The sequence below is a fragment of the Oncorhynchus clarkii genome, chromosome 26 (assembly GCF_045791955.1).
Source record: "Oncorhynchus clarkii lewisi isolate Uvic-CL-2024 chromosome 26, UVic_Ocla_1.0, whole genome shotgun sequence".
Taxonomy (NCBI): Eukaryota; Metazoa; Chordata; class Actinopteri; order Salmoniformes; family Salmonidae; genus Oncorhynchus; species Oncorhynchus clarkii.
The window spans coordinates 6,490,097-6,752,993 of record NC_092172.1 but is presented as its reverse complement, the minus strand read 5'-3'; the positions used below and the strand labels follow the sequence as shown (position 1 = coordinate 6,752,993).

At 43.2% G+C, this 262,897-nt stretch overlaps 4 protein-coding genes and 1 pseudogene across 6 annotated transcripts; 3 read left to right on the top strand and 2 right to left on the bottom strand.

Annotated features, from left to right (window-relative positions):
- Window positions 1-49,742: 49,742 nt before the first annotated feature.
- LOC139384920 (CD151 antigen-like) lies at window positions 49,743-101,532 on the bottom strand. Its single transcript, XM_071129826.1, has 8 exons — window positions 101,321-101,532; window positions 91,869-91,965; window positions 79,022-79,213; window positions 60,764-60,838; window positions 59,542-59,646; window positions 58,989-59,147; window positions 53,272-53,358; window positions 49,743-51,425 (listed from the first exon to the last, which is right to left on the bottom strand). The coding sequence occupies exons 2-8, from the start codon at window positions 91,962-91,964 to the stop codon at window positions 51,366-51,368; spliced, it is 774 nt and encodes a 257-aa protein (XP_070985927.1). The 5' UTR covers window position 91,965; window positions 101,321-101,532; the 3' UTR covers window positions 49,743-51,365.
- A 5,769-nt stretch (window positions 101,533-107,301) lies between these two features.
- Window positions 107,302-116,955, top strand: LOC139385128 (transmembrane protein 138-like). 3 transcript variants are annotated; one of them, XM_071130200.1, is made up of 5 exons: window positions 107,302-107,387; window positions 113,866-114,537; window positions 114,785-114,956; window positions 115,887-115,962; window positions 116,348-116,955. In XM_071130200.1, exons 2-5 carry the CDS (start codon window positions 114,344-114,346, stop codon window positions 116,464-116,466), a joined length of 561 nt encoding a protein of 186 aa, XP_070986301.1. In that variant the 5' UTR covers window positions 107,302-107,387; window positions 113,866-114,343; the 3' UTR covers window positions 116,467-116,955. The 3 variants fall into 3 exon arrangements, with proteins under 3 accessions (XP_070986301.1, XP_070986303.1, XP_070986302.1); XM_071130202.1 differs by lacking the exon at window positions 107,302-107,387 and adding an exon at window positions 112,291-112,532; XM_071130201.1 differs by lacking the exon at window positions 107,302-107,387 and having other exon boundaries at window positions 112,746-114,537.
- A 1,419-nt stretch (window positions 116,956-118,374) lies between these two features.
- LOC139384499 (DNA damage-binding protein 1) lies at window positions 118,375-153,622 on the top strand. The gene is made up of 26 exons (XM_071129311.1): window positions 118,375-118,562; window positions 119,502-119,650; window positions 119,938-120,054; window positions 120,211-120,432; window positions 120,739-120,853; window positions 121,095-121,192; window positions 121,374-121,532; window positions 121,996-122,079; window positions 126,034-126,253; window positions 130,195-130,270; window positions 133,477-133,585; window positions 136,172-136,350; window positions 143,609-143,769; window positions 144,675-144,782; window positions 145,442-145,649; window positions 145,941-146,036; window positions 146,222-146,333; window positions 146,846-146,969; window positions 147,149-147,313; window positions 147,815-147,909; window positions 148,563-148,733; window positions 149,111-149,220; window positions 149,921-150,090; window positions 150,940-151,042; window positions 152,790-152,913; window positions 153,139-153,622. Exons 1-26 carry the CDS (start codon window positions 118,502-118,504, stop codon window positions 153,220-153,222), a joined length of 3,420 nt encoding a protein of 1,139 aa, XP_070985412.1. The 5' UTR covers window positions 118,375-118,501; the 3' UTR covers window positions 153,223-153,622.
- LOC139385304 (5S ribosomal RNA) lies at window positions 152,040-152,148 on the top strand (annotated as a pseudogene).
- Window positions 153,623-173,800: 20,178 nt separating the features above from the next.
- LOC139385117 (tetraspanin-4-like) lies at window positions 173,801-260,740 on the bottom strand. The gene is made up of 7 exons (XM_071130182.1): window positions 260,349-260,740; window positions 213,563-213,754; window positions 200,748-200,822; window positions 188,054-188,155; window positions 179,970-180,101; window positions 177,619-177,702; window positions 173,801-174,069 (listed from the first exon to the last, which is right to left on the bottom strand). The coding sequence occupies exons 1-7, from the start codon at window positions 260,673-260,675 to the stop codon at window positions 174,001-174,003; spliced, it is 981 nt and encodes a 326-aa protein (XP_070986283.1). The 5' UTR covers window positions 260,676-260,740; the 3' UTR covers window positions 173,801-174,000.
- Window positions 260,741-262,897: the final 2,157 nt, after the last annotated feature.

Sequence of the window (262,897 nt, the reverse complement as noted above, 5' to 3'; positions counted from 1 at the left end):
GAAATGAGCTGAAGAGGGGTCGAACCACGTCAAACCACTCAAATGCCTTGCTTGGGCAGAGCTCCAAAGGTTCTCACCAGATGAGTGCTGTGAGGACTAAAGATGTATACAATACAAGCACTGGTGACAAAACATTTTAGAATGTTTGAGGCACGCTGGTTTTCACGACATTTCTACTTTATTTCGAGATGAGCTAAGGCTGCAGCACGGGATAAATGGTCTACGATGCTGGCTATATCAATAATATAATAATAATATATTAATAATAATATGTTTATGGAGTGATATTTGGCTGTGCAGGCTAGCATGAGGGACAGGAAGTAGCTAGCCACAATGAGGTTCATTTTGAGTAACGTCAGCTAACCTTGTACCGTGAGCTACTAGCTAGTTCAATTTTGGTCATGATTAGAAATCCATTTAAAAAATAAAAAATAAAGAATGTTATTGACCTCAAAGGTTAGCTGTGAGCCCAGTATCTAGCTTATCCAGGGTCAGTGATAGGACTACATAGAGCAACCATGTACTGTCTATCTCCCTCAAACCTCAAAGCCTTTTTTTCTTTGTCCCTAAATTACAAGGGTTGGATTTGCACTAAACATATTTATATGTCAGCACTTAAAAGCCATGTGCAACATCTGGTATATGGTTTGCCTCAGATACACTGTCTGCTGGTATCATTTTAAATTGAGAACATGTAACGTTTAGCTATTCTCTGTTTCCGATGACAGATCCCCATAAGGCCAGTAATGCCACCATGCTGTAGGCCTATGGTTGTATTGATGATGCATGCCATATGATAAGCTGCTAAATGGATTCAGATAGCTGATATACTGAGACAGTGACAATCAAACAAAACAGATCTTACAACTAGACAAAAAGGAAATGTTCATTTGAGAATACAACAGAGAAACACAGACAAGAAAATTACTTTAAACCTATACAATTCTCTCCACCAACAAGGGGTGTGTGAACAGTTTGTGTCATGAACAGTGCTTGTGCCCATTGAAATAGACTTGGCGCAGGATGTTCCCCAATACTGGAAGGTGGGCCCCGAGTGAAAACGTTTGGGAACCCCTGGTCTAAAAAATAATAGATCATTGAGTAGTAACAAGTAGGTTATTATTACTAAAGCATAATTTCAGGTGAACAAAAAAAACTCCATCCCAGTGGTGGCCAACCTCGCTCCACTGATCCCTGGTCTACTGGGTGTTCCGGCCCAGCAATAGCACATTTGATTATCAACTCATTAGGTTGGATAAGTTTAATCAGGTGTGTTATTGCTGGGCTGAAACAAAACCCTGCACACCCAGCAGACCTCCAGCAGGATTGGCCTGCTCCAATTGTCATTGGTTGAAACATTATGTATGATGTTTAACTATATTTCTGTATACAACATGTGCTTACATTAGGTAGGAATACACATATAACCCATAGCATATACACTCAGTGTCCAGTTTATTAGGTACACCCATCTAGTACCGGGTCAGAATCCCCTTTGCCCCCAGAACAGTCTGAATTCTTTGGGGCATGGAAACGTTGATCGATTGGTATCAAGGGACCTAACGTGTGCCAGGAAAACATTCCCCACACCATTACACTACCACCACCACCAGCCTGTACTGTTAACACCAGGCAGAATGGGGCCGTGGACTCATGCTGTTTACGCCAAATCCTGACTGCCATAGACATGACGCAACAGAAACAGGGATTTGTCGGATCAGGCGATGTTCTCAATTGTCCAGTGTTGGTGATCGCGTACCCACTGGAGCCACTTCTTCTTGTTTCTAGGTGATAGGAGTGGAACCCATTGTGGTTGTCTGCTGCAATAGTCCATCAGTGACAAGGACCGATGAGTTCTGCCTTCCGAGATGCTGTTCTGCACACCACTGTTGTACTGTGCCTTTATTTTCCTGTTTGTGGCCTGCCTGTTAGCTTTCACGATTCTTGCCATTCTTCTTCGACCTCTCATCAACAATCTGGATGTTTTTTGTTTGTCCCACCATTCTCGGTAAACCCTAGACACTGTCGTGCTCGAAAAGCCCAGGAGGTCGGCCGTTTCTGAGATTCTGCAACTGGTGCGCCTTGCACCGACGATCATACCACGCTCAAAGTCGCTTAGGTCACTCGTTTTACCCATTCTAACATTCAATCGAACAGTAACTGAATGCCTTGTCTGCCTGCTTTATATAGCAAGCCACAGCTATGTGGAGCAAATCCTTTTCGTGAACAGGGTGGTGTATCAAATAAACTAGTAGACCTACATATGTTAGCAAATGTTGCTTACAAAAAATACCGCTGGTATGCACAGTTGCTTTGTGTGAATGTGTTAAAGTTCACACTTAGCCATTGTTATGTATGTAATTCACTTCACACTGTAATTCACTAAACAGTGTGTAAAGTTAGTTAGCTAGCTAGCAGCTTATTTGAGTTAGCCTACAAAGTGGCCTATTACTAGTACTGTAATACATTATTTAACATTTTCTTAATGTATTTACTTACTTGAATAGGTTCTCCCACTGCCTCCGTTTTTTGGATCCTTAAAAAAACAAACTAATAGTTTTCAAGATTTTTCCAGTGATAGCAAAGTGCAGCCAGCAGCCATATGGATGAATGGAATTGTCACCAGAGCTGTTTAGAATGTGTTGTGATGTTTGACTTTACCAGCATAATACACCTTCAGTTTCTAGAAACATAAATCACAGACTATCGGCCACACTTGAGAACTTCAAAGCGAGCACTTGAAACTAGCAACTCCTCCCTACAAAATGTGTCCTACGGGATGGAAAACAGTGATGCACATAACACACAGCACCCCTTCTATAGGCGTGTGGGGGGAGGGTTCTTGAAATGTAACATCCAATCAACATTCAAACCATTTTTGCGATAAAAAATTCTCCAGACCGCCAAGGGAGGCGTGACAACGATGTGATTTTGAAGGTATGGCATCGCGAGACTACAACCAGTGTCATCTCTTAAACTCCCATCAAAATCGTCAACTACTTCAGCAAGTTAACCATCCAACTGTTGCTGGTTGGAATGTCCCTTTGGTTACCTAATAATGTATTTATTACAAAAGCAGAGTGTTAATGTCATGGAACATTTGACGCCAACGTGGAAGTAGTGGTTCGCTGGCTCTGAGTCTTTCCCTCAGTTACTGTTCAGTTAGATAAAAGGATCCAGCATGTTTTTTTTTAATGACTGGCCCCTTTCGTCTCTCACTCAGTGTCAGCTCACCTCCGTCACTTGAAATTGAGGATCACAAAAACAGGACGTTTTCTTCCACAGGCGTCTTTAGGTTGTTCCTTTTGAAACCTGATGCTCGAGTCGTTCATGTTTGGCACTGTTTTAAATATTTTAAATGGGTCTGTCGTGCTGCAATTGCTTGACTCTTGGACAAGCGCCAGCCGCATCAGTCAAGCCCTCGACAAAGGCATTGAGCTGTACCTGCTCTCTGTGCTTCTCACAAATTAGCTCCACAGGGACACGTCCACAGCAGCAGCCACTGCTTCGCAGAAGCCAAACCACAAACGTCACCAAAGGGACATTTAACCCAGTTGTTTTTAGACAAATACCACTGAAGCCAAAAATCTTACAAATACCTAGTATTTGAAATGTTGATGAGTTCATTATTACTTCATTACGTTTTTTAAAGGGGACACGACATTTGAAATACACCTGGAGCAAGGGTACCAAAATAATTGTCCCCTTGACGATTCTGGATTCTTATCATACTGATCATCAAGGAGTCAATTATTTTGTTACCCTGGCTTCAGGTGTATCTGAAGTGTCCTCTCCCCTTTACGAAAGGGAATGAGGAAATAATGCACTTGTCATTGTGTGTGATAGTGTTCTCTCTCAAAGGTCAATGTGTGACACTGGGGCAAGACCACGGGTGCGTAAATTAGACCTATGTGGAGTTATATATAGCCGGGCGCCCATCACAGCTGTCCTCTGAAACTGGGTGAACCTGCAGAGGGGGATACAAAAGGTTCTGGCCACATACACTTGCAGCGCACACAAGCACATGCCGGGACACATATGCGCAACACATACAGAAACAACCCCAAACCGCATATAGAGTAATGTTTGTTGTTGGTTCCATCGCTTTTGTTAGCGCCTACCACCATCTTCCAGGAATAGGCTCCATCATTCAAAGGCGTAACACAAGACTTGACAGGGAACAATATCCCTGCACCTGGTAGGCCCAGCGCTACGTTCCCATGCCAGCAAATGTGACGTTCATCTTTTCTGCCTCCTTCCACTCTGGGAAACAAAATGCCTCTGTACGGTACCGGCCCCTGAAATGGGACACCCCGAAACCCCAATGGTACCGGTCTACTACTCTACACACCACCGTTCCTTCCCATCCCTCCCTCCTACGAGCTATCTTACCATTTGCAATAGTGGTCTGTACAATTGGACAGCAGGTTGTCAGAGACATGAAGATGACGTATGTATGTGTCCTACAAAATCACCCCTCGTGTCAACAGGTGACAAAAAACATGTCATGTTGATGGATAAGGCTGATGGATAAGATGTCCTTGTACTGGTTTGAAAACGCTAATAGTCAAAGACAACCGTGCTATGACTCAAGCACCAACCTTCCCTAAGGGTGTGTTTACAAAAGCATTGCAGACAGCGTGACTGGCCCTGACCTTGGCTGCTGAGCGATAGCATTTTTCTTGCTCTCTCAACTCATCAAACGTAGTGATTTAAAACATGTGAAACGGCTAAGGTGAGCACATTAAAGGGCTTCACCTGAATAATGTAAACAAGAGGTTTTGAGATGCACTAGTGTTTGCGGTGAGGTGTTAATTTCTGCAAAAGACTAAATAGAAGTTTGTTTACCTAACCTAAGGGTGAATTTAATCACACCTGCATTAGCAATGTTCAAGCATTATCTTTGTTGACATGACTGCTAACCCTGCACATGTCCAAATTCTGAGAACGGGAAGCATTTCCCCATGTTTACGTACTGTACTGTGAATACCGAAAAGCAAACTTGAGAGAAGATGAGAAGTGCCACAAAATGTAATAAGAAGACTTGTATTTGAGTGGGGGGGGGGAAAAAATCGATGAAAATACAAATAGGCTTTTTCAGTCATTGTTCACTTGTCAACTGGCCGTCATCTCACAAAACAAATACAATCTAAATGTAAGCAGAAATTGCTTTATGTTGGGACTGGCTAACTTGGTAGAGGTGGTACCCAAGATAACAGAAAATAATGTGCTCCCACCTTGTGGCACTGAAATCATGCATTTACAGGGTAGTTATATAAACCAGTACATTGTAATTACATTGTAAGTATACATTGTTAATTGGCATTTTGCTAGTACTTACAAATTGTGATCCTTCATATAAAGTTGGAACAAACTGGTACTATGGGGTGAACAGGTAGACAGTTAAGCCCAGTAATGTGCAATATGTACAATGTCTGTGGTTGAACCCCTAACACTGAATTCCTAACATCTGTAATCAACTCACAACAGTACATTCATCATGTCACCTCTGTGTGTTTGGGGTTAGGTGGTCACAGGTCAACTGCCAAAGGGAGGTCAAGTTCCAATGATGAGGTCTTGACCTATTGTGTTGATTTGCCAACCAGAGCTTCGGAGCATGTTGTTATGTCTTTACTGTTGTAACGGTCTTCTTTATGAGAAGGAGAGTCGGACCAAAATGCAGCGTGTGGTTTACGATCCATGTTTATTAATAATACGAAACACGAATCTCCAATACAATACTACAAAACAAAACGTAACGAAAACCTAAACAGCCTATCTGGTGAAAAACACATAGACAGGAACAATCACCCACAAACACACAGTGAAACCCAGGCTACCTAAATATGGTTCCCAATCAGAGACAATGACGAACACCTGCCTCTGACTGAGAACCATATCAGGCTGAACATAGAAATAGACAAACAAGACATGAAACATAGAATGCCCACTCAGATCACACCCTGACCAATCAAAACATAGAAAATACAAAGTAAACTATGGTCAGGGCGTGACAGTACCCCCCCCCCAAGGTGCGGACTCCGGCCGCAAAACCTGAACCTATAGGGGAGGGTCTGGGTGGGCATCTGTCCGCGGTGGCGGCTCTGGCGCTGGACGTGGACCCCACTCCATGACAGTTTTAATCCCCCTCCTAAACGTCCCTAAATAGGTTACCCACCACAATGATAACATGGGACAGAGGGACAGCTCGGGACAGAGGTAACTCGGGACCGATAGGTAGCTCAGCACTGAGAGGAAGCTCAGCACTGAGAAGAAGCTCAGCACTGAGAGGAAGCCCAGGCAGGTAGTAGAAACTACCAGAACCTGGCTGGCTGGCGGTTTCAGCAGATCCTGGTCGACTAGCAGATCTGGGAGAATCTGGTCGACTGGCGGATCTGGGAGAATCTGGTCGACTGGCGGATCTGGGAGAATCTGGTCGACTGGCGGATCTGGGAGAATCTGGTCGACTGGCGGATCTAGGAGAATCTGGTCGACTGGCGGATCTAGGAGAATCTGGTCGACTGGCGGATCTGGGAGAATCTGGTCGACTGGCAGATCTGGGAGAATCTGGACGACTGGCAGATCTGAGAGAGTCTGGACGACTGGCAGATCTGGAAGAGTCTGGACGACTGGCAGATCTGGAAGAGTCTGGACGACTGGCAGATCTGGAAGAGTCTGGTCGACTGGCAGATCTGGAAGAGTCTGGTCGACTGGCAGATCTGGAAGAGTCTGGACGACTGGCAGATCTGGAAGAGTCTGGACGACTGGCAGATCTGGAAGAGTCTGGACGACTGGCAGATCTGGAAGAGTCTGGACGACTGGCAGATCTGGAAGAGTCTGGACGACTGGCAGATCTGGAAGAGTCTGGACGACTGGCAGATCTGGAAGAGTCTGGACGACTGGCAGATCTGGAAGAGTCTGGTCGACTGGCAGATCTGTCTGCTCCATGCTGACTGGCTGCTCCATGCTGACTGGCAGCTCTGGCTGCTCCATGCTGACTGGCTGCTCTGGCTGCTCCATGCTGACTGGCTGCTCTGGCTGCTCCATGCTGACTGGCTGCTCCATGCTGACTGGCTGCTCCATGCTGACTGGCGGCCCTGGCTGCTCCATGCTGACTGGCGGCCCTGGCTGCTCCATGCTGACTGGCGGCCCTGGCTGCTCCATGCTGACTGGCGGCCCTGGCTGCTCCATACTGACTGGCGGCCCTGGCTGCTCCATGCTAACTGGCAGCTCTGGCGGCTCCTTGCAGACTGGCAGCTCTGGCGGCTCCTTGCAGACTGGCAGCTTTGGCGGCTCCTTGCAGACTGGCAGCTCTGGCGGCTCCTTGCAGACTGGCAGCTCCTTGCAGACTGGCAGCTCTATGCAGACTGGCAGCTCCTTGCAGACTGGCAGCTCCTTGCAGACTGGCAGCTCCTTGCAGACTGGCAGCTCCTTGCAGACCGGCAGCTCCTTGCAGACTGGCAGCTCCTTGCAGACTGGCAGCTCTATGCAGACTGGCAGCTCTATGCAGACTGGCAGCTCTAAGCTAACTGGCAGCTCTATGCTAACTGGCAGCTCTATGCTAACTGGCAGTTCTGAACAGGCGGGAGACTCCGGCAGCGCTGTAGAGGCGGAAAGCTCTGACAGCGCTAAACAGGCGGGAGACTCCGACAGCGCTGGAGAGGAGGAAGGCTCTGGCAGCGCTGGACAGGCGAGGCGCACTGTAGGCCTGATGCGTGGTGCTGGCACTGGTGGTACTGGGCCAAGGACACGCACAGGAAGCCTGGTGCGGGGAGCTGCTACCGGAGGGCTGGGGTGTGGAGGTGGTACTGGAAAAACCGGACCGTGCAGGCGCACTGGAGCTCTTGAGCACCGAGCCTGCCCAACCTTACCTGGTTGAATGCTCACGGTCGCCCTGCCAGTGCGGCGAGGTGGAATAGCCCGCACTGGGCTATGCAGGCGAACCGGAGACACCGAGCGCAAGGCTGGTGCCATGTAAGCCGGCCCAAGGAGACGCACTGGGGACCAGCTGCGTAGAGCCGGCTTCATGGCATTAGGCTCGACGCTCAATCTACCCCGGCAGACACGCGGAGCTGGAATATACCGCACCGGGCTATGCACCCGCACTGGAGACACCGTGCGCACCACTGCATAACACGGTGCCTGTCCGGTCTCTCTAGCCCCCCGGTAAGCACAGGGAGTCTGCTCAGGTCTCCTACCTGGCATAGCCATACTCCCTGTTAGCCCCCCCCCAAGAAATTTTTGGGGCTGCCTCTCAGGCTTCCATCCGCTACGTCGTGCTGCCTCCTCATATCTACGCCTCTCAGCTTTCGCCGCCTCCAGTTCTTCTTTGGGGCGGCGATATTCTCCTGGCTGAGCCCAGGGTCCTCTTCCTTCTAATTCGTCCTCCCATGTCCATACCTCCTCTTTGGGCTGCTCCTGTTGCCTCTTCTCCTGCTGCACCTTTGGGCGGCTACACTCCCCTGGTTTAGCCCAGGGTCCTCTCCCGTCGAGGATTTCCTCCCATGTCCAGAAATCCTTATTGCGCGTCTCCTCGCGCTGCTCCTGCCTGTTGACACGCTGCTTGGTCCTTTTGTGGTGGGTGATTCTGTAACGGTCTTCTTTATGAGAAGGAGAGTCGGACCAAAATGCAGCGTGTGGTTTACGATCCATGTTTATTAATAATACGAAACACGAATCTCCAATACAATACTACAAAACAAAACGTAACGAAAACCTAAACAGCCTATCTGGTGAAAAACACATAGACAGGAACAATCACCCACAAACACACAGTGAAACCCAGGCTACCTAAATATGGTTCCCAATCAGAGACAATGACGAACACCTGCCTCTGACTGAGAACCATATCAGGCTGAACATAGAAATAGACAAACAAGACATGAAACATAGAATGCCCACTCAGATCACACCCTGACCAATCAAAACATAGAAAATACAAAGTAAACTATGGTCAGGGCGTGACAACTGTTCCATAATCCCACCAGATCCAAGATAACCACAAGGTTGTGGAGAATTATATTCTTGGATGGATTAAAAATATGTTTTGTTAGGTAATGTGAGGAGTGCTTATGATGAGGTAGCTTCACTGCTTCAACCCCCTGTCTACCATTGCAAAATAAAAGAAGGAGTAAAAAAGGATGTTTGGGAAGATCTTTTTAAATTTTTTTATGGCGGCTTGAATAAGGCAAAATAAATTAACTTTGCTGAACTATATACCTGACTTTTTATGAAAGCAAATCATTAAAGATCTATGGTAAAGACAAGCATATTCAATACACACGTCGTGATACATTACACTCTGATCACCTTGCTGAGCTAGTTTTAGGTTTAGCAGTTACCTACAGAATGAGCCTGTGTATGACCTAGTGTAGTTGATCCAAATGGTTTAGCCATTCATGTGTGCACTTTCCCCATGACTATGTAATGTTCCGGGCTCGTCATAGCCTATCAATGAAAGGGCTGCAAATAAGACATCAGTTTGATAGTAGGCGTTATGTAACGCGTGATGTTTTGCTCCAATTGTCTGCAGGAGCTCTGTCTGAGCTTATCCCCTTGTCTCTTGAGGACGCTGCCAGGAATGAAGCCGTTTGTACGCAGAGAGAGGGCGCTGTGTTGCTCTGGCTGCGAAATGCGTTTGGGTGAGGTGTGAAGGGAAAATTCTGTTTGTTGTCATGGTAACTGCCGGCATGGTTTGTCTGGAGCAAAAAAACATACCCTGGCAAGGGGCTAGTCTGATTCCAGCACTGATTCAGAGGAGAGCTCTCATCCATATCCTCCATTTTGAAAGAGAGGTTGATCTTATTGAAAAGGCTAAACGTTTTATTGTGCACAGAATTTGAAGAACTAAAGGCTAAGACCCTGTTCAATCAAAACATGGAACTGGATTTTCAGGTAAAGTGCATACCCAGCAAACAGGGGATTTCCTGAGGACATGCAGTGACATTCCCATTAGGTCCCTTAAAGGTTTCGGCTGACATTCTAAGAACCTTGAGTGATGGTCCCAAGGGAACATTCTCTGGGGGACCTTTGTCTAGTTCCCTGCAAGTTCCCAGGACGTCACTGAGGACCATGTCAGGACGTTCATTTTTACTAGTCCCGAGGATGCTGTGAGATGCTGCTATGGGAACATTCTCTAGGGAACCTTTGTCTAGTTCCCTGTAAGTTCCAACGTCCTAAGAACTAGTAAAATGAACATCCTGAGAACGTCCTGATTCCAGCACTCTGGTGGAAATTTTCTGGGGACCTTTGTCTAGTACCCTCCTAAGTTCCCTGGACATCCCTGAGGACCTTATTAGGACATTTTTAGGATGTTAATTTTACTAGTCCTTAGGACGTCGCATGATGGTCCCAAGGGAACGTTCTCTGGGAGACCTTTGTCTAGTTCCCTGTAAGTTCCCGGGGACATCACTGAGGACCATGTCAGGACCTTTATATAACGTTCTCAGGAGGTTCATTTGACTAGTCTTTAGGGCGTCGTGTGATGATCACAAGGGAACGTTCTCCAGGGGACCTTTTTCTAGTTCCCGGTTTGATCTGGGGACGTCCCCGGGACAAACCGGGAACTAGACAAAACCTCCACACGTTCATAACACAACGTCCTGATGACTTTTGGCGACCATTTCGCGACGTCCTAACTACTCATTATTGTTAGCCGGGCAACAATAAAAATCCTCCTGTGTAGCAAGTTGTCACCGTCTATGGCAGGGTTCCCTGACTGACGGCCCACAGGTGATTTGGTTTGGCCCCCCAAGTTTTCTGACATAAAAGACTGTAAAAACACCAGAAAATCAGATCCAAATGATTTACATTTTGGAAATCTGTTCCAAAGTCTTTATTCGCATAATAGAGAGATGCTGTATATGTGATTGTACACAAATGTAAGCAAGGTCTGAAATGGTTATGTTTTAGTCTAACATTATATCTGTTTGGGCTTCTTGCAGTCAATTTGCAGTCTACAAATTATTTGCAATTATGTTCCAGCCCCTGACCATCCGCTCATGCCCTTTACAGGGGACCAGGACAGTAAAATAATCATCAGAAAAGTCCTTCTAAATAGATACATTATCTGTGGATATATCAATAAATCTACGTCCTTAATGTGGATAACTTGGGAATTGTAATTGGCAATCTGTGAAAAAGAGAGAGTTGAATGGCCGTTGAGTGGCACCCTGACTGAAGAGAGTGATAGCAGTCTGCGCTAGTCTTGGCTAAGCTGAGACACAGTTGTTTGCTGTCACTGCTTGTTTTGAGATACATTTCAGGCTGACATCTTCCAGTCTTCCCTGACGAGGAGAAGAGGAGGAGAGAAAGAGAGAATCAGAACACTTCTTCTTCAGGTCACACGCACTAGAGGAATATAAATGCATTCATCAAAGACCTCACACACACACACACACACACACACACAACTGAAGCATGCGGCATGTGCAGATGTAACGTTCGCCTAATTCACTCATACTCAACTGTAATCCGCTGCACAACTGTAACATGATTGAGGTCTGCTTTGATTGTTTGCACGAGTGTGAACCAAAAGTCTTACACAATCCTCCTCCAAGAACCATACTAAAATTAGCATGACCTTTTTAAATCTTGTTTTTCTCACAGACCAAAATAGAAACTAAATGTCTCGAAGGGAAACAAAAAGCATCCTCTGGTTCTGAGAAATTTCTGAGCGCAGGCTTTACATAAAATGAGCATTGATACATTTTAGCGTGGACTCACGTAACCACGCTCGATTTGAAACATACTGAAGAAGCAGGGAAAAATGTGAAACGTATTTCATTTCTCAGAGTTGCTCGGCTAATGAATTTGCAGTAAAGCTGCAGACGTGACACACGGCGTTGACAGCGACGCGCTTGACAGGGAGCTGGCATTGGGGAGCAGCTAAACTGATAGACTCATGCTGTTACGGTAATGTTGCCTTCGGCGTTGTTGGCCTTCTCAGCATCTGTTCTGAAAGCTCCTAAATCCGGGGAGAAGGTGCCGACCTAAACAGGTACGTATGCACGTAGCACTGGGATAGGATCTATGTTTGCCCACCTGAACCTAACTTTGACCAAAGTAAGTTACCAGACGGATCCAGCGCCAGTTTCTGAGGACAGATTTATTTTCTCCATCTTTACATCCAGAGGCTATATAGGCTACAAATCATTGATGCATGACTGGAAAAAGGCATGCATCCAAGACCAAATTAACCCGGGGGGCCCAGAAACTGTCTTCAGCAACTCAGTTATTCATCCCAAATACGATGTCCAAATCTTCATCTTAACCTTTAACAGAGGTTTGATGATTAATACAGACATAGACATTCTATGTTTGTAGACCCGCCATTCAGGGCAGAGTGTAACGATGTGCGCTGAGAGTCGGGAAGTAAGTTCAGGGAGTGAATGTTTTAATAAAATAAACAGAACAGAACATAATACAAAACAAGAACCTCGAACAACGTACACACATGAAACAGAAACAATGACGCCTGGGGAAGGAACCAAAGGGGGTGACAAAATTAAGGCAGGTAATCAAGGAAGTGATGGAGTCCAGGTGCGTCTGTAGACGCGCAGCTGCACGTAACGATGGTAACAGGTGTGCGCCATAACGAGCAGCCGTTAGAGGCCGGAGAGGGAGTACACATGACACAGAGCCACCTGTTTAAAATAAATACAATTTAGCCTGTTTTGCATGTAATTCTGTCATTAATTTGTGTCACATAATTGCAAACAATGTAAAGAAAGAAATCCTTGAGTTAATAAAGCAGTATACAAATTTGGTCTCTTTAGCCCCCCCGCACCTCTCTGATTCAGAGGGGTTGGGTTAAATGCGGAAGACACATTTCAGTTGAATGCATTAAAAGTTGTGCAACTGACTAGGTATGACCTTTTCCTTTCCCTTTCCTTCTTGAGTAAGGCAGCTCCAAGATGCAGCTATTTCAAACTATCTCAGTGCTTTCTGTGGTGGAGGGGCAGCCAGCGAAAGCACAGAGTGTAGGCGTTGTTGATCTTCTCTGGTTGCGCTGTGATTGGCTCATGGTTCTGTCACTCATGGGGACACTACATCACCGCAGAATCTACGGGTAGAGCTAGGCAGTTCAAGACCCCTTTGGGTACTGCCATAGATTTACAGTAGAAGTGCCCGTCCAAGAAAGCTCAAGGTCATTGGCCACAGATAAAATGACGTCAAATCACACTGTATCTCCTTGTAGCTGATTAAACTGATCATGTCAACATAATACTTTCTAAATCTTAGCTAACAAGCTAGCTAGCTAGATAAGTAGTCATCATCATGAATCATGTCAACAATCTACTAGCAAATCATTTTTGATCCTTGTAATATGAAGAGAAATTAAAGATCGGCCATTGGACATAAACATTACACAACAAGACGGAAATTTGTAATTCAACATTGAGTGGTTTGGAAGGAAGCAGTGCGAGCGTCTCAAAGCAATCACCATTTTGCTTCCCCTTCCTTCTATTCAGTGGAGAGGGTGTGTGATCCAAGTAGGTTAAGGATTTAAAATGTGTCTGAAAGTGTCTCAAAACATGAGAACTGTGCATCACATGTAGACGCCGCTGTTAAACTTAGATTACTGGGGAAATCAAACATTGACCTTCACAACCAAGAATGGAGGATAATAGGTACATGCTTGCCAGAATTATAACATGCATTCAATTGTGTGGAAATTGTGAGGCAGCACTGCGGGGCAATGACGAGTCGGTCAATACCTGCCCAGGCATTTTCAGGGGAATTTTTTAGACCATTCGTGAAGGTGATTACAGACTACAAAGGCATTATGACGACCAACCCCTTTAAAAACATTCACACGCAACACCGGCCAGAAAACATCGTCCAGAAAATATTAAATGTATTAGCCATGCTGTCAAACTAGCATGACTTCACTCAGAGAATGCCAGACTTTGAATGACAAAGTAATTGAGAAGTTTGCCCACAAGAAGGACTGTCGCACCACCTTCTTGTTCAAGCAAAGCACAACAACGGTGAGTCCAGAAATATGTCCACTGCTGCAGAAGTGATGCATTATGCCAGGGAGATACATGTGTATAGTGTAGCTAAGAAAGTAACACTAAGTGTACAGTGCATTCGGAAAGGATTCAGACCGCTTGACTTTTTCCACATTGTTACGTTACTGCCTTATTCTAAAATATATTAAATCATTTTTCCCCCTCATCAATCTACACACAATAACCCATAATGACAAAGCAAAAAAAGATATACAAAAATGTACTGAAATATTACATTTACATAAGTATTCAGACCCTTTACTCAGTACTTTGTTGAAGCACCTTTGGCAGCGATTACAGCCTCGAATCTTCATTGGTATGACGCTACAAGAATGGCACACCTGTGTTTTGGGAGTTTCTCCCATTCTTCTCTGTAGATCCTCTCAAGCGCTGTGTCAGGTTGTATGGTGAGCTTCACTGCATAGCTATTTTCAGGTCTCTCCAGAGATGTTCGATAGGGTTCAAGTCCCTGGGCCACTCAAGGACATTCGTAGGGTCATGAACTTCCGCCCCAGTCTGAGGTCCTGAGCAGGTTTTCATCAAGGATCTCTCTGCACTTTTCTCCGTTCATCTTTCCCTCAATCCTGACCAGTCTCCCAGTACCCTGCCACTGCAAAACATTCCCGCAGCATGATGGTGTCACCACCATGCCCTACCGTAGGGATGATATTGGCAGAGGTGATGAGTGGTGCCTGGTTTCCGCCAGGTGTGACGCTTGTCATTCAGGCAAAAGAGTTCAATCTTGGTTTCATCAGACCAGATAATATTGTTTCTCATGGTCTGAGACATACGTTAGGTGCCTTTTTGGCAAACTCCAAGCAGACTGTCATGTGCCTTTTACTGAGTAGTGGATTCTGTCTGGACACTACCTTAAAGGCCTGATTGGTGGAGTGCTGCAGAGATGGTTGTCCTTCTAGAAGGTTCTCCCATCTCCACAGAGGAACTTGAGCTCTGTCAGAGTGACCATCGGGTTCTTTGTCATCTCTCTGACTAAGGTCGTTCTCCCCCGATTGCTCAGATTGGCCGGGCAGCCAGCTCTAGGAAGAGTCTTGGTGGTTCCAAACATCTTCCATTTAAGAATGATGGAGGCCACTGTGTTTTTGGGGACCTTCAATGCTGCAGAAATATTTTGGTACCCTTCCCAGCTCTCTACCTTGACACAATCCTGTCTCGGAGCTCTACAGACAATTCCTTCGACCTCCTGGCTTGGTTTTTGCTCTGACACGCACTGTCAACTGTGGGACCTTATATAGACAGGTGTGTGGTTCTCCAAATCATGTCCAATCAATTGAATTTACCACAGGTGGACGCCAATCAAGTTGTAGAAACATCTCAAGGATGATCAATGGAAACAGGATGCACCTGATCTCAATTTCAAGTCTCATAGCAAAGGGTCTGAATACTTATGTAAATAAGGTATTTCTGTTTTTTATTTGTAATAAATTAGTTAACATTTCTAAAAACCTGTTTTCGCTTTGTCATTATGTGGTATTGTGTGTAGATTGATAAGAAAAGGTTTTTATTTCATCCATTTTAGAATAAGGCTGTAACGTAACAAAATGTGGAAAAAGTGAAGGGGTCTGAATACTTTCCGAATGTTGTGTCTCACCCAAAGACTTAAGTCCCTCTCCCCCTCAGAAATATTGTTTTGACTTGGTGGTGCACATGTATCCTTTAGCCTGTTTTAGAGAAATCAAATCATCAAATATTGCAAGAGATTTCATTGTCTGCTTATGTGTACCCGTTATTTAGCCTACTGACTTGGTGTACAGGGAGAATACTTTAAGAACGGCCCATGTTCAGAATTCTCCCGCTGTCCATTTCAAAATTGCTGAACAAATAGTCATATAGGCTATATCCGTCTCAGCTAACTCATATCTTAATCGGAATTACAGCTTGTCTCTTATCCGCTCATCGTTCCCTTATGCCATAGTTTGTACATCTCCTTTTTTATATTGCGTATATACACTGGATGTACAAAACATTAGGAATCCCTGCACTTTCAATGACATAGATTGACCAGGTGAATCAAGGAGAAAGCTATTATCTCTTATTGATATCACCTGTTATATCCACTTCGATCAGTGTAGATGAATTATTTTTAAGCCTTGAGGAAACTGAGGCATGGATGCCATTCAGAGGGTGAAGGGGCAAGACAAAAGATTTAAGTACCTTTGAACAGGGTATGGTACTAGATGCAAGGCGCACTGGTTTGAGTGTCAAGAACTGCAACGCTGCTGGGTTTTTCTAGCTCAACATGGGCCAGCATCCCTGTGGAAAGCTTTCGATACCTTGAAGAGTCCATGCCCCTTACTTTGTGTATTATAATTAGCTCATGTGCTTTTCTTCACAAGGAGGGGATACTATATAATGTAGTTGGGTCATGGGTATCCATGTTTGCCAGTGACAGTCTCTTCCCATTCAAATATTTGTGTTTAACAAAATGTTCAGTTAATAGACCCATGTAATTCCAGTTCATATTGCGAGGGTTTCTTTTTTCTTTGCATAATGCGACGTCTGTGCGTCAGCATTGTCTATAAAAGTCCTCTTGATGGTATTTTCCTTCCTTTCAAATGGTAGGTTAACCGCTGAGTCTGCGTCTCTCTCTCTCTCTCTCTCTCGACGCAGCTCTTTTGCTTGTAGTTGCTTATAAATTAGAGTTGTGTTAAGGATATAAGAGCAAACACTATGAATTGTCTGAACATACATGTAATAACGTTTTGTGTATGGTTCAAAACAGGTCAAAACTCACGTCAGCATTCGTTATTATTGTAGGAGAATGCGGTTCTTATCGAGTTACACAAATCCACAAGGAGTCAGTAGAAAGCATATTTATTCCTGCAAGTCTGCCATATCAGCTATGATTTTTTTTAAATGCAGGAAATCAAGCTGAATGAACTGTTTTACTGCCAGACGAGGCTCCGCTGATAGCCAGGTGTGGCGGTGGTAATGATTCACTCCATGGTGCTGAAAGGAAAGCACAGCTGTCAGGACAGCTTTATATAGGCCCTAACAGTTTGTGGACACCGTTTGTCACCGTTATACTGCATTTAATGTATTGTTAAGTGTTGTGTTGTGTAGTGGCTTCGCTGGCATGAATCTACAAAAGAATTGGTTGAGTTTGCCCCACCAAAAATATACATGCTGAAGTCGCAACTGCCTATCAGATCAAAGGAAGAATGAATACAATGTCAATAGAAGAGCGGAACAGTTGCTTTGTGTCTGCGCTTGATGGAAAATGACCAGAAGGTTTGAAACAGAATGGCCACCAAGTAAATGTCAGCCTTCCAATAAACATATTCAAATGACCTCTCGCTCACATGTCACCTTGCTGTTCAACTGATCCTCCCTACCATCCCCATCTTGACTAAGAAACATGCAGTAGGTTCCCCTGGCAAAATGACCACCCCCCCTTATCAAATTTGGACCGGGAAAGGGGGCGGAGGAATGAGTAGAGCAGAAGTCAAATGAGTTGTGGATTATACAGGGCTACTTATGAGGCAGGAACTTTAAAAATATATATTATTTTGTGATGTCCAATTGGTAGTTACAGTCTTGTTCCATCGCTGCAACTCCCGTACGGACTTGGGAGAGGCGAAGGTCGAGAGCCGTGCGTCCCCCGAAACACGACCCCGCCAAGCCACACTGCTTCTTGACACAATGCTCGCTTAACCCGGAAGCCAGCTGCCAATGTGTCGGAGGAAACACCGTACACCTGGCGACTGTGTCAGCGTGCATTGCGCCCGGCACGCCAACAGGAGTCGCTAGAGAGCGATGGGACAAGGAAAACCCGGCCGGCCAAACCCTCCCCTAACCTGGACGACACTGGGCTAATTGTCCGCCGCCTCATAGGTCTCCTGGTAGCGGCCGGCTGTAACACAGCCTGGGATCGAACCAGGATCTGTAGTGACGCAGCTAGTACTGCGGTGCAGTTGCTTAAACCACTGTGTCACTCGGGGCATGAACTTAACGGAAATAGAAACAAAGGATGCTTGTTTTCATATGAGTCTCTTGGTAGATATTTTTATTACAAGTGGAAAGTGATCTGAGTGTCTGTGTGTTTGTGTTTAGGGATATCCGGTTGTGAACCCCCCTATATTGAGTACTGAGCGGTGATACCGAGAGGCTGTGGCTCGAAGTCTTGGCAAGACTTAACGAGACTCATGTGAGGTTTGGCATTATGCAGCAGATGGCAAGTCGTCTCATACCCAGTGGCCCAGCCTCGGGCCTCTGCCAGGAAACAGAGCGGAGGCTTCCTTAATGATTCTCTTAGAGATGCCAACTGCGCCACTGTGGCCGCAGCAACTTGGGATACATTTTCTTTTTAAATGTTTTTATTTTACGTTTATTTAACTAGTCAAGTCAGTTAAGAACAATTTCTTATAGACAACGATGGCCAACACCGGCCAAACCCGGACGATGCTGGGCCAATTGTGCGCCGCCCTGTGGGACTCCCAATCACAGCCGGTTGTGATACAGCCTGGATTCGAACCAGGGTGTCTGTAGTGACGCCTCTAGCACTAAAATGCAGTGCCTTAGCCACAGCGCCAAATGTTGAAGAATGGGAATTGTAACTGGGGCAAATCATAGGCATTTGGACATATGGGACTTCCATAGCCAAGGCCCTTATCATCCATCGCCTATTGTTCAGCAATTCTATAGCCCTGTAAGAAAATTGTAGAGGATGGAGATAAGATTCAAGCAAGGGTGAATCAACCAAGCATGATGCTTTATTTTGGAGTCACTTGTACATGGTTCGACATACGCCATATGTTATCACACCTTGCTACACATTTGAATGATTTTGTTTCTCAGAATTTCCCCAAGTTTGAAGCTTGTAGAATGCTACTGTGAGTCATTAAAGCGCATCTAAAACACAGACACTTGAACTGGTATTCCAGGCTTTCCCACATGCAAGAACAGGCTCAAATGTTGGGGTAAATTAAGCAAAAAGAAAGATTTTTTTTAAATCGAACGATTCAACCGAATTTTCACATTCCTGTCATTAAATTCACTTCATCCTGTTGGCCAAGACCCTTTTAATAGTAGGATGATGGATGGATGTAATAAACCTTTTGGCAACAGCAAAGTCAAAATGGTGACAAAAAAAACATATCGCTTTAGAATGTCCACTGCTTCAATGAATGTCCACAACATCAAATGACACTCAGGCGGAAATGATGACACCACAATGTTCTAACTCACCTTTGAAGTTTTTTCCAACACAGTCCAAGTGCCAGATGAACTCAACTCAAACGTTAGTACAGCACTGTAGCGACAGCCCGTGTCTTTGCCACTCCAAGCGGTCTGATGCATTTTCAAGGACACGGTATGTCAAATTGATTCAGACAGATGGAAAAGTTTTCCCAAAAGCCACACTTTCGTAATGAGTTTCTAATTACATGTGATGGGGAAATGTCTTTCCTTTTTGTTTCTCACCACATGTTTGGGTACATAAGCCTCATGACCTCTGGCTTCAGCAGATGCTGCTTCCAAATGACATTAAGTGGACCTGTCGCATACTGTTTGCTATTCGTGTTGAAATAGTCAAATGCAAGTTAACACTTTATATTAACTGCCATGCATGTAATGCAATATGAATTCACTATGTAAGGTATAATCAACGAGGGGCTATGCATTCTATGGAAAATAATGAAAGATGTGGAAGGTGTGTTACACAAGGTGCTAACCTTCCACAGAGTTGCATTATTTCCCAGAGAACGCATAGAGTCCTGAGTTGATTATACCATGGCTACAATTTAACACATTTGCCATAAAAATAAATGTGTTCATTTGCAGGTAGAAATGTGTTCAACATCCACTGAAGTAGGTAGTTTACTAGATAGCGACAGTAGTTGCCTTGGTAACCAAACAAACAGACTTGCTAGTTTATCTAACCAAACCATCAACAATCCAATTCAACTTTTGCTTTCAAAAGCAGCTTAAGAATTAATGGAACTATTGTAATTGAATTACACCGTGCTGATATACTTTGCGCTATAGGGAATTATACAACAGGTGGGTCTAATCCAGCTAACATAATCACTTCAAACTGAAGCTGGAAAGACTAAAAACTAGCTGCATTTTGTTTCGTTTGACCTTTTTTCAATTGACATTTCATTGTATATATCCATAAAAATGATGCCTGCTGAGAAACGCTGCCTGCCTGTTTGTCTTGTCCCGACATGTTCATTACTATGGGATAGCTGGAGATCGAATTTCAATATTGAAACAATGTTGCAAATGGAGAGACAGACAAGGTTTTTACAAATCTTCGCTGTTGAAAACGAAATATTAGTTTAAAAGAAATGTGAGATAATGTCTAGATGCTTTTTAAAGTGGAGATCAAGTTTATAAATTGCTTGGCTGGGCTGATGAGACAGTGGATTGCACAATCAAATGGAACAGAGTAAATAGGAATTTTAACGTCATAGATTTAGCCAGTGGTAACTTGTGGAATAGACACCGGCTGGAATCTGGTTTTAATCAGCATTCAGGATTAGACCCACCCGTTGAATAAGCACAGATAGAACAATGAGACAGATATTACCCCCGGATGTATAAATGTCTAGCATCAGCTTGGCATTTCCACTAACTACTTCATTTGTTGGTGAAAGGAAGCCCAGTGGCCGGAAGTGGGAGAAGATGGAACGAGATGATTTTGGCCAATATTCTGCAAATGTTCTCATCGATGAAACATTTGATCTCAATGTTTTCTGCTCCCAAAACTAGAATCTGTTAAGAACAGATTAGACTAAGTTTTGTATACTTTAATCTTTGCCACAGTTTCAAAAAATTGCATTGTTTAGAATGAGAGCAAGAGTGAAGTGAGTTATTGCACACTCACACTTCACATAGTAGGCGTTCTCTAACGGAAAAATGCAAATACATGCTAGAACGGGCCAATAGGATCTCACTAGCTCGTGCTTGGCTCTGCCCCATCCTTTCTTGTTCTGCCCACTATGACTAATTTGTTTCTATTGGAAATGAAAGAGTGTGGTCTATCTTGGGTTAGTTATAAATATCTTTGGTACAAGTAAAGGATAAACAACGACGTGGAAGCTGTGTGCTCTTTTGTATGGAAGAGTAGGCCTACGTAAAAACAAAGCAAGGAGAAGATTTTAGTGCTCTGGTTTCCTTTTTATGTGAAGTCACATACTCTTTCTTGTCAAGATATTCAAAGCCATTTTGCTTTTATGCACCCCTACAGTTATTCCCCATTTCTTTCAACATATGCTACTTTCTCTTAATACAAATGCATGCAAATATTCATGAAGACATACAGGCAATGAGGAACCCGAAGTTCTGAGAGTTTGTTTATAAATGATCTGCGGCAAACTGAATAACTAAATCGAAAGGAATAAAGGAGACCTGGTAGACAATGTGAAGTGGAGAATACTGTAAGCCTAAGGGTGAACATAACACTCATCAAATGACAAGTAACCTTACCTAAAAACCTGGGCTCAATAGCCAGTCGGTCACACATGTAAATGGGTAAGATTACAAAAAGACACTTGAAACCTCCATGGGGATTAAAAAATGTGATCTGTGAGACTGTGTTGTCCTGATGAACTCTCAGTCACTAGACGTGATCTGTGATAGTCTAAAAATGTTATCTGGGGGGGGGGGGGGGGTCCAAGAATGTTATCTGGTCATTCCCCCTAGTGGTCTGAAAAAACACGTGCTGTGTTAAAGTAAGTGGTCTGAGTACTATGTTCCCTAAACCAATAATTACTGTTGGACACTAACCTGCTACGTTAACTTCTGTGTTCTCCTTCATCAAAACAAAGGATGTTAGAATTTTCCACAACAACAAAACATGGGTGAACAAAGAATTAAAACAATGTCCTAATTTCAAGAGAATAACCTTTGCTCAGGGTGACACAGGGAAATTGAAAGGACATCAGATGCAAGATAAGAACTGCTTAAATTTACTTCAAAAACAAGGTTGAGGAGAAATTCAGTGTGGGCAATGCAAGAGAGGCTTGGAGAGGACTGAACTCGATGATGGGCAGGCCACAGAAAACAAGCATTCATTGTGAAGACCCCCTTAATTTGGCAAAAGACCAGAACATTTTATTTCAGATATGAGCATGATATAAGCATGATTACAAAATATCCCTTTGAGCATGGTGAATATATTCATTAGACTTTGGATGGTGTATTAATACATCCAGTCATTACAAAGACACAGGTGTCCTTCCGAACTCAGTTGCCGGAGAGGAAGGAAACCGCTCAGGGATTTCACCATGAGGCCAATGGTGACTTTAAAACACTTACAAAATACTTAAGGAAACCTGGTTCAGTCTGCTTTCCAACAGACACTGGTAGACAAATTCACCTTACAGCAGGACAATAGCCTAAATCAAGGTCAAATATACAATGGAGTTGCATAGAATGTTCCTGAGTGGCCTAGTTACAGGTTTGACTAAAATCGTCTTGAAATTCTATGGCAAGACTTGAAAATGGCTGTCTTGTGACGATCAACAACCGACTTGACAGAGATTGAAGAATTTAAAAAATGATATATTGTGTAAATATTGTACAATCCAGGTATGCAAAGACTTTAGAGACCTCATGTCACCCCATTGTATCCAAGATGCCGTAGCAGTCAGACATCTTTGTCTTTGTATTGTCTCTTCCAATGTGTATATATCTTTTTCTTCACGTTCTTTTTAATATTTTTCCTTAACCTCAACTTCAAAATACTCTCCTGCAACCCGCCTCACCCAATGTGGTGTGGATCTGTTTTTTTTCCTAAAGAATTTCTATTTACCTCCGAACTGGAATACCTCAACTGAAGCTAGCGGTCATCAGCTTACCTTTAGCTCAAAAAGCTCTCGCTAGTTCGTACAACGCGGTTCAAACCAGAGCATACCGGACATATTTTTCTCTCCATATCCCCGAATTCCTACCACAAACTCTGAACCTTTTCATCTGGATCATCACAGCTAGCTAAGCGCAACCCGGGTTGACTATTCCTGGCTAACGTTTCCGTCCCGGAGCTAGCACCAACTAGCCTGGGGCTAGCCCATGCTAGACCCATCTCCCGGCTCACTCCTGGGCTACAATATCCGGACCCCTTCTACTGCCGGTACGGGGCAAGGAACCCCACCGATCCTCTACGACTGGAATACCAACATAATCTGCCCGAGGATTCCAGCAGGCCCCTCGGGCGCGACGCCCGCTGAAGGCCCATTCTGCTAACCTGCTAGGCCTGCTAGCTACCTAGAGCTACTTGGAACCCTACTAACTCCACGACTGGTCTATCGACGTCACCGCACAAAGAGGAAAAAACAGACTTACCCCGATCGCAACATCCCCCAAAAGCTAACTTGCTAGCCCCGGTCTACTAACTGCTAGCTTGCCTGCCCCGGTCTGCTAACTGCTAGCCCCTGCTAACTGCTTGCTTGCTAACCCGGTCTGCTAACTGCTAGCTTGTTTAGCCCTGACCTACTAACTGTTAGCGTGTTAGCATCGGCCTGCTAACTGTCTGAATCGCCGTGTCCCCCAGTCCAACCACTCACTGGACCCATATCTTCACTTGGCTACGCATGCCTCTCTCTAATATCAATATGCCTCGTCCATTACTGTCCTGGTTAGTGATTACTGTCTTATTTCACTGTAGAGCCTCTAGCCCTGCTCAATATGCCTTAACCAACCATCTGGTCCCACCTCCTACATATGCGATGACATCACCTGGTTTAAATGTCTCAAGAGACTATATCTCTCTCATCATTACTCAATGCCTAGGTTTACCTCCAATGTACTCACATCCTACCTTACCTTTGTCTGTACACTATGCCTTGAATCTATGCTATCGTGCCCTGAAACCTGCTCCTTTTACTCTGTGGAAGGTGTGTTTTACTCGTGCTAGATGGCCAGTTCTGAAAGCATTTAGCCGTACCCTTATCCAACTTCTCCTCTGTTCCTCTGGTGATGTAGAGGTTAATCCAGGTCCTGCGGTGCCTAGCTCCACTCCCACTCCCCAGGTGCTCTCATTTGTTGACTTCTGTAACCGTAAAAGCCTTGGTTTCATACATGCTAACATTAGAAGCCTACTCCCTAAGTTTGTCTTACTTACTGGTTTAGCACACTCTGCTAACCCGGATGTCTTAGCCGTGTCTGAATCCTGGCTTAGGAAAACCACCAAAAACCCTGAAATCTCCATCGCTAACTATAACATTTTCTGCCAAGATAGAACTGCCAAAGGGGGCGTTGCTGCAATCTACTGCAAATATAGCCTGCAGAGGTCTGTATTACTATCTAAGTCTGTACCCAAACAATACGAGCTTCTACTTCTAAAAATTCACCTTTCCAGAAACAAGTCTCTCACTGTTGCCGCTTGCTATAGACCTCCCTCTGCCCCCAGCTGTGCCCTCGATACCATATGTGAATTGATTGCCCCCCATCTATATTCTGAGCTCGTGCTACTAGGTGACCTAAACTGGGACATGCTTAACACCCCGGCCATCCTACAATCCAAGCTTGATGCCCTCAATCTCACAAAAATTATCAATGAACCTACCAGGTACAACTCCAAATCAGTAAACACGGGCATCCTCATAGATGTCATCCTAACTAACTCACCCTCCAAATAAACCTCTGCTGTTTTCAATCAAGATCTCAGTGATCACTGCCTCATTGCCTGCATCCGTAATGGGTCTGCGACCAAACGACCACCCCTCATCACTGTCAAACACTCCCTAAAACACTTCTGCGAGCAGGCCTTTCTAATCGACCTGGCCGGGGTATCCTGGAATGACATTGACCTCATCCCGTCAGTAGATGATGCCTGGCTATTCTTTAAAAGTGCCTTCCTCACGATCTTAAATAAGCATGCCCCATTCAAAAAGTTAAAACTAGGAATAGATATAGTCCTTGGTTCACTCCAGACCTGTCTGCCCTTGACCAGCACAAAAACATCCTGTGGCGTTCTGCATTAGCATCGAACAGCCCCCGTGATATGCAACTTTTCAGGGAAGTTAGGAACAAATATACACAGGCAGTTAGGAAAGCTAAGGCTAGCTTTTTCAAACAGACATTTGCATCCTGTAGTACTAACTCAAAAAAGTTCTGGAACACTGTAAAGTCCATGGAGAATAAGAGCACCTCCTCCCAGCTGCCCACTGCTCTGAGGCTAGGAAACACTGTCACCCCTGATAAATCCACTATAATTGAGAATTTCAATAAGCATTTCTCTACGGCTGGCCATGCTTTCCACCTGGCTACCCCTACCCCGGTCAACTGCCCGGCATCCTCCACAGCAACCCGCCAAAGCCCCCACCATTTCTCCTTTATCCAAATCCAGATAGATGATGTTCTGAAAGAGCTGCAAAATCTGGACCCCTACAAATCAGCCGGGCTAGACAACCTGGACCCTCTCTTTCTAAAATTATCTGCCGAAATTGTTGCAACCCCTATTACTAGCCTGTTCAACCTCTCTTTCGTATCGTCTGAGATTCCCAAAGATTGGAAAGCTGCCGCAGTCATCCTCCTCTTCAAAGGGGGAAACACTCTAGACCCAAACTGCTACAGACTTATATCTATCCTACCCTGTCTTTCTAAGGGATTCGAAAGCCAAATTAACAAACAGATTACCGACCATTTCGAATCCCACCGTACCTTCTCCGCTATGCAATCTGGTTTCAGAGCTGGTCATGGGTGCACCTCAGCCACGTTCAAGGTCCTAAACGACATCATAACCGCCATCGATAAGAGACATTACTGTGCAGCCATATTCATCGACCTGGCCAAGGCTTTCGACTCTGTTAATCACCACATTCTTATTGGCAGACTCGACAGCCTTGGTTTCTCAAATTATTGCCTCGCTTGGTTTACCAACTCTTCTCTGATAGAGTTCAGTGTGTCAAATCGGAGGGCCTGTTATCCGGAACTCTGGCAGTCTCTATGCGGGTGCCACAGGGTTCAATCCTCGGGTCGACTCTCTTCTCTGTATACATCAATGATGTTGCTCTTGCTGCTGGTGATTCTCTGATACATCTCTACGCAGACGACACCATTCTGTATACTTCTGGCCCCTCTTTGGACACTGTGTTAACTAACCTCCAGACGAGCTTCAATGCCATACAACTCTCCTTCCGTGGCCTCCAACTGCTCTTAAATGCAAGTAAAACGAAATGCATGCTATTCAACCGATCGCTGCCAGCACCTGCCCGCCCATTCAGCATCACTACTCTGGACGGTTCTGACTTAGAATATGTGGACAACTACAAATACCTAGGTGTCTGGTTAGACTGTAAATTCTCCTTCCAGACTCACATTAAGCATCTCTGATCCAAAATTAAATCTAGAATCGGCTTCCTATATCGCAACGAAGCATCCTTCACTCATGCTGCCAAACATACCCTTGTAAAACTGACCATCCTACCGATCCACGACTTCGGTGATGTCATCTGTAAAATTGCCTCCAACGCTCTACTCAACAAACTGGATGCAGTCTATCACAGTGGCATTCGTTTTGTCACCAAAGCCCCATACACTACACACCATTGAACCTGTACGCTCTCGTTGGTTGGCCCTCTCGTCATACTCGTCGCCAAACCCACTGGCTACAGGTTATCTCCAAGTCTCTGCTAGGTAAAGCCCCACCATATCTCACCTCACTGGTCACCATAGCAGCACCCACTCGTAGCACGTGCTCCAGCAGGTACAGTGCCTTGCGAAAGTATTCGGCCCCCTTGAACTTTGCGACCTTTTGCCACATTTCAGGCTTCAAACATAAAGATATAAAACTGTATTTTTTTGTGAAGAATCAACAACAAGTGGGACACAATCATGAAGTGGAACGACATTTATTGGATATTTCAAACTTTTTAACAAATCAAAAACTGAAAAATTGGGCGTGCAAAATTATTCAGCCCCCTTAAGTTAATACTTTGTAGCGCCACCTTTTGCTGCGATTACAGCTGTAAGTCGCTTGGGGTATGTCTCCATCAGTTTTGCACATCGAGAGACTGAAATTTTTTCCCATTCCTCCTTGCAAAACAGCTCGAGCTCAGTGAGGTTGGATGGAGAGCATTTGTGAACAGCAGTTTTCAGTTCTTTCCACAGATTCTCGATTGGATTCAGGTCTGGACTTTGACTTGGCCATTCTAACACCTGGATATGTTTATTTTTGAACCATTCCATTGTAGATTTTGCTTTATGTTTTGGATCATTGTCTTGTTGGAAGACAAATCTCCGTCCCAGTCTCAGGTCTTTTGCAGACTCCATCAGGTTTTCTTCCAGAATGGTCCTGTATTTGGCTCCATCCATCTTCCCATCAATTTTAACCATCTTCCCTGTCCCTGCTGAAGAAAAGCAGGCCCAAACCATGATGCTGCCACCACCATGTTTGACAGTGGGGATGGTGTGTTCAGCTGTGTTGCTTTTACGCCAAACATAACGTTTTGCATTGTTGCCAAAAAGTTCAATTTTGGTTTCATCTGACCAGAGCACCTTCTTCCACATGTTTGGTGTGTCTCCCAGGTGGCTTGTGGCAAACTTTAAACAACACTTTTTATGGATATCTTTAAGAAATGGCTTTCTTCTTGCCACTCTTCCATAAAGGCCAGATTTGTGCAATATATGACTGATTGTTGTCCTATGGACAGAGTCTCCCACCTCAGCTGTAGATCTCTGCAGTTCATCCAGAGTGATCATGGGCCTCTTGGCTGCATCTCTGATCAGTCTTCTCCTTGTATGAGCTGAAGGTTTAGAGGGACGGCCAGGTCTTGGTAGATTTGCAGTGGTCTGATACTCCTTCCATTTCAATATTATCGCTTGCACAGTGCTCCTTGGGATGTTTAAAGCTTGTGAAATCTTTTTGTATCCAAATCCGGCTTTAAACTTCTTCACAACAGTATCTCGGACCTGCCTGGTGTGTTCCTTGTTCTTCATGATGCTCTCTGCGCTTTTAACGGACCTCTGAGACTATCACAGTGCAGGTGCATTTATACGGAGACTTGATTACACACAGGTGGATTGTATTTATCATCATTAGTCATTTAGGTCAACATTGGATCATTCAGAGATCCTCATTGAACTTCTGGAGAGAGTTTGCTGCACTGAAAGTAAAGGGGCTGAATAATTTTGCAGGCCCAATTTTTCAGTTTTTGATTTGTTAAAAAAGTTTGAAATATCCAATAAATGTCGTTCCACTTCATGATTGTGTCCCACTTGTTGTTGATTCTTCACAAAAAAATACAGTTTTATATCTTTATGTTTGAAGCCTGAAATGTGGCAAAAGGTCGCAAAGTTCAAGGGGGCCGAATACTTTCGCAAGGCACTGTATATCTCACTGGTCACCCCCAAAGCCAATTCCTCCTTTGGTCGTCTTTCCTTCCAGTTCTCTGCTGCCAATGACTGGAACGTACTGCAAACATCTCTGAAGCTGGAGACTCATATCTCCCTCACTAGCTTTAAGCACCAGCTGTCAGAGCAGCTCACAGATCTCTGCACCTGTAAACAGTCCATCTATCTACCTACCTCATCCCCATACTGTATTTATTTATTTATCTTGCTCCTTTGCACCCCAGTATCTCTACTTGCACATTCATCTTCTGCACATCTACCATTCCAGTGTTTTAATTGCTATATTGTAATTACTTCGCCACCATGGCCTATGTATTGCCTTAACTCCCTTATCTTACCTCATTTGTACTCACTATATGTAGACTTTTTGTTTTCTTTTGTTCTACTGTATTATTGACTATGTTTTGTTTATTCCATGTGTAACTCTGTGTTGTTGTATGTGTTGAATTGCTACGCTTTATCTTGGCCAGGTCGCAGTTGCAAATGAGAACTTGTGCTCAATTAGCCTACCTGTTTAAATAAAGGTGAAATAAATAAATAAAAAACATCTCCTGTTCTCCATATACACAAATGAAATGGCATGCATCAAATACGCGAACGACATGGCTCTGGTTGAGTGCCTGGTGGGCAAATCCAGTTTAAGCTACTCCCAGTTCATTGACAGCCCCATTACATGGTTTGACAATAGCTTCCTTGACCCCAATGTCAAAGACTAAAGAACAGCATCTCTTCCTACTTGGGAAGCTTAATGCAAGCAAACTTGCACTGTCCATGTTCTCACTTTCAACATCTTCTCCTGGTATGGGAACCTCTTTATCAGGAACAGGAGTAAACTGGCACAAGTTGTCAATCAGGCCAGCAGTACATACCATCCAAAAGTGTAATTATCCTAAGTTATGTATCTAGGAATAGGACCTTTGGACGTTTGCCTAGGATGTCTTGGATTGTCTCTCAAAACATACAAACTACAATATTTGGCCTATTAAATAAGTCAAAGAGTCTAATATAAAGTGATCCAGTTCAATTTCAATTTCAAGACCTAAAATTAAGTTACTTATTGGAATTTTCAAATTTATTCCAAACCAATAAGTGGTCAATTGGAATTGAAAATTCTTCAAATCTGACCACATCATTCAACAACAGAACTCTCCCTCTCTTGGAAAATACTGTTGCAGAGTTGGTGTCGATTCCACTTGAACCAATGTCAGTTTAGAAAATGAATCTAAATTCAATTCCCAAATTCAAAAGCTGTTCATTTTTAGCCCTGCTGCCAATAAAGGGGAATGTATTCACATAGGACGACAAGTGTTAGTTCGTAGTGACAATTTCACGTCACATCCTTTTAATCAATCAACTCTTCAAAGCTGGGCCAGGACATCCTGCGGATTTCCGTCTCTTCCCACAAAGTGGCTATCAAACGAGCACACAAACCAAAGCCAAAACAAATCATAAAAAAATGTATGTTGTCTTTTGTTGTTCAGCCCTGCAATCCGAGTATAAATGTGTGCTTGTTTTCATTGCTGAAGAATAGTGTTATAGCAAGGGCCAGGCAGATAAGTCAGCAATAAATAAAAATACCCAACGAAATGAGTTGGCACCCTATCAAAGTGGGTGAGTGCACGCATCTTGCCATATGCTCACAGCTATGTATTACAAGGCAGGACAGGTTAATGGCAGCAGCGCCTCACCGTGTCCAAGTCCAGCTCAATTCCCCTCTGGCTAGTCTTGCATGAGGATTAATGCGCCTGCTGCTTATGTGCTTAGCCTGGTTAAACAAGACTGAGTGCTGTGCTCACAGTGGTAAGTTTAGTCTAGTTTAACCAGGCTTCATTCATATGCATAGCCCATCTAATGAGATGTGGCCTTGTTCAGGTTCATTATGTTCTCTCTCTTGACTGAGTGCTTCTCTTCTGGTGTTTCTTTACCTGGTATGCACCCTGTGTGTTCTCACTAGGTGCACTTTCTGTGGTAACAATTTCTGTGAATCAAACCATCTGTGTAATCATGTATTGTGAATGCATTTAATAGCATCTTCTGGCACACCGTCATGCATTATTAGGCTTGCTATAAGCAATCGTAATTGCTTGCTGTTGTTTAAACGGCATTTATAAACACACAGCTATATATGCATGGCCCCTAGGTGGTGAAGACCATTATAAGCCTTGCTATAAACATTCATAACAGCTCATGACTGTTGTGTTGATAATGCAACACTGTTGTGTTGATTATGTGATTAATAGTGACTGTTACTTCTGCACATTTGTAGATGGGGGAAAAAAATCTTCATTATGCAACATTGTTGGAAGAAAGAGAGAGGGCTGTATGGACGGACGTTGCGAGTCGCAGTTAGCTGCGAATGTGTCCTCCTACGAAGCACACTCACCCAGCGCTCTCCACTCCTACTCCGTGGACCCTGGCAGTACTTGAGCGGGCCCGTAAAGCAGGAGAGAGGTAAACACCACCTGTCAATGACTACTGTGTGTGGAGGAGACTAGAGACAATGTCAGGTACTGACTCTCAAATGAACGTCAATGGCAGGAACTACATACAGTATATGACTCGCTAAACACTAAACATTACTAGGGAAAACAAGCATATTCCTTTGAATAGATCAAACTGAATAGGTGATTTCCTAAATGTAATGTGAGAGATTGCGAGACCAGATTGATGGGTTGCTGCTTGGCCTAAGGAAATATAAAGTCCTGTAAAGTATTGGTGGGAGGAGGAGGAGGAGGAGGAGGAGGGGAGGAAGTAGATTTACCTGCTGAGGGAGTCCTTTCTATACCATGTACCAAATGTATAACAACTTACTGTAGAACAATGCAAAATATGTTAGGATAATGTTTTTAAGTCCACATACAAAGGTAATGAGTCATGTCGAATAGGAGGGGTGGAGGCGAGCTATTGTCTGCTGGGCTGTAAAATTCCTGCCAAAATCTGCCCATATGTTCTTAGGGTTTTCAAGCATCCATTAATAAAACACCACATGCCACAGATTGACGTGCATTATATCTCCAATCAATGTTTGTTATGTTTGTTTACAGATGTTGGGTTTGGGATTTTTAGAATGCATTATATTGTTCACGGTCCGTTGATTTCAAGATGGGTGTTGGCTCGAGGGCGAAACGACCAGCACGATATTCTCCATGCTTACATCTGCTTAGTCTAAGCCTTAGAGCTTACCTGTCCTCCGGAATGTTATTTCTACAAGTACACACATACATTCAAGTGGCGTGAATCAGAATCGGTCTAACAAGAAAATCTGCGTTTTCTCCACAGTGTACTTTGGCCGGTAATTTGCGGGGGGATTTTAGGCTCTGTTTTTGTCAATACTTTTGTATAGAGTCAGTAGTAGTGCTGTTGAAATGAGGGATAATCTGTGGTCTTTGTTTTGCGCCTTTAGGTACTTAGTGTCTTTGTTACCCCAGACACAAAAGACGTATTAGTTTCATTTCACCAAAGCCACACTTGGCAATGGGGGAAAACGTCACAAACTTACTAATAGGCTTTTAAACACGGGGGGTTTGGCTAGTTCTGCAGCTGCTTGGCTTTCCCACAATTCCCAGGCGTGCTTACCATAATTGAATAGGACAGGCCTGAAATATTCAAATGAAACTTTACAATGAGGTTAATGTTAAAAAAATGTCTATTTCATTTTATTATGGCCTCAATTAACAACACATGTCCAACTACATTCCCTGTCCAGTGTCCATTGAGGCACACTCCCAAAATCTGCCTTCTGTCAAGGGTGTAGTGCATGAGCTAAACCTGTGTACACAATGTGCTAGTTGGAAGCTTAGTCAAGCTGTAACGTTGATGCATTTCGCTACACTCGCAATAACATCTGCTAACCATGTGTATGTGACCAATAAAATTAGATTTGACTCAGGAGTCAGGAAGCCGGTGCAGTTAGTGAGTTTAATAATAATGAACGTCGAACGATGCGAAACAAGAGAAACGGCTGACAAGGAAACATAACCAATACTGCCTGAAGAGTGATGCTAGGGAGTGCTAGATAAAGGGGTAGTTATCTCGGTAGTTATGGAGTCCAGGAGTGCCTCATGATGGAGCGCAGGTGTGCGTAATGAGGGTTGCCAGGTGTGCATAATGATGGGTTGCCAGGACCGGTGGTTAGTAGACCGGCGACATCGAGTGCTGGAGAGGGGGCGCGGGAGTAGATGTGACACAAGCATTATTCCTCAATGCAGACTGTGTATTGCCATGTGTGGTTCTCTCACTCAGCTCCGAGTGTAGGGGCTTGTATCATGTTCTTAAATTATGAATAAACTGGGTCAGGCTTTACTGTGTACTTTTTACTGTGTAATTATTCTTGGAAAGTGTAAAAAGTATCGTAATCACTCGTTACACTTCACTTGCCTTACACTAGGTAGGGTAAGGGTTAGAGCTCAGGTTATGGTTACAGCTGTATGTGAAAACGAGTAATTACAGTAGTTGTTGCACAGTACTTACGAGAGTAATTACACAGTTATAAGAACACTGAATTGTTACCCGACATGTGTTATTGTAATTAAGCATGGCCACTGTGTACATTATGACCGTTTTTTACCACACAAGAACAGGTAAAGAACACAAAATCCAAAGCTGCATTCATTTTAGCGCCACAAATGTCAAATACTGTACATCCTCAAATGCATCTGCGGGGCTGCTTATATTGGTCAAACTAAACTTCGCATTGAAACTTCGCATTGCAGAACATAAGGCTGCTATTTCAAACAAATACACAGACTATGCTATTGTGTGCCACTTCATCAAAGTCGACCAAGGCCCACCTTTCTCCCATGCGCTTTGTAGCCATAGAACACGTCCAAATTTCACCAAGAGGTGATATTGTACGTAAACTAAAACAAAGAGAGGCATTCTGGCAGTACTCAGACACTGTGGACCCAAAAGGGCTAAGCAATGATTTGTCACTGTCCTCGTTTCTATAATGTTGTTGCCTTGATTTTTTGGGGTCCCAAATATCAGCTGTGTATATTTTCACATGGCCTACAAGACACGTTATTTATATTTTTTTATTTTGTGCCATAATTTGCCATTTAACCTTGAAACATATTATCATTATAAATGTTTTGAAACAGATGATGATTATTTTCTTCCATTGTTGTGTCTCAATGAGCCACTAGGTGATAAATAGGAGCTAAGTGCAATGGTCAGGTCACTCTGAGGAGGTTACGCCTGCTCCTGCTCCCTCCCGCCGGCACCGGTCCACTAACCACCAGTCCTGACAACTTTTATTATGCACAGCCGCTCCCCATCGTTATGCATACTTGGTCATACTTGGTCATTATTTACTCTGTGATCACATCAGTCATTAGAGAGTATTGTTTTCTCTCATGTTCTGTCCGCTTCTCATGTTTCTTCATTGGTATCATTTCTTTACTAAACTCACCTTCTGCACCTGCTTCCTGACAGCATATAGGTTACACAATACTACCTCTAAAAAAATGGAAGCATCTTCCAGACGGTCAAGGAACATGGTAATCTACTCCACCAACACTACGCCCAGCTGGCGCAACTGGGTAAGGCCATGGAGGAGGTCCTCCGCGTTCTCCACTGCCTCGACACCACCAGCAAGGCTCTCCATACCTGTAACAGAGTGCCTCCTACCACGGGTAGTCACAGTGAGCCAGTCCTCCACCCTGCCCAGCCGTCCGTCCAGGTCAGCGATGCCCGAGTGTCCCTTCCGGAGAAGTATGAAGGTACTCCATCGAAATGCTGTACACCAGTGCTCTCTCTACTTCGCCTATCAGACGGGAGCCCCCACCACAGAAGGTCTAGGATTGCCATGGTCATTCCTCTACTGACCAGTTGGGCGTTGGAGTGGGCTATGGCTGTCTGGGAGAGAGGAGGAGGAGGAGCTGGGTTCCTATTGGAGGTTCATGGCTCTATTCACGGCGGTCTTCGACCATCCTTCAGAGGGCAGAGAGGGAGGTGAGTGACTTCTCCAACTCCTGAGGAATACGCCCTCACCTATCGGACTGTGAAAGTCTCCACACGGATGGAATGAGCCGGCGCTCCACACTCTATTCCGGAGAGGACTGCGCGAAGAGGTCCAGTCGGTGTAGGCAAGTCGGGATGACAACCTATTGTTGGCCATCTGTCTGGATAATCTTCTTCGGGGAGCGCCGGTGCCCACCTCACCACACGCCTCCCTCATTTGGCTGTCCGGATACTGAACCCATGGAGGTAGGGGCCACACACACCTCTCCACGGCAGAGCAGCGTCGCCGGAGACAGCTGGGGCTCTGTCCCTATTGTGTCCAGAAGGGGCACCAGCTTCAACAGTGTCCAGTGCGTCCTAACCGAGGGTCCACTAGAGCAGAGGGGCGGCCCCGTGATCTTCCGTCTCCCAGGGCAGGCCTGAGTATTTCATCAACATCATTTTCCGCCAAACCCTTTCTGGTTCCCATTTCACTGCTGGCTGTCCCTCAGGTGTTGTTTCTACAGCTCTAGTGGACTCCAGTGCTGCCGGGAATTTCATCAACCAGGCCCTCGCCTCCTCCATGAACATAACTTCATACCCTCTCTCCTCTCCTTTTCCTGTCCAAGCCCTGGATTAGCGATCATTGGGATCCGGCACATCACACCTCCACTCACCCTCAATGTAGGACTCATGCACCAGGAAAGCCTTCCCTTCCTCATCATCACCACACCCGTACAAATCATCCTCAGCCTCCCGTGGCTTCAACTTCATAACCCCACTATCACCTGGTCAAGGATGAGAATCACCGCCTGTGGACCAGGATGCCGGAGGACTTGCTTTCCCACACCCTGTGGTTCCACGTTGGTGGAGGGTCCTGTGAGTGTCCTCCAGCTCATCAATCTGTCCTCCTGTATAGTTGGCCCCGTGTTTTGGGACGTAGATGTGAACATCCGTCAGGGTCTGGAGAGGGATCCCGCTCCTACCCTCCAGAGCGCATCTACGTCTCCATGGGGTGAGAGATCGGCTGTTGACCTGGGCACACACATCCCTCACCCCTGGACACCCAGGTATCATCGGCACCATCCAATCCCTCTCCGACAAATACTGTTGGCCCACCTTGGCGCAGGACGTTGCGCACTATGTCAACTCATGCTCCGTATATTCCCAATCAAAGTCTCCCCTGAACGCTCCAGCAGGAAAACTAATCCCCCTTCCCGTGCATCAGTGGCCTTGGTCACATCTGTCCATAGACTTTGTAATTGATCTTCCTCTTTGGTTTTCCACTATTATGGTTGTTGCTGACATAATCTCTAAATCCTGCTGTTTTATCCCTCTCTCTGGTCTACCTACCGCTCTCCAGGTCACTGAGGCACAATTCCAGCAGGTCGTCCGGCACTATGGCCTTCCGAAGGACATAATTTCCGACCATGGTCCCCAATTTAACGTCACGGGTCTGGAAAGCCTTTATGGAGAAGCTGGGGTCCACGGTCAGCCTCACATCCGGGTATCGGCCTCAGTCCAACAGGCAGGGGGACGGGACCAACCAGGAGGTGGAGAGGACCAACCAGGAGCCTAAGGAGTCACTGCCAGGACTGGCAGGGGAAGTGGGCCTGATTCCTTCCCTTGGCGGAATACGCCCAGAGCGCACTCCATCATTCCTCCACCAAGCTGACTCCCTTCCAGTGCAGAAGGATCAGGTGGACCACCACTGCAGTGAGGCGCCTGTGTTCCATCCTGGTGATCGCGTCTGGCTCTCCACCAGGAACCCCCTGCTCCGCCTGCCCTGCCGGAAGCTGAGCCCCTGGTTTGCGGGGCCCTTCAAGGTCCTTTGGATGGTCAATGAGGTAACCTATCGCCTAAAATTCCCCACAAACTATCGGATCTCACTCTCCTTTCATGTTTCCCTCCTCAGGCCGGTGGTTCCTGTTCCCCTGTCTGATGGCGTCCCCCGCGACACCCTTCTGCCTCCCCTGGCGGGTACTGTCATGCTTGCTCCTGCTCCCTCCCTCCCTCCGCCACTCGACGTCATTGGTCTACTAACCACCGGTCCTGGCAACTATTAATATGCACACTTGTTCCCCATCATTACACACACCTGGTCATCATTTACTCCGCAATTACTCCCCCTTTATTTAGCCCTCAGTTGACATCAGTCATTAGAACTGTTATCTCTCACGTTCTGCCCGCTTCTCATGTTTGTTTATTGATGTCGTTTCTTTATTAAAAATTCACCTTCTGCACCTGCTTCCTGACTTCCAGAGGAAGACGTCGAAACGTCAGTCACCTGTCCACATCCTATACAATGGATTAAAGTGAGCAATAAGAAATCAATCTCTGACTTTTTTTTGTGTTGAGTGCTCCAACTCCATTTTACCTCGAATTTGTCCTTTTGGAAGTCTTGGTAAGCCCTTCTCATGATTTTTGTCATTGTTGTTGAGCACCCCTCCTTTCCTTTGTTTGCTGAAGCGCGAAGGCCCACCTGAACTCTGTGATATTGTAATGTTATTCACATATTGGTCACAAGGAATACATTTAGGTTAGAATTATACAAATCAATTCTTGGGAGTGCCTTAAAAATATTGGACTGTACCAATATTGATTTTCAGGACTTATCTCTAGTTGGCCCGCTAGAGATTGGCACTTGAAATAATTTTACTATTCAAATAATTTCAGGGCATTTAAAAAATATATAAATATGTAGCTACTGACTCTCGAGCAATCAGAATAATGTACTGTAAATGCACACGGCAAAGGTAAACAGTAGACATAATGCCTCCAGACAAACTAAACACCTTCTTTGCCCGCTTTGAGGATAACACAGTGCCACCGTTGTGGCCCGCTAACAAGGACTGCGACCCCCCCCCCCCCTCTTCTCCTTCTCCGTGGCCGACGTGAGTAAGACATTTAAACTATGCAAGGCTGCTGGCCCAGACGACATCCCTAGCCACATCCTCAGAGCATGCGCAGACCAGCTGGCTGGCGTGTTTACGGATATATTCAATCGATCCCTAATCCTGCTGTCCCCACATGCTTCAAGATGGCCATCGTTGTTCCTGTAGCCAAAAAGGCAAAGATAACTGAACTAAATTACCACCGCACCGTGGCACTCACTTGTCATCATGAAGTGCTTTGAGAGACTAGTCAAGGATCACATCGCCTCCACATCACCTCCACCTCCACCTTTAATGGGCCGCCCCCAGGTGGTGAAGGTAGGAAACAATATTTCAACTTCGCTGATCCTCAACACTGGGGCCCCACAAGCGTGCGTGCTCAGCCCCCTCCTGTACTCCCTGTTCACCCATGACTGCGTGGCCATGCACACCTCGATCGGGAGCATTCTGTCGGGCTGTATCACCGTCTGGTACGGCAACTGCACTTTCCTCAACCGCGAGGCTCTGCAGAGGGTGGTGCAGTCTGCACAACGCATCACCGGGGGCAAACTACCTGCCCTCCGAGACACCTACAGCACCCGATGTCACAGGAAGGCCAAAAATATCATCAAGGACAATAACCACCCGAGCCACTGCCTGTTCACCCCACAACCATCCAGAAGGCGAGGTCAGCACAGGTGCATCAAAGCTGGGACCGAGAGACTGAAAAACAGCTTCTATCTCAAGGCCATCAGACTGCTAAACAGCAATCACTAACTCAGAGAGACTGCTGCCTACATAGAGACTCATCTCACTGGCCACTTTAATAAATGGATCACTAGTCACTTTAAACAATGCCACTTTAATAATGTTAACATATCTTACATTACTCATCTCATATGTATATACTGTACCTTATACCATCTATTGCACCTTGCCTATGCCTCTCGGCTATCCATATATTTATATGTACATATTCTTATTCCATCCCTTTAGATTTGTGTGTATTAGGTAGTTGTTGGGGAATTGTTAGATTACTTATTAGATATTACTGCACTGTCGGAACTAGAAGCACAAGCATTTCGCTACACTAACATCTGCTAACCATGTGTGTGTGACCAATAAAATTAGATTTTTTATTTATTTTTATTTTTTACGGTAGTTTGAAAAGCAACAGCGAAAGAGAAGTCAGATTTTCGCCATGATATAACTGACTCTGTTACAAAAATGTTTTCTGGTGAGTGTTTTGCATTGTTTCAAGTTTTGTGGAAACTCTGTTAGGTGAGCATCCTGTGATTGCTACTGGAAGTGGGGGAAATAGCATACTGATGTCAGGGCAGCCTGGAGGGAATGTAGTATGACAAATATTATGGTATGTCATTGTCAGTAAAAATGTCACAAGGATCATTCTTTATGAACACTCACTCAAGTAATTGAGTACTAACGTCCGTTCGGATATCCGGATATTCGATTAACCATGCCCCTCCCTATTGGCCACTGCCAAGTTAAATGGGAGTGCCATTCAAATCTTGGAGCAAAGAGATGCAACTTCCACTTCAGGGGACTGCCAACACCCCAAGGGAGCCGGCCAGCAGATGCGATCATCAGTCTTTCTGATACAATCAACCAATATTGGTCATTGCCATTATAAACTGGGTGGTTCGACCCCTGAATGCTGATTGGCTGACAACCAATTGGCTGTATACCAAGGTTATGACAAAACTTTTCTTTTTACTGCTTTCATTACGTTGGTAAGCTGTTTATAATAGCAATAAGGCACCTCAGGGGTTTGTGGTATATGGCCAATATCCCACGGCTAATGGCTGTATCCAGGCACTTCGCGTTGCTTCATGCAGAAGTGCAGCCGTTAGCTGTGGTATATTGGCCATATACCACACCCCCTCTGGCCTTATTGCTTAAATATATCAGTTGCTGTCTAACCTAACAGCAGCAGAAGGTGATGGATGGCCCCACTCTCCTTCCTCCCCATTCTTACTGATGCCAGCCCTTCTTTAACTAATGTGTCTGATAGGTGTTTTTTTAATAACACAAGATGTAATTTAATGTATACAATATGTTGACTGTAGAATGTATTGGCAGAGAAGGACTATGTCACACAGGCTTTCAGATTTGACAGATTCAAGGCGGTCCTTTTGGCTCAACGGTCCCTCTCACGAAGAGTAGAGTACAAACTGAATAAATGTTTTCAGGTTACTTTTCAAAGCATGTTCAGAGACATTTATACAGTAAGCCATCTCTCAAGTCTCCAGGCTGCTTGTTGGATGAGATCGGTTTTATTTGCGGTATGCAGCTTTGTACGGTGTGACCAAAATCCGTTTGTCATCCACAGCATCACAATAAGAGCATTAGGAGACGACTGTGTGTTGTTGTTTTTCATGAGACCAAAGGACACAGAGACACACAACAATGCTGCTGTTTGGTTAAAGTTCGATGATCCCTTCGGGGGGGGGGGTCAAGGCTTGTGTAACAGTTTTGGGATCGGAGCCCTCAGTGCGTGACATGACCAAACCCTTGAAATAACAACTGTCACAAAGCCTGTCCTTCAAACATCCCATGAGCTGGATACAGTACACAAAGGGACAGGGGTCACTCTGGAAAGGAGAGCGATAAGTGTTAGAGGTCATAGGCTGAGAGGGATATTGAGTAGTGCAGGTCGGCTCAGTGTCAGAGGGGATGCTTAAAATGAGCTCAGTGGAAAGGATCAGGTTAAAGGTCATAGAGATGCACATACAGTACCTGTGTGTGTGTGTGTGTGTGTGTGTGTGTGTGTGTGCATGGGTGCGTTCGGCATGCATGCCTGTGTGAGTGAGTGAGAAAGAAAAAAGTAAGTAAAGCCCCCTTCTCCTTTACTTAACAAAAAAAATGAGGCCCTTCACCTAGATTTACAAAATTCTAAATAAATTATATTAACACTGAATGATCTGCATCCATTCCCCAAAAAAAGAAAAACAACATTTAACATGATTGACAAATACACCACATCCCCTAGAATCAACATGACAAGCTATTAATCACAGCCTGTCATTTTCCTGGAATACTTCACCTTAGTTTCAGGAAAGAATGTGCACTCCCAGAACACATTCAAAGTCAAACAGATACTAACCTCTGGCTGTCTATGCCCTAAAAGCAAATGTACAAACACTAGGTCATCCACAAAGCAAAGGCGTTCAGAGTCATCCCTTGTACTTTGCACGACGATGTCATCTCTGTATTTTGGGGGACGAAACAATGCCTACACGCCGAATTGATTTGATGGACCCTGACAGGGGTGTTCATAGAATAGTCTGCAGACGGGGCAAGGGCCCCTAAAATACAGAGATGACGTGTAAAAAAAAACACAGACAATGATGTTTTTCAGTGAGAGGAATGCATTGGTTGAACCACACCCCGCCCCCCTAGACAAACTCAGCGGACAACCGTGCATCAGCACACTCGTACACATGTTGGTTCCCATGGCCAATAACATCCGATAGCACAAAGGAAAAGGGGCATGAATTCAAATTTCACCAAAGTACTGTATAATCTAGCAGCCCCATAGACAATCGTCTGGATCTATTTAAACCTGCACTGCAGTTATCCTGTGCCTCCAGAAATCATTTAGCACATCCCCAACTGCTCCTTTTTGTCATATCAAAACACGGTTTGTTGTGGTTAAACCAGTCAACACTGTCAACCTAATCACATTACTTGCCCATTAACAATGTTGAACCCTATACATAAACTCAGTGAGTCAGTAGCCTTTAGTAAAAGGTCTGGTCAAAAATAGAGCTTTCATCGTGATCATGATGCAAATTATTACTCGGAACCTACAAATCACACAATACGTCTTGCAAATGAACAGAAGGTCAAAGGTGGGGTGAGTTATAGCGGGGTTGTTGCGGAACCACACTCGGTGATGAGTAACCTTGTCTGGGACCTAAAAACATACCTACTGTAGCTCAGCAGGCTAACACAGTCTTGCGGCAAGCAGGAGAACCAGGTTAGAATCCTGATCAAACACACATGAACAACCACATTGCAGTATTGCACCGGCATAGCACAATGTCAATGCATCTAAATATCTCCCACTGAATTAGCCATAAAACCATAATGACGTGAGTCATGTGTCTGCCTAGGCAGTTATACTGTCAATGCAGATAGGATGCACCACACTACGTGATGGATGGATGGAGGCAGAGTTCAATGAGCTGGGGACGGACGAAAGGATGGCAGTCAGGCTGCTCCGTCAGAGTCAGCCCTCACATGTCTGGCAGTTTCCATATAGTCAGCCAGAGAGATTTTGTTTTGCAAGGCTGATTCCTGTATGAATCAGCCTGACCTACATTAGATATCATTAGTGCCTGCTCTCTTCCACTTGTTCAAAATTACAGCCATCTAATTTGGCTTCTCCAGGGAGACGCCAGGGGCTGATTCCATGAGTCTGTTCTGGAACAAACCAACACAGCAGGCCAACAGATCCTCCATCACCAGGGTCGCATTCAGTGTAAAAGCGCATGCAATGGAAAAGCGCAAGTAATGGAAAAGCGCATGCAATGGAAAAGCGCAAGTAATGGAAAAGCGCATGTAATGGAAAAGCGCATGTAATGGAAAAGCGCATTCAGTGTAAAAGCGCATTCAGTGTAAAAGCGCATGTAATGGAAAAGCGCATTCAGTGTAAAAGCGCATTCAGTGTAAAAGCGCATGTAATGGAAAAGCGCTTTGAAACGCAATCCAGCCCTGTTTCAGTCCGTTCTCTTCCAATGCAAGTTATAAATCTGACTTATTGTCGGAATGTATATATTTTTTATTACAAAAACGAATCAACTCAAAATGTAAGATAGCATGTGAGAAGACCTTGTTTTCAAACGCAATTAACATTTAGAGGCAGTCTCGACAATATCACTCCTGGAGGTCTAAAATCTAACTTGAGATCCGCTCACTCACTCCAAACTTAAATATGGTAATGCATCAAATGTCAATTGGTGCATATTTCAAGTAAGCAAGGATTTGACCCTCTATGAAATACTGTACCTTAAATGCCGAAGAGTTGGAAAATATCAAAATCAGCAAAAATCTGCATACGATGCTGTGTGTCTTTCTTTGCGTGAGTGTGTTTCATCGTTGACTGATTGACATCACAGTATGCTCACTCTACTAGAGTGAATAAAAAAAAAATAGGCACTCACAACAGGCATCCCCCCCCCACCCCCCATTATGAAATAGGTCTCCAAAACGACAGAAGGGTATGACTGTGTTGGAAACAGCGCGGTTGTTTGAAAAGAAAAATTAGTTTGAACCAAGCATGAGTAGAGTGCTGGAGGCCACATGACCGAGTGAAATGAAATCTGGGGGAACTGTTGTCGTGTTTTCCATTGTGCATCTCGTCGTATTATACTGTATTATATTCTGACACACACACACACACACGCCCACCCGCCCGGGCGCACACACACTCAGTTAGAGCAGTGACAGCTTCCAGCTTCCCCCCCCCAGAGCCAGGAAAGCTACAAAGGGTGCAAACGACAACACATCTGTACAAGGCATGGGCCTTGCATTCACTGCAGACAGACTCCCTACCACAGCAACCAAGCTGGGGACATGAGCACGTGATAAACGGTTTGTGGTCTGTCTAACATGTCTCATCATCACTATCGAGTTGGCGTTAATCCAATGAATATCATGTTTTTATATGTTGTCTGCTTTCCAAGCAGAAAGTGACACGAACAGTTACGGCTCCGTTTTCTAATGCTGTTATTTGGAGTATGTCTAGATAGTTTTGTGCGCAACACAAAGACAACAGCATTTTTCTAGCTTGCCATTCTTTCCAGTTACCATAGGAATGAATTCAGACCATGGAACAGTTTGGGAGTTTGATTGTACTGAATTTCCTTCCAAATCATACGTTTCCAATGTATGAACAGAAAATGGCCCTCTTTCATCTTTCAAATGCACTCTGCTGCTCTATTAAAAAAATATGGTCTGTTTACATATAATATCACACATTTAATATATACACTACCATCTTGAAAAAACACAAACTTTAAAAAATTACTTTAATGAAACAATTCAATTACCAACACTAATATCCCATTTATGTCGCTTCCTGCCTCCTCCTCTGATCTTGTTCTTTGAAACCCTCCAATGGGCATGCTAGTATCGGAGCGTAACCATAAAGGCTTACCCTACGCCTCCTACACACAGTCGGGTCGCCCTCCATCTCCCACTGCCTCAATTATATAACCTTAATGCAAGAGACAGCTTGACTAAGACATCACGGGCCCATCTTGTGATTGCAGTTTAATTCAGCATGCTTTGGAATTCATTCATTACCATGTTGAGGGAGCCGATGACCTGTGTGTTCGGGAGTGACTCATGTGGAAGGGGAGGAACTGGCCTAAGGGGGAGGCAGGCAGGCGGGCTCTCTCCCTCCCTCCCGCCTGCCATCCCTCCTTGCCAGCCTGCCCTGCTTGACTACATTAACCTCCAACCCCCTCCTCCCTCCTTTCCTCATTTACCCTCACCACCTTCTTTGTGCCCATGTACCATGCGGGGGGTGGGCATGTGTGTGTGAAAAGGGGGGAGAGGGTTAGGGTTGTGGGGTTCATGGTGCAACAGGTCAGCCCAGCCCGGGTTCTGTGTGGCAGATACACAATGGTGGAGGTGCGGGCTCCCAGAAACCCTTGGTATAGCGGGGCGGACGCAAGTCGTCTCACTGCAGGCCACGGGAGTCGGCGGTGACAAATAGAAGCGGACGGGTTCTGCCCCAGCGGCGTTCCCGCTCTCCCCTCCGCTTTCTCCCTCAATGACACAGAGAAGGGAAGCACTATAGTCAGATCTCAGCAGCTCTCTGCTACCCAGGGCAAAAAGAAACATCTGAAATATTGTTCTCAAAATAAATAGTATGTCAATTCGAAAAGTGAGTCACGTTTGAAACATCTTGAAGTACATCTAATGAAGGCTTCATTAAACACACTATACTGAACTAGTATTGTCTCTGGGAGTGCTCTTGAAAAACTCTGAAATGGACACAAATATTGTCTGTAAATTACCTCATTGGACAGAAAGGGCCAGACCGCCCCACTCATGAGCAAAATATTTCACAAAATCATAACATTTTACAATATAATTACATATCATATATATAGGTGACATAAACGTTATGCCACATTTGGCTAGGGCACACTAGACAAAAATACCTCGTGTCACCCTATCCTCTTTGTAGCAGTGTTTTGGCTAGTCTGCAGGGAGCTTGAGGGCTGCCATCATGGCTCAACCTCGAACACTTAGCAGAGCCAGTCACTCTCCAATTGGTGAAATGTAAATAAGTTACATAATCAGCAGCAAAATGTGAAGTCAGCGCTTCACAACACCCTTGATAACAGCGTAAAAATAGCCAAAAATATAATAAGTAGTCCTAATGTTGATGCAGTCAACTGAAGTTGGACCAGACAGAGTGGAAGGAAACTGATAATTGATGGATCTTCTTTCAGGGATAATGAAGCTTGTCCTCTTCCCCGGTCTCATGTTCATCATCCACTTTGTGTTGCGGACCCCTTACTGGGATTGTTTTAGTCTGTGTGTTTATGTGTTCGTTTTTAAATGTGTGTGAATGCATTTGGTATGTTTTTAAGTATAGGACATTGAGAAATGATGGATAGTGTGTCTCTGTATAATAAACACGTGTATGTGGGCCTGTGTGTGTGTGTGTGTGTCTATTAATAGCAATGGCAACGTCTCTTTGGGTGAATGTATGTGTGCAATGTGAATGTAGTTTATGAGGCTAGACAGGCTGAGCCTTGCAGATATGTAGATTTATTTCACGACTAAGGATGAAATAGATTTTCTTCACGCTAGATATTTCAATTAAATTTCAATTTCAAGTCTGCAGCTCGACAGCCAAAACAAGAGCATCCTTTTTTCCCCCATTTTATAGACTGAAGGCTGCCATCTACAGGGCACAAGATAAACATACACAAGTCTCCTCTGAATTATGCAAACGTACTGTATCTTAAACAGTAGGCCTCAACTCCGTAAATCCTAAATAAATTAACACATGGCCAGCTTTTTCATAACGGTCTTTTCGTGAAGCTGTATAAAAAAAAAATACATTCAAAAAATACAACTCTTAGAATTTTGAATAAGATGGAAGATGTGCTTAGGTGACACACACCTCTGTGTCGACCCTCTTGCACACCATGACCCAAGACCCCTCCCCCTGGCTGGTGAGTTACCCTGAGGGGGAATGCCTGCGGTGACAACGAGTCTCCGTCCCCGTTACCAACCCCTGACCACAACTCCAGGACAAATTATACAAGCACGTTATCGACCACTGTCGCTATGGAAACAAAAACACCTTCCAATAAAGGTCAAAGGTGAGGAGTAAAGAAAGGGAGCCCCACCAAAAAATAATTTCCAAACACGTTTGACCTACAGGTCAATACACTATACACTGTTTGGCGTGGTGGGTGCAAATTACTGGACAACTGCCCCGTGAGGTATGCTTCTGTCCGGATGAAATATTTGCGAATTGTCATGCATGGCATTTCTAGCGTGCTGATGGTGCTTGATTTAGGGCTTCGGAGTGTTGGACAAGTAACCAGCATTCTACTGGCAGCAGGGCTTTCATCCAGAGAAACTGCAGAATGGCAATATAATCAGTACATTTAAACTCAGATGTTCACGATTCCTGACATTTCATCCTAGTAAAAATTCCCTGTCTTAGGTCAGTTAGGATCACCACTTTACTTTAAGAATGGGAAATGTCAGAATAATAGTAGAGAGAATGATTTATTTCAGCTTTTATTTCTTTCATCACATTCCCAGTGGGTCAGAAGTTTACATACACTCAATTAGTATTTGGTAGCATTGCCTTTAAATTGTTAAACTTGAGTCAAACATTTTGGGTAGCCTTCCATAAGCTTCCCACAATAAGTTGGGTGAATTTTGGCCCATTCCTCCTGACAGAGCTGTTGTAACTGAGTCAGGTTTGTAGGCCTCCTTGTTCGCACACACTTTTTCAGTTCTACCCACACATTTTCTGTTGGATTGAGGTCAGGGCTTTGTGATGGCCACTCCAATACCTTGACTTTGTTGTCCTTAAGCCATTTTGCCACAACTTTGGAAGTATGCTTGGGGTCATTGTCCATTTGGAAGACCCCCTTGCGACCAATCTTTAACTTCCTGACTGATGTCTTGAGATGTTGCTTCAATATATACATATTATTTTCCAGCTTCATGATGCCATCTATTTTGTGAAGTGCACCAGTCCCTCCTGCAGCAAAGCACCCCCACAACATGATGCTGCCACCCCCGTGCTTCACGGTTGGGATGGTGTTCTTCGGCTTGCAAGCCTCCCCCTTTTTCCTCCAAACGTTATGTTGACGTTATGTTGATGGTCATTATGGCCAAACAGTACTATTTTTGTTTCATCAGACCAGAGGACATTTCTCCAAAAAGTATGATCTTTGTCCTCATGTGCAGTTGCAAACCGTAGTCTGGCTTTTTTATGGTGGTTTTGGAGCAGTGGTTTCTTCCTTGCTGAGCGGCCTTTCAGGTTATGTCGATATAGAACTTGTTTTACTGTGGATGTAGATACTTTTGTACCTGTTTCCTCCAGCATCTTCACAAGGTCCTTTGCTGTTGTTCTGGGATTGATTTGAACTTTTCGCACCAAAGTACGCTCATCTATAGCAGACAGAACGCGTCTCCTTCCTGAGCGGTATGACGGCTGCGTGGTCCCATGGTGCTTATACTTGTATACTATTGTTTGTACACATGAACGTGGGACCTTCAGCCATTTGGAAATTGCTCCCAAGGATGAACCAGACTTGTGGTCTGCAAATGTTTTTCTGAGGTCTTGGCTGATTTCTTTTGATTTTCCCATGATGTCAAGCAAAGACGCACTGAGTTTGAAGGTAGACCTTGAAATACATCCACAGGTACACCTCCAATTGACTCAAATGATGTCAATTAGCCTATCAGAAGCTTCTAATGCCTTGACATTTACTGGAATTTTCCAGGCTGTATAAAAGGTACAGTTAACTTACTGTATGTAAACTTGACCTACTGGAATTGTGATACAGTGAATTATAAGTTAAATAATCTGTCTGTAAACATTTGTTGGAAAAATTGCAGTTCAACCCCAACCCAACTAGGGGTCGCAACTCCACCTTTGAATACCACTAATTTAGTATGGTGTGTTAGGTCACATTATGAATTGAATAGGGGTCTTACAATATCATACGAATTAGAGGTATAGTATCATACATCTTACCTGGTCGTACAGTAGCATATACATTGGTGACGTATAGTATTATGGTATAATTTATGTAGCAGGTTAGGTGAAAAGGGTTAGCTAAAATGCTACAGTTGTCCCCAATGTGACCCAAACACGCAACCTTTGGATTGCTAGTCGTTTGCTTTATGTAGGTGATCAGAAATACTGTATGTATAGTATATTCCGCAGGGGCGCAACTTTCACTGAAATTGTATTTTTGTCCCCCCAAAAGCTTTATCATTAGACTGTGATACAAAACGAGGCAACGGTATGGTTTAGGACCATGCGGACGCCTCCGAGTTTGTGGAGTGTTTATCAGACTTAATAAAATGTTATGTCCCCCCCACTTCTAAAACCAAAGTTGCACCCCTGATATTTCGTATGGCTCGGAGTCTAGGCTGGTTATACAGATGGTCAGCCTCAGAAGGCATCCTACATTGGTCCATGTGCTGCATTACTTTTTATCCAATGAAAATTTTAAACAATTTTTTCCCCCCTTTACACGCTTTGCCTCTAAGAAACTATTATAGTCATGATTAGCAAACAATGACTCACCTTGCGGTGTTCACATGAATGTGTGCTATTCAAAAGACCTCGATTCATAATTGGCTTATTGTCTATAATGGACGGATGTTGTTATTTTTTCTGGACATTAGCAGAGTAATAATTAGCGCAGTGTAATTTGACCTTTACTTAAAAGGTTTTGTCATATTACGCAGGGGTATGTTCTTTAGCGTGTTACGTAGGTTCAACAGAGGAAATCCTTGTTCACCTACAGAATTCATATTGAAGATTTGGAGGCACTCTTTCCAGTTGTTTTCATCAGACTGTGTCACAAGGGACAAAGCTCGAGAATAATAATACTGTACATTCCAAGATAATTATCTGGCAAGTGCTGCCTCCTGGTGTTTGGAAAGAGTGATTGCTTTTTGGGCAGCTGCTGCTGAGTTCATTACAGAGACCCACAGGCTGTGTTTACACTGGCAGCCCAACTCTGATATTTTCTGTAACTAACTATTTTGACCAACCAGATAAGCTCTGAAAAATATCTGATCTTATTGGTCAAAAGACCAATTAGTGGAATAAATGTCAGAATTGGGCTGCTTGTGTAAACGCATCCACAGTAACACAGTTATGAATTATGAGTCGTATAAGTAAATCGCATGGCCTGAAAGTCAACAACTTGTAATACAGCGTCTCAACGTCGGCTTACATGTCAGTTCTCCTCTTGTCAGAGGAGACAAGAGGGACATGGCCTAAATGGCAAATAATTCACAAGCACAATGCAGTTAGATGAGCTTATTGATATTGGGGCTATAGGCTAATGTAAACTGGTTCAACTACAAGAAGGCTGCTATGCCAAGGGGGGTCCGGAACTCAGCACCTTTAATTTAAAAAAAAAAGACTAATAAATACATTTTCAGTCAACTTATCATCGCATACTAGGCTTGGGCGGTATACCGTGGTATTTGGAAATCGCCACAGTATGGTTTTTCCAATAGTGTCAATACTGTTGTAACTATTTAAAAAAAACTCAAAAAAAGGTTCCTCTACATTTAATATTTGTAGCTACTTTTTAAGTAAATACCTGCAATCAACTTGTGCAATATGTTAGAAGATGAAGCAGATTGCGTTTTTCAATTCACTGGTCACATTATTATACATTATGAAGTTGACCATAGTTCCCCAGAAGAGTTGAGTCAGTCACGTCTGTTTGTAAGTTTCACAACTGGAGAAAGCAGGAGCAGGTGAATCCAGCTGTGAATTGACAGGGGTCCCGTTGTATATTGACAGACCATTTTTTTGTTGTTGTTGCTTCAATCGAGTGATCAGGGACGTGCAACTACAGTTTTCCTTCACAGAAAATACATTAGTGCAACACATTGGAGAGAAAATATCTTCAGTTATCAGATGACAACAGAAGTGCAACGCTATTTGTCTGGCAGCCACACAAGTAGGCTAAATCAGATTACAATAAAAAAGTATTGAAAAAATATTCTTTCTTCCTGCATGAAAAATGAAGAATTCTGAAAGTTAAACTAAGTTATCTAAGTGGCTGAATTAATAAGGTGACGGGGGAATCATATTGTGTTGGTTTTCCGCCATGTTTGAGAAGTCAAAGCTCTTTGGATGAGTTATCTGTTCAGCTGCCACTGCTATCTTTTCAGCCTGTCTGCACCCCCCCTCGATCTGGGGCTCCACGCAAGAAAATTACAGGCCTCTCTCATCTTTTTAAGTGGGAGAACTTGCACAATTGGTGGCTGACTAAATACTTGTTTGCCCCACTGTAGACCTTGTTAATTTACCTGAAAACATAGTCAAACAGGTTAAATTGTGTTTATTTCAGCTAAATACTTCCATGTATAGAGGAAAACCGACAGAAATACAGCAGTTTATTCGTTTGTGGCGTCTTTGAGGCACACTTATAATAGAATCCTCCTATTGGTCTGTTAAATACACAATAAAATAACATTCATGGTTTGAATAAAAGCAAAACTTAATAAAAAAATATATCTTCAAAGGCACACAAAGACAATCAGAATATATACTGAACAAATATAAAAATGCAACATGTAAAGTGTTGGTCCCGTGTTTCATGAGCTGAAATAAAAGAGCCCAGAAATGGTTTAAATTCCTTTTTGTGAGCATTTCTCCTTTGCCAAGATAATCCATCCACCTGACAGGTGTGGCATATCAAGAAGCTGATTAAACAGCATGATCATTACACAGGTGCTGGGGACAATAAAAGGCCACTTTTAAATGTGCAGTTTTGTCACACAACGCAATGCCACAGATGTCTCCAGTTTTGAGGGAGAATGCAATTGTCATGCTGACTGCAGGAATGTCCACCAGAGCTGTTGCCAGATAATTACATGTTCATTTCTCTACCATAAGACATCGTTTTAGAGAATTTGGCAGTACGTCCAACCGGCCTCACAACCGCAGACCACGCCAGCAAAGGACCTCCACATCTGGCTTCTTCACCTGCGGGATCGTCTGAGGGGGGAGGGGTGGAGTATTTCTGTCTGTCATAAAGCCCTTTTGTGCGGAAAAACACATTCTTATTAGCTGGACCTGGCTCCAGTGGTGCTGGAGGGGGTGCAGGCCCACCCTTGGCTGCACCCCTGCCCAGTCAAGTGAAATCCAAAGATTAGGGCCTGTTGAATTTACCTCAATTGACTGATTTCCTTCTATTACACAGTAAAATCTTTGAAATTGTTGCATTTATATATTTGTTCAGTATACATGAAAAAGACATGCAGGAGTAGTCAGTTTGATATGATGTTACACAAAGTCAGTGTTGACGACAACTTTGGCATAAGTGTAGAAATCCCTTGTGTTAAAACATACATTTAAAAAAATTGAAATAAACTAACAATTAAAAAGTTGAGAGAAACAGTGTGAAAGGCGTGTGTAGATGTATAAATAGCTACTTGATGAAAAAGAACGTGTTGCTATGGTAATCGGCCCCAGAGGTCAGTTCTCGCTCATTAAGCCACAGTCATGAATATTGCAATGTTAAGGCAAGCTGTTCTCATGCACGGGCCATTTTGGTCCACTGATCTTTACATCACACTCGGTTACACCAACTGCTCTGTTGTTGCACACTACCAAAATATAGAGCATTGTGGATCCGATAGCATGTAACGGCTTGCATAAATCTGATTCTCCATTTTATGGGGGGGGGGGGGGGCCCTTGATTTGTTGAATCAGGGGAGTTAGTGCTAGGCTAGAACCAAAATGGTCCCCCAAAGGAATGGATTAAGAGACACTATCATAATTGCATCCTTGACCATTACACACATCGTCATATCATCATATCATGTCATCTTCTGTTTGCGTGGCACAGTGGTAGACCCCATGACTAAACGGGTCGCTGGAATATGATGGCACTGGGTGGCAAAGACTAGACCCCTCCCTTTTCCTTCTCTTCGTGTTCTACTCTCAGTAAGGCTCTGCCTTCAAACTCCGATATAGACAGCAAGTAAACACCATCCCCACAATCTGAGAGAGAGAAGAGAGAGAGGAGACAAATACTCACACACACACACAGTTGAAGTAGGAAGTTTACATACACTTAGGTTGGAGTCATTAAAACTCATTTTTTCAACCACTCCACACATTTCTCCACAACAATTGTTTACAGACAGATTATTTCACTTACAATTCACTGTATCACAATTGCTGTGGGTCAGAAGTTTACATTCACTAAGCTGACTGTGCCTTTAAACAGCCTGGAAAATTCCAGGCTTTAGATGCCATGGCTTTAGAAGCTTCTGATAGGCTAATTGACATAATTTGAGTCAATTGGAGGTGTACCTGTGGATGTATTTCAAGGCCTACCTTCAAACTCAGTGCCTCTTTGCTTGACATCATGGGAAAATCAAAATAAATCAGGCAAGACCTCAGAAAAAAATTGTAGACCTCCACAAGTCTGGTACATCCTTGGGAGCAATTTCCGAATGCCCGAAGGTACCACGTTCATCTGTACGAACAATAGTACGCAGGTATAAACACCACGGGACCAAGCAGCCATCATACCGCTCAGGAAGGAGACGGGTTCTGTCTCCTAGAGATGAACTTACTTTGTTGCGAACAACAGCAAAGGACCTTGTGAAGATGCTGGAGGAAACAGGTACAAAAGTATCTATATCCACAATAAAACAAGTCCTATATCGACATAACCTGACAGGCCGCTCAGCAAGGAAGAAGCCACTGCTCCAAAACCGGCATAAAAAAGCCAGACTATGGTTTGCAACTGCACATGGGGACAAATACCATACTTTTTTGGAGAAATGTCCCCTGGTCTGATGAAACAAAAGTGGAACTATTTGGCCATAATGACCATCGTTATGTTTGGAGGAAAAAGAGGGAGGCTTGCAAGCTGAAGAACACCATCCTAACCGTGAAGCACAGGGGTGGCAGCATCATGTTGTGGGGGTGCTTTGCTGCAGGAGGGACTGGTGCACTTCACAAAATAGATGGCATCATGAAGCCGGAAAAATATGTGGATATATTGAAGCAACATCTCAAGACATCAGTCAGGAAGTTAAAGCTTGGTCGCAAATGGGTCTTCCAAATGGACAATGACCCCAAGCATACTTCCAAAGTTGTGGCAAAATGGCTTAAGGACAACAAAGTCAAGGTATTGGAGTGCCCATCACAAAGTCCTGACCTCAATCCCATAGAAAATTTGTGGGCAGAACTGAAAAAGCATGTGCGAGCAAGGAGGCCTACAAACCTGACTCAGTTACACCAGCTCTGTCAGGAGGAATGGGCCAAAATTCCCCCAACTTATTGTGGGAAGCTTGTGGAAGGCTACCCAAAAAGTTTGACACAAAGTTAAACAATTTAAAGGCAGTGCTACCAAATACTAATTGAGTGCATGTAAACTTCTGACCCACTGGGAATGTGATGAAAGAAATAAAAGCTGAAATAAATCATTCTCTCTACTATTATTCTGACATTTCACATTCCTAAAATAAAGTGGTGATCCTAACTGACCTAAGACAGGGAACATTTACTAGGATTTAAATGTCAGGAATTGTGAAAAACTGAGTTTAAATGTATTTGGCTAAGGTGTATTTAAACTTCTGACTTCAACTGTACATGTTTCAGTTGGTGCCAGCACATTTCAACATATATGCCTGAGGCCACATAAGAATACACGCTTAAGTGTTTCAGTGTCCACATAATTCAGAATGAAACTGAAAAATGACTTTTGGTTGCTTTACACTTCTACCATTACTCCTGAATTTCCAGAGACCAGGGCAAGGATTCTGATGTTTACGGTGGCCATCTTGGGTCATCTCTGTGCTGTCAAACAGTGAAATGGCTTATTTTTGCTTACCTGTACACAGGCGATGCCCACGCCCACCGCTCCAATGATCTTCAGGTGGTCCAAAATGAAGTTTTCCAGTTTAGTGATACAACCCCCCTGGAGAGAGAGGAAAGGTGCGTGTGACTTAAGGTGACTTTCAATCTTGATGTTAGCCACGGGAAGTAAGGGGGCTGAGGGTGCTGCAGCACCCCCTGAAAAATCTGAATTAAAAAGATATATTAACAAATAAAAAAATATATACTAGTACTGTAGAATTGCTTTGTTTTACTAAAGTAGTGCACTGGGCCTTTACTAGTATCAGAGGACCGATATAGACGTCCGTAGCGCGGGCAAAAACCTATTTTCAGCATCTGGGCTTTGTAGAAAAAAGGTAGTTGTATAATTAAGAACAGTATCTTGTGGGCTTCAATAGTTGGAATTGTAATAGTCGTTGCCCTGTCTTTTCCTCAGTGATTGTCATTCTAATGGAATCCAGAAAGAAGAAAACCCTGTCCTCAAACATTTACGTCAAAAGGTGCAAAGTTACGAACAAAGACACAAAACATCCACGTCAAATGAAATATTTTTCTGGATCAAATAACATGGAAAACAACCACGTTTTATGCAGTATTCATTTACCATCCTTACAAACCACTTAAAGTAAATGACTGTATTTCACATAGGCTGGTCATCTCGGTGTGTACCTGTATCGCCATGAACAATGCACAATAGAGAAATTGAGTACAATGAGACATCAAGTGGTTTGTGATGATGTGGCTCAGTTGGTAGAGCATGGCACTTGCAATGCTAGGATTGTGTGTTCGATCCCACATTTATGTACTCACTACTGTAGGTTGCTCTCGATGGGAGCATCTACTAAAAGTTCAAAAGGACTGAATAGACCATTTCAGTTTACAAGTAGAAATAAGCTGCTTTTGCAAGAAACTGGAAAACAGGCAAGTATTTTTATATTCCACAAGTATTATCAGATTATAGTGGTGTAAAGTACTTAAGTAAAAATACTTAAAAGTACTACTTAAGGTAGTTTTTTGGGGGTATCTGTACTTTACTATTAATATTTTTGACAACTTTTACTCCACTACATTCCTTCTGAAAATCATTTTTACTCCATACATTTTCCCTGACACCCAAAAGTACTTGTTACATTTCGAATGCTTACAGTGCCTTGCGAAAGTATTCGGCCCTGTAACGGTTTTCTTGATGAGAAGGAGAGTCGGACCAAAATGCGGCGTGTAGATTGCGATCCATGTTTATTGTGACTATAGCAACACGAATCTAAATACAAACAGTGCAAAATAATAAACGTAATGAAAACCGAAACAGCCTAAACTGGTGCAAACTAACACTAAGGACAATCACCCACAAACACACAGTGAAACCCAGGCTACCTAAATATGGTTCCCAATCAGAGACAATGACTAACACCTGCCTCTGATTGAGAACCATATCAGGCCAGACATAGAAATAGACAAACAAGACATCCAACATAGAATGCCCACCCAGTTCACGTCCTGACCAACACTAAAACAAGGAAAACACACACGAACGATGGTCAGAACGTGACAGTACCCCCCCTCCAAGGTGCGGACTCCGGACGCACAACTTAAACCTATGGGGGAGGGTGTGGGTGGGCATCTGTCCGCGGTGGCGGCTCTGGCGCTGGATTGAGCGTCGAGCCTAATGCCATGAAGCCGGCTCTACGCATCTGGTCCCCAGTGCGTCTCCTTGGGCCGGCTTACATGGCACCAGCCTTGCGCTCGGTGTCTCCGGTTCGCCTGCATAGCCCAGTGCGGGCTATTCCACCTCGCCGCACTGGCAGGGCGACCGTGAGCATTCAACCAGGTAAGGTTGGGCAGGCTCGGTGCTCAAGAGCTCCAGTACGCCTGCACGGTCCGGTCTTTCCAGTACCACCTCCACACCTCAGCCCTCCGGTAGCAGCTCCCCGCACCAGGCTTCCTGTGCGTGTCCTCGGCCCAGTACCACCAGTGCCAGCACCACGCATCAGGCCTACAGTGCGCCTCGCCTCTCCAGCGCTGTCGGAGTCTCCCGCCTGTTTAGCGCTGTTAGAGCCTTCCTTCTCTACAGCGCTGCCGGAGTCTCCCGCCTGTTCAGAACTGCCAGTCTGCAAGGAGCCGCCAGAGCTGCCAGTCTGCAGGATGCCGCCAAAGCTGCCAGTCTGCAAGGAGCCGCCAGAGCTGCCAGTCTGCAAGGAGCCGCCAGAGCTGCCAGTCAGCATGGAGCAGCCAGAGCCGCCAGTCAGCATGGAGCAGCCAGGGCCGCTAGTCAGCATGGAGCAGCCAGGGCCGCCAGTCAGCATGGAGCAGCCAGGGCCGCCAGTCAGCATGGAGCAGCCAGGCAGCATGGAGCAGCCAGAGCAGCCAGTCAGCATGGAGCAGCCAGTCAGCATGGAGCAGCCAGAGCAGCCAGTCAGCATGGAGCAGCCAGAGCTGCCAGTCAGCATGGAGCAGCCAGTCAGCATGGAGCAGCCAGAGCTGCCAGTCAGCATGGAGCAGCCAGTCAGCATGGAGCAGCCAGAGCTGCCAGTCGACCAGACTCTTCCAGATCTGCCAGTCGACCAGACTCTTCCAGATCTGCCAGTCGACCAGACTCTTCCAGATCTGCCAGTCGACCAGACTCTTCCAGATCTGCCAGTCGACCAGACTCTTCCAGATCTGCCAGTCGACCAGACTCTTCCAGATCTGCCAGTCGACCAGACTCTGCCAGATCTGCCAGTCAGCCAGACTCTGCCAGATCTGCCAGTCAGCCAGGATCTGCCAGATCTGCCAGTCAGCCAGGATCTGCCAGATCTGCCAGTATCTGCCAGATCTGCCAGTCAGCCAGGATCTGCCAGATCTGCCAGTCAGCCAGGATCTGCCAGATCTGCCAGTCAGCCAGGATCTGCCAGATCTGCCAGTCAGCCAGGATCTGCCAGATCTGCCAGTCAGCCAGGATCTGCCAGAACCGCCAGCCAGCCAGGATCTGCCGGATCCAACTACCTGCCTGAGCTTCCTCTCAGTGCTGAGCTTCCTCTCAGTGCTGAGCTTCCTCTCAGTGCTGAGCTTCCTCTCAGTGCTGAGCTACCCATCAGTCCCGAGCTACCCATCAGTCCCGAGCTACCTCTGTCCCGAGCTGTCCTTCTGTTCCGAGCTGCCCCTCTGTCCCGAGCTGTCATTTAGGAGGGTAACCTATCTAGGGACGCTAAGGAGGTGGACTAAGACTATTATGGAGTGGGGTCCACGTCCAGCGCCAGAGCCGCCACCGCGGACAGATGCCCACCCAGACCCTCCCCTATAGGTTCAGGTTTTGCGGCCGGAGTCCGCACCTTGGGGGGGGGGGGTACTGTCACACCCTGACCATTGTTTACTTTGTATATTTCTATGTTGTGGTTGGTCAGGGTGTGATCTGAGTGGGCATTCTATGTTACATGTCTAGTTTGTCTAGTTCTATGTTCGGCCTGATATGGTTCTCAATCAGAGGCAGGTGTTCGTCATTGTCTCTGATTGGGAACTATATTTAGGTAGCCTGGGTTTCACTGTGTGTTTGTGGGTGATTGTTCCTGTCTATGTGTTTTCACCAGATAGGCTGTTTAGGTTTTCGTTACGTTCATTACGTTCTTTATTTTGTAGTGTTTGTATTGATTCGTGTTTTACGTTTGTTTATTAAAACATGGATCGCAATCTACACGCTGCATTTTGGTCCGACTCTCCTTCTCATACAGAAAACCGTTACAGGCCCCCTTGAAATTTGCGACCTTTTGCCACATTTCAGGCTTCAAACATAAAGATATAAAACTGTATTTTTTTGTGAGGAATCAACAACAAGTGGGACACAATCATGAAGTGGAACGACATTTATTGGATATTTCAAACTTTTTTAACAAATCAAAAACTGAAAAATTGGGCGTGCAAAATTATTCAGCCCCTTTACTTTCAGTGCAGCAAACTCTCTCCAGAAGTTCAGTGAGGATCTCTGAATGATCCAATGTTGACCTAAATGACTAATGATGATAAATACAATCCACCTGTGTGTAATCAAGTCTCCGTATAAATGCACCTGCACTGTGATAGTCTCAGAGGTCCGTTAAAAGCGCAGAGAGCATCATGAAGAACAAGGAACACACCAGGCAGGTCCGAGATACTGTTGTGAAGAAGTTTAAAGTCGGATTTGGATACAAAAAGATTTCCCAAGCTTTAAATATCCCAAGGAGCACTGTGCAAGCGATAATATTGAAATGGAAGGAGTATCAGACCACTGCAAATCTACCAAGACCTGGCCGTCCCTCTAAACTTTCAGCTCATACAAGGAGAAGACTGATCAGAGATGCAGCCAAGAGGCCCATGATCACTCTGGATGAACTGCAGAGATTTACAGCTGAGGTGGGAGACTCTGTCCATAGGACAACAATCAGTCGTATATTGCACAAATCTGGCCTTTATGGAAGAGTGGCAAGAAGAAAGCCATTTCTTAAAGATATCCATAAAAAGTGTCGTTTAAAGTTTGCCACAAGCCACCTGGGAGACACACCAAACATGTGGAAGAAGGTGCTCTGGTCAGATGAAACCAAAATGTAACTTTTTGGCAACAATGCAAAACGTTATGTTTGGCGTAAAAGCAACACAGCTGAACACACCATCCCCACTGTCAAACATGGTGGTGGCAGCATCATGGTTTGGGCCTGCTTTTCTTCAGCAGGGACAGGGAAGATGGTTAAAATTGATGGGAAGATGGATGGAGCCAAATATAGGACCATTCTGGAAGAAAACCTGATGGAGTCTGCAAAAGACCTGAGACTGGGACGGAGATTTGTCTTCCAACAAGACAATGATCCAAAATATAAAGCAAAATCTACAATGGAATGGTTCAAAAATAAACATATCCAGGTGTTAGAATGGCCAAGTCAAAGTCCAGACCTGAATCCAATCGAGAATCTGTGGAAAGAACTGAAAACTGCTGTTCACAAATGCTCTCCATCCAACCTCACTGAGCTCGAGCTGTTTTGCAAGGAGGAATGGGAAAACATTTCAGTCTCTCGATGTGCAAAACTGATAGAGACATACCCCAAGCGACTTACAGCTGTAATCGCAGCAAAAGGTGGCGCTACAAAGTATTAACTTAAGGGGGCTGAATAATTTTGCACGCCCAATTTTTCAGTTTTTGATTTGTTAAAAAAGTTTGAAATATCCAATAAATGTCGTTCCACTTCATGATTGTGTCCCACTTGTTGTTGATTCTTCACAAAAAAATACAGTTTTATATCTTTATGTTTGAAGCCTGAAATGTGGCAAAAGGTCGCAAAGTTCAAGGGGGCCGAATACTTTCGCAAGGCACTGTAGCAGGACAGGAAAATGGTCCAATTCACGCACTTATCAAGCGAACATCCCTGGTCATCTGTACTGCCTCAGATCTGGCGGACTCACTGAACACAAATGCTTCGTTAGTAAATGATTGTCTAAGTGTTGAAGTGTGCCCCTGGCTATCCGTAAAAATACAAATAAATTGTGCCGTCTGGTTTGCTAAATATAAGGAATATGAAATGATTTATACCTTTTCCCTTACTTTTGATATTTAACCCCCCCACGAAAAAAATGCCAGCACACCAACCCCCAAAGTACTTCCCGCAGCTATGATCTTGATACACAAACCTGAACTCAAGCAGAATTTGCACTATGAATTGCAAGCACTCTAACACTCAACAACACCAGCTGCTCCCTGTATCGGACGCTCACCTCCACTTTGTAGATGTTTGATGGGTGGTCCCTGTGGCCGCAGCCCAGCGTCTGGGTCTTACAGCAGCTGTCCGGCACCAACCTGCCATCCGCCTCGTTGGTGCGGATCCACACGCTCTCGCCCCAGTCCGACGAGCTGTTGCTGCCACAGCACTTAAACTGGCGGGAGAGGGAGAGGGAGAGGGAGAGGAGAGGAGAGGGCATTTCACAAACAGGGTGGTGCATGCTTTCCCAGTTGTCTTGCAGTTGTTTCAGAAGAGGAGCTGAATGATACTCAGTTCAGGAACCAAATCCTTATACAAAACAACAGGCTCTCTTTCAAATCAGAAGGTTTCATAATGACGGGTTACACGTAGGGCTAATAACATACTGCAAACATGCATAATGAAAACACATATCAGTGCCAGTGTAAATAATAGTAGATTCAATGAAAGTAAACATACAAAAGCTGAATATTAATGCACATTGGAGAAAAATCGACAAATTCCCGCATGAATATTCCCAAAAACTTCCAACCAAACTCCTCAAGTCTGCTTATGGTGCCTTCTCTTACCTCCTGCTGCAGCTTGTCCACTGCTTTGGTGATGTGCTCCTGCTCTGGCTGCCTGTACTTCTGCACCATGGTCTCCCGCAGGTTCTGTTTCAGCTCCTCATTGAGCTGCAGAGGAAGACGGGACACAGGAGATATGAGAGAACGGACACAGTAAACATGACCTTGGTCAGACTACAACACAGCTATCCAGCAGACGGTAGAAACAGAAGCATATACAATACCGAGGAAGGGGAAACTACGGTATTTGAGCGCAGGCTTTTGTTCTAGCCTAACTCTAACACACCCTGTTGATGACTTCAATCAGGTATGTTAGCACTAAGCTGGAACAAAAAGGGACATTTGTCTTTCTGAATAGGACTAAGTGGAAGTATGCACATTGAGAATAAGGTAGTGGGAGAAGCAGACATAAGCTCACCAATGACTGTGAATCTTCCATCAGTAAAATAATACTTGAAGGAATGTAATGCATCTCATTGTCGATTTAATAGAATGGAATGATCCACTGTATCAAAAGGTCCAGAATAGCTAAAACTGTATTTACAGAAGGAACTCCTCTTGAAAGAGGAAATTATATATTATATAAATTATATATACATTTTCATTCATTTATAACAGTAGCGCAAAACTTAGGCAAGAGCATAGGCCTACGTCTAGCTGGTCCACAGTTTCTATGGCAACCACAGAATGTAGAGCCAAGTCCGAACGTAAAAGGAGAGATAAAGGGAATAAATGAACGAGGGAGGGAGGGGAAGAGAGAGAAATATAATAGGATTCTATTTGACCTGTCGACAGCGTGGGAAACATTGCAGCAGTTCACAGAGAGAGAGAGACACAGAGAGAGTTCAAATGACACACAACAAGCTTGGTAGGATAACATTCCTTCAGGTCTAACATCGACACAGCAGGGGTGTGTGGTAGTGACAAGGACAGTAGTGGGAATCACATCTTAGTGCTATTATCACACCACAGAAATGCTACAACAAGATGTGGCAGGCATGGGCTTGGGGGGCGGGGTGGGGGGGGGGGGGAGGGGAGAGAGAGAGAGAGAGAGAGAGAGAGAAAAGCAACAGATGGAGAAAGAGAATGGGGAATTATCCGTGAACCTTCCCTTGTTTGGGTTTCAGTTTGTACAAGGAGACACTCTTCTGTCTCTGTACAGGCTCTGGGAATAGATAGGTGTTCCTGGCAGTGGAATCAGGTGGTGAATCAAGTCATTCATTACCTGCTGGTAATAGATGTAGGCCAGGACACCGGCGAGGATCTCCAGGAGGAAGATACACAGCAGCAGGACAAAGTACTGTGGGGAGACAATGAAAGGTAGGGGATTAGGTTGAAATGGATATCCCCTGGCCCTATGTTTATGGACTTCACAGGTAAAACAGACAAATCTAATTTAGACGCGCTGGAGTTAAATTTAGCAGAGCAGTCGATTGGTGGTAGTGGGGGTCACCGTTGTCGTTTTGTTATTTTGAGAAAATGGACTAAGAATGTCCGCCAATCGTAGTTTTAATTTGTGGCGTATTGATTATGTGGTGAAATGTCAACGGAGCTGTACAAACAGTATGTCGCCCTTAAAGGGATGCTTCAGGATTTTGGCAATGAAGATCCAAAGCCAGATGAACTCGTGGATACAATTTTTAAGTCCCTGCGTGCAGTTTGAAGTTACTGACTGGCGTTAGCGCAACTGCTAACTAGCGTTAGCGCAATGACTGGAAGTCAATGGTAACATTTATAGCGCAATGACTGGAAATCAATGGATGGTAACAGCTAGCATGCTAACTGTTATCTTAGACTTCCGGTCATTGCCTTAACGCTAGTTAGCATTGGGTCGCAAAACTAACTCCAACTTCCTTCACACTGGATGCAGAGACATACTGTAAAAATGTTATCCATGAGTTCATCTTCATTGCCAACATCCCTGAACAACTGGCCCAGACAGTTTGCCCTTCGATGATAATGGTTAGCTAAGTTTAACAAGTTGGTAGGGAGATGATCCAAAATCAGTTATGAAAAGGCATAAAGTTATCACAACCCCTCTGGGTCCAAGCTATGGTTAGAATCATGGGAAACATCTGTCTATCGGGCTGGAAGTGCACAGGGTTACTACGCAAAGGAGTGTGTGAGCGAACACTCCTTTGCCTGAATGGGCGTGTATTTGTTCCCAAGACATCTCCTTTAAAAAGGTTCAATATTGTTAATTCAAATAGCTCTAAATGGCCATAATAGAGTGGCAAGGATTAGAGGATAAAATGCTTTTAAGATAACATGATATCTTTAGACCACAGATCAAGACAGTCATGGCCAACAAGCATGGACGACATTAGCTATTGAGAGCACGGAAAAAAAAGTTTAACCAAGGACTATCATGTCAACATCAGACAGACATTTACATTTTAGTCATTTAGCAAAGCAATTAGGGTTAAGTACCTTGCTCAATGGCACAGACAGATTTTATAACCTAGTCGGCTCTGAGATTCGAACCAGCAACCTTTTCGTCACTGGCCCAACGCTCTTAATCATAGGCTACCTGCCACTTCAGACAGCAATAATCTGCTAAAAAATAAGTTTGGTCATCCAAAAGGTAGTTTGATGAAGGTTGTGGAAAGACCAGGGTGTGATCGGATGGAGTGGATAGCTACTTCGGTCGGGAACTGATGGACCGTAACATTAGTGCACTAATGTTAGCTTACTAGCTATTCCTCTCTTGTTATAAATCATACCTACACTGAGTACACAAAACATTAAGAACACCTGCTCTTTCCATGACAAAGACTGACCAGGTGAATCCAGGTGAAAGCCATGATCCCTTATTGACGTCACTTGTTAAACCGGCTTCAATCAGTGTAGATGAAGGGGAGGAGACAGGTTAAAGAAGTATTTTTAAAGTCAATTGAGACATTGATTGTGTATGTGTGCCAGAGAGTGAATGGGCAAGACAAAAGACTCAAGTTCCTTTGAGCGGGGAATGGTAGTAGGTGCCAGGCACACCAGGTTGTGTCAAGAAATGCAACATTGCTGTGTTTTTCACACTCAACAATTTCCCATGTATATCAAAAATGGGGGGGGGGGGGGGTGTAAACTCAATAATAGGAAGGTGCTCCTAATGTTTGGTACACTCTGTGTAGATGTTGAGCTAGCCGGCTAACATCTGACCAGGGGATGCCAAGAAGAAGCCTAGAAGAGGCCAAACCTATGCCAAGGACAGGAGAACTATTGCCACATTGAACAACATAAATAGGACGGGAAGACTAAATGTTACTGCTAGCGCAAAACATTCCTAAATAGTCAGAAATACTGGGATGTTGAGTTGTGGGTGGTGGAGGGTCGACGATCTATTGTTGTGTATCTGTATACTGTATACTAAAAACTAAACAATGGATTTGCTCATCTTCTTTATACAACCTCTTTTTCATGCAATATAGGCCCATACGGCTAATGATGACCACTTGTAATTTGAAAAAAGTTAAATCATTGCTAAAGTACGAACATATTTGGTATTAGCTTGGGCTCATATTAAAGAGGTCTTCACGGGTCAAACAGACCCAAAATTCCAAGATCCGACCCAGGAGCCGAGCGGGTCCGGGTTCTAAATGATGACTTTTGTTTCAGACCTAAGTCGGGCCCGTCCTCTGTTAACTTAATGTGTGAGGTGATGAGAACTGCGCGAGCTTGTCGTCTGTGTCAGCCAATTGCAACTCAATAAAACGCATAGCTTATGTCCAGCTTAAACTGGTTCCCGGCTGCTCACCTCACATGCGCCTGCTGCTGAGGAGAGATTGAGAGAAAGCGAGTGAAAGGCGCCTTGGCCTAGGTTACTGTTGATTGTTAAGATGGACTCCTTTTTCACTTTCTCACTGAAGTAGAACGAAAGTTAGAGGAGCCAGACTATAGTGAAAAGAAGCAGACAAGGGGCCTGTCCTCTGTAAGGGACAAGTTTTAATATTGCAGTGGACAATCAAATCCAAGTTTATTTGTCACGTGCCCCAAATAGAACAGGTGTAGTAGACCTTACAGTGAAATGCTTACTTACAGGCCCTAACCAACAGTGCAATTTTTAAGTAAAAAATAGGTATTAGGTGAACAATAGATAAGTAAAGAAATAAAAACAACAGTAAAAAGAGTGAAAAATAACAGTGGCGAGGCTATTTACATGCACCGGTTAGTCGTGCTAATTGAGGTAGTATGTACAGGTAAGTATGGTTAAAGTGGCTATGCATATATGATAAAAAGAGAGTGGCAGTAGAGTAAAAGAGGGGTTGGCGGGACACAATGCAGATAGTCCGGGTAGCCAATGTGCAGGGCCACTGGTTAGTCAGGTAGCATGTACATGAATGTATAGTTAAAGTGACTATAGTTAAAGTGACTATGCGAATATGATGAACGAAGACGAGAAGAATGTTGGCGAGGTCAAATGGATTGTGTGCAACTCGCTATTCAGCTTTGATGCAATTTAACTCTATATTATTCTATGTTATTACTATCAATTATCATTATTATAGGCCTATTTAAGAGCTCTAGAGTTCCTCTGTGGAGATGGGACAACCATCTCTGCAGCACTCCACCAATCAGGCCTTTATGGTAGAATGGCAAGACAGAAGCCACTCTTCAGTAAAAGGCACATGGCAGCCTGCAAGATTCTCTGGTCTGATGAAACCAAGATTGAACCCTTTGGCCTGAATGCCAAGCCTGTCTGGAAAAAACCTTCCGCCATCCCTACTGTGAGACATGGTGGTGGCAGCATCACGCTGTGGGGATATTTTTCAGTGGCAGGGACTGGGAGACTAGTCAGGATCGAGGGAAAGATGAATGGAGCAAAGTACAGAGAGACCCTTGATGAAAACCTGCTCCAAAGCGCCCAAGACCTGCGACTGTGGCGAAGATTCACCTTCCAACAGGACAACGACCCTAAGCACACAGCCAAGACCACACAGGAGTGGCTTCAGGTCAAGTCTCTGAATGTCCTGCGGTGGCCCAGCCAGAGCCCGGACTTAAACCTCATTGAATATCTCTGGAGAGACCTGAAAATAGCTTTGCAGCAACACTCCCCACCCAACCTGACAGAGCTTGAGAGGATCTGTAGAGAATGGGAGAAACTGTTACATTCCCCAGTTTCTGTGTTGTAGTTTATGTATTTGCATGTGTGTATTTCAGGAAATTGCTTCCTGAAATCCCTCAAGCAGCTGATTGGTCGACTCCATGGCTAATTGGTGAGCTGACCCCGCCCCCTCGTCAAGACACATCTGTCTCCAATGACCCATTCCTTCTGAAGCTATACAAAAGCCAGTGTTCTGTTCAGAAGGGAACTCATTGCAGAGATATAGATTGCAGAAAGATCATTGCTGAGAGAGGAGGCTGATGGCGATATACTGTGTTGGTTGTTCTCATAGGGAGATGATTAGTGTGTCCTGTATTGGTTGATTGAGAGAGCTGATTGGTTATGTCTGTGTGTCAATAGGACGCAGTGTTTTGGTTATTGAAATTGTTTGTGTTATTCTGTTTCATTTGTTCCCAGGGGGAAGGCACTTAGGGAGTGCTTAGCCAAGAGGCCCGCGGGCATACATATACCCATAGTATTTTCACTGTCTAGGCACACTAGGTAAGACCTGGGCGGACCACCCCCTTGTATTTTGGTTAGCGCACCAGGTGGTGCTAAGTTAGATAGGTAGGGAGTAGGCAGGTTAGATTAGGAGAGGGGGGGGCTTTGATATTTACTTTCTTTGCTTCAGTCCAGCCCCTTTTCCACATATTACCGTGTGACGGAATACATTCCTTGTAAACGGTACCACATTCTGCCTTTTGTCATCCTTACTCGCAGTCCATACCTCTTTCACTTCACGGGGAGTTGAGTTGTAGCAGAGTGTTGCGTTCCCGCTTCACAGAGGCGTAACATAATGGGGGCTCATGTTGGCACAACCTTGTTGTTCGATTTCAGAATGGGTCCAACTTTCTGGACCTCTAGTTCACATCTACATTGATAGATATATTTTGTTACAAATGCAGGTTGACGTTCGTTCTTTAGTTTAGCCAATGTTGTAACGACAGCCCCTCCAGGTATTCTTCATGTAATATTTTTCTAACGATTTTTCTACTGTGCCTTCAGAAAGTATTCACCCCCATTTACTTTTTCCACATTTTGTTGTCAGACTGCATTTAAAAATGTATAACATTGTCATTTTGTGTCACTGATCTACACACAATACCCCATAATGTCAAAGTGGAATAATTTGTTGAATTTTTTATTATTATTAATTGTTCTGGCAAGCTTAATAAGCACTTAACGAATCAGATAAGTTGCATGGACAAATTAAGTTCAATAAGTGGTTAACATTATTTTTTAATAACTATCCCATCTCTGCACCCCACACAATGATCTATAAGGTACCTCAATCGAGTAGTGGATTTAAATAACATTCAACCACAAAGACCAAAAAGGTTTTTCAATGCCTCTCAAAGAAGGGCACGGCGTAGTGAAGTTAATTAGGTTTTAGATCAGATTAGATTAGTCACTACAGGCATCCTTCCTAACTCAGTTGCCAGAGAGGAAGGAAACTGTTCAGGGATTTCACCATGAGGCCAATCGTGACTTTAAAACAGTTAGAGTTTAATGGTTGTGATATGAAAACTGAGGATGGATAAACAACATTGTAGTTACTCCACAATATTAAGATAAATGACAGAGTGAAAAGGAACCCTGTACAGAATAAAAAAGATTCCAAAACATGCATCCTGTTTGCAATAATGCATAAAATGTTGCAAATATATTTTTGTATGGACACAAGGCATTATGGTTGGGACAAATCAAACATCACTGAGTATCACTCATATTTTCAAGCATGGTGGCTGCATCATGTTATGGGTATGCTTGTAATTGGCAAGGACTACAGAGTTTCTTTGGTTGAAAATAAACAGAACAGAGCTATGAGCACAGACAAAATCTTAGAGGAAAACCTGGACCAGTCTGCTTTCCAACAGACACTGGGAGACAAATTCACCTTTCAGCAGGACAATACCAAGACGTCATTGTGGCCAAGTTACAGTTTCAAATTACATTGCCTTGAAAATGTCTGTCTAGCAATGATCATCAATCAATTTGATGGTGCTTGAAACTTTAAGAACAAATGGGCAAATATTGTACAATTCGGGTGTGCAAAACTCTAGACTCCTAACTCCTACTTACCCCAAAAGACTCACAGCTGTAATCGCTACCAAAGGTGCTTCTACAAAGTATCGACTCACGGGTGAGAATACTTTCAAAAGACATGTTTCATTGTCATTACATGGTATTGTGTGCAGATGGGTTAAAAAAAAAATCTATATTTAATCCATTTTGAATTTAGTCTGGAACAACAAAATGTGGAATAAGTCTAGGGGTGTGAATATTTTCTGAAGGCACAGTAGCAATAACTGATTGCCCTCTTAATATGGGAATACAAAAATGTATCTATTCAAATCCCCAGTCCCTTTTAAGAAAGAAGCACAGTACTCGTCTGTTCATTTCGGGATGTAGCGGTCCAATTCCATTTTAAATCCTTAGTGCTTAACGTAAGATACAAAAATATCCCATCAACTCGTGTGTAGCTCTGGAAAGATTGATTAGGTACTAGCAATATGTTTATAGCTCTACCTTGCCCTCTAACAAGCTAGGTGGAATTTTCACTTGATACCCATCAAATCCTTACAAATCTACACAAGAGCCAAGATGGTAAAGGGTAAGATCCTAGGGGGGTCTGTGGCAGAATATTGTATGTGGTCCTTCAATGTGTGCTCTGTATTTGCCCTGCAAATGGACTACATTTAAATTGTACGGATGCCTTGTACTTTAAGGGAGGCCATTTCCTTTCAGTCAGAGAGTTAGATTAGAGTTTTATCTCCCATCTGATTTAAGCAGACACAGAGGTAGGGCATGGGTCTGCATTCACCGCCAAGTTCCTTTAGCATTAGACAGACGGGGCGATAAAATCGAGGAAAACCTTGACCCAAATCTCCTGGCTCACCGCTGATCTTTGGTGTTAAGTGGAGTTGGTCTTTGTCTATTCTCAAAGTGGCTCTGATCTTGAATGCTGAGTAAGCAGACTGATCAATGCCTATTGACGCGGTCACAAAGGTGTTGAAGAAACACACACAAAACACACTAGGGTTGGGCGATATCACGATAGCGTAGGCTAAACCCTCGTCTGTCATCTCACGACGTCGTCACCGTCGACAATGGCCGTCAATCATCGTCGATGGCAACGACATCGTGATATGACAGACGATGGCTGGCGCCCTGCAGTAAAGAACGGTCTCTCGCAGTGCAAAGCAGGGCAGCACACAAGTATAGTCAAATTCTGAGTAATTTGACTATTCCTACTTGCTATTACCTTTTTAATATGTGACACAGAATGCTAGCGAGCAATGTAGGCCAGACAGAGCGGAGAATTCCGCCAAAGAAGCGCAAAATGTCCAGTCAGAAAACATCTTTCTGTTGGATGCATGGGCTTGACTGTAGCCTAAACTTTTTTTTTTATGTATAAATGTACACTCCTTAACCATCTTGTGTTAAGCCGTTGAAAAATAAACAAAACAAAGCCTCTCCATTCGATAGGCAAAATGAATATGACTGAAGGCTACGCTTCATCGTTTTATGCACGGCTTTCTCCCCAGAAGTTATTTGAATAGCCTAAAAACGTAATGCAGACAGGGGACTAATAATGATAGAGAACAAACAATATCAATAGCCTATAGTAAAATCTAATCAAGTTGCGAGCTGGGAAAATCCCTCCAAGTGTGGTTGATAACCAAATGGCCAATAACCTATCATAAAAGCTTTAATTCAAGTTAAAGTTATGAACAGTTGGCTTGGGCGGTATACCATATATACCTTATACCAAGGGATAGTTTTTCAAAACCATCAAGACAACTTATTTGAAGTTTTTCAATCAATTTGAATAGAAGGACAGAAGGACAGTATGACGATATGAAAATCTGGATATCGCCCAAGCTTAATGAGCAGTTGTGTATTTCCCAAATATTCTAGCCTATAGTTGTCCTAAAGTTGTGACTTTCAAAAATAACAATGAAAGTCTATAGCTTAGGCTATTCTCAATAAAAGCTTTATGATAGAACAAACTAAATTATTTGTCAAAGAAAATAAGGAAAGTGCTGCTATGGTACACAATAATAAGTCTTCGGAGATAGAAGGTGCTCTTTGGTAAAAGGGGTCAATTTGTCATCAAAAAGAAAGAAGAATCAAGGCACTCTTCATATAATTCATTAAAATACCTTTATTTGTATGGCATGTTCAATGGAACAAAGATTTTCACACTCCAGCGCGGTTCAGCTGCATGGCCGAAGATACAATGAAACAAAGTCTTCTTTTGAACAAAGCATTTTCCACCCCTGATTGAGGAGGGAGTGGTCACAGAACAGCCAACATTCATTACACAACACCTAGTGAACAATGTACATTCAAAAGTGAAAAAAGGTATGTTATCAAAATGCACATCAAAATCAGAAGCATTAGAACCACTAGAAGAAAATAAATAGTTCTAGCCTTGAATTGAAGTGGGCCAAATAGTGAGAAAAGGTGAGCCATACATTTCATACACTGAACAAAGACAAACGCAACGGAAAGTGTTGTTCCCATGTTTCAAATAAAAGATACCAGAAATGTGGTTATTTTCTTTTAGAAAACAATATTTTATTTTTTATTCTTTTATGAGGCAAATAGCAATAAATATTCAGTTCTGAAGACGGTAGACCAGCCATATATACAGTTGAAGTCGGAAGCTTACATACACCTCAGCCAAATACATTTAAACTCAGTTTTTCACAATTCCTGACATTTAATCCTAGTAAAAATCCCCTGTTTTAGGTCAGTTAGGATCACCACTTTATTGTAAGAATGTGAAATGTCAGAATAATAGTAGAGAGAATTATTTATTCCAGCTATAATTTCTATCATCACATTCCCAGTGGGTCAGAAGTTTACATACACTCAGTCAGTATTTGGTAGCATTGCCTTTAAATTGTTTGACTTGGGTCAAACGTTTCGGGTAGCCTTCCACAAGCTTCCCACAATAAGTTGGGTGAATTTTGTCCAGTTCCTCCTGACAGAGCTGGTGTAACTGAGGCTTCCTTGCTCTCACACGCTTTTTCAGTTCTGCCCACACATTTTCTATAGGATTGAGGTCAGGGCTTTGTGATGGGCATTCCAATACCTTGACTTTGTTGTCCTTAAGCCATTTTGCCACAACTTTGGAAGTATGCTTGGGGTCATTGTCCATTTGGAAGACCCATTTGCGACCAAGCTTTAACTTCCTGACTGATGTCTTGAGATGTTGCTTCAATATAGCCACATCATTTTCTTTCCTTGTGATGCCATCTATTTTGTGAAGTGCACCAGTCCCTCCTGCAGCAAAGCATCCCCACAACAAGATGCTGCCAAACATAACGATGGCCATTATGGCCAAACAGTTACATTTTTGTTTCATCAGACCAGAGGACATTTCTCCAAAAAGTATGATTGTTGTCCCCATGTGCAGTTGCAAACCGTAGTCTGGCTTTTTATGGCGGTTTTGGAGCAGTGGCTCTTCCTTGCGGAGCGGGCTTTCAGGTTATGTCGATATAGGACTAGTTTTACTGTGGATATAGATACTTTTGTACCGGTTTCCTCCAGCATCTTCACAAGGTCCTATGCTGTTGTTCTGGGATTGATTTGCACTATTTTTTTTCCTGAGGTCTTGGCTGATTTCTTTTGATTTTCCCATGATGTCAAGCATATGGGCACTGAGCTTGAAGGTAGGCCTTAAAATACATCCACAGGTACACCTCCAATTGACGTCAATTAGCCTATCAGAAGGTTCTAAAGCCATTACATCATTTTCGGGAATTTTCCAAGCTGTTTAAAAGTCACAGTCAACTTAGTGTATGTAAACTTCTGACCCACTGGAATTGTGACACAGTGAATTGTAAGTGAAATAATCTGTCTGTAAACAATTGTTGGAAAAATTACTTATGTCATGGACAAAGTACATGTCCTTTCCAACTTGCCAAAACTATAGTTTGTTAACCTGTTGATCCTACTTGAGACGCAGAAGGAGCGGGGAACACTCTCAGCCTAAGCATGGACCAATTTATGTTTAGGTGAGTGGTCTCGTTAGTATATTGTCTCATACATCTCCCAGAACCTAATCGAGTATCTGACACAATTAACTTCTTGACCATACTTGAGACGCAGACGTCTCAAGTATGCCCCCGGAAATGCAAATGCGCTACGCTAAATGCTAAATGTACTCGTTAAAACTCAAACGTTCATTAAAACACACATACAGGGTATTGAATTAACGCTACACTCGTTGTAAATCTAGCCAACAAGTCAGATTTTTAAAGTGCTTTTCGGCGAAAGCATGAGAAGCTATTATCTGATAGCATGCAACACCCCAAAATGCCTGAAGGCGACGTAAACAAAAGAATTAGCGTAGCCGGCGCTACACAAATAGCAGAAATAAAATATAAAACATTCATTACCTTTGACGAGCTTCTTTCTTGGCACTCCTATATGCCCCATAAACATCACTATTGGGTATTTTTTTTCGATTAAATCGGTCCATGTATACCCAAAATAGCCATCTATGGAAACTGTGTAATTCAGAAAAAAACATTGTTTCAAAACGCTGCGTCATTTTTAAAATTAAACAAGTCGACGATAAACTTTCACAAAACACTTCGAAATACTTTTGTAATCCAACTTTAGGTATTAGTAAACGTTTATAATCTATCAAAATGATCACGGGGCGATGTGTATTCAATAGCTCCACGTCTTCAAATCATGGTCGAAAATCTCTCCTCCAAAACATCCTGTCGGAGACCGGAAGAAATGGAATCTCTTTCCTTTGTTTGACCAAGAAATAACTCTCAGGAAAATGACGACAATGGCGACATTGTGTGGAATCTGTAGGAATTGCATCCTTGGCCGTATTTAATTTGGTGTCCTTTAAACAATACATGCAAGTGGCGCATGGATATTATTTTCAGCTTTCAGTGAACAGTTTTTCTTGCGCTTTTCGATGAAACACACGCTCTGTTATAGTCACAGCCGTGATTTAACCAGTTTTAGAAACTTCAGAGTGTTTTCTATCCACACATACTAATCATATGCATATACTATATTCCTGGCATGAGTAGCAGGACGCTGAAATGTTGCGCGATTTTTAACAGAATGTTCGAAAAAGGAGAGGGTAGACTTAAGAGGTTTTAACAAGACATTTGTGGAGTGGTTGAAAAACAAGTTAATGACTCCAACCTAAGTGTATGTAAACTTCCGACTTCAACTGTATACTGCAGATATGGGTCTGCGGTAGATTGCTTCCATCCAGCCCACGTCACTACGGTAACACAGCCCATTCCTCATCAGACAGTCACTACTCCATCACAGCGCGCCACACTTACACACAGACGCTCCATGCTAACACTCATCCACCAGAAAGCAATATTAGAAAAGATGTTCCTGCACTTAGCCTCTGCCCAGGCTTTCAACAACATTATCTTTCGTTCAGTTGCATTTGATTTCCTCACTGTGGCCCTACTTTAACTTTAGCTGTTTTTTTCATACTTAGAAATATATAATTTGGGGAGGTTGGCCAATAGGGGGCGATAGCATCGTATATCACAATGTTTTACTGGTACATGATCATGATAGGAAAAGACTGATATTGCCCAACCCTAACACGCACACAGAGAGACACACACACACACACCTGTGATATACATGGAGTTTGACAGAAAGCCGATATAGCTGCTGAGTCAAACATCGGAGGTAGTTCACACAGATTCGACAGCAGTCTTCTCGCCTCTCGTTGCCAGGGTTAAGTTACACACACACACACCTCTTCTCCTTCCTCACCATCTCTCCCCTCCCTCCTGACAAGTTAATTCCTTCAGCATGATTCATCGGCCTAATCTTAACTCCTTGGGATGCACTCTGCATTCCAACACACGCACTTGCACACAAAAGCCACAGCATATGTTTGGGATCAAAAGTGGACATACAGCAAAGGCCCATCTAGAACAGGAGCAGATAACACAATAGTTTGAGAAGCCTTACCCAAAGTGAATGAAAAATACTGGATTAGGCCGTTTCAACTACTCCTCCCTTGTCCCTTCACTAAGGAATATAATGCACAGAAGGACTGAGGACTGGATAGAGATCCTATCATTACTAAATAACTAAACTCATTGAGGTTTTAGTATTGGTTTCCTCAAAATTCCATGTTCAATTTGATATGGGAAAACAAATTGTCCTATGTGAATACCTAGATATCACATTTTTGCATGCAGGTCATCGCATGCCAAAACGACACACACCATACAGGCTCCGTTTACCTAGTGTCGTGTCTCTGACTGATTCAATTATACGACATGCTATTTTATCAAATCGATTACCTAACGTTTGATTGATCACGTGATTGAATTAAACCATGCAACAATTAACTCGTTAATAACCTAGGGCACCACGGTGGCATTAGTTTATATAAAGCGGCTATCTCCCGAATCCACTCTAAGATCTTTTTATATCAATAGCAGTCAATTATTTATCGTCACCTTATTCAGTCTCATCTGAACGTCGTAAAATTCTTGGTTATCATCACGAACCATGTCTAACGAGTTGAATCAGCAATTCAGAAATTGGCTTAATTATTTATTTACTAACTACCTGATGGATCACACATCGATTACTAATCATGTCATAAAATAAAAAGTCCCTGGCGGACGAAACCGATATGAAGGCTGGTTACACAAAGAAAGGGTGTTGGGTTTGAATGAAAGAGCGGGAAGACTGGGGTACAAAGGAGTTTGGGTCTCTATCGGACCTTGAAAAGCTATGCTGACGTAAATACAGAATCTTATGCTTTATAATAACCGCCCATGCGGAAAAGGAAAATGCAAGATATATATTTACACTGAGCTGCGCTTCGATAGATGGGTCGAAGATGGAAGACTGGTTTGCCCAGCGGAGATCGCCTTTGTCCTTTGTAGAATCTGTCTGGGCTTAGCGGATACGTTGTACCCTGTCTTCTCAGGAGATTGTCTGTCTTTTCCTAGGCCATGTACATTTACAGCTGCAGCTGATAACTCAACTTCTAGGATGTATCAAATCTTCATTAGTGAATAAGAGTTCAAAGTTCATACCATTTTGCCATACTCAGCTAGTGCTGTATTCCGGCTGGTCTTGTCAAAATTCATCCTTCCAGCATGGTGATCGTCATCTCCACAATGGAATTAGCCCTTTTAAACGTATGGGACACCAGTCCTCACGTCGTCGGTAACTAAGGTTTGACTCCCATCAACGGCTTTTGTATCGGGGGAGAGAAGGGCAGGCTTCATAGTTCTCAATCAATGTCTGTTCACTTGGGCATGGCCACTGAGTGAGCATAGTTTACTTTATGAAAACAATTTTCTCATTTAGAAGCTAAAAATACATTTAATCTTTTCACAAATAGTTTCATATTTAAACATTTAAATTGCAAAATAATTCCATGTGAATCTGATAACTAGAATGTGTAGACTTTCCAAGATACAATTTATGTCGTCCTATCATCAGATATGTCCAAGACACCAACTGATCGGACATCATATTTTTTAAGTACCAAGGACACTTTCAACTGGTTGGATTACAGAAATATTGTACCTTTCCCCAACCTTTTGATGTCACCATACTCTCTCTATGTTAACAAAGGGATTTTCAAGAAACCATTCTGTAGAGAAGGGGGAAAGGTATTTATGGGGGTCATAAACCTCCCCAACAGGATAACGTCATAACACTAGTTATGTTCCTCACCGAATTAAAAATTACTTGGCAACATGTTGTCAGCAGGCATTGGTGTAGACATAATTTACACCATGTTTAAATAAAGAAGAAAAAAAGTCTGCAGGGTGTTCTTCTCCTTCTGAGACAACCTTACCAACTATTACTTTAGAGTAATCAATGTGAATGTTAGCCATGGCCACCACAGGCTAAGTAATGAAAGTGTTATTGTAAATTACAGTCATTCATATTGAATTACTTCAAAAGATGAGGAAAAGAAGAACAAATGTAATTTGGGTGCACTACCCCTTTAAGTTTGGCTCAGCTTCCACCACAGTTCAGCTGCGTCTATGACAGCCTTGTAGGGCTCTGGTCAGTGAGAGTGTGCAGTCAGTTTCTCCACTCATTGCCTCTGGGGTTTTATGACTCAGCCGTGGTATAAATTGTGTCTGCTTGGAAGGGAAACAGGTTCCCTCCACTCTCTGTGCCACCTCCCTTTCAATTCTGCCCCAGAACAATGGACAGTGCTCATACCAAACCCCTCTCTCTCCTTCTGCGAGCTCTCTCCTTCCATGCTCTACTTCTGTGCTCTCGCTCTCTCTTCTCCTGCGCTCTCCTTCTGCGAGCTCTCTCCTTTTGTGCTCACCTATGAGCTTGAGCTCCTTCTGCGCTCTCCTTCTGCGAGCTCGCTCTCTCTCCTTCTGTGATCTCCTTCTGCGAGCTCTCACTCTCCTGTGCTCTCCTTCTGCGAGCTCTCACTCTCCTGCGCTCTCCTGCTCTCCTTGTGCTCTCCTTCTGCAAGCTCTCTCTCCTTCTGTGATCTCCTTCTGCGAGCTCGCTCTCCTTCTGTGCTCTCCTTCTGCGAGCTCTCTCTAGGCATAGGCTAAGATGCAATAGATAGTGTAGAATACAGTATAAACACAACAGTTCAAAAGTTTGGGGTCACTTAGAAATGGCCTTGTTTTTGAAAGAAAAGCACATTTTTTGTCCATTAAAATAACATCAAGTTGATCAGAAGGCCAGAATCCCGGAGTCGCCTCTTCACTGTTGACATTATTTTGTATCTCTGACAGAGTAGAGATATTCTTCCAATTTGTATTCTCTTTTGAGCAATTTAGTTTATTCTGTGTTTTTGTTACATTTTTCAAATTTGTCAAATAGGAGGTCATCACTTTGGTTCTGGTTGTTTTTTAATTGTGTGTTCTAATGAGCTGAGTTTTTCTTGCAGACTTTTTTGGTTTAAAGTAAAGTCTTCTGATGGAATTATTCCATAGAGACTTTCAAAGTGATCTTCCCAAATGTTGCCATTTTGAAATGGCTAGGTCGTTTCTCTATGTTCCATTTACACCATTCCATTTATCCCAGAACTGGTTTGCATCAATCTTCAAACCTAGTCTTCAAACCTCTTTCAGAGTGTTCTCAAAATATCTTCAGTTTCTTACATCTTAGGTTGTTTGTATTCTTTCGATGTGTCACAATATTGTTGCCGAACGTCTCCATCTTGTAGCAGGTGATGTTTTCTATTTGACAAAGATCTCAATAAATAGATGCACTAACGCCTTTCCATTGTTGTTCACTACCTGGTCAGGGCTATTTCTATTACTAGGGATGGGAATCGGGTATAAGGAGGAATGTCCGAATATTCAGCATGTCTATTACCCTCAGGGTCTACACATTCAGGTTCAGAACCTGGTCTAGCATTAATTAAAATCCCCATACAAAAGCACATTTCCCTCCGCTTCAAAACTGGTTGGTCTCTTTCTGGCGAATATCATCAGGGAGAAGCATACACCACAACTATATATAAATAATTGTCACTAAGGATTGTTCCTTTGTTGTGGGTGTTACCCTTTTGTATTTGGCTCCGTGAAAGGTCCTGTTTCACCATATGATAATTCCTCCAGAGTCCGTGCCCTGTTTGATGTTTTCATGTTTTAATGATGAAGTAGAGTTTCCCTATAGCCTGAAGGACACTGAGTATCTATAATCTCCAAGAAATTATTATAGAAGAAGTATTAGCCACCCTTTGCCTTGATGACAGTTTTGCACTCTCTTGGCATTTTCTCAACCAGCTTCACTTGGAATCCATTTCAATTAACATGCGTGCCTCGTTAAAGTCAATTTGTGGAATTTCATCCCTCAACGCGTTTGAGCCAATCAGCTGTGATGTGACAAGGTAGGGGTGGTATACAGAAGATAGCCCTACTTGGTAAAATACCAAGTCCATATTATGGCAAGAACAGCTCAAATAAGCAAAGAGAAACAACAGTCCAACGTTACTTTAAGACATGGTCAGTCAATACGGAAGATTTCAAAACTTTGAAAGTTTCTTCAAGTGCAGTCACAAAAACCATCAAGTGCTATGACGAAACATGCTCTCATGAGGACCGCCACAGGAAAGGAAAACCCAGAGTTACCTCTGCTGCAGTGTGACGACCCTCCCACTCTGTCTGTCGTATTCTTTCTCTTTGCTCTCGTTTCCCTTATTAGGATGTCGGTGGGCGGAGCCGGGAGGGTCGCCCACCGACATCCTAATACGGAAAACAAGAACAAAGAGAAAGAATACGACAGACAGAGTGGGAGGGTCATCACAAGAGGACATGTTAGAGTTACCAGCCTCAGAAATTGCAGCCCAAATAAATGCTTCAGAGATCAAGTAACAGACACATCTCAACATGAACTGTTCAGAGACTGAGTGAATCAGGCCTTCATGGTCGAATTGCTGCTAAGAAACCACTACTAAAGGACACCAATAAGAAGAAGAGACTTGCTTGAGCCAAGAAACACGAGAAATGGATATTAGACTGGTGGAAATCTGTCCTTTGGTCTGATGAGTCCAAACATGAGATTTTCGATTCCAAACGCTGTGTCTTGTGAGACGCAGAGTAGGTGAACGGATGATTTCCAAATGTGTGGTTCCCATCGTGAAGCATGGAGGTGGTGTGATGGTTCCACTAAGCGCAGCAAAGCACCATTTGTTTTTCAACAGGACAATGACCCAACACACCTCCAGGCTGTGTAAGGGCTATTTGACCAAGAAGGAGAGTGATGGAGTGCTGTATCAGATGACCTGGCCTCCACAATCACCCAACCTAAACCCAATTAGGATTGTTTGGGATTAGTTGGACTGCCGAGTGAAGGAAAAGCAGCCAACAAGTGCTCAGCATATGTGGGAACGTCAAGACTGTTGGAAAAGCATTCCAGCTGAAGTTAATGGAGAGAATATGCCAAGAGTGTGCAAAGCTGTCATCAAGGCAAAGGGTGGCTACTTTGAAGAATCTCAAATATTTTTTTGACTTTCTTGGTTACTACTTGATTCCATGTGTGTTATTTAATAGTTTTGATGTCTTCACTACTATTCTACAATGAAGAAATTAGTACAAATAAATAATCATTGAATGAGTAAGTGTGTCAACTTTTTACTGGTACTGGAAGTATGAAGACCCTTTACTCCCCTTTACTCCGTATTTTGTTGAAACACCTTTGGCAGCGATTAAAGCCTCAAGTCTTCTTGGATATGATGTTACAAGCTTTGCACACCAGTATTTGGGGAGTTTCTCACAATCTTCCCTGCAGCTCTGTCAGGTTGGATGGGGGGGGGGGGGGGGGGGGGGGGGCGTCATTGCACAGCTATTTTCATGTCTCTTCAGAGATGTTAGATCGGGTTCAAGTCCGACGCCCTTCTGCAAAGGGACCAGGACGACTGATCCGTGTAAAGGAAAGAATGAATGGGGCCATGTATCGTGAGATTTTGAGTGAAAACCTCCTTCCATCAGCAAGGGCATTGAAAATGAAGTGTGGCTGGGTCTTTCAGCATGACAATGATCCCAAACACACTGCCCGGGCAACGAAGGAGTGGCTTCGTAAGAAGCATTTCAAGGTCCTGGAGTGGCCTAGCCAGTCTCTAGATCTCAACCCCATAGAAAGTCCGTGTTGCCCAGCAACAGCTCCAAAACATGGAGGAATGGGCCAAAATACCAGCAACCGTGTGTGAAAACCTTGAAGACTTACAGAAAACGTTTGACCTCTGTCATTGCCAACAAAGGGTATATAACAAAGTATTGAGAAACTTTTGTTATTGACCAAATACTTATTTTCCACCATAATTTGCAAATAAATTCATTAAAAATCCTACAATGTGTTTTTCTGGATTTTTTTAATTCTCATTTTGTCTGTCATAGTTGAAGTGTACCTATGATGAAAATTACAGGCCTCTCATATTTTTAAGTGGGAGAACTTGCACAATTGGTGGCTGACTAAATACTTTTTTGCCCCACTGTATGTATATCCTACTACCAGTCACTTTTATGTATAAACCTACCTCAACCACCCCAGTCTCCCTGTACATTGAATAAGGTACTGGCTCTGACATGTATATACTTGCATTCTTATGTTTCTTTGAGTTTCTTACGTGTTTATTATATTCTCGATTATTATCTATATCATTCTTATCACTACATTGTTGGGAAAGAGCTCTCAAGGTAAGAATTTTACACCGGTTGTATCCTGTGCATGCCGCAAATAAACTTTTATATGTCTTATGGTGTGGAGGATTGGAAGTTTGAATCCCGGTTGGGACAGAATTTCCACTTGTGTCACACGTGTGTGTGTGTGTGTGTGTGTGTGTGTGTGTGTGTGTGTGTGTGTGTGTGTGTGCGCATGCAAATGTCTGCATAATTGAGGGTGACCACTCACCACTCTCAGCAGCCTCCTCTGCTCCTTGAAGGTGGCGCAGCAGCCCAGCACTCCAGTCACCATGACGATGGCCCCGGCTAGGATAAGGATGTAGGCGGAGGCAGCGTAGGTCACGGAGGAGAGCAGGCTGATGTAGTCGCTCTTCTCCACCAGCGTCCAGATGCCCACTGCCATCACCACGCCCCCTGCCAGCTGGGAGAACAAAGATATCACATTGTAAAACTGCATAAGTGTTGCTCTCCACTTTCTGGAGGACTGAGTTATGAAATCAGTGCAAATCAAAATTCTGGCGTTTGATTGCAAATATGCAGACGGTGTCGAAAAGAGAACACACAGAAGACTGTTGTATAAAACACCTGTCTCCGGATTGAGTTTCAAATACTAAAATGTTTACATGCACACTAATCATTTGATATTAAACTGATTATGGCATTAGTCATGTAGACACCTTACTCTGCTTAAATCACATAAGGTCATGATCGAAGTAAGCATATGCTGATTAAAACCTGCTTTTCTGAGCAATCTTTTGAATTATTAGGACATGTAAACACCTAAATCAGAGTTACAGTGGCTTGTGAAAGTAGTCACCCCCCTTTGGAATTTTTCCTATTTTGTGACTTACAACCTGGACTTTTTGGGGGGTTTGTATCATTTGATTTACAGAACATGCCTACCAACATGCTGGTGTACATCAATATTTAAGTCATACCACAGATTCTCAATTGGATTGAGGTCTGGGCTTTGACAAGGCCATTCCAAGACATTTAAATGTTTCCCCTTAAACAAATCGAATGTTACTTTAGAAGTATTCTTAGGGTCATTGTCCTGCTGGAAGGTGAACTTCCGTCCCAGTCTCAAATCTCTGGAAGACAGAAACAGGTTTCACTCAAGAATTTCACTGTATTTAGAGCCATCAATCATTCCTTCCATTCTGACTAGTTTCCCAGTCCCTGCCGATGAAAAACATCCCCACAGCATGGTGGTGGCAGCATGGGGATCTCAGGGTGATGAGAGGTGTTGGGTTTGCGCCAGACATAGCATTTTCCTTGATAGTCAAAAAGCCCAATTATAATCTCATCTAATCAGAGTACCTTCTTCCATATGTTTGGGGAGTCTCCCACATGTCTTCTGGCGAACACCAAATGTGTTTGCTTATTTTTTTCTTTAAGCAATGGCTTTTTTTGTCCACTCTTTCGTAAAGCCCAGCTCTTTGGAATGTACGGCTTAAAGTGGTCCTATGGACAGCTACTCCAATCTCTGCTGTGGAGCTTTGCAGATCCTTCAGGGTTATCTTTGGTCTCTTTGTTGCCTCTCTGATTAATGTCCTCCCTGCCTGGTCCGTGAGTTTTGCTAGGCGGCCATCTCTTGGCAGGTTTGTTGTGGTGCCATATTCTTTCCATTTTTTAATAAATGGATTTAACGGTGCTCCATGGGATGTTCAATGTTTCGGATATTTTTTTATAACCCCACCCTGATCTGTACTTCTCCACAACTTTGTCCCTGACCTGTTTGGAGAGTTCCTTGGTCTTCGTAGTGCTGCTTGCTTGGTGGTGCCCCTTGCTTTGTGGTGTTGCAGACTCTAGGGCCTTTCAGAACAGGTGTATCCGTTATATTGGGTTTATGACAGTAGGACTGGTGAGGTTAATATGTAGAGTCGTGGCCAAAAGTTTTGAGAACGACACAAATATTAATTTCCAAAGTTTGCTGCTTCAATTACTTGATATTTTTGTCAGATGTTACTATGGAATACTGAAGTATAATTACAAGCATTTCATCAATGTTAAAGGCTTTTCTTGACAATTACATGAAGTTGATGCAAAGGAGTCAATATTTGCAGTGTTGACCCTTCTTTTTCAAGACCTCTGCAATCTGCTCTGGCATGCTGTTAATTAACTTCTGGGCCACATCCTGACTGATGGCAGCCCATTCTTACATAATCAATGCTTGGAGTTTGTCAGAATTTGTGGGTTTTTGTTTGTCCACCCGCCTCTTGAGGATTGACCATAAGTTCTCAATGGAATTAAGGTCTGGGGAGTTTCCTGACCATGGACCCAAAATATATATGTTTTGTTCCCCGAGCCACTTAGTTATCACTTTTGCCTTATGGCAAGGTGTTCCATCACTGTGCGTGCAGATGCACTCACACCTGCCTGCTGCCATTCCTAAACAAGCGCTGTACTGGTGGTGCCCCGATCCCGCAGCTGAATCAACTTTAGGAGACGGTCCTGGCGCTTGCTGGACTTTCTTGGGCGCCCTGAAGCCTTCTTCGCAACAATTGAACCGCTCTCCTTGAAGTTCTTGATGAGCCGATAAATGGTTGATTTAGGTGCAATCTTACTGGCAACAATATCCTTGCCTGTGAAGCCCTTTTTGTGCAAAGCAATGATGACAGCACGTGTTTCCTTGCAGGTAACCATGGTTGACAGAGGAAGAACAATGATTCCAAGCACAACCCTCCTTTGAAGCTTCCAGTCTGTTATTCGAACTCGATCAGCGTGATCTCCAGCCCGGTCCTCGTCAACACTCACACCTGTGTTAATGAGAGTATCACAGTCATGTCAGCTGGTCCTTTCGTGGCAGGGCTGAAATGCGATCATCACTCTTCATAACATTCTGGAGTATATGCAAATTGCCATCATACAAACTGAGGCAGCAGACTTTGTGGAAAATTTATATTTGTGTCATTCTCAAAACTTATGGCCACGACTGTAGAGCAAGGGACTAGAGCGCAAGTGATCTTGCGAGAGCACTCGGCTTGGTGAAGTTCAAATTATAACGTGTAATGTTTTGATAAATGAGGTAAACAGGTATACCTTGGGTTACTATTGTGAGGTGTTATTGTGAGTGTTTTGATATTCCTGGTACTTAGAAAATACGAGGTAAGATTGGGTTTTTGGGATCGTGTTACATAGTTAGATAGGAGACATGGGTACTCCGTAGGTAGTTTTGCACATTTAGATAGATGTAAGAATCTATACCACAGTTATCGCAGCAGGCGATATCCCAGTGTGGATACAACACCCCGTTTTAGTCAATATTTTGATAATGGTATGGGTTTCCCTGATCATATAGACAGGGTTTGATATCTGAAAACAACGCTAACTGGTTTTTCCTCTTGTCCGTCTCATTATTCCCATGAACGGCCGGGCAGCGTCCGGGAAACTAATGTTTTTTTGGGTTCCACTGGGAGTATGGCGATGGAGATTCATTGAAAACGCACATGGAATGGTTCATGTGAGTACCTAAGATTTACTACGTTATACATGGACTCTGTACCCGAACCAATTCAACTATAAACGCTTATGGGATTTTCTCTGTCCGGGTAATACATTTAAATAAAATAGCCCATACAGTTTTAATTTTTTTTCGGGGCAATGATAAGATTACCGGAAAGGGTATCTCCGATTGTTTACTTTAGATGTCTATTCCACTTAATAGAACACCATTATCTGATGTGTTTTGAGTAGGATTATTTCTTCCAGGATTGATGGAAGTCCACTACAGTATGTATGTTAAGGTAGCTCCCACATTTAATAAGGCCTGGCAAATTTGGGGTTTTACCCTATATTATGAATATTTGTTATTGTTTTTAATGCCATATCTGCCTTATTGTGAGGGGTCCATTTCATTTGGTTTTAGTGGGTTTTTCACATATTACAGCCGAGGCATCTAAAAGGGGCACACAAATTGAATTTTATGACGTTTTTATTTTTTGTGTGTTAATTGAACACGTGAATTCTTTGATAAGAAATGTACTGAAGAAATTACTGTAACCTGGGATACGAAATGTATGAAATGTTTGACTGTTTTTAAATAATTTGACTAATAGGGAAAGAAACGCTTATTTGAAGGGTTTGAATGACCTCTGACGTGACTTTCTAGTGTGGTTTGATCGCCCTCACTGGAAAGCCAAGAGACATTGGTTGATGATTTAAAGGTCATATTTAATACTGATTTTGAAGGTAATTTGTAATACTCATAATTACGGAGTTTATAATTAATATTGTGTGATTCAGACCACGAAAAGGATAGTCTATTTTTCTATTTCTTGAATCAAGTTATGGGTTTAAAAAAATATATATTTATGGAGTTAAATGGTACTAATTCTAATTTGATTTGCAGTGTTGGTTTTTAAACATTAATCACGTTGTGATTCATGTGTCAAAATGGGGGAATTACCAGTCCTTCGAGGTTTTTGGATTGAAGTTGACACCTCGAGTGAAATATAGAAGTGTATCGAGTGATATATGAAGGAGTGTATTGTTTGTTTGCTTTGTTTAGACAAACAAATCTCACCAGATTGCAGCTGCTGGATGATCAGGATTTCTCCCTAAGGATTAGGCCTCTAACTCCCTGACCCCGTGACTCCGCTCTTAGGTCGACAGTGTGATAGGGGAGTATAAGCCCATTTGAGAAGGAAAATTCAACAGTGTTGTTATTTTCTTTGACATTGGTCTTAGAAATTTGCACGGAGAAAATTGGTAGTAGTAATAATTTGTCATACAGTAAATCATTTGTTTGGATTTCTTGAAACGGAAATGCCTAAACTAAAATTGTTGTTCTGATCTGTCCTCTTTCGAGATTATGGCGAAGGTAACTACAGATGGTATGCATGGAAGGGACCATTTGACCAAACCGTGTGGACCTCAAAACCGGCTGAGGAAATGGTGTTCAATACGTCCACGTCCTGCACCACTTCTATCGAGAGACACGAGTCCAAGCCAGCATGCAGTCGAAGCCATCAACTGCCTTTTCTCTCGCTCTTTTCTCCCAGGAGTGCGACAGTAGTCCACGTGGAGTGAGCATGGAGAGAGATCCGTTCCAAAACTTATCTTGTCGCTGGTATACTGGTTGGCAAATGGACAAGACATAAATGGGTAGTGAAGGTGGTGGCGGCTCAGGTGAGACATTGAAATTGGGACATTATCACCATGGTCCATCCACTTTTGAACTGTGAAGCTATATGAAGAAGACAATGAAGAGACGCCAGAAGACTGAGTGCCCGGGGAAAGTGGGGGTTGGTCAACTGTGCCTGTAATTGATTTAGACTTGTCCAAAATTGTTATTTAGGGGGTATCAGGTTGATTTTGGAAGTCTACACACTGCTAAATTTATAGAAATTTAGACTAAGAAAACATTGAGATACTGATCTGTAATTATAGTCGTGATGAGAAAGTTAAATAGTAGAATTATAAGATTAATATATTGTATGTTAATATAAATGTACATTCTGTCAGCATGGATGTGTGTTAAATTGAGGGTTTTAACTTCGGTTCTACCACTCAATGTGAATCACTGAGCAAATGTCATCCTAAAAATGTACATTGGATAATTGTGTTTTGATTATGATTTGGAAACTGAATGACTTTTAAAACTGACTAATTGATTTGAGTAAGTTGTTAGTATGGTAATAACTAAATTCAGCAAAAAAAGAAATGTCATCTCCCTGTCAACTGCGTTAATTTTCAGGAAGCTTAACATGTGTAAATATTTGTTTGAACATAAGATTCAACAACTGAGACATGAACTAAACTAGTTCCACAGACAAACTGAATATGTTGCACAGACGTGACTAACAGAAATGTAATAATGTGTCCCTTAACAAAGAGGGGGGACAAAATCAAAAGTAACAGTCAGTATCTGGTGTGGCCAACAGCTGCATTAATGATGATGCTGTGACATACCACCCCAGACCATGATGGACCCTCCACCTCCAAATTGATCCCGCTCCAGAATACAGGCCTCGGTGTAACTCTCATACCTTCGACGATAAATGCAAATCCAGGCCTCCCGGGTGGCGCAGTGGTTAAGGGCGCTGTACTGCAGCGCCAGCTGTGCCATCAGAGACGCTGGGTTCGCGCGCAGGCTCTGTCGTAACCGGCCACGACCGGCCACGTCCGTGGGGCGACGCACAATTGGCCTAGCGTTGTCCAGGTTAGGGAGGGCTTGGTCGGTAGGGATGTCCTTGTCTCATCGCCCACCAGCGACTACTGTGTTTGAATAATTGTCCAAGTGTCTCTCAGTATACATGAATTTTCACAACAATATATAGTACTTGTCAAAAGTTTGGACACCTACTCATTCCAGGGTTTTTCTTAATTTTTACTATTTTCTACATTGTAGAATAATAGTGAAGACATCAAAAGTGTGAAATAACACATATCATGTAGTAAGCAAAAGTGTTAAATCAAAATATACTTTATATTTGAGATTATTCAAAGTAGCTATCCTTTGCCTTGGCATTCTCTCAACCAGCTTCATGAGGTAGTCACCTGGAATGCATTTCAATTAACAGCTGTGCCTTCTTAAAAGTTAATTTGTGGAATTTATTTCCTTAATGCATTTGAGCCAATCAGTTGTGTTGTGACAAGGTAGGGGTCGTATACAGAAGATGGCCCTATTTAGTAAAAGACCCAAGTCCATATTATGGCAAAAACAGCTCAAATAAGCAAAGGGAAACGACAGTCCATCATTACTTTAAGACGAAGGTCAGTCAATGCAGAAATATCAAGAACTTCGAAAATTTCTTCCAGGGTTCAGGCACAAAAATCAAACGCTATAATTAAACTTGCTCTCATGAGGACCGCCACAGGAAAGGAAGACCCAGAGTTACAGTGGCAAGAAAAAGTATGCGAACCCTTTGGAAATACCTGGACTTCTGCATACATTTGATCTGATCTTCATCTAAGTCACAACAATAGACAAACACAGTCTGCTTAAACTAATAAACACACAAACAATTACACGTTTTCATGTCTTTATTCTACACATCATGTAAACACTCACAGTGCAGGGTGGGAAAAGTATGTGTACCCTTGGATTAGTAACTGGTTGACCCTCCTTTGGCAGAAATAACCTCAAACAAATGTTTTCTGTAGTTGTGGATCAGACCTGCATAACGGTCAGGAGGAATTTTGGACCATTCCTCTTTACAATACTGGTTCAGTTCAGCAATATTCTTGGGATGTCTAGTGTGAACTGCTCTCGAGGTCGTGCCACAGCATCTCAAATCGGGTTGAGGTCAGAACTTTGACTGGGCCACTATTTTCTTCTGTTGAAGCCATTCCGTTGTTGATTTACTTGTGTTTTGGGTCGTTGTCCTGTTACATCACCCAATGTCTGTTGAGCTTCATTTTGGCGGACAGATAGCCTAACATTCTCCTGCAAAATGTCTTGATACACTTGGAAATTAATTTTTCCGGCTGTCCAGGCCCGAGGCAGCAAAGCAGCCCCAAACCATGATGCTCCCTCCTCAATACTTTACAGTTGGGATGAGTTTATGATGTTGGTGTGCGTACCGTTTTTTCTCCACACATGGTGTTGTGTGTTCCTTCCATACAACTGAACTGTAGATTCATCTGTCCACAGAATATTTTGCCAGTAGCGCTGTGGAACATCCAGGTGCACTTTTGCAAACTTCAGATGTGCAGCAATGTTTTTTTTGGACAGCAGTGGCTTCTTCCGTGGTGTCCTCCCATGAAAACCATTCTTGTTTAGTGTTTTACGTATCGAAAACTCATCAACAGAGTTGTTAGCCTGTTCCAGAGATTTCTGTAAGTCTTCAGCTGACACTAGGATTCTTCTTAACCTCATTGAGCATTCTGAGCTGTGCTCTTGTAGTCATCTTTGCAGGACAGCCACTCCTAGGGAGAGTAGCAACAGTGCTGAACTTTCTCCATTTATAGACAATGTGTCTTACCATGGACTGATGAACATCAAGGCTTTTAGAGAGACTTTTGTAACCCATTCCAGCTTTATGCAAGGCAACAATTCTTAATCTTAGGTCTTCTGAGATCTCTTCAGTTTGAGGCATGGTTCATATCAGGCAATGCCTCTTCTGAATAGCAAATTCAAATTTTGTGAGTGTTTTTTATAGGGCAAGGCAGCTCTAACCTACATCTCCAATCTCGTCTCATTGATTGGACTCCAGGTTAGCTGACACCTGACTCCAATGAGCTTTTGGTCATTAGCCTAGGGGTTCACATACTTTTTCCAACCTACACTGTGAATGTTTAAATGATGTAGTCAATATAGACAAGAAAAATACAATAATTTGTGTGTTATTAGTTTAAGCACACTATGTTGGTCTATTGTTGTGAAGATCAGATCAAATTTGATGTCCAATGATTGCAGAAATCCAGGTAATTCAAAGGGGTTCACATACTTATTGCCACTGTAGCAACATGGTCGAGGAAAAGGCGCCAATTCAACAGCGACCACTATCCATTGCGGGAGAAAGTGCATTTGTTATTTAAAAAAAACCTTTTTGGGATAGGGGGCAGTATTTCACTTTTTGATGAATAGCGTGCCCAGAGTGAACTGCCTCCTACTCTGTCCCAGATGCTAATATATGCATATTATTATTAGTATTGGATAGAAAACATTTGGAAGTTTCTAAAACTGTTTGAATGATGTCTGTGAATATAACAGAACTCATATGGCAGGCTAAAACCTGATAAGAAATCCAAACAGGAAGTGACAAATCTGAGGTTGGTCAATTGTCAACCCAGTCCCTATTGAATTCACAGTGAGATATGGATGAAGTTGCACTTCCTAGGGCTTCCACTAGATGTCAACCGTCTTTAGAAACTGGTTTGAGGATTCTACTATAAAGGAGAGCTCTTTGAGTCAGTGGTCTGGCAGGGTGTCTCAGGCCTGTGACGCACTCTCCCGACAGAGTTTGCTCTCGTTCCAGAGCTTTTCTTCAGACAATGAAATTCTCCGGTTGGAACCTTATTGATGATTTATGTTAAAAACATCCTAAAGATTGATTCCATACATCATTTGTTTTGCTTCTACAACCTGTAACGGAACCTTTCGAGTTTTTGTCTGGATGAAGTGCTCGCGCCTCATGAAGATGGATTACTGGGCTGAACACACGGCTAAATGATGGACTTTATGGAACTTTATGGAACAAATCAGTAATTTATTGTCGAACTGGGATTCCTGGGAGTGCCTTCTGATGAAGATCATCAAAGCTACGTGAATATTTCGTGTTTTCTCTTACTTCTGTTGACTCCAAAATGGCGGATATTTCTCTGGCTGAATTGGGCTCTGAGTGCCGTTCTCAGATTATGCTTTTTCCATAAAATGTTTTACAAATCTGACACAGCGGTTGCATTAAGGAGAAGTCTCTTTAATTCTTTGAATAACAGTTGTATCTTTTATCAATGTTTATTATGAGTATTTCTACAAAATGACCGGATGTTTTGGAATCAAAACATTACTGCACGTAACACGCCAATGTAAACAGATTTTTGGATACAAATATGCACATTATCGAACAAAACATACATGTATTGTGTAACATGATGTCCTATGAGTGTCATCTGATGAAGATCATCAAAGGTTAGTGATTCATTTTATCTATATTTCTGCTTTTTGTGACTCCGATCTTTGGCTGGAAAAATGGCTGTGTTTTTTTTGACTTGGCTATGGCCTAACATAATCATATGTTGTGCTTTCGCTGTAAAGCATTTTTGAAATTGGACATGATGGTAGATTAACAAGAAGTTTCTTTCATTTGCTGTATTGGATTTGTTAATGTGTAAAGGTTACTGCGCACTGCCTTTTCAGCGGAATGTTGTCGAGGGGTTCCGCTAGCGGAATGCCTGCCCTAGAAAAGGTTAACAAGGCAAGTCATTCTTATTCACAATGACGGCCTAACGGGGAACAATGGGTTAACTGCCTTGTTCAGGGGCAGAATGACAGATTTTTACCTTGTCAGTTTGGGGATTCAATCCAGCAACCTTTCGGTTACAGGCCCAAGGCTACCTGACGCCCCATTTTCATATGCACATTTTCGTGGAACACTTTCATTTATTTCATAATAAAGTCTTCATATCGCAAAATCAATTTCATGTGGTTAATCAAAATCCTATCTAAATGAAAACGATTCAAATCTTGTAAAAAAATATATTTAACTAGGCACGACAGTTAAGAACAAATTCTTATTTTACAATGACGGCCTATCCCAGCCAAACCATCCCCTAACCTGGGCGACGCTGGGCCAATTGTGCCACCCTGTGGGTCTCCCGATCACGGCCGGTTGTGATACAGCCCGGGATCGAACTAGGGTCTGAAGTGACGCCTCGAGCACTGACATGCAGTGCCTTAGACCGCTACGCCACTCGGGAGCAAATTGCCCATATGTAAAAATAGCCTACATAAAGCCAACAAATAAAAACATTGCAGCCTGCAGGTAGATGATATCCTGATAAAAAAAAAAATCCTATAAATCACATTGGCTACGCATGGCCTGTCTTCAAGGAACTTGAAACATAGTACAAAATATTCTGGGCCCTCAGAGAGTTTCCTGCACCAGTGAGTTCCAGACAGAAAGACACAGTAGTAGACTATTTGCGCAAGGGATAAGAAGTACTCAGCTAGGCCTATTTTATGAGGTTTCCAACTGTTCAGAGCATTACATTTCTTTCCGCTTTCATGCTGAGTGGTTATCGAAAAGGAGAGAGCTGGAAAGATGGTTCAAATAGGCTACATTCAGGAACTATGGTCATTCTCAATGGATGTAAAAACAGACTTTGTTAACTTGCTGTTTGAGGCCCTATTTGGTAAAAGACCAAGTCCATATGGCAAAAACAGCTCAAATAAGCAAAGAGAAATGACAGTCCATCATTACTTTAAGACACAAAGGTCAGTCAACGCAGAAAATGTCAAAGTTTCTTGAAGTGCAGTCACAAAAACCATCAAGCTCTATGATGAAACTTTCTCTCATGAGGACCGCCACAGGAATGGAAGACCCAGTTACCTCTGCTGTTCAAGTAACAGACACATCTCAACAACTGTTCAGAAGAGACTGAGCGAAGCAGGCCTTCATGGTCAAATTGCTGCAAAAGAAACCACTACTAAAGGACACCAATAAGAAGAAGAGACTTGCTTATGCCAAGAAACACGAGCAATCTTGAGATTTTAGATTTTTGGTTCCAACCGCCATGTCTTTGTGAGAAGCAGAGTAGGTGAATGGATGATCTCCACATTTGTGGTTCCCACCATATATTTTCAAGTAGATTTAAATCAAAACTGTAACTAGGCCATTCCGGAACATTCAATGCTGTCTTGGTAAGCAACTCCAGTGTATATTTGGCCTTGTGGTTAAAGTCCTGCTGAAAGGTGAATTCGTCTCCCATTATCTGTTGGCTAGGAGACAACCAGGTTTCCTTAAGAATTTTTCCTGTGTTTAGCTCTATACCGTTTCTCTTTATCCCCCAAAAAACTCCCTTGTCCTTGCCGATGACAAGCATGAACATAACATGAAGCAGCCAACACCCTGCTTGAAAACATGAAGGGTGGTCCTCAGTGATGTGTTGTATGGAATTTGCACCAAACATAACGCTTTGTATTCAGGACAAAGTTTCATTTCTTAGCAAACATTTTTTGCAGTTTTACTTTAGTGCCTCGCAAATAGGATGCATGTTATTATGTACAGGCTTACTTCTTTTCAAGCTGTCATTTAGGATGGTATTGTGGAGTAACTACAATGTTGTTGATCTATGCTCAGTTTTCTCCTATCACGGTGATGGGTTCTGTCAGAATATGTTATTGTTAGACATCAGGGATCCTATGGGAAGGAGAATGGCAACAGACTGGTACAAGTCAACAGGACAGCTGTGAGTTGGGGAGTAGTGCGGAACTTGGGCAGAGGTCAGGTCAGATGAAGTGAGGGAGTTCTGTCAAGCAACAGAGGTGTATTGCTGTTCAGATGTGTAAGGAGACTCAGCAGAGGAGAAAGGGTTAAATACCAGCACTTGTGTAAATAAACTTGGTCTGAGCTTTTCATAGTTGTCCGTGAGTTTTTTAACTCTGTTTAATTAGAACCTAAAAGCCATTAAAACGCAGTAACTGTTTTAAAAGTCACCATTGGCCTCATGGTGAAATCCCTGAGCGGTTTCCTTCCTCTCTGACAACTGAGTTAGGAAGGACGCCTGTATCTATCTAGTGACTGGGTGAACTGATACACCATCCAAACAGTAATTAATAACTTCAACATGCTCAAAGGGATATTCAATGTCTGCTTTTTATATTTTTACCCATCTACCAATAGGTGCCCTTCTTTGCGGGTCATTGGAAAACCTCCCTGGTCTTTGTTTGAAATTCACTGCTCGACTGAGGGAACTTACAGATAATTGTATGTGTGGGGTACAGAGATGGGGACGTTATTCACAAGTCATGATAAACACTATAATTGCACACAGAGTCCATGCAACATGTTAAGCACATTTTTATTTCTTAACTTATTTAGGCTTGTCATAACAATGGGGTAGAATACTTAACTCAAGACATTACAGCTTTTCATTTTTAATACATTTGTAAAAAATGTCCAATATCATAATTCCACTTTGACATTATGGAGTATTGGGTGTAGGCCAGCGACACAATCTAGATTTAATCCATTTTAAATTCAGGCTGTAACAATGAAATGTGTGTGTGTGGGGGGGAGGGGGGGGGGGGGGGGTCAAGGAGTGTGAATACTGTCTAATACTGCATTAGATATATTAAATAAGATTTCACAGAGGAAATACAGTAGCTGCTGCTAACTTAAATATCTCCCCGACATAATGTTATCTGGACACTGACAACATTGTAAAGGAACAGAATCGTAATTGTAGTAGAATTTGAGATTTCCCTGGTGGATTCCCCCAGTGTGGCTGACTAGCTGTTCAGTCTAGTGGGCTGGGTAGCACAGTTGTGTGATAGGGAACGTGGGATGGAATGCCTGGTGGTGTTGTGTTGGTCTGTGGACACCGGAAAGATTACAAAAGACCATATTTCTCAGAGGGGTTGTCTTCCCCAGCATGAAAGTCACATGCAGGCACACAGACAGACTCACCCAGAAAAGGAAGTTGAATGTGAATAGGAGGTACTTCAGACAGACGGTCCCACATGTTTCCTTCTTCTCGTCGTACGCTGTTGGTGGTGCCCCCATGCTGCAGGAGAAAGAGAGAGGTGGATTTGAAAATGTTCAAACAGTTAACCTTGAATCTGTTGGGTTTTTTGGGCCAGTTTCCCCAGACACAGAGTAATCCTATTTTTTGCTATCACAGATCGTTCTGGCAATTCTCAAATAAAAACTTTATTGGAGTAAGGATGTTTAACATGCTTTTTACATTCGTATCACAAACCATTATTGAGAAAATCATTTTTTTTGACATAGGGCCTTAAAGGAGGCTTGTATATGATCCGTGAGCCATACATGGTAGGAACAACATCTTGGTGTCATTATATTCCTTATAGTGTGCTCTAAAATATGGAGTATGTTTATACTATGAAATAAAACATGTTAAATAAGATTTATTCAATGTAAAAAAGATTATTAATAGCTCAAAAGTGAACTTTTTGATTTATGTCTTAAAATATTTTTAACATACTGCCCTAATTATTATTAAATATACATTTTTCATGGGAAGTTGTGACTTTATTTAAGAAGCCATACACCAAGACCATAACACACACACACACACACACACACACACACACACACACACACACACACACACACACACACACACACACACACACACACACACACACTTCTATGAATTAACTGAGAGCTCATTCACATTTGCTGCACTGCTATTTTAGTTAATTAGTTCAACTTGACTTCCCTAAAGCCTGTCTGAAGAAAGTTTCAAATCTCCCTCTGAACTGTTGTATTACAAAGGAATAAAAACAGAAACACCTGGGTGAATGATGACAATATGACAATGCCCCCAACCAAAGGTGCACGCGCAGTCACACAATAGTCATCTTCTTGTCCCTCGTTTGTTTGCCTTTTTCTCCACCACTTGTCGGTCTTCTATCCCTGAACCCTGATCGAATTCTTCTCTCTCTGCATCAACTACTACCTGTCCACTCCAAACGTCATGGAGTACAGAATTTTCTAGAAGTTCCTAATTGTTCCTAATCTTGGCGGATGGCTAGATGCATACTTAAATCTTAACAAAAATAAATGTATGCTTGTGTTCATTAAAATATTAGGGATATCAACACACTCTCCCAATGTTTCAATGCAAACTGGGCTTAAAGGGTAAGTTGCCCCAAACACACTTCTGGGCCCTTTATAAACACTTGCCTGGACATTTGTCAGTAACGCTACCCCAGACAGTTTTTAGGTTTCTGTATTTTTTAAATGCGTGACAAACAACGTCTATTTATCGTAACATAAACAACCACTGGTGTCTCTGCATTGAACTGCCAAATAAATTTGCTTAATGTTAAATGTCAAAAATAAAAGACATACTTCGTTCGAACGCAAAGCTCTTCCATATTGTCTGTAATCCATTGATACGCTGCTTCGTGGTTCTAAGATTGATGATTAGAAGAGGCGGGACGAAAGAGCGTCTTACTATTGGACTTCAAGAAAGGAAGCCAAGACAACAGGAAGTAAACAAAGTAACTAATAGCTAGGGTAGTGGTTTCCGATCTCTGAAGTAAAGTAATAGGGGAATAGTAGTCGAGTGAGTCACTTTAGGGAAGTAAGTAAGCAGAATAATAGCAGAATGGGCCAAAATTCACCCAACTTATTGTGGGAAGCTTGTGAAAAGCTACCTGAAACATTTGACCCAAGTTAAACAAAAAACGTGGTTCGAGGCTCCGTATGGAGGGTGTGACGCAATTGCGGAGCCTCCGGAGGCATGCAAAGGCCAAATTGAGCTCCGTACCACATCGCCGTGCGCCTCCCAAATTTTGTAACAATGCGGAGGGCTCTGTATTGACATGATTGTTTGACGGTAGGTGGGGGCGGGAGGTCCTGTATAAACACAAACTCACCTTCTTGACAACTTCCTTCACAACATCTCTGCACTGCTCCAAAGCGCAAGAAGTATGAATACCGTGACATCTGCCTAGGACGCATCACCGTAAATGCTGCACGGCCAAAGCAGACGTTGGATTGACCATACAGCACCTTTAACTCATCGGTCAAGTCTAGACCTGCCCTATCCCCCTCCTCCGTCTGTCTCTCCCACACACACAGGTCGTACCAGAGTTTACTAGTCTAAGCTTTCCGTAATACAAATATAAGAGCCTTCTCTACTGTAATTTCACTGCCTTCTCTACACCACTCGTGCGCACACACACACACACACACAGACACAAATGCAGACAGCCTTCTCAGAGCCTAATGTAACAGGCTACTGGCGGCCAGCATAGGGAAGAGGTTACAAAGCAAACAACAGCTGTGGAATGAAGACGCATTTGCATTGTGCTGTACTGAGCTGTTTGAATGGGTTTACATTCACTATAACACTGAGCACAGCAGCATCATGCGTTCTCATGCTGCATGATCCGACCATTACCGTCTTTTACTGTGAGAGTGCATACTTAATTAATGTGACCAATAATTGATTTGGATTTATTTGATAAAAGGTCATATCTATAACATTATCTCTCTATATATGAGATCAAAAGTTGGCCTGAACATATATAGTCAACACCCCAATGAGTTACACGCTTAGTCATTGAGTTCATTCGTGTCTGTGGATGCCCTTTCAGGTGGGTTGAGGAGCATAAAACCAGTGAGATCATACAGAGTTTATATCCACAGGCAAAAGGAGGGCATGGTCACCAAAGAATACGTAAACGTTTTTAAAAAATAGTCACACATGGCCCACAAAAATGATGCGGGCATGAATAGGACTTGCTGACATTAACATCCCTATCACACTTGTGTGTCTCCAAAACCAAAATGTTAAACATACAGTAGCCAAAGCTATTTCTGGTGGAATAACTTTTCTGGCATCTAATATAGAGAACTCCATATCCAGCAACTTAAGCACACCATGCGTACATTTGGCATTTGCAGACAATGTAGATTACATCCTCAAGCATTCATGGTTTTACAGTGTGTGTAGGCCTGTATTTGTGTGGGGGTCAGTTGACTGAACCTTCCCTGTGTCTGTTAACCATCTGTTAGGGTGGACCCCTTTAGTGTGTCCCTGTCGATTCAATTCAAACAAACCTTTGACAGGAACTCATTCTTGTATTATGTACATAAATAGTGCAGCTGAGTAAAGAAAATGAATGTATACAGGAGGAGGACAATGCACTAAAGAGGTCCAACTTAAAATTCCAAATCTGAGACATACAAAAATCAAAAGGCTCTTTCAATACACAGGGTTCAAAACACTGAGAACGTACATGAATGTTCAAATTTTGAACACTGAAATCCCCCTTTTTCCTTCAAATCTTAATTGAGTCGCCTACCGCTCAATACAAGACAGCTGACAAGCAGAAATACCCCCAGACACACCACACCTGTATGAGTAATCACTGACTTCTCTCCTGTGCATGACAGATCATTCAAGTATTTGAAGGCATTGAACCCTTCCAGTTCCAGACATGTTTAGGACTTGACAGAAGAAAACCATGTTCCTTCACATTCGCATACTTTTATATTGGCTAAAGGCCTATACGTGCATAGTCAAACTATTATTAATTAGATTAATGATAAATAAAAGACATTCAAATAATTCATATATAGGTTTTGGGGTATTTTGCAAACGACTTGCATATTAAGAAATGGCGCTGAAGGAGATGACTGACGTTTTACAATCCCATAACCAATTGTGCATGTTTTTTTGCGTTATATGCGACTTATTTTGTACATAATGTTTCTGCCAACGTGTCTTATGACCGAAAAGAGCTTCTAGAAATCAGAACAGCGAGCAACATTCACAAGGCCGCAGGGCCATATGGATTATCATGCACTGACCAACTGGCAAGTGTCTTCAGTGACATTTTCAACCTCTCCCTGTCGGAGTCTGTAATACCAACATGCTTGAAGCAGACCACCATAGTGTTCTTGGGCACAGGGACTAAGGTAACATGCCTAAATGACTAGCACTCACGTCTGTAGCTATGAAGTGCTTTGAAAGGATGGTAATGGCTCACAACAACATTATCCCAGAAACCCGAGACCCACTCCAATTTGCATATCGCCCCAACAGATACACAGATGATGCAATCTCTATTGCACTCCACACTGCCCTTTCACACCTGGACAAAAGGAACACCTATGTGAGAATACTATTCATTGGCTACAGCTCAGCATTCAACACCATAGTGTCCTCAAAGCTCATCACTAAATCAAGGACCCTGGGACTAAACACCTCCCTTTGCCACTGGATCCTGGACTTCCTGACGGGCCGCTCCCACGTGGTAAGGTTAGTTAACAACGCATCCGCCACACTGATCCTCAACACAGGAGCCCCACAGGGGTGTGTGCTCAGTCCCGTCCTGTACTCCCTGTTAACTCATGAATGCACGGCCAGGCACGACTCCAACACCATCATTAAGTTTGCCGATGACACAACAACATCAATGACAACGACGAGACAGCCTATAGGGAGGTCAGAGACCTGGCCATGTGGTGCCAGGACAACAACCTCTCCCTCAAGGTGATCAAAACAAAGGAGATGATTGGTATTTATAGCAGATTTTGAAAAGGCATTTGATAAAGTAAGCCTGGATTTTATTTATAAATGCCTGATTTTTTTCAATTTCAGTAATTCTCTTATAAAATGGGTAAAAATAATGTATAGCAACCCCAGGTGTAAAATAGTAAGTAACGGCTACTTCTCAGAGATTTGGGATTGTCAAGAGGTGTTAAACAAGGGTGTCCGCTGTCACCATATCTATTCGTTATGGCCATCGAAATGCTAGCAAGTAAAAATCAGATCCAATGACAACATTAGAGGATTAGAAATCCAAGGCTTAAAAACAAAAGGTGTCCATGTATGCCAATGACTCAGGGTTTTATGTTAAGTCCGCAAGCTTGATCCCTGCAATGTCTCATTAAAGATCTAGATAACTTTTCTGTACTCTCTGGACTAAAACCTAATTATGATAAGTGTACAATATTACGTATTGGATCCTTAAAAAAATACACATTTTACATTACCTTGCAGCTTACCTATAAAATGGGCTGATGGTGAAGTAGACATACTCGGTATTCATATCACAACACACTCCACAATGAATTTCAATAGAAAACTTGAAGAATAGACAAGATCCTGCAACCATGGAGGTAAATACCTGTCTATTTATGGAAAAATTGCCCTGATTAACTCCTTAGTCATATCTCAGTTTACTCACTTATGGCGCTGCCTACTCCTGATGATTCGTTTTTCAAATCATATGAGCAAAAAATATTTCGCTTTATCTGGGAAGCTAAACCAGACAAAATAAAATGAGCCTATCTATTTAATGAATATGAATTGGGTGGGTTGAGATTATTAAATATAAAAGCACTAAACATCTCTCTAAAAGCTTCACTCATTCAAAAGCTTTATTTGAACCCTAAATGGTTCTCAAGTAGATTAATAAGAAAAGCTCATCCATTGTTTAAAAATTGCCTTTTTGACTTTGTGCAGATTGCCATGTCTCATTTTCGATTAATTGAAAATTATACTTTTTTCTAAGTATCTGTCTTTTTCAAACAAGCATTGCAGAGCTGGCTACAATTTCAATTTCATCCCCCTGAAAAGATAGAGCAAATATTATGGCTGAACTCAAATAGCTGTATTTATGGGAAAGATGTTTGAAAAGGGTATATTGTTCTTAAATTATATTGTAAATTGTAATGGTAGAGTTATGTCCTTCATGGAGTTATCAGAATTGTACAGGAAGGTCTGCTCAATCTAAGAGTACAACCAATTGATTACAGCATTGCCCCAAAAATGGAGGAGGTAGGGAACTGGTCTGTCTGCCCAATATAAAGGATCAAAACTGGCAGAGGAATCAAATTTGCATAAATAGGAAAGTATACCAGTTTCATTTGAGGACCAGGATATTGACAACTGTGCCATACAGATTACAAAATAGTTGGGAAGAGATTTTTGATGTACCGATTCCATGGTATAGGGTGTATGAGTTGATATATAAAACAACGTAACATTCAAGACTTTGTGCTTTTCAGCTAAAATTATTATAGAGAATTCTTTCCACCAACAAAATGTTGAATATTTTGGGGCATAAAATCATTGAAGCTCTGTAGATTTTGTTGTGAGGATACAAAATCAATAAACCTTTTATTTTGGTATTGCCTTCAGGTAGCCTGTTTCTGGTCTCAGGTATGGCTGAAAATAGCATTGATCTAAAATTGACCCTAGAAATAGTACTGTTAGGAGATCTGGAGAGACCGGGTCAGTCAATTACTAATATACTAACTCTTAGTAAAAGTATTTATCTTCAACACGCAATCTGTAGATTCTATTCAATTAGATAGATTCAAATTGTACGTTAAACATCATAGCATAATTTAATGGTATGTGTTGCGTAGAAACACGAAGTGGGTGGCCAGCAGAGATAGATGGGATGGGCTGAGGGAAGCTGAGGGTTGGTATGTGGAATTGGAGACAAGTGGGAGTGGAGTTGCTGTGTGAGAGAGAGAATGATGAAGGGGGAAAAAAGTCAAAATAAAACATAATAAAAGTACATTTGAATGATACTAAGTGGCAGTGTTTATAAAACTAATGCCGGTTTGCCTGAGGCTGATGCCGTACAGGTGTTTGTACACATGCATATACACATGTAATAGTGCCAGACATGCACACAAACAGCAATGCCTACTTTATATGTTATGATTTCAGTTGTCCTTGATGTCCTTTGTTTTAAATGTATTATTTTTTGCATTGTTGTTTGCTGTTTTCTTCTGTCTTTTCCTATTTCTCTTCAGTTCATTCTCTTGGTTGTTGGTGCATTCGGGGGTTCTTGGGGGTGGGGAATGGAATGAATTAGGGTTTTTTCTGGGGGGGGGGGGGTGCTGTGGTAGGTGTCTCGAATGGTTGAGGGAGAACTTTTGGGGAACTGTGGGGGGATCGTGGAGGGTTCGGGCTTCACAAGATTGTGATCATGGAAGAGGAAACTATGACATTTATTTTATATCACTATCATGCACACACACCCTCACACATAAGGATGGCTCTGTTGCGCAAAGACTGATACATGTTTGATAGTGTTTTGACCTTTATGTAATACTTTAATGTTACCCCTTCCTTGGTGTTTTTGTAATAAATAATTATTTTTAAAAAATATTTTTTTTAAAAAGGAGATGATTGTGGACTACAGGAAAAGGAGGACCGAGCCCGTCCCAATTCTCATCGGCGGGGCTGTCGTGGAGCAGGTTGAGAGCTTCAAGTTGCTTGGTGTCCACATCACCAACAAACTAACATGGTCCAAGCACACCAAGACAGTCATGAAGAGGGCATGACAAAACCTATTCCCCCTCAGAGACTGAAAAGATTTGGCATGAGTCCTCAGATCCTCAAAAGTTTCTACAGCATCGAGAGCATCCTGACTGGTTGGTATGGCAACTGCTCGGCCTCCGACCGCAAGGCACTACAGGGGGTAGTGCGTACGGCACAGTAGATCACCGGGGCCAAGCTTTCTGCCATCCAGGACCTCTATACCAGGCGGTGTCAGAGGAAGGCCCTAAAAATTGTCAAAGACTCCAGCCACCCTAGTCATAGACTGTTCTCTCTGCTACCGCATGGCAAGAGGTACCGGAGTGCCAAGTCTAGGTCTAAGAGGCTTCTAAACAGCTTCTACTCCCCCAGTCGATAAGACTACTGAACAACTAATCAAATGTCTACCCAGACTATTTGCATCCCCCCCCCCCCCTCTTTTACTCTGCTGCTACTCTGTTTATGCATAGTCACTTTAATAACTCTACCTACATGTACATATTACCTCAACTAACTGGTGGCCCCGCACCGGTACCCCCTGTATATAGCCTCGCTATTGTTGTTATTTTACTGCTGCTCTTTAATTATTTGTTACTTTTATTTATTTTATGTATTTTTCTTAAAACTGCATTGTTGGTTAACAAAGTTAATTCAGCACATGTGACAAATACAATTTGATACTTATTACAGTGTACAATAGTTTGTTAACAATTTCAAACATAATTATTTTGATGGGGGTTGTAGGAAATTCAAATGAAGCACCTCATTGAAACGCCATACATTACAATTATAGCCTTTGAATTGCATGCAACTGTCATACAAAATAGGCTACATGACAAAGAACAAAATAAAATAGGTTATGTTCTCAAGCAGGTTTCCACCACTGGGGGACAGCAGGTGATTTTATTTTGGCCCCACAAGTTCTCATATTTTTATTTTGGAAATCTACGACAAAGTATTACCACGCATGATAGAGAGATATACAGTGCCTTGCAAAGGTCTTCAGACCCTTTGGATTGCTTCACATTTTATTGTTTTACAAAGTAGGATTCAACTGTATTTGTTAAGCCACATTGTACTCCTGAACTAATTTAAATTTGTCTAAACAAAGGGGCTGAATACTTACACAACGACTAGATTTTAGTTATGAATTGTGTATTTACCCCCCCAAGAAACAAAAATCTTACACTTTGACATTAGTGTTGTGTAGATTGTTGACAAAAAAAAAGACAATAATATACATTTTAATCCCACTTTGTAACACATTAAAATGAAAAGAATTCCAAAGGGTGTGCATACTTTTGCATGGCACTGTATGTGACCATACAAAATGTGAGCCAAGGTTTGAAATAACGAAATGTTTTAGTCAAATATTATATGTGTTCGGGCTTCTTGCATTCTTATATGCTCCGCCCATAGAGGGAGTAAAATGTAGGCAAGCAATAAACATTTCCGAACTACTACTAGTCGAATAAGACATGGGGGAGATGACGAATTTTGCAAAGAGATTTATTTATAGACTAATACACTTGAAACAAATAGCCAAAACGAAAACGGCAGACATTACTAGTGCCTCCCCCGTGATCAAACCGCCATAAAAAAATCAAAACAATTAAACGCAGCCTAACGTAATCATTGACAGCTGCCTTGAAGGACACACACAACATGCTTTCTGCTACTAAGATCAGTGAAATGTAGGCTAAACTGACAACGGAGTGAAGAGCGGAAATCTCCACTAACAAGCAAGTCGGGCAGGGGGAGATTTAGTTGATGATCCCTGTTCTGAAGAATATTTGGCGTACCTAATCACTGACTGCGTAACTCCGATTCACAAATAATATATAATTACTGTGTTCCTGTGAACTAACCTAGCCTACATGCTAACGTTAGCTAGACAACAATCACTTTCCCGCAGTAATACGTTCAAATTGATATGTAAACCCTGCTTGGTATCACTAAAATAATAAATAAATAGGCTGCATTATAATCCAAAACGGGACGTTTAAATTAAACTTTTCTGTGAATTGCAACATTGTGGCTGTCGAACATGTTAATGTTTTACAAAGTAACAAGCTTGAAGCTGCTGCTCCGTACCTACCTGCGGCTGTGTTGTTACAAGTAGCAAGGCGTTGATGTATCCAAAATAATAGATAGAGACGTTTAAAACTATATATTTTCAGGGATTCCTTCAATTGTCCAAACCAAAGCGCAAAATGCTAAACTTCTGAGTAGCTAGTCCACTGGAGTCTGTGACTGCACAGTAGGTCGTGTCGACTCCACCCCAATCACCTTGCTTTTTTTTCCTGCCCTGAGGCAATTATGTTGCTGCTTTGCGAACGGGGAACGGATTTTTTAAACGTATTGCCAAACAAAAAATAAATATTGATTTCAAAGTTGAACAAACCATAGGCTACAACTCTATGCACAAGGACTACTTTTAATAATGTTCACTGTAAATGTTAATATTTACTGGAAGAGCTGTGCGCTCTATTCTGTGTGTTCCCGTTTTTTCCTGAAAACTCAGTTAAATATCTTCTCTGAATTAAGATACAAGGATGTCTGCAGAAAGAATGGGGTGTCCGCTGGCTATGACATGACACATTGACTTTGAAAAAAATCTATTTTGCTTATTGAACTATGTAGTAAGTGAACTGGATTTTCACCAAGTAACATAATTGAGGGAACTGAATTTCATCATGGGTCCCTGATTTATACTACACAGAAATGCATAGTTATGAATATGAATGTCATTCTCTTAATGGTGATGTATCCTAAATAGGTACACAAATGTAAAAAATATGCAATATCCTCCTTTGCATGTTTGGGTATTATTCTGCACACTGGCTATTATTTGAATGAGCTCTGTCCCCAAACAAGACCAAATTTGGTTGGTCTGGTTCAGACCAAGTCTGAACCAATCATAGACATCTATGTTTCACAAGTTTGGACATCCAAGAACAGCAAAGTAGAGTACAGTGTGTCTCTTCATAAACACATCGTGAAGGAAATCACAACCTTTTGCTCACCTGATATAGAATACCTCATGGTAAACTGCAGACCCTTTAATCTACCAAGAGAGTTGTCATCCATATTCATCACGGCTGTATACATCCCTCCACAAGCCAACACCACTTTGACACTCAACGAACTGCATGGGGCCGTAAACAAACAAGAAACCTGTAAACAAACAAGAAACCGCTCACCCAGAAGCAGTGTTTCTGGTGGGCGGAGACTTTAATGCCGGGAGTCAAATCCATTCTACCTCACTTTTACCAACAAGTCTCCTGCGCCATTAGGCGCACTAAAACTCTAGACCACTTTTATTGTACCCACAGAAACGCTTATAAGGCCCTCTCTCCTCCTCCCTTCAGCAAATCTGACAATGATTATATTCTCCTGCTTCCTGTTTACAAACAAAAGCTCAATTAGGAAAAATCAGTGATGCGCTCAATACAGAAGTGGTCCGATGAACTAAAACCATGGAATACAGGCAATATCCGCGTGGGGGCTAAACGCTAGAGCTACCACTTACAAGAAACAGGACACGGACACGGAGGCATACAGTAAAGCTACGATCTCCGACATCAAATATGCAAAAGGACAAATACAGGAGGAACTTGGAATTCTATTACACTGGCTCCGATGGTCGTCGTATGTGGCAGAGCTTGCAGACTATAACGGATTACAAAGAGAAACCTGGCCGTGAGATGCCCAGTGATGCAGAACTCTCAAATTAACTAAATGCCTTTTATGCTCGATACAAAGAATACAACACTGAGTGTTGTGTGAAAGCCACTGCGTTCCGGATGACTGTTTGATCTCACTCTCCATGAGCAAGGGGAACCACTACTACAAGGTCTCAGAGCAAGTGATGTCACCGATTGAAACGCTATTAGCGCACACCACCGCTAACTAGCTAGCCAGTTCACATCGGTTACACAATACGCTAATAGCATTTCAATCGGTGACGTCACTCGCTCTGAGGCCTTGAAGTAGTTGTTCCCCTTGCTCTGCAAGGGCTGCGGCTTTTGTGGAGCGATGGGTAACGATGCTTCGTGGGTGACTGTTGTTGATGTGTGCAGAGGGTCCCTGGTTCGAGCCCAGTTAGGGGCAAGGAGAGGGACGGAAGGTGTACTGTTACATTGATCCTGTTGACCCGGATCACTGGTTGCTGTGGAAAAGGAGGAGGTCAAAAGGGGGGTGAGTGTAACCGATGTGAAATGGCTAACTAGTTAGCGGTGGTGCGCGCTAATAGCGTTTCAATCGGTGACATCACTTGCTCTGAGACCTTGAAGTAGTGGTTCCCCTTGCTCTGCAAGGGCCGCGGCTTTTGTGGAGGGATGGGTAACAATGCTTCGTGGGTGACTGTTGTTGATGTGTGCAGAGGGTCCCTGGTTTAAGCCCAGTTAGGGATGAGGAGAGGGACGGAAGCAATACTGTTACAAAAGCATGTGCAGACCAGCTGGCAAATGTCTTCAAGGACATTTTCAATCTCCCCTATCTCCCCTAATTCCAGCATGTTTCAAGCTGACCACCATTGTCCCTAAGAACTCCAAGGTAACCTGCCTAAATGACTATCACCCTGTAGCACTCACATCTATTATTATGAAGTGCTTTGAAAGGCTGGTCATAATACCATCAACCCAGACACCCTGGACCCACACCAATTCGCATACCATCCCAGATGACTCAATTACACTTCACACTGCCCTCTCCCACCTGGACAAGAGGGGAAATAACTATGTGAGAATGCTGTTCATAGACTTCAGCTCAGTGTTCAACACCATAGTCCCCTCCAAGCTCATCACCAACCTGGGGAACATGTGACTGAATAACTGGATCCTGGACTTCCTGACTGCATGGACCAGGTGGTGAAGATAGGCACCAGCACATCCACCACCTTGACTCTCAACACGGGGGCCCCTCAAGGGTGTGTGCTCAGTCCCCTCCTGTACTCCCTGTTCACCCACGACTGCGTGGCCACGCACGACTCCAACACCATCATCAAGTTTGCTGACGACACGACAGTGGTAGGCCTGACCACCATACACATCGACAGGGCTGTAGTGGAGCTGATCGAGAGCTTTAAGTTTTTTATTGTCCACATCACTAAGGACTTAACATGGTCCACAAACACACCTGCCCAGTCGTGAAGAAGGCTCAACACTCCTCTTCCCCCTCAGGAGGCTGAAAGGTTTTGGCATGGGACACCGGATACTCCACAAGTTTTACAGCAGCACCATTGAGAGCATTTTGACTGGCTGCATCACAGCTTGGTATGGCAAATGCACCACTCTCAACCGCAAAGAGCTACAGAGGGGGATGCAGACAGCCCAGTATATCACTGGGGCCGAGCTCCCTGCCATCCAGGACCTCTGTATCAGCCGGTGTCAGAGGAAGGTCCGAAAAATTGCCGAAGACGCTAGCCAGCCAAGCCATATACTGTTCACTCTGCTACCGTCCAGCAAACAGTACCATAGCATCGGCTCACGGACCAAGATGCTCCGAGACAGCTTCTGCCCCCAAGCCATAAGACTGCTAAAGAGCCAAACCTCAAATACCTCATACCCCTGCACATTGATCTGGTACTGGTACTCCCTGTATATACACTAAACAAAAATATAAAAGCGACATGCAACAATATCAAAGATTTTACTGAGTTACAGATCATATAAGGAACTCAGTCAAATTAAATAAACTCACTAGGCCCTAATCTATGGATTTCACAGTACTGATAATACAGATATACATCTGTTGTTCACAAATACCTTTTTAAAAAAGGTAAGGGCGTGGATCAGAAAACCAGTCAGTGTCTGGTGTGATCACCATTTGCCTCATGCAGCACGACACCTCTCCTTCACATAGAGTTGATCAGGCTGTTGATTGTGGCCTGTGGAATGTTGTCCCTCTCCTCTTCAATGGCTGTACGAAGTTGATGGATATTGGCGGTAACTGGAACACGCTGTGGTACACGTCGATCCAGAGCATTCCAAATATGCTTATAATGATCCGCTATATGATGATAGCGGATGAATGGCACGACAATGGGCCTCAGGATCTCATCACGGTATCTCTGTGCATTCAAATTGCCATCGATAAAATGCAATTGTGTTCAATGTCCGTAGCTTATGCCTGCCCATACCATAATCCCACCGCCACCATGGGGCACTCTGCTCACAACGTTGACATCAGCAAACCACTCGCCCACACAACCCCCAGTACAGTTGAAACTGGGATTCATCCAAGAAGAGCACACTTCTGTGGCATTGTTTTGTGTGACAAAACTGCAGTTTTTAGAGTGGCCTTTTATTGTCCCCAGCACAAGGTGCACCTGTGTAATGGCCATGCTGTTTAATCAGTTTCTCGATATGCCACAGCTGTCAGGTGGATGGATTATCTTGGCAAAGGAGAAATGCTCTTTTTGAGTGTATGGAACATTTCTGGGATCTATTATTTCAGCTCATGAAACATAGGACCAACACTTTACATCTTGCATGTATATGTTTGTTCACTGTAGCGCAATTTTTCTTTTCATTGTTATTTTTTAAGTCTGCATCATTGGGAAGGGTTAGTAAGAACGCATTTCACGGATAAGTCTACACCCGTTGTATTCAGCGCATGTGAGAAATACATTTTGATTTGATTAGTACAGCACAGAACAGTACAGTAGAGTTCCGTACAATACAGTACATTATAGTGTACTCAACTCCAGTGTGCTCTGCTGTGTACTGTACTGAACTCTACTCTATTGTACTGAAATACACTCTACTTTTCGTTACTGAACTCTACATCGCAGTATTTTACTGTACTGTGCTGTCCAAACTTGTGAATCCAACTGTGGTTTGTGACTACTATGATTTCCCATTGTAACCAATTTAACTGCAGATATTCCCTTACAGATTTGTCAGAAATTCGATTACCCATTTGGTTTGAGTTTTAATCACTAATTGATATCCGTAAAAACACTATAACTAATTGATAGTGCTACCTTTACTTGTTATTTCTGTGAACTTTCATTATCCTGTTTCTTATTTTTGATACAATTTCTAAAATTTCTAAACCAGATTTTTCTCTGTTATTATGGGGTATTGTGTGTAGATTGATGAGATGGGTACTGAATTTTAGGTCTGTCGTTCTGCCCCTGAACAAGGCAGTTAACCCAAAGTTCCTAGGCCGCCATTGAAATTAAGAATTTGTTTATAACTGACTTGCCTAGTTAAATAAAACAAATAAATGATATACTAAAAGTAAGCAGGCAAACACAAAATACATTTATATCAATTGAAAAAGCATATGCGCCTAACCGTATAAAGAAAATGATACAAGCGAGTATGGGAGCCAACAGTTGGAACTGAGTGTGATGGCATCTTCATAATTATTGGTACTGACTTTGTGCACATTCTTTCTTTTTAGGCTGACATCCCATATCATATCATTATGCTCTATGTTCTTTTAATTTCAAAGGAGACAGATTGACTGATTGTTTCATTGTAAAATTAGACTGACTTAAAAAGGGGTAACGTATTGCCTATGTGCAACAATGTTTGAACTCTAAATGCACTGTACGTACACAGCCTACTAATCGTCAAGTCTAAACGTTGTATTACCACTAGATGGCAATGGTTTACCTTTGGGTCGGTTTCATGTTATGCATTACCGTAATATTGTATATAGGGCCGGCTATATATGCAAGCTACTGTCAGCATCATCTGAAATGTAAGGATATTACGTTTAAGATATTTGCAAACAGACCTTCATCACATTTGAAAACCCCATGAAGATACCCTTTTATTTATCTTACTTTAAGTTTGATCTATTAAATGATAACAGCCCATTTGTTCCTGTTGCTATACAAAAATATAGTTGAAGTAGGGCCTAGGCTGTTTGCCTATTACATTTGGAGCGCAATATGTTTGCAATATGTTTGCAATAGAAAAAGGCTGCAGAGGTTTGTTCCATAGTACAAAAATGAACGCCCATCTATTATGGATGTAGCGCGGCAAAAACCTGTCACCAAGGGAGACGCGCAGGTTGCGTATGTGCCAATGGTCTGTGCACTGCTGTGTTGTGGATGTTCGGGAGAGCTTGCGTAATTTGGAGAGAATTAACGCGTGGGTAGACGCCACGTAGAGAAATCTTCAACATCTCAAAAAGGGACATTTCAGGTACTAGCTTAATTTTATCATGTGTTTTAATTTCAATATGGTGCTTTTCAGAATATCTTAAACTTGACACTACTGCTCACCATTTCCCGTAGACAACAAGCTGTCAGGTTGCTTCTTAAGGAGATTAACTACCTAGCCCTCACAAGCTTTTTTTTGCTAAGGCTTTGAAAACACGGCAGAAGCCGAAAAGCAAAATTTGACAACATCATTATCAGGTACAAGGTCAATATAAGGTTGTAGGCCTAACTAACTCAAATATACTAAACTGAACAAAAATATAAATGCAACATGTAAAGTGTTTCCATGTTTCATGAGTTGAAATAAAAAATCCCAGACATTTTCCATATGAACAAAACTCTTATTTCTCTAAAATGTTGTGCACAAATTTGATTACATCCCTGTTAGTGAGCATTTCTCCTTTGCCAAGATCCTCCATTCACCTGACAGGTGTGTCATATCAAGAATGTGCACATCAAGAATGTGCACATCAACATGTGCACCTTGTGCTGTGGACAATAAAAGGTCACTTTTAACGTGCAGTTTTGTCACACAACACAATCCCACAGATGGTGGGGTTGTGGAAGTGTGCAATTGACATGCTGACTGCAGGAATGTCTACCAGAGCTGTTGCCAGGGAATTTAATGTTAATTTCTCTACCATAAGCCGCCTCCGTCATTTTAGAGAATTTGGCAGTACCTTCCAACCGGCCTCACAACCGCAGACCACGTGTAACCACGCCCGCCCAGGACCTCCACATCTGGCTTCTTCACCTGCGGGATTGTCTCAGGAGGGCAAGGTTTTGGAGTGCTGAAGAGTATTTCTGTCTGTAATAGAGCCCTTTTGTGGGGATAAACTCGTTCTGATTGCCTGGGCCTTGATCCCCAGTCTGTGGTCATGGCTGCCAAGTAGGTGGGCCTATGCCCATGGCTGTACCCATGGCTGTACCCCTACCCAGTCATGTGAAATCCATAGATTAGGGCCTAATTTATTTATCCTTATATGAACTGTTACTCAGTAAAATCTTTGAAATTGTTGCATGTCGCATTTATATTTTTGTTCAGTATACATCGACATAGTTTAACAGCACAATGACAATAGTAAACCTTACTTGGCTTGGCTAGATGGCTTGTTTTTTGGCTTGTAACCAGTAGCTTTTGGCTCCCTATTTACACAGTCAAGTGTTTGGTTGTTTGAATGAGAGTTGCTATTCATCTTCCAATCCGAAGGGGAAATAAATGAAATCAATACATCAAATATGTAATTACAATCTTTGTCTTATGGCGTCAACTTTCCGTATGTATAAAATTATAATGATGATACAAAGTGTAGCCTATTATTGTTATTATTGGGCACAGTTTATTGGGATTTAGGCTATGTCACTGTTCAAGTGCTTCTGTGAGTAAGTTTACTAGGTTACAACTACAGCAACAGTTTGTGCATCGGACCAGCAAGGCTTGGCCTAGAGTCTTCAATGTGTGAAACTAGTTCTAATCCACCTCACACCTGCCACAGTGTGAGGCTATAAATATGTCGATTGCGTCTCAGGTCATTAAAGTCCACGTGGAGTCATTAGGAGGTTTGTTGGGACAGTGAGCCAGCCTCACAGGATGCCATCACAGCAAGTGTAAGGACTATAGTGCTCTACCTGGCTTTGTCACAAGCTGCAGTTGCACCAACACTCCGTAATTGTTTGATTGTATCAGTATGAGAAGGAGACAGTGGACGCTGCCTGTCTACTCAACAAGCAGACATCTCTGCGTTTATACAAGCAGCCCAATTCTGATATTTTATTCACTAATCGGTCTTTTGACCAATCAGATCAGCTCCGAAAAAGATCTGATTTGAAAAGATCTGATGTGATTGGTCAAAAGACCAATTAGGCTTTGTTTACACAGGTAGTCTAATTCTGATCTTGTGCTACTTAATTGGTCTTTTGTCCCATCAGATTGGATATTTTGCCACTAATTGGGAAAAAGATCAGAATTGGGCTGCCTGTGTCAACAAAGCTTTTGACAGGCCAAGAATGATATGACTCGGGCCCTGTGTTTTGCGCAATCATGTGATATAGCAAAATGTTTTCCTGTATTTTAAGCCTTATCCAGAAATGAGAATTACACCACAAAATGAAAGCAATTGTATGAAAAGAATACGGGACAGTTTCATGAAAAGCTATAAATAAATTCTGTGAGCATGGCATTGGGCAGCATAACACACAGTCACAATCCGTTCACCTGTGTGAAACACACCCAGTGTGCCACTCAGACCAGAGAAGTGACTTTTACAAGGTGCAAAAGCTCAGGTCTTGTTAATTGTGTTGAGATGGGCCAGTTAACTTTAACTAATTAAGTTAAAGTATGCAGTGCCTAAACCAACCCTGTTAAGAAGTAATCTTAGTTTAGACAGCCAGTCAGACATGGGTCTATTGTATATATTATTTTTTTTCAGTTACTTTAGGTGCACTTGGTTTAGCTCACCTGGTTTCAGTGTCGGATGGTGAGGGTTTGCACTTTTAGAACTATCCCATGGTTGCTATTGTGCCTGGAAAGCCAAATGAGGCACACCTAAAGTATTGTACACACCTACGGAAATACAGCATAATTTAGACCCAAATATAATGCCAGTTCTTGTTATTTGTATCTTGTCAGCCATGGACTATTTAGGGCCAAATCGTCAACATAAAGTATTTGCCATGTATCTCTTTTGTTTACACTTGACACTTACATGCGACATCTGCTATTAGAATACGAAGATTGCATTGAAAAGACAGGTCTGAAAGTCGCTTTGTGGTCTGACTGTGTTCAGATCTGGCTGACCACTTCAGGAGTTGGTCTGGGATGCAATGTGTGCGGATTTCTCCACAGTCTGGATGCAATCAGGCTATCGAAAGTGCATACAGTGGGCGACGTCATCGGTGGAATAGGCAAAATATAATAATAACACAACAACTGATAGGTACTGCTAACTACTGTAGCCAACTATTCTCTGGGAAAAACGCTCCTAGCTTGTGAGGAATCTGTTTGCTGGCCTCATAAATGCTAGCGAATATTTAGAAGAAAAAAAAGGTTTTGTTTGGCTAGAGTTATGCTAACCTGTTGCGATCCCTTTAGAATTGCTAGCTTGCCAGCTAGCTACAGAGGTTAGTTGGCTATTTGGCTACGGTAGTTAGCTAGTGCCATCAGTTGTTGTGTTATTATCATATTTAGCTTATTCCACCATTTGTAGAATGCATACTGGCATTTGAAAATAGTGCGGGAAAAGGGAATTCCGTGATCAGAGCGCTCTGATCAGAATACTAAAGCTGCAGTCTAGACACGGCCTTATAGCTCTACATCCACACATGTCATGTCACATTTAGACCAGTTTAGGGTATTAATATTTTGGGGAATTAAAAACAGACTGATTTAAGATGCGTATGATTGGAGCACTCAATGATACTGTCCTGGAGGTTCATGCAACATAGTCAGTGGCGGTTCTAGCCTGTATGGCTTCCTGGGCGAACCCCCCCTTCAGTACCATTCTGCACTACCTGTAATTTTTATTCAGACATTTGGAACAACACAAATAAAAAATCATAACATTTAAAACTATATAAATATATAAATATATACAAAAATAAGACTCATACATATCAAAAAGAAGTAACAAAGACAAATAGAAAGCATAGCATATAAATACAAATAAAAAAGCAAATTGAATTATTACACTATTACCCTATTGCTAACAAAAACACACAAATAAAACTAAATTGCACAAATCCCAAACCACACAAATACACAAAATAGAATAACACATTTATAAAGAAGAAAACCTGGTTTATTTGGTAGCATTTCTTAATGTGACTGATTTTACTAATTTGTATTAGTACTGTACATAGTTAGAGGTGCGCTATTTGATAGATTACCCGCTCCTCCTACCTTCCAGTGGGGAGACCTGAGGTCAACCTATCCCTCCCCATCTCGTACTTCTGAGTGGGAGACCTTCCCAGGCAGTAGCCTGCCTAGCTCACAAACTAGAATCAGGGCGCCCACTCCAACAAGGTTAATTGACCCACAGTCCCACACAGTGACATGATATCCTTGACGTGAAGTGCAAATGAGCGATAGAAAACTGATTGTGCAAATGTCACTATTCCAAATTTGTTGGTGCGGGTGCTCCGTGCAGCCCCAGGCAAGATGCCGCCCTGGGCGGCTGTCCATGTCGCCTCTACCTCAATCCGCCACTGAACATAGTCTTATCAAGTATTTTGAGTAACCCTTTGTGTGCGTGTGTGTTTGTGTTTGAGAAACAGACCTAAGCGCCAGGTAGTGACAGTAAGAAGGGGAATAGTTCATACAGGGAAGATTTTTCCACTCAGTGGGTACACCTGTCATTTGCCTGCTTGCCTTCCTGCCTGCCTGCCTGTCTATGTAACAGTCTTTGCCCTCCAGTGACCTTGTGTAACACTACAATATGTTGAAACAAAGTTGGATCAACCAAGACTATTAATCCCTCTCATCAATCAAATGTATTTATAAAGCCCTTCTTACATCAGCTGATGTCACAAAGTGCTGTACAGATGCAGATGTAGAAGCACGGTGGCTAGGAAAAACTCCATAGAAAGGCCAGAACCTAGGAAGAAACCTAGAGAGGAACCAGGCTATGAGGGGTGGCCAGTCCTTCTGGCTGTGCCAGGTGGAGACTATAACGGAACATGGCCAAGATGTTCAAATGTTCATAGATGACCAGCAAGGTCAAATAATAATAATCACAGTGATTGTCGAGGGTGCAACAGGTCAGCACCTCAGGAGTAAATGTCAGTTGGCTTTTCATAGCCCATCATTCAGAGTATCTCTACCGCTCCTGCTGTCTTTAGAGAGTTGAAAGGAGGTCTGGGACAGGTAGCATATATAATGAAAACAATAGTGGTCCTAAAATAGAGCCTTGAGGAACACCAACATTTACAGTCAGAGGGACAAACCATCCACAGAGACAAACTGATATCTTTCCGACAGATAAGGTCTAAACCAGGCCAGAACTTGTCCGTGTAGACCAATTTGGGTTTCCAGTCTCTCCAAAAGAATGTGGTGAGCGACGTTATCAAAAGCAGCACTAAGGTCTAGGAGCACGAGGACCGATGCAGAGCCTCGGTCTGACGCCATTAAAAGGTAATTTACCACCTTCACAAGTGCAGTCTCAGTGCTATGATGGGGTCTAAAACCAGACTGAACCGTTTCGTATGCATTGTTTGTCTTGAGGAAGGCAGTGAGTTGCTGTGCAACAGCTTTTTCTAAAGATTTTGAGAGGAATGGGAGATTCGATATAGGCCAATTTAGTTTTTTATATTTTTTGGGTCAAGGTTTGGCTTTTTCAAGAGGCTTTATTACTGCCACTTTTAGTGAGTTTGGTACACATCCGGTCGATAGAGAGCCGTTTAATATGTTCAACATAGGAGAGCCAAGCACAGGAAGCAACTCTTTCAGTAGTTTAGTTGGAGTAGGGTCCAGTATGCAACTTGAAGGTTTATAGGCTATGATTGTTTTCAGCAATGTGTTGAGTTATAGTACTAAAAAACTTGAGTGTCTCCCTTGATCCTAGGTCCTGGCACAGTTGTGCAGACTCAGGACATCTGAGCTTTGGAGGAATAAGCAGATTTAAAGACAATTTGCTTTCTAATGATCATGATCCTTTTTCTCAAAGTTGTTCATGAATTTATCACTGCTGAAGTGAAAGCCACCCTCTCTTGGGGAAGGCTGCTTTTTAGTTAGCTTTGCAACAGTATCAAAAATACATTTTGGATTGTTCTTATTTTCCTCAATTAAGTTGGAAAAATAGGATGATCGAGCAGTAGTGAGGGCACTTCGATACTGCACGGTACTGTCTTTCCAAGCTAGTCGAAGACTTCCAGTTTGGTGTAGAGCCATTTCCGTTCCAATTTTCTGGAAGCTTGCGTCAGAGCTCGGGTATTTTCTGTATACCAGGAGGCTAGTTTCTTAGGAAAAATGTTTTTATTTTTAGGGGTGCGACTGCATCTAGGGTATTGTGAAAGGTTAAATTGAGTTCCTCAGTGAGGTGGTTAACTCATTTTTGTACTCTAACTTCCTTGGAAGTGAGGGATCTAACATTAAGTAGCCCTATTTTGAGATGTGAGGTATCACAATCTCTTTCAATAATGGCAGGAATGAAGGAGGTCTTTATTCCAGTGAGATTGCTAAAGCGAACACCGCCATGTTTAGGTTTGCCCAAGCTAGGTCGAGGCACAGACACGGTCTCAATGGGGTTGGCTGAGCTGACTACACTCACTTGTCTTCCTCTCACACTATTTCCACAAAAAAACATCTGGTCAGGAGGATAGATTTCCATTCTCTTTATATATATATACATTTTTAAAACTCTACCTGGATCATTAGATTCTGCAGTTTAAGGTATTACTGATTATTATTATTTTTTTACCACTGTATATTGTTTATTCTCTGCTCACTCTGTTTTTCTCTACTACAGAGTCTCTGTTGAATATAGCTGTGGAATGGATTTACAGCCAGTAGAAAGATGATGCGGGTAGAATACCCTATTGGAAAGCGACTGTCGCCTTTGCCTGTAGGTTCTCAAAGCTAACACCATGCCATAAGGAACTGTGTGCTACAACGATTTTACTGTGGGCTGGAACTATTCTTTTGGGCTGGAAAGAGGACCCTCTCCACTTTCAACATGCTGATAGCTAACAATAGCATTTTCAGAGAGCTCTTCCAATGTCTCTGGCCGATAGCAGGCCTCCGAGCTCCTCAGTCAGTGGAATAGTCCTTAATTAGGAAAAACAAGCGCACTGCACCGCCATCTGCTCTACATAAACAGATATATTGGACACATCAAGCTGCCGTGCAGAAGCTCAAGCCGGCAGCTGGCAGCTGGCACTTCTGCATGTGTGCACCTGTGTCTGTATAGTTAGTGTGTATGTTTCCCTGTCTGCATGTGTGTGTGAATGTGCGCCACCTTGGATCCTGCTCGGAGCCACACACAGCCCGGGCGCCCAGCCTTCGGCCCGGAGATGCTACAGACCAACAACTACTCCCTGGTGCTGCTGATCCAGCTGAGCTTGTTGACCTTTGACCTGTTTGTCAACTCCTTCAGCGAGCTGCTGAGGGCCGCGCCCGTCGTCCAGCTGGTGCTCTTCATGTAAGACGCGGGGAAGGATGGGAGAGCCAGGGGGAGGACTCTGATGTAAATTCATTATTCAAAGCTTCTTCAATTAAGAGGTAGAAAGGGTGGGAGAGAAAGGGGATTGACACAATTAAAAAATCAGTGTTTCTCAACTCTGGATCCTCAGCACAGTGTGTGCGTGTGTTCATTTGTGTGTCTTCATTCGTTTAACGTGACTAACTAAATGGAAGCTCCTCTCTCTCTCTCTCTCTCTCTCTCTCAGTATCCAGGACATAGCCATCCTGTTTAACCTGATCATCATTCTGCTGATGCTGTTCAACACCTACGTGTTCCAGGTGGGCCTGGTGTCCTTGCTGCTGGAGCGCTTCAGGGCCCTGCTGCTGCTCTCCGCCCTCTACCTGACCCTCAGCATCTCCCTACACTCCTGGATCATGGTACAGCGTGTGTCAATACAAATCAAACGTTTATTTGTCACATACACAGTTTACAGCAGGTATGAAAGGTGCAGCGAAATGATTGCGTGTTAGCTCCCTCGACAATGCAGCACATTAGTCAATATCAACATCAAAAAGAGTCAAGTCAAAAATAACAAGTAAGAGAGATAATATGCATAGTAATAATGTATTTACACTGCATTTACAAATATAAAGTGGGCAGTGAGGGACTTGGTCTAGCAGTGGAATAAATAGATTTTTATACAACAGCTGCGTCGACTGTGTGTGTTCCACTCGCACTTGACTTTCTCCCCCCCCCCCCCCCCCCCCCAACTAGCACCGACTTTGTGATTAGCTACTTTGAGGAAAAATTTATTTACTATGATTGAGATTTGACTGAGATATGTGATTGTCCCACCATCACTAACTGTAAGTCCCTCTGGATAAGAGCGTCTGCTAAATGACTCAAATGTACAAACGTCAAGTGTGTGTGTGTGTGTGTGTGTGTGTGTGTGTGCGTGTACGTTTTTGTGTAAGGGATGGATGTGTGGGTAGTCAGTGCAAATAATCTCTAAAGTGCGGATCATCTCTGAGGTTCAAATAGTCTCTACGGTGCAGGTCTGTGCAGGCAGACAGCTAGGATTAGCTGTTCAGCAGTCTGATGGCCTGGTGGTAGTAGCTGTCTCAAAGCCTGTTGTTCTGAGACCCGATGCTCCGATACCGCTTGCCAGGCGGTAACAGAGTGAATAGTCCGTGGCTCAGTTGACTAGAGTCCTTGACGAGCTTAATGGCTTCAAGTTTTCTGTAGGCCGTCAGAATTGTTTATTACATGTGTGTTGTAATTTACTATCAAATGATGGTTCATTTATATGTTTTAGTGAAAGAATGCCTCAAACTGTGTGGTGTATTGGGTTGTGTCTATCTCTGCAGAATCTACGCTGGCTAAAATCAAACCGCTATGTGTGGACTGATGGTCTCCAAGTGCTTTTTGTCTTCCAAAGAATAGGTGAGGCTGTCTTTTCATCACACGCTTACTGAAACACATTTTAGGAAACCTTATAGGCCTGAAACCCAATCCATCTTGGGTGCCTTCATTGAATCAAATAAGGTGGAGATCAGTGCTACAACAGGTAAATACTTATTGAAGGCGTGTAGTACTACATCTGTCATACACACATGCACAAACACACGCACACCCAGCTCTCACACTGCTTATTTGTGTAGCATCGTAGATAGGTACCAGGTTGACCCTTGAGGGCCATATGGGTCTGATTTCCATTCCCTTCATCTCCTAATTGGTTAAGAGGATTTATTGTTTGTTGTTGTCTTTTCTGTTTCAAAACCAAATTACGTCAGTATTTCATTGGCGTGTGATGTGTGTTTATGTGCAGCGTCCGTGTTGTACTACTACTTCTACAAGCGCACCACAGAGTACCTGGGTGACCCTCGGCTCTATGAAGACTCGCCTTGGCTCAGAGACGCCTTTGCCAATGCCAGGGCCCGCCAGTGAGCAAAGAGCAGTGTGTGGACATGAAACTGGCATGGACAGGTCCAAAATAAAGCCCTCCCTGTCCCGCGGACACAGAGACACACTGCTACAGTGCGTGCAGAGCTGAAATGGACGCTACAGTGCACAGGCCTGAGCTTATGTGGAGGGGGAAAACCAGAGGGAAGACCTATGTGCTCTATCAGACATGGGTCAACTTTAACAAGGAGGGTCAAAAATTTGATTCTGCTTGGATACGGCAAGCCACTTTGCAGAGCAAGCCAGATGTACAGGCAAACTGGTTTAGGGCCTTGATTAATGAACAGAACGTTATACCATGATGACTTTGATGCTAACATGTGGGAACTCATAGTTTGATGTGACATTCACACAACAAGTTGTATTTTTTTTCACACTTTGAAACTGGGTTTGTCTGTGTCGTTTATCTATCAATGTAATCAGTGTTGTTTTTTTATGTGGGATGATTTGTGAGTTTGTGTGCCAGATTTTCTTGTGAAGATGACTGGAAAATAAAAAACAATAATGTTTTATGTGTTTTAAAATGCTTACTTTTTTCCCTGCTTTTTGTACTAATGTATTAAACAAAACCCAGACAGTACATACACTGATAAACCGTGTCTGTGCTCAGTATTCCTTTCAGTAAATACTTCCAATGTTAATCCTATATCACGCGCATGCACACACATGCGCTCAGCATAAGCACACATTTATGTGACACATCAATTTACGTCACAAGCTCTCAGCATTGTGACTGAGCCTACCTTTTTCGTATGACCCTATGCAGTCATTGCATTGATGTAAACCCACTGGATTAAACAGATGGAAACAGACAAACTGTTAAACAGTCACATGCATGGAAAATCTCCAAAAACAATTTGGGTGAACAGAATGTATGCTGTGTAGATACAATATGTCTCAGAATAGGGGACTAAAGACCTACGTCAGTCTATATACTACTGAAGGTAGAACTGGATGTTGTCAGTCAATTTATCACCACATCTCTCCTAACCCACCCCATAAATAGTGCTCTACAGTAAAAATACACACCAATACACAGTACGCATGCTTGCTTTCAAGGAGCCACAGACAGGGCTCTATTCTTATAACTGGGATTAATCAGGGATTTAGTCTTTAGCCTACAGTCCACAGGCCAGTGTTTTTGACGGCATTGATGTCACCTCAGGCCATGTGTTTATGAAGGTGTCAGCAAAGATGGTGGATAAACCAAGATGTCTTACTCAGACAGTTTACCATTGGAAAAAATGGTCAAGGTTCCTTTCTGTGTGAGTGGGTGTTCCCTCTCTCACGTGAGTATGCTTTTTCCAGTGTGAGACCAATGGCTCTGGTCTGCTTATTGTCCTCTCCCCGCTCTCCCCATACACCCTGACTAGAAAAAAATTGCCAGGGAGATGTCTCGCTTCTGGCACCCCATCAGTGGGGCGGGAACAATAAGTAGACCGGAGTGGCCCGTGCCCGAAAAAATTAAGGATGGAGTTGTCTCGCTTTCTCTACCATCTCTGGTGTCAGTCCTATGTTAACCTAACTACGTATGTGCACACACACAGTACTAGAATGCCTGCCACTTTGACCATTATCGATTTGGATTGATACAGTAAGTAGATTAAGTGTCTCTTACAGGGGCATTTTGCTTGATCAACCGTGAGCAACACGGAAAGATCTCTAGTCCTCCTCAGTCACTTGGCTCTCTGCTGCTGAGGTTGACCATTTAAAGACCGATGTGAAAAAACGTCATATTACAGCGGGGTAAGCCAAATAATTGAAGTTATGGAGCCCTCATCTTCTGTCCAATGCAGATGGACAGTGCACACCGTATTATACAAATAAACGCACCAACGACAAAATTCGACATCCGAGCCACATGGGGCGCTGTGAAAGTAAATATCGATCTAGAGCTTTTAGCAATCCACTTCCGCTTTTTTTTTTTTTTTTTTTATCATCATTTTAATATCCATGGTTTCAACACTTGAGAAGGACTGATACAATTTCGCTGGTGTTTCTTATTCTGTCCTGGAACGCCATGTCGTATAATTACGTGGTAACAGCGCAGAAACCGACGGCAGTCAATGCCTGCATCACCGGTAAACGTGTTGTTCTTGTTTCTTGTTAGCTTCGCGCACCAGCATATCGTGGCAACCTCATCCACTACAACGTTAAGCTGAAGCCAAGCTACAGGCACTTGCAGGCCAGGCTCCCTTTGATATTGCCAGCAAGTCTATCAAGTCCATTAAATAGCCATTTTGAATAACCATCCACGGGACATGTGGTCGACTAATATCGTATGGCTAGTTATCAAGTGTCATTCAAGTGAGCACAAAATAGCACGAGTCAGTGGGTGCTCCTGCGCAGCCGGGATGTTTTGAAGCCAGCGCTAGCTGTCTTCAGCTGTTTGTTTGCTATCTAACGTCAGTCAATTGGTTTGCAATTATCTTCTTGTTTATCAGTTTGCCAAGAATCTTAAAACAGGTTTGGAACTTCAGTGTTGCTAAATTACACAGGTAACAGACAAGCCACTGCAGTGCCAGTCAATATGTCCACCTACACAATACATTGGCAAATTATACAATCGGGGACACTGCATAGTTGGGGATGTAGGGAGATTTACTTAACTAGCTAGCTAACGTTACCCTGCATTTATTTTGATTGCCAATATATTGGTGATAGCTAGCTAACTATTCAATGTATTACTTTCTAGGTTAAAATCACGTGTGATTAAAAACAAAACTTAATTTAAGGCATTATGACACTAACAAATCCCATATTATTAATTCAATAAATCACGCTATCAATGCAGTGCAACTTAGTGCATATTTTGTGAGTAGAAATGGTCTGCCTAGCTAGAAAAGCATTCCAGGTTTATTCCTAGTAGATAGAAAAACAAATACTTGAACTCCAGAAATGTGCCTTTTCAAAATACAGGAACGAGATCTGCTAGTCATATGGAAAGCACTCCTAAGAACTACTCATTTCACTATTAGAAAAAGTTAGTCCGACTGACCAGACCACCCTCTCTCCTCCAGGCCACTTCACCTCTGCGGAGGACCTGAATCTGCTCATAGCTAAAAACACACGCCTGGAGATCTATGTGGTCACAGCGGAAGGGCTCCGGCCTGTCAAAGAGGTGGGCATGTACGGCAAGATCGCCGTCATGGAGCTCTTCAGGCCAAAGGTGAGTCTACTACTACCTGTATGTTTGTGTGTGCATGTTAGTCATTTCAATAGAGAGAAAACATTTTGAAACAGGGAGGTACTACCTGAACTTGTTCAATAAGAACACCGAATTATGTTTTGCGCTGCAGAAGGTTCCACTACGGTGTGCCCTTCTGAACAAGACCCTGGTTTCTTTCTGTAACTGCAATACAAGTTGTAAACTTCTCCTGATGCCAAACGTGAACATGGACATATGTTTTCACGGGCTTCAATGGAGAGGAACCTTTTTGTCTGTTTTGACTGCAGGGCGAAAGCAAGGACCTGCTGTTCATTCTCACTGCCAAATACAACGCCTGCATCCTGGAGTACAAACAGAACGGGGAGAGCATCGACATCATCACCCGCGCCCACGGCAACGTGCAGGTAGGAGAAAAATAAATACGAGCATAGCCAGTGTCTTTGAGCTGTTGGAAATCAAAGTATGTTCTGCAAAACTACCACAGGAATACTCTGCAGACTGAAACAATAGGATGCCGTGAGACTCCTCTTAACTTGACCGACTTATTTATTTTTGCGTAGGACCGCATCGGGCGTCCCTCTGAGACGGGCATCATCGGCATTGTAGACCCTGAGTGCCGCATGATCGGCCTGCGGCTGTACGACGGCCTATTCAAGGTGATCCCGTTGGACCGGGAGAACCGAGAACTCAAGGCCTTCAACATCCGCCTGGAGGAGCTGCAGGTCATCGACGTCCACTTCCTGTACGGCTGTCAGGCGCCCACAGTCTGCTTCATCTATCAGGTAGGGAGGGGAGGAGGTAAAATAGGGTGGGCGAGGCACAGGTAGGAAGTGGTGGATGAAAGGGGTACAATGTTGGAGCGGTTGTGTGTATGCATTTATATGGGTGTATGTTTAGGGGGTGGTTGGGGAGGAGTTGAAAAAAATGCACGAGTAGGAATTTCATGCTGGTGAGAGAACATTGGGGAGTCAGAGGGGATGTGTCTATGAGACAGTAGTGCGTGTCTGGTGAATGGGGGAATGTGTGCTTTAGTTAGCAGAAATATCTGCAAGTGTCAGTCTGATTGTATCTGTGGGTTTGTGCTGGAGGACCCTCAAGGACGGCATGTAAAGACCTACGAGGTGTCGCTGAGGGAGAAGGAGTTCAACAAGGGGCCGTGGAAACAGGAGAACGTGGAGGCGGAGGCTTCTATGGTCATCCCAGGTGAGGAAAGAGAATGTCCAGGCAGGTTTTGACAATGGTCATCAGGGCTGTCATCCAATCCTCATGAGATTGACTGTATTCTGATGTTCAAAACTCTTAGATGAGTGTTTAAAGATTACTTCCACTGGAACTGCAGCGCCCAAGGGTCCTCTTCTACTTCTTCCTCTTCGATCGTATTTGAATGTGACTCCTTTGTTCATTGATTGACTTGGTTGTTCATGTATTTGTCTATCGATTTTAGTCCCAGAACCATTTGGGGGGGCTATAATCATTGGACAAGAATCCATCACCTACCACAACGGGGATAAATACTTGGCCATCGCACCTCCTACCATCAAGGTAAGGTCAACCTAAATCAAAACAATGCAGAGGCTTTCAACTCTTTTCCAACTTCATGCACCTTCATAGCAAGGATGAATTGGCTATGGAGTACGTCACTTCTCCAGATGCTCAAAGCACTTTACGTAGATCAGAGGGAATCTCCCCTCATCCACCACCTCTGTTCCCTTTTCCCCAACAGCAAAGCACCATTGTCTGTCACAACCGTGTGGACCCCAACGGCTCGCGCTACCTGCTGGGGGACATGGAGGGCCGCCTGTTTATGCTGCTGCTGGAGAAGGAGGAGCTGATGGACGGGGCTGTGGTGCTCAAGGACCTCCGCGTCGAGCTGCTTGGAGAGGTACGTGTTGTAGGCCTTCTGTCTCTTTCTCGTGATCTGTCTCCCTTGCTCTGTGTTTCTGGTTGTATTCTCTCTTTTTTTTGTGGTCTGTCTCATTTCTTCTCAACGTCTATGTCTTTTGTTCTTTTTATCTGTCCTTCTCTCCATGTAAAGCCTTCTCTCTTGTTCTTTCTGATGTCTCTCTTGCTTTTTCTGTTTCCCTATGATCTCTTGCTCTTTTTTATCTGGCTCTGTCGTCTCATATCTTTCTTTCAATGATGTCTCTCTTGAACTCTCCATTTCCTTTGCTTCTTTCCTGTTTGACATTCAACCTCTACATTACACAATTGAGTCTCAATGGCAGACTTATCCTTGAGTGTGTATTGTAAAAACAAAAAGTATACACCGGACACTTTTTGTAAGTTGCTGACTTATGAGATGGGCTCAAGAGTAATGTCTGTGTGCATCCCTCCCTCCCTTGCAGACGTCCATTGCGGAGTGCTTGACCTACCTGGACAACGGTGTGGTGTTTGTGGGTTCCAGACTGGGTGACTCCCAGTTGGTCAAGGTAAGGCTGGTCATATAGGAAACTTCTTCAAAGGGTGAGACACTCTAGACCCAAACTGTTATATTCCGAGCTGGTCACGGGTGCACCTCAGCCACACTCAAGTTCCTAAACAATATCATAATCGCCATCGATAAAAGACAGTACTGTGCAGCCGTCTTCATCGACCTGGCCAAGGCTTGACTCTGTCAATCACCGCATTCTTATTGGCAGACTCAACAGCCCTGGTTTCGCAAATAACTGCATCGCCTGGCTCACCAGGCGATTTGACACACAGTGTGTCAGAGGGCCTGTTGTCCAGACCTCTCGCTGTCTCTATGGGGGTGCCACAGGGTTCAATTCTCGGGCCGACACTTCTCTGTATATATCAATGAGTTCGCTCTTGCTGTGGATGATTCTTTGATCCAACTTTACGCAGTCGACACCATTCTGTATACATCTGGCCCTTCTTTGGACACTGTGTTAACAAACCTCCACAGGAACTTCAATGCCATACAACACTCCTTCTGTGGCCTCAAACTGCGCTTAAATGCTAGTAAAACTAAATGCATGCTCTTCAACCGATTGCTGCCCGCACCTGCCCGCCTGACTAGCATCACTACTCTGGATGGTTCTGACTTAGAATATGTGGACAACTATAAATACCTACGTGTCTGGCTAGACTGTAAACTCTCCTTTCAGACTCACATTAAGCATCTCCAATCCAAAATTAAATCTAGAATCGGCTTCCTATTACGCAACAAAGCCTCCTTCACTCATGTTGCCAAACATACCCTCGTAAAACTGACTATCCTACCGATGTCATTTACAAAATAGCTACCAACACTCTACTCAGCAAATTGGATGCAGTCTATCAGTGCCATCCGTTTTGTCACCAAAGCCCCATATACTACCCACCACTGCGACCTGTATGCTCTCGTTGGCTGGTCCTCGTTACATATTTGTCGCCAAACCCACTGGCTCCAGGTCATCTATAAGTCTTTCCTAGGTAAAGCTCCGCCTTATCTCAGCTCACTGGTCACCATAGCAACACCCACCCGGTTTTCTGCTTTTTTTGCACACCCGTATTTCTACTTGCACATCCTCATCTGCACATCTATCAGTCCAGTGTTAATTGCTAAATTGTAATTACTGCCCCACTATGCCCTATTTATTGCCTTACCTCCTTCATTTGCGCACACTGTATACAGATTTTCTCTTGTCAAATCAAATCAAATTTTATTTGTCACATACACATGGTTAGCAGATGTTAATGCGAGTGTAGCGAAATGCTTGTGCTTCTAGTTCCGACAATGCAGTAATAACCAACGAGTAATCTAACTAACAATTCCAAAACTACTACCTTATACACACAAGTGTAAAGGGATAAAGAATATGTACATAAAGATATATGAATGAGTGATGGTACAGAACGGCATAGGCAAGATGCAATCGAGCACAGCATATACATATGAGATGTGTATGTAAACAAAGTGGCATAGTTTAAAGTAGCTAGTGATACATGTATTACATAAAGATGCAGTAGATGATATAGAGTACAGTATATACGTAGACATATGAGATGAATAATGTAGGGTATGTAAACATTATATTAGCATTGTTTAAAGTGGCTAGTGATATTTTACATCAATTCCCATTATTAAAGTGGCTGGAGTTGAGTCAGTGTGTTGGCAGCAGCCACTCAATGTTAGTGGTGGCTGTTTAACAGTCTGATGGCCTTGAGATAGGAGCTGTTTTTCAGTCTCTCGGTCCCAGCTTTGATGCACCTGTACTGACCTCGCCTTCTGGATGATAGCGGGGTGAACAGGCAGTGGCTCGGGTGGTTGTTGTCCTTGATGATCTTTATGGCCTTCCTGTGACATCGGGTGGTGTAGGTGTCCTGGAGGGCAGGTAGTTTGCCCCCGGTGATGCGTTGTGCGGACCTCACTACCCTCTGGAGAGCCTTACGGTTGTGGGCGGAGCAGTTGCCGTACCAGGCGGTGATACTCAATTGTGCATCTGTAGAAGTTTGTGAGTGCTTTTGGTGCGCGTTCTTCACGATGCTGTCTGTGTGGGTGGACCAATTCAGTTTGTCTGTGATGTGTACGCCGAGGAACTTAAAACTTACTACCCTCTCCACTACTGTTCCCTCTGCTGTTTCCTGAAGTCCACAATCATCTCCTTAGTTTTGTTGACGTTGGGTGTGAGGTTATTTTCCTGACACCACACTCCGAGGGCCCTCACCTCCTCCCTGTAGGCCGTCTCGTCGTTGTTGGTAATCAAGCCTACCACTATTGTGTCGTCCGCAAACTTGATGATTGAGTTGGAGGCGTGCGTGGCCACGCAGTCGTGGGTGAACAGGGAGTACAGGAGAGGGCTCAGAACGCACCCTTGTGGGGCCCCAGTGTTGAGAATCAACGGGGTGGAGATGTTGTTACCTACCCTCACCACCTGGGGGTGGCCCGTCAGGAAGTCCAGTACCCAGTTGCACAGGGCGGGGTCGAGACCCAGGGTCTCGAGCTTGATGACGAGTTTGGAGGGTACTATGGTGTTAACAGCATTCTCGATGAACAGCATTCTCACATAGGTATGTGGGTTAGGGCAGTGCGGTTGAGATTGCATCGTCTGTGGACCTATTTGGGCGGTAAGCAAATTGGAGTGGGTCTAGGGTGTCAGGTAGGGTGGAGGTGATATGGTCCTTGACTAGTCTCTCAAAGCACTTCATGATGACGGAAGTGAGTGCTACGGGGCGGTAGTCGTTTAGCTCAGTTACCTTAGCTTTCTTGGGAACAGGAACAATGGTGGCCCTCTTGAAGCATGTGGGAGCAGCAGACTGAGATAGGGATTAATTGAATATGTCCGTAAACACACCAGCCAGCTGGTCTGCGCATGCTCTGAGGGCGCGGCTGGGGATGCCGTCTGGGCCTGCAGCCTTGCGAGGGTTAACACGTTTAAATGTTTTACTCACCTCGGCTGCAGTGAAGGAGAGTCCGCATGTTTTGGTTGCGGGTCGTGTCAGTGGCACTGTATTGTCCTCAAAGTGGGCAAAAAAGTTATTTAGTCTGCCTGGGAGCAAGGCATCCTGGTCCGTGACTGGGCTGGTTTTCTTTTTGTAATCCGTGATTGACTGTAGACCCTGCCACATACCTCTTGTGTCTGAGCCGTTGAATTGCGATTCTACTTTCTCTCTATATTGACGCTTAGCTTGTTTGATTGCCTTGCGTCGGGAATAGCTACACTGTTTGTATTCAATCATGTTTCCGGTCACCTTGCCCTGATTAAAAGCAGTGGTTTGCGCTTTCAGTTTCACGCGAATGCTGCCATCAATCCACGGTTTCTGGTTTGGGAATGTTTTAATCGTTGCTATGGGAACGGCTTCTTCAATGCACGTTCTAATGAACTTGCTCACCGAATCAGCGTATTCGTCAATGTTGTTGTTTGACGCAATACGAAACATATCCCAGTCCATGTGATGGAAGCAGTCTTGGAGTGTGGAATCAGATTGGTCGGACCAGCGTTGAACAGACCTCAGCGTGGGAGCTTCTTGTTTTAGTTTCTGTCTGTAGGCAGGGAGCAACAAAATGGAGTCGTGGTCAGCTTTTCCGTTATTGACTGTACGTTTGTTTATCCCATGTGTAACTCTGTGTTGTTTTTGTCGCACTGCTTTGCTTTATCTTGGCCAAGTCGCAGTTGTAAAGGAGAACTTGTTCTCAAATAGCCTACCTGGTTCAATAAAGGTGAAAAAAATAAAAATGGCCATCACTCAGTAATCGAAAGGTACAGATCAAACCTGTTTTGAAATTCAAGAGTATATGAAAGGATAAGCAAGCCTCACTATTTTTTTTCTGTACTGAGTGGTGAACATCATCCCCTTTTTGTTTCAAAGAAAAATAAGTATGGTCAAAGTCCACATGTTGTTTATCTGGAGTTGTCATATTATTGTTATGGCTTGTAATGGAAATTATTATTCCCCTCCAGCTCAATGTGGACAGTAACGACTCAGGGTCGTACGTGGCAGTGATGGAGACCTTCACCAACCTGGGGCCCATCGTGGACATGTGTGTGGTGGACCTGGAGAGACAGGGACAGGGCCAGCTGGTCACCTGCTCTGGAGCGTTCAAGGAGGGCTCCCTCAGGATCATCCGAAATGGTATCGGGATCCACGAGCACGCCAGCATTGACTTGCCAGGGATCAAAGGTCAGTATGAGGGCTTCTGGGCCCTCTGGGGACGCTGCTCTCTCTGGACAAATACCCAATGAACCCTTAGCCCCTATACCCCTGGACAGTTGAAGATCTGAAGGAGTTGAATTGGTATAAGCAATATATGGAAGTGCCTCTACCTCTGATACATTAGGGCCAAATTTGAGTTGGCTTGAATGGAATTCTCAAATTCAAACTGGGTAGAGGGAAACCCAGGCCAGCGCAGCCCAGTTTCACAACTGGTGCCAGCTCAATTAGAATCGGGGGTTGGTGATGCCTTTACTATACAACCACCAAGCTAATCACTGCCTGAAGCTGACACAACATTTAGCTAGCTTGTCTGGGCTTGTTGCTGTTAGCTAGCACATGGACATGCAGTTGTCAGACATGACGCGAGTTACCACCATAGCTGGATCCTTGATTCATTTTTGAATGACACAATACACTTTTATGAGAACAGTCGGCCCTAGAATTCCAGCTACCTAAAGTATTAGCTTGCAAATCAGTTGAATTTAGTTAACATGAGCTAGCAGGAATTTTAGCTGACCAGGCCATATTTAATGTTCGTTAGCTACATCATATCAAACCTGTCGTCTGGCTTGCTTGGTTAGCTAATAGCCAATGCCATTGTTAAGCAAGGTAGGAATTAAGCTAGATAGCTAGCCTCTTATATGTAAATCCCATATATTTGAGGACCTTATTAGATTTTTTTATATGTCATTCAGTCTGGTATTAGAAGGTAGCCCCTATCTGCAAAAGCAGGGTGTCTGTGGAAGCTAAGTATCTTGGCTATTGATCTGTGCCTTAAAGTCTTTGGTGTGACTTACTACCATATATGAACATACGAATGTGTAAGGGCAGGCTGAGCCGATGACCTCATTTCAAGATGGTTGCTACCTACAATCCGGTGTTGTGTCTTTGGCTATGCCAGATTAAGTGATATGACATGCTATTCTATAAAATAATTTCTCAATTAATATTACCTGATTGAGCTAATCATGTACTAGAGTCGGGCACCACAAAATAATATTTATAGAGCTGTTATCTTCCAAATAAACTCTTAACGACCTAGTCATATTTTACGTCAATATTAATCGTCATCTTAATTCAGTCTCATCTGAAAGTTGTAAATTCTTAGTTATCTGCACGAACCCTGGCTAACAAGTTGAATCAGCAATACAAAATTGGGTTTAATTATTTATTTACCAAATTCCTAACTAATCACACAGAATTACACACATATTTAAATCATAACTTGATTACAAATTACTTCATAAAGGAAAACGTCCCTAGTGGGCGGAACAGATATGACAGCTGGCTACACAAAATAAAAGGGGCTGGGTTTGAGTGAAAGAAGGGGAAGACTGAGGAACAAAGGGCGAAGCTATGCTATCGTAAATACAGTATCTTATGCATTCTAAATTACCTCCCATTTGGAAAAGGAAAATGCAATAAATATTTACTCTGAGCTTTGGTAAGTTGGTGGTAGATGGAAGGCCGTGTTGCCCAACCGAGTCCTTTGTCATTTGAAGAATGTCTCTGCTGGTAAATTGAATACGTTGTAGTAACGTCGTTGTGTGGTAGACGGGATACCCTGTCTTTTTCTTCCTAACCCTCGTTTGCAGCGGCTGTTGCTAACTCAACGGCTAGGAGGTATCAATAGTGTAGTATTATTCTGTAGTGAATAAGAGTTCAAAGTTCATACCATTCGCAACCAAAGCTCACGCTGATGTTGGCTTCGTTCTGTAGTTATTATCTGAACCATTCTGACATCGGACCGTTGCCCTCCTCGCCCTTCCTATATAAAGCCTTGACGACAATGTAACATCCTGTTCCGAGGACGTGTTTGAAAAGTTTTATAGTCCATGTCCCTTCACAGGGGCGGGCCACTGATTGAGCAGCCCTATCTTATGAAAACCCAAATATCACATTTTAGAAGCTAAAATCACATTTCATCCCATCACATCCCACCTTCTGATGTTCCCAGAATCTCTGTTAACCAATGGTTTTGCAAATGTAACATCAGTAGGGTAGAGAGGAAAAGGGGGGGAAGAGGTATTTATGACTGTCATAAATCTGTCATAAACCTATCCCCCAGGCCAACGTCATGACACCGGTTAGCGTTGTGAAGCATTAACGAAATAGACACGAAACGCGTTGATTCACACCGAAGGCTGGGACTCCACAGATCACGAGGATGTCTTATTTGTCTGCCTGTGACCTACCGTTATTGATCACCAGCCCCGAAAATTTTATTTTACACAACATTTTCACCAAACGGCAAACATAAAGATAAGCTTCGATTTGGTCTGTGTTTGAGCCTTAGCTACTTGGGGGTTATGACATTCATCCTTAGGTTGGTAGGAACAATTCTAGCCTATTGCGAATGGTATCTGATGATGTATGACCTAATGGCAACATTGAATGTCCGAGTGACTATCTTTGTTTATGAAAAATATGATGAACACTTGGATATCCTCTGTATGTCCCTTGACACTACCACAATGTTTGAGAGAGGTTGCTGTTCTAGAAATGTAGTGTTTATAGTGAACAATCACTTTTAGGCACATCCAGTGTGCCAAAAAAGTACAATTACCACATTCGGACACTTGTACCCTTGATACCCCATAACACCACCACAATGTTTGAGTGAGGTTGATACAGTAGCAATTGTGGTTTAATACTTAACAAATAGCATTTAGGGATTGCAAATATGTAATGGAACTGGAATTATCTCATTTACAGACATATGCCACTTTGGAGAGGTTTATGGACACTTGGAAATGTCCTATGACCACACCTGACACCACTTACTAAGATATCTGGCCATTTCTAGTTGTTAGGTCTATCAATCCCATTTTCTTCTGATATTGTTCAAATGTTTTGGAAGCCATGTGTTGTTTTTCTAGGTCTGGGCATCAATAATTCACTTATAGCTTGGCTTAAAGATTAGTTTCAAAATAAAAAAACAATCAGATTTTTTTTGTGTGTTTGTGCTTGATCTTGTATATTCTGAACTATAATTTTTATCTTCTGATAATTTCCTCTATCTCCCAGCTGTCTTTTTTCCAAATACACCACGATTTGGCTCATCAGAATCATGTAATTACACATGAATAGCAGTTACTTTTGGGTATGTCGATTTATGCAGAAATCTACATTTTCCCATTACGTCTAAGAGGCTAGCCTGTTATGTTAGAGAAGACACTAACCGTTTAGCTAACATCAGCAAGCTAAATACATGGCTCTGAGTCTGGCTGGCACTGTCAGGAGTATGGGATAATGTGAGTTACAGCATGGTGAGGCTGAATTAAATTATTTAATGTCTTGCTAGCTAGCAACATTAGCGAAGCCAGCTGCAATCACATATTGGCTACCTGGCAACATGACATTTCTCATTTCTGCAGGCAGTGAAAATGCAATTTGAGCCAACCCACCAAGGCCACCCCAACCTGGGTAGACTTCAAAGTGCCAATGGAAATGGGGCCTCAGTGGGATTTTCTCCATATTGTTTGCATCTGTCTAATCTTTGCCGTTTTTGATTGCCGTAGTTTTTAAAAATGTTGTCGTCCTCTTACTCGTGAACACGATTATGAGACGCAATTCGTTTACTTGGGCAATCAATGAGGCCCAGATAGAGAACAAAACCCTTAAGAAACTATCAATTAAGCTACAGCGTTGACTCTTTTCTAGTTCAGGTTCCTGTTTACTTGGCACCTAAATGGAAGAAAACCGACTAAAACCGGGAGGGACTACCTGGACTTAATCCAATAGTAGTCCAAATAAGAAACTCATTCTTGTTTTCTGTTGCAAAATACTTTGAAACATTTTCTGTTTGCCCTAATGAAACACCACCTAGATACTAGAATACTGCTTGTAATTCTAGTTCAGTCACTTGACATTTATTTTCCTCCATATTTATTTTGTTGTCCTCCTAGGTTTGTGGCCCCTTCGCTCAGAGGCTGGGAGGGAGACAGACGACATGCTGGTCCTGTCTTTCGTCGGCCAGACAAGGTGAGACAACCAGTGGTCGCCTTATAGAAAGGTTCTGCTCGTGTTGGCCACAATGCAATCACTCCCTGTCCAATCTGGCGAAGCCTAGCCTAATGCCAACATATCTTGTTTATATGATCTTGTTGTTGATTTGACACCTATTATAACAAAAGGGAGAATAGACAGACAAAACATTTATTTAATTTTGAGCGTCAGACATTGACATGGATTGATTTATTATACCAATTATAACAAATAAGAAGTTTACAAAGGTTGAAATGATAAAAATTGCATGAAGAAGCTGTTGGTCGCTAAATCCGGCGACGACTGGGACCATGAAAAATCGGGCAGCTGGATCTTGTCTGAGCGGTCGACTGTGAATGTCCTCACTTACTATTACACTTAAACTGATTCACGAAGATCTTCCCACTATAGTGCTGTCTGGTCAGAACATGTTGGGGCCCATACTGAACACTTTGTCACCACCATGCAAACACAGACGATTCTAAAAGGGGAAACAATACAATTAGAAGATACTAAAATACATATGCAATATAACAATAAGCAGATGAGCAAACTGTGGCATAATATAAACATATGAATGAATTCAATAGGATGGCATCTAGACGCTTGGCTTGGATCTTAATTTAGGGCTACTGCGCATGTGCTGGGGCACAGAAAGAGCTGGAAACTTCTAGAATCTGTAGAATGGTACCGGCTAATACACAAGTAACACAAGGCTAAATATATTGCAGATATAAACATATTGCAGCGGTAGTATGCATATAATATTAACATTGCTAATACAATACTAATGATAATGCTAGTTGCACTCAATAAACACACTTGTGACAATAATAATAACAAAACCAATCTTATTGCAATGGACGCACACAACACTTAGTTAGGAAACAGCATGTGAACAGTTGCTCAGCACTTCCTCTTTCTTGCAACGGCATGTAAACACTTTCTAACATGAGGTGTCTAGGGCGGAGCCCTGCATTGCGTCCAAGCATCCTTATTGGTTGGAAAAGCCAAATAATCATATTGAGTGAGCCAGCCATTTTTACAATGTAAATAGCTTATTTCCACTGAGTAACAATATAAATGCACCATGCAACAATTTCAAAGAGTTACAGTTCATTCAACAATCAGTCAGTTGAAATGAATGAATTAGGCCCAAATCTATCGATTTCACATGACTGGGAACACAGATGCCTTTAACAAATAAAAAGTAGCAATGTAGATCAGAAAATCCATCCGGATCTGGTGTGACCACCATTTGCCTCATGCAGCGCGACACATCTCCTTTGCATGGAGTTGATCAGGCTGTTGATTATGGCTTGTGGAATGTTGTCCCACTCCTCTTCAATGGCTATGCAAAGCTGCTGGATGTTGGCAGGAACTGGAAAACGCTGGCATACACGTCAATCCAGGGCATCCCAAACATGTTCAATGGGTGACGTATCTGGTGAGTTGTGCAGACCATATTCAGCTTCCAGAAATTGTTTACCGATCCTTGCGACATGAGGCTGTGCATTATCACGCTGAAACATGAGGTGATGGCAGCGGTTGAATGCAGGGCTCGACATTAAGCCTTGTCCGCTTGTCCGGACAACCAGAATGTAGATTTCAGTTTTAAAAAAATCACAACATCAAACAATTACTCTGACCATAATCGGCTCAGGCGGCGGCACTGCCACAGGACAGTGCGTGCTCGGCATTCTGAGTAAATTGCTTATATTCTTATTTGCTATATTCCATTTCAATGAATGTTATATTTACACAAAGCAAGAGAATAATAAATATGTGACATGAACAAAAGCCTAATCCTACTAACTGAAATATCATAAAGCAATTAAGACAAATTAAAGTTGAGTAGTATTTTCTGAATTATTCTAAAAGTGTTTAATGTCCTAAAGTTTGCAGCTTTTAAATGTGAATTATTATGAAATTTGGAGTCTATACTATTCTCATATTTATTTTGAGTGACAAATATTTTAGGCCACAAGAAGTGAAATTGAGCAGACAATAACACGATGGAGAAATCAAATGAGGAGTCAAAAGGAAACTTAGGCAACAGCTGAGGAATGCTAATGAAAGAAATGCATAGTTGGCCGATGCCGATTTCCGTGTTATTCTAGCAATGTGTAATCTACAACAGCACATATAAGTAGTCTAGGCCTAATAAGAGAGGAGGATGGGGTACAAATGTGAATCAGTTTATAATTATCAAGTTCTGAGGACAGCAGAGTTGCTCTACAGCCCACGATGATTTAAAACCCAGCACAGGACCGCACAGACAGCCAGGCACTTTGACTGTGACACTCGCTCCATCTACGAGCTTCATCTTTTGTACTTCACTCATTTCCAGTCACCCCTTTGGCCGATGGTGTTACGGACCGTTGTTGTTGGGTCAAGTGACTTCAGCTTTCGGACAAGTAAAAAATATGTCCTACTTTTCCAAAGGACAAGTGACAAAAAAAAGTTAATGGCAGGACAATGAGCCTCAGGATCTCGTCAGAGTATCTCTGTGCATTCAAATTGCCATTGATAAAATGCAATTGTGTTCATTGTCTGTAGCTTATGCCTGCCCATGTCATAACCCCACTGCAACCATGGGGCACTCAGTTCACAAAGTTGACATCCGCAAACCGCTCACCCACATGACGCCATACACGCCCGGTATAGTTGAACTGTGATTAATCGGTGAAGAGCACACTTCTCCAGTGTGCCAGTGGCCATCGACTGTGAGCATTGACCACTGAAGTCCGTTACGACACCGAACTGCAGTCAAGACCGTGGTGAGGATGATGGACACGCAGATTAACTTCCCTGAGACCGTTTCTGACAGTCTGCAGAAATGATTCTGTTGTGCAAACCCATCAGCTGTCTGGGTAGCTCGCCTCAGACCATCCCGCAGGTGACGAAGCCGGATATAGAGGTTCTGGGCTGACGTGGTCACACGTAGTCTGCAGTTGTGAGGCCGGTTGAACGTACTACCATATTCTCTAAAATTACATTGGAGGCGGCTTATGGTAGATAAATTAACGTTAAATGCTCTGGCAATAGCTCTGGTGGACATTCCAAATTTGTGCACAAAATTTGAGAGAAATAAACATTTTGTGCATATGGAACATTTCTGGGATCTTTTATTTCACCTCATGAAACATGGTACCAACACTTTTATATTTTGGTTCAGTATATAATAAGTTGTGTGTCCTCAGGGTGCTGATGCTAAACGGGGAGGAGGTGGAGGAGACTGAGCTGCCTGGCTTTGTGGACAACCTGCAGACCTTCTATTGTGGCAACGTGGCCCACCAGCAACTCATCCAGGTTTATACACACACACACACACGCACACTAATTATGAGGGCAAAAAATCGCTAGCTACATATTGGGATACTATTTTTGACAATATATGGTATAATTTTGACTCGTAATATAATTTTTTCGCTAATTGGCTGTACCTGCACAAACTCCTATTTCCATGACTGATCAAAACTTTTCTCATTGCTCTCTTATCCCTCTGAGGCAGACGTATGGTGGAGCAATATGTTTGGAACAACGAAATGAAATACAATCGCAGTATTGATTCGCAATACAGTGCCTAGAAAATATTTATACCCCAGGACTTATTCCATATTATGTTGTTACAGCCTGAATTCAAATTTGATTAAATTGATTGTTTTTCTCACCCAGCTACACACAATACCCCATAATGACAAGTGAAAACATGTTTTACATTTTTGGGTCTAATTAATTGAAAATGAATTACAGAAATATCTTAATTTACATAAGTATTCACACTCCTGAGTCATTACTTTGTAGAAGCACCTTTGGTGGCATTTAAAGCTTTGAGTCGTCTCGGGTATGTCTATCAGCTTTGCACATCTGGATTTGGGCTCCATGCTGGCCGGGAAAATTCCTCCACGAGAGGTTGAAAACCAAATGGCCAATAACCTATCCTCCTACTAGGCCTATCGTAAAAGATATGTTAGTTACGAACAGTAGCTTATTTTCCAAATATTCGAAACAAGAAGATGTCCTAAAGTTGTGGCTTTCAAAAATAACAAGAATGAAAGTCGATTGCCTCAGCCTAGGAATAGGCTATTCTCAATCACAGATTTATGAGAGATGGGACAAACAATATTATTTATTGTTCTATTATTTTGAGGCAAATTTAGCAATTGTTATCCAGTACTGCAGACTGCTTCTATCCAGCCCATGATGTAGGCCTATAACCTAGCTCACTACGGTAAGACAGCCCGTTCTTCATCAGACAGCCACTGCTCCATCATGTGCGTCTGCCACAGACACGCGCACACACACAAACCGGTGCCGCGCACACACACACAAACCGGTGCCGCGCACACACACACAAACCGGTGCCGCGCACACACACACAAACCGGTGCCGCGCACACACACACAAACCGGTGCCGCGCACACACACACAAACCGGTGCCACGCACACACACACAAACCGGTGCCACGCACACACACACAAACCGGTGCCACGCACACACACACAAACCAGTGCCACACACAAACCGGTGCCACACACACACAAACCGGTGCCACGCACACACACACAAACCGGTGCCACGCACACACACACAAACCGGTGCCACGCACACACACAAACCGGTGCCACGCACACACGCACAAACCGGTGCCACGCACACACACACAAACCGGTGCCACGCACACACGCACAAACCGGTGCCACGCACACACACACAAACCGGTGCCACGCACACACACACAAACCGGTGCCACGCACACACACACAAACCGGTGCCACGCACAAACCGGTGCCACGCACACACGCACAAACCGGTGCCACGCACACACGCACAAACCGGTGCCACGCACACACACACAAACCAGTGCCACACACAAACCGGTGCCACACACACACAAACCGGTGCCACGCACACACACACAAACCGGTGCCACGCACACACACACAAACCGGTGCCACGCACACACACAAACCGGTGCCACGCACACACGCACAAACCGGTGCCACGCACACACACACAAACCGGTGCCACGCACACACACACAAACCGGTGCCACGCACACACACAAACCGGTGCCACGCACACACGCACAAACCGGTGCCACGCACACACACACAAACCGGTGCCACGCACACACGCACAAACCGGTGCCACGCACACACACACAAACCGGTGCCACGCACACACACACAAACCGGTGCCACGCACACACACACAAACCGGTGCCACGCACAAACCGGTGCCACGCACACACGCACAAACCGGTGCCACGCACACACGCACAAACCGGTGCCACGCACACACGCACAAACCGGTGCCACGCACACACGCACAAACCGGTGCCACGCACACACGCACAAACCGGTGCCACGCACACACGCACAAACCGGTGCCACGCACACACGCACAAACCGGTGCCACGCACACACACAAATGCAAGGGCACCCTTGCGACTTTTCTTTGGGGCAGAATCTTCTGTTTTCTCTGCAAAACTGATTGAATGGCTATTTTTTTTTACCCAAGAGGCACCTGACACTTACCACAAGTGAGAAATTACACATAAACAAGAATCACTTGCCATAAACCAAATTAATTAGAATTTTGAATAATTTAATCCACACCATTTTTTTACTTACTAATCAAATTATCTATTTTTGATGTGCTGTTGTAAATCGAACAAATACACGTGTGAACACAGTTTTCAAATAGTGAATCGTACAAAGGTGCTGATATATTTGTGTGTGTGTGTGTGTGTGTGTGTGTGTGTGTGTGTGTGTGTGTGTGTGTGTGTGTGTGTGTGTGTGTGTGTGTGTGTGTGTGTGTGTGTGTGTGTGTGTGTGTGTGTGTGTGTGTGTGTGTGTGTGTGTGTGTGTGTGTGTGTGTGTGTGATTCAGATCACATCAGGTGGTGTGCGTCTGGTAATGCAGGACAGCAAGGCCCTGGTGTCTGAGTGGAAGGAGCCGCAGGGCCGGAACATCAGCTTGGCCGCATGTAACTCCTCCCAGGTGGTGCTGGCCGTGGGCCGCGCCCTCTACTATCTCCAGATCCTCTCTGGGGAACTCAAACAGATCAGGTACACACAACTCAAATCCATTCGGACTTTATTGACAGTGTTGTTAAACAGCACCAGAGACTTGGTGAGCCCCATACCAACTGAATTGTAAATACGTGTGAATTAACGTGTGAATCAACAGAAGAAATGAGTGGCTTCAGAAAGTATTCATACCCTTTGACTTACTCTACATTTTTATTAGAGCCTGAATTCAAAATCATTTAAATTAATGGGGTATTGTGTGTGTAAATTGATCGACACACAATACCCCCATAATGACAGTAAAACATTTCTGTATAATTATTTTGCAAATGTATTGAAAATGAAATATAAGTAAGTAAAAGTCATTCACAACCCTGAGTCGATAGTTTGTAGAAGCACCTTTGGCAGTGATTACAGCTGTGGGTCTTTCTGGGTAAATCTCTAGCTTTCCACGCCTGGATTGAGCAACATTTGCCCGTTTTATTATTTTCTAAATTCTTCAAGCTCTGTCAGATTGGTTGTTGATCATTGCTCGACAAAGATGTTCAGGTCTTGTCATAGATTTTCAAGTAGATTTAAGTCCAAACTGTAACTCGGCCACTCAGGAACATTCACAGTGTTCTTGGTAAGCAACTCCAGTGTAGAGCTGGCCTTGGGTTTTAGGTTATTCAAGAATTCAAGGAGCTATCATCTTAAGTATTGAAATGAATTTTGTAACTTTGTCCCAGAAGCGTTTAACTGCTGCCCACTCTCACATCATATGAAGGAGTCTGTCTACCTGATTTAGGGGACACAGTGAACAGTTGGGAGTTGGGACCATTTTCATCCTAAAACTTTTCCTTGGTGTTAAATACGGCCAGGGAACAAACTTAAAAAAAAAAAAGATGAATAGTTTGTATTACGGGATGCCAAGGTCGTATTTCTCCATATTCTGTTCCAGTTAAAGAGTTGTTCAGATCACTTATCTGTGGATCATACTTTTTTATTGGCTAGCTCTGCATATGAGCTTTCCAAAAGTTTTTTAAAACGCATATTATAGTGATCGGTCCTTTCGGGAGCCTAGATAAATTATTTATATATTCCATAATTGGATAGGCCAGTAGTTGGGTTTCCCAAGGGACTCCATAGGCCAACATAGCTGACTAAAGTTTAAAATGTGTGTGTGTGGGGGGGGGGGGTAATGTGTTGTCTTACAAACCTTTGAATGTTCTCAAACCATTGCTATCCGTATATATCTGCAAGGGTACGGATTCCACATGTGAAACATGGGGGGGGGGGGGGTGCAAAATGCTGCCCTCCAAATCGCAAGGCATTATTGACTATGAACATGTCATTTCGATTACCAGTTACATTGTTTTTCAAGTTTCTGCTAAAGAGAAATTGTGTGAGCAATAATAAAGCGTAGTTTAACATTGTTTAAGGGATATGTCAGTTAAGACCTCCACTTCCAGTGCAATAGGATACATCATATTTCTCTCCATACTCAGCCAGACGAAATGCTAGTGCCTGGAAATACAATTTAAAATGTATTTAAACTGTATTAAATAAACGTTTTTCCTCATCAATCGACACACTACCCCATAATGACAAAGCAAAAAAACTTTTTTAGAATAAAAAAATCAACAAATAGCTTATTTACAGAAGTATTCAGACCCTTTGCTATGAGACTCTAAATTGAGGTCAGGTCCATCCTGTTAAAACTTCTAACGGCTGCTGTCCCTGTACAGCACATATGTCAGAGTCAAGGCCCGCGGGCCACATCCGGCCCGCAAGAAGGTTTTTTACGGCCCCTGGGATGATCTTGATTTATTATTAGAACCGGCCCGCAGCAAGCCGGCAGCCCGCAGATCTTTTACACGCACCAATACTACATTTCCCACAATGCAAAGGTGACGCACCGAGCAGTAGGCTGCTTCATTTCAATATTTATTGGCACAGCAGTCGTCAGCATCACAGTAAAATTAACTTTCAGATACCCATCAAAAATGGCAAAACGGAAGGTGGATACTGAGAACCGGGGGTTTCAAACAAGGTGGGAGTCGGAGTATATGTTCACGAAGGTAGCTGGAAAACCTGTGTGTCTTCTGTGTGGAGAAAGTGTGGCGGTACTGAAAGAGTATAATCTGAGACGACATTATGAAACGAAACACGCGGACAAAAACAAGAATATGGACATGGAACAAAGGCTACAAAAGGCAGAGGAATTAAAACGAGGCCTCAAATCTCGACAGGCTCTGTTCAAAAAAGCCAAATCACAAGGCCAGGCTGCTGTCAAGGCCAGTTTTATTTTGGCAGAAGAGATCGCTAAATCAGCCCGGCCATTTACGGAGGGGGATTTCATCAAAAACTGCATGATTAAAGTTTGTGACGAAGTTTGCCCAGAAAAAAGGCAACTCTTTTTAAATGTGAGTCTGAGCAGAAACACCATTGCCGAGAGAGTAGACCAGTTGTCCATCAATCTAAAAGAGCAGCTTGTGAAAAAGGGAAAAGATTTTATTGCATATTCCTTGGCTGTGGATGAGAGCACCGACATTTCTGACATTGCCCAGTTGTCAATTTTCATCCGCGGAGTGGACTCCAACCTAAGCGTGACAGAGGAGTTTTTGGCTTTACGTCCTATGCATGGCACAACTACGGGGCATGATTTGTATGAAGAGGTGTCAAGATGTGTAAATGAGATGGAGCTGCCTTGGGAAAAACTCGTGGGTTTGACAACCGACGGAGCACCTGCGATGTGTGGACACAGGAGCGGACTGGTGGCGAAGATACGGGAAAAGATGCAAGAGGAAAACGCGACAGGTGAGCTGACAGCTTATCATTGTATCATACACCAGGAAGCGTTGTGCGGTAAAGCCTTGAAAATGGAGCATGTAATGAGCATCATCACGCGCACAGTTAACTTTATCAGAGCCAAAGGTTTGAATCACCGCCAGTTCAAGGCATTTCTGACGGAGTTAGAAACGGAGCATGGTGATTTGCCTTATCACACAGAGGTGCGATGGCTAAGCCAGGGAAAGGTGCTTCAAAGATGTTTCGAGCTTCGTGAGGAGATTTGTCTGTTCTTGGACAGCAAAGGGAAAGACACAACACAACTCCGAGACGAAATGTTTCTGTGTGAAATGGCTTTTCTGTGTGACATTACGAGTCATCTGAATGCAATAAACTTGCAGCTGCAGGGTCGGGATCGTGTCATCTCTGATATGTACAGTACAGTGAAGGCATTTAAAACCAAACTGACTCTGTGGGAGACGCAGATGCGGAAAGAAAATTTGAGCCACTTTCCCAGCTGCCAGACCATGAAAGAGAAGCTCTCTACCAGTGCGTTCCCGAGCACACAGTTGGCTGATAAAATAGGTATGCTTGCCGCTGACTTTCGACGCCGATTTGCTGACTTTGAAGCACAAAAAAGCAGGTTGGAACTGCTCGGTAACCCATTTGCTGTTGACGTGGAAAGCTCACCACCAAACCTCCAAATGGAGTTGATTGACCTCCAATGCAATGATGCACTGAGGGCAAAATATGCGGCAGTGGGTGCTGCGGAGTTCGCCCGTTTCCTCCCCGGCACAATGCCCCAGCTGCGCATCCAGGCTGCTCAAACGTTGTCTATGTTTGGCAGCACATACCTGTGTGAACAACTGTTTTCTTTGATGAACCTGAACAAAACATCACACAGAAGTCGGCTTACTGCTGAACACCTCCACTCAATTCTGAGGATTTCTTCAGCTCAGAGCCTTACCCCGAACATTGATGAACTTGTGGAAAAGATGGGACACCACCAAGTATCACCCTCAACCTCAAACAAGTGAACATTACTGTGCAATCACATATTTAGAGTTTTTACTCAGTTCAAGTTTAAAAGTTAAAATTTAATATTTGTTTTCACTGCATGTTACTTCTCCTTAAACAAAGTGTTGTTTTTGATTAATAGATTTTTGCACTTTATTTTTTTGTATTTCAATCCAATTATATTTTAAAAATATTTCAGTTGAGTGGATGATAGAAAATTGCTATTATTGTTTTTTCTTTGAAGTAAATTTAGCCCACTTTTGCTAAAATAGAAAATATAGTCTACTGATGGTGCCTTGAATACCGGTTTCTTTCATTTAATGTTCATGTTATGGGGATATTTATATAAAGGAAATTTGTCTTTTGTGTCTGTTGAAAATTAAAGATTACTGACAGAGCCATAAGAAAATATTGCTTTATTTATCTGATCATATTGTAATATATTTGTTAGGTTTTCAGTAGGTTCAATTAGGTTCACTAGACTATATGCGTCATTTAAAAATTTTTCAATGAACATTCGAACAGTCCGGCCCTCGTCTTGTAGCTGATTTTTTTATTTGGCCCTCCGTCCATTTGACTTTGACACCCCTGCTGTACAGGGATCAACATCAGCGGACATCAGCGGAAATTTCAGAGTGACAACTAATAGTACTCGATACAACTCAAACTTTCATTAAAACACACATGCAGGGTACTCAATTAAAGCTACACTCGTTGTGAATCTAGCCAACATGTCAGATTTTTAAAATGCTTTTCGGCGAAAGCATGAGAAGCTATTATCTGATAGCATGCAACCCCCGAAATACCCAAAGGGGACGTAAAGAAAATAATTAGCGTAGCCGGCGCTACACAAAACGCAGAAATAAAATATAAAACATGCATTACCTTTGACGAGCTTCTTTGTTGGCACTCCAATATGTCCCATAAACATCACAATTGGGTCTTTTTTTCGATTAAATCCGTCCATGTATACCCAAAATGTCCAATTATGAAGCCCGTCTGATCCATGAAAAAGCACCGTTCCAAAACGCACCGTCATTTTTATCTATAAACTTTGACAAAATACTTCAAACTACTTTTGTAATCCAACTTTGGGTATTAGTAAACGTTTCTAATCGATCAAATTGATCACGGGGCGATCTGCATTCAATAGCAGCACGTTTTGAAATCATGGTCCACATTCTCTCTTTCATAACTTCCTCTGGTGTACTCAACGACAGGAAGTGCCTATTCCTTAATTTAAAATCAATTGACAGTACTGGCGACATCGTGTGGAAGCTGTAGGCATTATAAACTGGGCTCTATCTATTTTCCCTTGCCATAGACAATACAGAGACTGGCGGAGGGATATATATATATTATTTTTTTTGAACAGTTGTCCTTGGGATTTTTCCTGCTAAACACGTTCTGTTATAGTCAGACATGATTTAACCAGTTTTCTAAACTTCAGTGTTTTCTATCCACACATACTAATCATATGCATATACTATATTCCTGGCATGAGTAGCAGGACGTTGAAATGTTGCGCGATTTTTAACAAAAAGCTGCAAAAATTTGCAGCCTCTTTAACAGGTTGGATCATCCTTGAGATGGACTACAATCAAGTTGTAAAAACATCTGTGGTAAATGCAATTGATTGGACATGATTTGGAAAGCCACACACCTGTTTATATAAGGTTCCACAGTTGACAGTGCATGTCAGATCAAAAATCAAGCCATGAGGTCAAAGGAATTGTCTGTAGATCTCCGAGACAGGATTGTGTCGAGGCACAGACCTGGGGAAGGGTAGCAAAAACATTCTGCTGCATTGAAGGTCCCCAAGAACACAGTGGCTTCCATCATTTTTAAATGGAAGAAGTTTGAAACCACCAAGTCTCTTCCTAGAGCTGGCCGCCAGGCCAAACTGAGCAATCGGGGGAGAAGGTCAGGGAGGTGACCAAGAACCCGATGGTCACTCTGGCAGAGCTCCAGAGTTCCTCTGTGGATATGGGAGAACCTTCCAGAAGGACAACCATCTCTGCAGCACTCCACCAATCAGGTCTTTATGGTAGTGTCCAGATGGAACCCACTCCTCAGTAAAAGGCACATGAAAGCCCGCTTAGAGTATGCCAAAATGCACCTAAACGACTGATCACGAGAAACAAGATTTTCTACTCTTTGAAACCAAGATTGAACTCTTTGGCCTGAATACCAAGTGTCACATCTGGAGGAAAACAGGCACCGCTCATCACCTGGTCAATACCATCCCTATGGTGAATCATGTTGGTGGTGGCAGCATTATGCTGTGGGGATGTTTTTCAGCGGCAGGGACTGGGTGACTAGTCAGTATCGAGGCAAAGATGAATGGAGTAAAGTACAGGGAGATCATTGATGAGAAACCTGCTCCAGAGCGCTCAGGACCTCAGGCTGGGGCTAAGGTTCACCTTCCAACAGAACAATGACCCTAAGCTTACAGCCAAGATGTCCTTGAGTGGCTTAGCCAGAGCCTGGACTTGAACCAAATCGAACATCTCTAGAGAGACCTGAAAATAGCTCTACAGCGACACTCCTGATCCAACTTGACAGAACTTGAAGGGAACTGCAGAGAAGAATGGGAGAAACTCCCCAAATAGAAGTTTGCCAAGCTTGTAGTGTTATACCCAAGAAGACACTCGGCTGTAATTGCAGCCGAAGGTGCTTCAACAAAGTACTGAGTAAAGAGTCTGAATACTTATGCTTATGATATTTCCGTTTTTTTTTTTTTTGCCAACAGTTCTAAAAACCTGTTTTTGCTTTGTCATTATGGGTTATTGTTTGTAGATTAAGGGCGGCGGAACTATTTGATTCATTTTAGAATAAGGCTGTAACGTAGCAAAATGTAGAAAAATTGAAGGGGTCTGATTACTTTCCCGAATGCTCTGTATGTACACACACACACTACTTTGAACCCAGTTGGAGTCAGCTCTACAGGCCATCACCATGCCCGAGGACAGTCTTACACTGCTGGCCAAGGAAGGCTCTACTAATGTGGTCTGGTCCAGCAAACACTGTTGATGCTGAGCTGTAGCAAAAGCCGTTCCTTTTTGAGAGTGGGCTGTACCCACACACTGGGGCAAAACAAATATCCAATGACGTCAAACTCAGCTACACAACGTTAAAGTGCTTTGAGCACCTATAAAAGCACTTCATAAATCCAATCCCATATGAGGATGTGGTGAGATACCCAATGGGGTGGACTATTCTCTTCATCACTCATCTTGAAAAAACGTTTAAATCAATCCGCCGTCATTAACACTATGGAAAAATCCAATGATTTATTATTGAAATCGCATGGGAGACGGAGGGAAAACTAAGTGGTACAATTTAAGGTGTATAATGTCTGGCCAGGTGAGATGTAGTCGTTGTTTTTGTGTATTATTAGTTATTTTGTATTTGGAGTAAAAAATATAAATATTAGCTATAGTCATTTTTTTGTTGTTGAACTAATTGAATAGAAAAATGAATCCAATCCCTTCTCTCTGTCCCCCCTCAGCACGGTGGAGATGGAGCACGAGGTGGCCTGCCTAGACATCACGCCCCTGGGGGAGGGCGGAGAGTCGCCCCTCTGCGCCGTGGGCCTGTGGACGGACATATCGGCCCGGGTCCTCAAGCTGCCCTGCTTCACCACCCTGCACAAGGAGATGCTCGGAGGAGGTGAGATGGAGATTCAACTGTGTACTTAAAGGGATAGTGAGGGATGGATAGATGGAGGAACTGATTTTAACCTTTTGTGTAGCCAGGTAAGTCTGTGTAACTTTGAGAAAAAGCCCATTTCCCACTGGGGATGGGTACTAGTACTCGGTTCCAGATTTTGTATTTGGTAACTATTAATTGACAACATTTTAATAAATGTAATTATTTAGCAGGTTCAATTCATAAGCACTGACAACATTTCTAATGCTAAGATGTGTTTGTTGTTTGGAGTCTGTCATTGAAAATATTAGTTTAGTTTTCAGTTGAGTATCAGAACAACCAGTAATTGGAGCAACTGTTATTGCAGCCCCATTTCACGCTAACATGCCAGTATGCAACATTTATTTTCCAGAGTACTCGAACCCAGACATTCTTTCAAATGCCCGTCCCTAATGTCCACTGTTCTGTTTTGTTGCTCCCGACCATGGTATTTTAATAAAGCTTCTCAAATATCAACATTTTTATAAAGATATCATGATTGGGAGCAGTGAAGAATTGGCCACACATTCTCTCTTTTTTTCTTTTCTGTATTGGACATTCTCTTTGTCCTTCTGTTATTATTTTTGGATGTGTTAATATACACCTCCTATTGAAAGCCTCTGTAACTTGGCCGTGAAAGGGGAGGGAATCCTAAGGGACAGAAGCACTCTACTGCTGGTTTCACACGTCCTCGATCCATTTTTGCAATGTTGCACAACCACGCGGAAGATGTTATTGTGAGACCTAGCTGTCGATGCCTTCTTATTTGTTCTTGGAGGATGAATAATAGTTGTTTTTGAATTGACAGTGGAATTCTGCTGCTATTCTGAAGCTTTTCACACATTTGACGTGATTGTGTGTGTGTGTGTGTGTGTGTGTGTGTACAGAAATTATCCCTCGCTCCATCCTGATGACGACGTTCGAGGCCAGCTACTACCTGCTGTGTGCCCTGGGAGACGGAGCGCTCTTCTACTTTGGCCTGGACCTGACGACAGGTCAGGCTGCTGGAGAAACACATACTTCTGTTGCCTTTCGAGTCAACATTTTTATAAAGATTCCAGACAGTTAACTGCACCATCATCTAATTCATTGATAGAACAAATTAGGTTAAGATGTGTCAAATAGGAGGCTGTTCGTAGGCCCGTTCATTTGTCTTCACAGCTGCAGTTCGATTCTGTTTCAGAATTCTGAAAATGTCTTGAGAATGTCAAACTCTTCATTGGAAATACAACTGAGTGTACAAAACATTAGGAACACCTTCCTAATATTGAGTTGCACCTGCTTTTGCCCTCAGAACAGCCTCGATTGGTCAGTGCATGGACTCTACAAGGTGTCAAGCGTTCCGCAGGGATGCTGGCCCATGTTGACTCCACCCTCTGAATGGGACAAATACACATCCCCTTTCATGTGCGCTGATTAAAGTGGATTTAACATGTGCCGTCAATAAGAGATTCACCTGGTCAGTGTATGTCATGGAAAGAGCAGATGTTTCCAATGTTATTGACACTCAGTGTGTATTATAAATGGAAAGGGTTTTGGATTGGAATTGCTGCGTATCTCCTGAACAGACTGAATTGAAAGTGCACTTACCCCCTGGCAGAGTTGCAAACTTATTGTTAAACTGTTGGCATTGACCCCGTTGTGTTGCCAACAGGCGTGCTGAGCGAGCGGAAGAAGGTGACTCTGGGCACCCAGCCCACGGTGCTGAGGACCTTCCGCTCTCTGTCCACCTCCAACGTGTTTGCCTGCTCCGACCGGCCCACGGTCATCTACTCCTCCAACCACAAGCTGGTCTTCTCCAATGTCAACCTCAAGGAGGTCAACTACATGTGTCCGCTCAACTCCGAGGGCTACCCCGACAGGTTAGTCAGTCACGCTCGTCTCAATAGTCCAAAGTGGCATCCTTAGCACTTCTTCTCCGTTTGTACTGATGTGGGGACGAATTCAACATAAACCTCTTTTCCCCCCTGTCATCTGTCCTGTGTTTTCAGACCAGTGCAAGTGTTGGAGAGGAGACGGAGTCGTGCGTTCATTATTTTTCTCATTCAACGACTCTAAAGAAAGAACAGGAATGATAGCAAAGCTAGACATAAATATGTAACGTACCTGTTGTTGGTGTGTGGTTGTAACCTGCGCTTCTGTGTCTTTGGCAGTCTGGCGCTGGCCAACAACAGCACTCTCACCATCGGGACCATCGACGAGATCCAGAAGCTCCACATTCGCACGGTTCCCCTATACGAGTCTCCCAGGTAAGAGGGAGCAAGACCCGTACAACTAGTTAGAGTAGAAGTATATCTATCCAATGGATTTACCCCCTCGGGTAAATCAAGAGTGAAATATTTATTTATTTATTTATTTATTACTCTTTCGCTCTCTGTCACTCACGCACTCCCCCCTCCCTATCTCCACTTTATTCTCGCTCCCTCCCTCTCAGGAGGATCTGTTACCAGGAAGTGTCTCAGTGTTTCGGGGTACTGTCCAGCCGCGTGGAGATGCAAGACGCCAGCGGGACCACGGCAGCGGTGCGCCCCAGCGCTAGCACTCAGGTAGCTGCACACCATCGGGTATTTCAGTGTACCACTGCCAGGATCTCCTGTTCTGGGCCCCGTAGTCGTAAATATTCTCAGGGTAGGAGTGCTGATTACAGATTAAGACCTTTTTGAATATGGGCCGTGAGCCTCGTTTCCCGTATTCAACAGCGTTTTCATGATGCATCGTGACTTAAGTGCAACTGTGTGTTTTGTAGAAGAACCGTCCGGAAATATCTGTGAACTTCGCTCTATATGAACTAAAGCATTAGCTTTAGGGGGGGGGGCCTTGAATGGTAGTGGTGCACATCGCTTGGCTGACAATGTGTCCAGATGACTTAGTTTAGTCTAGGTTTATTGCACAAAAAACAAGAAAAGAGAGAAAAATCATTATTTACAAGAAAAACTTGTAGATGAGGAAGAACCTACTCCCTTTTTCCCCTGGCCTTGTGGGTGTGCATAGTCTGGGTTTTCATATTTTCCCACTTCCTCTGCCTTTCATATCTCCTCTCTCCCTACCTCTCCCCCAGGCTCTGTCTAGCAGCGTGAGCTCCAGTAAGCTGTTCCCCAGCAGCACCTCCCCACACGAGACCTCCTTCGGGGAGGAGGTGGAGGTGCACAGCCTCCTGGTGGTCGACCAACACACCTTCGAAGGTAAGCCCCCTTTAAAACGTCTTGACTAAAGAAAACATTTTCAAGTGAGTTAATGGTGATCGTGCTGGTGATTGATAAGCTGGTGATTGTACTCTTGGAGGAGCACACCAAATTCTCACTTTTTTTGTGGTGATTTGTCCTCAATTGCGTGATTTTCACACGTGTGTTCGTCCTCCCAGTGCTCCACGCCCACCAGTTCCTCCAGAGTGAGTACGCCCTCAGCATGGTGTCCTGCCGCCTGGGCAGGGACCTCTCGGTCTACTTTATCGTGGGCACAGCAATGGTCTACCCAGAGGAGGCGGAGCCCAAGCAAGGCCGCATCATCGTCTTCCACTACACTGACGGTGAGGGCTGACTTCTTCTTTCTTCCATCCTCATTGTTCTCGTTCCCATCATTCTTCTCCTGTTATTCTTTCTCACCCCCCTCATCTTTTTTTGCTCGCGCTCTCTCACTCTTTCTTCCAGTCTCTTTCTTCCCCTCGTCTTTTTCTCACTCATTCCCTCTCACCTTTTTCCTCACTCGTCCCATGCCTCTTCCTCCCTTGATAGTGCCTGATAGCACCCTCCTATCGATAATCATCTCAGTCACGAAGATGAATGACTCCGAGTGAACAGATGCTGTGAAAATACTGTATCAGAGAGCTATAACACGAGCCTGAAAACCAAACTGATGTGCTACTTTTCTCCGTTTGTTTAAAAGAATGCCTGGAATCCAAACCATAATGCTCAGTTTCACCTTTCTTTCACAGTGAAACAAATGGTTAAACAAAACGTATCCGTTTGGATTCCAGGCTACTGCAGCACCGGCTCTGACCCAGACTGTTATTTCTTCTTCTTGTGTGTAGGTAAGCTGCAGACGGTTGCAGAGAAGGAGGTGAAGGGAGCCGTCTACTCCATGGTGGAGTTCAATGGCAAACTGCTGGCCAGCATCAACAGCACAGTGAGCATTTCACTTTTGATGGTTTGAAAGTAGATGTTTTTCAAGGCCAGCTCCTATTTCACAGGCTACAGTTGTAGACACTCGCATGGAGGGGGAAATGTTTACCTCCACTTAAATTAAAACTTTCACGATGTCTCTCGTTGCCATTAATGCATCACTAAGTGAATATTTGATTGAAGTGAAAGTTAGGATTCGCCCCATGGTACTTGGCAATAAAAAATAAAAATAAAACGAAGAAAATTAAAGGAGACATTCTGCGGTTTCAGTTTTATTTCTCAATCCTGACGTTAAAATGAGTTGAAAACACCTTGGTGTTGCTGCCTTGTCAAATTCAGTGCTTCCTCTACAATGACCCGTACTGACCCGTAATGGCTGCCGCGGTGAAACTAGTTATGGGGCCCACAACCATACGGAAAGGGTGCTAGGGACTATTTATGTCTATCCAGTAGTATTCTTTCCAATGGAATCCAACGTGGAATCTAAAGGAACATTGAAGGGTGTATTTCTTGTAGTTGCATGATATGCATGTCTCCTACAAAAACAACCTCTGTGCTTTCGAGTCCTTGTTACTCCGAAACTACACTGCAGCGTCCGGACTCGACAATTGTGCATGTCAATATCAACGCATCGCCAATGTGCACACGCCCCCCCAGGTGCGTCTGTACGAGTGGACCGCTGAGAAGGAGCTGAGGACCGAGTGTAACCACTACAACAACATCATGGCACTCTACCTAAAGACCAAAGGAGACTTCATCCTGGTGGGAGACCTGATGAGGTCTGTGCTGCTGCTGGCCTATAAACCCATGGAGGGCAACTTTGAGGAGGTAAGGAACGATACTAAGAGAGGCCCTGCCGGTGTCCACCCTTTTTCCTTAAGAGGATGGTGGATGTGCTCAACGCCACACTTCAAGGTCTAAATGGCGATTTGTTTGGTTTTGCTCAAAAACATTTTTTCCCCCTTGGATACAGCATTCTCCAAAATATAGATTTGAATACTTTTATTTTGTCGCCCTCATTTCTCATGGGCTTTATCAAGGAGGATTCAACACCAAACACTTGCAATGAATAAGAACTTGAGTGATGAGTTGGAACCATTTGTTTGTTGTCAATAATTGCACCTCTTGGGTGAATAAAGTGTATTGAATGGAATTGAATTGAGGCACTGGTGATAAGCCTGCTTTTCACCTGTCACTCTTCTCAGATTGCCCGTGACTTCAATCCCAACTGGATGAGTGCTGTGGAGATCCTGGACGATGACAACTTCCTGGGGGCGGAGAATGCCTTCAACCTCTTTGTGTGTCAAAAAGACAGGTGCGGTGTCTTGACCTCTTTCTGGAATCCTCTCGCCTCAGAAGGAAGAGACCTCTAATACGGTTTAGGAGGCAAATAAGTAGAATCGCAGAAAGACTAATTGAGATGGAGCCCGAGCCTAGACATGTCCTCACACTCTCACCGCCATCATCCATAAGCCCTCAAGTTAATCATCCATGATCACTGAATTCCATTGACCTTTTGTCTTTCTCTCACGTGTTTGTTGCTGCCACCGTTTCTGTCTTCTCTCCCTCATTCTTCCTCCTGTGCTGTTTTGCTTTCGGTGATCATCATTCTGTTTGTCACCATCTTATTTCTTACTACCTCTTCCCTCAAGCGCTCGTTTGTTTCTTACTCATTGCCACTGATCTACATCTGCTGCTGTTGCTTTTCCCCATTTTTATATTTTTCTGCCTGCCTCTGTATCAGTCGCTCTCTCTTTCTCGCATCACTTTCTCTCAATTATAATAAATTCAATGCTACTTTATTGGTACGAAATAAATGGGTACCCATTGTCAAAACAGAAATGTATAGATAAATGGGTACAATAATTAGCACATTTTTAAAAATATTTTTGACTCTCTCTGAAATGTAGCTTTTTTTTTTTTGAATGAAGTGAATGGGTACACATTGCCAGAGCATGAAATAATTAGGACCAAAATAGAAGTTGAGCTCTCTCCCACTCTCTCTCCCTTGGCAGCGCGGCCACGACAGACGAGGAGCGACAACACCTGCAGGAGGTTGGCGTGTTCCACCTGGGGGAGTTTGTCAACGTCTTCTCCCATGGGTCACTGGTGCTGCAGAACCTGGGCGAGAGCTCCACCCCCACGCAGGGCTCCGTGCTCTTCGGCACCGTCAACGGCATGATCGGTAATGGCCCCCCCAGTGCCACATGCCAGGGCTGTATTCACTAGAAACAAAAATGGAAGCAAATGGGATGAAACAGGGAGGGCCTAACCTGCATTTGTACAATAAGAAACACTTGTTTTTTTTCCCATTGCAAAACATTTAGCTATGGTTTGTTAGCTTGCCGTAATGAATACACCCCAGGGTCGTAGAGTATGTATTAGCACAAAAACAGTTTGAGACCGCAAGAGAGATCTGTGTTCTTATTGGACATGTTGCTGTAGCAGCACTTGGGTTTCAAAATGTTGTTTTTCTGGTGCCGACTGTACTGATGCCAATTTCAAGGTCCCGAATTCCCCCGTGTCTTTTAAATATTTTTTTTAGGCTATGTACAGTTACAGCGAAGCTGTACAGATTTTCCTTAACTACATAAGCACCCATCTTCAGGATGAGAGGTGGGGGAGGCAGTGGAGAGGACGCATCTGCCAGTCATTTCCATGTGACTTCCAAAATCAAAGTCAATTTACTTTCTCAATTTCTTTCATAGCTGTGGTCATAAAGAAAGGGGAATGATGATTGGAATGTTCACCGAAGTTCTGCAATGACTATTCCCCCCCCCCCCGCAAAAAGCTGCACAAGGCATCTGTGTTCGTGGACAACAACATATTCAGTAGGCACAAATTGGAGCGGGGAAAAAATGTCACCTTCCCTCAGTCAGACAACCCACTCTCAAATTCCCTCTCATCTTCCATCTTTTCTCCTCCACTAGGTATGAGTGGCGAGCACCACGAGCGTACGGATCTGCACATATCTATTTCGGTTCTCCTTTTATTTTCTCCCATAAATGACAAGCCATCTGTCTTGTGTCTCTAGGTCTTGTGACCTCTCTGTCCGAAGGCTGGTACAGCCTGCTGCTGGACCTGCAGAACCGACTCAACAAGGTCATCAAGAGCGTGGGCAAGATCGAGCACAGCTTATATCCTTTCCTTCTGGTGTGTGTGGACCTGCCCCTATGTAATCACACTGAAAGTGCCTTTTCAGAACCGGTGAGCACCACTATCATGGGTGGCAAAACTTGGTACCACCGACCTCGACGTGCGCTGTCAGAATGGTAATGGTTGTCATAACATGCCTAAGCCCGTAAATGAATGCATGACAAGGCCCCGTGTTTTACCGTGTCATGCGTGAATGAAGCGACGGCCTGAAGTTGACAAGTAGCCGTGTGTAGGTGATACGGGGAAGTAACAATAGGGTTGACGGCCTTGGGATTTTGGATCACGGCAATTGGCCAGCCAAATGACCGCCGTCACTGTCATAACCATTCAAATAGGCACTCCTTTGCTCCTGACTGCATGTGCTGCCATAAAAATAGAATGAATAGAACGGGCGTCCCAATTCAAGTCAATGATAGCATAATGGGTGGCCATTGCGAGGCGCAAAGCAGGAAGTATAGCCATCAATATGTGCTGTGATTTGTTGATTTTAAACTCAACTGACATTACAAAAAACAACATTCTATTCCATGAGCCACATCAGTTAACATCATTTGAATCAACATTCTTCATTACCATGGAAATTATTGCATCACAATACCAGTGAGTGGCGCAGCGGTCAAAAGCACTGCATTGCAGCCTGGGGTTCGATCCCGTGACCGGGAGCCCCATAGGACAGTGTGCAATTGGCTCAGAGCTGACTGGGGTAGGGGAAGGTTTTGCCGGAGGGCCTTCCTTGGCTCATCGCGCTCGAGTGACTCCTTGTGGCAGGGCCGGGCACCTGCAAGCCGACCTCAGTTGTCAGTCAAATGGTGTTCCCCAAAACATTGGTGCAGCTGACTTCAGGTTTGTGTGATAAGTACAGGTCATGTTTTGGAAGATGCATAACTCAACCTTCGCCTCTCCCGGGCTCATTTAGGAGTTGCAGCGATGAGCCAAAGACTGTAATTCGGAGACATAATAGAGTAAAAAACAATATATGCTTGTGGACATACCACCCCGAACACACCTGATCTCAGTAGCTAAGCAGGTTCAGGCCCGGATTGTACTTGGATGGGAGACCGCCTGGGAATACCCGGTGCTGTAAGCTCAAAAAGAAAAGAAAAGAATACCAGGCAGCCATTGCGTGTACCCATCATTTTACCAGTCAAATTGCAAGGGTTAGAGCTTCCAAGCCCCTTCTATTGACTTCCGTTCACTATTTCTGTGCTGCTGCAGGGAGGAGCTGTTGCCTAGGCAACCAAAGACTTGTTTGCTACAACACTTGCTTGTTTCAGGAAGGAGCAACAAAGTTTCATCATGTTAGAAACGGACTCAACCGCACAAATTCCCAGCTGTCCCGTCTTCAGTCGGCTGTTCGTTCTTATATGACTGTTTTATTTTCAAGACCGTCTTCATCCATAACCGTCAGTTTCACGGTCATACACTAATTGTGCCAGCCCTAAGAATCACACGTTTGAGAGACTCTTATTGTGGTCTAAAATCACTTGCACTGTACTTTCCTTTGAAAAAGGTGCCAGTTCTCATTTCAGGGGCTGCTACTCATTTAAATTATTCAGTACCAGGTGCTCATATTTTAGAGTGAACATTCTATGAGTACTCAAACCCCGAAAAATGCAGGTTCTGGTACCCAAAAGGACTGAGTTCTCGGTAAGAGGACTGGCTTTGCTGTAGGGGTGTGTGTGTGTGTGTGTGTGTGTGTGTGTTATTTGTCTTCCTTAACTCTGTCACCTGGAGGTCCTTCCATACGGAGCGTAAGACTGAGCAGGCCACGGGCTTCATCGACGGGGACCTCATCGAGAGCTTCCTGGACCTGGGCCGCGCCAAGATGCAAGAGGTGATCAGCACGCTACAGGTACGGACACGCATAGACTCTCACACATACACGCTTTCACACAGAAACTCACACACTTGTTCACACTCTCTCAAACACACACACACACACACAAGCTCGCTCGCACTTCTTGGACTGCAGTAACGCTTGATAAAGGTACCACTTAGATGTACGTGTCCCATAGCTGTGCGGGTTAATGCAAACTACTGGGACAGTGAGCTGACAACACCCTCTTCTGCATTTCAGATTGACGACGGCAGCGGAATGAAGCGCGAGGCCACCGTGGACGAGGTCATAAAGATTGTGGAGGAGCTGACAAGGATCCACTAGCCCCTCCCACTCAGACTCCGGCCATTACGGAGGGGAGTCGGTTGGAGGGGGGAGGGGTGGCTAGGGCTCTGTAAATACTTATAAATAAATAAAAAGGTGTTTGCATGACCTGTCCTCCGGACTTCAAATTAATTGACAATGTTTTTTAAATCCGATTCCACATCAATACACAGGTGCTTGGATTAACAAAAATGGTCTGTCGACCATAACGATGACAGGCAAAGGGACTGGTTAGAAAGGGTATGGGGGGAGGGGGGCAAATCACTGCAGTGCGAGGACGAGGAAAGATGTCTCATGGATTTGACAGGGATCCACTAAAGTAGGATAACGATCCCTTTGCTATTTTGTCATTGACGTTTCTCCATGTTTCTTTTAATAAAGGTTGCTTTAGTACTGTGTACCTCTTGAGTTCAGGTCTCCAATTCTTTCCACAGAATGACGATATTCATTTCATTTTCACTTCCGAGCATTAACTTAAGTCTGTTTCAAAGCATGAGTCCTACACCACAGTATAATTTCAAAAGCAATTTATAGAAGCGCAAATGCCAACTAACAGTGACATTCTTTTATTGAATATGTATGCACATTTTCTACTGTAAATAGCTCTGGATTAGAGCATCTGCTAAATGACATGTATCACTGCGTGACTTAAACGATGTCACTGAGTGCAGTAATGGTCCTTTGTGATAAATTACTACTACAATGCACTATGAACTTTTTTGTTGTTGCATTGTCTCCTGTAGAGGAATTATTATCTTAACTCTATTTTGACTATGGGGACACGTATGGCATAAGAAAGGGGTGAATGCTAATAACAGTCAAGAGTATTTGTAGTTAGTCATGGTGCATATTGTGACAGTGTGCAGAGACCTCAGGGTTCCAAAGGAACCAGAATCAGCTATGCTTGGGCTATGAGATAAGTACTTAGCTATAATTATTACATGACAGTTATCTACAGCGTTTCTGGGCTACCAGGTTGTAACTCTGGTCAATCCAATGATTAATTAACTGCCGGGGAGAAGGCTGGAATTGAATAGCGCTGGGCCCGTATTCATTTAGCATTTCGGGCTCATCTATTTTTGATGTGGTCTAAAAGGAAAAACGGATCCTAAATCAGCACTCCGACGCTTGATATTACATACGGTCCCTGATGTAGGCTAGACCCTTGACGGAATTACATCTACTAAAATGGTGGTGCCAGACTGCCAGCAACCAACTGATGCCCTAGAACAGAGAAGCACTACTGCCGACACGAGAGGAAACTGGACCACATGTCCACTGTATCTGAACAGAGGTGCTTAAGTGTATATGTAGTTACACGGGCTCTTAAGAAACCCCAGAGAGGCATGATCTGTACACCAGAACGTCAGTAACATCCTCCGCCAGGACCAAACCTCGTTGTTAAATCTAACAGCATGGCTAATTTATTTTCTCTCTAGGCAGGTTCTCCCTTGTCTGTCAGTGCTTTGTTTTGATGGCGAACATGCGTTACAGCAGCTGAGTGGGTGATCCAATGAAAGCGATGGGAACTTATCCATTTTGATTGAGGTATTGCAGCCCTTTGGCTTTGAAATGATAGTGACTATGAGGTTAAAGTGCAGACTTATCTTTAATTTGAGGGTATTTTCATCCATATCGGGTGGCAGGTAGCCTAATGGTTAAGAGCGTTGGGTCAGTAGCTGAAATGTTCGAATCCCCAGAAACGACTAGGTGACAAATCTGTTGACGTGCCATTGAGCAAAGTACTTAACCCTAATTGCTTCTATAAATCACCCTGGATAAGCGCATCTGCTAAATGACTAAAACGTAGAAATTACAGCACTTTTTGTACATAGCTCACCCGCCTCTCCCTCCCCCAAATACCAAAGTATTTGGACAAAATTAACTTTTGTATTAAAAACTTCTTATGGCTGGGGGGCAGTATTGAGTAGCTTGGATGAATAAGGTGCCCAGAGTAAACTGTCTGCTACTCAGGCCCAGAAGCTAAGATATGCATATTATTGGTATATTTGGATAGAAAACACTGAAGTTTATAAAACTGTTTGAATGATGTCTGTGAGTATAACAGAACTCATATGGCAGGCAAAAACCTGATAAAAAAATCCAACCAGGAAGTGGGAAATCTGAGGTTTGTAGTTTTTCAACTCTTTGCCTATCCAAGATACAGTGTAAATTTGGTCCAATTGCACTTCCTAAGGCTTCCACTAGATGTCAACAGTCTTTAGAACCGTGTTTGAGGCTTCTACTGTGAAGGGGGAGAGAATGAGAGCTGTTTGAGTCAGGTATCCGGCAGAATGCCATGAGCTCAGTCTCGCGCGTGCCCGTGAGAGTTAGCTGCGTTCCATTGCATTTCTAAAGACAAAGGAATTCTCCGGTTGAAACATTGTTGAAGATTTATGTTAAAAACATCCTAAAGATTGATTCTATACATCGTTTGACATGTTTCTACAAACTGTAACGGAACTTTTTGACTTTTCGTCTGGACCTAGTGCTCGCGCCTCATGAATTTGGATTTGTGAACAAAAAGGAGGTATTTGGACATAAAGGACGAACTTTATCGAACAAAACAAACATTTAAGGTGGAATTGGGATACCTGGGAGTGCATTCTGATGAAGATCATCAAAGGTAAGTGAATATTTATAATGCTATTTCTGACTTCTGTTGACTCCACAACATGGTGGGTATCTGTATGGCTTGTTTTTGTGTTTGAGCGCTGTACTCAGATTATTGCACGGTGTGCTTTTTCCGTAAAGTTTTGTTGAAATCTGACAGCGGTTGCATTAAGGAGAAGTGGATCTATAATTCCATGCATAACACTTGTATCTTTTATCAATGTTTATTATTAGTATTTCTGTAAATTGATGTGGCTCTCTGCAAAATCACCGGATGTTTTGGTAGAAGAATGGTAGAAACTCCCCAATTACAGGTGTGCCGAGCTTGTAGCATCATAGCTAAGACTCAAGGCTGTAATCGTTGCCTAAGGTGCTTCAACAAAGTACTGAGTAAAGGGTCTGAATACTTATGTAAATGTTATATTTCTAATAAACTTTTTTTACAGTAAGGCCGTAACAACAAAATGTGGAAAAAGCCAAGGGGTCTGAATACTTTCAGAATGCACTGTAAATATTGCCTTATATTCAACAATGTGAGCTGAGGTGAGGCACATCTCTTTAGTTGAGATCTTCAGTTTTAAGAAATTAACTCTACGTTAATTAGGACTGTGTTGTGTTGTTCAGCTTCCAGTAGATGACTAAGGGTTAATGTTTTGGGTCGGCAGGTAGCCTAGTGGTTAGAGCGTTGGGCCAGTAACCGAAAGGTTGCTAGATCTAATCCCTGAGCTGACAAGGTAAAAATCTGTCGTTCTACCCACTCTTCCTAGACTCTCATTGTAAATAAGAATTTGTTCTTAACTGACTTGCCTAGTTAAATAAACATGTTTATGAATATTACATGTACTGTTCTGAGGGTTGAGGTACATACAGCAAATATCAAATTTGACTACAAGTCATTGTCATAATTAGCTTGGATGTTTTGTGAATAGCCACATAAAATATTCAGTGTCAATTGCTTTAAATATTACATTTGGCGGCACGAGGGAGGATTACTGATGGAATAAGCTTGTCCTCATAGTTTTATGGTCTGATAGTTATTCCACATAACCATAAAAACTAAAAGTGGATGGAATATCCATTCCATCCAGTTATAACAGTCTTATACTCAGCTGGCCTCTTCCCGGTGTCATGACGTTGGCCTGGGGGTAGGTTTATGACAGTCATAAATACCTCTTCCCCCCTTTTTCCTCTCTCTACCCTACTGATGTTACATTTGCAAACCCCTTGGTTACCATAGAGATTCTGCGAACATCAGGAAATGAACTATATTCTGGTAATCTGACCAGACATTCTCATCAATTATTAGATGACATAAACTCTACAGTGGAAAGTCTACACATCAGAGTTATCGGATTCACATGGAATTGTTGTTCAATTGAAATGTTTGAATATGAAATTATTCGTGATGGGATAAAATGTGATTTTTAGCTTCTAAAATGTGAGAATTGGGTTTTCATAAGGTTAGGGCTCTGCTCAATCAGTGGCCCGCCCCTGTGAAGAGTCATGGGTTATAAAACTTTTCAGACACACCCTTCTCGCTCCACTATATAAAGCCTTGACGAAAATGTAACCTCCTGTTCCGAGGATGTGAGGACGACGGTCCGATGTCAGAATGGTTCAGATAATAACTACAGAACGAAGCTAACATCAGCGTAAGCTTTGGTTGCGAATAGTATGAACTTTGAACTCTTATTCACTACAGAAGTGATACCTCCTAGTCGTTGAGTTAGCAACAGCAGCTTCAAACGAGGGTTAGGAAGAAACAGTCAGAGTATCCCGTCTATCACACAACAACGTTACTACAACGTATTCAAATGACCAGCAGAGACATTCTGCAAAGGTCTCAGTTTGGCAACACGGCCTTCCATCTACCACCAACCTACTGAAGCGCAGCTCAGAGTAAATATTTATTGCATTTTCCTTTTCCAAATGGGCGGTAATTTAGAATGCATAAGATACTGTATTTACGATAGCACAACTTCTTCCTTTGTTACTCAGTCTTCCCGCTCTTTCACTCAAACCCAGCCCCTTTACTTTTGTGTAACAAGCTGTCATACCTGTTCTGCACGCTAGGGACGTTTTCCTTTATGATGTAATTTGTAATCAAGTTATGATTAATTATTTGTATGTGTAATTCTGTGTGATTAGTTAGGTATTTAGTAAATAAATAATTAAACCCAATTTTCTATTGCTGATTCAACTTGTTAGCCAGGGTTCGTGAAGATAACCAAGAATTTATAGAATAGCATGTCATATCACTTAATCCGGCATAGCCAAAGACATGACACTGGATTTTGTGTTAAACGCTCGAAAACAAAGATTTCTTAATGTCCAACAAGCTTTCTCTGCCCTTAACACCTCTAAAACAAAGGTAATGTGGTTTGGTAAGAAGAATGCCCCTCTCCCCACAGGTGTGATTACTACCTCTGTGGGTTTAGAGCTTGATGGCGTCACCTCATACAAGTGTTTGGGAGTATGGCTAGACGGTGCACTATCCTTCTCTCAGCACATATCAAAGCTACAGGCTAAAGTTAAATCTAGACTTAGTTTCCTTTATCGTAATCGCTCCTCTTTCATCCCAGCTACCAAACTAACCCTGATTCGGTCCGCAAAGCACACACATCCCTGGGTCGCTCATCTTTTCAGTTCGCTGCAGCTAGCGACTGGAACGAGCTGTAACAAACTCCCAAACTGGACAGTTTTATCTCAATCTCTTCATTCAAAGACTCAATCATGGACACTCTTACTGACAGTTGTGGCTGCTTTGCGTGATGTATTGTTCTCTCTACCTTCTTGTCCTTTGTGCTGTTGTCTGTGCCCAATGATGTTTGTACTAGAGGTCGCCGGATTATGATTTTTCAACGCCGAAACTGATTCCGATTATTAGATGACGAAAAAAAGCAGATACCGATTAATCGGACGATAAAATTTGTATTTATTTATTTATTTGTAATAATGACAATTACAACACTTTTATTTTAGCTTAATATAATACATCAATCAAATCAATTTAGCCATAAATAAATCATGAAACATGTTCAATTTGGTTTAAATAATGCAAAAACAAAGTGTTGGAGAAGAAAGTAAAAGTGCAATATGTGCCATGTAAAAAAGCTAACGTTTAAGTTCCTTGCTCAGAACATGAGAACATGTGAAAGCTGGTGGTTCCTTTTAATGTGATTCTTCAATATTCCCAAGTAAGAAGTTTTAGGTTGAGGGAATTATAGGACTATTTCTCTCTATACCGTTTGTATTTCATATACCTTTGACTATTGGATGTTCTTATAGGCACTTTAGTATTGCCAGTGTAACAGTATACCTTCCGTCCCTCTCCTCGCCCCTACCTGGGCTCGAACCAGGAACACATTGACAACAGCCACCCTCAAAGCATTGTTACCCATCGCGCCACAAAAGCCGTGGCCCTTGCAGAGCAACTACTCAGAGCGAGTGACGTTTGAAACACTATTAGCGTGCACCCCGCTAACTAGCTAGCCATTTCACATCGGTTACACCAGCCTAATCTCGGGAGTTGATAGGCTTGAAGTCATACATTGCGAAGAGCTGCTGGCAAATGCACGAAAGTGCTGTTTGAATGAATGCTTACGAGCCTGCTGCTGCCTACCACCACTCAGTCAGACTGCTCTATCAAATATAAAATCATAGACTTAATTATAACATAATAACACACAGAAATACGAGCCTTAGGTCATTAATATGGTCAAACCCGGAAACTATCATTTCGAAAATAAAACTAAATAACATTCTTTCAGTGAAATACGGAACCATTCCATATTTTATCTAACGGATGACATCCATAAGTCTAAATATTCCTGTTACATTGCACAACCTTCAATGTTATGTCATAATTACATACAATTCTGGAAAATTAGTTCACATCGAGCCAGGTGGCCCAAACTGTTGCATATACCCTGACTCTGCGTGCAATGAACACAAGAGAAGTGACACAATTTCCCTAGTTTAATATTTTGTTAAATCATCCCCCGTTTGGCGATGCTGGCTGTCTTTGTTAGGAAGAAATAGTCTTCACAGTTCGCAACGAGACAGGCGGCTCAAACTGCTGCATATACCCTGACTCTGTTGCACAGAACGCAAGAGAAGTGATACAATTTTTCTAGTTAAAATAAATGTATGTTAGCAGGCAATATTTACTAAATATGCAGGTTTAAAAATATATACTTGTGTATTGATTTTAAAGAAGGCATTGATGTTTATGGTTAGGTACACATTGGTGCAACGACAGGGCTTTTTTCGCGAATGCGCTTGTTAAATCACCCATTTGGCGACGTAGGCTGTGATTCAGTGATAAATTAACAGGCACCGAATCGATTATATGCAACGCAGGACAAGCAAGATAAACTAGTAATATCATCAACCATGTGTAGTTAACTAGTGATTATGTTAAGATTGATTGTTTTTTATGAGATACGTTTAATGCTAGCTAGCAACTTACCTTGGCTCCTTGCTGCACTCGCATAACAGGTAGTCAGCCTGCCACGCAGTCTCCTCATGGAGTACAATGTAATCGGCCATGATCGGTGTCCATAAATGCCGATTACCGATTGTTATGAAAACTTGAAATCGGCCATTCCAATGAATCGGTCGACCTCTAGTTTGTACCATGTTTTGTTCTGCTACCATGTTATGCAGTTGTCATGTTGTGTTGATATGTGTTGCTGCCTTGCTATGTTGTTGGCTTTGGTCTCTCCTTATGTAGTGTTGCGTTGTCTCTCTTGTCGTGATGTATGTTTTGTCCTAGATATAAATATTTTTTTATCCCAGCCCCCGTCCCGGCTGGAGGCCTTTGGTCTTTCGGTAGGCCGTCATTGTAAATAAGAATTTGTTCTTAACCACACAGACTTATCTGGCTACACAAAAGATTAAAATCAGTTCCTCCATCTATCCATCCATTCCTCCCTCACTATCCCTTTAACCTCTTTGGGATAGGGGGCAGCATTTTCACTTTTGGATAAATAGCTTGCCCAATTTCAACTTCCTGCTACTCATGCCAAGAATATAAGATATGCATATTATTAGTAGATGTGGATAGAAAACACTCTGAAGTTTCTAAAATTGTTTGAATCATGTATGTGAGTGTAACAGAACTTATGTAGCAGGCAAAACCCCGAGGACTAACCATTTAGATTTTTTTTGTTGAGATCACTGTCTATTCAATGAGTTTTCATTGGGGAACTAGATTTCTAAGGCACTTGTTTGTTTGTTTCCACTGGATGTCTCCAGTCTTTGGAAAATGGTTGAGGTTATTCCTTTGTGAAATGAAGAAGTACGGCCATCTTGAAACAGTGTAAGAGAGTTGGGCAAGACTAGGAAAGTAGCGTTAGTTTGTTGTTGTCCTGTATTGAAAACAGACCCGTTTTCAATTAACTGGCTTGCCTAGTTAAATATAAAAGAAATATGCAACCTTGATAACTTTGAAGCATAATTAATGCACTCACTAACTACTGTTCTATGTAATATACTGAGATATTAACACTCACCAGCCCAAATGTCTCTGTAGATGTGATCACAGATGGGTTTCAGCAGCTACAGTTGAAGTCGGAAGATTACATAGACTTAGGTTGGAGTCATTAAAACTTGTTTTTCAACCACTCCACAAATTTCTTGTTAACAAACTATAGTTTTGGCAAGTCGGTTGGGACATCTACTTTGTGCATGACACAAGTAATTTTTCCAACAATTGTTTACAGACAGATTATTTCACTTATGATTCACTGTATCACAATTCCAGTGGGTCAGAAGTTTACATACACTAAGTTGACTGTGCTGTTAAACAGCTTGGAAAATTCCAGAAAATGATGTCATGGCTTTAGAAGCTTCTGATAGGCTAATTGACAATATTTGAGTCAATTGGAGGTGTTCTTGTGAATACATTTCAAGGCCTACCTTCAAACTCAGTGCCTCTTTTCTTGACATAATGGGAAAATAAAAGAAATCAGCCAAGACCTCCACAAGTCTGGTTCATCCTTGGGAGCAATTTCCAAATGCCTGAAGGTACCACGTTCATCTGTACAAACAATAGTACACAAGTATAAACACCATGGGACCACGCAGCCATCATACCACTCAGGAAGGAGATGCGTTCTGTCTCCTAGAGATGAACATACTTTGGTGCGAAAAGTGCAAGTCAATCCCAGAACAACAGCAAAGGACCTTGTGAAGATGCTGGAGAAAACTGGTAGGAAAGTATCTATATCCACAATAAAACGAGTCCTATATCGACATAACCTGACAGGCCGCTCAGCAAGGAAGAAGCCACTACTCCAAAACTGCCATAAAAAAGACAGACTACAGTTTGAAACCTCACATGGGGACAAAGATCGTACTTTTTAGAGAAATGTCCTCTGGTTTGATGAAACATAAATAGAACTGCTTGGCCATGTTTAGAGTAAAAATGAGGAGGCTTGCAAGCCGAAGAATACCATTCCAACTGTGAAGTACGGGGGTGACAGCATCATGTTGTGGGGGTGCTTTGCTGCAGGAGGGACTGGTGCACTTCACCAAATAAATGGCATCATGAGGTAGGAAAATTATGTGGATATATTCAAGGAACATCTCAAGACATCAGTCAGGAAGTTAAAGCTTGGTTCCAAATGGGTCTTCCAAATGGACATTGACCCCAAGCATACTTCCAAAGTTGGGGCAAAATGGCTTAAGGACAACAAAGTCAAGGTATTGGAGTGGCCATCGCAAAGCCCTAACCTCAAACCTATAGAACATTTTTGGGCAGAACTGAAAAAGTGTGTGCGAGCAAGGAGGCCTACAAACCTGACTCAGTTACACCAGCTCTGTCAGGAGGAATGGGCCAAAATTCACCCAACTTATTGTGGGAGGTTTGTGGAAGGCTACTCGAAACATTTGACCAAAGTTAAACAATTTAAAGGCAATGCTATCAAATACTAATTGAGTGTATGTAAACTTCTGACCCACTGGGAATGTGATGAAAGAAATAAAAGCTGAAATATATCATTCTCTCCTATTATTCTGACATTTCACATTTTTAAAATAAAGTGGTGATCCTAACTGACCTAAGACAGGGAATTTTTACTAGAATGAAAGGTCAGGAAATGTGAAAAACTGAGTTAATGTATGTGGCTAAGGTGTATGTAAACTTCCGACTTCAACTGTATGTGTTAAAATAGCAGCATTCTGTGGGCTATTTTAATCCTCACAAGCTGGCACATCAACTGTAAGTATATTTTTATTAAACCTAAAGTCCCTATGTTCTCCTAGGTGAACAACTATTTTTTGTTGTTAACAGCTTTTGATTATTATTATATTATTATTATTATTATTATTTTTCAGATCAGACGGGCAATAATATTTAAAGGTACATAGATCCTCCCTCCTGTAACCCTATCCAGGCAACCAGAGAAAATCCTCCCCATAACACCCCTTTCCTGTGGGCCTGAAAGCAAAGAAATTAAAACAATGTATACAGTGCCTTCAGAAAGTGTTCATAGCCCTTGACTTATTAGTAAAAGGGGTGTAAATACTTTCTTCAGTCACTATATACAGTAACAGTCCAAAGTTTGGACACACCTACTCATTCAATGTTTTATTTGTACTATTTTCTACATTGTAGAATAATAGTGATGACATCAACACTATGAAATAACATAAGGAATCATGTAGTAACCAAAAAGGTGTTAAACAAATCAAAATATGCTTTATATTTGAGATTCTTCAAAGTACCCACCCTTTGCCTTGATGACAGCTTTGCACATGTGTTATTTCATAGTGTTGATGTCATCACTATTATTCTACAATGTAGAAAATAGTAAAAATAAAGAAAAACCCTTGAATGAGTAGGTGTGTCCAAACTTTTGACTGATACATACAAACAATAATATGGGGGACTACAGAGATACAGGCGTCCTTATTGACTCAGTTGCCGGAGAGGAAGGAAACCACTCAGGGATTTCACCATGAGGCCAATGGTGATTTTAAAACAGTTACAGAGTTTAATGGCTGTGATAGGAGAAAACTGAGCATGGATCAACAACAATACTAAGATAATTGAAAGAATACAAATATTCCAAAACATGCAACAAGGCACTAAAGTACAACGAAATGGGGGCAAAGCCAACACAACACATCACTGAGCACCACTCTTCATATTTTAAAGCATGGTGGTGGCTGCATCATGTTATGGATATGCTTGACATTGACAAAGACTAGGGAGTTTTTTGTTGTTGTTGATACAAATGAAGAAAATAGTGCTAAGCACAGGCAAAATCATAGAGGAAAATCTGGTTCAGTCTGCTTTCCAACAGACACTAGGAGACAAATGAATCTTTCAGCAGGACAATAACAAGGCCAAGTATATACTGGAGTTGCTTACCAAGACAACCTTGAATGTTCCTTAGTGGCCTAGATACAGTTTGGATTGAAATCGGTTTGAAAATCTACGGAAAGACTTAACAATGTCTGTCTAGCAATGACGATTACCAACTTGTCAGAGCTTAAATAATTTTAAAAAGAATGTGCACATTTTGTACAGTACAGGTATGAAAATCTCTTAAGAGACATATCCAGAAAGATAGGTGTGATCGCTGCTAAAGGTGACTCTAACATGTATTGACTCAGTGGTGTGAATACTTATGTAAATTAGACATTTCTGGATTTCATTTTCAATAAATTTGCAAAAATGTCAAAACACATTTTCGCTTTGTCATTCTGTGGTATTGTGTGTAGATGGTAGAGAAATCTATTTTGATTTCAGGCTGTGACAGCAAAATGTGGAATAAGTCAAGTGGTATGAATACTTTCAGAAGGCACTGTATGTGTTGGGTGAAAGTGAAAAGAAATGGAAACATGAAGCAATTTCAAAGATTTTACTAAGTTACAGTTCTTAGAAGGAAATCAGTCAATTTAAATAAATAAATTAGGCATTAATCTATGGCTAAGCCCAATACCCCCCCCCCCCCCCCCCCCCGAGACGATCCCGCGGGTGAAGAAGCCGGATGTGGAGGTGTTCTGCGGTTGTGAGGCAGGTTGGACGTACAGCCAAATTCTGTAAAACAACGTTGGAGGCTGCTTATGGTAGAGAATTTCATTCACTGGAAAAACATTTCATTCACTGGAAAAAGCTCTGGTGGACATTCCTGCAGTCAGCATGCAAATTGCATAGCTCCCTCAAAAGGTGAGACATCTGTGGCATTGTATTGTGTGACAAAACTGCACATTTTAAAGTGGCCTTTTATTGTCCCCAGCACAAGGTGCACCTGTGTAATGCTCATGCTGTTTAATCAGCTTCTTGATATGCCACACCTGTCAAGATTATTTGGTGAAGGAGAAATCTTCACTAACAGGGATGCTAACACATTTGTGCACAAAATTCTGAAAGAAATAAAGTTTTTGTAAGTATGGAACATTTCTGGGATTTTTTATTTCAGCTCATGAAACATGGGACCAACACTTTATGTTGCGTTTATATTTCGCGTGTATATTTTGCTTCAGTGTAGATTGTTTATTTGTATGTATTGGGCTTTAGCTGAGATTATTCTTTACAGAGTCAAGTATATTTGTCCAGGTCTAAATTGTTCCTTAACTAGTTCCTTGATCTAAGAGCCAACATCTTTTTTTGTGTGTCAGTGCTGCCTGCCAGTAGTAATCGTCTCTGATCGAGAGATTCAAGGAGCTATCATCTTAAGTAACACAGTAGATGCAACGCATTGAATATTTACATTCATGCACTTTGAAATTAATTTGGGAGCTTTTTCCCACAAGCATTTAACTACATGGCACAATCACATCATATGAAGGAGTCTGGCTAACTGATTTAGGGGACACAGTGAACAGTTTGGTGTTGGGGCCATTTTCATCCTAAAACGTTTGCTTGGTGTTAAATACAGGATATGAACTAACTTAAAATGTATAAGGTTAACGGTTCGGATTACGGGATGCCAAGGTCATATTTCTCCATATTCTGTTCCAGTTAAAGAGTTGTTTGGATTCACTTAATCTGTGGACCATACTTTTTTAATGTCTAGCTCAGTATATGAGCTTTCCAAACTTAAAAAATATAAATATATATATATTATAGTGATCAGTCCTTTTGGAAGCCCAGATAAATGGGGCTGCCTTCCACATCGCAAAGCATTATTGAAAAAAGGCTGCCTTCCACATCGCAAAGCATTATTGAATATGGGCATGCCATTTCGTTTCCCAGTTACATTGTTTTGCTATTTTGTGACAAATAGAAATTGTGTGAGCAATAATAGGACCAAAATGTAGGTTAACATTGTTTAAGGGATATATCCATTGCAATAGGAGAGACATCATATTTCTCTCCATACTCAAGCCAGTGGGGGGCAGAAGAATCATGTCGAAACACATTTAGGATGGGACAAAATGCTAGTGCCTGGAAATACAATTGAAAGTTTGGTATGGATAGTCCTCCTATGTATTTCCCTCTTTGTAAGTTTGTTAATTTGATTTCGCTTACCTTACCATATACATTTTGAAACCACACTCTGGATTTTATCCCAAGAGCCAGAAGGGGGAGACAAGGGAAGCATTAAACTACAGAAATTCAGCCATGGCAATATATACATTTTGACAATAAAATAATCTGCCGGTTAAAGCCTTAATTTGGAAATGTCATTATTCTATAGCAGGGGTGCAGAACTCAGGCCCTTAAGTCCAACAAGGGCTGCACCACGTTCAGTTGCCAAACGTTGTCGATAGAAATGCCACGAATAGAGCCGACATGATTCCTCGTCGTGTCAGAGGCATGTTTGTCCTAGATAACATATGTCTATCTTCCAAAATTGTGAGTCCTGCTGAACGTGCACCTGACTTTAGTTTCTATCTGGTACTTAATTGGTACTGTATTGTGATTGGCCGGAGAGTGTGCACCACTGTTTCCAATGTGGAAATCAGTCCCTATAAAAATCAATGATGGAAATCTGCATGCAGCATTCAAGGAATAGAGCTGTGTAGTTTAGGGATATACTACCTTTTTACAAATTAAATAGTTGTAATTAACGAATACTGACAAAACAATTGAGAAAGCAACTCTACTAGATGACCTCAGTCTCCAGGACAATACCATGGATGTACTCCCAGGCCAATCATCTTCGTACAGACACATCTTCGTAGACTGTGAAATATCTCCAGTTCAACCATTGTCATGTTTGCACTCCGAGTCAGCTCTCCGTCTTTAATGTTTCATTAACTGTCAGCGGCTTCACAGACGCAAAAACGAGGGAGTGGAGAGGTGAAAGAGAATGACCGCGAGCGAGCGAACATGGGAATGAATTATGGATCCGCTGAGTGGAGGGAGAGGTTTGCAGAAAGTAGGTATATGATGAACTCGAGGCGCAATAGCGGAGGTCTCCAAAAGGTGGTGAGAGTAGGGGGGAGAAAAGCATGTGTGGACATTTGTTCAAAGGAAATAACATACAGCCCTTTTGATATGTGAAACATTTTAGTATAACCTTTAGGGTGCCTGTAGTGACTGGGGGAGGTTTAAGCGTGCTGCAGTTTGGTGGTCATGCAGTGTATACTGAACAAAGGGTAGCATTCCAGAGGGACATCAGAGACTGTAACGTCCTTTGCTTCACTGAAACATGGCTCACTGGAGAGACTCTATCCGAAGCGGTGCAGCCAACGGGTTTCTCCACGCATCGCGCTGACAGAAACAAACATCTTTCTGGTAAGAAGAGGGGCGGGGGCGTATGCCTCATGACCAACGTGACATGGTGTGATGAAAGAAACATACAGGAACTCAAATCCTTCTGTTCACCTGATTTAGAATTCCTCACAATCAAATGTAGACCGCATTATCTACCAAGAGAATTCTCTTCGATTATAATCACAGCCGTATATATCCCCCCCCCAAGCAGACACATCGATGGCTCTGAACAAACTTTATTTAACTCTCTGCAAACTGGAAACGATTTATCCGGAGGCTGCATTCATTGTAGCTGGGGATTTTAACAAGGCTAATCTGAAAACAAGACTCCCTAAATTTTATCAGCATATCGATTGCGCAACCAGGGGTGGAAAGACCTTGGATCATTGTTACTCTAACTTCCGCAACGCATATAAGGCCCTGCCCCGCCCCCCTTTCGGAAAATCTGACCACGACTCATTTTGTTGATCCCTGCCTACAGACAGAAACTAAAACAAGAGGCTCCCACGCTGAGGTCTGTCCAACGCTGGTCCGACCAAGCTGACTCCACACTCCAAGACTGCTTCCATCACGTGGACTGGGAGATGTTTCGTATTGCGTCAGATAACAACATTGACGAATACGCTGATTCGGTGTGCGAGTTCATTAGAACGTGCGTTGAAGATGTCGTTCCCATAGCAACGATTAAAACATTCCCTAACCAGAAACCGTGGATTGATGGCAGCATTCGTGTGAAACTGAAAGCGCGAACCACTGCTTTTACGACCGAATACAAACAGTGCAGCTATTCCCTCCGCAAGGCTATCAAACAAGCTAAGCGCCAGTACAGAGACAAAGTAGAATCTCAATTCAACGGCTCAGACACAAGAGGCATGTGGCAGGGTCTACAGTCAATCACGGACTACAGGAAGAAATCCAGCCCAGTCACGGACCAGGATGTCTTGCTCCCAGGCAGACTAAATAACTTTTTTGCCCGCTTTGAGGACAATACAGTGCCACTGACACGGCCTGCAACGAAAACATGCGGTCTCTCCTTCACTGCAGCCGAGGTGAGTAAGACATTTAAACGTGTTAACCCTCGCAAGGCTGCAGGCCCAGACGGCATCCCCAGCCGCGCCCTCAGAAGATGCGCAGACCAGCTGGCCGGTGTGTTTACGGACATATTCAATCAATCCCTATACCAGTCTGCTGTTCCCACATGCTTCAAGAGGGCCACCATTGTTCCTGTTCCCAAGAAAGCTAAGGTAACTGAGCTAAACGACTACCGCCCCGTAGCACTCACATCCGTCATCATGAAGTGCTTTGAGAGACTAGTCAAGGACCATATCACCTCCACCCTACCTGACACCCTAGACCCACTCCAATTTGCTTACCGCCCAAATAGGTCCACAGACGATGCAATCTCAACCACACTGCACACTGCCCTAACCCATCTGGACAAGAGGAATACCTATGTGAGAATGCTGTTCATCGACTACAGCTCGGCATTCAACACCATAGTACCCTCCAAGCTCGTCATCAAGCTCGAGACCCTGGGTCTCGACCCCGCCCTGTGCAACTGGGTACTGGACTTCCTGACGGGCCGCCCCCAGGTGGTGAGGGTAGGCAACAACATCTCCTCCCCGCTGATCCTCAACACTGGGGCCCCACAAGGGTGCGTTCTGAGCCCTCTCCTGTACTCCCTGTTCACCCACGACTGCGTGGCCACGCACGCCTCCAACTCAATCATCAAGTTTGCGGACGACACAACAGTGGTAGGCTTGATTACCAACAACGACGAGACGGCCTACAGGGAGGAGGTGAGGGCCCTTGGAGTGTGGTGTCAGGAAAATAACCTCACACTCAACGTCAACAAAACTAAGGAGATGATTGTGGACTTCAGGAAACAGCAGAGGGAACACCCCCCTATCCACATCGATGGAACAGTAGTGGAGAGGGTAGCAAGTTTTAAGTTCCTCGGCATACACATCACAGACAAACTGAATTGGTCCACTCACACAGACAGCATCGTGAAGAAGGCGCAGCAGCGCCTCTTCAACCTCAGGAGGCTGAAGAAATTCGGCTTGTCACCAAAAGCACTCACAAACTTCTACAGATGCACAATCGAGAGCATCCTGGCGGGCTGTATCACCGCCTGGTATGGCAACTGCACCGCCCTCAACCGTAAGGCTCTCCAGAGGGTAGTGAGGTCTGCACAACGCATCACCGGGGGCAAACTACCTGCCCTCCAGGACACCTACACCACCCGATGTCACAGGAAGGCCATAAAGATCATCAAGGACATCAACCACCCGAGCCACTGCCTGTTCACTCCGCTATCATCCAGAAGGCGAGGTCAGTACAGGTGCATCAAAGCTGGGACCGAGAGACTGAAAAACAGCTTCTATCTCAAGGCCATCAGACTGTTAAACAGCCACCACTAACACTGAGTGGCTGCTGCCAACACACTGACACTGACTCAACTCCAGCCACTTTAATAATGGGAATTGATGGGAAATGATGTAAATATATCACTAGCCACTTTAAACAATGCTACCTTATATAATGTTACTTACCCTACATTATTCATCTCATATGCATACGTATATACTGTACTCTATATCATTGACTGTATCCTTATGTAATACATGTATCACTAGCCACTTTAAACTATGCCACTTTGTTTACATACTCATCTCATTTGTACATACTGTACTCGATACCATCTACTGTATCTTGCCTATGCTGCTCTGTACCATCACTCATTCATATATCCTTATGTACATATTCTTTATCCCCTTACACTGTGTACAAGACAGTAGTTTTGGAATTGTTAGTTAGATTACTTGTTATTACTGCATTGTCGGAACTAGAAGCACAAGCATTTCGCTACACTTGCATTAACATCTGCTAACCATGTGTATGTGACAAATAAAATTTGATTTGATTTGATTTGAAAAATATAAAAGCAAAATGTAAAGTGTTGATTTCATGAGCAATGGCAATTGTAATGCACAGAGATACTGTGATGAGATCCTGAGGCCCATAGTCGTGCCATTCATCCGCCGCCAAAACCTCATGTTTCAGCATGATAATGCACGGCACCACATCGCAAGGACCTGTACACAATTCCTAGAAGCTGAACATTTCTCAGTTCTTCCATGGCCTGCATACTCACCAGACATATCACCCATTGAGCATGTTTGGGATGCTCTGGATTGCCATGTATGACAGCGTGTTCCAGTTCCTGCCAATATCCAGCAACTTTGCCATTGAAGAGGAGTGGGACAACATTCCACAGGTCACAATCAACAGCCTGATCAACACTATGCAAAGGAGACGTTGCGCTGCATGAGGCAAATTGTGGTCACACCAGATACTGACTGGTTTTCAGATCCACCTTTTTTTTAAGGTACAGTATCTTTGACCAACAGATGCATATCTGTATTCCCAGTCGTGGAATCCATAGATTAGTGCCTAATGAATTTATTTTAATTGACAGATTTACTTGAATTGTAACTCACTTTTTTTTGTTTTTTTGTTTAATTTGAACAAAAATATAGTTTAACTTAAGGAAGTGAAATGTAATCACCAAAGCGTGTTATAACTTACTACACCCTAGATAAGATATTTATAAATATATTTGCATGTAGGCTATATATTATAGGTACTTAGGTTTATTCATTTTATTAGTAGTTTAGCAGTATTTTTTTATTTGTTTTAGGCCTGTTAGTAGTTGTACATAACATTTTTATGCTATTTAGGTTTTAAATTACGTTAAGTTGCCTTACTATTATTGTTACAAAGTATTGTTTTTTGTTTATTTTATTTGGACACCTTAACATGAGATGGTGCACCTCATTTCATTCTGCAAAATGCTGTATAAATAATACCTTAGAAAAATGAGGGGGAAAAAATTATAATTCATACTTTTGAATGCTAATATAAAATAGGCTATATGAATTTGTCTATTCCATTTTTGGTCAATATGATGTGCCTAAAAGATCAATGGAAATGTGTCAATTTAATGTATTTTCATCCAAATATCAAAATCATAACATTTTTCAATTACCACTCATTTTACCATTGAAGACATTGTTATAGTTAACCCCTAGAAATGTAGAGATATGTATGTTTCTGATGTAAAAAAAATGATTCTAACTCTAATATTTTCCCCGTGTGTGTGTGTGTGTGTGCGCGCCTGTCCAGTCAAAAATGTTGAGGTGGACAGGAAATAGACCTGTTACCTTCCACTGGCTAGTGTTTAACTGTAGCATCTGAAGACGTAGGAGGTTTTCCCATTTTTTTATTGTCGTTTTTTTTGGGGGGGGTAGATCAGGTTTAATATTGTAGCTTCCATCAATGTAATTGTCTGCATCATTTACAATCCCCCATATACTTGTTTTGTGTGTGTGTGTGTGTATATATATATATATATCACTTAGAAATGTCCTTTGTTTTTGAAAGAAAAGCAAAACATTTTGTCCCTTAACATCAAATTGATCAGAAATGCAGTGTAGACATTGTTAATGTTGTATTGTAGCTGGAAACGGCTGACTTTTAATGGAATATCTACAGAGGCGTACAGAGGCCCATTATCAGCATCCAATGCCACATTTAAAATGCTAAACTTGGATTAGCTAACAGGCTAATTGGTCATTAGAAAACCCTTTTGTAATTATATTAGCACAGCTGAACACTGTTGTTATAAAGAAGCAATGAAACTGGTCTTCTTAAGACTAGTTAAGTATCTGGAGTGTCAGCATGTGGGTACAGGCTCAAAATGGCCAGAAACAAAGACTTTCTTCTGAAACTCAGTCTGTTCTTGTTCTGAGAAATGAAGGCTATTCCATGTGAGAAATTGACAAGAAACTGAAGATCTGGTACAACGCTGTGTACTACTCCCTTCACAGAACAGCACAAACTGTCTGTAACCAGAATAGAAAGAGGAGTGGGAGGCCCCGGTGCACAACTGAGCAAGAGGACAAGTACATTAGAGTGTCTAGTTTGAGAAAGACACCTCACAAGTCCTCAACTGGCAGCTTCATTAAATAGTACCCGCAAAACACCAGTCTCAACGTCAACACTGAATAGGTGACTCCGGGATGCTGGCCTTCTAGGCAGAGTTGCAAAGAAAAAACCATATCTCAGACTGGCCAATAAAAAGAAAAGATTAACACAGACACGGGACAGAGGAACTCTGCCTAGAAGGCCAGCATCCCGGAGTCGCCTCTTCACTATTGACGTTGAGACTGGTGTTTTGCGGGTACTATTTAATGAAGCTGCCAGTTGAGGACTTGTGAGGCGTCTGTTTCTCAAACTAGACACTCTAATGTACTGTCTGCTTAACCTGGAAGCCAGCTTCACCAATGTGTCGGAGGAAACATTGTTCAACTGAGGACCGAGGTCAGCCTGCAGGTGCCCCGGCCAGCCACAAGGAGTCGCTAGAGCGTGATGAGCCAATGTTTAATAGCCCCCCCCAGCCAAACCCTCCCCTACTCGGATGACGCTAGGCCAATTGTCCAGATCACGGCCGGTTGTGACCACAAACACATTTCTAATCAAACGTTGTTTTTGGAGTTTTCTGATGTTCTCATGCATTTGGTATGGAAGACTGATCTACCAAGCTAGAAATAGCTAAATGACTGTAGACATGGAGAAAAAAGGAATGGTTATTCATGGGGTCACACAGAAGTTGGGGTCAATGTGAAAGTAATAACATTGATGAGAACTGTGAAAAAGAAATGCCCCTAGGCCACAGCAGGGAGATGTTGTCGAGGATCTTGACAGAGTCTGTGACAGTGAGATCGAGACATTTTAGTACCTAGGATGACTCGTTGGTTTTGTTCTGTGCAACACTCGAGATGGGCCTTGGGACCATTGTCTAATTTAATGGGTTTTTTGAACATCCAGACATTCTTAGTATTGAAGTTGCTATACTTATATTCCTTTATATGTAATAAATCCCTCCAGATTAACTAGTTCATTAAATAAGTTATTATGAATTCACAGTTACAATGGATTCTAATTTACTGTATTTCTTGATGGTGGAAGAAAAAAAACCTCAAGGATAAGTCGATTTGGACGAGCCAAACATTCAGTAAACACCACTATAAGAGCCATGCACTTTCGTACTTGCATGGCCTGTTTAACTAAATGCACTCCCGACCTGCATTCCTTAGCTCTCCTCTCGTTTCAAAACACTTAGATTATAGAGTGATTCAAAATAATTTAAAACATCTTAAAAAAAAAAAGGATTACATCTCTATGCGTATTTCTACATATTACATGTACACGTTGAGCACAAAATGAGCGAATAACATTTAATTGAGCAAAAACCATCCACCGGCTCCCGATATGGCATTGTGGCTGTTTAACAGTACAGGTTGTTGTGAAGATGTGACATGAGGATTGGTCTGCGAGGGTGTCGCTGAGAAAGAGTAGAGGGACAGGGTCTGTGGGAGGGGTGTGTGTGCCGCCCTCATTCCCAGGGTCCTTTGGGGGCAAAGCTAGGCGTAGAAGGTCTCCACTTTGACTGCATGGCAGAACATCGTCATAGAGAACACCAAACCCAGAATCTACACAAAGGGATGACATACACAACCAAAATCAGTGTGAGACCACTACATCATCAATAAAGTGGCCCGTGTCCAAATACCCGTACTTGCGTCCTAAATAATAGGCCGTTTGAGTACGCAAATGTTTTTACATTTTATAAGAAATCTAGTTTACTTTAAATGCACGGATGTCATACTCATTTCGGCTTAGACAACAGCTGATAATCAGCTATGGGGATTTGCTACAGAAATGAACCAAGACGCATTCTCAGTATGCGGAAATAGAAAGTTTTATAGTATATACACTATCGGTCAAAAGTTTTAGAATACCTACTCGTTCAAGGGTTTTTCTTTATTTTTACTATTTTCTACATTGTAGAATAATAGGGAAGACATCAGAACTATGAAATAACACATATGGAATCATGTAGTAACCGGAAAAGTGTTCAACAAATCAAAATATATTTTATATTTAAGATTTTTCAAATATCCACCCTTTGCCTTGATGACAGCTTTGCACACTCTTGGCATTTTCTCAACCAGCTTCATGAGGTAGTCACCTGGAATGCATTTCAATTAACAGGTGTGTCTTAAGTTAATTTGCGGAATTTCTTTCCTTCTTAATGCGTTTGAGCCAATCAGTTGTGTTGTGACATGGTAGGGGTCGTATACAGAAGATAGCCCTATTTTGTAAAAGACAAAGCCCATATTATGCCAAGAATATCTCAAATAAGCAAAGAGAAACAATAGTCCATCAATACTTTAAGACATGAAGGTCAGTCAATATGGAACATTTCAAGAACTTTGAAAGTTTCTTCAAGTGCAGTTGCAAAAACCATCAAGTGCTATGATGAAACTGGCTCTCATGAGGACACCCACAGGAATGGAAGACCCAGAGTTACCTCTGCTGTAGAGGATAAGTTCATTAGTTACCAGCCTCAGAAATTGCAGCCAAAATAAATGCTTCAGAGCTCAAGTACCAGACACCTCAACATACTGTTCAGTGGAGACTGTGAATCAGGCCTTCATGGTCGAATTGCTGCAAAGAAACCACTACTAAAGGACACCAATAATAAGAAGATACTTGCTTGGGCCAAGAAACACAAGCAATGGACATTACATTTTTGGTTCCAACTGCCATGTCTTTGTGAGACGCGGTGTGGATGAATGGATGATCTCTGCATGTGTATTTCCCACTGGGAAGCATTAAGGAGGTGTGATGGTGTGGGGGTGCTTTGTTGGTGACACTGTCTGTGATTTATTTAGAATTCAAGGCACACTTAACCAGCATGGCTACCACAGCATTCTGAAGCAATACGCCATCCCAGCTGGTTTGCACTTGGTGGGACTATCATTTGTTTTTCAACAGGACAATGACCCAACACACCTCCAGGCTGTGTAAGGGCTATTTTACCAATAATGAGAGTGATGGAGAGCTGCATCAGATGACCTGGCCTCCACAATCACCTGACCTCAACCAAATTAAGTGAAGCAAAAGCAGCCAACTAGTGCTCAGCATATGTCGGAACTCCTTCAAGACTGTTGGAAAAGCATTCCAGGTGAAGCTGGTTGAGAGAATGCCAAGAGTGTGCAAAGCTGTCAAGGCAAAGGGTGGATATTTGAAGAATCTTAAATATAAAATATTTTGATTTGTTTAACACTTTTTTGGTTACTACATGATTCCATATGTGTTGTTTCATAGGAGGTTTGATGGTGTGGGGGTGCTTTGTTGGTGACACTGTCTGTGATTTATTGTCTTCACTATTATTCTACAATGTCAAAAATAGTAAAAATAAAGAAAAACCCTGGAATGAGTAGGTAGTGTACATTTAAGAAAATCTAGGATGTTTATACTAATTTCAGCTCATCATCTAGTAGAATTCGATGCACACTTTCCCACAATGCATTGGAAGAGGGGCGCTGTGAGTGACGAGCCCAAGTTCTCGTCATGTAACCAAACAACAAAACTATGCTACTTAATTGGGAAGATGCCGATAGCGAAGCTTCTGCGGTGGTGTTCACGAATATTGCATAGTAGGCTGCTACATCATTTTTTTTAAACTCGTATTTTATTTGACCTAACATGGATTTCTGTTTTCTCATAAAGTGTTTCTTGTTCTCTTGGCCTTCGTCAGAGCTTTTAAACTAAATACTGAAACATGTTGATTTCTGAGCGTGTCGGCACCGGGGACTCGAGATGTGGCTGCGTTATTGATGTCATGTTAATCAGGCTTTTTGTTTTGAACATATGGATTGTTTAGGTTTTGTAGGCTACCTGTTTCATTATTTCATGTATGGATCAAGCCTTAACTCCTTCCCAATGATCAGTGCTTTAGTTCATTATGTTGCTGTCCAGCGGTTCTGAATTTGCGATGTGCCCATCTGTCCGCTTTTTCTGTGCAATAGCCTTTTGATTTGAAAAGTTTTGGTGTGTGTACTAGGCTAATGTATACGATACAGCACTTTGGTTTCACTAAGAAATATGTTGAAATGGGACCAAATGATCTGTTTCCGTCTTCAGTCCCTTTGAAATAGGATAGAATGGCTATATGGGCTACGGTATAGGTCAAATGTGATAGTCTGCCAAAAACCAGCCTGAGTAGGCATATGTAGTGTAGAGAAATTAATCAAATTGGAAATTATCAGGCTGGTTAATTCAGTGGCTTGTATTCATGAATGCGAAGGTAAGCCCCCCCCCCCCCCAAAAAAAAGTGTCAAAGGAAGCCACCTTGGATTTTGGCATCACTGCTATCAAATCCCATTGAGAACTTGCGTCATTGACAGAAAAACTTTAATTGTTGCATATCATTGTGTTGTCCTCCTGTGGCTAGCTAGCTAACTAAAATTGTCCCTTTCCTAAATTAGCCATAGATGGAAATAGGGATTTGGACTTGTGGTTTTACCTAATTCTCTGTACTGGCCACTGATTATAATGGGGATTCTGATCCAACCATTAAGTCATACATTGCTGTGCCCCCTGGCCTGAGAGGATGGAAGTTCAATACTCAGCCAGTCAGTCAGGATCCACCACTATGTTGCGGTTGCGGCATACTGTATACTTTTTACTATGCGACGATGAGTACATAGCATGCAGTTTAAGTATATAATAAGCTAGTATGGGTATTCAGATACGGCCAGTCTCCACTGAGAATAAAAAGGTACAACCTCATGAATTGGAATTCACTGTAATAGTTAACAATAGTGGCAATACTTTCAAATCATCTAATTTCTTATCAATTGTTAGTGATATTAGCCTGGTTCCAGATCTATACAATATGTGCTTTTAACCAACTCCTCTGACTTTTGTCGTCATGCCATTGTCTGACCCCAATGCAAGCTACCGTAAAACGTTCAGATGCGCAGATATTTGGAATGGGGTCTGTGTATAGCAATGACAACCAATGGTCAAAGTTGGAAAAGCAAAATGCAGATCTTCTGGTGCCAAGCTAAGATGCTGTGGTTCCCTGTCAATAGACATCTCTCTATAAAATGTACACGTGTTTAGCAGATGTTAATGGGGGTGTAGCGAAATGCTTGTAAACTGTACAATGGTGTCACCAGTGTCTGTACCTGTGTGAGTGCCGTACACAGAGCAAAGATCCACAGGGCCACCAGATTCTCTTGTAGCCAATCCTTCACCCGTTCGTAGCATGGCTGTGGAGACACACAAGAATGGAAACAAATATTTTAAAGCACATTATACAAAACCCCTGAAGTGTAGCCTACAGCAGGGTTGGGATCAATTCCATTTCATTTCAGCCAATAGAACATCCATAGAAAAAAGTGATTTTAATCGAAAGGTTAGAGAAAACAAAAACTAACATTTTAATGTGTTTTCTCATTCACTCCATCTGGTGCTAGTCTTGGTAGACTTACAAGAGCATTGGCCCACAGACTCTTTTATACACTGGCCAGCACAGTGACGCATCCCACACACGCCTTTTCCTCTGAAAATCATCTCCTTGTCATGTTAGCTAAGTGGGTCCCTTGCCTTCCACATTTCGCCCAACTCTGCTCTGTTGTTCCCTGGGATAACATCCCTATCTAGTGCGATGGACGGAAGGATGGGAGTGACTTGCAGATACCATCACTCTGTGCTGGGACAACATTTAGACAAGTGAGTGAGCTGAATTTTTCATGGCCAACACGAACGGGATATACAAATAGGCGACGTCAACCAAACTTTCTCCGACTCTCCCTTTCCAACATTCATTACGTGTAACACAGTGAAAAGGATGATGGACCACAAGTCCTTATGTAAAAAAAAAAAAAAAATGTGAATAGTTTATATATCCTGAAAGTGGTTGTTGTAATAATTCAAGATAGTGGCATAGACAATGGCAGACAGTGATGGGCCTGGCACAGAGTGCATGAGCCTGGCATGGTACGCGGCAGAAAGAATTTACGCCTTACAAGGAAACCCGAACCGGCTGCACGCGTGCACCATTGTACATAAATGTATTTTATCCCCCCACACCAAACGCAATCACGACACGCAGGTTAAAATATCAGAACAAACTCTGAACCAATTATGTTAATTTGGGGATTTGCTAGCTAATTTGTCCTATTTAGCTAGCTTGTCGTTGCTAGCTAATTTGTCCTGGGATATAAACAATGAGTTGTTATTTTACCTGAAATGCACAAGGTCCTCTACTCCGCCAATTAATTCACACATAAAACGGTCAACCGAATCGTTTCTAGTCATCTCTCCTCCTTCCAGGCTTTTTCTTCTCTTGACTTTATATTGCGATTGGCAACTTTCATAAATTAGGTGCATTACCGCCACCGACCTTGTTCGTCTTTCAGTCACCCACGTGGGTATAACCAATGAGGAGACGGCACGTGGGTACCTGCTTCTACAAACCAATAAGGAGATGGGAGAGGCAGGACTTGCAGCGCAATCTGCGTCAGAAATAGAACGGATTTCTAGTTTAGCCCGTGGCAACGCAGACGCTCGTTTGGCGCGCGCAATAATTGAACGCGACGCGAGCGGTGTAGTCAGCCTGTTGGTCTGTAGCACTGCTGTTTTTCAGTCTTCCCTATAATCATGGATTTAGACCTGGGACACCAGTTGAGTGGATTCTCTCGCCGAACACGGGGATTAATCAAGTAATTATATATTAACTAACTACCAGGGGTGAAAGAAAGTCAGCACTGCTGCTGCAGACCTCGAAGCCGAGATTTCAAAACAGAGTTGATTAACATAAACAAATCCACATCAAAATCTGTCTAGAGATATATCTGTGGAAATACTACTCTGTTTGTCAGACCAGGAAGCATCCTGAAAATCGGTCTATGACCCCACTCTGGTGTTCTCCGTTTTTTTCCCCATACGACTCCCACAAGTGTCACGGGACTAGTCTAAAGGTAACCTGGGACCAGTTTAAAAAATGAATGAATGTATGGAAGTAGTTTTGTGCCCCCAAAAATGGGGTTAAATGTCCCCCCCCAAAAAATATAACCTTATTCTTTATGATACATTTTTCTTTTTTCATTTTTACATTCTGTTTTGCCATTTAAGAGTGTGCTATTCCTTGTGCAGTAAAGACCCCCCCACACACTTTTAGGGATTAAATACCCCTTATATTTGAATATGCCTTTTACCCCAGGTATAAGGAATATGAGAACAGGTAGTTCTCCTCAGCACAGCAGTGTTTCCCAAAGCCTGGGTAGGGTTTTAGCAAAAGCTCTGTGGACTGTGTGGATTGTCTGAGATTTTTCGAAGTATAATGTTTTGCTTAGCTGGTTGGTCACAAGGGAGGCTTTTAGACTATTTTAAAAAAACATTTGGGCACCAAAAACTACAGAATAACATTTGGGAACGAACTAGTGTGCAAACGCGTGTGTATTCATTTCAGAGAGACAGAGTGTGTGTGTGCATATGTGTTTGTTCGTGGATGTTTTTATCCTGTGCATCTTACCGCAGTCCACCAGGTCCCTGGGTTCTCGAGGCCACAGTTGTCGCTGTACTCCAGACAGCAGGAGTCGGGCACACGGCTGGCGTTGTACACATCAAACCAGTCCGTATGGTTGGTCACGCCACAGCAGCGGAACTACACCAGACAAGGACACTGCATGTCAATGACAGAACAGAGAGGAAAACCGAACATGCTACACACTAAAACCATTCTGCATGATTCATAAACGGAAATCGTTCTCAGGCACTGACATGTTAAACATATCTGCCACATCTTTTTTTTCTTTTAGATAGTTCTCCCTCATCACTCCACATGGGCCATTACTGAATTGGAACTAGATTAACATTTTGCAGTGTGGTAATGTATTCAGTGGGGTGTGGAGAGGGTCAGCTTGGTTTTATGGAATGAGAACTTTTCTTGCTGCGGTTTTGACATTTGACTCAATCTAGAATTTCACGTTGAACACATGGTCTCTCTCTCTCACTCACACTCACACACACACACATACACACACAACTAATGCACACTACAAACAATCAAACTGGACTATGTCATGTAAAAGTGGCCCCTTCTGTGATAAACAGCCCAAAGTCTGATATCGTGTATCTTTTGAAGTCTATCGGCAGCTTTCACCAGCAGCATTTTTATTGGCTCCTTTTGTTCAACCTTTCCTCTACTATCTTTCCTCACCTTGTGTTTCCTACTTTCCTTTGCCCATGATTTGAGCATTGGATTTTTGCTCATGAATAATACAAAGCCGAGCACATCAAAGTCAGTGTGGAAACAAACAGTGTTGTTCTTCGGGGAGACGTGCGGTCCAATTTGCATTCCTCTTACTGATTGACAGCCTATTTAAAGAATCGAAGGCTGTTCTTATTGGTTAGAATCAGGTTTGATTGTATAATCCCTTGTCCCTATGAAGTGGTACATATGATACTGTAATTAGCCTGCAGTACTGTATTTCTCCAAGCTTGAACTGGTTTAACACTAGCCTGGCCCCAGATCTGATTGTGCTGTCTTGCTAACTCCTATGGCCATTGTCATTCAGTGTCATAAACCGATCTAGGACCAGACTAATTTAAGACTGTACTGTTCTACTGTTGACCACCAGGGGGCAGTCTAAGCAGGACAAGCTGACTTACATTTGACATTTTAGTCACTTAGCAGACGCTCTGGATGACTTGCAAGAGCAATTAGGGTTAAGTGCCCTGCTTCAAATAAAATAACATTTTATTGGTCACATACACATGGTTAGCAGATGTTATTGCGAAGTGTAACGAAATGCTTATGCTTCTAGATCCGACAGAAGAACAGGCAATATTGAACAATTCCACAACAAAACCTAATATCTAACAAATTCCACAAAACCTAATACACACAATCTCACGCCCTGGTCTTAGTATTTTGGGTTTTCTTTATTAATTTGGTCAGGCCAGGGTGTGACATGGGTTTTGTATGTGGTGTCTTGGGGTTTTTGTTAGGTATCGGGTTTGTATTATAGTAGGGGTTTCTAGCATAGTCTATGGCTGTCTGGAGCGGTTCTCAATCAGAGGCAGGTGTTTATCGTTGTCTCTGATTGGGAACCATATTTAGGCAGCCATATTCTTTGAGTGTTTCGTGGGTGATTGTTCCTGTCTCTGTGTTTGCACCAGATAGGGCTGTTTTGAGTTTTCACATTTCTTGTTTTGGTAGTTATTTCATGTATAGTTGTCTTTATTAAAAGCATGAATAACCACCACGCTGCATTTTGGTCCGCCTCTCCTTCAGATGAAGAAAACCGTTACAGAATCACCCACCACAACAGGACCAAGCGGCGTGGTGACAGGCAGCGGCAGGAGGAGCAGCGATCAAAGGACTTCTGGACTTGGGAGGAGATATTGGACGGAAAAAGACCCTGGGCACAGGCTGGAGAATATCGCCGCCCCAAAGAAGAACTGGAGGCGGCGAAAGCGGAGAGGCGCTGGTATGAGGAGGCAGCACGGCGACGCGGATGGAAGCCCGAGAGTCAGCCCCAAAAATGTATTGGGGGGGGAGGGGCTCACAGGGAGTATGGCTACGCCAGGTAGGAGACCTGCGCAATCTTCCTGTGCTTACCGGGGGGCTAGAGATGCACGGTGTCTCCAGTGCGGGTGCATAGTCCGGTGCGGTAGATTCCAGCTCCGCGTATCGGCCGGGCTAGAGTGAGCATCGAGCCAAGTGCCATGAAGCCGGCTCTACGCATCTGGTCCCCAGTGCGTCTCCTTGGGCCGGCTTACATGGCACCAGCCTTGCGCTCGGTGTCCCCGGTTCGCCTGCATAGCCCAGTGCGGGCTATTCCACCTCGCCGCACTGGCAGGGCGACCGGGAGCATTCAACCAGGTAAGGTTGGGCAGGCTCGGTGCTCAAGAGCACCAGTGCGCCTGCACGGTCCGGTCTATCCAGTACCACCTCCACGCATCAGTCCTCCTGTGGCAGCTCCCCGCACCAGGCTTCCTGTGCGTGTTCTCGGCCCAGTACCACCAGTGCCAGCACCACGCATCAGGCCTACAGTGCGCCTCGCCTGTCCAGCGCTGCCAGAGCCTTCCTCCTCTCCAGCGCTGCCGGAGTCTCCCGCCTATCTAGCGCTTTCAGAGCCTTCCTCCTGTACAGCGCTGCCGGAGTCTCCCACCTGTTTAGCGCTGCCAGAGCCTTCTGCCTCTACAGCGCTGCCTGAGTCTCCCGCCAGTCCGGAGCTGCCAGTCTGCAAGGAGCTGCCAGTCTGCAGGATGCCGCCAGAGCTGCCAGTCTGCAAGGAGCCGCCAGAGCTGCCAGTCTGCATGGAGCAGCCAGAGCCGCCAGTCTGCATGGAGCAGCCAGAGCCGCCAGTCTGCATGGAGCAGCCAGAGCCGCCAGTCTGCATGGAGCAGCCAGAGCCGCCAGTCTGCATGGAGCAGCCAGAGCCGCCAGTCTGCATGGAGCAGCCAGAGCCGCCAGTCTGCATGGAGCAGCCAGAGCCGCCAGTCTGCATGGAGCAGCCAGAGCCGCCAGTCTGCATGGAGCAGCCAGAGCCGCCAGTCAGCATGGAGCAGCCAGAGCCGCCAGTCAGCATGGAGCCGCCAGTCAGCATGGAGCAGCCAGAGCCGCCAGTCAGCATGGAGCAGCCAGAGCCACCAGTCAGCATGGAGCTGCCAGTCAGCATGGAGCAGCCAGAGTCGCCAGTCAGCATGGAGCAGCCAGTTAGCATGGAGCAGCCAGAGCTGCCAGTCAGCATGAAGCAGCCAGAGCTGCCAGTCAGCATGGAGCAGCCAGGGCTGCCAGTCAGCATGGAGCAGCCAGAGCTGCCAGTCAGCCAGGAGCTTCCAGATCCGCCATTCAGCCAGGATCCGCCATTCAGCCAGGATCCGCCATTCAGCCAGGATCCGCCAGTCAGCCAGGATCTGCCAGAACTGCCAGCCAGCCAGGATCTGCCAGAGCCAACTACCTGCCTGAGCTTCCTCTCAGTGCGGAGCTTCCTCTCAGTGCTGAGCTAACCCTTCAGTCCCGAGCTACCCCTCAGTCCCGAGCTACCCCTCAGTCCCGAGCTACCCCTCAGTCCCGAGCTACCCCTCAGTCCCGAGCTACCTCAGTCCCGAGCTGCCCCTCAGTCCAGTGGGGCCCTTGGTGAGGACTACTAGGCCAAGGTCGGCGGCGAGGATCGCCTATCTAAGGACGCAAGGCAAAGGGACTAAGACTTTGTCGGAGTGGGGTCCACGTCCCGCGCCGGAGCCGCCACCATGGACAGACGCCCACCCGGACCCTCCCCTATGGGTTTAGTTGTGCGGTCGGGAGTCCGCACCTTGGGGGGGGGGGGGTTCTGGTCTTAGTATTTTGTGTTTTCTTTATTAATTTGGTCAGGCCAGGGTGTGACATGGGTTTTGTATGTGGTGTGTTTGGTCTTGGGGTTTTTGTTAGGTATTGGGTTTGTATTATAGTAGGGGTTTCTAGCATAGTCTATGGCTGTCTGGAGTGGTTCTCAATCAGAAGCAGGTGTTTATCGTTGTCTCTGATTGGGAACCATATTTAGGCAGCCATATTCTTTGAGTGTTTCGTGGGTGATTGTTCCTGTCTCTGTGTTTGCACCAGATAGGGCTGTTTTGAGTTTTCACATTTCTTGTTTTGTTAGTTATTTTTGTTAGTTTATTTATGTATAGTTGTCTTTATTAAAAGCATGAATAACCACCACGCTGCATTTTGGTCCGCCTCTACTTCAGATGAAGAAAACCGTTACACACAATCTAGTAAAGGAATGGGAATATATAAGTACAAAATATATGGATGAGCAGTGACAGAGCGGTTAAGATGCAAAAGATAGTAAAGAATAAATAGTGAAGGATACAGTATACAGCATATACAGTTGAAGTCAGAAATGTACATACACCTTAGAAAAATACATTTCATCCTAGTAAAAATGCCCTGTCTTAGGCCAGTTAGGATCACCACTTTATTTTAAGAATGTGAAATGTCAGAATAATAGTAGAGAGAATGATTTATTTCTTTCATCACATTCCCAGTGGGTCAGACGTTTACATACACTCAATTAGTATTTGGTAGAATTGCCTTTAAATTGTTTAACTTGGGTCAAACGTTTTGGGTAGCCTTCCACAAGCTTCCCACAATAAGTTGGGTGAATTTTGGCCCATTCCTCCTGACAGAGCTGGTGTAACCTGGGTCAGATTTGTAAGCCTCCTTGCTCGCACACGATTTTTCAGTTCCGCCCACAAATTTTCTATAGGATTGAGGTCAGAGCTTTGTGATGGCCACTCCAATACCTTGACTTTGTTGTCCTTAAGCCATTTTCCACAACTTTGGAAGTATGCCTGGGGCCATTGTCCATTTGGAAGACCCATTTGCGACCAAACTGTCTGATGTCTTGAGATGTTGCTTTAATATATCCACATAATTTTTCTACCTCATGATGCCATCTATTTGGTGAAGAGCACCAGTCCCTCCTGCAGCAAAGCACCCCCACAACATGATGCTGCCACCCCCGTGCTTCACGATTGGGATGATGTTCTTCGGCTTGCAAGTCTCCCCCTTTTTCCTCCAAACATAACGATGGTCATTATGGCCAAACAGTTATATTTTGTTTCATCAGACATTTCTCCAAAAAGTATGATCTTTGTCCCCATGTGCAGTTGCAAACTGTAGTCTGGCTTTTTTATGGTGGTTTTGGAGCAGTGGTTCCTTGCTGAGTGGCCTTTCAGCTTATGTCGATATAGGACTTGTTTTACTATGGATATATATAATTATGTGCCTGTATCCTCCAGCATCTTCACAAGGTCCTTTGCTGTTGTTCTGGGATTGATTTGCCCTTTTCGCACCAAAGTACGTTCATCTCTAGGAGGCAGAACGTGTCTCTTTCCTGAGCGGTATGACGGCGCGTGGTCCCATGGTGTTTCCCAAGCTGTTTAAAGGCACAGTCAATTTAGTCTATGTAAACTTGTGATACAGTGAATTATAAGTGAAATAATCTGTCTGTAAACAATTGTTGGAAAAATTACTTACGTCATGCACAAAGTAGATGTCCTAACCGACTTGCCAAAACTATAGTTTGTTAACAAGAAATTTGTGGAGTGGTTGAAAAACGAGTTTTAATGACTCCAACCTAAGTGTATGTAAACTTCCGACTTCAACTGTACATATAATATGAGTAAGGAGAGATATGTAAACATTCTTCAAGTGGCATTATTTAAGTGACCAATGATTTCAAGTCTGTAGGTAGGCAGCTGCCGTTGTGCTTGTGGTGGCTGTTTAACAATATGATAGCCTTGAGATAGAAGCTGTTTTTCAATCTCTCTGTCCCAGCTTTGATGCACCTGTACTGACCTCACCTTCTGGATGGAAGTGGGGTGAACAGACAGTGGCTGGGGTGGTTATTGTCCTTGGTCTTTTTGGCCTTCCAGTGACGTCGGGTGTTGTAGGTGTCCTGGAGGGCAGGTAGATGCATTGTGCAGATCGCACCACCCTCTGGAGAACCCTGCGGTTGTGGGTGGTGCTTTTGCCATACCAGCCGTTGATGCAGCTCAACAGGATGCTCTCAATTGTGCACCTGTAGAAGTTAGTGAGGGATTTTGGTGACAAGCCACATTTTTTCCCGCCTCCTGAGGTTGAAGAGGCGCTGTTGCGCCTTCACCACACTGTCTGTGTGCGTGGACCATTTCAGTTTCTTGGTGATATGTACACGAGAAACTTAAAATTTCCACTGCCGTCCCATCTGTTTTCTGAAGTCCACAAACATCTCTTTTGTTTTGCTGACATTGAGTGAGAGGTTATTTTCCAGACACCACAGTCCGATGGACCTCACCTTGTCGTTGTTGGTAATCAAGCCCACTACTGTTGTGTCGTCTGCAACTTGATTATTGAGTTGGAGTCGTGCATGGCCACGTAGTCGTGGGTGAGTACAGGAGGGCTGAGAACGTACGCTTGTGAGGCCCCAGTGTTGAGGATCAGCGGAGTGGAGATGTTGTTTCCTACCTTCACCACCTGGGGGCAGCCCGTCAGGAAGTCCAGGACCCAATTGCACAGGGCGGGGTTGAGACCCAGGGTCTCAAGCTTAAAGGATGAGTTTGGCATGTACTATGGTGTTGAATGCTAAGCTGTAGTCAATGAACAGCATTCATACATAGGTATTCCTCTTGTCCAGATGGGTTAGTGCAGTGTGCAGTGTGATGGTGATTTCATCGTCCGTGGACCTATTGGGGCGTTAAGCAAATTGGAGTGGGTCTAGGGTGACAGGTAGGGTGGAGGTGATATGATCCTTAACTAGTCTCAAAGCACATCATGATGACAGAAGTGAGTGCTACGGGGCGATGGTCATTTAGTTCAGTTACCTTCGCTTTCTTGGGAACAGGAACAATGGTGGCCATCTTGAAGCATGTAGGGACAGCAGACAGGGATTGATTGAATATGTCCGTGCATGCATTTAGGACGCGGCTAGGGATGCCGTCTGGGCCGGCAGCCCTGCAAGGGTTAACACGTTTAAATGTTTTTTTCACGTCGGCCACGGAGAAGGAGAGCCCGAGGTCTTTGGTAGCGGGCCGCGTTGGTGGCACTGTATTGTACTCAAAGCGCCCAAAGAAGTTGTTTAATTTGTCTGTAAGCGGGCCTCCCGGGTGGCGCAGTGGTTAAGGGCGCTGTACTGCAGCGCCAGCTGTGCCATCAGAGTCCTGGGTTCGCGCCCAGGCTCTGTCGTAACCGGCCGCGACCGGGAGGTCCGTGGGGCGACGCACAATTGGCCTAGCGTCGCCCGGGTTAGGGAGGGCTTGGTCGGTAGGGGTGTCCTTGTCTCATCGCGCACCAGCGACTCCTGTGGCGGGCTGGGCGCAGTGTACGCTAGCCAAGGTGGCCAGGTGCACGGTGTTTCCTCCGGCGCATTGGTGCGGCTGGCTTCCGGGTTGGATGTGCGCTGTGTTAAAGAAGCAGCGGCTTGGTTGGTTGTGTATCGGAGGACGCATGACTTTCAACCTTCGTCTCTCCCGAGCCTGTACGGGAGTTGTAGCGATGAGACAAGATAGTAGCTACTACGAAATTGGGGAGAAAAAGGGGTAAAATTCAAAAAAATATATAATAATAATAATAATTTGTCTTTAAGCAAGACGTCGATATCCGCGATGGGGCTGGTTTCCTTTTTGTAATACGTGATTACAAGACCCTGCCACATACGTCTCGTGTTTGAGCCATTGAATTGTGACTCCACTTTGTCTCTATACTGATACTTTGCTTGTTTGATTGCCTTACGGAGGGAATAACTACATTGTTTGTAATCGGCCATGTTTTCAGTCGCCTTGCCATGATTAAATGGGGTGGTACGTGCTTTCATCTCTTATCCACTTCCTTATAAACTTGCTCACTGAGTCCGCATGTACGTCAATGTTATTTTCTGAGGCTACCCGGAACATATTCCAGTCTACGTGATTGAAGCAATCTTGAAGCGTGAAAGCTGAGAGTTTTCTGTGCTAACAATGTAGGAAATAATACATTAAAAAAACGAAATACTGTAAAGTTTCTTAAGGACTAGAAACAAAACTGCATCTCTATCGGTGCCATCTTGTGTACACACACACACACAAACACTCTGCTTAAGGACTTACATCCGTTTGTACGATCATCCAAGCGTTGGTCAAGCCCACGTTGCCCTCGGTGCCAAAGAGCTGGAGTCCCCTCTTCAAATCCCTCTGGGCATAGTGATCAATCTGGATACAAGACACACAAAGACATCAAGGTGAAGACATAAACCTCCTTACTCATGCAAAACACACACACACACACAAAAATTCTGTCTCTGTCTCCGAAACACATGACTTAACCTTATTTACACATTCAGACAGTCAACAAACAAGATATCAATCTGATTGATCGCCATTGCTCTCTAAAAAACTGTGCCAGTAGAGTAATGTAGTCTTTTGGCATGTTTGTGTAGAGGGCTACAGGCTGATACCCTCAGTGGTCTGTTCAACCCACTGTCAAAAGGGTTTTCCCACTTGACTAAATCACATCTGTTTACATCCGTTTCAACACAGCCGCAATGTAGCATGAGTAATACACTCTACACCTGATATTTTTCTGAGCAATATAATATACGGGTACAATGTAAAACACAAAGGTAACACAAAGGATCAAAGAGCATGGGTAAGGCCTTCAGGGGAAGTTACTAAAAAACAATTTAATTAGTTTGGCTTTGTACTTGTCTTGTATTCCCTTTCTGAAAATAACAGGAGCAACTTAACTCTGACTTTTGCGTCATTAATTGACGTTAATATCTCAAGTCAGGAGACACATTTTTGTAAAATGTTATTATCATAATTTTTTTTTTTTACTTGTGCATAAGGAATATGATTTGTCTATTTGCAATATGATTTCATAGGAAGTCAAAAGTCAAAGTTACCCAAAAATGTTTTGGATGTTTTTTTGTTTATGTTTCCTTACTTTTTCAAAGTCACTGTGCATTTGCAATATGTTTCAATGGGCAGGTACCGTCACGAATTTGTCATGCTCAAAAATTTTTAGATGTATTTTTTTTTGTTTCTTACTTTTTCAAAGTCACTGTGCATTTGCAATATGTTTTAATGGGCAGGTACCATCACGAATTTGTCATGCTCAAAATTCAAGCTTTACTTTGCTCAAACTATACCTTTGTCATCTTGTGATCTAAAATATGCAACTGGTTACCCAAAAAATGTGTTGATGTTTTTTTGTTTATGTTTCCTTACTTTTTCAAAGTCACTGTGCATTTGCAATATGTTTCAATGGGCAGGTACCGTCACGAATTTGTCATGCTCAAAAAATTTTAGATGTATTTTTTTTTGTTTCTTACTTTTTCAAAGTCACTGTGCATTTGCAATATGTTTTAATGGGCAGGTACCATCACGAATTTGTCATGCTCAAAATTCAAGCTTTTACTTTGCTCAAACTATACCTTTGTCATCTTGTGATCTAAAATATGCAACTGGTTACCCAAAAAATGTGTTGATGTTTTTTTGTTTATGTTTCCTTACTTTTTCAAAGTCACTGTGCATTTGCAATATGTTTCAATGGGCAGGTACCATCACGAATTTGTCATGCTCAAAATTTTTTAGATGTATTTTTTTTTGTTTCTTACTTTTTCAAAGTCACTGTGCATTTGCAATATGTTTTTTCACTATAGAATCATATTGCAAATGCACATGCAACTGGTCATCCCCCCCAAAAAAATTTAGATTTTTTTTTTTATGTTTCCTTACTTTTTCAAAGTCACTGTGCATTTGCAATATGTTTTTTCACTATAGAATCATATTGCAAATGCACGTGCAACTGGTCATCCCCCCAAAAAAAATTTTGATTTTTTTTGTTTATTTTTCCTTACTTTTTCAAAGTCACTGTGCATTTGCAATATGTTTTTTCACTATAGAATCATATTGCAAATGCACATGCAACTGGTCATCCCCCCCCAAAAAAATTAGATTTTTTTTATGTTTCCTTACTTTTTCAAAGTCACTGTGCATTTGCAATATGTTTTTTCACTATAGAATCATATTGCAAATGCACATGCAACTGGTCATCCCCCCAAAAAAAAATTAGATTTTTTTTATGTTTCCTTACTTTTTCAAAGTCACTGTGCATTTGCAATATGTTTTTTCACTATAGAATCATATTGCAAATGCACGTGCAACTGGTCACCCAAAAATAAAAATTTTGGATTTTTTTTGTTTATGTTTCCTTACTTTTTCAAAGTCACTGTGCATTTGCAATATGTTTCAATGGGCAGGTACCATCACGAACTTGTCATGCTCAAAATTTTTTAGATGGACTTTTTTTTGTTTCTTACTTTTTCAAAGTCACTGTGCATTTGCAATATGTTTTTTCACTATAGAATCATATTGCAAATGCACATGCAACTGGTCATCCCCCCAAAAAAAATTTAGATTTTTTTTGTTTATGTTTCCTTACTTTTTCAAAGTCACTGAGTTTAGTGCTATCTCAAGTCAGAATATGGCCCTGAGCAGATACTGTCTCAGACTTCCAATCATGCCTCTGCGGACACTGCTGTAACTTTAAAAAAATGCATGATCAAATATGTCTGGTGAAAGACTAATCAAATCTGATATTTTTTTAAACTTCTACTCAAAGTTTGACTTTTCAAGCTGAGCCTAATAGACTCTCATTAGTAGGGAATGTGAACTGCTGTTTCACTGTTAGCTCGGTATCGATGTTGACCTTGGGACTGCCGTCACCTCCTTGACTACACCAGGCAAGGTAAGGAGGGAGGCATTAATTACTTAGAAGGAAAGAGAGAGAGCGTAGGTGAAGGGCAGAGAGAGCAAGATAATGGGATAGAGAGAAAAGAGGGAGAGAGAATGGGAGAGAGAGCAGGAAATAAATTAACTTCTTATGGCTGGGGGGCAGTATTGAGTAGCTTGGATGAATAAGGTGCCCAGAGTAAACTGCCTGCTACTCAGGCCCAGAAGCTAAGATATGCATATTATTAGTAGATTTGGATAGATAACACTCTGAAGTTTCTAAAACTGTTTGATGATGTCTGTGAGTATAACAGAACTCATATGGCAGGCAAAAACCTGAGAAAAAATCCACCAGGAAGTGGGAAATCTGGTAGGTACAGTGGGATACAGTGGGATATTGGTCATATTGCACTTCCTAAGGCTTCCACTAGATGTCAACAGTCTTTAGAACCTTGTTTGAGGCTTGTACTGTGACGTGGGGGGGATGAGAGGGGAATGAGTCAGAGGTCTGCCAGAGAGCCATGAGCTGGTGACGCTCGTTCACGTGAGAGCGAGCTCTGTTCCATTGCATTTCTACAGACAAAGGAATTATCCGGTTGGAACATTATTGAAGATGTATGTTAAAAACATCCTAAAGATTGATTCTATGCATCGTTTGACATGTTTCTACTGACTGTAACGGAACTTTTTGACTTTTCGTCTGCTCGTCTGCTTGCGTGTCATGAATTTGGATTACTGGGCTGAACGTGCTAACATAAAGGAGGCATTTGGACATAAATGATTAACTTTATCGAACAAATCAAACATTTATTGTGTGATTCCTGGAAGTGCATTCTGATGAAGATCATCAAAGGTAAGTGAATATTTATAACGCTATTTCTGACTTCTGTTGACTACACAACATGGCGGATATCTGTTTGGCTTGTTTTGGTCTCTGAGCGCCGTACTCAGATTATTGCATGGTTTGCTTTTTCGATAAAGCTTTTTTGAAATCTGACACAGCGGTTGCATTAAGGAGAAGTTTACCTAAAGTTCCATGTATAATACTTGTATTTTCATCAAAATTTATGATGAGTATTTCTGTAAATCGATGTGGCTCTCTGCAAAATCACCGGATGTTTTTGGAACTACTGAACATAACGCGCCAATTTATACTGAGATTGTTTTATATAAATATGAACTTTATCGAACAAAACATTGTGTAACATGAAGTCCTATGAGTGTCATCTGATGAAGATCATCAAAGGTTAGTGATTAATTTCTCTCTATTTGTGCTTTTTGTGACTCCTCTCTTTGGCTGGAAAAATGGCTGTTTTTCTGTGAATAGGCACTCACCTAACAATCGTTTGTGGTGCTTTCGCTGTAAAGCCTATTTGAAATTGGACACTGTGGTGGGATTAACAAGAAGTGTATCTTTTAAAATGGTGTAAAATACTTGTATGTTTTGAGGAATTTTAATTATGATATTTCTGTTATTTGAATTTGGCGCCCTGCACTATCACTGGCTGTTGTCATATCAATCCCGTTAGCGGGATCTCAGCCATAAGAAGTTTTAATAGCAGAGGCAGCATAAGATAAGGTACACAAAAAATCCCCCAAAACAATACGGAAGACCATAATTCACTGCTTTTGCAGCTGCGACCTGAAAGTAAACATAAACAAAGTTTGCATTATGTGGGTAGAAAACGCATTGTCGTAGGCGGGGTAAATTCCATTTCAATAAAAAGAAAAAACGCTCAAATGGCGTCATTCATGGCATCAGGTCAACAGAAGGAGAGAACTTGTGAAAGAAGTATCTTTCCAGTGAAACCAGCACTACAGACAAACATATACATTTTCTCTCAAGTCAGGAAGAAACATAGAAAGTGAGAGATAATTGAAAGGAAAGGGGGCTTTAAATACAGTAGGGGGAGAGACATGAGCATATCCTCTGTGTATTGCCTTGGAACACACTGTCTCATAATATGCCAGGTCACCACAAGACAGCTAAACCTGCCATATAAGATTAGAGATTCAAAGAAGGATTTTGAATCATTTTTCAGCAACTGGCAAAGCTTTTCCAGTCAGTGCAGTGAAGGGAGAGGAGAAAACAAAGTTTTATTTCAGACATTATATTCAGAAAGTATTCACACCCCTTGACTTTTTTCATATTTTGTTACGTTACAGCCATTTTCTAAAATTGATTCAATTGTTTTGTCCCCCTTCTCAATCTACACACAATACCCCATAAAGAAAAAACAGGTTGTCAGAAAAAAAAACTTAAAAACCTCCAAATTTACATAAGTATTCATACCCTTTACTCAGTACTTTGTTGAAGCCCCTTTGGTAAGAATTACAGTCTCGAGTCGTCTTGGGTATGACGCTACAAGCCTGGCACACTTGTATTTGGGGAGTTTCTACCATTCTTCTCTGCAGATCCTCTCAAGCTCTGTCAGGTTGGATGGGGAGCATCGCTGCACAGCTATTTTCAGGTCTCTCCAGAGATGTTCTGGCTGGGCCACTCAAGGACATTCAGAGACTTGTCCCGAAGCCACTCCTGCATTGTCTTGGCTGTGTGCTTAGGGTCATTGTCCTGTTGGAAGGTGAACCTTCGCCCCAGTCTGAGGCCCTGAGCAGGTTTTCAACAAGGATCTCTGTACTTTGCTCCGTTCATATTTCCCTTGATCCTGACTATTCTCTCAGTCACTGCAGCTGAAAAACATCCCCACAGCATGATGCTGCCACCACCATTTATTTATTTTACTAGGCAAGTCAGTTAAGAACAAATTCTTATTTTCAATGACGGCCTAGGAACAGTGGGTTAACCGTTAACAACAGATTTTTACCTTGTCAACTCTGGGATTTGATCTTGCAACCTTTCAGTTACTAGTCCAACACTCTAACCACTAGGCTACCTGCTGCACCATGCTTCACCGTATGGATGGTGCCAGGTTTCCTCCAGACGTGACGCTTGGCATTCAGGCCCATGAGTTCAATCTTGGTTTCATCAGACCAGATAATTTTGTTTCTTATGGTCTGAGAGCCATGGCACCTAAAGAGCTGTCGTGTGCCGTTTGCTGAGGAGTGGCTTACGTCTGGCCACTACCATAAACGCCTGATTAGTGGAGTGCTGCAGAGATAGCTGTCCTTCTGGAAGGTTCTCCCATCTCCAAAGAGAAACTCTGGAGCTCTGTCAGAGTGGCCATCGGGTTCTTGGTCACCTCCCTGACCAAGGCCCTTCTCCCCTGATTGCTCAGTTTGGCCGGGCATCCAGCTCTAGGAAGAGTCTTGGTGGTTCCAAACTTCTTCCATTTAAAAATGATGGAGGGGCCTCCCGGGTGGCGCAGTGGTTAAGGGCGCTGTACTGCAGCGCCAGCTGTGCCACCAGAGACTCTGGTGGGGAGGTCCGTGGGGCGATACACAATTGGCCCAGCGTCGTCTGGGTTAGGGAGGGCTCAGCCGGTAGGGATATCCTTGACTCATCGCGCACCAGCGACTCCTGTGGCAGGCCGGGCGCAGTGCACGCTAACCAAGGTTGCCAGGTGCACAGTGTTTCCTCCGACACATTGGTGCGGCTGGCTTCCGGGTTGGATGCGCGCTGCGTTAAGACTTTCAACCTTTGTCTCTCGATGAGACAAGATAGTAGCTACTAAAACAATTGGATACCATGAAAAAGGGGGTACATTTTTTTTTTAAAGAATGGAGGCCACTGTGTTCTTGGGGACCTTCAATGCTGCAGAAATATTTTGGTTCACTTCCCCAGATCTGTGCCTTGACACAATTCTGTCTCGGAGCTCTACGGACAATTCCTTTGAACTCATGGCTTGGTTTTTACTCTGACATGCACCGTCAACTGTGGGACCTTTCTAGACAGGCCTTTCCAAATCATGTCCAATCAATTGCATTTACCTCAGGTGGACTTCAATCAAGTTGTCGAAACATCTCAAGGATGATCAATGGAAACAGGATGCCCCTGAGCTCAATTTCGAGTCTCATAGCAAAGTGTTTGAATACTTATAAGTAAGTTATTTCTGTTTTTATTTTAATAAATGAGCTAACATTTCTAAACCTGTTTTTTCTTTGTCATTATGGGGTATTGTGGGTAGATTGATGGGGGGGGGATCTATTTAATTTAAGATCTTCTGAAGCATGTTCCAGGATGAAGGCATTATGGGATTTTCTTTCTTTTTTCTTCCCCATCTCGGTTCTAGACTTAGGAACAGACAAAGTCAGCAGCGACTGTGAACAAAGACTATATTGAGAGACTGATCTGGCCAGTAAAGAACAAGAGATACAAAGGGAGTTGTCCCATCAATGCTTTGTACACAAGTGTACCAGTGCTTTAGCCTCCTGGTGGAGAGAGAGGTCCCTTTCACCATAGCGTACAGATCACAGTGATGGGTGAGGGATCTAGCATTTGCAATAGATCTTAAAGCACCATGATACACTGTGTCCAGAGTTTAAGGTACTTGCTGAGGCCTGCATATAGACAATATCCCCATAATCCAGCACATATTTTTTTTTTAAGTGCTTTGAACAAGCTATTTTCTGACTAACATTGAAAAGCAAGATTTGTTCCCGTAATAGAAACCAAATTTCAACTTCAGTTTCTTGGTCAAGGTATCAATGTGCTGTTTAATATTCAACTTTTCGTCTAATCAAATCCAAAGATAATTATAGGAGGTGACCCTATCAATTTGCTGGTGTTTTATAGTTAAAATCTGCACGTGACTCCATCAGTTTACTTTCAGGGAAGAGAAAACCATAATCTTTGTTTTCCTTTCATTAAGCACAAGTTTCAATTTGAAAAGTTGCCTTTGAATAACATCAAAGGCCAACTGTAAGTCCTGAAAAGCCTTCTCAATATTACATGCGCTAGAATAAATAATTGTGTCATCAGCATAAAGATGGAGATTTGCAGAGTCAACAGTCTTCCCTAAATCATTTATATACAGTGTAAAAAGGATCAGACCTAAAAAATTGAGCCCTGGGGAACTCCTTTTGTAAGTCTTCGAAACTCAGATTTCATACCCTCCTGAGTTACACACTGTGTTCTGGCAGAAAAGTAGTTTTGGAACCAATCCAATGCATCAACACTTAAATCAACCTTTTTTAGTCTATACAACAGCACGGCATGGTCAACAGTGTCGAAGGCCTTCGATAAGTCAAAAAGTGAAACAGTGATTCTCCTTCACCTACAATCTTACTTACAGCAGTAATTGTACTATGCTCGGCTCTAAATCCCGGCTGGAATTGAGATAAACTGAGTTATTATAAAGAAAGTCTTTGAACTGTGAGGTCACCAAGTTTTCCAAAACTTTTGCCAGCACAGACAGTTTAGATACAGGACGATAGTTATCCAACTGGGACGGATCTACACCTTTATGTAAAGGCGTGACATCGGCTGCTTTCCAGACTTTTGGAATGGTATTACTCGTCAATTAAAGATTTAATATATGAGGGAGAGGGGCAGCAATGATCTCTGCACCATTTTTTGTTTTTAGAAAATATGGGTTTAATTCATCTGGGCCAGCTGCTTTCTTATTATCATTAGATTTGAGTTCCTTTACAACTCCTGAAAGCTCAATCTCTGTAAAATGAAATAAATGAACCGTAGGCCGGCAGGTGGCAGTTTCATTCACAACCTCATTTGAGATGGTTGGAAGGAGTTCATTATCAAATAAATGCCCAGCTTTAGCAAAATGCTCATTAAACATGTCAAGCAGTTGATTCTTGTCAGTCTCATCCATTGAATTTGAGGTCAATTTCAGTGGAAGACCAGAGGAGTTAATGTTCATGGATTTAATGGTTTTCCATAATTTTGTCGGGTTATTGAGGTTGTTCCTTGGTATATTCATAATAAAAGCTAGATTTGCATTTCCATATTAACAAGGTGCACTTATTTCTCAGTGCCCTGAATAACTGTCATTCAGTCTGGGAATTACCCTTCCTGGCTTTGGCCCACTGTGTATTTTGTTTTTGGATCAAATCAGATAATTCTGTAAACCAGGGATTGTCTATCCCTTGCCCGGTACTTTTTGAGATGGGGCATATTTATCACAGATAGTAGAAAACATAGAATGAAAATAGGAGAATGCCTCTTCGATATCTGGAATAAGTGCAATCCTGTCCCAGTTGTATATGCATAAAGTTCATGCAGGAAAGCATGCTTACAGAACTGCCTAAAATGTTGTTTGAATATGAACCGAGAGGGCACTTTGGGGATTTTGGTGTCTTTAATGCAAGCAACTGCACAATGATCACTTAAAATCATTAGCGAAAATCATAACGGCCGAGTATTTATGCGGATTGTTTGTTAGAATAACATCAATAAGTGTTGACTTAGAGATGTCTTTGGGATTGAGTCTTGTAACCTCATTCATCATTTGAGTAAAATGAAATGTATTGCACAGTCCTCTTATGGCCTCAGAGTTTGGAGATAACCAATCCCAACTTAAAATCGCCCATAAGGACCATTTCACCCCCCCCCCCCAACCACAGATCAGTTCAGCCAGAGAATCCACTTTTGCAGATGGAGGTCTATAACTGCCTATCAAATCTAAGTTCACAGCTTTCGATAACTGCAGCTTCAAATGCTAAAAACTCAAACTGTTTTGGTTTTGATAAAGACCTTAGTCCAAGAACCACATATGTCATTAATATAGATGGCTACACCCCCCCCCCCCCCCCCCCCCCCCCCTCCCCCCCTACTTTGTCGGTCACATCGCTAAACATTAGAACCATCCAAGCCTATAGACTGATTTAGAACAGATTTCTTAAACCGGGTCTCGGACAGTACTAAGACATCTGGGTCAGCAGTGTGAACCCAGACTTTTATCATGTCCAATTTCAGCAGCAAACTCCTCATATTAATATGCATCAGTCCCAACCCTGATCTAGTTTTAAAATCATTTGGAGTGGGAAGTTCATCCATAGCCAATGGTCCTGGGTTTGGGTGAATGTTTCCTGATCCATAGCCAATGGTCCTGGGTTTGGGTGAATGTTTCCTGATCCATAGCCAATGGGCCTGGGTTTGGGTGAATGTTTCCTGATCCATAGCCAATGGTCCTGGGTTTGGGTGAATGTTTCCTGATCCATAGCCAATGGGCCTGGGTTTGGGTGAATGTTTCCTGATCCATAGCCAATGGTCCTGGGTTTGGGTGAATGTTTCCTGATCCATAGCCAATGGGCCTGAGTTTGGGTGAATGTTTCCTGATCCATAGCCAATGGGCCTGGGTTTGGGTGAATGTTTCCTGATCCATAGCCAATGGTCCTGGGTTTGGGTGAATGTTTCCTGACACCAAAAGCAGAATAATAATAAAACACCTCAATTTGTTTCTTCCTAAAATCTCTCTGCACTTAGATGATTTAAAATAATCCAAACTATAGTCATCTGATACAGCAAACAGTTTCTAGCCAGACCAAACCCTGTAGATGAGAAGGTTTTATGTGCCTGTCACAGTAAGAGTCAAATGGTAACACAATCTGATCCCTCTGAAAGATAAAAGCTGCTATACTATCAGTCAAAGTAGGGTTTAGAGGTATCTCTGGGTTAGGGAGATGAGATTTGTTTTTGAGCGTTGTTGCCTTAGTTAGAGCGGTCAGCGCGTTCAACAACCGCTGCAGAAATGTACTGACAGGGGATTTTGCCCAGTGTGTGGGTCTGGTCAATGCACCCAGTCACCTTGCAGTAGGCTACCGCACAGTGAGGCAGAGCGGGCCCAGTAGACCAGCCAATCACTGGTTGCTAGTCCACCCGGCAGGAAGCCCAGGAGACTCCGGTAGAATGTCGAAACACCGATAAAAACCTGACCGTCGAGGAGTATCCAAGGCTAGTCGGCTCAACATGTCGAGACCGTCAGTCACAACACAGATGTATCCTCTCTCGGCTTTCAGGGAGGGCACCACACCGGCTTTATCTCCTCATGTAGAAAACAGCAGATGTCAATTTAACGCCTTAATTGCTTTGATCCTGTAGGATTTGAGATTTTGCCTGTTGTTTAATGCAGCCTATAATGGTTGTGCTAAGTAATTAAAAACGTGTAACACTTGAAAAAAAACAAACAAACAGTGTGACACAACACGCTCGGCAAAGCTGCCCTGACGCCATCTTGAACTAGTGTCTAGTTTGAGAAACAGACGTGTTTATGGACACCGGACGGATCACCCTTTTCCTACAGTAACTTAATTGGTTTGACTGACAGGGTTTCCTAGTTGGAAAGGAAACCCTGCCTGGCTGCCGTAACTTTTTTTTAGTGACCCTATTTGATTAGGTGGTTATGTCACTAGCTGGTGATGAGACTAGGTTAGCGTTTCTCGATCCTGGTCTTGGGGACCCCTGAGGGGAGCACATTTTAGTTTTTTCCCCAAAGCTAGCACTACACACCTGATTAAAATAATCAAAAGGCTCGATGATAAGTTGATTATTTGAATCAGGTGTGTAATGCTAGGGCAAAAACAAAAACATGCACCCCTTGTGGTCCCCGGGACCAGGATTGGGAAACACTGGACTAGGTGGTACTGGCATGACTGCCTGGAGTTACAGGGATTGAAGTCAGTCAAAGATGGCAAGGTTGGCAGCTGTAGGCTGGCATTAGGTGCCACGGGGTGATGTGGTGATGAGACAGCTGGGAGTGTTCCAGGCCATCGGTGGAGCAGCAGAGTTGTGGGAATGAGACCCGGCAACAGAATACTGATGAGGGATCAGGGAATCAGCTCTCTGGGCAGAGTTTCCTCGTTATTTCGTACCTTCTCAATCATGTTGAATCAATGTTGCTGGTAGGTTGAATATTTCTGAAAAAGGCAACAACATACTGTACTCTGTTTTAATGTAACAGATTTGCAGTGGGAACTGATACATTTGGCTATAACGCAAGTTGACATAACCGTTAACGTCACGTACCAACTCATCTGATCACCAAGACCGTGCTTAATCATGTGTGTTAGTGCTGGGCTGCCATAAAAGCCAGCACACACACATCTCCCTTCCAGTACTCGGAATGGAAAACACTTTAAAAAAAAATAGCCTTCACAACAATAACATTAACATATAGCTCTTATGTACATGTGGAATGACTCCCTGCTATTCAAGAACAACGTAGAGTCCATTTAAAATAGCCACTAGAGGACCATTCCCCCTTTGTCTTCCTTCCTAACAAGTCCTACAGTACATCTACAGTACGCCTGACTCTTACAGTGCTCCGCTCATTTACTCAGTTTCTCGTTGCACTGCTTTGTGTAGAACAGTTAAGAACTGAAACAAAATCATTCAGACACGGAATGGAGGATAGGGAAACAGGGGAATGCTAGACATAGGGACTAGGGTGGGGACGGAGGTAAGTTAACATTCATAACGGATGGGATGTAGTGGCTGAGAGCCCAGGAAGATGCTACCAATCCAGGAACTCTTCTAGAATTACACAGCGAGTGAGACAAACCAAAGGATTATAATGGCTGTGGGGCGGAGGATTCCGATTTAACAGAGCCTGTATGGGTTTTATTACATAACCACAGATAAAAGGCTATACACAGTACGAGAGTGGGGGAAAATGTAATACACTCAAAGGAAATAAAGAGGGTGGAGAAAAATATCAAAAGGATAGGATCATTATTTACTAAAAAGGTACAGAAAGAGACTTTAGACACCAACGGCCTTTGTCCTGGCCCCCGGGGTAGCGAGGACGCCACAAGTCATGCATAATGGAGTGGCGTGGTCGATAAATTGGAGGGTGTCCCGTCATTGGAGCAACGCTTGTTTAGACAGATTGAATTTGGAATGCCGTGAATTGTATTACTGTGTCCGTGCGTGCCAGCGTATGCGTGCGTATGTAGGAGCAGGATGTGTGTGTGTGTGTGCGCAAAATGCATTATTAATACCTTCCCAAGTCGGAAATGCTCTGATGTGCAGAGATTTATGTTGAAAAGCCATTGCTCCTCTGCCTTTCAATCAGACTTGCTTATTGTACAGGGGGGAAAAAAAGCATATTGGATTAGTTTAAATCAATATATATGATGTTATTATTCTGTGATACTTAAAAACTGTACCGGAATCGACCACAGTAAAAGAAATAAGAGCGAGACGTCGCCTTACCTGGTCTTGGTAAACAAAGAAGAGCGTGATGGACAGAATCTCCAAGAAGAAGATCAGAAGGAGGAGGATGAAGAACTGTGGAGAGAGAGAGATGGAGAGAGAGGAGAGAGGAGAGAGAGATGGGGAGAGAGTGCATTAGAACTTTAACTTGAGAAACAAAGAGCGGGAGAGACAAAAGTGTCAGGAAGAGTGAGTTGAAGATACATGGGAGATCCAACCCCTTTGGATCATTCCGCCTTATATATTTATATATATATATATATATATATATATATATATATATATATATATATATATATGTGTGTATGTGTGTATTTATTTATTTATGACTGACAGAGAAGGAGAGGAGTGGGACAGTAATACTCACAGAGACAGGTTGGGCCGTGATACAAATGTATTGGGACAGTGACACATTTATTATTGTTTTGGCTCTGTACCCCAGCACTTTCAATTGATCCAAAGACTATGAGGTTAAAGTGCAGACTGTTCGCTTTAATTTGAGGGAATTGTCATCCATATCGGTTGAACCGTTTAGAAATTAGAGCACTTTTTGTACATAGTACCCCCATTTTAGGGGACCAAAAGTATTGGGACAAATTCACTTATATGTGTACTTGAAGTAAATACGCAAAGACTACATCATGTGACTCTACAAATATCATACCCCCCCCCCCAATAATGCTAACTTCCCCTGTTATTGTAATGGTGAGAGGTTAACATGTCTTGGGTGTATATTTGTGCATCTGCAACTTTCCCACTCATCATTATTCACTTAGGATTGTCCGTAATCATGTTAGCATCCACACTCATGTAGAGGTGTTTAGATACACGTTCTATTCTTATTTACAATAAAAGTGACTCCAAAATGACACAACACATTATTTACCATTCATTTCTATTGGGCACAAAATAATCTAAATCACAACCGAAACAGCAAATGCATCCAACAAATTTGTAGAGTCACAAGCTCGACGTAGTCATTGCGTGCTATGAATATGGGACTAAATACTTCACTTTTTACTACTTTAAATACACAAGTGAATTTGTCGTTACTTTTGGTCCCCTAAAATGAAGGGACTATGTGCAAAAAGCGCTTTAATTTCTAAACGGTTCACTCGGTACGGATGAAAATACCTTCAAATTAAAGATGCCAGTCTGCACTTTAATCTCATAGTCATTGATTATCTCAAATCTAAAGTGCTGGAGTACAGAACCAAAACACTAACAAAACATGTCCTGTTCCAATATTTTACGTGATATATAACCTAACCTGTAGGCCTACAGGCCTCACGCGAGCGCTCGAAAAAGTTACCACCCGATACATCCTACCCCCGCAAAGCAATCGTTCCGTCCCTCTCGCAGAAAAATACTTGACTAATCTCAAACGGAGAGGAAAGGAGAGAACATGGGAGGGTGATGGAATGACAGTGAGTTTTCGAATGTCAAGGGATTGAAAGTGTGAGTTTACGAGTGCGACTGTCACGCCCTGACCTTAGAGAGACTTTTTATTTCTCTATTTGGTTAGGTCAGGGTGTGATTTGGGTGGGCATTCTAGTTTTTCTATTTCTTTGTTGGCCGGGTATGGTTCCCAATCAGAGGCGGCTGTCTATCGTTGTCTCTGATTGGGGATCATACTTAGGCAGCCTTTTTTCCACCTTTAGTTTGTGGGATCTTGTTTGTGTGAAGTCGCTTTCTGCACTACATGTAACTTTACGTTCGTTTTGTATTTTGTTGTTTTTCGGTGTCATTTAAAATAAAGAAAGATGTACTTCTACCACACTGCACCTTGGTCCAATCCATCTCTAAACGAGCGTGACAGCGCACAAGTCTGTGAAGACAATACTTTGGTTTACTGCAGTCTTGGTGTATGGTGCATTTGTCTTTTCTAACTGCTAAAGCGTCATTTTCAGGCCTTTCTAAGTGTGAAAAGCTAGTTAGAGTGGTTCTCACAGTCCTCGTCAGGTTTGGGCGGACGTCGCCTTCAAGGACTGCTCGGCAGAGCTTGTTTGAATGGGAGACCAAAGCAGGGAGGATAAACAAAAAAAACTCTATATTATAAAAAAATGGCTGACTTAGTGAAGACCTTGCCTCTGCTCTCTCCTCGACTCAACCAGGAAGAAGCTGTTCTATGAGCTTGTCCTTTGTTTCCAGACACACGGGCTGCGTGTGCCGGCTTTATTAATGCATTACTTTAGTGTCTCCCAAACTCAGTCCTCGGGACCCCGTCTTGTTTGTTGTCCTAGCGCTACACAGCTGATTCAAATAATCAACTAATCATCAAGCTTTGATTATTTCAATCAGCCGTGTAGTACTAGGGGAAAAATCGAAACTTGCACCCATTGGGGTCCCCAGGACAGAGTTGTGGAAATGCTGCATTACCGTTATGCAATCGTGTGGGAAAACGATCATTTTAAAAACACAAGGCTGAAGGGGTCATAGAGGGAAAGGAAAATGGAGTGGCAGGTAGCCTAGCTGATTGAGAGAATGCCAAGAGTGTGCAGAGCTGTCATCAAGGCAAAGGGTGGATACTTTGAAGAATCTCATATATTTTCACTTGTTTAACACTTTTTTGGTTACTACATGATTCCATATGTGTTATTTCATAGTTTTGTTGTCTTCACTATTAGTCTACAGAAAATAGTAAAAATAAATAAAAACCCTGGAATGAGTAGCTGTGTCAACTTTTGACTGGTACTGTGCGCGCACATGTACATGGCTGTGAGGGAAGCCCCCCACTACAGTAGCCAAACCAGCCCTGTTATTTATGTTATGACTTGTTTCTCCCCTTGTCAGACTTTGCTGATATCCCAGTTTAGTGGAGATCAATGCCTTGTCAGGGAGAGCGATGAGGAGAACTATAATCAAACTGCTGGCCTGCCATTGATCTCGGGGGGTGGGGGTTTATCGACTCTCTGTGATTCCCATTCAGCATGAAAGCTACCGAGGCTCTTTGTTGATAGACGGACAAGGGAGAAACTGAAGGCGTGCCACTGTTAGACGGTGCCTCCCAAATCAATACCTTGAGGAATTCAGCTGCGTCGGACCGGTAACGAACTAACTTGGGGTGGCGGGGAGGTTACAACTGTGCTAGGTCCCAAATTACTCTCAAATGGCAGCCCTTTTTGCTTTGTTCTGTAGCCACTGATCTGAAAGGACTGGCTAGGCGAAAGCAATGTGGTGGTGTTTTTAAAGATTGGGCCGGAATCTGGCCTTGGTGCACTAACTAAAAGCCAACCTCCAGCTATTCACCTTTGATCTCGGGCCAGTCTTTGCACGTCGCATTTTACACCCATAGAGATTTAGTGGAGATTTAACTCCTGGACTGTGACTTAATGCAGTGAGTTGTTTTTAGCTGGAGGCAGGGCTCTAAAGTGCGACCAATTTGTTTCCATATGCAACAAAATATTTTTCTGTTTTATTTTGGGAGCACTGTGCCCCTAGGAAAAAATCTCCCAGATAATAATTGTTGTAATAATAAGGTGAGTGCAGATTCGATAGCGTCGTGGTTGCACCATTACTACAGCGAAAACGGCTTGCTTATAGCCCAACTAGGTCAAAAGGTCCGACCCATATTCCCGGCACAAAATTTTTATCTACCTATAATGGATCGCAGGGACCACATTTGACATTCCTTAGCCATGTCTTGGGCATTACTAAAACTACTTGCGCGTCATTTACACTTTGTTCAGTCATTTCATCTCATTGGCTAGCTAGCTAGCTAACAACCTGGTAACATGACCAGTATCTCCAAACATTTGGGGCCACAGACAGAAAACAAAAGGTCATAGCAATGAATAAATGACAGATCTCTTGCATGTCTTCGTCACCAACCTGACGTTTTTAAAGAGACAGTGCACAATTTTCAATGTAATGCATCTCAATAGGAAAACAGTGCTTTTACACAATGCAGAAACCGATTATTCCACAAACAACTTTGTAATATCAATGACAGGTATTCGTATCAACATTTGAGCTTTTATAATAAACAAATGCCTTTACAGTGTCACATATTACCCACTGGGCACAGACCTCAATTCAACATCTATTCCACGTCATTTCATTGCAATGACGTGGAAACAACGTTGATTCAACCAGTGTGCCCAGTGGATAGTTTCTTCTTTCTAGGGAACAACGTGCTTAAAGTAGCTAGAATTCATATAGGCTGTATCTCAATGAATTAAAGAAATCTAATATTCTGGTGCTACCAATGAAAAATGTCATTTAGAGCCCTGGTTGCAGGTTAACCATAATGGAACGCTCGACAACCCAGTTTAGAGCGACCTGGTTCAAATGGACTGAAATGTATTATCGGATCTGAAATTTGTCCCTACAAGACCACTTCAGAGCATTCAGACTAGAAGGAGCAGTCTCCAGTGTAAAAGTATGGCAGTCCACCAAGATGGCTGTTAGGCTACGTTCCATATTAGTACACTACTTAGAATGTGTGCCTAAAGCTTTGTTCCAATATGCATACTAGCAAACCACTTGAAATGTGTGCACAAGGGCAAGGCTCAGTGGTGACACATCATTCAGGGCAGGTGGGGCAGAGCCTGTTTTGAGCCCCACCTTTCTAGCCTGTTTTGCATGCTATTTTGGCATTAATACGTGTCACATATCAGTTTGCAAACAATGTAAAAAATTACAAATACATTTAGTTCATAAAGTCGCATACAAACATGGTCTTTTTTTTGTGCTTTCTTGAGTAAAGCAGCTCCAAAATGCATGTGTTTCAGCCTAGCTCAGTGCTTTCTGTGGTGGTGGGGTAGCCAGCGGAAAATACGGAGCATAGGGGTTGGTAATGTTCTCTAGTTGCACCGTGATTGGCTCAGTGTTCTGTTACTCATGGGGACACTACGTCACCATCCAATCTAAGGGTAGAGCTCAAAAATTCAAGCCCCTTGGATGCTGCCATAGAGTTACATTAGAAGTACACATCCAAGAAGGCTCAAGGTCACGTTTTATCTATAGCAGCTTTGATTGGACTGATCATGTCAATGTCATACTTTCGAAATCTTAAGTTGCAAGCTAGCAGTCATCATGAATTAAGTCGACAATCTACTTGCAAATCCTTTTTAATGAAAATAAATTATAGATAAAACGTATCGGTGCTCATCGGCCATAAACATCACACAACAAGTTGGAAATCACAAATTCAGCAATGTGTGGTTTGAAAGTAATCGGTGGCTAACTGCAAGCATTGCAAAGAAATCACTAGCCAGCTATTCAGTGAAGTGTGTGTGTGGTCCCAAGTCTCTTTTCCAGGCTTAAAAGGATAAACATAAAAAATTGGCCATTGTGTCAATCCAGCATGTTTGTTGTCGCGCTGAAAACAACTGGAAAATCAGATTTCAGTGAGTTCAAGACAACTGGAAACTGGGGAAAAAAACTCAGACGGGGAAAATAAGCTTTGAACGGTCATCTCGGAATTGCAAATCGGGAACTCTGGTCTCTTTCTAGAGCTCCGACCTGAAGATCACTGACATCATCATGATTTGACCCTGTTTTTTTTCCGAATTCCCAGTTGTCTTGAGCGCTATGTGACCAGGTCAAACGTAGTGCACTACATACAGTGGGGCAAAAAATATTTAATCAGCCAACAATTGTGCAAGTTCTCCCACTTAAAAATATGAGAGAGGCCTGTAATCTATCATAGGTACACTTCAACTATGACAGACAAAATGAGAGAAAAATATCCAGAAAATCACATTGTAGAATTTTTTATGAATTTATTTGCAAATTATGGTGGAAAATAAGTATTTGGTCACCTACAAACAAGCAAGATTTCTGGCTCTCAAAGGCCTGTAACTTCTTCTTGAAGAGGCTCCTCTGTCCTCCACTCGTTACCTGTATTAATGGCACCTGTTTGAACTTGTTATCAGTATAAAAGACACCTGTCCACAACCTCAAACAGTCACACTCCAAACTCCACTATGGCCAAGACCAAAGAGCTGTCAAAGGACACCAGAAACTAAATTGTAGACCTGCAACAGGTTGGGAAGACTGAATCTGCAATAGGTAAGCAGCTTGGTTTGAAGAAATCAACTGTGGGAGCAATTATTAGGAAATGGAAGACATACAAGACCACTGATAATCTCCCTCGATCTGGGGCTCCACGCAAGATCTCACCCCGTGGGGTCAAAATGATCACAAGAACGGTGAGCAAAAATCCCAGAACCACACGGGGGGGCCTAGTGACTGACCTGCAGAGAGCTGGGACCAAATTAACAAAGCCTACTATCAGTAACACACTACGCCGCCAGCGACTCAAAACCTGCAGTGCCAGACGTGTCCCCCTGCTTAAGCCAGTACATGTCCAGGCCCGTCTGAAATTTGCTAGAGAGAGAGAGATTATTTGGATGATCCAGAAGAAGACTGGGAGAATGTCATATGGTCAGATGAAACCAAAATATAACTTTTTGGTAAAAACTCAACTCGTCGTGTTTGGAGGACAAAGAATGCTGAGTTGCATCCAAAGAACACCATACCTACTGTGAAGCATGGGGGTGGAAACATCATGCTTTGGGGATGTTTTTCTGCAAAGGGACCAGGACGACTGATCCGTGTAAAGGAAAGAATGAATGGGGCCAAGTATCGTGAGATTTTGAGTGAAAACCTCCTTCCATCAGCAAGGGCATTGAAGATGAAGCATGGCTGGGTCTTTCAGCATGACAATGATCCCAAACACACCGCCCGGGCAACGAAGGAGTGGCTTCGTAAGAAGCATTTCAAGATCCTGGAGTGGCCTAGCCAGTCTCCAGATCTCAACCCCATAGAAAATCTTTGGAGGGAGTTGAAAGTCTGTGTTGCCCAGCAACAGCCCCAAAACATCACTGCTCTAGAGGAGATCTGCATGGAGGAATGGGCCAAAATACCAGCAACAGTGTGTGAAAACCTTGTGAAGACTTACAGAAAACGTTTGACCTCTGTCATTGCCAACAAAGGGTATATAACAAAGTATTGAGATAAACTTGTGTTATTGACCAAATACTTATTTTCCACCATAATTTGCAAATAAATTCATTAAAAATCCTACAATGTGATTTTCTGGATTTATTTCCTCATTTTGTCTGTCATAGTTGAAGTGTACCTATGATGAAAATTTCAGGCCTCTCTCATCATTTTAAGTGGGAGAACTTGCACAATTGGTGGCTGACTAAATACTTTTTTGCTCCACTGTAGATAAAACATTCATGTCAGGCACCGACAGAGATGGCCACCTCGCTTCGCGTTCCTAGGAAACTATGCAGTATTTCGTTTTTTTATGTGCTATTTCTTACATTGTTACCCCAGGAAATCTGAAGTTTTATTACATACAGCCGGGAGGAACTATTGGATATAAGAGCAACGTCAACTCACTAACATTACGACCAGGAATACGACTTTCCCGAACCGGATCTTCTGTTTGGTCCACCACCCAGGACAATGGATTGGATCCCAGCCAGCGACCCAAAACAACGGCGTCGCAGAAGGGGCAGACAGAGTGGTCTTCTGGTCAGGCTCCGTAGACGGGCACATCGCGCACCGCTCCCGAGCATACTACTTGCCAATGTCCAGTCTCTTGACAACAAGGTAGATAAAATATGAGCAGGTGTTGCCATCCAGAGAGACATCAGAGATTGTAACATTCTTTGTTACACGGCAACATGGCTCACTCGGGATACGTTATCAGAGTTGGTACAGCCACCTGGTTTCTTCATGCATCGATCCGACAGAAATAAAAACATCTATCTGGTAAGAAGAAGGGTGGGGGTGTATGCCTTATGATTAACGAGATGTGGTGTGAACATAACAACATCATACAGGAACTCAAGTCCTTTTGTTCACCTGACCTAGAATTCCTTACAATATAATGCCGACCGCATTATCTACCAAGAGAATTCACGTCAATCATAATCACAGTCGTGTATATCCCCCCAAAGCAGACACATCAATGGCCCTGAAAGAACTTCATTGGGCTCTATGGAAACTGGAAACCACATATCCCGAGGCTACATTTATTGTAGCTGGGGAGTTTAACAACGTTAATCTGAAAACAAGGCTCCCTAAATTTTATCAGCATATTGAATGCGTGACCCGGGCTGGCAAAACACTGGATCATTGTTATTCTAACTTCTGCGACGCATACAAAGCCCTCCCCAGCCCTCCTTTCGAAAGATTTGACCATGACTCCATTTTGTTGCTCCAAGCCTATAGACCGAAACTAAAACAGGAAACGCCCGTGCTCAGGTCTGTTGAACGCTGGTCCGACCAATCGGATTCCAAGCTTCAAGATTGCTTCAACCACGTGGACTGGGATATGTTCCGTATAGCGTCGGACAATAACATTGATGAATATGCTGATTTGGTGTGCGAGTTTATTAGCTAGTGCATCGGTGATGTTGTACCCACAGCGTCTATTAAAACCTTCCCCAACCAGAAACCATGGATTGATGGCAGCATTTGCGCAAAACTGGAAGCGCGAACCACTGCTTATAATCAGGGCAATGCGACCGGAAACATGACCGAATACAAACAGTGTAGCTATTCCCTCCGCAAGGCAATCAAACAAGCTATGCGTCAATATAGAGACAAAGTAGAGTCGCAATTCAACGGCTCAGACACGAGAGGTATGTGGCAGGGTCTACAGTCAATCACGGACCACAAAAAGAAAACCAGCCCCGTCGCAGACCACGATGTCTTGCTCCCAGGCAGACTAAACAACTTCTTTGCTCGCTTTGAGGTCAATACAGTGCCACCGACACGGCCCTCTACCAAAGCCTGTGGGCTCTCCTTCACTGCAGCCAACGTCAGTAAAACATTTAAACGTGTTAACCCTCGCAAGACTGCCGGCCCAGACGGCATCCCTAGCCGCGTCCTCAGAGCATGCGCAGGCCAGCTGGCTGGTGTATTTACGGACATATTCAATCAGTCCTTATCCCAGTGTGCTGTGCCCACATGCTTCAAGGGGGCCACCATTGTTCCTGTTCTCAAGAAATGTAACTGAGCTAAATGACTATCGCCCTGTAGCACTCACTTCCGTCATCATGAAGTGCTTTGAGAGACTAGTCAAGGACCATATCACCTCCACTCTACCCGACACCCTAGACCCACTCCAATTTGCTTACCGTCCCAATAGGTCTACAGATGACGCAATCGCAATCACACTGCACACTGCCCTAACCCATCTGGACAAGAGGAATACCTATGTAAGAATGCTGTTCATCGACTCCAGCTCAGCATTTAACACCATAGTACCCTCCAAACTCGTCATTAAGCTCAAGACCCTGGGTCTCGACCCCACCCTGTGCGACTGGGTCCTGGACTTCCTGACGGGCCGCCCCTAGGTGGTGGGGGTAGGAAACAACATCTCCACCTCGCTGATCCTCAACACTGGGGCCCCACAAGGGTGCGCTCCCAGCCCTCTCCTGTACTCCCTGTTCACCCATGACTGCGTGGCCATGCACGCCTCCAACTCAATCATCAAGTTTACAGTGGTAGGCTTGATTACCAACAACGACGAGGCGGCCTACAGGGAGGAGATGAGGGCCCTCAGAGTGTGGTGTCGGGAAAATTATCCTCACACTCAATGTGAACAAAACAAAGGAGATGATCGTGGACTTCAGGAAACAGCAGAGGGAGCAGCCCCCTATCCACATCGATGGGACAGTAGTGGAGAAGGTGGAAAGTTTTAAGTTCCTCAGCATACACATCACGGACAAACTGAAATGGTCTACCCACACAGACAGCGTGGTGAAGAAGGCGCAGCAGCGATTCTTCAACCTCAGGAGGCTGAAGAAATTTGGCTTGTCACCAAAAACACTCACAAACTTTTACAGATGCACAATCGAGAGCATCCTGTCGGGCTGTATCACCATCTGGTACGGCAACTGCTCCGCCCACAACCATAAGGCTCTCCAGAGGGTAATGAGGTCTGCACAACACATCACCGGGGGCAAACTACCTGCCCTCCAGGACACCTACACCACCCGATGTCACAGGAAGGCCAAAAAGATCATCAAGGATAACAACCACCTGAGACACTGCCTGTTCACCCCGCTATCATCCAGAAGGCGAGGTCAGTACAGGTGCATCAAAGCGGGGCCCGAGAGACTGAAAAACAGCTTCTATCTCAAGGCCATCAGACTGTTAAATAGCCATCACTAACACTGAGTGGCTGCTGCCAACATACTGACTCATCTCTAGCCACTTTAATAATAAAAAATTGGATGTAATAAATGTATCACCAGCCACTTTAAACAATGGCACTTTATATAATGTTTACATACCCTACATTACTCCTCTCATATGTATATACTGTACTCTATACCATCTACTGCATCTTGCCTATGCCGTTCAGCCATCGCTCATCCATATCTTTTTATGTACATATTCTTAGTCATTCCTTTACACTTGTGTGTATAAGGTAGTTGTTGTGAAAATGTTAGATTACTTGTTAGATATTACTGCACGGTTGGAACTAGAAGCACAAGCATTTCGTTACACTTGCATTAACATCTGCTAACCATGTGTATGTGACAAATAACATTGGGAACAGGGTGCCATTTGCGATGCAGCCTCAGTGTCGTAATCCTTTCAAGAGTTTATTTGCTGAGAAAAAGAAAACTCTCCAAGGCTCTAGTCTATTCATTGTGAGGTCAGGCTGCCGTCCCTTTCAATAGATGAGTATAATACAGTGTGTTGGTCATACTTGAGCACTTACTTTTGTTAAATTGGTCTGCTGATGTGTGTTATGCTATGTCTGATGTCCTTGTGGTAAAATGAAAACTAACAAAAGCAGCAAAAAAAAGTAACTATCAAAAGTAAACGATGGCAGTTCTATATATTTTTCCAAACAATGTCAATGTAGCCTACCATCTTTTAAATTGAAAAGCACATGCTTGACAGAAAGTATAATGATGAAACCTTCATTATGACATATTATTGTAATATGCTAGTGTGGCTATTGGAAAAATGCTTTGTATTCTCCAATGAATCTCATGGAGATAATAGAATAAAACATGAAAAAACATAACCTCACTAATAGACGTACAAGACGTTTAGTACACAACTGTTGTAAGTTATTGCCATGTTACAAACTACCACTCAACCTTATTACTTTGAATTATAACACATATCAGACACGAAACACCACAGCAATTAGCACTGTCAAATCTTGATCTATTTCCCCCTCAAATGATCAGTTCAGTTATCAAATCTCTAATTGTTTTTTTTTACCCTGTTTTCTCCCCAATTTCATGGTATACAATTGGTAGTTACAGTCTTGTCTCATCGCTGCAACTCCCGTACGGATCAGGAAGAGTCGAAGGTCGAGAGCCTCCGAAATACAACCCAACCCAAGCCAAACTGCACTGCTTCTTGACACAATGCCCACTTAACCCGGAAGTTGCACCAACGTGTCGGAGGACACACTGTGCACCTGGCTACCGACTCAGCATGCACTGCACCCGGTCCGCCACAGGAGTCACTAGTGCGCGATGGAACAAGGACATCCCTGCCGGCCAAACCCTCCCCTAATCCTGATGACACTGGGTCAATTGTGCGCTGCCCCATTGGTCTCCCGGTCGCGGACGAGCCTGGACTCGAACCCAGAATCTCTAGTGGCACAGCTAGCATTGCGATGTAGTGCCTTAGACCACTGCGCCACTCGGGAAGCCCCTAATTGCTTTTGTAATGAAAGCAGTGGGTTAGAGCTGTCTCTTTTGAAATCGATGTGAAGGCTCAAGATGATTCGTCAGTCGCTGCGAAAAAAGCCTTTTCGTCTTCCAATCACATCGACACAGTGGTTCAACCGGCTAGGCGTTCTGGGAGAATGTCAAGGCTGATACTAATGATGGGCTTTTGCTCTGCGATACGTTTGATGGTCAGTCCCATGGGGCCAGTAATTGACCCACCTGCTGTGCTGGTGTCATAAACTTTATTTAAAACCTAGGTTTAAAGGCTAAATTAACAGACAGTTGTTTGAAGTAAATAAAATGATATGGTTTGTTATACGATGTGAGACTTGTTCTTATCAACCAGAGACAATTTTGACTTGAAATAGTGTTTTTAAATGGGAAGATGGAGTTTGGAGTTATGAATGTGTGGTTCCAATGACTGGGTTGAAGCATGGTGCTGGTTGTGGGTTTGATTCCCGCACGGCCGCATATACTGAATGTCGTCATACCCTGATCTGTTTCACCCGTCTTTGTGCTCGTCTCCACCCCCCACCAGGTATCTCCCCTCATTATCCACAGTGTATTTATACCTGTGTTCTCTGTCTGTTGCAATCGTCACGCGTTTTTCCCATGCTCCTGTCTTTTTCTAGTTCCTGTTTTCTAACTTTCCCGGTTTTTGACCATTCTGCCTGCCCTGACCCTGCCTGTCGTTCTGTACCTTGTGACACCACCCTGGATTACTGACCTCTGCCTGCCCTGACCCTGAGCCTGCCTGCCGTTCTGTACTTTTCGGACTCTGCTCTGGATTACTGACCTTTGCCTGCCCTGACCCTGAGCCTGCCTGCCGTTCTGTACCTTTCGGACTCTGCTCTGGACTACTGACCTCTGCCTGCTCTTGACCTGTCATTTGCCTGGCCCCCTGTTTTTGTAATACAACTTTGTTACTTTAAAACTGTCTGCATCTGGGTCTTCTCCTGAGACTTGACAAATATACACAATGTGTCACTGTCTGTTGAGGTTGACATTTGTATGTTGCTTTGGATAAAAGCATCTGCTAAATTGTAAACGTGTGAATATAACATGATGCTTACAGCAGAAATGTGAATGTTTATATACTAATTATCAAGGGTATTTTTGTCATCAAGAGTGGCAGATACTCACGCTCAGCAACAGCGGACGACTTTCTTTGACAGCTCCGACACAGCCGAGGCAACCAATCACCATGATGATGGTCCCTACCACAATGAGTAGATTGGCTGCTGAGAGGGATGGGAGGGATGAGGAGAGTGTGGCAAAGTTGCCCTGGGTCACTGACAGCCATACCCCCACGCCCAGTATTCCACAACCCCCCAACTGTTAGAGAAAGAATGAGAGAGATAGACAAAAGAAGAAGGAAAGAAAAAATAGAAAAAAGTGAGTAGCATATAAAAAAAACACACAACATAAAATACTTTGGGATTATTTGGTGCACATATACATTTACACACAACACAACACACACGAATCCCAAGGCGATGCCAGGAAATGCATTGCCCGGCATGCTCAACCAAGACAGGGAGACTCGATTTGCGTGGTTAAATATGTGATTATTGTTTTTCTCCCTAACTTCTATCCCAACTGTACAACCACACCAGATCGGTTTTAAATCAGCTCTTGAGGTCAAAGTAGGGCAGGTCATGAATAAAACTGCTCTGAAGCACTGTGTACTGCCGCTCCAATCACTTAGACAGGTTGGTGCAAGTCATCCATCACCCTCCACCATGATCAGAATACAGGAACAGCTGGAAATTAGAGGATGATTATACTGCTGTCTCTCCTCATACTAGCCTATCATCATACCCCTGAGAGAGAAGTCAGAAGGGAATGAGAGAGAGAGAGAGAGAGAGAGAGAGAGAGAGAGAGAGAGAGAGAGAGAGAGAGAGAGAGAGAGAGAGAGAGAGAGAGAGAGAGAGGAAAAAGACAAGGAAATTGATAGACACAGAGACAGACAGACAGACAAGGGTACTGCAGTAATGTACATGAAATAACAATGACAAGGTAAAACAGATATGATACATGCTCCAATGCCCTATTTTATCGACACATAGCGCTTTATATACGTACATACCACATGCTCTGTGCCTCAGTCGATACAATGTCATACTTAAAATTAGAGGTCAACAGATTACGATTTTTCAACACCGATACCGATTATTGGACGACCAAAAAAAGCTGATACCGATTAATCGGCCAATTTATTTATTTATTTGTAATAATGACAATTACAACAATACTGAATGAACACTTTTATTTTAACTTAATATAATACATCAATAAAATCAATTTAGCCTCAAATAAATCATGAAACATGTTCAATTTGTTTTAAATGATGCAAAAACAAAGTGTTGGAGAAGAAAGTAAAAGTGCAATATGTGTCATGTAAAAAAGATAACATTTACGTTCCTTGCTCAGAACATGAGAACATATGAAAGCTGGTGGTTCCTTTTAACATGAGTCTTCAATATTCCCAGGTAAGAAATTTTAGATTGTAGTTATTATAGGAATTATAGGATTATTTATCTCTATACCATTTGTACTTCATATACCTTTGACTAGTGGATGTTCTTATAGGCACTTTAGTATTGCCAGTGTAACAGTATAGCTTCCGTCCCTCTCCTCGCCCCTACCTGGGCTCAAACCAGGAACACATCGAAAACAGCCACCCTCGAAGCATCATTACCCATCGCGCCATAAAAGCCACGGCCCTTGCAGAGCAACTACTTCAAGGTCTCAGAGCGAGTGACGTTTGAAACGCTATTAGCGCGCACCCCGCTAACTAGCTAGCCATTTCACATCGGTTACACCAGCCTAATCTCGGGAGTTGAAAGGCTTGAAGTCATACATTGCGAAGAGCTGCTGGCAAATGCACGAAAGTGCTGTTTGAATGAATGCTTACGAGCCTGCTGCTGCCTACCACCGCTCAGTCAGACTGCTCTATCAAATATCAAATCATAGACTTAATTATAACATAATAACACACAGAAATACGAGCCTTAGGTCATTAATATGGTCAAACCCGGAAACTATCATTTCGAAAACAAAACATTTATTCTTTCAGTGAAATATGGAAATAAATATTGCTGTTACATTGTACAACCTTCAATGTTATGTCATAATTATGTACAATTCTGGCAAATTAATTACGGTCTTTGTTAGGAAGAAATGGTCTTCACACAGTTCACAACGAGCCAGGTGGCCCAAACTGCTGCATATACCCTGACTGCTTGCACGGAACGCAAGAGAAGTGACACAATTTCCCTAGTTAAAGAAATTCATGTTAGCAGGCAAGATTAACTAAATATGCAGGTTTAAAAAATATATACTTGTGTATTGATTTTAAAGAAAGGCATTGATGTTTATGGTTAGGTACACATTGGTGCAACGACAGTGCTAGTTTCACAAATACGCTTGTTAAATCATCACCCGTTTGGAGAAGTAGGCTGTGATTCAATGAGAAATTAACAGGCACCGCATCGATTATATGCAATGCAGGACACGCTAGATAAACAAGTAATATCATCAACCATGTGTAGTTAATGAAGTGATTGTGTTAAGGTTGATTGTTTTTTTATGAGATAAGTTTAATGCTAGCTAGCAATTTACCTTGGCTTCTTGCTGCACTTGCGTAACAGGTAGTCAGTCTGCCACACAGGCTCCTCATGGAGTGCAATGTAAGGCAGGTGGTTAGAGCGTTGGACTAGTAACCGGACGGTTGTAAGATTGAATCGCCGAGCTGACAAGGTAAAAATCTGTCGTTCTGCCCCCGAACCCACCATTCCTAGGCCGTCATTGAAAATAAGAATCTGTTCTTAACTGACTTGCCTAGTTAAAAATAGATTTTTTAAAAATAATAATAAAATGTAAAAAGAAATCGGCCACAATCGGTGTCCAAAAATGCAGATTACCGATTGTTATGAAAAGAAAACCTTAAAATCGTCCCTAATTAATCTACTTAAAATATCACATGTTCTGTGCCTCAGTAAGTACAACATCTCCATAACATGCTTTTGCTGAGAGGGCCTCATACTGACATCTACAGTATGTGGGCTGCCCTCTAACCCTGAACTGTGACGGAGAGACTAGAGAGATGTACAGATCAGAACGCCAGTCAGCGCCAGAGGGTTGATAAGGAAATTATCTCGGGAGTCTTCGAAGAACTCCCGTCTGCCCTCCTTGAGACTACACTTCCCTCTTTTCATGGTTCATGAATCCATGGTGTTCTATGTGAGACACGTCTTGTATCCCAAATGGCACCCTATTCCCTATATAGTGCACTACTTTTGACCAGAGCTCTATGTGACCAGGTCAAAAGTAGTGCACTACATAGGGAATAGGGTGCCATTTGCGATGCACCCTCAGTGCCGTAATCCTTTTAAGAGTTTATTTGCTGAGAAAAATAAAACTCTCCAAGGCTCTAGTCTATTCATTGTGAAGCCAGACTGCCGTCCCTTTCAATAGATGAGTATAATACAGTGTGTTGGTTATACTTGAGCACTTACTTTTGTTAAATTGGTCTGCTGACGACAGTGTTATGATGTCTGATGTCCTTGTGGTAAAATGGGAAAAAGCAACAAAAAAGTAACTATCAAAAGTAAACGATGGCAGTTCTATATCTATTTCCAAACAATGTCAATGTAGCCTACCATCTTTTAAATTGAAAAGCACATGCTTGAGAGAAAGTATAATGATGAAACCTTCATTATGACATATTTTAGCCAGCAGATGAGCTGTGCCAACTCAAGTTTTGATAAGGGCATGGCATCATGAACACAACATAAAATTACTTTCAACTGGTTATTTTATTGCCTGGAATATAATCTGCCAGTCTATGTCTTAGTGGTGTAGAAATTGTCACACCCTGATCTGTTTCACCTGCCTTTGTGCTTGTCTCCACCCCCCACCAGGTGTCTCCCATCGCCCCTCATTATCCTCAATGTATTTATACCTGTGTTCTCTGTTTGTCTGTTGCCAGTTTGTTTTGTTTGTTAAGTCTACCAGTGGTTTTCCGCTGCCTCCTGTCTTTTCTATCATTCTACCATTCTACCTGCCATCCTGTACCTTGCCACACCACACTCGATTACTGACCTCTGCCTGCCCTTGACCTGTCGTTTTGCTTGCCCTGTCATTTTGCCTGCCCCCTGTTCTAGTAATACACTTTTGTTTGCATCTGGGTCTTCCCTAAAACATTTTTTTAAATGTCATCTTTATTTAACCAGGTAGGCTAGTTGAGAACAAGTTCTCATTAACAACTGCGACCTGGCCAAAATAAAGCAAAGCAGTGCGACAAAAACAACACAGAGGTACAGATGGGAAAGGTAAACATACAATCAATAACACAATAGAAAAATCAGTGAGTGCAAATGAAGTAAGGAGGTAAGGCAATAAATAGGCCAATAGTGGCAAAGTAATTACAATTTAGCAATTTACACTGGAGTGATATATGTGCAGATGAGGATGTGCAAGTAGAAATACTGGTGTGCAAAAGAGCAGAAAAACAAATATGGGGAAGAAGTAGGTAGTTGGATGGACTATTTACAGATGGGCTGTGTACAGCTGCAGCGATCGGTAAGCTGTTCTGACAGCTGACGCTTCAAGTTAGTGAGGGAGATACAGTTGAAGTCGGAAGTTTACATACACCTTAGTCAAAAACATTTAAACTCAGTTTTTCACAATTCCTGACATTTAATCCAAGTAAAAATTCCCTGTTTTAGGTCAGTTAGGATCACCACTTTATTGTAAGAATGTGAAATGTCAGAATAATAGTTTTTATTTCTTTCATCACATTCCCAGTGGGTCAGAAGTTTACATACATACACACAATCAGTATTTTGTAGCATTGCATTTACATTGTTTAACTTGGGTAAAATGTTTCAGGTAGCCTTCAACAAGCTTCCCACAATAAATTGGGTGAATCTTGGCCCATTCCCCCCTGACAGAGCTGGTGTAACTGAGTCAGGTTTGTAGGCCTCCATGCGAGATGACATCAAGGTTTTTATTGACTATTCAATTCGGGACAGGTTGCATCCCGCATCATCAGGTTCAATCTGAACTTGATGAAACGTCAAAGTTGTTGATCACCGGAAGTCGTTTCTTGTCAGCAGCTAAGAACAATCCACCATACTTAAAGGCTATAGGCTACATCTCAGCAGTCCTGTAACTTCAACAGAAACCCAGTACACTTATAATCGGATTTAGATGTGTATTAAAACTAATTGTTTATTCGGCATGGAAAATATTGCAAAGGTAATTATGGAGAACTTCTGCATAATTACCGGTGATTAATTGGACAAATTTATCAAATCAGTAAGGGACTCATCCTATTGAATCTCTCACCAGCAGTGAGTTGGTTCAACACCAACACCAAAATGATTAGTGTCTAAGCAGATTGTTCATTCTTTGTTAAGTGGGTTGGAAGAGGGAGCTGACTCGCTCCGAGGCCTTCTGGTGTCTATAGCTAAAACTTGGGCCAAACAAACTGTTTTTTTTAGCCTCTTCCTAAATCTGACAATGATATGACAATCACCATAGAAGTTGGCAAGACCGCACAATCGGATCTGGGACCAGGCTACTGATTTGTATCTTCTTACATATCAGTAATCATAACATCATCTCTATCCTCCAGATGTTGTGTTATAGATCTCTATCCAGGAGTCCCCACAGTAATGCTGTATTATCTGTCAAATGTTGCCCTCCGCTCTGTGACATCTCCCACAATCTGCTTGTATATGTGGGAGTTAGAATAGATAAAGGGAAAATGCTTTCAAGTATGCATCTATGGTTTGTTGTGCTAGTGGGTAAATCTGTCATTTAAATCCAGGTCTCAGATATTGGAATTGAGACACTCCTATTCTCAAGCAACGTAAGAAAGCACCAAAGGAGCACGTGTTTCAGGATGTGATTTGGTGTCGTCATAAAAAATAAAAAAGTGTGGTGGTAATTTATGCCAGAAAAAAGCAAAGCCAGTAAAGCTCTCAGCATTTTAATGTTTTAAACAAGAAACAAGGACTATATGGACTCTGCAGCCGATGCAAAGCAATATACAGTAATCTCCCTGTAGAGTAGAGCCAAGGTTCATAAAAATAATACTCTATAATAATAATACCCCCCCCCCCCAAAAAAAAACAAAAACAAATGGAGGCACACAGGAGATCATCTGATGAAAACACAGCCTGAGAGCCAGTGGAGCTCTTGAACACCTCCTGGTAGTGCTAGTGAGCTTGCTTACATCCCCCTAGTACTGTCTTGAAAAGCTAAAGGGTCTTGAATATTAAGATGCTCTCATCCCCAGTACTATAATGTTTCCCCTTCATGTTGAATAGAGAGCTCTCAGCTGGTAGCTAGCCTCCTCATCACCATATTCCAGTGGGGGCTATACATTGGCGGTGGAGGAGGTCATTCACCTCACATACAATGTAGAGCGTTCTGAGACCTTGGTCGAACGTAAAAATGCAATTTATCACTCAGGTCGGCGGTTCGTTCAAGACTGAGGGCCCAATTCAATCTAAATCTAAACGCTTGTCTTTAACAAGAACGCAGTCCAGGAGGAGGAGGATGCATTGCATCTTGAGACCATAGCTTTTTCAGAAGTATAGCCAAGTGGGGGTTTGAAACTGATTGAGAGTGTTTAATAGTCACAAGGTGGCAGGTGTGATTGCAGCAGACAGAGAAAAGCTTAGGCTTCGAGCTCCAACATGCAGGACTAGTGAAATAAAATAATGAAAATGGTCATAAACAACAATAGAAATAGCAATATATACTTAATAGTAACTGTGGCAGTGATGACCAAATACAGTTGAAGTCAGAATTTTACATACACCTTAGTCAAATACATTTAAACTCAGTTTTTCACAATTCCTGACATTTAAACCTAGTCTTAGGTCAGTTAGGATCACCACTTTATTTTAAGAATGTGAAATGTCAGAATAATAGAAGAGGGAATGATTTATTTCAGCTTTTATTTTTTTCATCACATTCCTAGTAGGTCAGAAGTGTACATACACTCAATCAGTATTTGGTAGCATTGCCTTTAAATTGTTTAACTTGGGTTAATTGTTTCAGGTAGCCTTCCACAAGCTTCCCACAAAAAAATTAGGTGAATTTTGGCCCATTCCCCCCTGACAGAGCTGGTGTAACTGAGTCAGGTTTGTAGGCCTCCTTGATCGCACACACTTTTTCAGTTCTGCCCACAAATGTTCTATAGGGTTGAAGTCAGAGCTTTGTGTTGGCCACTCCAATACCTTGACCTTGTTGTCCTTAAGCCATGTTGCCACAACTTTGGAAGTATGCTTGGGGCCATTGTCCATTTGGAAGATCCATTTGTTACCAAGCTTTAACTTCCTAACTGATGTCTTGCGATGTTGCTTCAACATATCCACAATTTTCCTCCCTCATGACGCCATCAATTTTGTGAATGCACCAGGTTTTATACTGATATCAAGTTCAAACAGGTGCCATTAATACAGGTAACGAGTGGAGGACAGAGGAGCCTCTTAAAGAAGAAGGTACAGGCTTGTGAGAGCAAGAAATCTTGCTTGTTTGTAGGTGACCAAATACTTATTTTCCACCATAATTTGCAAATAAATTCATTAAAAATCCTACAATGTGATTTTCTGGATTTTTTTTCTAATTTTGTCTGTCATAGTTGAAGTGTACCTATGATGAAAATTACAGGCCTCTCTCATCTTTTTAAGTGGGAGAACTTGCACAATTTGTGGCTGACTAAATACTTTTTTGCCCCACTGTAGATACTTTTGTACCGGTTTCCTCTAGCATCTTCACAAGGTCTTTTTCTGTTGTTGTAAGTGAGAATTGAGGGTGTGCGTGGGGGGGATGTCCATTGGGGGGAATAGTGGGGGATGTACATGGGGGGGAGTAGCAGGGGGAGGGTAGCTGACTATTCAGCAGCCTGATGGTCTGAGGTTTGAATTTTATAAAATGTAATGTAACCTTTAACTAGGCAAGTCAATGAAGAACAAATTCTTATTTGCAATGACGGCCTATCCCGGCCAAACCCGGACGACGCTGGGCCAACTGTGCGCCGCCCTATGGAACTCCCAATCACGGCCGGATGTGATAAACTATTGGCCAGTCTTTCAGTTTTGATGCTCTTGTACTGTGTGCGTCTGAGTGATTGAAGCTGGGAGAACAGGTCATGGCTTAGGTGGCTGGGGTCCTTGATGATCTTCTTGGCCTTCCTGTGAAACCTGGTGATGTAGGTGTCCTGTAGGGCAAGCACTGTGCACCCAATGGTGCTGCACGTATCACCCTGTGAAGAGCCTTGCGGTCCGCGGCGGTGGAGTTGCCGCATCAGGCTCCGGTGCAGCCTGATAGTATGCCCTTGATGGTGCTCCTGTAGAACACTGTGAGGGCCCTAGGGGACAGGCCACATTTCTTCAGCATCCTGAGGTTGAAGAGTCGGTGTCATGCCTTATTCACTATGGTGTACATGTGGTTAGACCATTTCAGGTTCTGTGAACACAAGTACACAGCGGTGGTGCATAATATGTGTCAAGCCTCTGGTGAAATTCCACCGAGTTCCACAGCTTCTTGCGTTGATGCAGTGGTTGGTTGTAGGCCTATTAGAGAAGAAAGCTCATCTCTTCACACTGATGCTGTGATCTCGGCAGATGGGAAGAGCTCCAGCAAGCATGGTTTACAGAAGGCGGGGTACGATTGTCTCTTTTGGAGCACGGCACCAAACAAAATAACACAGCCCCTGCAAAACCCTATAAATAAACTGGCTGTTAGAAAGAGGGAGCGAGGACGAAATCGAGATTGAGAGGAAGAAAGATGGAGAGAGAGATGGGTAGGGAAGGAAAGAGAGCGAGGGAGGGAAAGGAGGAAAGAGAGAGGGGAGGGGAGGGTTGAGAAAGAGAGAAGCACGCAAATGGTAATCAATAATGCTCTCATCTCTAGGGGATTCTCCCTTGTTCCTCCTCTACTTCCTACTCCTATCCCCTTGTTCCAATAGCAGGTACCATACACAAACACACATGGCTCACACATGCACAATCACGGCTCACACACACACACAAGAGCATGTACTGTACACACGGCAAAAGCACACACTCACACCCACAAGGCTCACACACAGGTACCCCAGAGTCTAGGCTCATTATATCGACTCTGCTTGGAGAGAACAGTGATTTGTTGTGGTAGCTGCCAAGTTCGTCAGACCTTGTCACACTCCCCCTTAACAGCAATCAACTCTGTTCATGTCACTCAGCAAAGGCCCGGGTCTCTGGCATTAATATGCTAGGATAATTTTGCTAACGTTGTGTTTAAGCTAGCTCGTAAACCATTGGAAGTACACTGAACAAGAATATAAATGCAAAATGCAACAATTTCAATGTTGCAATGTTGCAATGAGTTACAGCTCATATGAGGAAACCAGTCAATTTACAGTGCCTTGCGAAAGCATTCGGCCCCCTTGAACTTTGCGACCTTTTGCCACATTTCAGGCTTCAGACATAAAGATATAAAACTGTATTTTTTTGTGAAGAATCAACAACAAGTGGGACACAATCATGAAGTGGAACAACATTTATTGGATATTTCAAACTTTTTTAACAAATCAAAAACTGAAAAATTGGGCGTGCAAAATTATTCAGCCCCCTTAAGTTAATACTTTGTAGCGCCACCTTTTGCTGTGATTACAGCTGTAAGTCGCTTGGGGTATGTCTCTATCAGTTTTGCACATCAAGAGACTGAAATTTTTTCCCATTCCTCCTTGCAAAACAGCTCGAGCTCAGTAAGGTTGGATGGAGAGCATTTGTGAACAGCAGTTTTGAGTTCTTTGAACAGATTCTCGATTGGATTCAGGTCTGGACTTTGACTTGGCCATTCTAACACCTGGATATGTTTATTTTTGAACCATTCCATTGTAGATTTTGCTTTATGTTTTGGATCATTGTCTTGTTGGAAGACAAATCTCCGTCCCAGTCTCAGGTCTTTTGCAGACTCCATCAGGTTTTCTTCCAGAATGGTCCTGTATTTGGCTCCATCCATCTTCCCATCAATGTTAACCATCTTCCCTGTCCCTGCTGAAGAAAAGCAGGCCCAAACCATGATGCTGCCACCACCATGTTTGACAGTGGGGATGGTGTGTTCAGCTGTGTTGCTTTTACGCCAAACATAACGTTTTGCATTGTTGCCAAAAAGTTCAATTTTGGTTTCATCTGACCAGAGCACCTTTTTCCACATGTTTGGTGTGTCTCCCAGGTGGCTTGTGGCAAACTTTAAACGACACTTTTTATGGATATCTTTAATTAAGAAATGGCTTTCTTCTTGCCACTCTTCCATAAAGGCCAGATTTGTGCAATATACGACTGATTGTTGTCCTATGGACAGAGTCTCCCACCTCAGCTGTAGATCTCTGCAGTTCATCCAGAGTGATCATGGGCCTCTTGGCTGCATCTCTGATCAGTCTTCTCCTTGTATGAGCTGAAAATTTAGAGGGACGGCCAGGTCTTGGTAGATTTGCAGTGGTCTGATACTCCTTCCATTTCAATATTATCGCTTGCACAGTGCTCCTTGGGATGTTTAAAGCTTGGGAAATCTTTTTGTATCCAAATCCGGCTTTAAACTTCTTCGCAACAGTATCTCTGTCACGTTCTGACCATCGTTCGTGTGTGTTTTCCTTGTTTTAGTGTTGGTCAGGACGTGAACTGGGTGGGCATTCTATGTTGGATGTCTTGTTTGTCTATTTCTATGTCTGGCCTGATATGGTTCTCAATCAGAGGCAGGTGTTAGTCATTGTCTCTGATTGGGAACCATATTTAGGTAGCCTGGGTTTCACTGTGTGTTTGTGGGTGATTGTCCTTAGTGTTAGTTTGCACCAGTTTAGGCTGTTTCGGTTTTCATTACGTTTATTATTTTGCACTGTTTGTATTTAGATTCGTGTTGCTATAGTCACAATAAACATGGATCGCAATCTACACGCCGCATTTTGGTCCGACTCTCCTTCTCATATAGAAAACCGTTACAGAATCACCCACCACAAATGGACCAAGCAGCGTGTCAACAGGCAGGAGCAGCGCGAGGAGATGCGCAATAAGGATTTCTGGACATGGGAGGAAATCCTCGACGGGAGAGGACCCTGGGCTAAACCAGGGGAGTGTAGCCGCCCAAAGGTGCAGCAGGAGAAGAGGCAACAGGAGCAGCCCAAAGAGGAGGTATGGACATGGGAGGACGAATTAGAAGGAAGAGGACCCTGGGCTCAGCCAGGAGAATATCGCCGCCCCAAAGAAGAACTGGAGGCGGCGAAAGCTGAGAGGCGCAGATATGAGGAGGCAGCACGACGTAGCGGATGGAAGCCTGAGAGGCAGCCCCAAAAATTTCTTGGGGGGGGGCTAACAGGGAGTATGGCTACGTCAGGTAGGAGACCTGGGCAGACTCCCTGTGCTTACCGGGGGGCTAGAGAGACCGGACAGGCACCGTGTTATGCAGTGGTGCGCACTGTGTCTCCAGTGCGGGTGCATAGCCCGGTGCGGTATATTCCAGCTCCGCGTGTCGGCCGGGCTAGATTGAGCGTCGAGCCTAATGCCATGAAGCCGGCTCTACGCAGCTGGTCCCCAGTGCGTCTCCTTGGGCCGGCTTACATGGCACCAGCCTTGCGCTCTGTGTCTCCGGTTCGCCTGCATAGCCCAGTGCGGGCTATTCCACCTCGCCGCACTGGCAGGGCGACCGTGAGCATTCAACCAGGTAAGGTTGGGCAGGCTCGGTGCTCAAGAGCTCCAGTGCGCCTGCACGGTCCGGTTTTTCCAGTACCACCTCCACACCCCAGCCCTCCGGTAGCAGCTCCCCGCACCAGGCTTCCTGTGTGTGTCCTCGGCCCAGTACCACCAGTGCCAGCACCACGCATCAGGCCTACAGTGCGCCTCGCCTGTCCAGCGCTGCCAGAGCCTTCCTCCTCTCCAGCGCTGTCGGAGTCTCCCGCCTGTTTAGCGCTGTTAGAGCCTTCCTTCTCTACAGCGCTGCCGGAGTCTCCCGCCTGTTCAGAACTGCCAGTCTGCATAGAGCTGCCAGTCTGCATAGAGCTGCCAGTCTGCAAGGAGCTGCCAGTCTGCAAGGAGCTGCCAGTCTGCAAGGAGCTGCCAGTCTGCAAGGAGCCGCCAGAGCTGCCTTTCTGCAGGATGCCGCCAAAGCTGCCAGTCTGCAAGGAGCCGCCAGAGCTGCCAGTCTGCAAGGAGCCGCCAGAGCTGCCAGTTAGCATGGAGCAGCCAGGGCCGCCAGTCAGTATGGAGCAGCCAGGGCCGCCAGTCAGCATGGAGCAGCCAGGGCCGCCAGTCAGCATGGAGCAGCCAGGGCCGCCAGTCAGCATGGAGCAGCCAGTCAGCATGGAGCAGCCAGAGCAGCCAGTCAGCATGGAGCAGCCAGAGCTGCCAGTCAGCATGGAGCAGCCAGTCAGCATGGAGCAGCCAGAGCTGCCAGTCATCATGGAGCAGCCAGTCAGCATGGAGCAGCCAGAGCAGCCAGTCGACCAGACTCTTCCAGATCTGCCAGTCGACCAGACTCTTCCAGATCTGCCAGTCGACCAGACTCTTCCAGATCTGCCAGTCGACCAGACTCTTCCAGATCTGCCAGTCGACCAGACTCTTCCAGATCTGCCAGTCGACCAGACTCTTCCAGATCTGCCAGTCGACCAGACTCTTCCAGATCTGCCAGTCGACCAGACTCTTCCAGATCCGCCAGTCGACCAGACTCTTCCAGATCCGCCAGTCGACCAGACTCTTCCAGATCCGCCAGTCGACCAGACTCTTCCAGATCCGCCAGTCGACCAGACTCTTCCAGATCCGCCAGTCAGCCAGGATCTTCCAGAACCGCCAGCCAGCCAGGATCTGCCGGATCCAACCACCTGCCTGAGCTTCCTCTCAGTGCTGAGCTTCCTCTCAGTGCTGAGCTACCCATCAGTCCCGAGCTACCTCTGTCCCGAGCTGCCCCTCTGTCCCGAGCGGTCTTTAAGGAGGGTAACCTATCTAGGGACGCTAAGGAGGTGGACTAAAACTGTTATGGAGTGGGGTCCACGTCCAGTGCCAGAGCCGCCACCGCGGACAGATGCCCACCCACACCCTCCCCCATAGGTTTAAGTTGTGCGTCCGGAGTCCGCACCTTGGAGGGGGGGTACTGTCACGTTCTGACCATCGTTCGTGTGTGTTTTCCTTGTTTTAGTGTTGGTCAGGACGTGAACTGGGTGGGCATTCTATGTTGGATGTCTTGTTTGTCTATTTCTATGTCTGGCCTGATATGGTTCTCAATCAGAGGCAGGTGTTAGTCATTGTCTCTGATTGGGAACCATATTTAGGTAGCCTGGGTTTCACTGTGTGTTTGTGGGTGATTGTCCTTAGTGTTAGTTTGCACCAGTTTAGGCTGTTTCGGTTTTCATTACGTTTATTATTTTGCACTGTTTGTATTTAGATTCGTGTTGCTATAGTCACAATAAACATGGATCGCAATCTACACGCCGCATTTTGGTCCGACTCTCCTTCTCATATAGAAAACCGTTACAATCTCGGACCTGCCTGGTGTGTTCCTTGTTCTTCATGATGCTCTCTGCGCTTTTAACGGACCTCTGAGACTATCACAGTGCAGGTGCATTTATACGGAGACTTGATTACACACAGGTGGATTGTATTTATCATCATTAGTCATTTAGGTCAACATTGGATCATTCAGAGATCCTCACTGAACTTCTGGAGAGAGTTTGCTTCACTGAAAGTAAAGGGGCTGAATAATTTTGCACGCCCAATTTTTCAGTTTTTGATTTGTTAAAAGTTTGAAATATCCAATAAATGTCGTTCCACTTCATGATTGTGTCCCACTTATTGTTGATTCTTCACAAAAAAATACAGTTTTATATCTTTATGTTTGAAGCCTGAAATGTGGCAAAAGGTCGCAAAGTTCAAGGGGGCCGAATACTTTCGCAAGGCACTGTAAATAAATTAATTAGGCCCTAATCTATGGATTTCACATGACTGGGTATATAGTTATGCCTTTGTTGGTCACAGATACCAACAACAACAAAAAGGTAGGACCATTTGCCCCATGCGGCGCGACACATCTCCTTCACATAGAGTTGATCCGGCTGTTGATTGTGGCCTGTGGAATGTTGACCCCCTCCTCTTCAATGGCTGTGTGAAGTTGCTGGAGAATGGCAGGAACTGGAACACGCTGTCGTACACATGTCTGGTGAGTAGGCAGGCCTGGAACATTTTCAGCTTCCAGGAATTGCGTACAGATCCTTGCGACATGGGGGCCGTGCATTATCATGCTGTAACATGAGGTCATTGTGGCGGGTGAATGGCACGACAATGGGCCTCAGAATCTCGTCACGGTATTTCTGTGCATTCGAAGGTTTTGCATTTGCACACGGAAGTCGGTTACGACGCCAAACTGCAGTCCGGTCAAGACCCCGGTGAGGACAACGAGCACGCAGGACAACGAGCACGCAGGTAAGCTTCCCGGAGACAGAATTGCTGCACAAACTGTCAGAATCATTGGTTGTGCAAACCCACAGTTTTATCAGCTGTACTGGCGGCTGGTCTCAGAAGAAGGCGGATGTGGAGGTCCTAGGCTGCGTGGTTACAGGTGGTCTGCAGTTGTGAGGCCGGTTGGACGTACTCCCAAATGCTCTAAAACGACGTTGAAGGCGGCTTATGGTAGAGAAATTAACATTCAATTCTCTGGCAACAGCTCTGGTGGGCATTCCTGATGTCAAATCAAATCAAAATGTACTTGTCACATGCGCCGAATACAAAAGGTGTAGATCTTACAGTGAAATGCTCACTTACAAGCACTTAACCAACAATGCTTTAAAAAGTTAAGGAAAAAAAAAAAGTGTTAAGGAAAAAAAAGATAAGGAAAAATAGAAAATAAAAGTAGCAGTAAAATAACAATAGTGATGCTATATACAAGGGGTACTGGTAGAGATGCAATGTGCGGAGGCACCGGTTAGTCGGGATAATTGAGGTAATATGTACATGTAGGTAGAGTTAAAGTGGCTATGCATAGATAATAAACAGAGAGTAGCACCAGCGTAGAAGCGGGGTCTGGATAGCCCTTTGACCAGCTGTTCAGGAGTCTTATGGCTTGGGGGTAGAAGCTGTTAATAAGCCTTTTGGACCTAGACTTGGCACTCCGGTACCGCTTCCCATTGCCGTAGCAGAGAGAACAGTCTATGACTAGGGTGTCTGGGGTTTTTGACAATTTTTAGGGCCTTCCTCTGACACCGCCTGGTAAGAATGTCTACAAAAAGTCTACCACACAACCTTTAAAAAAAGTAACATCAGAAGCTATTTACTGTACTTGCCAATCAAATTTCGAACACAAATGTGACACTCTTTTCTTTCCAGATTTCTTTCATCCTCTTCGATAAGGGTTACATATGGCCCGGACTCAGACGTACTCTCTGTGTGCCTGAGAGATAAAGGCATCATGGATGACACACATTAGTGACATGATGGGGGATGAGATTTTCTCAGGGTTGAGCCAACAATGAGTGTATGAGATCAAACAGCAGGGGAAGAAAGAAAGAAAGAAGTAACAGCACAGATAGAACAATGAGTCAGACATTTCCCCGAATGTGTAAATGTGAATCATCTGGTTGCCGTTTCCACTCACTACCAAATATGGCGGTGAGAGGAACCCGTGGCTGGAAGAGTAGGCATTCCCTAACGGAAACAATGCAAATACCAATGCGCTCTTGCTACCTCATGCTTTGCTCTGCCCGCTATGATTCATTTGCTCCCATTGGACACGTCAGGCTGTTAGTTATAACTATGACCAATGAAGCAGTAGCGGGGCGTGGGGAAATCATTGGGAAAGCCAGGAAGGGGAAAAAAAAGCCATATTACAATAATTGTGTTGTTTGCCCCATTACCTGCGAGTTCATATGCCTTGCCATCGTGATGTAGGCAGGGGTGAAGGTAAGGCGGTCCAGTACGGCGTCCCGGCAAAAGAAAAAACACGAGCCTATCACAATAACTAAAACAAAATGCCAATTAAACTGTCGGCTTTTACGCCTCTTTTTTTATCATCACCGCATTGTCAGAGGCATGAAAAATGAGCGAATGGACTTCAAAACGGGTGGTATGGCCAAAGCTCTAAAATGTGATGTGGTTCGTGGAGAACACAGGAAAAGGCAGAGATGAGTGGCCGACACCGAGACGCGCGCAGACAGCAGTGAACGCATACATTCTGGCCTAATGACGACACCTTTGTGGTGTTTTTGTGTAACAGATGTCTCTATCCATTCATCACTGTTTGGAGACTGGGAATATGTTGTGAGTGGATGAACGTGCGCGTGCCGCCTAGTAAAGGAGCCCTTTGAAGTGATTGTTTGACAGTCAGATGAAAATATCATGACTGTTTGTGTTTATATGACACAATATATATTTTAAACGTTTTAATGACAAACCTTTATGACTAGGCCCACAGAGAACCTATTGAATGAATAGGGGTTCTACAGTATATGTAATCGCACCGGGAAGACATGTATTCTACTTTCACCACTGTATATAGACCTAAGGCCGAGATTAAATAAATTCAACCACACCTTGGTTTCATCCCAAAACCGGAGAGAAATATCTGTCTGGTGAAGTCCACAAAGCATATTGCACGTAACAAACAGATGCATGACCTACAGAATGGTCAAGCAAGTTCATGTTTCCAACATTTTTGGACTACAAAACAACTACTGATTTTGAACCACAGAGAGTTACCGCAAGTCGCAAAGAAAACAGGAGCTGCCTCCACTATCACTATTGCAGCACCATTTCAACTGAAACATCCTCAAATCACCTCTGCTTAGTCTAATACAGTGACCACTAAAAGATATCAAAAACGATTTAGTCCAATCAACGTAAGCTAAATATGATGTGGCTGTCCATGGTAGCCTACATCTAGCTACATATTGAACTTCCATCCTCTCAGGCCAGGGGGCACAGCAATGTATGACTTAATGGTTGGATCTGAATCTCCAATCTCCATTGGCCAGTACGGAGAATTAAGTAAAACCACAAGTCCAAATCTCTTATCTCCATCTATGGCTAATTTAGGAAAGGGACAATTTTAGTTAGCTAGCTATCCACTGGAGGACAACAACACAATGATATGCAACAATTCAAATGACTTTTTGCTTTTGATGTGATGTAATTGGTGTGAAGCCAAAATCCAAACTGGTTTCCCTTGACACTTTTTTTTGGGATGCACAGGGACCCAAACTCAAAGGAAAATGATGAAAACACAAAGACTAAATCAAGTAATTGTATGTTGTTTTTTTTTCTTGGTAAATGTTTTGTGGGAACCTGGCTTCCCTTGGCATCGATGAATACACGCCACTGGCAACGAGAAGTGTACTGCAGAATGGAAGTTGCATAACACATTAATAATGGAGGGAGGAAGAAGAGCGCGAGCGAGAGCAAAAGAGACATAGAAGCAAACAGTGACCCGTGAGAACTATACAATAGCCTGGCGGTAGCAGCATAACAAATCTGTGAGAGGAAGGGAAGGAAGGAAGGAAGAAGATTAAGAGAGAGCAGATGCAACACAGAAGGAACAGGGGAAGAAAATAATAGGCTCAACTCGAGGAAGCTAGAGAGCGAGTTAAGATGGGAGGAAAAATGGACTCAGCGAATCTGAAGAGCACACATTGGAGTTTCATTAGGCTGGTGACTTATCCTGAAATGGGTCAATTTCCCTACGTTTTACAGTTAACGGATGCACTCCCACAAGGGCCCCTTCCATGGAGGCACTAAATCTCTGTGCCTAAGAAAATCATTTATCAAAATGTGTTCCAACTCATAAGCTAGCAATCAAACACCCCCGACCACGACACCTCACTGTGTGTGTGTGTGTCTGTTTTCGTGCGTGCAGACTTCCCTAGTTCAATCTCGGAGTGTATGTGTGTGTTAACACTCAATTTGAGTGAGACTGGACACAATTCCCTTGTCCTTCCTTCCTCCTCCTGTTCCCCTCTCTCTCTTTCTCTCCATTCCTCCCTCTCTCCCCCTCCCTCCCTTCCTTTCTCTCGTCCACCCTATGGTAGTCCATATTTTCCACTGCAGCCTTAATCATCCCACGTTCACACATTTTTTTTCTTCTCTCCAAATGGCAAATCTACCCTGGGTGAATAGCTTATAAAGTAGCAGGGGCATCTCAACCAGCCAATGCTGCTCTGAAGAGAGTGGCATGGGAAGAGCACATTTGAGGATTACTATAGAAGGGGTTTCAGGCTAGTGGGAAAGTTAGTTAGTGTCGAACATTTCAACAGGGTTCAGCGTCAAACGGAATGAGGTGGGAGCAAAATGGCAAAGGAGGGGTTGTAATTCCCAACAAACAACTTTGTATCTGCTAAGGAACAAAACAAGTGCATCGGAAGATGTGACCTGATCATACACAGGAGCGGCGCGTGGCTCTTGGCGGAACTGTAATGACTGATGTCTCAATAGTACTGTCTTCACTTAAAATAACCATGGTAAAATTACACTTCACTTATAGCCACCGTCATAAGAGCTACACTAGGGCTATCATGATAGAATACCTAGTCATTATTAAAGGGGAATGGCAGGTGGTTGGCTTAGCTAGCATCATTTATGAGCTGATCTAAAACAGCACGAAACAATCCACATTGTCACGGGTCACAGCTTAAGGCCGTCACAATGACGCGTCATTGGCTACCCCGTGGGTGAGTAGAGACTGCTTAGGGGACATGGGCTGCTGGAGTCTGACTTACAATCAGTTGGCACGCCATTGGCCTGCTTACTTTGCTAAGCATTTAGAAAAGCCATACATAATTAACAGTCCTATCACCAGCTGCAGCATCAACTAGCTGGCTAGCCGCAGAAGAGCCCAGTTCATTTCAAATCAAATCAAAGAGTGCAGTTCAAGAAGAAGAAAAGATTTACCATGTAGACTAAAATAAAAAGTAATAATAAAAAGTAACACATTAAGAATAACGAGGCTATATACAGGGGGCACCGGTACTGAGTCAGTGTGCAGGAGTACAGGATAGTTGAGGTAATCTGCACATGCAGGTGGGGGCGAAGTGACTATGCATAGGCAACAAACAAACAGCGAGTAGCAGCAGTGTACAAAAGGGAGGGAAGGGGGTCAATGTAAATTGTCCGGTGGTGATTTTATGAATTGTTCAGCAGTCTTATGGCTTGTGGGTAGAAGCTGTTGAGGAGACTTTTGGTCCTAGAATTGGCGCTCCGGTACGGCTTGCCGTGCGGTAGCCGAGAGAACAGCCTATGACTTGGGTGACTGGAGTCTCTGACTATTTTATGGGCTTTCCTCTGACACCACCTATTATATAGGTCCTGGATGGCAGGAAGCTTGGCCCCCGTGATGTACTGGGCAGTTCGCATTACCCTCTGTAGCGGCTGACGGTCAGATGCCAAGCTGTTGCCAGTTGCAGTGGGAGGTGTTTAGTCCCAGAGTCCTTAGCTTAGTCATGAGCTATGGTGTTGAATGGGTGAGCTGTAGTCAATGAACAGCATTCTCACATAGGTGTGGAGTGCGACTGAGATTGCGTCATCTGTGGATCTGTTGTGGCGGTACGCGAATTGGAGTGGGTCTAGGGTGTCCGGGAGGATGCTGTTGATGTGAGCCATGACCAGCCTTTCAAAGCACTTCATGGCTACCGACGTGAGTGCCACGGGGCGGTAATCATTTAGGCAGGTTACCTTCGCTTCCTTGGGCACAGGGACTATGTTGGTCTGCTTGAAACATGTAGGTATTACAGACTCGGTCAGGGAGAGGTTGAAAATGTCCGTGAAGACACTTGACAGTTGGTCCGCGCATGCTTCGGGTACACATCATTTGACTGGCAGTCAAGGCTGAGGGAATATACTTGGCAGTATCCTCTCTGCTAGTGTATGCCAGCGAATCTCTAGAAAATATTTTGAAGAGAGAAAAGGAAGCCACTAGTGACTACTCTACATTGGTAGATGGTGTGGCCTTTCAAGATTGAATTATCCTGTATTTATTCTCTATTTAAAAACACACACAAACAAGGCCTAGGCTAGAGGTTAGACATATGAACCAGAGTCAGAGGGTTGCCAGTTGAATGTCAGGCCTGGCAACAGTGGGAATGAGACATGAAGTGGCAAGCTGATGGTTGCTGTTACCATGTACAGTACATCTGTTGCCCTTAGGCAAGGCACTTAACACCTAAATTGCTTATGTGGCACTGCACTGTTGCTGACCCTGTGATTCCAACCAACACATGGGTGTCTTTCTAGCCCGGACTGGGGTTGGGAAAAAGCAAAAGACTACAAATATCAGAATCAGAATCTTAGAAAGCCTACCGTCTACTGCCATTAGGCACTCAACACCTAAATGACTTAGGCTAACACCTGCAGTTGAAGTCGGAAGTTTACATACACTTAGTTAGGAGTCATTAAAACTTGTTTTTTCAACCACTCCACAAATTTCCAATGACATTCGTCACTGTTGCAGTTGTTAATATGCATATTATTACTTTTTTGTTTGTTTCATTTCACTCAGTGGTCATGCTGTTGCTCCCCCTATGGTCATTCCACCCCACCACGTCAACTGTCTTTACTCTGCCTCCACCCCAATAGACATGTACAGTTGAAGTCGGATGTTTACATGCACTTAGGCTGAAACTCATTTTTCAACCACTCCACAAATTTCTTGTTAACAAACTATAGTTTTGGCAAGTCGGTTAGGACATCTACTTTGCATGAGACACAAGTAATTTTTTCCAACAATTGTTTACAGACAGATTATTTCACTTATAAATCACTGTATCACAGTGGGTCAGACGTTTACACACACTAAGTTGACTGTGCCTTTGGACAATTCAAGAAAACGATGAAACTTCTGACCCACTGGCAATGTGATAAAATAAATAAAAGCTGAAATACATCACTCTCTCCACTATTATTCTTGGCATTACACATTCTTAAAATAAAGTGGTGATCCTAACGGACCTAAGACGGGGAATTTTTTACTAGGATTAAATGTCAGGAATTGTGAAAAATGTAGTTTAAATGTATTTGGCTGAGGTGTAAACGTCCACCGTCCATCGCTCCAAAGCTGCTGCATTGTGGCTGACCCCTGTAATTATCTCGCTCCGGTGCAGAGCTGTATTCTCCTCTTATATTCCTCCACCAAAATATTGTTTTTGGAAAAGAGGCGACACTTGACCGTTTCATTGTGATAACCACAAAGGAGGTGTATTTTGAGTAATGTGACTAAAGCATCCTGAAAATCATAGGATCTCAAAAGAATGTGTCATGATTCAAATCGACCAGTCTCCTTGAAAAGCGCGTTTCTTTATCTCCGGCATTGAAACACATTACTGTAAGGCCAGACAGAGCCCCATCCATGTCAGCAGAAACAGACAGATCGGGAGGAAAGGGAGGCTTCCCAATGAGCAAAAAAGATACTGTGCATAACTTAGGAGGGGACCATTAAATATTAGAAACCGTCCCTATGTGGCAGCCAGCAAGGTCATATTAAGTGTATAATTGTATCAATATATCATGGGTTTTAATAAATAATAAATCAGACCAAATTACTTGTCTATTATTTCATACCTGCGCTACTAGATATACTGATCAATAGACGCATCAACTAATTGTGAATAACACAGGCCTTCGGCTATTAGGATGGACTGGTGCGAACTGCTACAGAAATCTGTATCCATATTGAGTCTGCTTCCATTTATTACAGCATGGAGCTCATTTTCCATTAACAAGCTCATTCCGGTCCTTACATGATCATCAAGGTGGTTTATGAATCAGCTGGCCTGACCCTTTCCATAATGTTCCCCTCCCCCTACGCCTCCTGCTGTTACTCCACCTGTTCCCTCGACCCACCGATATGCATCCCTACATCCTTCTCTCGTCCCTCGTCTCCACCCTCTTCTTTGCCTTCTTCCCGAGGCAGTCGGCCCGGTATTCCGCTCACGGGCCCCGCAGTGTTTACAGATTTGCTCTTTCTATATCGATGCCATTAGGACTCCCTGCTGAACCTAATGCATTATCGTTATATAGCTTGGGTCGTCCTAATTCATTTATGCCACTGTGTGCTTAGTGTTTGTCTTTCTAATATGAGGCACCTTTCTCGCACGGGCTGGGCTGTCCGTCTCAGTGTTTACTGCTCAGGCAGTAAGGCAGCTTTCTGTGGACTTCTGCTCTGCAGAACCAGGCTGGCTCAATTACTGAACAAGGGCATTAGGGACGAAAACCAGGCTTTGTCTCTCTCGAGGGCAGGAGAATCGCGGAGCTGAGAGCCCACTCCATGCTGAGCCACTTCCCAACTACATCCCTGATCCCCTGCTCTTTCTTTATCATTTTCCCCCTGCTTGGGATAAAACTTTAATGCCTACTTACTTCCCCTCTCCCTCCACTCCAGCTTTCCTCTCTCTTTCTGTTTTCCCCTCTCCCTGCCCCTCTTATTTCTTTCCGGAAAAACTCTCTCTCTCAATTTCCTTTGTCGATAAGAAGATGAATTTTTATCTGTGTTAATAAACCCTCTATTTTTATAGCCTGGCAGGGGATTAGGGTCCATGTCTTCTGCCAGTGTGTGTGTGTGTGTGTGTGTGTGTGTGTGTGTGTGTGTGTGTGTGTGTGTGTGTGTGTGTGTGTGTGTGTGTGTGTGTGTGTACGCGAGTTTTGTGAAAACGAGATACAAAATAAAGCAAGAGGGGAAAAGGCAAGCATGATACACAAATATCTACAGTACCAGTTGAAGTCTGGACACACCTACTCATTCAAGAGTTTTTCATAATTGTAACTATTTTCTACATTGTAGAATAATAGTGAAGACATCAAAACTATGAAATAACACATATGGAATCATGTAGTAACCCAAAAAGGTGTTAAACAAATCTAAATATATTTGTCACTAGGGTGGGCAATCTATGTTATCTATTTCTTTGTTGGCCGGGAATGGTTCCCAATCAGTGGCAGCTGTCTATCGTTGTCTCTGATTGGAGATCATACTTTAAGCAGCCCTTTTCCACCTGTAGTTTGTGGGATCATGTTTTTGGTACTGTGCTGTTGAGCCCTACTCGATGTTACGTTACGGTTTTTTTGTTGTTTTTTTGGTGTTCATTTAATAAATTAAAATGTTCGCCTACCACATTGCACCTTGGTCCGATCCTTCCATCGACGAACGTAACAATATTAAGTATCCACCCTTTGCCCTGATGAAACCTTTGCGCACTCTTGGCATTCTCTCAACCAGCTTCATGAGGTAGTCACCTGGAATGCATTTCAATTCACTTCTTATGGCTGCAGGGGCAGTATTGAGTAGCTTGGATGAAAAGGTGCCCAGAGGTGCCCAGAGTAAACGGCCTGCTCCTCAGTCCCAGTTGCTAATATATGCATATTATTATTATTAGTATTGGATAGAAAACACTCGGAAGTTTCGAAAACTGTTTGAATGATGTCTGTGAGTATAACAGAACTCATATGGCAGGCAAAAACCTGAGAAGAAACACAAACAGGAAGTGGGAAATCTGAGGTTGGTCGATTTTCAACCCAGCCCCTACTGCATACACAGTGGGATATTGATTATGTTACACTTCCTAAGGCTTCCACTAGATGTCAACCGTCTTTAGAAACTTGTTTGAGGATTCTGCTGTGAAGTGGGACCAAATGAGTCAGAGGTCTGCCAGCAGTAACGCGCTGGGCACGCGCATTTCACATGAGGTATCTCCCGTTCCTTTGCATTTCTGAAGACAAAGGAATTCTCCGGTTGGAATATTATTGTAGTTTTCTGTTAAAAACATCTTAAAGATTGATTCTATAGATCGTTTGACGTTTCTACGGACTGTAACGGAACTTTTTGATATTTCGTCTGCAACTAGGGAAAGCGCTTCATGACTTTGGATTTGTTTACCAAACGTGCTAACAAAAGTAGGTCTTTGGACATAAATGATGGACATTATCGAACAAATCAAACATTTAATGTGGAACTGGGATTCCTGGGAGTGCATTCTGATGAAGATCAAAGGTAAGTGAATATTTCTAATGTTATTTCTGATTTCTGTTGACTCCAACATGGCGGATATCTCTGTTTTCTGAGCACCGTTCTCAGATTATTGCATGGTTTGCTTTTTCCGTAAAGCTTTTTTGAAATCTGACACAGCGGTTGCATTAAGGAGAAGTGTATGTATATTTCCATGTCTAACAATTGTATTTTCATCAACATTTATAATGAGTATTTCTGTAAAATTATGTGGCTCTCTGCAATATCACCTAATGTTTTTGGAACTACTGAACATAACGTGCCAATGTATACTGAGATGTTATCAAAATATGCACTTTATCGAACAAAACATATGTATTGTGTAACATGAAGTCTTATGAGTGTCATCTGATGAAGATCATCAAAGGTTAGTGATTCATTTTATCTCTTTGTGCTTTTTGTGACTCCTCTCTTTGGCTGGAAAAATGGCTGAATTTTTCTGTGATTTGGTGGTGACCTAACAATCGTTTGTGGTGCTTTCGCTGTAAAGCCTATTTGAAATCGGACACTTTGGTGGGATTAACAACAAGATTACCTTTAAAATGGTATAAGATACATGTAGGTTTGAGGAATTTTAATTATGAGATTTCTGTTTGAATTTGGCGCTCTGCACTTTCACTGGCTGTTGTCATATCAATCCCGTTAACGGGATTGCAGCCCTAAGAAGTTTTAACAGGTGTGCATGGTTAAAGGTTCATTTGTGGAATTTCTTTCCTTCTTAATGCATTGGAGCCAATCAGTTGTGTTTTGACAAGGTAAGGGTGGTATACAGAAGATAGCCCTATTTGTTAAAAGACTAAGTCCATATTATGGCAAGTACAGCTCAAATAAGACAAGAGAAATAACAGTCCATTGTTACTTGAAGACATAAAGGTCAGTCAATCCAGAACATTTCAAGAACTTTGAAAGTTTCTTCAAGTGCAGTCGCAAAAACCATCAACCGCTATAATGAAACTGGCTCTCATGAGGAGCGCCACAGGAAAGGAAGACCCAGAGTTACCGCTGCTCCAGAGGATAAGTTCATTAGATTTTCCAGCCTTTGAAATTGCAGCCCAAATAAATGCTTCACAGAGTTCAAGTAACAGACACATCTCAACATCAACTGTTCAGAGGAGACTGCGTGAATCAGGCCTTCATGGTTTAATTGCTGCATAGAAACCACTACTAAAGGAGACCAATAATAAGAAAAGACTTGCTTGGGCCAAGAAACACAGACTGTTGGAAATCTGTTCTTTGGACTGATGAGTCCAAATTTGAGATTTTTGGTTCCAACTGCTGTGTCTTTATGAGATGCAGAGTAGGTAAACGGATGATCTCGGTATGCGTGGTTCCCACCGTGAAGCATGGAGGAAGAGGTGTGATGGTGCTTTGCTGGTGACACTTAGAATCCAAGGCACACTTAACCAGCATGGCTACCACAGCATTCTGCAGCGATACGCCATCCTATCTGGTTTGCGCTTAGTGGGGCCATCGTTTGTTTTTCAACAGGACAATGACTCAAAACACACCTCCAGGCTATGTAAGGGCTATTTGACCAAGAAGGAGAGTGATGGAGAGCTGCACCAGATGACCTGGCCTCCACAATCACCCGAACTCAACCCAATTGAGATGGTTTGGAATGAGTTGGACCACAGAGTGAAGGAAAAGCAGGCAACAAGTGTTCAGCATATGTGGGAACTCCTTCAAGACTGTTGGAAATGCATTCCAAGTGAAGCTGGTTAAGATGATGCCAAGAGTGTGCAAAGCTGTCATCAAGGCAAAAGATGGCTACTTTGAAGAATCTAAAGTATATTTTGATTTGTTTAACACTTTTTTGGTTACTACATGATTCCATGTGTTATTTCATAGTTTTGATGTCTTCATTATTATTCTACAATGTAGAAAATAGTAAAAATAAAGAAAACCCCTTAACTATTGACTGGTACTGTACAGTATGTTCCAAAGCTCAGCAGACGATCCTACTCCCTGCTTGATTAGAAGCCTGATTCTTCACTACGCTCTGACAACTCTAAGCTGCTCAAATATATGCTCTACCCTACAACCAAACCACTAGCAGTCTTTGCCTCATGCACAACATATGTCATCACCTGGTTGGCATCTGTTAAACCCAGTAAGGTAATCAAACGTGTTCGAGAGGGTATGCCTGAGCAAGACACTTGGCAGACTAGCCGATCTACAAACCACAGTGCATTCTAAACGACTACCCATTAAGTTTGGGGTTCCCAAACTTTTTCCACTCAGGCTCCCCTTCTAGCATTGGGGAACATCCCGCACCACCCTGCACGCCACAACTATTTATATGGGCACAAGCACTGTTCATGACACAAACTGTTCACACTCCTCTTGTTGGCGGAGATACACTTTTTGTAGGTTTCCTGCAATTATACACATTTTGTCATGGGGTTGCAGAGAAAATGTTGCAGTTTAAAAGCTAATTGTCTTGCAATTCTATACATTTTGCCATGTCTAATGTTTATTGATGTGATATTTGAGTGACTCAAACATTACAACAAAATCTATGGGCAAAAAAATAGCTCTCTAAGGTGACTGCCGTGACAAGAGGAAAACTGATGATGCACTACCCAATTTCTACTATTACAACTTTCAAGAGTAAGTTGAAAGCTGGACTGAGTTCCTTCAAGAAATATATTATATTTGTTTTGTTTTTTTTTGGGGGGGGGGGGGGGGGGGGGCTTAAAAAGTACATAGGGCCTTAAAAAGTACAAAGTTAGGCACTGCATCCCAGTTCAATCACTTTCGGGATAGTATTTTTGCCTATTCACTCCATTATGACTCCAAAGCACTCTGATTCTGGAGCGATACGAGACTAGCTCAACCGTGGCAGGTGCTGGATGGATGTAATCATGAGGTGAATGTCGTTCGCATAATTCAATTATGGTTGAGGTATTTTCTTGACAACGATGAAGGTTTGTTCAGAAACCGCCGGTGACAAAGAACCTTTCTCAGGCTGTAAATGTGTAATTAACATTAGCAAATCAAACCATAGTACTTATTCAGCAGAGTGGAAGGTTATAGAAAGATCAGATAGAGAGAGATGTATTGTCTAGACCAGCCATGATTCTCTGTTGTGTAGAATGGAGATTTGCATCCACTCTATCCATTTACCTTTCTATGTGAAACATTGAAACCAGTCCCACTGAATAAGCCCTAAACCACAACTTCCAGAGTCCAGATGTATTTAGAATGGGAGACTGACCAAGAGTGGTAGGTCTGTGCATGGTAGGTCTGTGCATGGTAGGTCTGTGCATGTACTATGAATATACCGTATTATTGATAATCATGTGATCGTGTGTTGGACATGTGCTGACAATCCAATTGTTATTTTTCCAATTATATTTATTCTGCCTTATGCTTGAACATATAATAAACAATTGACCCCCCCCCCCCAAAAAAAAGGAATGGGATTCTCAATTTCTCTACAGCGGTAATGGCAACCGACAAGGGGTGAGAAATTTCAACATAAAACGTGTCTGCCTTTTACACGTCCAGAGATGAACGAATGTGTTGGAACAGCCACCCCATTTATCAAAGAGAATCCATTGATCTTCAAATTGACATTACTTTTACTCCGTGGCTTGTTCGTTTGGAACAGCTCTCTCTTTTTACTCTCACAGTCGCTCTTGCTCTTGTTTAGTATAGTGTGTACTATATCCCCGTAAACCCTAGTGATGTCATTTTGTTGTAGGATTATTAAGGGGACCAGTACCTTTCCCACTGGCTCCCAGCAGCAGTGGTATATCTGTAGCTTAACCTTGTGTAATCCAAGGCCACAGACCCTTAACATGTCTCATTGTTTATTTAATTTAACCATTTTTAACTAGGCAAGTCAGTTAAGAACAAATTCTTATTTACATTGACGGCCAACACCGGCCAAACCCGGACGACGCTGGGCCAATTGTGCGCCGCCCTGGGGGACTACCAATATCGTCCAGTTGTGATAAAGCCTGGATTCGAACCCGAGTGTCTGTAGTGACGCCTCTAGCACGGAGATACAGTGCCTTAGACCGCTGCCCCACTCGGGAGCCCAGTGTGAAGAGATGCTTGTGTCTGCTCCCTAACAATGCCGACAGAGCCGACCGCCATGCTCTCAAGCTCCCACCTATTCCTCTCTTTGGATTAGTGGATACATCTCCTTATTTGAATACCTGTTTGAATATTCAATGAGGGGTGTTGATGTCAAACGCCTGTGTTCAACGGAGAGTGAGATGCTAGCCTCAAGAATATGCATGCACTCTTAGGTTAGAGATAACAACTTTTTTTCCTAAGAGTGTAGACCGTCACAAATTTCAATAGCGACAACTCCAATATAAAATGTTTTTTTCTCAAAGTGGCCGGGATGTTACACTGAGTATACAAAACATTAAGAACACCCGCTCTTTCCATGACAGACTGACCAGGTGAAAGCTATGATCCCTTATTGATGTCACTAGATAAATCCACTTCAAATCATTGTAGATAAAGGGGGAGGAGACGCGTTAAAGAAGGATTTCTAAGCCTTGAGACAATTAAGACATGGATTGTGTGTGTTCCATTCAGAGGGTTAACTGGAAAACTGCTGGGTTTTTCACACTCAACAGTTTACCGTGTGTGTCAAGAATGGTCCACCACCCAAAGGACATCCAGCCAACTTGACACAACTGTGGGAAGCATTGGAGTCAACATGGGCCAGCATCCCTGTGTAATGCGTTCGACACCTTGTAGGGCCCATGCCCTGACAAATTGAGTCTGTTCTGAGGGCAAAAGGGGGGTGCAACTCAATATTAGGAAGGTGTTCCAAATGTTTTGTATACGCAGTACATCCGTAACAACTTAATAAATACATTTCTATTATATCAAATAAGCCTTGTGTATCAAAAGAGCAATTCATTTTTATCATGACTAAATTCGACACACTCTCATTGCCTCCCATAGAAAAACTCCTCACTTGCTTAATAATTAATGATTTGCTTAACGTAGACAGATTTTGGGTGGAGTAAACCCCCTTGCTCACCAAGAGAGGTAGGTCTGTGCATGTACTATGAATATACCGCATTATGGATTATGATGTGAGCACGTGTTGGACGTTCGCTGACAAGCCAATTGATATTTGTCCAATTATGTTTATTCTGCCTATTGCTTGAACATATAATAAAACAATTGATCTAAAAATAAAAAAAATGCAAGAGTTCGAGACAATTTCTCTACCGGCGGTAATGGAAAGCGACATGGGGTGAGAAATGTCAACGTAAAACGAGTCTGCCTTTACGTGTCCAAAGATGAACGAGTGTGTTGGAACAGGTGTCTAATTTCTCTTCAAATTAACTTTCACTCCATGGCTTGTTCGTTTAGACATCCAGAGATTCATATGGTGCAGTACAATCAGTGGTTTGATGAGGAGTTGATGAGTGGGATCAGGTGTGTAATGCTAGGGGGGGAACAAATGTGCATCCTTTTGGGACCCAGGTCCAGGACCACACTTCCTCAACAGGAGGAAACATGAGGTTTGACATAATGTTGCCTGACAAACTAAGGCAATCAATCCAAAGGACTAGTTTCTGTTAGCGAGTTGTACCGTACGGCATATACACATCCCACCTGATTCAGATCTATACTGAACAAAAATATAAAACGCAACGTGAAACATGGAACCAACACTTTACATGAACTGAAATAAAAGATCCCAGAAATTGTCAATATGCACAATAAGCTTATTTCTCTTAAATGTTGTACACAAATGTCTTAACATCCCTGTTAGTGTCCATTTCTCCATTGCCAAGATAATCCATCCACCTGACAGGTGTGGTACATCAAGAAGCTGATTAAACAGCATGATCATTACACAGGTGCACCTTGTGCTAGGAATAATAAAAGTCCTTTTGAAAATGTGCAGATTTGTCACAACACAATGCCACAAATGTCTCAAGTTGAGGGAGCATAAAATTGGCATGCTGCAGTAGTTTATGTGTCGGGGGGCTAGGGTCAGTTTGTTATATCTGGAGTACTTCTCCTGTCCTATTCGGTGTCCTGTGTGAATCTAAGTGTGCGTTCTCTAATTCTCTCCTTCTTTCTCTCTCTCGGAGGACCTGAGCCCTAGGACCATGCCCCAGGACTACCTGACATGATGACTCCTTGCTGTCCCCAGTCCACCTGGCCGTGCTGCTGCTCCAGTTTCAACGGTTCTGCCTTATTATTATTCGACCATGCTGGTCATTTATGAACATTTGAACATCTTGGCCATGTTCTGTTATAATCTCCACCCGGCACAGCCAGAAGAGGACTGGCCACCCCACATAGCCTGGTTCCTCTCTAGGTTTCTTCCTAGGTTTTGGCCTTTCTAGGGAGTTTTTCCTAGCCACCGTGCTTCTACACCTGCATTGCTTGCTGTTTGGGGTTTCTGTACAGCACTTTGAGATATCAGCTGATGTACGAAGGGCTATATAAATTTGATTTGATTTGATATCTGTATTCCCAGTCATGTGAAATCCATAGATTAGGGAATAATTTATTTTATTTGACTGATTTCCTTATATGAACTGTAATTCGGTAAAATCGTAGAAATTGTTGCATGTTGCGTAGTTTTTTTTCTGTGTAGTAACATTTGGTACTCTGATCTGTGCAAAAAACAGATTCTGGTACCTGCCAGAGTGGTCGAGTGGTAGTGCAGTATCCAAGACCATACGATCAACTATATTGTGATGCGGCAGCACGAGTCAAAGACATTATTGTCTGCTGTAAACAATCTAGCATTTAATGTGATGTAGAATGTGCAAATAGCCTGTTATTTACAGTTCTCATGCGCTAGGGAACCACACCTGGTATACCATGTGAGTGTGCATGTTAACAAATGTATAAGTAGACTAGGGGCAGGAAGACCAGGTTTGCCAATAGCATAAGTGATACATGAAAATGTCAAATCAGCCACAGTTGCAACATGCACTCAATCTCTATACATTTTTTACATTTCCACTTTACAAATGCAACCCAGGAGATGTCTCGTCTTACTTCTCATGAGACTGGCTTAAAACACATACAGCTGCAGATGCATACATCACACATTCCAACCTCCACCAAAGCAGCAAACTGCGGTCTATAAGCCTGAGCTACAATGCAAGTTACTGTATGTTCCTACTGAATACGATCGATGGTCTGGAGGGGGCCAGGGGAAACTCAGCTCACAAGGCAGGGAAATTCCCATTGATCTGACTAAATCAAGGAAGACAGAGTGGAGCTAAGAACTACAGAACTCCAGGAATTGGGAGCCTATGGATCCTGTAGACTGCTGGGTTCTGACCTACATAACACAGGCAAAAAAAAAAAAAAAAACTTTTGAGTACTAGGAACTTCAATCCCTCTCTTTTTTCGTTTTCCCATACTCCATTTCTCTTTCTGTCTTCCTCTCCATTTGGGTCTCACCAGGCCCGGCAGCAGGATTAACTCGGAAAGGGGGCATCAGAAATGACTAAGGGGGCACAACTATTTTCGCTTGCCGGTAACACAGGATGGATAATAATCAAGAGTACAATTACACACAATGTCTTTGCAGCCACGCACAGCTGTCTAGTCACAAAAATACAGGACACTGCACCACTTCACAAACATACAAAAATGCATAACCGTCTCGAGAGATGGCAAGTTACGACAAAGCTACTACACGCACGATACCCATCAATGCAATGCAAAACAGTTGCTAATTGCAGCAATAACACTTCCACATGCCAATACAATGTATTTCCAATCGCAGAAAGCAAACAATAATGTACAATGCACTACCACAATTTATCAGTACAATGGAGCTTGGACACAAGTACCAAGCTGTCTTCCCACAAGAGTGCCGTACTATGCTGCGTATGATAAGAGAAATGTGTATTCTATAGCAACGAGTTGTTTATAGCAACACTATGGCTACATTGTTACTCAACCATTGGTCAAGGTCTGCCTACCCTCATTAATGTAATGCAGAGCACCTCTTCTACTATATACAAACATTAAAAACAACCCCATTATATTACAAACCAAACATTTCCAATCCTATCACGTCACAGAAACCAAGCAGTAGACCTGCCAATAAAGAAAATCACGTCTACGCCTCTGGCATTTGCCACACTTTTCCAAAAGCTAGTTCTGTCTGTTCTGCCTGTTCTTACCCAGATTCAAAATATTTGCAGCCTCCTTGGTGCTGTGTTCAACCTCCTCAGAAATCTCTCGTTCCACTCCCCAGGGAATTTGCTTGCAAGATCCCTCTCAAAATGCCAGTTGAATCAGCATGTGCTTTCCTCCTGTGCAACATGCTTCGTCTGTGCTCACTGAATACATTTTTTCAACGTTGAAAAAGAGTTCTCGCAAATTGCTGTGGATGCTCCAAATGTTAATCCCAGCTTCAATGCCATCATCATAGTAAGCATAACTGTTAGAGGCCCAGGGTATCTATCCAAAATGCTCTGCATAATGTTAGTCCAATTTTCTTCTCCAGATTGGGCTATTTCAGTCTGTAGAAACTGGCGTGCGACAGTAAACTCAATTGCCACAAAATCTACAGAGATGAAGTCCAGCAGTGGTCTCACCTTTTCCACATAGATAAAGGATTCATTCTCTGGGTGCAAGGCACACAGGGCCTCAACAAGTTGGCTGTTTCGTTTGTTAAATCTCGCTGACATTTCTCCCAGTACAGCATCCAGAGTGCTGAAAAACAGTATTTTGCACTCCCTCTCATTATCCTCTTCTTGCTGGCCCATTGTTGTTTCCACCACATATTCTTTCAGACTACTGCTCACTACTCTTTGCCATTTGCTTGGAGCGGGGGTGTCCGTGTGCTTGTATTTCCTTGCAGGAATATTCCAGCCACTCTCTGCCTTTAAACCACGCGTTACAAAATGCCAGTTTTCTCACACAGTACAGGTGGGTTGGGTATCTTGGAGGTTTGCAGGCCCCTCCTCGGGTTGGTTACCTCCTGTGTCACCAGGCTGCAAGACGGTTGTGCAGGTGCCTTTGCTGCTGGGCTCGACGGCCTTGGCCTAGGTGATTAGCGTCGGCTCAGCGGCCTTGGCCTAGGTGATTAGCGTCGGCTCAGCGGCCTTGGTCTCTGTGGCAGGCTTCTCCCTCTCCTCGCCGCTTTGATCCGATGCTGCCGTTGTGCTTTCTAATATCCATGCTATCAGCTACCTAACTATCTGTTAACGTTAGCTAAATTCCATCCAGCTGTGCGGTGAAACATCATTTTTTTGTTGTTGGTAGTAATTAACATTGAAAGTAAACCTAAACAGTCAAATTGTACGTGTGTGTGTGTGTGTGTGTGTGCGCCCTTTGTGGCTCAAGTGCGCTGAGGCTGCCGAAAGCTATATGATTAGCGCCGTGCATCCTGGCGTATTTTGGGAGGCCCACTGTTATTGTAATTCTTCTGTGAAGTCATTTTGGCAACATTTGGGGGCTGGTCGCTTTTTTCCCTGTCTTTTCTACAGCTTGTCTGGGAAGGACTGATATACCCCTTGTGCCTCGCTGCAGTTCAGAAGACGCTAATTGTCCAGGGTAGAATAAGAATGTATTAAGCTTATTTCAGTCAGTTAAGGTAATGGGGAAGATTAACATAAGGATAACTGAATTTAGCCCCGGAGTAAGTGAACGCTTATTAGATTTCAATTTGAGTGGAGTGTCTTAGTGCCAGAAAGGCCACACACACACACACAAAGTCTCTCTTATACACTCCCTCTTTGACACACACCTGACACAATCCCCTTTTTAACATGCTTTCAACATCAAAAGGACAAAAATCCTCGCTGTAACCAAGGTTATTATAGTGGTAGCAGTTGATTTTATTCTTCAATAACGCAGACGGTTGATGAATCTTATGGTATCCCCTGTCACGTAACCGTCGGATTTTAAGCAGACAAACATCGGGCAATAGCACACTTGATAACCTGGATGAGGGTAAGAAAAATAAACACAACTCCCGCTATTGGAAGTATCATGGTCACCAAAAAACTTCCCCATGTGCCGAATGTGGAAGACAACCACGACTAAAGCCTAGATCATCTGGATTGTAATGATGTTTAGCGACCTCAGTCCTGATCTTTTATATTAGGTCAGTTATTTCCTCAGAATTATCAGGAATGTAAGTACGGCATTCAGCACATGTACCCCATGTTTGCCTGCGGCATAGTGTAGAGAAAGAGCTCGAAACGTACTGACGCCCGAGTGTCCCTAATCCTGCTGATGCATCTCTGTGTTAGAATTGGAAACACCACCCACATCCTGTCTTAGGAGGAAACTCACAAGGAAAATAATTTCAAACATCTTTCACTTGTCTGCGAGACAATAACATTCAATCGTCCTATTGTCAAGGTAATCATTCACATAGTCCTTTAAAAGTGACCAGCTCTTCCACACTGGTACCAGTCCCACATAGATAACTATTAGAAATTATGTTCTGACAGTCTGCCGGTAGTGAGGAATTCTTCTTCTGTTCCACTGGTTGATGAGGACGTCTCCAATGAACACTTCACCAGTGATCTTGTATCGTTTTAAGTACAGTCCCTGGGTTAAGGGACAATGCTTCAGCATTCAAACAGTAGATTCTCATCATCTGTAACGAAGGAAACAAAAAAGTGAAAGTAACATATCCGCGTTTCAAGAGAAATTCATATTTCACAGATTTCCCTAATATGCCAACCCTCGTTATGAGCAAAACTTGATAAGGACCTTCCCATTTTGGACCTAGTGTGCCTGTTACATATTTGTTTTACCATCATGGGTAACTCCTGAAAGCATACTTTGAGTCTGTGTAGATATTAGCTGTTTTTTCCTTCCGCCTGTTTTGCGTGCTTCTGTGAAAGCCACCAGTTCCGCCACCTGTGTTGATGTTCCTGCAGCTAATGTGCCTGTCACTATCCCATTGTCCGTTGCCCAGCCTAGTTTCTTCACACCCACCTCCACAACGCTTGAACAGTCTGTGTATAAGATCAACTCAGGGTTTTCCAACGGAAGATTCTTAATAAACCCGTCAGAGAGCTGATCCAAAACCGACTCAGTCGTGTTCAATGTAATGTGGCATCTGGAGGAAGCATCAGAGGAGCTGGATTACATGGTGTGCCACGTTGGATGATGATGTTAGGAGCCTCCAACACAATTGACCGTTTGTTCCAACGAGCAGCTGTGACCTGTGCAGCTCGATTCATTGTCAAAAGAGTATGAACAGCATGTGGACACTTGATAGTAAGATGGTGGTGGAGAACAAGCGATGCCACCATCGACACAGTGACGCAAGTAGCCTGCATAGCTCTGAGACCACTTCCCAAACACACAACATCCAGCTTCTTCGAATAGTAGCCTACAGGATTCTGACAATCACTGTGGTCTTGTGTCAGCACTGAGGTCACGTGGCCATCTTTTTCAGGAACAAAGAGGGTGAACGGTTGGCCTGAGTCCGTAATGCCCACAACCGGCACTGATGACAGAGCTAGTTTAAACTTGCCAAAAACCTTTTGCTGTTCTTCCGTGAAGGCTACAGAGTCTTTTGAATCAGGCCCCCCCCCCCCCCCATGAAGGAGCGACGTGTAGCTCTCATCTTCTTGCTCGTGTACTGAGGACATATATGTTTTGCATAAGATATGGGCCCTCATATCTACAACAACAAACAAACAAATTGTTAACCATCATGTTCACATATATTCCATCCGATTTCATATGTACACCATCTGAGATAGGATGTAAGAGGGGGTATGTTAGTTTACCTCCATGGCATCCAGCAAACTCTGCTGCTGAGCCAGAGAGAGCTTCTTATATTTCTGCATTAGCATTGTGTCGTTGGGGCTGTTGTTCTGTTTCTGATTTTCCCTTAGATGGACTCTGCTTCTCCTGGCCATTCCTCATAAGGACAGGTTTCCTTTCCCGACAATCTCGTTGCCAGTGACCAGAAATCCCGCAATAATGACATACAATGGGTTTCTCTTCCGCTGAGCGAGTAATGTCGGTTTCACGTGGAACCTGCACAACTCTGATGACAGCTCGTTTATCATGTTGATTTATGTCCCTGCCCAGTCGTGACCGCCTGTAAATGAAGTTGCCATAGTTTTGTCTCTCCCAGTCAGTAGTTGTGGAAACAATTTGTTTTCCGCAAATCATTGTGTATGGATTGCATCAACTGATGGGTGACTGCCCCATTTTTGGAGGGATTGAGTGCATCTCCATCTTCCATGTCAGGTAACCCACTGTGTCTAACCACCTCTGTTCACGGTTGCTCAAAACAAAGGCTAATAACTGTAACCCATCATAAAGGATATCGATTGTAGAGTTTCTTATATCGCTTCAAATGGTCCCACGTCTTCATACCCACGTCTCGTGGATGCTTCAGTCTTTGACCATTCATCCAACTGTTTTGGAGATGCTGATTTGTGTGTGATTACTGTCACTGGAGGTTTGTCTTTAGTACCTTTTTACAGCCTGTGTTCTGGTTGGCCTAAGACATTGTTTCGTCACCGCTGTCAGAATCTGTTGACTCCAAGCCAGGTAGTGCGGACCAGATGCTTGAAACCTGATCTGCCTTGCACAATTCAGTGCGAGGAATAGATGGAGGGAACAGAGAGCCCCCAGGTGGGGGTCAAGTCTTACTTTTTCACCCGTGTCTCCTCCTACAATAGTTGAATTTCTCCTTTTAAGGTTTTTATCTGTTCACCAAGAACCCTCAAACTCTCTATATCTCTCTGCAATGTCAATGAGTTTTCCCCAAGCTTTTTGTATATCAGACATATTCCATCTTTGTCAACAATGACAGAATATCAATTTATTCTCTCGTGCCTACTCTCCTCTACTTTGAAATGGTTCTTTATATCACTAGACAGTGAATTCAAAATCTCTTTTATATTCGCATCCGTATCAGCCGTTCCGCCCTTCTCCAGAGTGGTTTTCTCACTTAAAAATGGCATTGCATTAACTTCAAAAGTTGTATAATATATATCTTATATATTTATTTAACCTCATATATATATATTACATACATACATACAACCCCTTGAGGACTCTAACCTCTTATCTTCTAGAACACTAATTGTTTCTGCAGGGCCTGGTTAACCATAAAAACTTGTGTTCACTTCAAAAGCTCACAAGGCTTACATTTCCCACACATGTAAAAATTGCTACTCAAATAGCAACTCACTTCTATGCAACAGGAAGGTTTCACACCCTTAATCAATTATGGCTTATTTATAGGGCTTTAACAAAAGCACTCAAACCTTCAATAGAGAAAAGGACTAACCTTTAATAAAAGGACTCAAACCTTTAATTAGAGGACTCAAACCCCGATACATCACAGATACGTATCACTCATTGCATGCACTCATTTTAATCTGCTTTGGTTCTTTTAAATGACATGGGTCTAGACTCACCCAGGAATATGATATGTCATCAATCAGGAGATTAAGAGTTGACTCCCATGGTGGGTTACGCTCAGCCCTCTCTCTTTCACCCAGGGTCAACACACAGCTGATGAGTTGTTCCTTGTTGTTGGTCACGACCAATTCATCCGGGTCATGGTACCAAGTGTTATCAGTTGATGTTATTCTTCAATAACAAAGACCCCAAAGCAAATCAGGGGGAGAAATATAGGTCTATTCAAAGAGAACAAATCATTGATGTTATGCTGGGAAGTAGATGTTCATTCGTCCCTGTCCTCAGTGATTCTCCACAGAACAAAGCGACATTATGCAATTTATAACCCCCAACCCTAGCCTGTGGTTGACCAATTAGAATTCCTTGCAGTAAAATTGGGCCAATGGCCAAATAACAAGTATCCTGCGTCAAGGTTAATGTATAGACCATTCAAACATGTAGCTATGAGTCCAGGACTGAAACTCCTACACCGATTCTAAAACAGATGTAGAACTTAAAAACAACTATTTCCATTGATTGTTAATTCCCGTTTGACCTCTAGTCCTCTGTGTTGTGTGTTATCTTTGACTCCAAAAGTAACAAAAAATAAATGAAAATCACCATAAGTTCAGTTTAGTTTTTTGGGGGGGGGGGGCAATAACCTAATGGGTTTAGTGGGGTTTTCAAGCATCTGAATCTGGTGGGTCACATTGAGTTTGGGTGCGTTCAAGTTGGTGACCGCCTTTAAAAGTGTGTTGCATCGTGGATAAGACAATTGTCCGACTTGCACCTCATGTCGACTGCATGAACAAAACTCATGTGATCAAAGGTCATAAAGTTGTGCTAACACTATGCTATACTCATTCACTGCCACTGAAGTGCTGGTTGTAGCGTGTCGAAGTAGGGAGAATGTGCATTTTACGGCTTATAAAAACGCTGAACAAAGTGTTGACAGTGCTGGATAACAACTTAAACATGAACTTACACATAAAACAGACTCTTTTTACTCTCTAGTCATGGTTTTAAAAGTTTTGAAATCTTACAGTATCAACTTCGCTGTGCGTTTTGAGGCTTATTTTTGCAGTCTATGGCTAAAGAAAACTGTGCAGACACAAGCTATCTGATTGGCCAGCGGTAGGCCTATAGGTACACTTGATTTGCTCTCTGGGTCTGCCGGGTAGGCAGAGTTCTACTTTCAGACACATGAAATGGTTCAAATTGGGAACACTTTGCCTTCCCGGTGCTAGGGCTGTTGAATCAAGTGCACCTACCACGAACAGCGTGAAACGTATATTAAAAATTGGAATGCAAGACTTTATCGTTGTTTGTTTTACAGAAATGTTTGGTGATCAACTAGGAAAGCCTCGGAGATTGACCAGTCGTGATCGACCGGTTGGTGACCACTGCTGTAGATAGTTCAACTCTCCAGTAGGAGGCGCTGCCCTGCCTATAGTTTTTTTCTTATAGTGGATATTACATTGAAGACCTGACATTTTTTCAAAGGTACAAATTTAACATACATGTAACCCTCAAAACTACACTGATTACTTTTTATAAATCCAATGTATTTTACAGCATAGATTCCACATCACAATACGTTGACAAATTACGCTAAAACAACATTGACTCAACCAGTTTGTGCCCAGTCGGGTTGATGTCACACATCTGCGCACATGCACACATCTGCGCATGTGCACGGGTGTGCTTCATTCTGCTACAACGTGGTAGCTACGGGACCAAAACAGCCGAGAAGTTTAGAGTCGCACTTCAACGCTCCTGGATGTTGCGGTAAATTGAACCACTACCACTTTTAACTTCATACATTACATTACATGAGTCTACCTTTGGGGCGACAGGTAGCCTCGTGGTTAGAGCGTCGGGCCAGTAACCGAAAGGTTGCTGGATTGAATCACCGAGCTGACAAGGTTCAAATCTGTCGTTCTGCCCCTGAACAAGGCAGTTAACCCACTGTTCCCTAGTAGGATGTCATTGTAAATAAGATTTTGTACTTAATGACTCGAAATATACATTTGTTTTTATAAAACGAAATAGAAACTAGTAAAGTGGCTCTGAAAGGCAAGTCAGTAAACAGGTTAAATAAAATTCTAATAAAACCTTTAAATCTTAACCTAACCTATGACCTGACCCATCACTTCATGTTTTACTTCCCCACAGTGGCAAGAAGTGATGTCCCAAAATCCTCCCAAAATCCATCCCAAAAGCCTCACAGGCATAGGTTACTTTCTGTCCCTAACACAAAAACTGACACTAAATAATATAAAATTGAAATATACATTTGTTTTTATAAAAATGTAACTAAATGGAAATGATGAAAAAGACTAATTGAAACTAAACTGAATTTCAAATAAAACTCTTAAAACTAATAGAAATAAAAACAAACACAAAAACCCCAAACTATAATAACCTTGGCTGTGACCTTTTTTATTGTCTGTGTATGAGGAAAATATGTTTAATAAAAATGTATTAGGTGCAGTGTGTGTTTATATGAGAGAGAGCGAGAGAAAGCATGTGTGCGTGCGTGTGTGTTTGAGTTTCTGTATGCTGGTAATGAGCATGCTTTTTGTCTGTGAAAGTGTGTTTATAGTGTTGACAGTTGTAATAAACAAACAGCCAGGCGTTAAAGGTGAAGTTCACCACAAAACACTTACGGGCCCTTTATAAAACACTTGCCTTGCTGTTTGTCAGTACCCCAGACAGTCTCTAGTTCCATTGTTTGAGTATTTAGATTTCTGTATTTTTATATCAAAATGCTGAATTTCCCGAAATGAACTAAAATGCATAAAAAATGATGTATTTAATATTACATAAACAATGACTGGTGTCTCGGCATTGAATTGCCAAACAAAGAGACGAGAGAGGACGCAAGGAGTATGCAATTGAGATCTTCCCACAGAATTCTACGCGCCCGGGCCAGATGAATCTAATCCCCTCATTGAATAGAACGGGTGATCCCATTCAAGACAACAATGTCATAATGGGTGGACTGCAGGCTATTGCAAACGTACCCAAGGAAAGGAAAAACAGGAAGTGCACCCATCAATCTGTGCTGTGGGTTGTTTAATCAACTCAACTGAAATGACAGAAAATACATTCCTTTGCATGAGCCACATCAGTTAGCATCATTTGAATGAACATTTCACATTACCATGGAAATTATTGCATCACGCACAGCAAGCGGTACTGATGTACCAAGTCTGGAACCAACAGGACCTTAAACAGCTTCTGCCCCCAAGCCATAAGACTGCCAAATACAGTTGAAGTCAGAAGTTCACATACTCATTAGCCAAATCAATTTAAACTCAGTATTTCACAATTCCTGACATTTAATCCTAGTAAAAATGCCCATGTCTTAGGTCAGTTAGGATCACCACTTTATTTTAAGAATGTGAAATGACAGAATAATAGTAGAGAGAATGATTTATTTCAGCTTTTATTTCTTTCATCACATTCCCAGTGGGTCAGAAGTTTACATACACTCGATTAGTATTTGGTAGCATTGCCTTTAAATTGTTTAACTTGGGTCAAACGTTTCAGGTAGCCTTCCACAAGCTTCCCACAATAAGTTGGGTGAATTTTGGCACATTTCTCCAGACAGGGCTGGTGTAACTGAGTCAGGTTTGTAGGCCTCCTTGCTCGCACACGATTTTTCAGTTCTGCCCACAAATTTTCTATAGGATTGAGGTCAGGACTTTGTGATGGGCACTCCAATACCTTGACTTTGTTGTCCTTAAGCCATTTTGCCACAACTTTGAAAGTATGCTTGGGGTCATTGTCCATTTGGAAGACCCATTTGCGACCAAGCTTTAACTTGGCTGATGTCTTGAGATGTTGCTTCAATATATCCACATCATCTTCCTGCCTCATGATGCCATCTATTTTGTGAAGTGCACCAGTCCCTCCTGCAGCAAAGCACCCCCACAACATGATTCTGCCACCCCCGTGCTTCACGATTGGGATGGTGTTCTTCGGCTTGCAAGCCTCCCCCTGTTTCCTCCAAACATAACGGCCAAACAGTTATATTTTAAATCATCAGACCAGTAGACATTTCTCCAAAAAGTACGATATTTGTCCCCATGTGCAGTTGCAAACCATAGTCTGGCTTTTTTATGGTGGTTTTGGAGCAGTGGCTTCTTCCTTGCTGAGCGTCCCTTCAGGTTATATCGATATAGGACTCATTTTACTGTGAATATAGATACTCCTGTACCTGTTTCCTCCAGCATCTTCACAAGGTCCTTTGCTGTTGTTCTGGGATTGATTTGCACTTTTCGCACCAAAGTACGTTCATATCTAGGAGACAGAATGCGTATCCTTCCTGAGCGACGGCTGCGTGGTCCCATGGTGTTTTTACTTGCGTACTATTGTTTGTACAGATGAACGTGGGACCTTCAGGCGTTTGGAAATTGCTCCCAAGGATGAACCAGACTTGTGGAGGTCTACAATTTTTTTTCTGAGGTCTTAGCTGATTTATTTTGATTTTCCCATGATGTCAAGCAAAGAGGCACTGAGTTTGAAGGTAGGCCTTGAAATACATCCACAGGTACACCTCCAATTGACTCAAATGATGTCAATTAGCCTTTCAGAAGTTTCTAAAGCCATGACATCATTTTCTGGACTTTTCCAATGATTGCATGACGTTACTGATGGCGTTCCACAATATTACACTGCCATCATTAGGCTAGCTAAAGTTAGGCTGAACGGTTTTTACCACCAGCTCCTCCTTGGCTGGTTTTTCAACCGGGGCGATGTTGGGAGGTAGGTTTGGTGTGTCAACTTTGAAGTATGGGTCTTTGTATATGACCTGTTAATCTTCCCGCCACTTGACAGCCTGCTGGACCAATCGGGTTCTAAAGTTGAACGTCTTCAGTTCAGACACTCTTCTCTACCCAATCCTTAGCGTTATGTTATCCTGTCCTACTGCCTATCCTGTCAATCTGCACATGGCTGCAGATTGACGAAGGCGGCGTTTTCTGAGCTAAACTGACCAAGACGGACCTCCAACAACACATTAAAACAATGACAAAAACAATGACAATTTCTCTCAACCAGTGGCAAATGGGACTTTTTGGGTGAGCGCTGATGCTGCCTTGTGATAAGCACTGCCCACTTGGTCAAAGGCAGGGGGCGCAAAATATTTTGCTTCTCCATTCCCAGCACTCCTCTCAAGGGTGCTGTTGGAGAGATGCATCGCTGCGGCTCTCCACCAACGTTCCGTCAAAAATAATATCTATGATAAATCATGTAGCAGATATAGGATATGGTAGAAAGAGTATGTGGCCTTTTCTGTAGCTTACAGGCTGGAGATAAAATGTATGACAATGTAATGAGACGGACACTTTTAACATCATGCTTCTCCGATCAAATAGCCTAATCTAAATGGCACGCAATCAAATAACAAATGTGCTGTCATGTTAACAAACAACATGTCCTAAAAACAGGACAGGTCAAAGTAAAATGGCCAGTATAGAATAGACAATCACAACTGTTGTCCAGGAGTTTCATCCCATTTTCATTATCAGTGGTTTCAAGTTTGAGAAGTTGATCATAGCTTAAAAAGTCAAATTGATTAGTCTCAGGAATCTGGACAAAAAAAAGCCAATGCAAACAAGCCTGTTTAACAAAATGGTGGGCCTACCACATGGATATGCAGCAGTGGAGGTTCCTCTGTGGAGGACCATCCTCTTCAGTGAATTTCAGAAAATAAATGGGCCTAGGCCTATAAAACATAAAATATTACAGGCCGAGGGATAATTAGCCGTATTGATGATGGCACGATATATTTACATTTACATAATTTAGCAGACGTTCTTATCCAGAGCGACTAACAGGAGCAGTTAAGATTAAGAGCAATACTCATGGGCACAGACAGATTTTTCATCTTCTCGGCTCTGGGATTCGAACCAGCAACCTTTCGGTTACTGGCCCAAAACTCTAACCGAAAGGCTACCTGCCACAATGCTATTGATGACTCTCTTGGTCTTGTATACTTGAAGAGTGTATAGCCAACTCACTGCTCAAAGAGTGTTAGTGGTCAAGTGCGAGGCTGTTTGTCTTCCTTTTGTTTGTGGGTTTACAGGCTAGTTAGGATGTTATTGGTACAGTGGGGCAAAAAAGTATTTAGTCAGCCACCAATTGTGCAAGTTCTCCCACTTAAAAAGATGAGAGAGGCCTGTAATTTTCATCATAGATACACTTCAACTAGGACAGACAAAATGAGATAAAAAAATCCAGAAAATCACATTGTAGGATTTTTAATGAATTTATTTGCAAATTATGGTGGAAAATAAGTATTTGGTCAATAACACAAGTTTATCTCAATACTTTGTTATATACCCTTTGTTGGCAATGACAGAGGTCAAACGTTTTCTGTAAGTCTTCACAAGGTTTTCACACACTGTTACTGGTATTTTGGCCCATTCCTCCATGCAGATCTCTTCTAGAGCAGTGATGTTTTGGGGCTGTTGCTGGGCAACACGGACTTTCAACTCCCTCCAAAGATTTTCTATAGGGTTGAGATCTGGAGACTGGCTAGGCCACTCCAGGACCTTGAAATGATTCTAATGAAGCCACTCCTTCGTTGCCCGGGCGGTGTGTTTGGGATCATTGTCATGCTGAAAGACCCAGCCACGTTTCATCTTCAATGCCCTTGCTGATGGAAGGAGGTTTTCACTCAAAATCTCATGATACATGGCCCCATTCATTCTTTCCTTTACACGGATCAGTCGTCCTGGTCCCGTTGCAGAAAAACAGCCCCAAAGCATGATGTTTCCACCCCCATACTTCACAGTTGGTATGGTGTTCTTTGGATACAACTCAGCATTCTTTGTCCTCCAAAGAACCTTTGTCCTTATATTTTGGTTTCATCTGACCATATGACATTCTCCCACTCTTCTTCTGGATCATCCAAATGCTCTCTAGCAAACTTCAGACGGGCCTGGACATGTACTGGCTTAAGCAGGGGGACACGTCTGGCACTGCAGGATTTGAGTCCCTGGCGGCGTAGTGTGTTACTGATGGTAGGCTTTGTTACTTTGGTCCCAGCTCTCTGCAGGTCATTCACTAGGTCCCCCCATGTGGTTCTGGGATTTTTGCTCACCGTTCTTGTGATCCTTTTGACCCCACGGGGTGAGATCTTGCGTGGAGCCCCAGATCGAGGGAGATTATCAGTGGTCTTGTATGTCTTCCATTTCCTAATAATTGATCCCACAGTTGATTTCTTCAAACCAAGCTGCTTACCTATTGCAGATTCAGTCTTCCCAGCCTGGTGCAGGTCTACAATTTAGTTTCTGGTGTCCTTTGACAGCTCTTTGGTCTTGGCCATAGTGGAGTTTGGAGTGTGACTGTTTGACGTTGTGGACAGGTGTCTTTTATACTGATAACAAGTTCAAACAAGTGCCATTAATACAGGTAACGAGTGGAGGACAGAGGAGCCTCTTAAAGAAGAAGTTACAGGTCTGTGAGAGCCAGAAATCTTGCTTGTTTGTAGGTGACCAAATACTTATTTTCCACCATAATTTGCAAATAAATTCATAAAAAATCCTTTTGTTTTGTTTTGTTTTCTTATTTGTGTCTGTCATAGTTGAAGTGTACCTATGATGAAAATGACAGGCCTCTCTTATATTTTTAAGTGGGAGAACTTGCACAATTGGTGGCTGACTATATACTTTTTTGCCCCACTGTATAAAAGCTAGACTGGCAATTGCAAGCAACATGTTCTCCTCTACTACCACTATTGACTTTATACTTATTACACTGTTTCGTAATATACATTCATGTTTATGTAGACCCAGATTCTGAAGTGCGTGTGTCCCATACATTATTTTTCTATGGCGCACATCCACTCGTTGTAGACACTGTTTACCTAGCCAGCATGTCGTCATTGTCAGACAAACTTGAAGGGGACTACAGTAGGCAGTTACATTATGGGGTGTAGGCAGGATACTCGAAAATACAGCTACTTATCTTAGAGAGCAATATAAATATACCCTGTGAGTAATATTGGCCAAAACACTTACGCTTCAGAGAGCTTCCCATTTGGACCGTGAAGTGTGGCATGGCGTTTCCAAGGTGATCCTGGGCATTCTAAAGAAAGTCTCCAACACACCAGGATTGATGAGGGACAAGAAATTGTAGTGGTTTAGTTACGTACACACACGCCATCTTCAGCTGGATCGTCAGTCTGATGTTATATTTCCTCCATTATCGGAAAAAGTCTGTTGGTATGTCCAACAACTGCACCAGCAGTCGCCGTGCGTTCTGGGAAGAGCCTGTGTTTCCTCAACATCTGCTCGCTCCTGTCTCTCTTTTCTCTCGGGCAGCCCGCAAACGGAACAACTCAGCCTCAGTATACTCCGGCTCAAACCGATATGGTACTACAGTACCATTCTGAAAATAAGGCAGGTCTTCAATTTCCTCTTGGTTCTCGAATCTGACATTCTTTACTCTAATCAAATTTGACGAGGGCAGTAAATACTGTGAGGGAGTGAGAAGAGAAAATTGATTGCTTTACATCCTCCAGCCATGCCGACCTAGGTCCCGACTCGCATGAATCCACTTCTTGGATTTCAATACGAAAATAACATAATACATGAATAAAGCGGCCAGAGCGGTGTGTTTTGGGAGGTGTTTATGATGGACTTTGACGTTGCATGAGATTTCTATGGGGAAGGAGGGGTAGAATCAGCTTATTACCTACATCTAAATACTAAAGGAATGGGCATAAAAACAGTCTGGGTACTGACAAAGGACCAGGCAAGTGTTAGAATGTTTTTTCCTGGTGAACTTCCCCTTTTAAGCTGTGTGTTGGTGTGTGTTGGTGTGGGTTGGGGGGAGGATATACAGAGGATACAACAAACATCCCTGTCATTTAGCTCCAGACTTTCAAAAGGCCAACAATTTCCAGTTGAAGAGCTCTGCCAGTTTTAGTCAAAGGGGACCATAGAATCAGTACGTTGTAGAGACCCAAATTCCCAGGGCATGCAGAGAAAAGGATAAAGGAAAGTCATGAAGGGCGAGTAGAGAGAGAGAATGCTAAAGAAGAGAAAGAGCAGTAAATTTGAAGCATAATGGTCACATTTGAGAGCTGTGCAGGCGTCAAAAAGGAGTGAGGGGACGGACGTTATCGCCGTGAGACTGACACGGTCAAACAGACACAGACAGTCAAGAGCCCCCAAGTGTAAAAAGATAGGATTGTGTCGTAGAAGGACCGAGTTCACAGCAGCCACTTTTGCAAAAGAGTAAGATAGATGGGATAACGAATTAGAGAGTGACTATTTCAATAAAGTGATAGTTGCGATACAAACAGGTTTCCGCATGCATTTTCTGAACACAAACAGGCAGAAATACACCCACATAGAAATACAAAAACTAAATTTAATGAAGCACACCCACACAATCGCTCATATCACACCTATACAGACAGACAGACACAGTCAGACAGACACACACACACACACTGGACTCACCAAGACTTGCCACATTGAAAAACACCCCCACCACACACACACTCCAAATACCAAAAAGCTGGACTCACCCAGAAGAGGAGGTTGAAGAAGACCATGCCGTAACGCAGGCCCCTCATGCAGCCCTCAGCCATCCTGCAGCGCCGCAGCTCTAGGAGGAAGATGAAGGAGAGGTCCAGGTAAAACACCACATACTTCTTCCCCTGCGAGGTGTTGTAGCGGCCTTTAGCCGCCTGCGGCCCAGGCGCCGTGTGGAAGCCAAACGCAAAGGGCGGACGTTTATACTCGTACTCGCCACTGTAGCTGTGGAAGCCCGAGGTGAAGGGCGGCGTCTCGGGCTTGCTGTCCAGTGAGGGACTGCGCCGGTACGGCGTCTCGTCCGTGCTCGAGCGCCTCATGGACGAACTGGAGGTGAGACGCTAGCGACAGCTGAAGTTTTAATTCAACCCCTTCCTTCAAGAGCTTCAAGTGGTCTTTGAGAGCCCACACAAAAAAAAGTCACTTAAGACCTGAACAGAGACACAAAGTCCAAACAACGTGTCCTCAGGGGACAAATGTTCAGAATTGTGGTGACAGTAGTGTGGAACAGCAACTGTTCCCAATAGTTTCTAAACTAACCAGCCTACAGTGTTTTCACCACAGAAACTGAAGCACGATCAGGCATGTAGTCCAACTGTGCCCCTGCAGTGATAGACCAGCTAAGATTAAAACACATCACCTCAAATTTCTTACATTGCTTAATCCTACAACACCTGTATATTCCGGTTTCCCTTTGCTTAATCCTACAACACCTGTTCGTTATTATGTTCCTTTCCTGAATCCCACAACTACTGTACAGCTGTCTATCACTTGAAAAATAAGCTTTCGTTTTTCCAATTCCTGCTAATCTTAGATCAATCGGACGCACATAATCGCAGGAGCGCTTGGCACTCCCCGAACTGCTCTAATCTGGTCAATCGGCTGAGTGATATGTCACACCTGGTAACATTAGAAATTCCGGATCAGGTGCGCTCTGGCAGAGAAAACAGCTACTGTTGACGACAGTGTTTTAGCCAATCAGTCTCTTTTACACCAGAACCACTTCTTCATTAAGAACGCACGCTGGTACTCCATCCAGTTGGAATTGATTCTGAATGTTCACCAGTGCCCATTGTCTTGGCTTCACTTTCCCTCACATGCAGAAAAGTTCAAAAGAGAGAAGATGTGCAGACCAAGAGACAACACTGAGGGTGAGTGTGGGGATGAGTGAAGGGAAAGATGCACGAGAAACGGATAGGTAACTGAAATGAGGAGAGCATTCTTTGGTTTCCATTAGGTGAGCGCTCTACCACTTTCCTTGTCTGGTTTTCCTGTTCGTTCTTTTTCCTCCTCTCTAACTCCCCTTCTCTGCTTTTCCTCTGTCCCCCCTTCCCGCAGCTGCTGTTTTGCAGGTCTACCTGCTACTTGTCTCACTGCCTCTCTCCTTCTTCACCTCGGCCTCCCTCCCTTTCTGTCTATCCGTTCTGATGTAGACACATTTCCTTAATTTCCACAGTCCAGCCAGTAGTGCGTTGTATTAGGGCAGGGTTCCCTCTCCTCCTCTTTTCTCCCTCGCTTCTGTGCGCCTGTTCGTTTGTTTTCTCCTCTTTCTCTATGGGTGGGTAATGAGAGTAAAGTATCCGCCAGGGTCATGGCCAGAAGAAGAAGAAGAGAGACACATTCCTTGGAGGAAAAAAAAAGACTGCAGTGTCATAGCAACCGTCCAGCCTGCCTAAAGCTCTCTCTCTCTCTCTTTCTCTCTTCCTACCTCTCTCTCTTTCTCTCTCCCTCCCTCTCTCGCTTACTGTCTCGCATTCACTCACACTATTTCAGCGCTCCCCTTCTACTCCTTGATAACTGTCCCCAAATCCTGACAGTGAGATGGGTTGGAGCAGTCATTCACAGCCTATAGCCACACCCTACTACAGAGCTGAGCCAATCCGCTTCCTGCATCCCATCCTCCCTCTCTCTCTATCCCTCTCTCTCTCACTCGTTCTCTCTCTCTCTCTCTCTCTGACACACACAAACACGTGAGCCTTAACCCCACACAAAAGAGGACCTGCTACTTGGTTAATAACATAACAGCAAGAAGCTAGTGCTCCCTCTCTCTCTTCATCTCACTCCACATTCCACAGTGCTTCTCTCACTCAAACCTGCACTCTATATATGCTTGACTACAGTCGTGTTTTCAACCTCTATCCCCCGACAGGACCAAACATACCCACACAGTGCAGCTAGAATCCCATGCTGCAAGCAACTCTCCCTAGACGTGCAAAAGCATTAATATAGATGGGAAACGCACTGCCTCACACTGCTGCACCTGACAGACGATCAGACAAAACAACAACACGCTCCACAACTCTGACGACCATCTGGGTCAAAACAATGAATTGTGACGAAGGCTTTGTTTTTAAATAACAAAAAGGCCCATTATGATTGAACTTGTATTTTACTCACCAACATGCCAGTAGCAGAATATTGAACTTTCCGTTTGTTCTTAGACGCACATGTTAGACTGCAAGGCGGCGAGTTACGGATAAGCCTATAATTGCTTGCTATTGATGTTCGGTAATTGTGTGGATCATCTAAAACATAGCATTTG

Excerpts from the sequence above, each read along its gene's own strand:
- LOC139384920 (XM_071129826.1), bottom strand. The coding sequence starts at position 91,964 with ATGGGGGCACCACCAACAGCGTACGACGAGAAGAAGGAAACATGTGGG. Across the intron at positions 79,214-91,868 it reads CATTCAACTTCCTTTTCTGG|CTGGCAGGGGGCGTGGTGAT; the intron begins GTGAGTCTGTCT and ends TTGTTCTCCCAG. Across the intron at positions 59,148-59,541 it reads TGGACAAGCTGCAGCAGGAG|TTTAAGTGCTGTGGCAGCAA; the intron begins GTAAGAGAAGGC and ends CTCTCCCGCCAG.
- LOC139385117 (XM_071130182.1), bottom strand. The coding sequence starts at position 260,675 with ATGAGGCGCTCGAGCACGGACGAGACGCCGTACCGGCGCAGTCCCTCA. Across the intron at positions 188,156-200,747 it reads TCTTTGTTTACCAAGACCAG|ATTGATCACTATGCCCAGAG; the intron begins GTAAGGCGACGT and ends TCTTGTATCCAG. Across the intron at positions 174,070-177,618 it reads TGTGTACGGCACTCACACAG|ATTCTGGGTTTGGTGTTCTC; the intron begins GTACAGACACTG and ends CCCTTTGTGTAG.
- LOC139384499 (XM_071129311.1), top strand. The coding sequence starts at position 118,502 with ATGTCGTATAATTACGTGGTAACAGCGCAGAAACCGACGGCAGTCAAT. Across the intron at positions 120,433-120,738 it reads CAGTCTGCTTCATCTATCAG|GACCCTCAAGGACGGCATGT; the intron begins GTAGGGAGGGGA and ends TTTGTGCTGGAG. Across the intron at positions 122,080-126,033 it reads GTGACTCCCAGTTGGTCAAG|CTCAATGTGGACAGTAACGA; the intron begins GTAAGGCTGGTC and ends ATTCCCCTCCAG.
- LOC139385128 (XM_071130200.1), top strand. The coding sequence starts at position 114,344 with ATGTGCGCCACCTTGGATCCTGCTCGGAGCCACACACAGCCCGGGCGC. Across the intron at positions 114,538-114,784 it reads GTCCAGCTGGTGCTCTTCAT|TATCCAGGACATAGCCATCC; the intron begins GTAAGACGCGGG and ends TCTCTCTCTCAG. Across the intron at positions 114,957-115,886 it reads CCCTACACTCCTGGATCATG|AATCTACGCTGGCTAAAATC; the intron begins GTACAGCGTGTG and ends CTATCTCTGCAG.